Source organism: Lepidochelys kempii, chromosome 8 (assembly GCF_965140265.1).
Source record: "Lepidochelys kempii isolate rLepKem1 chromosome 8, rLepKem1.hap2, whole genome shotgun sequence".
NCBI lineage: Eukaryota > Metazoa > Chordata > Testudines > Cheloniidae > Lepidochelys > Lepidochelys kempii.
The window spans coordinates 15,795,195-16,083,552 of NC_133263.1; the positions used below are offsets into that span (position 1 = coordinate 15,795,195).

A 288,358-nucleotide genomic window follows, 5' to 3' on the forward strand; every position below is an offset into this window, starting at 1 on the left:
TCTGAGATTTGACTAGGATCCACTATCTAGAATTATAGTAAAAGATTTATTATTATGTCAGTACCTAGAAGTTAAGAATTGTTGGAGTGGTTTGAGGCTAGCATGTTGGTTGATGGATGCTATTTAAAGCATGGAAGTGTAAACTAACCCATAAAACAAAATGTTTAAATTTTAACTGACCTTAGAAGTGGCAGTGCTCTCCTCTTATCATAACCTGATCAGATGTGAGCAGGCAAAAGAAACAAGGTTACATTATTCTGGTACATAGAGGGTTAGCTGAATATAATTCTGATCAGTTTTATAATTAACCTTCCAATCTGAGTGAAAGTATGCCAGCCTGACATTTTGTAAGTTAATTAAGCTTTCTCTGAGCTAGTTCTCCTTTCTTGGAAACAGTGAGATAGGAAAGTTAAATGATGGGGTGACATTTTACCACACTACTGATAACATGGCTCTAATTAAAAACAACTGACAAGAAAGGAGATTCTCTCAGGTAGTATCCTAATAAAACAAAAAAAATCCCAGTTAGACATGTTCAGCAACGGGCAGCTCTATACATTCCAGAAGTAATCAACAGTGCTCTAGCAGAGGTCCTTAGGAGCACATTCCATAGATAGCCGGTAGTGATCGAAAAGCACCCTGCTTATTTGGATGCCTAGATTTCAGATTGGAGGTAGAAGGGCTTTACTTAGGGATTGAAAGGTAATCTGAGGGCACTATACCCGCAATTACTTTTCTATTCCATATCTCTAAGATTGGTATTAGTATCTGCAGAGAAGTCAAAGGCAAGAAGCATGTTAACAGCAAATGATAGCTATAAATCAGTGACTTTACACTTTAATTAATACTTCTATTGGCACGATCAGGTAGTTAAGGGGGAAAAAATTGGTTTTGTCAGAGCAAGGATTTTTTTTTATTTTGTTTTTATTGTAATTTAAATGAAAAAAACTCTGTTTGGAATTAAACATTTGCCTTCAGTGTTTCCAACATAGACATCACAGTGCTGAGCCAGGGCAGATTTATGATAAAGGGAAACTGGCTGGGAATAAAACTACAATAGGTGACTTACAAAACAGAAACAAATAGTATCCATGGGGGAAAAGAAGTAAGATTTTTAACATTCATTTATTTTTAATTATCTCAGGTATTACTAGTGAGTTTTCTGTTTTGTTTTAAATATATTGAGCCAAGATCAGGCATGGATTAAGTGGGTCATTGACTTCAGTGGAGTTGTACCCACACAACCCATGTCTGAATTTGGCTCATTCGTTATAAACTGACAGAAAAGTACAAGTCTTCTACAGTATATAGTGGAGAACATCTTAGTTGTTTACAGCCACACATTAAATATTTTAAACTGTTTATTTTATTCCTGTTGATTTATATAATAGTTGCCACAAACATGAGAACTACATTCTAAATGTATGCATTTATGATGCAGCCCTATTACAGAATTAAATGTAGCTGGAAATATTTTTCTGGAATCTGCTCAGCTCAGTGAAAATCTCATGTAATGAGACCTGAGCAGATTTTATGTGAACTTGCCTAAGGGTCCTGATCCAGTAGGTGTGCACAGATCTTTGGCTGAATGCCTATCTTTCCCAGTGTGTGAATCACTCTGGGGCTTAGTCAGGAGACAGTGTCTTGATACATATCATAAGGCAGTAGCGCACAAGCTCAGGTGCCTAGAGTGAGGCTGTACATACCAACAGGAAACAACCGTGACACCGAGTGAGTTTGGGTATCTACTGGGTTAGGCAGAAGCTGAGTGGGGTTTGTGGATCACAGTGGTGCCTAAAAACAGGAATATGGTATCTAAATACCCTTGTTCAAATGTTCATCCCACCCTAAATGCCAAAGATCACACAAGAAGTTAACAGGGCGAGTAGGGATAGGAATTCAGACATTTCTATCTCAGAGACCCATGCTTAGAACACAGTGTGTTCACTTTTAGTCCCTCTCATGACTAGTATACTATCACTACTTAGATCACCAGAGAGATCTACCTATAGAACACATTCATACCATGCCCAGAGTGTACCAGAGTAGCTAAACATCAGATTTCAAATTAAAGAATTATTCATGAACGACTCTTGTTTCCTCTTTCACCCAGTTACTCTGAACCTTTCCCTCTACTTCTCCTATTCCCCATTATCTCAGCTGTGGTACTGTAAGAAACCCAATTTCAGTCTTTCTACAGGAACCTTTTTCTTACCAGCTCATTAAAAGATTATCACTGAGGTTTATTTAACAGTTACCTTTGGGTGGGCATCATTACTGTGGTAAAAACACATTTGAATGTCACAGCTATGTTAGAATCACAAAGTTGCTTTGGGGCAGTAACTACAGCCAGCCAGAATAACCATTATTCAACCATCATTTCTTGTGGTCTCTTTTGGAAGCTAGAGAGGATAAACATGCTAATTAATTAGCACCTTTTATAATTAATAATGGTTTCCATGTGAAAGTGGGTAAACCGTGAGAGTGGGGTGCTTGTTTCCAAAATGCCTACATGTGCAAAGATTCTAGCCTGAACTCAAATGGCCACTTGGATTCACTCTCCAGCTGTAGGTCGCTCCCTTTGGTGTAATCAGAGAGATGCTTCCTTCCCACTCACACCTGAACTATATTTAAGAGGCCAGGGTTGGTTCTTTTTCTCTTCTGGTATATAACCTGTCATGGGGAGAGGGTTTTTCTGCTATGACCTCCAGCATCATGGTAATTCCCTGGAGAATCTTCATCTGTTTCTATTACTTTATCAGGTTGCTTTCTTCTGTTGCTCTGTGTTCCCCCAGCTCTAGGGATGAGGTAGTGTCTGAGAGGACCCCTGAGCTGTTGCTTGCTCCTGAGGAGGAGCCCCTTGAGCTACCGCCAGTGTTGCTACTGCCACCGGGAGTGAGAAATGGCTATGCCCTCCTGCCACCCCTTCTCGAGGTGCTGTCTGACCAGAGACCTCACAGTTGGGAAAGTGAGGCCTCAAGACTCCAACCAGATTCCAGAGCCCTTAGGTATATGAAGAGGTTATATAAGATGTCTGCCACAAAAGAAGGGATCCCAAAAGCCAACAAAAGTCACCTCTATAACACTGTCTGGCTCCTCACTCCATGTGCTGAGTGCAAGCACCACCACAGGGACCAAATAAAAGGTAGGTGTTTTGGGGGAGGGGTAATTAAGATGCTTTTCCCCCTTTCCTTCAATGGGGTAGAATAAAGAAACCCCTAGTCTCTACAGAGGTATTAACTGTTAAATCTACTGAATGACTCTTCCCTTGCATTGAATGGGCTTTTCTATAATCTGCGTCTCCTTAAATGGTGTTTAGGCCAGGCTTCTCCATAATTTAGGCCTTTGAACCTACATAATACCCACATCCAAAGCTATATTGATGCTTACTCCTAGCTCATTTTAGCACAATCCAGGATGGTCATTTTAAGGTTAACTCTGATCTTTTTTGCACCCTTTGAGTAAAGTAGGAAAAAAAAACACTAAAATCTGATGGATACCTTTTGTCCTTTTACTGACTTTAAAAAATGATTGCATTTTACACAATCTGCAAGTGACATTTCTCAGTAACAATATCTTATTAATGATGTGTTGGGATCCCATTACAAGAGGATTTTTCCAAATTAGTCCACTGTTTCCCCTGTACTTTCTACCGGAGAAAAACCATTCCCTTCCCCCACTTCATGAATATCCATATTTGCAAAGCATGACTACAGATGAGTTAATTTCAGGGCTGACAAACTGATGCAGCTGGGAAGCTTCAAGGAGAAAATGATGGTATAGGGTGGGATGAAAGATGTGGTCTGATCACAAGACTGGCAACCAGCAATTCTTGACTTCTAATCCGACATATATGGCTGTGGACGCGTTATTCAACTCTGACTCAGGGGTTCTCCATACATTAAAAAAAGTCTGGCTAAAGATGTAAATCTTCACAATATATTTTAAGGCAAAGTGCTCTGTAAGATGAGATTTAATAAAAGCAATTAGATTTATTGATTATGATCTCCCACATAAACTGCAGCCAAAGTACTGTTTTAGGTACATTGCTATAAAATCCCCTGTGTAGCATGGTAATATAATGCTTAAAAGCAAAAACTAATTATGGGTGTCTCCTTTTAAGATGTCTTCTATGTTACAGTGATTTAAGTGACTAAACTTGAACTAACTCATCTCAATGTGAAGCTATGCTAAAAAGAGCAAACAATTTTAGGTTTAGTGGAATGGAGAACAGCATGAAATACTGTGAGCAGCTACACTAAATAGTAAAGCCCTCACTTAGGGAGACCAGTACTGCATATATTCTACCTCAAAAATAAAGTTGCAGAATTAGAGGTGGTTCAGAGAAGGCGAACAATGATTAGTAGCATGGAAAAATGCTCCAAATGAAACAACTTGAATTCTTCCCCTTTTACTCGTCTGCTTTCTAAGGTAAACATGATAAAAGTATTCAAAATAACAAATGGTATCGAAAAAAGCGATCAGGAGCATCTGGTCGCCCTGTTTCATAATACAAGAAAAAGGAGACAGTTGAAATTGAAAGGTAGCAAATTGAAAGCTGAACACAGGAAATACTTTTACATGCAATGCCTAACCAGACTGTAACACTCATTATCACAGGATGTGATGGAGGCCAAGAATTTAGCAAAAGTCAGAGGGACTGGATATCTATATGAATAAGAATATCCAGCTTTGTTTGTAATTAATAGGGGAAAAATGTGGAAGGGTTATAATACTTCAAAGCCAAGGGGTTAACTACAACAGGTTAGGATGACTTTCATGGAGGTAGATCTTCTCACATCTTATTTTAGGCTTTCTTGCACAATCTTCTGAAGGGTCTAGTACTGGAAACTCTCTGAATGACGGTTAGACCTATAAACCAGGGGTTTAACCCAGTAGGCAATTCCTGTCTCCCTGTGACTGACACTAAGAGGACATTGTCAACAATCTTGTTTGTATAGCTTCCTCCTCACTCCTAGTTTCTAATACCTCTTAAGCCTGCAAAGATTTTTTTTCTCTGCCATTGCTACCATATTTACCTTTCAATTCTCCTTTCCTTACGCTAACAAACACATTTTTGCCTGCCCCCCTTTTTTTATGAAGTATCACTAATGTTGATGCAACTGTGGGAACAATGTGGGAAGCCAGCAGGTCAATCCACCACTTGTTAATTTGTATAGTGGTGTATGGGTTTTTTGTTTTTGGTTTTTTTGGCAAATTGATGCATTTTCTTTAGAGTAATAAGATTTTGGAATCCTTGTGGACATTCCCTGCCAAACTATCAAATTTAAGTTCAATTGAGTTTTGGGGTCTAAATTATTTCCCCCCTTTTAATGACTTATTTCTGTTTGATTATGTACATTGTCAATTTCTATTGAAAACTGTTTAATCTCTACAGAGACTTTGTTTCCTTTTTCAGAAGACCTGCGCTCAGTGGATCTGCTTTTCAATCTGGATCGCGTTACTGCGCTGGAGCATTTACTCAAGTCTGTCTTGCTCTACTCCTTTGACAGATCAGTTTTTAGTTCTTCTGCCATTACATGCACGTGCCACTTAGCTGTTGAGGAAAATGATCCTTCTGGTAAAGTGTGCCCCAACGTACCACAGTCAATTACTTTTAATCTGCACTTCAAACTCAGAAGACACAAATGGGTTGAGATTGATGTGACCTCTTTTCTTCAGCCTCTAATTGCCTCTAACAAGAGGAGTATCCATATGGCTGTAAATTTCACTTGTCTGAGAGATGATCAACACCACAACTCTAAACACGAAAATTCCTTTAATACGGCATTGGTGCCTCCTTCTCTTCTATTGTACCTAAATGACACCAGTGAGCAAGCTTATCGTAGGTGGAACTCCCTTAGACATAGAAGGAAGAATCCAATGTGGTTCAGATGGAGAAATAATCCACTTGCAGATTCCATGGAAGAAATCGGAACAGAAAATATGCAGAATAAAAGGGCATCTCGCCACCGAAGAGATGATGTGAAAGAGAACCCATCTGCACCAACTTATAATTTGAGTGAATACTTCAAACAATTCCTGTTTCCCCAAAATGAATGTGAGCTTCACAACTTTCGACTAAGTTTTAGCCAACTAAAGTGGGACAAATGGATAATAGCACCACACAGATACAACCCTCAATATTGCAAAGGTGACTGCCCAAGGGTGGTTGGGCATCGTTATGGCTCACCTGTCCATACAATGGTACAGAACATCATATATGAGAAATTGGACTCCTCTGTTCCAAGGCCCTCTTGCATTCCTGCTGAATATAGTCCCCTGAGTGTCTTGACAATAGAGCCTGATGGTTCTATAGTCTACAAAGAATATGAAGATATGATAGCTACTAAATGTACTTGTCGGTAACATTTAAACACCACTTTACTGCTACTTATTTCAGAATATTTTCCCAATACTCTAAGCCATCTGTAGACTTGACCAACTGAATGTCGTAAGTGTAAGTAACTTCTAAACAGATATGCTAACAATTCAGCATGGAGTCTGTGGTGGGTATTTGCATAATGGCATCACTTATTTTTGTAGCCCCTTGTAACTATTTGGAAATGTGAAATTAGAAATTTAAGGAAATTAAATAAAATTTCCTTTTATATGGAGAAATAATCCATAACTGAAGTCTTGTACACTTTTATCAAAGATATAATTCTATTGTAAGCTTTATTGCTATGGATAAAAATAAGGGGAATAAACACCTGTCATGTCATGGCATTTGTGTGGTTCTTGTTCAGTCCTGCTTGCATCCAAAAGACATTTTATCCTGATATTTTTGGCAAGTGTCTGGGCACAGAAGGAGGCTTTAGTATTTCTGACTTTCTCAATCACTCAATTTTTAAATGTACTTTTAATGATTCAAACCAGTTCCCTCTCCTTAACCTTGAATTTTGTCATAGTAATCTAAGGTAAATGGACAACCTGTTGTCAAACTGCTATGGCTTTTTTAGAGGTTTGTGGTAAGTGAATATACTACTTATCTGGAGAACATTCTGATTTTTGTACCAGAAATTCTAACTACATTTCTGGGCAGTAACTAGTTAAAAAAAAAAAAATCTCATTCAATCATTTAAGAGAATTGTTTCTATAGTTCCCAGGAAAAATTACACTCCTTACTGATGGGTTATTTAAAACTAGCATTTAGTAACTCTTTTAATATTGTTGCTTTTTCTATTCTGACCAGCTATGAACAAGAAATAACTGTTCAGACTGTGAACTGACCTTTAAAAGTGAAACCATTCTTGGTGGAACCAGAAGTATGCAATCAGGCAGTAGCAAGTACAAAAAGCAAGTAGCAAGAAACAAAGCAAGTACAGTACAGAGTTTAAACTACTAAAATAAGGGGAAGATTTAAAAAAAAAAAAATTGACAAGGTGAGGAAACTCTGTGCTCGTTTCATTTAAAATAAGATGGTTAAAAGCACCATTTTTCTTCTACACAGTAAAGTTTTAAAGTTGAATTAATTCAGTGTTTAGCAGTAAACTTTGAAAAAACCATAATGTTTTGTTCAATTACGAACATTTCAGAGTTACAAAAAACCTCTATTCCGGAGGTGTTCATAACTCTGAGGTTCTACTGTATGTATTGGTATTCCTAAACCTGAATACTCTGAAATTAAAGCAATTAAGCCTGGCCTCTTTTTTTTTAAGTACAGTACATCAAATAACTTAATGTTCCCTACTCCTGTGGCTCTCCAGGGCTAAATCTCTGGTCCTGTTACTATTCTAAACATCTATTCCCATGAACTTCTGCTGTAAACATACTCTGTAATGGAAATCTGCCCCAAGAACTCTAGACAGGAGCAATTTAAACAAAATCCATTCTAAAACTTAAAATGACTTCAAATTAATCTTATGGGAAGTAGCTGCCTGTATCCCCCTTTCACCTGGCGTGGTTTTACAATGCCTTTCTAGTTCAAAGCTTGCTCCTTAATAGTAGCTGTTTAAAATGACAATCTATCAAGTATAAAGAGACCCTCTTTTTACCATAAAAATACTTCAAAATCTATGTTCTAGAATCCTGCTAACTAGTTCTTGGTGACACAGTGAGTTAGAGTAATAAACTTTCTACTGGGAGTTATGCAGTTCCAACTCTAAAGCACAAGAGGTAAATGTGTAATTTTTGTGGACATGGGAGAGACAAAAAGGTAACTATCTAGACACTATTACCAAGGCAAGACATGTTCCCTATGTGTACTTACTATAGTCATGAGCTGCTTTCTGGAAAACCAACCAACTGTTGTACGTTATTGAGAACTTAATAACATGGACCGTTCAGCTGTTGCCAACCTGAGGTTTTACAGCACTTCACAACCCATCCTCTCAAAGAAGTATTACTTAAATTTTAAACTCTTTGGGGCAGAAATGTCTTTATGTGATTTGATAGGGCCTATGACAATGCTGTCCTGGTTTGTGAGTAAGGCTCCCAGGTGCTACAGTAATACTAATCCACATTCTGTAAATGGGGAAATAGGCACAAACAGATGAAGTGATTTAATCAAGTTCAGAGAAGAATCTGACTCTATATAGTGAGGCAAAGATCCTTACTTTACCTCTTCATTACAAATAACACCCAATATAAAAACCAGTCTTGCAAAATCCTAGTGATAAACTACAGTGTTTACATAAAGCTTGACATGTGATGAGGCCATGGCTATCCTGCTTGCCATGGTGGACAATCTGATGCTTATCAGAAGACTTAAACAAACCTTCATAATACAATTAGCAAAGACACTGATGCTATAGACTCTTACTTTTGTGAAGTTATTGGGCTGAGTTCGGCAAATAAAAGATGATAGCAAATCCTAATTGTGCAATGGTGTAGCTGCTAGGAGGAAGAAGTCCAGCCTCATCCTTGCAACTGTTAAGGTTACAGCTTGAGGCAGGAGGAGATTTTACTAACTGGAATGAAAACTTACTTTATATATAACAAAAACTAACTATAACATTATTCAGCCCTAACCTAAATTTTAACCACTAGAAAAATTGTATGCCAATATATCAATGGATTCTATTTACTAACACCTCAGGACTACGGTGGATCATCAAAGTACTTTGCACATGATTTCAAACTGGTATGAGTTTTGACTGTAAATTTCTAATCTCTGGCCAGTATGACCCTTCAGTAGCAGTACAATATGCTGTCATGTATGAGAGCCAGGTATAAGAATTAAGCTTGCTTATTTTCACTGCCCTGCTCCTCAGATTGGTTCTTGCATTCTCATTGCCTGGGCCAGCAACAATCTTTCTGGATGAATCATGTGGTGTTGACAGGCTTCTTAGTGAAGATGATGCAGGGCCTTTGAGGGAGGAGGGAAGCGCTTGGAAGATGCTGAAGATGAAAGAAACCACACACTCTAATTAAGGGAGAAATTCAGGAAACTCCCACAAAACAAGCAAAACTGGGCTGAAGAAACAAGACCTGTCTCAAATGCAAACTCAGGGTCTGGGGCTATCAGGATAATTAACCTATTGGCCGTAGCAGCAGCTGCTACTCCTGTACCCGCTATGCATGGATCAGTATGACCTATCTGGAGCAGGAGAGAGGCCTAGTACCTTGACCTCAGAGTGATGTTAAAGCCCCACACTTTATGCCACACACATCCCTGGCTGCTCTCTACAAATAGCAAAAATAATTAATCCACTGTGAGATTTGGGGGGTTAGACCTTGGTGTCAGAGTAACCTCAGGAGGGGTTATTCCTGGGGGAGGGGACTAGTACCATAGAGATGGTGTGTGGAGTAGTTCCCAAGGGGGGAGGGCAGTGATGGGGGGCCAGAGGGACCCTGGAGACGCCACAGGGATAGTGGAGGGAGATAGAAGGACCCTAGAGACCCTGTGACGTAGTGGGGGGATGAGACTAGGGTGAGCCCGTGAGGCTAATAGAGGGGCAGAGGGACCCTAGAGACTCCGCGAGGGTAGTGGGGGGGGGCAGAGGGACCCTAGAGACCCTGTGGGGTAGTGGGGGAGCAGAGACCATGGCGACCCCACAGGAGTAGTGGGGGGGGGGCAGAGGGACCCTAGAGACCCTGTGGGGTAGTGGGGGAGCAGAGACCATGGCGACCCCACGGGAGTAGTGGGGGGGCAGAGGGACCCTGGAGGCCCTGTGGGGTAGTGGGGGGGCAGAGACCATGGCGACCCCACGGGAGTAGTGGGGGGGCGGGCAGAGGGACCCTGGAGGCCCTGTGGGGTAGTGGGGGGGCAGAGACCATGGCGACCCCACGGGAGTAGTGGGGGGGGGCAGAGGGACCCTGGAGGCCCTGTGGGGTAGTGGGGGGGCAGAGACCATGGCGACCCCACGGGAGTAGTGGGGGGGGCAGAGGGACCCTGGAGGCCCTGTGGGGTAGTGGGGGGGCAGAGACCATGGCGACCCCACGGGAGTAGTGGGGGGGGCAGAGGGACCCTGGAGGCCCTGTGGGGTAGTGGGGGGGCAGAGACCATGGCGACCCCGCGGGAGTAGTGGGGGGGCAGAGGGACCCTGGAGGCCCTGTGGGGTAGTGGGGGGGCAGAGACCATGGCGACCCCACGGGAGTAGTGGGGGGGGGGCAGAGGGACCCTGGAGGCCCTGTGGGGTAGTGGGGGGGCAGAGACCATGGCGACCCCGCGGGAGTAGTGGGGGGGCAGAGGGACCCTGGAAACCCCTGGGGGGGAACGGAGGAACCGCAGGGGGCACTGGGGTAGGGCTCCCGGCCTCCCTCGCCCTCCCAGCCTGCAGGGGGCGCGGCCGCCTGCCCGTCCTCTCCGCCCCTCGCTCGGGAGGCGGGGCCAGGCCTGCCGGTGACCCCGGGTGGCGCCCCGGAAGCGGAAGGGAGGCGCTGGCAGGGCCGCGAGCCCGCAGAGACGTGACCTCCGGGCGTCCGAGCGAGCGGCGGCGAGCGGGCCTGGGTGAGAGGGGAGCGGCCGGGGCCGGGTCCATTTCTCCGCTGCTGGTGACCGCAGCGCGGCTCCCGGGGCCTGGAGGCCGTGTAGCACCGCGGCCCGGCCGGTGTCGCCCTGGGGCTGAGGGGGGCGGCGGCGGCGGCGGCGGCGAGTCTCCCGCTCGTGCTGTGGCTGCGCCCGCGCCCGCGCCCGGAGAGTGACTCCCGACGCACGGTTCGGGCCCGTCCCCACCCAGCCGGACCTTGTTGTAACCCCGGGGGGCTTCTGAGGCGGAAGGCGAAGTAACCCCGCGTATCTTCCGCTCTGCGCGTCCCTCCTCTAAGCGGGTCCCAACCCCAGCCAGGCGGCTTGACTGAAATCACCCCATGGAAAGCCTCGAGCTAAGCCCCTGGTTTTAACCAGCGTTTCCATGTGTGCCTCGGGACAGTTTGTAGAGAGGGGCGCATTCGCGTCCCTGGATGGGGGGAGGGAGAGCTCAGTGGCTGGCGCATTGACCGGCTAAACCCAGAGTTGTGAGTTCAAGCCTTGACGGGGCCGTTTAGGGATCTGGGGCAAAAATTGGGGATTGGTCCTGCTTTGAGCAGGGGGTTGGACTAGACGATCTCCTGAGGTCCCTCCCAACCCTGAGTTTCTAAGTAACCCATTCAAACCGTGTCAGCTGAGTTAGAGCCTTTACCTTACATTTGCTACCCAGTGATGAGATACCTGATGGTGTCTCCTGGGGTCACAAGCCGGGTCCAAAGGCTTGTGATGACTTTGCCAGTGTCTTGCACTCAGCAATACAGCCTCTAAATCCCCCACAGGATCAAGGCTTTAATACAGTACGTGACCCATTGTGCTGTATTTATAAAGTGTGATCCCAAAACGTAGAATTTCACTGATTCTTCATATAGAAAAGCATCCTGTAACTCAACGTTTTTGATGGAGGCTCCTGAGTGCAGCATATTTTCTATTTAAATGTTTTAAAGAGATTATAATAAGCTTGGGCCTTAACATATTTTGTATTAAATTCAGGTTTTGTTTTAAATGGGTTTATTTTTAAAAAGAAAAACTATTTAAATGTTAGAAATCCAATTTTTTAATCATACAAATCATCGATTTGGATCCACCCTGAGGAATATTGTGTTTAAAATCACTCTGTCTCCATAAAAGTGGCAAAGAATCTATCTCCATAGTAACTAGCACTTTGCTTTTGCAGTACAAGCAATTAAAAATGGGTGGCCATTTTGGAAACTTGGAAAGAGTGAGGCATGTGATCACTTACAGCTTGTCTCCATTCGAGCAGAGGGCATTCCCTAACTACTTCACCAAAGGAATTCCGAATGTATGGAGGCGATTTCGTGCAAGAGTCTTCAGGGTAGCTCCTCGTAAGTCCTAATTCCTTTATTTGAGTGAATTATTTAAACTAGTGCCTTCTGAACTGCCTCGTGTACCATATGCACTGCATTCACTAACACCAGAATTAAATTAAAGATGCTGATTGGTGTCATTTCTTCATCTATATTTCAGATCGTTGATATTTTTAAAAAGCTTATAAAATAACCTTCCTCTGCCCACAAGAATGGAATTTCATGTTAAAACTTTTATAAAAAGATCTTAGTTTTATTCCCTGAATTTGTTTATCATCAAAACTACAAATGCATGAGAGAATTTGTGGAGCAGGTATGCTGCAGAAAGGGAGATGAAAGAGAAGATGTTCTAGCTATGGAGCCAGCAGCTGTCATGGGTGGATTTAAGCCCATAGGAATGGGCTGAGAGATTTCGTGAGAAACTCTTCATGCACCATAGGGCCATTCATAGTACACACATGATTGTCTGCAAATCTAGGCATACATAATAGGATGATGGCAGAGTGCGAATACTCATCAGGATGATTTTTAGGTGCTTAACTCCTATCTATGTTGGCGAGAGCTTTAAACATCCAACAGAATCACCTTAAAACATGGTGATCTCTACACAGTAACACTTCCAGTCTCTATCCCAGGACTGTAATCAGTACAGCATAATGCAAGAAATTTTCACATTGTAACTACTGTCATGTAACTGGTAGATAGTCACTGCTTTGTTTTTGTTTTTAAGCTTTTGTGGTGGCCTATGTTGTTTACACCTGGGGGAACCAAGAATTTGAGCGACTGAAAAGGAAGAACTCTGCTGACTTTGAAAATGATGAGTAATACAGCTAATATAGAGATCTCACTGTATTAATGTCAGTGACCCTTGGTTGTTTCTAAACTTGTTCACATACACACACAAGGATATTTATTATAGCAGGCTGTGAAAGCTTGTTCAATAAATCTTAGTTCCTATCCTGCAGTGTTGTGTGGAATTCTTGTCTTTGACTGCTTTATATCAGCTTGTTGGCCTTGTCTCTCTCACTCGTTATAGCTGAGGTTCCCTGACAGATTTTAAATTCTGCAGAATCTCAAGTTTTTATTTTAAGAGTGTCTGGCCTTTATGGCCATTAAAGACATTCCAGACACACTCAGCGTAACTGATCCGGTGTTGTCTTCATGCAGACAACTTGAAACAATATCTTAAAAGTGAGCTCCATCACACCCTTTGTTTATCTATGTTTTGTATGCAACTTTAAGTGCATAATAAAGAGACAGTTTCACTGTTGATTTTAATGGGAGTGGAAGCCTTCTATGTGTCTCCTTTATTTTCTAAAGGAGGAGCATGAAAAGAACCAAAGTCAGGGCTTGGTTACACTTGCAGATGTACAGCACTGGGAGTTAAACCAGCCTTTGGAGACCGCAGCAGGGAAAACGCTGCTATGTGTTTACAATGTCACCGGCAAGTGCATTGGCGTGGCCACCAAGAGCAGTGTATTGTGGTAGCTATCCCAGTGTGCAAGTGGCTGCAGCATGCTTTTCAAATGGGGGAGTGGAGGTGGAGTGTGACAGGGAGTGTGTTGTGTGTATGTGGGGGGAGATACAGTGTGTTTTGGGGGGGAGGGCCCTCACACACACACATATATTCACAACAGCAGCATTCCACAGTAATGGTTTGCTTTGGCCCGGAGCAGAAAAGGATGCCAACTGTCAGAAACGAAGCTTTGAAAGGGGATATCCGCATGCCTACAGCCGAGTTCAAAACAATGACAAGAGTGGCCACTTGACTTCAGGGGACTATGGGATGTTTCCGGAGGCCAATCACTGCGCAGTAATGCAACACCTTGTCCACACTGATGCCCGGGCGTTTCAGCCGGGGTGCAGCAAGCTTTATGCTTCTCGTGGAGGTGGATTACCAAGAGCGCTCCAGCTGCAGGGTCCAGGCGCTCTGTGTGCCTTGCCAGTGTGGACACCTCAGGAGTTAGGGTGCCCAGGGCTGCTTTAAGGTGCTCTAACTTGCAAGTGTAGCCAAGCCCTTATAAGTAGTGGAAAATTCTCAGTTTTACAACTAAGTTACACTGAATCCAACCATACAACATACTCAACGTTTAAATATTACAAAGAAGCACCTTCTACCTTTGCTCTATTTGCAAACGTGCTGCTGACGGCCATAAGAGATCTGGTGTGGCTCAAGGACAGTATGTAGTCCTAAATCTGTAACTCAGTCAGTGAGCCATAATTAAAGGTGGAATTTGACCCTATTGCAGAGGTCCTCAAAGTGTGGGGCGCAACCCCCTAGGGAGGTGTGGAGGTCCATCCAGGGGGGTGTGGCAGGGCCCCAGCCAGCCCCATAGGGGTGGGGAGGGCACATCACCTAGCTCTGCTCTGGTCCCACCTCCAGCTGCATCCTTGGCCCCATCCCCAGCATAGCTCCCCTCCCAGTCCTGCGACACTCACAGCTGCCGGCTGTGGTTTCATTCCCAGCTGGGGGCAAGGCTGGGAATGGAGCAGCACCTGGCTGTGGGCCCAGCTGCAGCTCTGCCCCCAGCCTCAGTCTGGTCCTGGCCCCCTTACTCCTGTCAGCGTTTCCCCTCTCCCCCAAGCTGTGGCCCCAGGGGGGCATGGACAGCTGTAAGGGGATGTGACCCTCAAAAGTTTGAGAACTGTTGCCCTATTGTGAAAATGATTACACAATAATGGTTTTATTCAGCTGGCTCTTGTATGAGCTGTCTAATTCATTGGCCACTGGGACTAATGAGGTAGTGGTGTTACCAACACAGAACACAACTGCTTCTCAGTTCAGGGATGGTCCCAGCATAAATGTAAGATAAATCTTACATTTATACCTGAGATATGTTTACACTAGGGTATATTTAGATAGTTTCCTGTCTGTAATGGCTGTTGTAGAGCTATATTTATACCCAAGGTTTTTCCTTTTCCAGCTTGTCTCTAAAAAGTAATCAGAACATCTCTTTTCTTTTAGGGGCAGTGTCAATACAGGCTCTGCTAGCTATGCTAAAAGGGCTTCACCTTTCTCAGGCCAAACAGCTAAAGAACTTCAGCTAGTTCCAACTGTTTTTCCCCTGTGGCTTAATTACCTTTTGCTTAGAGCTAGGATGAAAAGCAACCTACTGCTATGTTGTTCCTCAGGCAGCTGCTGAGAATGTGCATGGAGTGTCTCCGGCAGGGAGACAGTGAAATTATTTTCTCTGAATACATATTGCGTTTGTGATAACTATCACTGGGCCCAGAGGGCTGGATCTTCAAGCAACAAGACGGTGGATATGGAAAGGGCTGGCTTTGCCTCTCTCATACCCCATTGATAGGCACTGAAAGGAATCTTAAGTGAAACTTGTAGATTGCTTACCATTTCATTAACAGAGATGTAGGAACATGGGCTGCATTTAATACCTTAATAGCTATATTTTGCATAGTCCAACCCTAACCGAAGTGAAGAAGCTCATACTGCTTTGTCTGGAATGGATCAGCCCCATCTTAGATGTTTGCCAAGCACGTAGAAAAACCTAAAAATGAGGGAAACAGTCCTTCAGTGCTAAATCACCTTGTTGGCTCATCCTGTGCTAATGAAAAATGAGTTACCTTGTTTTTAGTTTGACTTTGGGTTTGAGTTATATTTTACTCCTGGGGGAATTCTGCATACCCGCAGAAAATCCCCCCCCCCCCGATTACTTCAAGTCCCTGCAGCAAAGCTGTGCAGAGGGCAAGGTGGACGGGTTAGCATAGGTGCAGTTTTGGGTGGAGAATTCCCCCCCAAAGGCAAGGTATGGGGGGCACATGGGGTTACGTGCTGCTCCCCCTGCCCCATTTCTGCAAGCATAGAGTTGTCCAGCTGAAGGAGGCTACTTCTCAGCTCTGCTGACTGCAGCTGAATGCTGTCTTTTTCTAGTGCCAATTGCGCTCTCTTTCTGGGTGCTGGGAGTCTTCCTGTTTCTGTTCAACAGTGAATGCCTGTAGTGGGGCTGGGTAAGGGAAGGGGGGAGGCAAAGAAGCAGTGGGGAAGGAATGGGGGGGTGGAATAGGGCAGGGGAGGAGAATGTGGAAGTGAGGGGGGGGAAGTGGCAGCCTGGCATGCAGCAGCAGCTGGGGCACCCCTGTTAAGCAAGCCCATCGACCCCTCACCCCGACAAGCCCTACCCCACCCACACCCAGCTCCACCTGGACCCCCGCCCCAGCACCCAGACCACCCCTGCCGAGCCCCATCTTCCCCTACCCAGACCCCCCTCACTGAGCCCCAACCACCTTCACCTGGATCCTCTGCAGTCCCATTGCCCCTGCATCCCCCAATGAGCCCCTGTGCATCCCCATCTCCCACTGAGCCGCCCACACTCAGAAACCTCTCACCCCACACCTGGATCCCCCCACACTAAGCCTCTCCATGCTTGGATCCTGCTGGGCTTTACCTGCCCACCCACACCTAGTGCAGAGGGGCAGGGCCCCAGGATGTTTTCTGGGCAGGCCCGGCCCTTGCACTGTGTTAGGGTCAGGTGCAGCCTCACTGCCGAATCCCTGTACTGGGGGAAGTGCGGACTTCAGGGTGATCTCCCACCTCAGTGCAGCCAATGGCCTATGCTCCTCACTGCCGTGCTGGAGCCCCATTTATTTACTGACAAAATTTGCAGATTTTTAAAATATTGTGTGCAGAATTGTAATTGTTTCAGAGCAGAATTCCCTCAGGAGTAATATTTCAGTGGCATCAAAACCTAAAACTAGTGTACTGAAACAGCTACAATTTCCAAGCCACTATGGCAAACGTTGGTAGGTGATCGCTTTTGTATTAGTAAGAATGGTGGCAAAGCCCATCAAAGGCAGACTTAATAATACTAGATCGCAGTATAAAATCCTTTGCAAGCTTACAGCTTTTTTTCCTCCCTCCCTCACCCAACTCACGTTTCAAAGCTTAAATGACAGGTTTAGCCTGCTACAAGTAAAACTAATGAAAAGTGTAAAACACCCTTTTTTTTTTTTCAAACAATGCTCTACAGTGTGATTTTACTGAACTAGTAGAGTGTCTGTATCCATTGCTGTAATGGATATCTTCCCTAGGGAATGACTATTTCTTCAAGCTGGAGAACACCTGCATTCTTTCTGCTGCAGGCCAAAAGCACTTTGCTACAGCATTTGCTTTTTATTTTTTTACTTGCTTTGTGAAGCCTGAGATTATTTCAAGCTCTGAGAGCTGTTGAGCTAAAATGTGGGCAAATTGCTGCATTCTGCTGCAGTGCATCTCCACCCCGCTCTTTGATTCACACAAACATCCTTCATCTCAAACTTAGTATCCATGTCCTTTATGGTAATCCTTATCTGGTAAAGAATTCCAGCTGAATGACAGCCCACCCCTGATGTCCTTTCCTGTTAGGGCTGAGGAAACTGCCATTACCTGTGTTTTACCTATTCTGGAAAGAAAAAGACAACCGGTTGACTTCCACTGCTATAATATTCACCTTTCAGAAGAAATACAAGAGGGGACTTGCATAAGCAAGAAAAGAGGGAGAGCGCTGCTTTCTAAACTGGAAGCTACTGTTTCGCAAGAGGGGGTGAAAGCTATATTTATACAGCTCATCAGACTTTCAAAGTCCACTACAGACAAATTAAGTGTCACACCACCCAACCCATCACCACCACAAGTCCCATTTAACAAATAGGGAAATTGGCGCACAGAGGTGGTTATGTGACTAGTGCCAGCTGAGATTCTAAAAGCCTTTCCAGCTCCCTGCTTAAAGCGCTGGATGCAATTGCTTCTTGTACTCATCTCTGCTTGTTTGTAAGGGCTGCTAAGTAGGCAATATGGAGACTGGCTGCAGAATGGATTAGGGTTCCTCAGAATTATGATGAACAAGATGCAACGGCAAAAAGGGCTCAGATTCAGCACAAGCAATTGCTTCAGGCTCAGCTCTTCTGACCTGCTGTACTTTACCAACTGATCTCCATCTTAAACAGCAGGGCCAGAGACAGGGGTACAAAAGGTTTAATTCTTGCTTGCCGTGAGCGGGTACAGAGGTAGCCAGAAGCATAGGGGGGGGTGGGGGTGAGGGGCAGAAAATCTGTCTGATAAGATTTCTATTTTGATCACCGGTCCAATTGGGCTACAAAATAAATGCAAGGGCTGTTCTTTGCATATTTAGGGAACATCAGTCCTACAACGTGGCATTATAATTGAAATTCCTCCCTCCAGGCTGACATCAGCAAGTATCTGCACATGAAGAAGTTGTGGAAAATGACTGTACACCCTTCTATGTTAAGGCTGTTTGACAGAGATCATTGAAAGCTTTCTGCATTGGAGCTTTCTACATCAATTGTATTTTATCTGTATTGTGCCATTACACAGTAGCTTCAAAGGAACTCAGACTCTGCACAGCCACTATGCTCTCCAGTATCCTCAGTGTTCCTAAAATAAGTGTAAGGGAATGGGCTAAAGATATTCATTCCTACACAAGCTCTGTAATCTCTGAAACCCTTCACTAGATTGATTCCCACTGAGATAGAACCATATGTGGAGTAGATTTGGGAGCCAGGGGCGGAGTGCTTCACATGCATAGCACGATAGAGGGGTAGGGCTGGCAGTGACCTCAAAAGGTCAAGTCAAGCCCCCTGTGCTGAGACAGGACCTTCTTTGGCTAACCTATTCTTAAAACCTTCCAATGACAGGGATTCCACAATCTCCTTGGGCGCCTATTCGAGAGGCTAACTACTCTTATAGTTCAAAAGTTATTCCTAATATCTAACCTAAATCTCCCTTACTGCTGAGTAAGCCAATTACTGCTTGTCCTACTTTCAGTGGACAGAGAACTGTTGATCATAGTCCTCTTACATCCCTTAGCATATTTGGAAGACTATCCAATTAAACATGCTCAGGTTTTTTTAACCTTTCCTCAGAGGTCAAGTGTTCTAAACCTTTTATAATTTTTGTTGCCTTCTTCTAGACCAGGGGTCCCAAACTCAATTTACCTTAGGGCCAGTGCCAGTCCTCAAATCCTCCGAATGGGCCAATGTCACTCATGCCGCCCAGAACCCACCCCCAAAAACTCCACCCCCACCTGCCTAAGGCTCTGGGAGGGAGTTTGGTCTGGGGTAGGGGTGCAGGCTCTCAGGAGTTTGGGTGCAAAAGGGGTGAGAGGTTGGGCTCTGGGAGCGGGTGTGCCTGGGGGTGGCAGGTGGGGCCAAGGCAGAGACCGGGTCTCAAAATTGCTGGAGGCCCACAGGCCGCATTGGGGAGGCTCTCGGGCCACAGAGGGCCTGGGGGCCGGGACTTTGAGAACCCTGTTCTAGACTCTCTCCAATTTCACCACATCTTTCCTAAAGTGTAGGGCCCAGAACCGGTCACAGTACTCCTCCTGAGGCATTGCCAGTGCCAAGTCCAGCAGGACAGTTACTTCCCATCTCTTACATATGACATTCCTGTTAATATACCCCACAACGATATTAACCTTTTTCACAACTGCATCACATTGACAACTCATATTCCATTTGTGATCTACTATAACACCCAAATCCTTTTCAGCAGTACTACTGCCCAGCCAGTTATTCCCCTTTTGTAGTTGTGCATTTGACCTTTCCTTCCTAAGCATAGTACTTTGCATGTCTTTATTGACTTTCATCTTGTTGATTTCAGATCAATTTTCTAATTTGTCAAGGTCATTTTGAATTCTAATCCTGTCCTCCAAAGTGCTTGCAACCCCTCCCATCTTGGTTTTATCCACACATTTTATACATATGCGCCACTTCATTATTCAAGTCACTAATAGTACTGGACCCAGCCGTGACCCCTGCAGGAGCACATTAGATCGGGGTAGGCAAACCTTTTGGCCCGAGGGCCACATCGGGGTATGGAAATTATATGGGAGGCTTTGAATGCTCACAAAATTGGGGGTTGGGGTGCAGGAGGGGGTGAGGGCTCCGGCTGGGGCTGCGGACTCTGGGGTGGGGTCAGAAACGAGGAATTCAGGGTGTAGGAAGGGGCTCTGGGCTGGGGGCTCCCACTGGGGGTGCAGGCTCAGGGGTGCAGGAGGGTGGGACTGAGGGGTTCAGAGAGCAGGAGGGGATCAGAGCTGGGGCAGGGGGTCGGGCTGCTGGAGTGGGGGTCATGGGTACAGGCTCTGGTCATGGGTGCAGGCTCTCAAGCAGCTCCCGGAAGCAGCGGCATGTCCCTCCTCCGGCTCCTACGTGGAGGCATGGCCAGGCGGCTCTGTGCGCTGCCCTGTCCGCAGGTATTACCCCTGAAGCTCCCATTGGCTGTGGTTGCCGGCCAATGGGAGCTGCAGGGACGGCGCTTAGGGCAGGGGCAGCATGCGGAGCTCCCCGGCAGCCCCATGCATAGGAACCAGAGGGGGGATATGTTACTGCTTCCAGGAGCCGCCCAGAGCCACGGCACACATGGAGAGGAGCAAGCTCTGGACCTCACTCCCCAGTAGGAGCTTGAGGGCTGGATTAAAACATCTGAAGGGCCAGATGCAGCCCCCAGGCCATAGTTTGCCCACCCCTGCACTAGATACACCCTCCCAGTTTTACAGCAAACCCTTGATAACTACTCCTGACTGTGGTCAACTATTTGTGTACCCAAATTATAGTAATTTCATCTAGATCACATTTCCCTAGTTTGCTTAAGAAAATGTCATGCAGTGACTGAAGTAAATAGGATGACATTCCATAAGGAGAAATGCAAAGTACTCCACTTAGGAAGGAACAATCAATCAGTTGTATACATACAAAATGACTATCTAAGGAGTACTGCAGAAAGGGATCTGGGGTCATAGCGGATCACAACCTAAATGAGTCAACAGTGTAACACCGTTGCAGGAAAAAAACAAAACAAAAACCATCATTCTGGGATGTATTAGCAGGAGTGTTGTAAGCAAAACACGAGAAGTAATTCTTCTGCTCTACTCTGCACTGATTATGCTTCAGCCTGAGTATTGTGGCCAGTTCTGGGTATCACATTTTAAGAAAGATGTGGACAAACTTGAGAAAGTCCAGAGAGGAACAACAAAAATGATTAAAGATTTAGAAAACATGACTTACAAGGGAACATTGAAAAAATTGGGTTTGTTGAGTCTGGAGTAGAGAAGACAGAGGAAACATAACTACATAGTTTTCCAAACACATAAAAGGTTGTTACAAGGAGGAGGGAGAAAAACAGTTCTCCTTAGCCTCTGAGGATAGGACAAGCAGCAATGAGCTTAAAGTGCAGCCAGGGTTAGGTTAGACATTAGGAAAAAGTTCCTGTCAGGATGGTTAAGCACTGGAATAAACTGGTCTAGAAAATAGTCCTGCCATAAGTGCAGGGGACTAAACTAGATAACCTCTCAAGGTCCCTTTCAGTCCTACAATTCTATGACTGTGTCAGAAGTCTTACTAAACTCAAGATTTTCACATCTACTATTTCCCTCCTATGCAGTAGGCCATGAAGGAGAGAAAAATAACAGTAGGCCAAGAACACAAAAGCAAACTCCTAGAGCTGTTTGCGTCTGAAGTGAAAGATTTTTTTGGGCAGATGAGAGGAAACTTGCCTTTCATTTTCTTCTCTTTCCTGTTGCAGTCCCTTCTTTTATTATCTGCCCCAGATAGCCCCCAATCGTGGGGTGGATTAGCAGCTTGTAGGAAGCTATCTCCCAGATGTTCTACACAAGGGTGTGGATGGGAGAGCTGGCAGCAAAGAGAGAGAGTCACAGGAGGAAGACAGTATAGTCTTGCAAGTCAGGACTCATTCTAGAAAAGTCTTGAGACACCCTTTTGTCAACACAACACCTTTTAAATGGCCTTGTGCAACTCTTGGGGACATCCTTACTCTTTAAGGACTAATGTGTTAGGACAGCAGTTCTCAAACTTTAGCAACCCACAGACCCCCATTTTGATTTTTAAAATATTTGGAGGACCCCCGCCCCCCAGGCTCCTTGCTCAGCCCCTAACCCGTCCCCTTCCCCAAGGCCATGGCCCTGCTCACTCCATTCCCCCCTCTCTCCCCCACCTTCACTTACTTTCACCAGGCTGGGCAGGAGGTTTGGGTGAAGACTGCAGGCTCTGGGCTGGGAGTTTGGGTGCGGGAGAGGGTGTGGGCTCTGAGAGGGAGTTTGGGTGCAGGCCCTGGACTGGGGCAGGGGGTTAGGGTGTGGGAAGGGGTGAGGGGTGCAGTGCTTACCTTGGGCAGCTCCCGAAAGCAACTGGCACATCCATCTGGCAGCAGCCCCGGAGGTCTCCACGCGCAGCCCCTGCCTGCAGGTACCGCCCCCACAGCTCCCATTGGCCACAGTTCCCAGTCAATGGGAGCTACGGAGTCGGTGCTTGGGCTGGAGGCAGCATATGGAAACCCCCTTCTCCCCAACGCTGAGACTGCAGGGATGTGCTGGCTGCTTCCAGGAGTGGCACAGACTCAGGGTCCCCACTTCACCCTCCCTCCCAGTGCCTCCTTCACGCCAGGGAACGTGAAGGAGGCGCTGGGAAAGGGAGGGAGAAGAGTTGATTAGGGGGACCCATGAACCCCCTGGAATACCCCCGCAGACCCCAGTTTGAGAAATGCTGTGTTAGGAGAAACACTAATCCTAAAATCCATATAGGGAGGACAGGAGCTTAGTTTTAAATGGTCTCAGCTGAAAGATCCATACTCAGAGATGCCAGATCTCAAGCCATGTAGATCATCACAACAAAGGATCTGGATAAAGTCTGCTGGCTTTTGACCCTGTAATGTTGATACAGGCTCTTTCAAAGCTAATTCTCATACACCTACACCCCACTCTCCATCTTATAAATATGCTACTTTTGATCAGGAAAAGTCTAGATGAAAAAGAAATCACAGGAGTGGGAGGCAGAATATTTCCACTGCTGAGGGTTTCATCTCAGTCACTGCACAGGGCCCTGGTAAAGATTCATTAGGTACCCAACTGCATTAATTTCACCTCCAGCATTTTATTTAAAAGTATATTTTACACACAAAAAAAATCATGTGAGAGAAAGTGAGAGGCCTTGCCGTAGTCTGAATAGATCCCACTCTTACGCTTTCAGAAGCGAATATTGCTAGTAGAAGTTTACAGTTGAAGCCACCCTGCTGCCTCTTCCAGCCAATTAAACACCCACTTGTGCTAACCCTCCTAGGTAAGCAACAACTGTATCATTACTTTTATTCATATACATACAGCACCACGCACATTACCTTTGAATAGGTCCATATTAACGCCCCAGAGACTAACATTTATAATTATGCATTATGAATTTTGAATGAAAATCATGAAGTTCAAAGCCCTTCAGCATTCATAAAAGGTCTCAAAACACCTCTGATGGTGGTATTATGCAATAGCTGATGTGGAGAAACTGAGGCTCACAGGTTAAATAATTTGCATAAGCTGTTTTAATGCACTAAAAGTGAGGAGCAGACTCAAACTCCCATCTTCCGCTCTCAAGCTAAAACTATTAGCCTAGACAATGCTTCCTCCCCTATTTAAAAAAACCCACAACCTTTTAAGTACTTGCAGCCATGGAAGTGAAAAGGTTACACACCTGTAGCTCCCCAGCGAATACACTGGGGCCAATAAGGCCAACCACCCTTTTTGCAGGCAGGTACACAGCCTTAGGTTTAGAAAAAAGTAATAGTTTGTATGATGAGTTTCCCCACATACTAAGTAAACGTGTAAGAAAAGTAAATATAGTTTGTCAGATAGACCGACCTTGAACTAGGTGACTTTAGTAGACATTAACTTATTACATTTCTCCTGGTCTCCAAGACTAACTTTGTCCCTGTGACAACTGGCAGCTGATGCAAGGATAGGGAATTGAGCCTATAAAAGTCTAGCTGAAAGGTTTGGAAAATTCATTCAGGAGTCCACCACCTTCCACGAATGCTACTAGCAATTGGCAGCCTAGCCAAAGAAGATGCAGTGTTTGAAAGTTATAGCTGTCTTACTACTTTGTGCAGCCCTACTCAGCCAGGTAAGAGCAGAAGGAAACATTTTCATTTAAATGGTCAGGCAATTACTAAGATGAAAGTTTATGTGCTTACATGCATAAAATGCTGAACAGTATTTAGAGTTAATGGCAGTGTGTGTCTCAGTTACTTCAGCAAGTGAAGGCAGCACAAGCCAGTGGTCTGAGGGCAGCAGGAACCAGAAACTCTAGAGCTATTATCTCAGTTCTAACACGGACAGTGTCAGTTTAGGCCAGTAATTTAGTGCGTCTGCCTCAGTCTCTTCACCTATGAATGAGGATGGCTACTTCCGTCCCATGAGTACTGGAGCGCCTTAGTTACTTTTGATATAGAACTTTACAAACATACCAAGCAATAAGAATGTTTCAATAAGAATGTTATAATCTGACTGCCAAATGAGGCATCTGTAAATAAGTTATTTGCTGAGACAGGTATTTGAAGTCCATTAAACGCAAGCTCGGACTAACTGTGGCAGGAAGCCACCGTTCCTTCATGACAATTGTATTTCAATCTTGTTTCAGGTACACTGTGCTTCCTTGCATCATCCAAGCTCTCAGCTAACAAGGCAAAGGAGGATGACACCTTTCTGGAGAGGGATTTCCCTCAGACCCATAGGAGCCAAATGCAGGGATGACAGTGAATGCGTCTCTATGCTATGCAGGTAACTACTCATTCCCACATGTTTAAGGGAAGGATAAAGGCACAGGAATGTTTCACACCAGTGTACAGGGGGAATTTTCACTGAATTATCCAATACTTGAGATGAAATTTATACTGTACAGAAAGAATAGCTGCAACAAGGGTTGGAACAATAGATTCAGACATTTTTCAAAATTAATTTTCTTAGTGCAAACTGCATGCAGAACCGTTCCTAGGAGTTCTATGGAGATTGGCAATGTCTTTTTTTTTTTTTTTTTACTCTGCGCTACAAAGATTATATATTTTCTAATAAAGATATTGCAATTTAGAAGTGCTGGGCCCAGGATATTAGAGAGACAAGGGGGGGTGAGGTAATATCTTTTATTGGCCCAACTTCTGATGGTGAAAGACAAGCTTTTGAGCTACACGGGGCTCTTCTTCAGGACTGGGAAAGGTACTCAGTGGCACAGCTAAATACAAAGTGGAACAGATTGTTTAGCATAAGTAGTTAACACATTCTAAGGGACGATTCTTGCAGGACAGACTTAAGTGATGACTGCTTTTTAGCTTTAAAAATCAATCCCCCTTCAAGCAGGTGGTGTCATTAAAAAGCAGTATCTCACAATAAAGGATAGATTTTAATTTAGATGAGATGGATAAGGAGCTCAGAAGTCTGAATGTGAATTAGTCTACACTACTAGACACAAACAGAACAGGGCCTCTCTGCTGCCCTCCCTTTCCCATTTCCGCCAACTACGTCTAAACAAAGACACCAAAAACCAAACTACTACTAAATAACTGAAGACAGACTCCTATGGGAGAGCCCAGGGTGGTGGCAATATGCCCAGCACCCTACACCCCCAATCTAGGAAGAGATGGGTATAGTGCTTTGGCAGTGCACACTGCATTCACAGTGGGAAGTGAATAGAAAGGATATCTTTCAGTAGATAATAGAAGTCAAATTGTTATTTTAGATGCATTTGTGACAGGTTGTTTTAGACTACAGTTTAACAAAACTGGTATGTTACCCCTCAGCCTTTCAGAGACGCAAGAGCAGGTACAGAAAGATGCATATAGCAATAAAAAGGGATTTCCACTACGCAGTAAGGCATTCAGCATTATCAGGGGTGTAGTCAAAGGACAGGCAGGTGTTCTTGAGCCAGTGTGCAAAGCAATAAAGCAAAGCCACCAAGCAAGGCAAACCAAACCTTGTGCATTTCATCTGCCGAGGAACTGATTTCAGGTCATCACTTTTTACAATACATTTTTGAAAGAAGACTGCCCTAGAAATCAAACAATCCCTCCCTGCCAGTGTGTGTCACCGATAGCATCATTATTCCCTAAAACGTGCTTTCAGGATGTGCTGAAGTAAGATTTGAGAACTACTGAAAGAGTACACACCAGATTTACTTTAAATTCTAGTTACAGAGAGAGCTAAACCAAATGAACCATGCTATGTGCATGTGTACACTGGGCTGAGACCTACATAACTACGTCAGCCCAGGCCTTTAATGATTAATACTATGTCCTTTTTTGCAGGAAGACTCGCTGTTCCCTAAGAATTTCCCGTGAGTGAGCTGTCACTAAGGAGAAGAAAATATTGTTACCTCTTACAACGTTCAACCTTATATATAAAATATTTATTAACTATTCTTAAGTTAGGACACTTTGAATTATGCAATAGCATATATTTAGTATTTTTCAGAAAAACGTGATATATGAAATGATGTAGGGCATTTCATGAAAGTTGAAAGCATGCACTGGTCTAGACTGCACCTTCTGATGACAAGCTCAATAAAAGACCTTGCATCTTAGTAGCTTTTTTTTTTTTTAAAAAAATTGTTCACATTTTATGTTTTTCTATATGATAAACAAAGATTTGTATTTAGCAAACAGACTTGCTCTGTCTTGTGTCTAATGAACAAAAAGTCACAGTGGAGGGTGCAAGCTGGGGAGGCATTCCCGAAAGAGCGGGGGCAGGCAAACTTTTTGGCTTGAGAGCCACAATCGGGTTTCCGAAATTGTATGGAGGGCCGGTTAGGGGAGGCTGTGCCTCCTCAAACAGCCAGGCATGACCCAGCCCCTGCCCGCTATCCAACCCCACCACCCCTCCCTGTCCCCTAACCACCCCCGCTGGCCCATCCAACCCCTCCTCTCACTCCTGACTGCCCCCCGCAGGACTCCTGCCCCATCCAACCACCCCTTCTCCCTGACCTCCCCTGGAACCCCTGCCCCTGACTGCCCCCCGCCACCCCATTCAACCCCCCCCTTCCTGATTGCCCCCCAGGTCCCTGCCCGCCTTCAACCCCGCTGTTCCCTACCCTCTGACCACCCCGACCCCTATCCACACCTCCCTGCCCCCTGACCACCACTCCTAACTCCCCTGCCCTCTATCCAACCCCTCTGCTCTCTGCCCCATTACTGCATGGCCTGGAGCACCCGTGGCTGGCGGTGCGACAGCTGCGCCGCCCAGAGCACCGTGCTGCCCGGCTGGAGCCAGCCATGCCACTGCACGGCACAGAGTACCAGGTCAGCCTGCGGCTCTCCAGCTGCGCTGCCCGGCAAGAGCTCGCAGCCCCACCCCCGCCCAGAGCATTGCGCCAGCAGTGCAGTGAGCTGAGGCTGCGGGGGAGGGGCTGGGAGCTAGCCTCCCAGGCCAGGATCTCAGGGGCTGGGCAGGAGGGTCCTGCAGGCCAGATGTGTCCCCCGGGCCGTAGTTTGCCCACCTCTGCGAACGTGTTAATGTGCAGCTGGACTATGGACATTTTACCCTTTGGCCTGGTGAGCGAATAAACCAAATCATCTCTCCTCCCACTGATACCAGCCAACAGTTCACAGGCAAGCAGCCCTTCTGAGAAAGGGAACAGAGTGAGCAATCTTATTAAACAAGAACCTCAAAACAGCAGATTCCTTCAATACTCCAGTGTTCCCCACCGTATTTGGAAGAAAACAAACCTATTGCTGCCAAACTGCTCAAATCAAGTAAGAGCAAGTTTAACTGAGTAACTATTTCAGGTTTGATCAGATTAATTTTAAGTATTTCAGTGACTATCACGTTTGCATACTAATCAACAGGGCTGAAAGAAACAAGATCACTTCCACTGAATCAAGTGAAATATCAAAATAAGTCTCGTGCCACCTGCATAACAGATACTCTTCTCCCTTGTCATGCATGGCAACAGGTAGATATTGCGAGGGCGTGAGGACCCCAGAGAACTGAGTTGGAAGATGGAATACCCCTGAGGAGGAACCCTACACAAGATGCAAGCACAGTGTTTATAAAGTTTAATACAGAAAATCTATTTGATATTTATTAAACTTAGTTTCTCCAGTTACAGTTTTGCATTGTACAAAGCATTTTAATGACACAGTAGTTAAAAAGATCTTTACAAATTGAAATGTGATACCCTTTTCTCCAAATATTTTAATTGCCATAAATTTGTTTAAAAATACACATTAAACGCATGTTTCAGACACTAAACTTTCTATAATCTCAATACCACAAAATACATTGAATATACTATACAGATGTGGAAAAATCTAGTTAGTATATAATACTTTGCTCACCATTAACAGCTTTATTACGTGAAATGCACATACTGACTTAGAAATCCTAATTTTGAGCCTCAAAGTACCCTTTGAAATTTCATATGTATTGCAACAAATAAAATCACAGTTTTTTTGTTTTTTTGTAAGTTTTGGTTGAAGACCGATGCCTAGAAACAAAATGTAAGACATGGACTTGTCATGTACAAAGCATAGGATAGAGACATCCCGTCATTAACAGTACCTTTCTGCATGATTAACAAGGGCTTTGAAGTGGTAGGTTAAAAGTTACCCTCCCCTGCCCTACCCAACCCTCCTCAAAAGAAAACACAACCCTTCTTCACCAAATAATAATAATTTCAAATAAGATAAAGGATCTTTAATAAATATATAAGCACTTTATCCTCCATATACAAAATTTCTTCAAACCATTTAAAAGGGGGACAAGATACAGACGTCAGTCACTGTGCTTGAAAAAGTCATGTCTGGTCCTTGTAGTTGAACTTTCAGATATTTAATGCCAATGCAGCCAACAAATATGGGCTACAATACTTGTGTACCTAACTGCATGATTTCCTACGGTTATATCTAAAAAATTCAAGACCGGGAACATTTCATTCCAATTTGCCAGTATTGACTCCATTAATAAATATGGAGTTACATCAATTGGAATGGATGCGTTTCTGTTAAGTTTCCAGATGGAATTAAAGCAGGTAAAAAAAGTTTACATGTGGATAGCCTATATAAACTATCCTGAAGCAGCACTTCAAACTGCTCAACATAGTGTATTCAATTTAATCTCAGCTGAATATTGGAATAGAGAAAGAGCTAATGCTGTCATTCTCTAAGACTGTTCTATGAACTGGCCAGGCTCATTGCTCTAGCATCCTCAATAATTTTCACTATGAGACAAGAATCTAGTTTTATTTTTATAGCTACCCCCGCTCTTTCCTCCTAACACTGCTATGTTTAAATGGCATCACAGACAAAACTCCTTAAAAAATAATGTGATTTGACATGATTCTTTTTGTACTTCCATCTCCAGGAAATCAGTCCTCTTAGAATAGTCTGTGTTTGTCTAACAGAGTTGCTTAGCAAAAGCTTTGGCGCCTCTTTGTTTAAAGATATCTAAGATTAGCTTTGTGTTGGAAATATACAGCTTTCCATAATACTGATTCACTAGACCTAAAGTAATTCAATCCTCAACCTAAATATTTATGAAATATTTGTTAGGGCGCTAACCAATGATTTGGAAGTTACTTGCTCCCCAATGGGTAAATTAATTCAAACTTGACTTGCTCAGGCCCTTCTGTAACTGTTTTAATATAAACACTGCAATGACAGTAAATTTTTCTGCTAGGGTAAACAAAATATTAAATAAAGCAAAGGTAGTCTCTTTCTACTAGTTTGGCAAAACTACATAGTTGCATGCCTAAGGATTTATTTCACTTGCCCCAGGCAAGTATGAAATTATATTCATAAAGTACTGACTCTCTATATGTTGGGGTCATTCATAAATACATTTTAGGGTGTTTTTTTTTTTAAATCACAGCAATCAAGCCTCAGCAATCTAAAAGAATATACATTGCACTCCTGTATAATATCAAGATTCATCACCAGTAAGATGGTGATTCAGCACTCAGTTTAATAAATAATATATCAATATAATCAGTTGCACTATAATCTAAAAACAAGTATAACATACTTTGGACAGACTGAGTTCATATATATATATATATATACATATATATACACACACATATATATTAAAGACACATACAATACAAATTGCATACTGCCGTCAAAGACAAAAAAGAGCCATCCAATGTGCTCTAATATTTCAAATCAAAATAAATCATGGGTTATTTTGTTCTGGTGTCCTGTAGGCTCATTTACAATTATAAATGATGCAACTTGTCATTTCGGAATCTGAAAATTTGACCGCAAATTCAAAATAGTTTTCATGTCTGAGCAAGCCTAGTCTGATTATTAAGCCTTTTTTAAATTTTTTTTAAAAAAAGGTTCACCACTGGGAGGACTGGGGTGGGTGTGGAGGGATGAATAAAAACTACAACACTGATGTTTGTTAAAATATAACCATATAGGGAACCCTTAGTATCAGGAGTTAAGGATTCCTTCATGGTAAGACACTGTGCAACTTGCATTAGCACTCAAATGACATGCGTTTCCCACATTACTGCTTAAAGGTTAAAAAAGGACAGGTTTTGTTAGCCTGCATTTTGACAGAGAGATGGACGCTTATGAGCGATTTTCATTTTGTTTTAGCTACTCTATCAGGCAAAATAAAATTCTCTCTCTCTCTGAAGCAGTGGGTAAATCTCAAGTTAGATATGCTTTTGGAGTTGTCAAACTGAGTTTAATCCATTTGAAATGGCCTAAGTCGATGGAGGAGTTTGTTTTTTTAACAAGACCTGTGTATATGTCTTACACAGATAGAAAACCTGGGACAATACTCCAGAAGGATTTCACCAGAACGTATACTATTTAGGCAGGCCTCTACCTGCCAGTTCAGGTCCCCATTTTGACAGACTGTAAAGAGTCTTCTAGATTTTTTTAGACAAACATTTAGAATCCATTGGTCTGGAGCTAAGGAATACACTAAACTGGTCTCTTGAAAAATATACCACGCAAAGATACTGATGAGACTCTAGTTAAGAAAAAATAATATTCCCAGAGATGAGACCATTACTGCCTACATCAACGGTAACGGTGCACATAACGGAGCAAGCTAGAAACAGCCATGCCGGCTACTGCAGCCTCATACAAAAATAAAATTAAAAAAAAAAAATACAAACAATGCAGCTTCTAAGAAGGTATTTTTATATAGCGTCAAAAGTGTGCTAGGCACTTTAGAGTATTACAAAGGAAAAAGAGTTGACAGTGTCCCATTAACCAAGATGCACAGTTTGAGAGTAAAGAAAGTTCCATCTCTAATAGCGAACACAGAGAAACTAACTTACATTGTGATTCAAATAAAAAGAGTACTCAAACAGACCTGAATGTAGGCTGAAGTATAATGGGGAAAGTCATAGGTTGAATGTCTCCATTTGTATGTAGCAAACTTTTCTGGAAGTACAAATAATGTTGGAACACATAGGAAGCTCTACGAATATGCAGCTACAGTTTAGTCAAGTTACTAATTTGCAAAACTTTTTAACTCTTAAAGCCCATAGGACATACTGCAGTACTAAGTAGCGTAGAATTCTATTCCTTCTTTTGAGGTTGCCATCATTTTGGCACTTACACAACTACACACAAATTTAGTGCAATAATTTTTCTGAACATGCACGTTCACATCTGGTACAGAATAAGGGGGCAATGGGAAATAAAAACAAAGCAGCATTCCATAATACCACTCTAAATGGTTCAGAGTTTGACTCTTTAAAAGGAGACCACTGTAACAGGAAGTCAGTTTCTATGACACACACTAGGATGTTGAAAAAGAAATGGAATTTTACCAAAAGTACTGCAGAAGACCAACTCCATACAGTATACATGGTCCTGCTGTAAAACTTCATCTTGTAAACAGTTCATAAAATCTTCATCTAAAAGTAAGGCATAAGGCACACCAGACATGATGGGGCACTAAGCAATATTGAAAGAAATATAATTTTTAACCTTTTACTCAGACAACAACCACCTTATGTGGAAAGGTACTTTGGATTACAACTTCTTAAAAGCAGCCACTTGGAACTCAATGCAGGATTCTTGTTGTACCAACATACTTCTAAAGTGAATATTCTGCTCCCCTAAAACATCTAACATTAACGGGGGCCTCCATTAACATGGGGCTAAACAGAAGTTTTAAATAAATTCTACATCAGAACAGTTTCACAATGTCCCTGTGAAAGATGTGCTCTGCACCTCACAATGGCCATTATCACGTGATATCGTCCATCAATTAGCAGACCCCAAAAAGGAAAAGATGGATCTTTTTATCACTTTTTATGATTTTTGGTTTCCCAGTCAATGGAAATGATACAAACAGCTCTAATAGGAATTATTTATCTGTTCTTTCAACTGTTCAGTTGGCTGCTTCAGTAAGCGTCAAATAACGACAAACAAGGAGACAAAACTTGTTTTAAATGGAGATATAAAAAAAGCACAAGATTGTCCATTTATGAAACATTTCCAGTATGCACCTATCAGAGACTGAAGCTCATTCTCACACCACTTCCATATTGCATTAAATGCAAGTTTACTGTAATGTTTTGTGATTGCTATAGTGTTAACCAAGTGTTCTGAAATTGTATTGAAAAAACAATCCAAGTTAGACATAACTAAATATCTTTCCATATACATCTCTTATATTTTCATTTAAACTGAAATATCTTAATGTGTAGAAGAATATCTCTGGAACTTTTCTCAAAATTTAGTACAAATTCTGCAATAATAAAACTGTACTTATTGAAGATTTGAGTCATAGGCATTAGGCATGAAAACCATGGTGTCCCTACACTTTAGAACCTAACAACCCTTATTTTCTTTTACAAGCACCACCACCACAAGACATTACAGAGTAACAAGCTCACGCAGTACTTAAATAAAGTGTCTACATTTAATCTCCGCTAAGTACTTGATGGGTAAGTTTATAGGAAAAAATAGCTAAGTCTTAAAAGAGCCCATAACTGGGCTTTGTAAAAATTTTTAAAAACAAATGAAAATAAATAGGATTTAAAACTGATTAGTTATGTATTATTGACTGGAATTCCAATCTCAATGCAGAGCAGTGAAGCCATATCTTAATATGTAGCCAATTTTAAAATATTTAAATAACTTAAAAATGAGAATACTGAAGAAGTCCATTAACATGATGTGGTTTGGGGTTAAACACACAGAGGAGGATGGGAGAGGTGAAAGCATTCCTTGCTTTTAGTGTCAACTAAGCAATGTGTTATGGCAGTCTTCCTTATTGACATGACACAGTGTTGTGGAGAAAATCAGAGGCAGCAAGAAAAGTGTGTTCTACTTTTGATTCCTTCAGTTCAAGATATCACTTAGCATCCAGACGCAACCAATGTAATCCCTGTCGGGTGTAACGCACTAGGTCTGTCATGATGCTCGAATTAAAGATCAGAGGGCCCATAACTTTATCCAGTTCAGCAAAGAACTCTAGAATGACACAAGAAAACAAATCAAACTATGCACACACACTCACATTGACTTCCCTTTGGAGAATGTGGTACTGAGGAGGAATCCACCTATGACATACTAACAAATATTACACATCTCTCACAGACAACACCAGGGGAGAGAGAAGAGGTGGAAAGAGGTGAAAATGGTACAGGAATGAAAGGGAAAAAAGGTTTCTTTCCATTTATTGTTTTAGAGACAATTTCCAATAGAAAACTAAACATTTTTGCAATAAAATGATTGATAGGAACAGATGGAAAAGGGTTTGCACTGAAGTTAAACAGTCTCAGAAGTGGTGAGTTCCCTCTCAGACAAATTCGCATATTCATTAAATACATTTTTAGAAATGGAAATCTGAGTCCATCATTGTAAACTGTAAGTTACATCAAGTCCCAAAAATTATATCTGGCTATATATTGCCAGTGTGAGGCTTATTTATACCATTCAGAATCAAGAACATAGGAGAAGTCTGAGATATTACTGAAATTCTAAGGCACTAATAATCCATCTTTCCCTACAGCAAAACACCAACTGACAAAACATCCCTGGTGTACTATTAGCAGATTCTCTCAATGTGAAAGATCTATTAGCATTTATGGCACAATTCAGTACATTTCATTTTACAGTCAGATTCTGCCAAGTCTTACCTCTTTGCTCTTTAGAAAGCTGTTCAGCTTGGTCCCAAATTTCAGTGGCATAGAGAAAGTTGGATGTAACCTGGACATAGCTGGCTGCCATCTGGTGGATTCTCTGTGGAATAGTCACAGAAGAACTGCTCCCTGAAGGGTTGGTTGCCCCCGAAGAGTAATTCCCTGAATTCCCTGGAGATAGCTTCGGAGATACCGGAGATGGCATACCAACAGGTTTGCTAGTTTTAAAAAAAAAAAAAAAAAGGCAAGCAAGATTTTTAAAATACAAAATGTAAATATATATATATATATATATATTCTGACACATCAGGCTGCATAATGTATTAATCTAGAATTATAATAGTTTGTACTTCTATAGGACCTTCCATCCTTGGATCTCTCTTTACCTACATTTAAGTAAAGAAACCAAGAAGTTTAAGTGACTTGTCCAAGGTCACATGAAATCTGCATCAGAGCTGGGAACAGCATCCAAGGCTTTGAGTTCTGTGGTTTAATCTTATGACCAAACTTCCTCACCATTTAATTTCATCATTTTATAGAGGAATGTTTAATAAATGTAAGTTAAGGAATGCACTTAAAAGAAACCTCTGAAAAAAATCAGAACCCCAAGAAAGGGCTATATTGCCATACATGTTAGATTTTCAAATTTTTAATAGGTTGAGAAATTTCAAATTTTAGAAGGTTACTTCAGATTTATATGTTCTCTGACTACACAGAACACAGATCAATACATCTAAATACTACTCCGAGGGTTTAAACAATACAAGCAAATTGCTCCCTATGTTTTCCCATGGAGTTATTGTGTTTTGAATATATTATTGCAAGCTCAAATGGTTCCAGGCCAGGCATTTTAGGAAGTCTATTGTCCTCTTAATGCTGGGTGTGTGTGTACGTGTGTGTACGTGTGTGTGTGTGTACAGAACCCATTAAAATTAGAGTTGTGTATTAATTCCATACAGGAGGCTACTGCAGTAAGGAGTTATTTAAAATCACGCTTGGAGTGCTTTCAAGGACAGAAGTGTTTTAAAACATTTATCTGAACAATTAAATGAACACATTTAACAGTTCATCCGACACATAGCTGAAGCCTGGATCCTTGCAACAGTACAACTGGCTAATGGGACTTCAGATAAAATTATATAACATGAGTAAACAGTGACTTTATAAACCTTGCATAGGCACTTTATTGTACATAAATTGAGATATAGGAAATAGTTTTCACTTTAATTGTTGAGAGTTTGGTTCTCACAGGAAAGATATCTAGCTAGTTTATCAATCAACCACTGAATTCAGCTCCTGCAGATTATTTTCTTCCATTCCCTGTCCCCACAAGATTTAAAATGTCTAAATCAAGAAGGAAAGTAGTTAAATGTACAAGTTACAAAGCTGCTTACCTTCCCATGCCAGGTGACGGTGCTTGAGAGTTATTATAGGAATTCTGTTTGAGAAAAATAAGTTTGCGGGGTGATTTCCAAGGGCATGTTAATTGCTTATTAAAACAGGTTTTTACAAATGGATATATTTCTTTGTGCCAAGCAAAAGTCTGAACCAGTATGGGAGAATCAAAGCACTTTAAATTTGGACAAAATATTCCATTTTACTGCTGACAAACTAAGGCACCAAGAATTCAAGCGATCTGTCTATGGTACATAGCAAGCCAGAAAGAGAGCTGGGATTAGAACTCAGGTCTCCTACTTAATTCCTTCCACTAACCGCTAGACTATTGCCTCTGGTGGCAAGTTTCATATTTTTTCCAATCTTCACCTTTTAACAGCAATGTGAAAGCTGTTAACACTGGCATTGAGCAATTAGACTCTTTCCTCAAAAGACAGAAATTATATTAGCATGCTCTTCTCTTTTTAAAGCTAGGATTTCCAAAGAAGCCTACGAGCTTCCAAATAAGATGCCTAATTCCTATTGGCTCCTTGGAAAATCCCAGCCTAAATTCAGATTAAGCAATCTCATCCGAGTTTTAAATGCCCTGACCAAGTACCTCATCTGGAACAACCTAGATTCAAATAAGTGAGTAAAAGGAGGCTTTTTTCCAGCCTCTGGTAGGAGGCTTAAACCTGATCTAGATTTAAAACAGGTTTTTACTGAAAATTCTAGAAAGTCTCATGGAAGTATATGAAAAAGTTCAGGCAAGCTGGCTAAGAGCACTGTCTTCGGAACTTTGGTAAAGCTGTTAGATGAGCTAAAAATTATTTACTCAAAACACCAACTTCTGCAAATGTTGGAGAGCTGCAGTCATAAAATGTACCACTAGAAACAGAATTCCCTTAAGATCATACATGAAAGTGAAGGTTCAACTTTGTAATGTCTGCAGCCAGGAAGATGTACTTTTTATCCTCTCTAAAGAATAAACAATTCAGCAGATTTCAAAGCAGACAAAAGCTAGCTGAAATTATTATAAATGGAAAACTATTACACTAAGACGAGTAGGGTTATGACAACATTGTGGTCATGCTGCAGTAACAAAAAGTTCTAAAACACTGAACATGAGTTTACTTTAAGGGCCACATTTCCAGATAGGGGCATATCAAAGTACACGTGTAAGAGAAATCAGGAGAGTACCTTGGAATTTCCTTTTTTTTCCTTTTTTTTTTTTAGAACTCTCTCAGTAATATAGTAACTTTTTACCTTTAGATGTTCTGTCAGTGTTTTAGAGTATTTCAATGCACTCTCCTTCTTCAGCTTGAAAAGCCTTAAATATAACAGGGACTGGCATCGAAGACTGGGCAAAAAAAATGGCAACACGTTTAACAATGAGTGTGTGCTTACACAGTTCAATAATGCAAGTAAACAGCTAGCAGCTGTGTGTTTTTCTAACACTCTCTGAGGTATGGAGTTGTAGTTTTGCCATCAATAGTAACAATGTTTAATTAGCCAGGGAAACTAAAGATAGTCTAAGCTTGAGCACAAGACTTCAGATATACACTTTTCACTGTCTTTACTTACATAACCAGAGTCTTGCTCACTGAATTGAGAATATAACTCTAAATCATCTCCTAGACTAGCAAATAAATTAAGCCCATTACACCAGGTTGTGCTGATACAACATGCAGAGTCTGACATCATATTTCCACCCCTCACACAACATCAAACTGATTCCTGTCTTCTCTGCACTCAGGAGCCTGAAGAATTTGGAGTGTTAGTAAGGTGATTTGTTGACATATACCCCAAGCTAACTAATCAGTAGGTGGGCACAAGATCTTTGGGCTCCCCATGTCTTCTACTGCTGCTTCTTTCAACCCTACGGATCAGCGTGCAGTTCAGTGTCAAGGCCACCTTTACAAAGCAGAGGCTAAAATCAGTGCTATAGCACCTTTATCTCTTAAGCAATAAACGTTGATATTCCTGTTTCCAGAAGAATCACTACATTATTTAATACAACCACTATGCTTTATGGAATATTTAGCTTTCAGAAAAAGAGATACAATGGCAGAGAAATATACATTTAACTTGACAGCAACACTGTCAATTTCTCATAACAGGAAAACTCCACATCCACGTTAAGTGTGAGCATGGAAGCAGAGCTACAGACACACTGATGCTGCAGCTTTAGTAACGTAGTCTAACTCTACTCAAAAATTCACGAGCATGTAATAAGTAGTCCAAAAAACTGTTTTAACCACACATGCCTTTAATATTAAGCTTGTCATATCTATAGATCAGTCTTGCCACATCGCGTCCCTCTTATACCGGTCCACCCCCCCAAACCAGGAGCCACAGTCAGGAGCAGGGCTGTGGCTTCCGGAGACATGGGCAGTGGTACGGGACCGAGGCTGGGGCTGGAACCACAGCTGGGCTGGGTGCCAGGAGCCAGGCAGCACTCCCTCCCAGGCCCCCATTGAGGCTGGCCTGGACGGACCCCACTGCTCCTCCCTAAAATGTTCCTCCATGCCCCCCTAGGAGAGCGCACCCAACAGTTTGGGGACCACTGCCATAGATGGATCAGACATGACAAGGAAATCAGACTCCCATCAAAAGTATTAGCTGACTGCTCACCTTTCACTAAGATAAGTGAGAAAGAAGAACAGGTTCTTGGCACTACTGACATCACTTTAGTGATAAACCCTAAACTAAACATTTTTTTTTTTGTCCTAAATGTATCCTTTTTATTCCCTCAATATTCAAATACACAGGAATGTTAATACCAGACATGAAAGGGAGAAGCTATGCTGGCTCTCATTATCTCAGGTAGTGGTCCCCAAACTTTTTACCTTGTGCCTTCCCTTAACCCATCTGCACACCCTTGGCCCCGGAGCCGGGACCAGAAGTGAGGCTCCAGCTCTGGGAGCACTGGGGCCATAGGTGGGAGGGGAGGCGGGAGTGGAGCCTCGGCCAGGGGCCGTGACCAGGCAGCTGGGGCCAGCAGCCAGGGTCGGGAGCAGAGCTGGATGGCGCTCCCTCCCAACGCGGGCTGGCCCCGGCCCCAGCTGCGTCCCTCAGAACGTTCCTCCACACCCCCCGATTCTAAGGTTCGATGAAAACCTCAAATACCTTGGAGCACTGAACTTACAAATTCAGTTAAAAACGAAATAGTTAAAAATACCACTGTAAGTAACCTTTGACACAGTGCACTCACTAATTTGACTCAAGATGTTTTATTACACCAAAATGTACGAACCAAAGCACTGCTAGCCTTTTATCTGCAGCCGTAGCATCTGGTGCCAAATAATTTTTCAGTTTCATAGTGTATCTGCAAACAAAGACATCAAGTAAATGACAAATAAAATAAAGCGTGATGTTATTTATCATTGCCATTTCTCATTTAATATTCTTTTAAGAAAACTATTAAGGCTTAGTTCCAGCTGCCCTCATATTTTACCAGAGATCCATAGAGGATTTACTCAAAAGTCTGGATGAGGAAAGTTTTGGAACGTTTTTTGTTTTTATGTTACAATTTGCACTAATATTAAGACTCTTAGATGAAAGGATTTAAAAGTCCTTTTAAAAAAAACAACATTAAGCCTCAAAATATGGATAAGGTGGGTAAATTTTTTACAGATGAGAGATTGCAAGTATTGGTGGCAAAATCAAGAATAGAATCAGAGCACCTGCTCCCATTTCCCCAGCTCTGATCACTAGGCTTCACCTACTACTTGCTTTATAAAGCTTACTTGATTAATTCCACAGTTTCTGAATACATAGGGAACGGGGACTTGGATTCCTGAGCATTTTTCTCCAATGCATTCCCACATTCGATGAAAGACACTACAGCATCAAGATACAAAACAGCTTTCTCAAACCTGTCAGACTGAAGAGAATGAAACTTTAAAAACAAAAATATAGAGAAGTGGGAGAGAATTACAGCACTAGAGAAGAGTACAGGTTCAGAAGAGTTAAACCAACCTAACCTTATGTGCAACCACCTGATAGATGTTTTGGGTTCTACTTACCAATGCATCTGCATTGTGCTTTAACTTCTTTGCTTCTTGTAAATAATGATCAGCCGAGTACATCCTGCAAACAAACAGAAATTCTGAGTTTAATAAGATAAAAATTGAATCCCTTTCTGTGTGTCAAGCTTTATAACTATGGGATCTTTTGACATTGCTTATTCTTCCCTCCTTCAAGTTACAGCACATATAATTTTTATCATAAAGACCTTTCGACAGTTAAATTTAGTTACTTCGGTTACTTCCAACTATTGTTTTAAGACCGCTAAGAGTCACTGGATTTAGCCAACTTATTCCACATTCCCTAGCCAAGCAAATCAGACATGTTAGCAAAGGTGTGAGCTATCTGACATGTCCTAGTGCAGAGCTCCCAGTCTGCAGATCAAAGAATAGTATTAACCAGATACGAAACTTTCAAAAGAAATCAAGATATGTTCAGATGGAGATTCCATTGTTATTTCTGAAGTTAGGTCACAGAAGCTGATTGTGGTATATGGCTGCATGTCCTAAAGCAAGCTCCAAAGAATAATTACAAGAGATCTTGAATTTTCTATTTTACTGTATTAAATGCTGTATTTGCAAGGTCATTGTCTAAAATCTGAACGAGACTGTCCAAACATGCAAATAGTTGGAGTTAATCATTCCCCTATTTCACCACAACATGAAGTACTGGGCACACCTGATTTCATTTAAAGTCAGTGTTTTATAACAGTTTATTTAAAAGTGAATCATACTCTCCTTTCTTAGAGGCACTAGTTGACACTATACAAGGAAAAAACATTTTTAAAAATCAGTTTACTGTAATGTAAAACCACAAATACTAAAATGCCTAATTATAATTATATGGTTATTGCATGGGTGTCACTGCAGAGCATAGTCAAAGCCACCCAGGTGCCCTAATTATGCATTTCCGTACCTTAATATATTTGGATTTCTTTTAAGTTTATCCTGAACTCAATTTCCTGGCTTTAACATATTTGGCTTGTGGATAACTATAACTTGCCTCTAACTACACATACGTGCTCCGAACTTCAACTCCATCATAACTTGATTTTGTCTGGGAATACATAGCAGAAGAAAAGCAAACCACTCCCATAATCAGGTTGTTTGCATATGGTCCTTTATGTTGGCCCCTAAAAGTACTTAATCCAGAAAGCAATAATTTTAAATCAACCTTGAATTAGCTGATAAAACTAGAACTGAGCCCCTGTCGAGAACACCCAAGAATTGCATGAAATATTTCATGAATGGATAATCTTGATGTGAATTTGGGATCATTTTTTACTGATTCACATTCTCCAAAATTTTTCAACTTTGATAATACAAGAACAAATGATTCCATGTTCCCACTTTTGTGAATCAGCAATTCCAGAGGCAGAGGATCCTCTCAATGACTGAGAGCAGTCACTGACCCAGGAGGTCAGGAGGGGAAGCCAACTCAGCCCAAAGAAGACAGGCAGACTGGTCTGGTGGAACGTGAAGTGAGTCTGCAGAAAGGGAGATAGTATTTCTTAAAAATGGACACAGGACAATCACATACTGTCGGAGTCCACTGCTTGCTTGTTTCAGGCTGAATACGAATACACAAAGGAGGCTATGGCTCCTGGTAGTGGTTGAGACGTCTGCCAAAATTAGTGATACATGTGTCAGGCAGGCATACAATTACATGAACAGCTTGCAGGTCTCCAGAGAATAGTACTGTACATGCATGACAAAGAACATTCCCTATACATAGGAAGCTACTATACATTTTACAAGTTACACACTGAAATTAGTGCCCTGTTTAGGGAAGAGGAAATGTAATGTGCATGGCAACTCTCACTGCTCTCACCTGTCATCAAAAACAAGCTTTGCTCTTCGGGACTTTGAGCTGTCTGTAGCTGGGGTAGATGCAGGAGGGCAGTTTGATGAACTGTTTAGAACCTTTTCCTGAGAAGAAAAAAATTGCCACAATTAGTAATTATAAAAGCAGTTAGAAATCTGTTTTAAAAAGAGATGATTGTTCATTGCTTAAGTTCCTCCTGGTGGTCTCACACTTGTTAAATGCAAACTAGGTCAGCTTTGCAGCAGGTTAATTGCCATTCACATTTACCACTTATACATCATGACTTACAAATGCTTCTCTCCTCATTGGTGCTACAACATATGTTGGGGGTGGAGCCAGACCAAGGATCAAGGAACCCTACCAGCTCCCTTACAAGCCCCCCACACTCTGATGGGCTAAATGGATCTCCTCTAGAACAAATCTGACAAAAGGTTTCAGGCACAATTGAATGCCCCTCCTCAATTTAGTACTGGCTAACATTCATGTTTTTACTCTCCTTCTAGAAGAGGTGCTGCATGTATTTTCTGCTTTTCTATTCCTTTTAGAAGAATCAACTCTGTCACATGATTTTTGCTTTAATATTTTGGAAGTGGAGTGATCATTCTATTTTTCAAGCATTCAAAATGTGCAAGAAGCCTTCACAAAGAGACATGGCTCCTGCCCCCCAAAATCATACAACTTCAGCTCAACATAACATAGTAAGTGAGAGAGAAGGTGGGTGGAGTAATCTTGTATTTGACCAACTTCTGTTGGTAAGAGACAAACTTTCAAGTGCTTCAAAAAAACCAGCAATATATAATCTCCCTTCACCCACCACCAAAATGCAGCCACTTCAGAACAGAAATACAGCCAGCTGCAGCAAATGTTCAGTGGCACATAAGACTCTACTAATTTAAGACAGGAATTAAAACCAAATTAAACTATAAGGAGATAGTAATTACCAAATTAAAAAAAAAAAATGGTCAGACTTGGCTCAGTGTTAATGCAGAGGAAAAAAAAGATGCCAGTAAATCTACAATATAATCCCCTATAGGCTCCTTGGAAGCCTCCCATGCATGCACTGACTAGACCAACCCTGCCTGCCTTACAAAATCTGATGAAGTCAGCATCTGAGGTGGATGTCTCAGCTCCTAGTTTAGATATTTCACTCGTTTGCTATTCTTGACCACCAAGTTACATTTTTCTCAGTTCCTGTCTATTTGTTGTTTCAATCTGCACACTTGGCTGTTATGATTAGTTCCTCTGACTTTGCTTCAAACATTACTGAGGTTAGCAATTTAGAAGATTTGCCAAGTACTGCAACATACCAATTACATCCCTAATGCCTCATTAGCCTTTGAGCTTCTGTTTGCTGCAGAGGCCTCAAGACAAGATGGCACCAATACGCTACAATGCAATCCAGACCCTGTGAATTATAGTCACATTTTGCCTTTGACATATTACGTTCTTGCCAACTGATAGTACAGCAGTCAGTGAGAACTGCTTATCATACAGCTAGGTTTAATACCACCATGTTTTATCAGACATCCTCAGATGTTATGCACCATGCAATAGTATCCATTTATATAGGTGAGAGCAGGCAGAATCCCTAATTCCCTCTCCACACATACAAACACAGAGACACAGTGTAATGCCACAAGAACTCAGTTTTTGCACAAGAATCTGCAATTTAGCAAACCTGAACTTCCTCCCAACCTATTAGTTTCTAGAGATTTTTCTTTGCAAAATCTCCTGTCCCACTCCATCTTCTCCCCCAACTCAAACATAAACCTTTTTATTCTCCTGATGGCAGCTAATCAGATCACCTGGCTTCCACACCAGATGAAGTCAGCAGACTAGCTCTGTAGCCCTGTGAAGAGTCCTTCCCTGAAACACACCCTCGGGGGTCAGGGAGAGGAGGATTGAACTGTTTTTTCCTTTATAGTCAGGATATACAATCTGCTAAAACCAAAATTGGCTCAATTATTTAACTGCATAAAAAATTATATCATATTGTTCCCCTATTTTACTTTTATATAAACAACTCTGAAAAATGTCACTGGAATCAAATTAAATGATTAATAAGCAACCTCTATAGTTAGAAGAGCACTAATCACATTTGTAAATTTAAGATTAGTACCAACCTACCCCCAGGATACTACGAATCTAATGAATAGCTACTAAGTTATTTTCCATTTACAGGCTTCCTTATGACCCAATTACTTGTGCACTACCACAGGGAGTAAACACCTTTAAAAACTAAATTACATTTAAGTTTAAAGTCAAAGCCTGACAAATTATTGCTTGGATTACACATTGACATGCCAGATTGCACACAGAGAAACAGTGAATATTAGAGGAAAGCATTTACAGAATAAATTCCTTACCTTGACTTCCTTGGCACTGCTAGAAGCCTTCCCTTCTGTCTTTTTTTGTTTGGAAGATGAGTTACTTTTACTGCTGCTGCTACTCTCCTTATTACTGTTGCTGCTTGATTTTAAGGAAGAAGATTGACTGACTGTTCTCTTCCGGGACCCATGATCTTGCTTGGGATCTTTCTGAAGGACAGGGGCCGCAGGAGAAGGGAGCAGGTCCTTCTCTTTACCTGCACTTTGCTTTGAAGACCTGCACAAAGTGAATAAGTACAGCTTATTTTCAGATACAGTGACAAGAATTATTTTTACCTAACATGACTGTATATGGGAATATTTATTTTTCACCTAATTTTTAATAACTGGCTTTTGGGCGAACCAGATTGAGCTTGTTTTTACCATCTGATCTTGTTCTGACTTGAAAAGGCAGCAGATTCTAGCCAGAAAACCACTTTTGTTCAACAAAACAAAACCCAACCTGTAAAGTTAATGCCAATGTTTGTGCCAACCTGTCTATAGCACTGTTATGATGGAGACTTTGTTCTGAATGTCTAGACTAAGATGGTATAGGCATGTATTCTATTTGCCCAACCACAAGGTAAAGCTACCCTTAATTCAGTCATCCAGTAAATATGTATCACCTCCCCGCCTTGACTGTTTAAGGACTATTGTTGGCAATCAATGGCAAGCCTCATGCTTGCTAGCCCATCTTCCAGTTGGGAAGATCAGGCATTTGGACAGCTATTTGCACATTAATTGCTCAAAGAAAAATTAAACACTTTTCATACCATTAATACAAAGAACATTTGGTTCTTTGCTGACAGAAGACAAATATCAGAGTAAGAATAAATTTAACAGTCCCAGCAGAGGAATCTGCAAATCAGTTTTACAGAGGCTCTGAAAAATCTTAATATTCACAACAGAACACAATGAAATTGAGTGTTACCCTGTGGTATGCAGTATTATTGTACCGTGTTGGTTCCAGAATATCAGACACACAAGGTGGGTGAGGTAATATTTTCTAATGGTCCAATCAAAGGTATTACCTGACCTACCTTGTCTCTCTCTGTTACACTGTGGTAATTCAGAGTGGCCAAACAGGTTTCTTCAGATTATTCATTACAGTGGAATATGTGATCCAGTGCATAGTTATATATTTTTATTGTGTAATCTGAAGTAGCACATATTTTTAAGGAGTTGGAAAGAAAATCCACAAAAATGAACTTGCTACTGATTAAAAGTACACTAAGAACCTTGCTAATTTGCACTTTGACTCATTGAAAAATTAATTGTATGTGTGAATAAGATTGGAAGGCTTGTATTTTGCCAATTGTAGATTAGAATTGATCTATGGTAATCACAAATATAAATGTGGCCAATTTTTTTTTTTTTTTTTTTTTTTTTTTTTACACAAATGATCCAGTAGTTGAAGCATGGGAGAAGAAGAAGTCAAGAGACCTGAGTTCTAATCCTGACGAATCACTGGCTTTCTGCGTAATTTGGAAAAAAAAAATTAAATCTTGGTGCTGCAGTTTCCACATCTGCTGAATGGAGAATTAATCGCCCATTTTGCAAGGGGTGGATTAATTTGCGAGTGTGGTTAGGTGAAGTGCAGATTTGCTAAGTCTTACATATGTTAGTGTTATGCAGCTCACCTATTTTTAAACACTGCCCTGTGTTAAGGTAAAAATTAGGGAAAATTAGTCCCAGCAGGAAATAAACCCAGCCTGTTCCAACTCTTTATCAAAGGTAAATGCCCTTTGAACGAACTATTTTGTAATAATGAATTAAAGTTGTTAAATAATCCAACTGTTCTTTGTTAGGAGTGAACAGTGTCCCAGCGTGCCTGGTTCTGGGAAATACCAGCATACCGATTAGTTACTGTGAAAACCCCAAAGTCAAGGTAAAAGGGCAGAGTCTGAAGAGTGCTTGCACATGAAAGCTTACCCAGTGAGATGCAAACTGATTTTTTCCTTTGTAAATGGTGGCAAGCAGATACTTAGGGGGAGATTTTTAAGTACATATAGGGTGTTGCATGCCAATCTTCCCCTTAATGTATGCCAAGCCTTATAGACTTAAAACACAGCCAATTTTCCCCCTGCACTTACTCTCTATTGCTGGAGGTCTTGTGACCTGATGAAGACTTTTCTTCCAGTTTAGTTTTCTTGCCTTCACTGGCTCTGTTTTCGTCATCATTCTGAATAAAAGCAAGCACAAGAGAGCTATCAGGACAAAGTTTGATATTTACAGGTTAACCGTCCCTCATAATGTTTTATATTTGTTAAGACAATTTAGCAAACCTTTTACAACATATGGAACAGTAACACTACAGCAGATCTGAAAATCATTTCCTACGGGATGGAGCCCATGCCTTAAGATAGTTGACCACAATGGAATTACTTGTCCCAAACAGAAGGCAGTAGTGTGTAGTGAATGGCAAATGATCTACCAGTAGAACCAGGAGTGAAATGTGGCTGCTGAAATTACTGAACTACTTAAAATATAACAAAAAAAAATCTGGCTGAAATAAACTAGGTTAAGACAATCTACACCTCATTATTCTGATATATGAAGGTCTCCCAATAAGAGTAAGAAATTAATTTGGTTTTTAGTCAGACTATAGGGGATTAAAAAAAGCACTTTTTAAAAAAGCTTCATTAAACATTTGTCAGTATTACTTTTGATAACAGAGTTGATGCTTCATAAAATAGTGGACTGTAAAATCAAAAGGTTTTGAAAGTGAATTTCTAACCTACCTACACACTTTCATTAATCTTCAAATCTAACATAAGCAGCAGAAGCAGAAAAACAAGCATAAAATAATAATTCTAATGAACAACTAAGCTCAAGAATAGGGTCCAATTAATAAATCTTACTGTAATGCAATCCAGTAATAGTATGCTCTTTGGCAACGGAACAGCTATAACCCAGCACCCAAAGATCAACAAAACATGTAAGCAACTGACATTCATCAGCTGTTGGATATCTGAAGTGATTGTTGCAGAATTTCTCACACAGCCTGCCTCAGTATTTTGGGGTAGGCCTGAAAAATAGTTTGCCTCTCCCACTTGCCTCAGAAACATACTCATGTCCACCGTGACTGCACCACTAGGCATAGGGATGGTCTCAGGACTTGGAGGTAATTAGTGAGATTTGGGATACAGCCCAAGTTTAATTGGTCCCACCAAAGCCTTCTGTTCCTGATGTAGGAGCACAGCTCTTTATGCTGGTTTCTGTCCATAACAGCCACCTTTTTTGTTATATTGTTTTGCAAGGAACAACTGGCCAAATAAGAGGGGGGCCATTAGGTTTGAAGCTACTAGAGACTGAGTGCATTCAAGTGAGTGCTAGAACTTGTATAGTAGTGCTATAAAAACACCAAAGAACAACATCCTTGTAAAGTAGGTATTATCCCCATTTTTCAGATAAGAATCCTTTCCACCTTAGTTTCATTGCTTGATGCAGGGCAAAGAGGTAATTTGAGCTGGAATAAGAATGGAGGAATCCATTTGTTTTCAGTCTCATGTCAAGTTCACCAGACCATACTGCTTCTCACTCCAGGAGTGGCTGGAGATCATTTCTTGGTTGCTCAGCAGGGAAGCTGGCACAGTCGAAGGCAACTGTTTGGAAGGGAGCTTGCAGCAGCCTTTATGCCACCTTTGATATTGTGATGAATTGGGAGATATCTACATTATTCTTACATTATGTTTGACTTTGTTTCCTTATTCTACTTTCTACTGCTGCCCACTTGAAGTCAAAGAGCTGAGTCAGACCAGAGGTAAGACAGAAAACTGCATGTACATGCCTTCGGAGCAGTTGAGAGAATAATGGGGCTATTGTTGGTATATGCTAAATATCAAGAGACATTGAATTGTTAAAAGATGCCCCTGGCAGAAAGGGGGTGTAAATGGTCAGCATGTCCTGAAGCTGACACACACCTGGAAGAGAGGTAGGAGCAGGCACATTCCCTCAACAGGGCCTAGGCCAGGAGCAGTTAAGAATATGTCTACACTGTAAATGGGAGTGAACTTCCCAGCCTGGGCAGAAAGACTTGTGCTAGCTCAACTCGAACTAGCACGCTAAAAACAGAAGCGTGGATGTTATGGCTCCGGACAGGAGTAGTGGAAGTGCCCTGAAAGTGGGTGGGGTGGGGGTGGGGGGGAGAGAGGAGGCAAAGACGCCCTCTGGGATTCTGAGAGGAGGGAGGGTAACAGAGCCAAGGCTCCAACCTGAGCCTGAACGTCTACACCACAGTTAAACAGCCCCATAGCTTGATCCCTGTGAGCCTGAATCAGCTGACAAAGGCCAGCTTGCTGTGTTTAACTGCAGTGTAGACATTCCCTTATGGCTCCAAATCAGGGCTTCTCAGTCCCCAAGGCCATGGATGATTTCACAGAATTGCAGGAATCACACATGGATGAAAACCCAATAAATCATTCAGTCCACTCTCCTATCAAGGATCCCTGCATTTTCCTAATAATTGAAAACATTACCAGGCAAAGGTCAGCATAACAGAGTTTTTGACAATCGGATGATTGAAACATTAGTGCCAGTGCTGGTGGCAATAAGAAAAGGCTACTTACCCAACAATTCCACAAGAGTCTGAATTTCCCAGCATAAATTTCATTGTGAGCAATGAGAGTTACAATGCCAACCAGCTCTCACACAAACTCCAGTTCTCCCCCACCCACCCTGAAAGTCCCAGGAACCCAGAAGCCAGACAGATTCCCTTGCCACTGAGCTATCCATCTCGCCTCAGTAGTTAGCCATCAAGAGATGGAGACTAGATAAGTTTTCAATTGATCACTTACCTTATGCTTCCTTTTGCCCTTGGTGGAATTTTTGTCTGAGACTGGTTTTTGGGACTCTCTTGTATGCTTCTCTGGTACATTTTTCTTCTCCACTTTGGGTGGGTCTGTGTCCTTGTAAGGCTTCCCTGGTATTCTTGATAAGAGGCTCAGGTCGATCTTCACAATAAGTGGGTATCGTTCATCTGGATCACTGAGTGGTGAAAGAAGTTCCTTCTCTTCCATAGGAGAGAACATTCTTTGCCGAAAAAAGCTGTCATCCTCCTCCATGGAAGATTTAACAGGAGTCCTATTGCTCTCAGAGTATTTGGGAGTTTGTGATGAAGGAGGCAGGCTCTCGTTTTCATCAGAATCAGAGGATGAGGTATCTGTTTCTATGAATTCCCTGGATTTCTGGGAAGGTTTGCTTGAAGCCTTATATTTCTTTTTCTCTGCTGTAGGCCGAGGAGAAGATTTGGGCTCCTTCTTTATGTTGGGTTTTCTAGAGCCCTTTGTGGCTGCCTTATGCCTGTTTGAGGGCATATTTGTTACCATGTCTACTGGGGTTTCGCTTTCTATTTTAAGCCCTCCTCTGGGCTCTTCAATAGCTGCCTTCTCTGCCTTCTTGGGCTGCTTTTTACCAACAGTCCTCCTCTGTATTGTGCTATCACTCTGTGCAGGTGACTTCTGCCTGCCACGACTGCTCTCCGATCCTTTTTGGGTGGTTTTGGAATCTCGCACAGGAGTGGAGGAAATGGATTCCTTAGACACACTTTGATCCGTATACCCATTCCCGGAGCTCTGATCTCGGCCATCTTTTTTGTAGCCTTGTGAAGATGGGATATTACTTTCCACAGAAGAAGCTGGTGACACTTTATGCGGATTCACTTTGTTCAACCAGTTGTCTAGTTGCCATTTGTTTGTTGGGGGTGGCTCAGGCTAAAAAAAGAGGGAGGAGTATTAAACACTATATATTTTCTTGCCCCATTTCACTCCAAAGGCTTCAATATTGTGTTGTACACCAAGGTAACAGCTATGCAGAAAGCAGACTGTGCTAATGAACAAAGTATGATGTGTTGGAATACAGTGTGGAAGCCACACATCTTATGCCTTCACAGAGCCTTGACAAATAATTGCTGGCAGAGGATGAGAGGCGCTACAGCGGATGCTTTTGGCCCAAGCACAGCATCATGGTGTGACCCAAAACGTTGTGCCATATCACAGTTACATCAATGACTAAATGGAAGTTAGTGCATAACATGCTTTAAGCTACTTTTTTCATTGTTGTAGTATTACTGTATAAGCATGTCTGACTCCCAAGCTTTCAGAGCCAAGTGGCACGAAGTACATGTCAAAGCCAAGTGCTAAATGTGTTTGTTTTTTTAAACAGTTCATTTAAAGAATCTGATAAACTGCTGCTGAAAATCATTCAAAAAGGTTTGTCTATTTTATGCTTTATTTAGCATCTTCTCAAACTATCGCTCTGTTCTTAACAGTCAAGATTGATGCGAAGATTATTGTAGATGGATTATAACTCAAACCAGATATCAAAGCCTACCTCTGGAGATGCACTCTGGGATGGCTCATTAGCCTCACTGTCACTGGAACTACTTTCACTTTCAGAGTCAGATCCAGAACTGCTTTCAGATCCACTATGGCTGCTTGAGTCATCCCTGGAATTATCTGCTCCTTCACTATTATGCTGTGAAGGTTCAGAATTACTGGGGAAAGACAAAAAAGTAAAATAATCAAGACTATGTAATACACGCAAGTTTCACATAATTCTTTTTTGCAACAGAAAAATTAAGGTTTTGACGTCTTAATTATCCAGCAGAAAATTCTACATAATTGAGTACAGCAAATAGACTGGAAAATTACTTATCTAAACAATTGTGGCTTTATTTTTCAAGCTGTTAAGTATCTACATGTTGGAGGAGAAAAGCTGTTTAACCAATTATCAAGTTCTAATCACTTCTTGGGTTAGCACAAGCCAGATGTCTACAGTGTCAGACATGGATTTTTAGAGCAGTCAGATCAAATTAGGAAAACTCATCTGCTCAAGTGTCGTTATGTCATTTGCTGTGAACTGCTAAAAATCAACTATAAATGCTTACCTTCCAGGTGTACTCCTTGGCACTATCTTATCAGAATCCTGTAATTAAAAAAAAATAATAATAAAACCAGGGTGAGGAAGAAGCTTCCATAAATTACATTATGTATTGTGTACTGCATGGAGACGAAAACAAAAATAGAGCTCTAATGCTCCTTCCTCATCACCAACACCACACACACTTAGCACATATAGCACCTCTCATCTGAACACACTGGAGTAGTTTACAAAATTGCATATTATCCTCAGAGAGGGAAACAGACAGATTAAATTATTTGGCCAAGTTCACACAGCAAACAAGTAGCAAAGTCAATGAACTATTATCTCCCCAGAGTCCTATACAGCCTACTATGGTTTTAAGAGTTCCAATTCCTCCCTACTCATTGCCCTGTGTTATTCATCTTTGTGTGTGACGACTGGTCACAACTTGGGTCTATCAGGGTTATTCCTCAATAGCCCAAAGTGGTTGATGTTAAGCAACGAAAGGCCCTATTTCCGTGCTCCTAGCGATTGTGCAAAATCCCTCAACAGCATTATCCTGATTTAAAAAAAAAAAAAAACAAGACTGGGATTGGAAACTAAAACAGAAAATGACCCTGGGATACTAAATGGCAGTGCAGACAACCATGCCATCTAAGTTCCTGAAAGGGCTATTTTTAAAATTATATAAGATCAGTGCCAAAGATAGGACAATTTGTATTACAGAGAGTTAATATCCACTAAGGGAGAATCCAGTTTCCCAACTAGAGTGAAGATGCTACTGTAGAAGTAGTAACAGAAAAAGGAAATTTGGTGGGAGTGTTCACATACATTAGACAACCAATCCCAATCCTGAAGTTACTGGTGTGTGGAAAAATTTATGCCACGTATTATTTTGAAGATGTGCTATGTCCTTAAATGGCAGGCCACCACATGTGAGGGGAAAAAAATCAATCCTGAAAATGTCTCCTTGTCACTAAGAGTTTATACTTCTTGAGTACATTCTGTTCCATTTTATGTTGGTGAAAAGGCAATATGAAATTGCTACACAGTGAGATTTGGAAGTCTAAAGGCAAAACTGGAAGCAAGGACTCAAACAAACAGTGATTATATATTCCAAAAAGTAGTTCTACTGTATTGCTACACAGTTACTTTGAAAAATCTTGCTTTTTAATTAATGCTTACTGACAAGTGTTCAATTTACAACCAGCCAAGCACTGCAGGTTTTTAAAAAAGAAACTTAGTATTGAACACTTCAGTTGTGTCTGCTGAACTTTTCTAAAACTTTAATACTTATGGTACATACCTGTTCACCATCACTGTCTTCACTGCTGCTGAGTTTTAAGTCATCTTTCAACATACTGAATGAAAGAAAGAGGAATAAATTTTTCATATACTCTAGAAATTAATTCCAAAGTGGTGTTAGGCTATAAACTGATCTAAAATGTTACTAGGAATTTTCCTTTGTTTACAGAGTTCATTGCATGTGGGAGCACACAGAACTCAATACTAAAATGTTCAATGCTTAAGTATAAGAATCCTTTATACAAAAATATTGCGTGTCACGTTTTAGTGTGAAAGGAGAAGTGACCACTTATACGATTTCCTTCTTGCATGCAAATGATTAAGAGTATTGTTTAAATAGAATTAAGGAGGCTAGAGAGTGACACTTAGAATTCTGACATTTTATTTCACTGCTGTCACAAAAGCTGTTTCAATATACATATTTAAATCTATTTCACAATCCTAGCATAATGTCTGAATACTGGAAAGACATACATTAATTAGGTTTCAGAGTAGCAGCCGTGTTAAGTCTGTATTCGCAAAAAGAAAAGGAGTATTTGTGGCACCTTAGAGACTAACAAATTTGAGCATAAGATGCATCCTACTTCATCAGATGCATCCGATGAAGTGAGCTGTAGCTCACGAAAGCTCATGCTCAAATAAATTTGTTAGTCTCTAAGGTGCCACAAGTACTTCTTTTCTTTTTGAGAATACATTCATTAGGGTTTTTATCATCTTTTGTTTTATTTTTGCTATTAAAGGCTTTAGTGTATATAAAAACAGTATCTTACTCTGTTTGGTTTGATTCACATCTGGAGGAAGAAAATGAGAAAGTTAAAAAATAAGTTTCCCATGCAGGTACTTTCGCAGTATGGCTGTTTTAATGAAATTCCTAACATCTTGGGTCTACTCCCCAACATATCTTTTCCCCCAAAAAAGGTCATTTAATGTTTGTCTCCCTAAAGGAACAAGTTTACTGACTACACAAAGTGCAATCTTGCCCTATCATTTTATTTAAGGCAGTATAAATTCATTGCAATAAACTCTCAAGCTCTCACCCACACCTGAATCTAATGGGGGTTTCCAGCAATTGTCCACAGATCTCCTCAGAGTCCCCAGTTGCAGAAATTGCTCCAATTCCCCCACAGGTAATTTTTACATCCACCAAAAATACCAGCCCCAACCATAAGTATAGCATTGTTGAAATACTACTATGACAAAAGAGCAAAGGAAAAATTAAGGGTGTAATCCTTCTGTTATTATCTCTTACACTTAATGCGGGTAAGCATCTTTTTTAAAAGCAACTGTGTAAAGAGGCTGTGTTCGAAGTCATATCTAGTCACAGAGACAACAGCAGGTTTTTCAGAGGGGTAGAGAGTTACTGCTTTTCTACTCCTGTTAGCACTGTGAAGCCTGGACAGGCAAGGGAGAAAGAACTGGGTTCTATTTCTGCTTACACAGTAAAACAACTGCTGATTGAAGACTTTGAAACTGAACTGGTATAACTGAGGGCAAAACTTGTTTTGCAGAATGTTATTTATTGGAGAGAATGCATAAGCAACAAGTCCAGGTCAACTCTAAGAGCTCAGCTTTGCAGGACTGGTAGATAAAGGCATATTTGTAAACTGATCAAATTTGACATGGCTGTCACAGTAATAGAATCCTACAGAACCCCACAATTTTTTTTAAAAACCTAACGTTTCTGGACATAAACGCACTTTAATTACATATATTACTCCTGGAGGAATTCTCCACCACTGCGCAATACAGAATTTCGCAGAAAGTAACGTTGTGCATGCAGAATTTCCTTTGCCCCACAGAAATGGGCTGCAGTGCTGCTAGCTGCCACTAGGGGCTGCTGGACCCAGCAGAGCCCAGCCCACACACAGAAGACACTGCTGGGGAGTTGGAAGCTAGAGGGTTCCTGGCAGCTGCAGTTCCCAGCTAGCCCTGAGGGAAGGAGAGGGCAGTGCGCAGGAAACTGTGGAAACCTGGGACCGAGCATCAGGCTGTTTTTCCCCTCTGGATCCCTAGGCTGGGGGGAGGAGTGGGGGTGCGTAAAAGAGGGCGTGCAGCTATCTGGCTCTGGGGGAACAGGGGATTCATATGTATTGGCTGGGGGGCCCCTGTGGCTTGGTTCAGAGAGGAAGGGGTCAGAGAAACAGGAACTGGGTTGTCATAGGGATTTCTTTAACTCTACTCCGGGGGGGGGGGGGGGGGAAGAGAGAGAGAGAGAGAGAGAGAGAGAGAGAGAGTATTGTTACAGGCATACTTGCTGACAGGGTATTTTGAAATAAATTACCAAAATAAATGAAACTGGAGTGATTATTTAGTGTTATTTTGACAAATATAATTTTCAGAATTTTGCAAAATTTTAAAATATTGTGCACAGAATTTTTAATTCTTTGGCACAGAATGCCCCCAAGAGTAACATACAGACAGCCACTTAACTTACTTTGGTGTACATATTTGCATTTTCTAGAAACAATTAACCTTTGAGCACCAGGTGTCAAATTTTCACCCAACTTACTCATTATAAAGAATAAAGTCACCAAAAATTTAAGAAAAAAAAACCACTAATCAAAAAGCTTCTAGTTTACACTGATTTTTTTTTTATGGTTGTGTAGCAGACAGATGAAGTGTAATGTTCGGTATGTATGTACGGTGATGTAGTTTACCACATTTGTATCAACATCTGTATGATAAATGTTTGGTATTCAAGCAGAAGAAAGGGCCCCCAATTTAAGCTTCTTTAAGCATATTCCACACTGTATCCTCTGACTACAGAACATCAGAGCTCCCCAAACCATTTTTGTAACTGTCAGCAGCTGAAAGTAGATCATAACTTTACAACCCAGGTAACTGGATTTCTCTGTAACCATGAACATTTATTTTAAAAGGTCCCTCTACCCTACCTGCCCTCCTCATTCTTGTCGAAGTACTGAAACATCAAGCAACCCCAAGAATAGAAATATTATATAAGTATCCTGCTAGCATACAACAACAAAAAAGGAAAGCGGGAAAAAGCAACGTTCACACATGTGCCCTTGTGAAGCAGCAGTTAGTCTCAAATTTTATGTCTACCATCTTGGAAAGTGTCCTTTTCACATGGGCTTGGTAGCCATTTTCTGGTAATCAACAAGAATTAAGATTCTACATAAGAAAAGACAGTTACCTTTTCTATAACTGGTGCTCTTCGACATGTGTTGCTCATGTCCATTCCATATTAGGTGCGTGTGCTCACCACATGCACCGGTACTTGAAATTTTTCCCTTGCCGGTCCCCTACGGATACCAGCTCTGGCACCCTCTGGAGTGGTGCCCACATAGCACGGTATAAGGGGCACCACCGGTTCCCCCACCCTCAGTTCCTTCTTGCCAGAAACTCCAACAGTGGGGAAGGAGGGCAGGTTGTGAAATGGACATGAGCAACACATCTCAAAGAACACCAGTTACGGAAAAGGTAACGGGTCTTCTCTTCTTCGAGTGCTTGTTCATGTCCATTCCATATTAGGTGACTCTAAAGCAGTACCACCAGAGGCGGGTCGGAGTTCACGGACGTGTAGATTGCAACACAGCTCTGCCGAACCCAGTGTCGTCCCTGGCCTGTTCCATGATGGCATAATGAGCCGTGAACGTGTGAACAGAGGACCACATTGCAGATCTACAGAGGTCTTGGATAGGGACGTGCGTCAGGAAAGCCACCAAAAATGCCTGCGCTCTCGTCAAGCGGGCTCTAACAATCGGTGGTGGAACCCCCCCCCCCCAAGGTCATAACAGGTCCTTATGCACGAGGTGATCCAATTGGAAATCCTCTGCAAGGACACCGGAAGGTCTTTCATCCTGTCTGCCATAGTGATGAAGAGCTGAGTTGATTTATGGAAAGGCTTGACACGTTCTAAGTAAAAAGCCAAGGCCCTTTGGACATCCAGCATGTGAAGACACTTCTCTTCACTGGTCCTGTGTGGTTTGGGACAGAACACCAGGAGGATGTCGTCCTGGTTCATATGGAAGGTTTATACCACCTTCAGCAGGAAGGCCGGGTAGGGCCACAACTGAACCTTGTCTTTGTAGAAGACCTCAGAACCACCACACACGGTCAAGGCTTTAATTTCAGAGACCTGTCTCGCGGACATCACCACCACCAGGAACACGACCTTCCATGACAGGTGGGAAAAGGAGCAAGAACCCAGCAGATCAAAGGGTGGGCCAGTGAGCCTAGAGAGGACCAAGTTAAGATCCGACTGAGGGACAGGAGCCCATACCTGAGGGAAGAGTCTCTCGAGCCCTCTCGAGAATCTGACCATGTCATGGGAAAACACTGCTTTTCACCCCCCGATTCAAGGACAGACAGAGATGACTGCAAGATGCACTCTAATGGAAGAGTGCACCAGGCCCTGGTTCCTCAAATGGAGCAGGTAGTCCAGGTCAGCCTGTATGGAGGAACGCAAAGGAAGGATGCCCAGTGGGAAAACCTCATCCACTTAGCAAGTCAGTCAGTCTAGTTGAGAGCTTCCTACTTTCCAGGAGGACCTGTTGGACTCCTTCCAAACAGGTCCGCTCCTCCAGGTTCAGCCACACAGCATCCACGCTGAGAGATGGACAGACTCAAGGTTGGGGGTGTGGGAGCCAACCATGATCCTGTGACAGCAGATCCGGTTGGTTGGGCAGGGGCCAGGGAAGGCCTGCTGTCAGGCTCATAAACGTTCTGAACCAATGCTGGCAAGGCCACGCCACAGCAATCACAACAACTTGCGCGTTGTCTCTTGATCTTTGCCAGGACCTTGCTGATGAGTGGAATCGGAGAGTATGTGTACAACAGGCTCCCTGACCACAACAGGAGAAAGGCAGAGAGGGAGCCTTTGCTCAGACCTTGCCGAGAACAAAACTGGTGGAACTTCCTGTTCTGTCTGGTTGCGAACAGGTCCACCTGGAGAGTTTCCCACCTTTGGAAGATCATACAGGCTACACCTCTAGATGGAGTGACCACTCGTGGTGAGAGAAGTCCCTGCTGAGGTGGCCCGCCAGTGTATTCTTGATGCTGGGAAGGTGACAAGCTTCCAGGTGGATCTTGTGGCTGATGTAGAATTCCCATCGATGGAGTGCCTCTTGACAGAGAGCCAACGAGCATGCTCCCCCCTGCCTGTTGATGTAGAACATTGAGGCTGTATTGTCCATCAGGACTCGTATGCTTTGCCTGACAGGTGGGGCAGGAAGACTCCGTACGCCAGCCGGACTGCTTGGAACTCTGATCTTTCTGTGCAACTTCACCTCCTCTGGGGACCACATCCCGTGCCTGGAGGTCGCAGAGATACACACCCCAGCCAAGGTCTGAGGCATCCAACACCAACTCGATGGAGTAAGGGGGGGTGTCAAACGGAACCCCTTCCAGGACTGTCCTGTGGTCGGTCCACCATCGCAGCGAAGGAAGTATCGCCTGGGGAATCGTAACCATCTTTTCCAGGGGGTCTCGGGACTGGAAATAGACTGTCCCCAGCCATTGTTGCAGGGGCCAGGCATAGCGGACCACGTAAGTGCACACTGCCTTGTGGTCCAGCAGGTACAGACAGACCCTGGCTGTAGTCAGAGGGAACTCGTGATGAGGTTCGTCAGCATGTGGAACCCTGTCCCACAGCAGGAATGCCCTGGTGTAGGTCAAGTCGAGGACCGCTCCAATGAACTATCCTCTGCATTGGCACAAACATCAACTTTTTGTCATTTATCAGAAGGCCCAGAGAGCAGCACGTGGCTTGAAGCACCATGACATCCCTTTGGACTTGAGACCCAGAACTGCCCTTGAGGAGCGAGTCATCGAGGTCCAGATAGATCTGGCGCCTGAAGACAGACACTACCACGGACGTGCACTTGGTAAACACGCTCGGTGCTGTCGCCAGGCCAAATGGGAGGACCTCAAACTGGTAGTGGTGATAAACCGGAGGAAGCGTCTGTGTCCTTGAAAGACTGCATCCTTCAAGTTGAAGGTGGCACACCAGTCTCCCAGATCCAGGGAGGGGATAACAGAAGACCATGTGGAACTTTAGCTTCTTCACCTAATATGGAATGGACATTAGCAAGCACTTGAAGAAGAACTGTTATATCCGTGTTAAAGTGTGGAGAAATGGCTATTTTCATCTTAATGGGCCAAAATCCTTCAAAAACACTTCAGAAATAGTAGTTTGGAAAACACTGAAGAGGATGTTCTAATCCTTTCATAAGAGTAACTTACGATTTCGATTGATGACCATTGGACGTTTTTGATGAGGGATTGAATCTTTCTGGAAAAAAAATAGAGAAGTACACTCCTTAAAAATGAGCAGCAAAATAAGACACTTCAAAGTTAAAAGAAATAAAAATCCTAGATTAATCTGAAGGCAAGAAGGGTTGAGTGAATTTAGCGCTTGAGGAATGGAGGTACTAACACAACTGGTGTAAGCCAGATACGATGCAAGCAGATGTTATGCAAACTTCCCACAGAGTTCCATCAATGCACCTCAACCCTGACATGCAATATACCCTTTCTATGCCTGCTTTACAGTTCTCTTAAGCAGAGCCAATCACGCTGAACGGTTCTACTTGCTTGGTGTAGTTATACATGAATTAGACTGGGACTAATAGAATTATTTCATTAATATCCTCTTACCTAGATTTGAACTAGAAGATCCAGAGGTGAAAGGCTAGCACAGCAGAAAACTGCATGAACAAGAACAGTGAGGGTATGTCTACACAACAAAGAAAAACCCGCAGCTGGCCCGTTCAGTCAACTTGGGCCTGCAGGGCTGTTTCCCACCCTGCAAGAGCTTGGGCTCCAGCCTGAGCCTGGAAGTCTACACAGCAACAAAACAGCTCTGCAGCCCACACCCCACAAGCCCAAGTCAGCAGGCATGGCCCAGACATGGGTTTTTCTTTGCTGTGTACACATACCCTGAATATACAAAACTGGACCAGATTTTAAGTGATTTTTTTTTTTTAAGACAGCAGTAAGTTTCATTTATTTTGAATGCTGTGAAAGAACAATTTGTTTTCCTTCTCTCTCAGTTAAAGATACTATCTGGGAAAACTGTAGTGCTTTCTGTATGCAGAGACATGCAGTTACTCAGCCGATACATCATGTTAACATTAGCTTGTGCATCATCCCTACTCAGCTCTCCAGTTCCCACCATTCTGACCAATCAAGGTAGGTCACTTTAAATTCCTGACTTCTGGCAGGCTGTCCAGGGCACCACAACATGAGTCAGAACTGAAGTGGTCATAATTTGGTTTTCAGTGAAATTTTTAGGAGTTGAGAATCACTCCTAGCCTCTCATTAGGCTGGCTTCTCTCCATTTTACAGTGTATTTCTATATGAAGCATTTATAGATAGGCCAATATACCATAGCAATGGGTTTTCTAATTAAGTGTTTGAATTTATTTCCTTAATTCCTCTCTTTATTGTGTGTTCAGAGTAAGCAGCTTGTCAATATACAAGAATAAGCCACTCTCTGCTTTTACTACTTAATCTGATTAATTATTCGGGGTATGAAGGGTAAAGCTTGATGGAAGTGTAGGAGTATGGGCTGTGTTTCAGTCACACTAAACGCACTACCTGTAAATAATCCATTTGAGTAATTCTCATGGAAAAGGAAAGACATATTTCAACGAGAGCTTTGTTGCTTTTGTTCAAATTCTGAAAAGTGCTCTGGTAGTAGCGGAGAGTGAGCATATGCATAATCATACCCTAGAGCTCCTGACATTACTATATTTTCGGTTTTGAATTATGCCCAATAAGGTGAGCATGGAGTGCCATAACAAGGGGAAGCTACAGTGTGGCTATTGTCCCCAGCTATATAAAAAACCTTATGCTTTATTCTACTACACATATTAATTTGTCTGCTGGATATCAGACTTTCAGAAACTGGGGTTTGAGTTTTCACATACAATTATCACTATGATTTTCAATTACCTCTAAAGAGAAAGCATCTTTCAGAGGATTACAGTAATATGACTGGGTACAGCTAGGTATTTCCTTTAGATGCCAGCAACCACAATACAGTTTAATCATTACCTTTCAGATCATATAACAGGACTTGTAAAAGAAAGCCAATTATCTGTTTTATAGTGTAAGACTGGAAGAAAATATGGAAATGCTAACTTGGGGGTTTAACCTGAGACACCTCTCTGGAAAATTTAGATTTAAAAAAAGCCAAGAAGCCCAAAGGGCATTTGGGACATTAGTCGTAACATGAAAACATTTTATATAAATATTTTTTAAAATATATTAAACTACTTTAAATACTCACTCTGCTCTCCAGTGCCAAAAGTGGACTGTTGAGACTCCTAAGGGAATAAAAAGTTACATAGGATTACTTCAAAAGGGAGCGTTAACTAATGATGAAAGTAAAGGCTGAGTCATACTGCCCCCTATACATTTAAAAGACTGCAGTGTATTAGGACTTAAGTAGAAGAGTGAAGCAAAAGCAAGGAATACGGGTACCGGATTGTTCCTCTGGGCTCAAATTCCCTGCACCTACCCCAAAAGACATTCCAAACCCAAGCACATGGTCTTAGAACAGGGACTTACTTCACTAGGCCTGCCTCTATTCCCCTTCTACACCAGCCCATCTGTGTGTGCTGTCCCCCGCCCCCCCCGTTACCCATGCAACTCAACACCTAATTTATGTACAATTATCTTAGCAGTGCTCACAAGTTAGGCCTGGTCCAGACTGGGAGGGGAAATTCATCTAAGTTACACAACTTCAGCTACGTGAATAATACGGTGAGTCGACAGCTGATACGCCCCCATCGAATCCGCCTACGCCTCTCGCTCTGGAGGAGTACCGGAGTTGACGGGAGAGCACTCTATTTATTGCGTCTAGACTAGACATGATAAATTGACCCCTGCTGGATTGATCACTGCCCCTCGATCCCAACAAGCCCTTAGACTAATTTGCTTATGTAAATTATATACCCAAATTATGGAAATCTAGCCTTGAAAATCAAGTCATGTTCATTCTAGCTTGGACATCAGCAGTAGAGACCCTGGCACCAGAAGCTGATTAGATTCCACAAAATCCAGCTCTCCCCCACACAGTAGTGCAAAGTCAATCCTGCTAAATGTAATTTAAAAAAAACAAAAGCTTGTTTTATAGTCCTTAAATAAACAGATCTGATTGAGTAGGTACAGGGAGCAGACTGCCGAATAAGAATGCCATATTTATATAGTCACCTTTTCTGACCATAACCTTGTTTCAATGCAGTCCAGCTTTGGCCCTAAAAATATGAAATAGCTGAAAATACATGACAACTTGAAATGCACTGCTTAGGAAATTGAATCTAGTATACTTAATTAAAATACTCTTCCATTAGTTTGCCAAGAAGAATCAAGTAATCAACCAACAGTGGGTTGTAACTTCTATAATAAGCCTGTAAACCAATCTCCCTAGCAATTGGCTCACTGAAGTGTTGTATGTACAAAATGGTACTCTAAACATTTTGAGCAAACAAGACCTTTACACAACATGTTTAGATGTTCTTAAAAACCTTTAAAAACTTCTCAAATTTTTATTGTAGATGAGTAAGTTGTTGAAGCAGCAATACATAAAGGAGAGTTTTATTTCTTCGGAGTTCTTCACTGCAGGATATAAAGCTCACTGTGTTCTGCTAAAGACTTCCCTCTTCCTAAAGATAGCTTGTTTTATATGTTCTATTTTAAAAATTGCTTCTTTAATCAAAGAAAAGAGTAAAAATTTAAATTATCTCAAAATGAAGCCTTGTGACATCTTCCCAGCTTCAACAGATAACTACCAGATAAACTTTGGAAACATGCAAAAGGTTAAAGCAATGACGGATTTTTATATTTCACACTGACATACTGAATGTCAGAATGATTATCTGCTATTTGGTTTCTTTTTGCCTCCATGGCCAAAAGTAGCCAGCAGGCAAAAGTGGTAGGCTATCATTCAAAATGGAAGCCAGGATAGTAGGAAAATTATTACGCTGCCTAATTTCAATAACACTTGTAGATAACTACCATCCTGGGGTGGGCATACAAAAAGCAGTTTACATCTGTTTCTTCTAATGTACACATTGTGAATGCTATAAAAGAATGTCTGTGCAATTATCCATTTGTGTCACTTAAATATTTTTAAGTCACACCATAGCATACCCTGGGGGTGCACTTTGATTAAGATATATTTGGTTTTAAATCCATTTTCCAATAATCTATTTTGGTTTTGAACACATTTCACTTTAAGAAACTCAGACAAGCAAAAGCACAAGCTTACAGCTACAAAGTTATTTCCAGCAGTATCATCTCCCCTAGGGGACTACTTAGGAAGGGACAATTGAGAAACAATGGAGAGGAAGGAGACCATATTAATCTAATGGGAGTAACAGCAGACAGACTGGTCAGGACAGGCAATGAAGAGATTTAAGCAGGAAGCAAACTGCACTTAGACATAAAAAGCAGAGAGAGGGAAGACTGGATATAATATGGGCAGAATGGTAATGCAGGACTGAGGTAAGTTGCCAACTTGGCTCTAGTCCAGGTAGCAGTGACTAAAAGTGGTTGCCATTTGATGGCCGTTGGGTTCTATTTGAAATGAGACCACGGTCTCAATTCCACTTTCCATATTACTAACTTAACAGCAACACAATTAACCCTAATCAATGCCATTGCTGATACTCAGAGGTCAGTGACCGAATAAACTTGGAAACAAAACTCCCGTTCCCTTCCTTAGCCATCCCTCCTCTAGGTCACATCTGAGGTACTCCAGGGCAGAAGTTTACAATGCTGCCGTACTATTTGCTTTGTGGAGAGCAGACTTCAGTCTCAGACCTCATAATTGAGCAACTTTCACCTGTACAAAAAATCCTTGGCTTTTAAGATGTTTGCATGGTACGTGTCTATCTATGCACACACATACAGACAGACATTTTATATATAATACCAATATTCTGGCTTTGGAGTCTGACAGTCATCTGCAGGAAATCTACCTGAGGATGGAGCAGTAACCTCAGGCCTCAGACCATGGCTCAAACCAAATGACAGAGTGTACAATTTTCAAAAGTGACTTAAGTATTTAGAGTCCTAAGCTCCATCAAAAATTTTATCCAGATTTGTTACGAAAAAGATCTACACGGTAATCCTGTGAGGAAGCCAATTTCATGCAGCTTTGTTCTGGCTTAGGACCTGCTTTACCATTATTAAAATATGTTAAGGTAATACCAATAGGCCCAATCAGGAATCTGGGACCACCATTCTAGGCACAATTCACATAAAAAAAGACAGTCCTTCCCCTAACAATCTAAGTTGACATATTAGTCCACAGAAAAGTGCCTAAGTTTGTAGTTTGGCATGCGAGACACACCAAGTGTTAGCACACAAATAGAATGCTGTGAAACCTAGCAGCATATTAATGTGAAGGAAGTACAGTTTCTGAAGAGATCAAGTCCTCTTAGGACAGTACAGCTTGATTAAAGTAAACTGCTGTTCTGTTTTTTTTTTTCTGCATTCCATTATGGTTTCAGGCTAAACAAACCCATGGATCACTAACTTGCTGGAATTCTTAAAAGATATTCCTGCCAAGAATGACAGGGGGTACAACATGGCAGAGGAAATTATAGACTTTGGATCTGCAGAGAGTATTTAACAGAGTTCCACATCTAAGATGCATAGTCATAGAATGAAAAAAGTTGGCTAAAAGTCAGAAGACATGGAGAAGCCATAAATGGAATTTTTTGCAAGCTGGTTTAAGAAACACAATCCAGGTTGATAAAGGTCCAAAAATGTGACCTGACTTTTTGTTCTTATACGTCAGCAAGGCCAAGTAATCTAATATAGCTTCTTTCCCCCACCCCATACAAATGATTCAATATATATGCTTGGGAGGAAAGTCAAGTCAAAGGCCCACAAGCCAAACAATTAATAAACAACCCTACAATAACAAATAGGCACATGTTAGCAAGGTAGAGAAAAAACATTCTGTAAAGAAACAGATTTCTTCAAGTATGTTGGGGTTATTACATACTAGTTTTGAATATTATGAAACTTAACTTAGTGTATTACTACTGGGTTGCCAATTTTGTATTACTCAGCAAATTAAGCTTGGATGAAATGTGTGCAAGCTTTTTAGATCTGTCATTACACTGACAAGATCATATAAGTACCAAAAGGGAACAAATAATGAAATGATGAGACTCATTTCTGGATTTGCATCATGAAGTAAAACTAGGAATTGTTGTAGAATACTTTGTAAATTATCAGCTCACTGGATAGCAGCAAACAAGAACATACAGTACAAAGGAGAAAGACAGGTACAGGGCTGGCCCTAGGTTTGGGAGACCTGTGCAGGTCCCCCATTCTGTTCTCTACAGGGAGGATTGGACTCTGTTTGTGGGTATGTATTGACAGCAGGGGTGTGGAGGTGATGTCCATTGGTAGTCATGAGACCTGGCCAGAGCATTTTAGAGAAATATATTAGTAATTTTCACCACAGCTCAAGGCAGCTACATTAATCTTGGAGATTACATAAGAAGACAGTGCCCATTCCCCACAAAAAAAAGCAAGTGATACAAGATGTTAAGAATGAAATAGATGAACATAAAAAACAATTGACAAAAATAAATTTCAAGTGAAATATACTTATAACTCAACTATTCTCTATCAGGGATCGAATTGGGTCATTCAGTGGGGTCTTACTTTCTTCTGGAGTCTGCCCGCAATGCTCCAAAATCTCAGCTTTCATTACAAAAAAATAAGTCTAGCCCTCAAGACTTTGAAGATTATTCAGTTAACATTATAAAGGTTATTTATGAAGTAACATTTGCTGAGCCTGTAAATACTGAAACAGTGCCAAGGGAAGAGCAGATTGCCCCAATCCATTTTAAGGGTGTGTTAACTCTGGAGCAGAATGATATTGCAATGTTCTTTCACTGTTGATCACACACAAGAAATGAGGGATAGATGTAAGATACAGGGATGTAAGAGCTGCACTGTCTTCTTCTAGTGATGCCTTGTTCTGGAAAGTGACACCGGGCTAACAAACATACATTGACTCTAGAACTATAAATACTGATTTTTAAAGACATTAATGATACCATGAGGGGAGGGGATAGAACAACCTTAACTCTATTCAGTTGGCTTTTTTAAGTGCTTAACTGTGCATTTCCATACTTTATATGTCCAAATTTCTTATAAGCTTAACCATACCTTCACATTCCCTGCATTTGTGATGTTTGACTTTGGAGATAATTACAGGATCCCTAGATGCTTTTAAGTTACTGACATGTATTCAGCCTTACGACAAGTTAATGTAGTTTTTATCTGGAAATTATATTTTCTTTTGTTTTTAATTTAAAATGTTATACATAAATACTAAAAGAGAATGTTACTGTGTGATATTTCCAATGATATGAAGATACGTACTATCAATTTTAAAAAAGGTTTTTTTAAACTTTCAAGGCCAGATCTACCAGTACATACCCCACTACAGACCAGTACAAAGCAACCAGAGTGTACTGCGCAGTTTCCCTTCTCCCTCTTGGATCCTATCCACATTCTCATGAGCGTGCGCACACACCAGTTTTCCCTTCCTTCCTTCCCTACTGAGCCGATCTGCTGCAATGAGTACTTTTTGAAAAGAACCTTTTAAGATTAATGGTCATGACAACAAAGCTCTTCGTAACAAAGTTTCTTCTTCAGCCCCTGCTGATGGAAAATAGCATTATTTACAGAAAAATCAATGAAAAACTGCTCTGTTTCAAAATGGCTGTCATTTCCCATTGTTCTCAATGGGACTGAAGCCACAGCAGCCAGATACTACTTCCCAATTTTGTTCCTTTCAGGAAGGTACAGCAGTTGAGTGAATGCAGATGGGGAAAAACAGATTTGTGCTCTTTACAGGGCTATCATGGGCACTGTTGCAAAGCCAAGATGGATTTTCAGACAAATGGTTAGTACCTATTTCAAACAAACCGCAAATGACAATGCACAGTTGAACTTAAGAGCTTTAAAATCCTGCAGTGCAAGTCTTGATCTTTAAAACTAGAGAAACTCCTTTTAATGTCACTCAATATTTAACTACTAAATAAATATAAAGTTAGGTTTGTCATTCACTAACCTTAGTTGGAAAAGGAAATTTTGAAGGTTCGGTTTTGCATGGTGTATGAATAGCAGTCAGAGGGGGAGGCCAAGAGTGGGTCATCTCCTGTAACCAAACCAAACAGCAAAGCCATTATATGTTAAGGTTAACAAATGTCACCTTTAAAAAGCTATACACACTTCTGTGAGAAATATTTTTACCTAAACCATTAGATGTAAAACCTAAGATTTAATATTAGAGACTAATTTGTTTTTTTTGGTTTACTATATCCATTTGACAGCATTTTGAGTATGCAGTTCCATTCTCTGCCTATATAATGCACACTTTTGCAGAGAAATCTGAAAATTCTTTAAAAAGAATGTTTGTCCATGAAAATGGACACTAAAATACATTCAATAAAGAAAATACATAGAACTGATAAGCTGCTTTTTGTTCTTCCAAAACTTTACCAGCAAGTTTAAAACAGGGACATCAATTTGTATCAATACTTAGTAAGAAGATCTAGGAAACTGAAGGGCACAACAGCAGTTGCAGCAGAAACTGGAATCCAAGTACTTTTCTCACTGATGATTTTTAGGAAGTCAGGTAATGTAAGTGGCGTTCTTGGAACACTGCTGATTCTCTTTCGTGCGCAGGCAAGTACTCCATTTTCCGCCTTTAGCAGTGTTTGTTTATTTAATGAATAAAGTCAAGAACAGGAAGAATAGACAACTTACTTTTAGAATTTCATCCACACAGGTCACGTCACCAGATGCTGATGCCTATAAATCAAAGTTCAGGATTAACTATTACATTTATACCTCAAGACTTCTCCCTCCGCCCCACCCCTTAACACACAGAATTTAAAGTTATACTTGTTTGTGGCCCAAGTCCTGATGATATTCATCCAGAATCAGTGAGAGAAGTAGCACTGCTAGACTAAAGAACCAGCAATAGTTTTAGGATCAGATATCTCCAAAATTGCAGAAATCCTAGATTTCCTAAAGCACAAAGCAGTCACATTTAGCAATGATACACAGAGATATCATAAAAATCATGTTATTCTAATCCCTTTCCTGTATCCCTCCCTTAAATATTACCAGGATTTTAACAAGCCAGTGTCGTACAAACATCTGAAAGTTTGGCTTCATTTATTTTTTAAACTATAAGTTCATGAGGCAAGTAAGTCACTGGCCACTATGTGAACCCAAGTGATTGAAAAAACATAATGGTAACCAATAACATGACTTTAGATCTGTTCTCTCATTAGCTGCATTATTAATTAGAGCATAATATGGTCTACTTACAGTTTTTGTACTTTAATAATTCCCTGTACCTCTGTCCTAATACATGTAGAGGGGGAGAGAGCTGCAATACTGCTTGTCTTAGTGTAAAATATAAATTACTCACACATTTGTGAATACTTGGCATAGATATCTTTCCTTATGCATGATTTTTAACCATGGCCAATATTTTTCTATATTGTATTTAGCCATTTATTTGGGATATCTAAAAGACTCCCAGCTATTGCTATTCAAGTAGCTAAGAGCAGATGCAATAGCATCTTATTAAAATAATTTTAAACTGTATTGATCCCCAATATGGCTGTGCAGTTGCAAGCAACCTATACTCAACACTCCAAGAGTAGCTAAACCACTAAAACAAGTTAAATATGCCCTATACAAAAAAAATATTGCTTACATTCTGAAACCTATTAAATTGTTTTTAAAAAACTGTAGGTAAATTATGCACAACAATTACTACAGTTCAAAAGAGAATTTGGTTTATGCCACAATCTAACATAACCAAGAGTAAAATCCATTACATATGACTCATCAGAAAGAACAGGAGACCATAAAAGCTCCAATATGGTATGCAATTATGTAAAAACCATGACATGCACATTGGGGATATAGAAGGAAATAAACAAAATTCTCCTTAAAATACAAAAGAAAAATGTGTGACTTCCCACTGACAAACTACAAAGTTGCTTCACTTTCCAATGAGAAGTCCTGTATTTTTATAGTAAGTTAATGGTAGTCATATACGCTGGGATTTTAAATGGCGCGCATAGAACACAGAGGTGGACAAACTATGGCCCGCAGTACCGTCCTGCCGGGCCCTTGAGCTCCCAGTCGGAGAGGCTAGCCCCCGGCCCCTCCCCCGCTGTCCCCCATCTGCCGCAGCCATGCCACCGCACTGCCAGTACTCTGGCCTACTGCTCCTGCCAGGCAGCGCGGGCAGCAAGCTCCTGCCACTCTGAGCAGCAGGGTAAGGGAGCAAGGAGGTTTAATAAGGAGCAGTGGGTTCTGGGGGGCAGCCAGGGGACAGGGAGCAGAAGGGGGGGTCGATGGGGGAGTCCCGGGGCAGGGGGTCCTGGGAGGGGGCAGTCAGGGGACAAGGAGCGAGGGGTTGGATGGGTCAGAAGTTCTGAGAGGGGCAGTCAGGGGGCGGAAAGTGGGAGGGATTGGATAGGGGTCGGGGCCAGGCTGTTTGGGGAGGCACAGCCTTCCCAACCCATCCCTCCATACAGTTTTGCACACCGATGTGGCCCTCGGGCAAAAAAGTTTGCCTGCCCCTGCTATAGAAGTTAGGCACCCAACTCCCTTAGGCACCTCTGAAAATCCCAGCCATGAATGCTGAAAAAAAATAAAACCCCAAACTCAGTACCAACTTACATCTAGTGGTTGAGAAGGTATTTTAAGCTTGGTTAGATGTGCTTTGCTGCTAGACTTCAGCTCACTCATGCTGTTGCTATGAGTCTGACTACTGTAGTGTTCAGAGGACAACTTTGGTTCCATAGACTCCTGTCCATCCATGGGCCTTACATAGGCAGTGGGCTTCTGCAACATTGAATTGGACTTGGACATTAGTGAAGGAGGAAAAGACTGGTTAGAGTGCTGTCCACTTGAAAATGAAGGTACACGGGAAGGTGAGTCCCAGTTGGCATCAGGATCCCGTGGAGATTTTGAACGCTGATGTTCCTTGCTATGATGATCACTTCCATGAGACCTGGAATGGCTGGAGCTCAATGAAGAAACAGCAGGTGGTTTTCCAGGGCTGGAAGAACGGGATTTGGAGTGTTCTGATCCGTGCTGGCTTTTTTTGCGGCTGCTGCTACTACCACCATATGAGTCACGGTCATGCCTCTGGCCACTGCCGCTAGTGTTATTGCCACCACTCCGCTGACTGCTATGTCCCGTTTGTAAACCTGAGGACCGTTTCTGCGATTGGGAGGAAGTGCTAGGTGCTGGTCCTACAGGAGTCCATTTGCTGCTCTGATGAGAGCTGGTACTGTGTCTCTGTTCACCAAAGAAACTTTGGTTTGATTTTTCATCAGGCGTTGATGGTACTGTTGGTTTGGGAATACCAACAAGCTTTTGTAGAGATCTGTCTCCTATAAGATCCTTCATTTCATCATAATTTCCAAGCATGCTCTGAATACGGTTAGACAGTTGATCTTCTTTGCTGGTCTGTGCAAAGTATAACAGAAATAGAAGATTAAAAATATATTTAAGAAGTATTTTTAAAATGAGATTCCTAAATCTAAGATATATACAACTTGGCTTAAGTAAGCTGACTTGACACAAAACTAGAGTAAAAAGAAAAGGAGTACCTGTGGCACCTTAGAGACTAACCAATTTATTTGAGCATAAGCTTTAGTGAGCTACAGCTCACTTCATCGGATGCAAACCCAAACTTCAGAATTAAGAACTTAGTTAGCATCCAAGACTATTTTGTTTAGCGTCCCAGTTTCGCCCTCTGTTCAATATTTTAATCCCTTTAAATTTAAATAAATAATTTATTAAATTTAATACATAAGTAGTAATAAATGAACTCTGCATACCAGTTCAGAGCAGAAAGAGGCTGAGATTTTTCAGTGTTGTCAAACAGAGTTAGGCACTCAGCTCCTATTGGTGACTGAGAATCCCAATGAAAATTTCTGTAGAAGTACTAAGTTATTCTCCTAATATACAAAGAACTATGTAGTTATTATTCCCTTCTGATTTCTAAAGCTAGTAATCTTATTTTTAAGATTTCACTCATCCTCTTAAAATTATTTTATCTTTACTCTCCCCCAGGTGTCTTCAAACTATACATATTTTATTCTTAAAGGCTGAAAAACCCACATAGTAAAAGACCATTTGGCTGTGCACCACTAAGGAGCAGCCTTCAGTGGGCTAATATAACTAATAGCATATCCATAAAGCCTGATCAAGTTTAACATTAAATGCAGCTTCCTATTACCAAAAAATGGTAGCTAGTTTACAGATATTAGTTTATGAAATATCATGGACTGAGTGCAGGGGGAAAAAAATGTAAATATTGTAATGGCAGAATCTTCCACCCAAACCAAGATCTATCTATCAAAAGTAGACCAGACAACTGACTGGCCAGAGAGCCTAATGCGTTGGGAACAATTAGAGGTTGGCACAAACAAAACCAACCTTATCCATTAGGCCAGTTCAGCTGTTTTAAATAACGACTGTTCAACTGCCAGACAGACAAGATGGGCTACTATATGCCATTTTCTATATTCAATGCCCCCTTCCAAACAGTCCTTCAAATCCCTCACTTAGCCAAGAACTTTCCATATAGTCCCTGGCTTTAAATCTCACATCATAGCCACCATTCTTTCAGCAGAGGATTGACTAGAAATTAACAGACAGCCTTACTGGCACAGCAGGAAAAGGGGGGGGGGGGGGAAGAGAAATCAACTAGGCCATCCTGTAGAGGCCCATGCATGCTTATTTTGATAGTTTGTGGGGAAATGGTCCAAAGTAGTTTAAGGAAGTAAGAAGCCAACAGTTAGAAAGAAAAATGTAATGGAAAGGTTTAAAGAGCCTTAATGCCACAGTTCCTTTTAAATTCTGCTATAATTCTATGGTAATAAACAATTTTTCCTTTAGTCATATGAACTAGGTAGGTTCTTCTGTTCAAAAAGCATCTTTTGTTCAAAGCCCTGAGCTAGGATCACAAAACTCTTCTAGAAGAGAGTTGTGGGGAAGTATTACTGGCCACACAAAAATGGCACTGGCACTTTTAAGAAAAGAATCTAGTAATTATTTATGCAGTTCTTACTTATGCACTTCTCAGCTTGGACAAGGAAAATGAACCACTTACATCACTTTTGTTTGTAGTCTGTTTCTAGTCAATTCCATTCATGCTCTAGCACAATTTTGCAGTATTCATTTATGAACACAGCAGTGGACATTTTATTTAAGTATCTTTCCAATAGAATTCTCTCTAGAATCTGGGCCAAAGTTGGGCTGTGTTTATCAAAGACATGAGTTCTATACAGTATAGCTTTAGGTTGACGATGAACAATTGTACCAGTGATATTACTCCTGCGGGAATTCTGCGTCACTGCATGTGTGCAGAATTCATGTCCCCTGCAGATTTCTTTGCTTACCTGCAGAAAAATGACTTTCTGACAGGGAAGCAAAGGGAAGCTGCAAGAGCAGTCGTGCACCACTCCCTAACTGCACAGGTACCTCATTTCAGGCACCCGGAGCAGGCAGTGGAGAGGTAAATCACTGCAGCCAGTGGCTCCTACCCTCAGCTGATTGGCTGGGCTGGAGACAGAAGAGGACGGGACACTCTCTTCCGCTGCAAGGAGTGGCTGTGGCTGGGGCTGTGACCCCCAGCTGCAGGAAGCTCAGCATTCTCCCCTGCTTCCTGCCCCCATCACTCCTCAGCTGCAAGGGAAGGGGTCACTGTATGGGGAGCTGCTCCCCCATCCACCTAACCCCATGCATCCGGACCTCCCATATCCGGACACCCCCACCCAAGCCTCACCCCAGAACCCCCCTATCCTTTCATACCCAAACCCCACCACATTGAACCTCACCCCCTGCCTCCAACCCCCACCCCTGCACCCAGACCACCCCCACTGAACACCCTGCACTTAAACCCCCACCACCATCCTGAGTCCCCACATCCAGATCAACATGCCACTGACCCTCAATTAGCTGCACCCAAACCCCTACCCCACCAATCCCCACTCCCCCAGCATCCTGACCCCCCTGCTGAGACACCCACACCCAGATTGCTCCACTGAGCCCCAAACACTTTCACCTAGAAGTTCCTGCAGAGTTCCATTGCCCCTATACCTGGAAACCGCCCCTCTGCCCCCAAACAAGCCTCTGTGCATCCAGATCCCCCCACACCTAGGCCCTTCACTGAGTTGCCTGCACCCAGATTGTCCCACACAGAATCCTCTCACTCCACACCTGGATCTCCCCGACAGAGCCCCTCCACAATTGGATCCTGTCTGATTGAGCCAGCCTGCCCCACACCTGGTGCACCTTATGCAGAGGGGTAGGGCCCCAGGGATTTTCTGGGGCAGGCCCAGGCCTTCTGCTTGTCTGGGTCAGGTGCAGCCTCACTGCTGAGTCTGTGTTCCCGGGTGGGAAGGCTGCAGCGTGATCTCCCAGAGTGATGCTCCCCACTGCCATGCTGGAGCCTCTGCCTTTATTTATTGACAAATAAAATCTGCAAAATTTTAAAATATTGTGCGCAGAATTTAATTTTTTGGCACAGAATGCCCTCAGGAGTATGATATTAAGAACCTCAAATACCATCAGTAGACTAGATAGCAGGGGTTCAAAAAAAGCAATGCCATAACTAATCTTTCAGACTGAGGCTATTTCTGTAATAGCCCTTAAATGATGTTTACAGGGCGGTCTGCCCTAAAAAAGTTATACTGGTAGAACTATGTCAGTTAAGGGTGTGATTTTTGTTTTTACTGATACAGTTCTTCTTGTCCAACCCCTAACATGTGCAGTTATACCAATTCTGCTTACCAAAGTGGAATAAGCACTTATCTGCCAGCATAACTATGTCCGTACTAGGAGGCTTAACCACTTCAACTATAACAGTGAAATTAAAGCAGCAAAACTTTCTAATACAGACAAGCCCCAAGTCTCATTTCCTCACTCTACCAGAGGAGAGTAAATTGACTTTTTTTTTTTTTTTTTAAAAAAGGTTCTTGAATAATAAAGAATTAAAATCATGGATGTCATCATCTTACCCTCCCAATATTAGTTTCTGCCTCCAGCACATAAATAGTGTTAGTCTATAGGTATTGAGTGTGGCCTAAATAGATCCTTAGGAGAGAATCTAGTGGGGGTTTAAAGTCATGGGTAGGGACTTTAAAAAGTTCGTAAAGAAAAGAAACCTGGTTACACCAAACCCTGAATTAGGCTCACAATAGTCAATGAATTTTAAGGAACCTGGCTATATTAAACTGTAAGAACCCCAGGCTATTAAGCAGTTTTGCATTTAAAACCAACCTGCTAGTCAAACATCCTATTCCTGGGTTTACCTGTAGCTAGAGTACTGTAGATGAATGTTAGTATGCTTAAAAAAAAAGCTAGCCACCATAACAGATCTGACCAACACTTGAAATGTTTTGGGTGGCTGGAACAAATTCAGAAGAAAACTGAAAAGTTAGCTGAAGTTTCATTATTCCTTTCAGCACATCCTTTCAATTAAAGCAGTGTCTTTATTCTTGAGTGATATTTTGAGCATCTATTAGTCCTGCTACCTAGTAACCATCCATCGTCACTTTCAAGCTCTGCTTCTTATCACTGTCACAAGAACTGGGCACTAGAAAAATTCACGTAAAAAAGACTAGAAACCAAATAATTGAAAATATGGCTTTTGCCACAAAGAACTGCATTTTTATAATAGCATAAACTCACAACTTTATATGGTTCAGCAAAGAGAGGAGAGTTAGGTGGAAAGACTTCTTCGCCCTGTTGAATTTCTTGATTTCGCCTTTCCCTTTCTTTCATACGCAGCACATTCCGGTCTTCACGGTTCATGTTGCTATGAACAAAAACATAATTTCTGATCACAGAATGGAAATGAAGGATGAAAGTGAACAGAGCTAGTTCCATTGAATGCAGTTTGCCAACAGAATGGTTCAATTGAAGAATCCCCTTATGACAGTAGGAGATATCCAAAATTGAAAAGAAGTTTAATTAAAAACAGCTGGCATCTGTATTTGCTATAACCTGCAGTCAGCAATTAGCTTATATCTGTAAAACTGGTAGAGCTTAGGCAACGATCAAAAATGGAAAAATTCACACAGAATTCATAGGTGAACGAATCCCTACTCCTCCAAACCATTTCACCTGCATAATTAAAGTTAGAATAGTCTGGTTTAAAAAAAGAAGTATCCATTTGCCATTCACTGTTAAAAGCTTCCACCACTTTTTCCTCTTTATATCCCCTGACTGTTCCCCCATTCAGTATACAACCCCCACCCACACTCCATCCCTTCCCATGTCCAATGCTTGGCCTCTACTTTTGCTCTACCTTATTTTGCTTTGTTTTTGTCCCCAACACAGCTTCTTTGGTGTCCATCCTCTATCGTAGTTAGACCTCAGCTTTGCTCTTGTTTCTAGGTTCCCTAAAAAACGACATTTCTGCTCTAAATACATATTTCAGCAAACACCTCAATTACAGCAATATTGCAGCCTCTCATCCACTGTCCTGTCGTACAGTCAGGAACTACTGATCAGTATGGGTTAAGAAACTGGAAGATTTCTCTTTTTTAAAGAAAAGTTTACTGAAATCTGACTTAGGAGATGTCTGCTTCAACTGACACACTGCTTTAATTATAAGCAATAAGGCCACATTTTAAAAAAGGATGTCTAAAAAGTGTCTCTCTGAACTTGAGAAAGCATCAAGACAAAGTAATTAGGGAAACAAGATTATGAATAGGATGGTACTAGTAGTGGTGTTTGTGTGTACTATTCTTCTGCACCGTCATAAGTGTAAATCAACATTCAGTTGTTTATGCAGCACCACATGTGCAAGGTGTTTACACAAAGAAGAAATTAGTGTCCCTGAAAGATGCTACAGTCTAAATAAGATGAAACAAAATAAAAGGTTACATTAATTCAAGAGACCATTATTTGACTGTTTAGACAACTGCTCAATTATTTTCAAAATGTTTGCTGAAGTATTCTATTTGAAATCTACATGATAAAACAGTTACTCTATTCTAAATAAATGAATAGTCTTCTTCAATTTCTATTACTCAGCCTTTTAAATAGTTACTTCAGCTTACTTTCACTGTAATTTTTCTTGTCTGTATTTAGCTTCATTCTGATTGTCTCATACTCTAAGTTAGTATAATGAACTTTAAGAGATGCTGAAAAGTAGATTACGGCCAAAATATAGTTTTAAGCAATATTAGTGGAAATATTCAATTTAAAAAGAAAACTAACAGACAGGTTTTGGTTTTACTTAAGTATTTTCCAGCAGTGTCTACAACGTAAACAGAATAAGAGTGTTCCGTTCAGGCCATGTCTTGATGGGCAAAAATGATGTTTCTTAATTGTGTTAGCTTAACACCAGTCTACAAAATTGTCAGCTAGAAAACCTTTGAATGTACTATTCTGCATCTTCAGGAATGTTAACATGAATAAAAAGCCCTGATAAGCTAAAGTGATTGAAAGCCATTCATCTGTTCTTCAAGTCTGAGCCCTATAAAAACTGGCACCTGGAAAGTGAACCTGACTAGTTCACTTTGATTGTCCAAACAGACTGAATGGCAAAAAATAAACAAATTTTCTTAAAATGGTTACTAATTTAAGTTTTTGTGATAAAGGAAAGATAAGGATTCTTTAATTTAAAAAACCACAATACACATATGATACACGGAACCTGGAAAATTCATTTCAACTTGACCATGGATACAGAACTGAGAGATAAGATCCTTCTTTGGGCTAGTATCCTGTCTTCCTATAAAAAGTATTGAAACAAAAAGATATTATAGACACAATATGAATCTCAGACTTAATTATACAGACTGTTCAGTTAAAAGTCACCTAGAACAGCTGCATTTAACTTCTGTGACTGTTGACTATAAAATGTAAATTTTGATTAAGCCTTTCAGCTTTACTTTTTGTTCCTCCTCCTAGAATACTTTATCTATATGGGTAATCTAGGCATATCTAGAAGACATACAATTACTAGAGTTTAGAAGCATATAAAGTTTAATTAACATTTAAAGAGACTTAACATTTGCAGCTATTTAAAAATATGGTGTAATGTTCACAATGTAATAATGAGAAACAAATTTTGATCAGCAATAACTTTTACAAATGAAGACCTGGAGCACCTTCCAACCTTACATTAATAATCAGGACTATCCAAACTAATGGAAATACTCTTCTTACTGCACTGAGGGACTGCAATGTGTGCAACAACTTCACATAAAAGACAGTAAAGATGGAAACCTTGGTTTGGGAACTGAGTTCAGTCAGGGGAAACACTGGAGTTAAACTGGCTCTCTCAGCTCACACTACTAGACCTATGGAGAAGAGGTAATTAGAAATATTAGACAAGCTACCTGAATGTCTCCCTTCCACTAATCCCCATCTTAAACATTATAGTAAAAGAAAAAATTCTTCACAGGTGGTCATTTGGATTGTATTTGTTTCACTGAAGCCAAGAATTTAAAAGGGATCAGATTAAATCTTCAGAGCTTCCAGTGACTAACAGCCATTAAAATCATTATAAGTTTGCATACGGTAATTATGTTAACAGATTAATTTAAGGGGTTGTTGGTTTGGTGGATTTTCATAACTATGTAAGTTATCCCAGACAGCTCCCTGGCTGAAGAAATGGGCAGGTACTATACAGCTATAAGATGGTCACTTGAGAGAAACCAGATGCAGGTCTATGCTCAAACAAAAATAGTAAACAGCAAAGGTACTTTAAAAAGCAAATGACAAAGGTATGTCTATTAAAATCAGTACTGCTACTAATTAACTGGTTTTGCAAACTCCTTTAGGTTAAGGCTTTTACAGCTACATTATAATTCTCAGTGATTTTTTTTAAACCAGTTAAACTATGAATGTTTAATTTTGATGAAAGGCATCCTACACAGATGGTTCATTAAGTTTTTAACAACCAAAAGTGATTCTCCGGAGGCGGGGGGGGCGCGGGGGGGGGGGAGAGGGAGAAGAGAAATTACACTAACAAAGCACATTAATAGACATCACATGAAACCCAAAAAAACCACTGACTAAATACTGAATCCAGCTGTGTCCAGTTGTTGGGTTTGGGTTTTATGTTAAAAAGAAACTGTTTTAAGCTGAAACCTATTACCAGCTGTTTTTTTGTTTGGTTGTTTTTTTAAAGAAAAAGGAGTTGGACCGCACATTTCCAACACCCAGATCATCCTTATTGCCACCCCACCCTCTCACTGAACATCTTATCTCTCATTTTCCCAGTCCTCCTTAGCGTGAGATGGGTATGGCTTCACTGCAGTTACTCCAGGTGATTGTTAAGCCAGGGTCTGAGCACACAGGTTAGGCTAGTCTGGGTCTGAGCAGTTATACTGCAAAGCCCTACCCAAGTTATTATGTTTTTACTGGTACAGTACTCCCCCTGTGTCTCGTTAGGACTTCTGGGAGCATATCCCATGGTTCTGTGCAATCCAGTATGCTAAGCTGCCCAATGAATTGTGGGAGAATGTGGTCCCTTCTGGGGATACAAGGGGAACCGTGGACATTCACTGCAGGACTATCATCACACAAGTGCTTTAGCCCCAGTCCTTACTGCACAGTGAACAGGTTACCAGCCCAAGCGAAAGCCCCCAGGTTCTAACCCACAACCCCTCATAAGCTAGCTAGCACAGGTTGAAAGTATCACTAAAATCAGGTAAGAGGTTTATGTGTGGGGATGGGAAGGGGAATTAGGGCAATACCTGTTAAACAGTCCAGAGTAATGCTGTAGTGAAGACATACCCTACGAAAAGCCAAATCAACTGAGGCAATGCAACTGTCACAAGAAGATGGACTTATTTCACAAAGCTGTGGTTACAGTGATCATTAAGTTATGACAGTGGTATCTGAGGTTCCAGAGTTTTCCCCTATACTTAAAAGTAGAAATAACTGTGATAACTCCGTATGTTCTACTGACAAGAGATATAAGGTGGTAAGGTAATATCTTTTATTGGACCAACTTCTGCTGAGAGAGAGAGTGAGCGATGCTTTCGAGCCACACAGAGCTCTTCCTCAGGTCTATAAAAGGTACTCAGTGTCACAACTAGATACGTCAAACAGATAGAATATGTGCTAACTACTTATGCTAAACTCTCTATTTGATCTTGTACTTTTATAGACCTGAGGAAGAGCTCTGTGTAGCTCAAAGCTTCTCTCTCTCACCAACAGAAGTTGGTCCAATAAAAGATATTACTTCACCCCCTTGTTTCTTTAATATCCTGGAACCCACACAGCTGCAACACTGGAAACAACAACAGATATGTTGACTTTCTAGATTTGTGATTTCTGTATGCTCAAACTTTCCTCTAAATTAAACTTAAAATATAAAGACAGAATGGGGGGAGGGATAGTGGTTTGAGCATTGGCCTGCTAAACCCAGGGTTGTGAGTTCAATCCTTGAGGGGGCCATTTAGGGATCTGGGGCAAAAATTAGGGATTGGTCCTGCTTTGAGCAGGAGCTTGGACTAGATGATCTCCTGAGGTCCCTTCCAACCCTGATATTCTATTATTCTATGAATTATAAAATCATCATGAGAATAGTGAAGTGAGTGTTACTTAAATCCCTGCTGCCTGGTTATAAAGAGAACCATTTCCTCTTGTATCAGTACTTAATAATAAATGTATTGTATGAGAAATATACTAGAGACAATGGTGAGGAAGCAAGGTACACACTTATTCTGAAAAGGTTTGGCAGTTATTTCTTTCCACTGGCTCATGGTACTCCAGGCAGCCAACTAAAGACAGCTATGCAAAGCAAGTCAGAGTAACCCATCTGAATCTCAAGTGGTGCAAAGTCTTTGAGGCTTTCATCTTTCACTAAACAATGAACAGTTGTTTTTATTAACCACACATCTTAAATCTGACAGGAATAAAGTGAAGACAAGGAAGCAGGCACCCTTTTCTCCCAATTATTACTGGCAACATGGTGAAAGGGGATGGATCACTTGATGATTACCTGTTCTGTTCATTCCATTCCTTCTGGGGCACCTGGTATTGGCCACTGTCGGAAGAAGGATACTGGGCTAGATGGACCTTTGGTCTGACCCAGTATGGCTGTTCTTATGAAAGACATCAAGATAAAGAAATCTCTTTTTAGGTGTATGTCTAGGGATAGGCTTAACATCCTTTCTTCTCACCATGTCCCCCCCTACTCAACAATCAAAGAGATCGAAGAGTTCATGAATTCAGAATCCATCCCTTCATAAATTCATCATGCTCCCCCACTGACAGCAGCATTGCTCAGTCTTCTTAGACCCATTAAAGCAACAAAGACACAGCTGCCAAAACTGGGTGCCCAAATAATCCTACACACACAGCGTTACATACAGAAAAATACTCCCAACTCCAACTTTTCAACAAGGTATTAGTGGGTCTTCAAAGCAAGTCTACAACACCTTTGCCTCATATCCTCCAAAAAGTACTCATTTGCAGTCAAGGGTTTCTATTTTCTAAAACTAGTTTCATAAAGTAAGAGATTAAGCAATAGCCATTCATTTATTCAGTGCTGCTTGTTTGGCTGTGATGAAACATTTAGCCATGAACGATAAACAGTCTTTAGAGAATACACATGTCTAGCTCTTCATGTTGGACATACCCAATTTAATCAACTATATTAGACATTTTTCACTATATTTCAAACAGAAAAGTAGAAAATTCTGTCCTTTTTCTCAATACTCAAGATGTAGAAAGACACCCCAGAACCCTGTAGTTTACACTTTAGAGGCCCACTTTGTTTTCACAAATTATTTACATGGACACAGAAGAAAAAAACCCAGAAAAAACTGGAATCACTTTTTGTATTTCATTGACAGCCCAGTAGATTAATGATCACACAAGTGCTCCCATGGCTTAACACTGGAAGTGTAACAACTTACTACAAAACTTGCCACCAAGGTCTTTGCATAGGCTAAAATGCTACAATGTATGAGCTTACAAAACAATTGCTCCCACACTGAAGAACCGAAAAGATCTGCAAAACCCATAAAAGAGGATATATTCTAGAGTAGCCAGGATAAAGAGTACTACAAATGCTACAGAAAACGGATAGCCAATAGCTATATTAATTTGCTATCATAGAGTATGTCTACACTGCAATTAGACCATGGCTGGCCTATGCTACCTGACTTGGGCTAAGGGGCTGTTTAATTGTGATGTAGATGTTTGGGCTTGGGCTGAAGCCCAAGCTCTGAGACCCTCCCACCATGCAGGATCCTAGAGCCCAGGTCTACACTGCAATTAAATAGCCCCTTAGCCAGAGTCAGCTGGCATGGGCCAGTCGCATATTTTTAATTGCAGTGTAGACATACCCCGTGAAACCGTCTCTCCTTCCACAACCCACCAAGCAACAGTGTTTGATGGAAAGGTGATGGTGCCCTAGGTGAAGCAAATGTAGTGGATGGTGCTCAACTGTAGATCTCCTTCAGAGATCAAAGACTGAGCCCAACTCTTGACATTTTCAAAGAATGTGAAAAAGCTGGTTTGCATCAAGAGCCTTTCCTCAGTAATTATGCTGAAGAACAAGCCAACATTATTTCATAGACACAGGAGAGTGAAATAGAAATAACTCCATCTGACACAAAGAAGAAAAGTATGGTTTAACAGACCAGTCTAAAGCAATCTGGTTTTTTGTATCTGGCTCCTACCTACTACAGTGATGGATTCCATGAGTGAGTAAAAAAGATTTTAAAAGGTGACTAAAGTGACCTCTCTGCATATGACTTCATTGCACTGGAAATGCAAGGTATGCATAGGTAAAACAAAATCTTGGCAAATTACTGCAAGATGGATTCAATTAAATAGGTATTAAAGTTAAATTTAGTTTGAAACTACTGTATTTCTATTTTCTCAGCCAGGAAAAAAAACAGTAAGTAAAACACTCCCTTTCATTGTGAAAGGGAAGGTGTATTGTACGCAAAGCAGCTTTGCACAATGTAGTGTGTACACCTAGAAAACTTTATCTAAAGTACACAGACAAGTGCTGACAGGAAGTCACAGACAGAAAAGGAAGATTTGGGCTCCTCTGAACCCACCCATTTTTACAGATTGAGGGTTTGTTTTTTGTGCCTGTGTGTTTTTTTAAATACCCATTAAAATACTTATAGGAGCAAAGTTATCCTATGAAGATCCGACACTTGGTTAAAAATATTATGACCTTCACAAATAAGTAAAAGGTTATTAAAACTGGTAACTAAAACTGCAGCAAGACCAAGTAACTAAGAACCAGAGATAAATTACAGAGAACTCTGAAAATATTGTTACATATGGTTAAAGCTGCAGGAAAAGTCAATGTTGCTAACTTTGCAAAGAACAAAATACCCCTTTTATTTCCACATTCCTTTCCTCGTATTTCTTAACGAAAGGGCTGCAGTTTTCTTTAAGCTGATAAATATAGAAGCTGTATTCCAAGTAGGGGGGGGAAATCTTATTTGAATTGGGATACCTCCAACTATGAGCTTTATTTGCTCTACAAGGAAAGAATTTACTATACCAAATAAGTTCTTAAGTTATAACTCAAGGATCGCAGTAAATTCATGATTACACACATGCAGAGAGACCATACTCACACTTGGTCATAAGAGGACCTGAGCCCATAAATTCACTTTGATGAGGGAGAAGAAACACTCCTCTTTTTACTTAACCTCCACCTCTAATAAGGAGGGATCTCCCCTTCCATAAATATCTTTGGGGAAAAATATATTAGGGAAGCAAAACACAGGCTACTTCAGCAGCAAAACCCTGAATATAAAGGCATCTAATATTTGTTCTACATTATCCCTCATGTGAAAGGAACTAAAACTGTACATTCCACCGTGAGATTGGCATCTAATAAATAAAGAGTTGGAGGCAAACACATTGATCAAAATGTTGATAATTACAACATGCTGTGATCTTGTCAGCACTCAAGATAAGCAGGGTTGGGCCTGGTCAATATTTGAATGAGAAGCTTCCAAGGAACAAAGAAGTGGTGATTCACTGTGTGGTGCTTTTCCCTCCAAGTTAACTCTGAACCAATATTCCAGAATGGTAAAAGGATATACTGTAATGCTGGAGACGCTCACTCCTAGAGGAGACAGAGTGGTCCTGAGCACTTTTGGCCAAGTAAAGGTTGCAGGAGCAGGGTATTCATTCTTGTGCCCTAGCCAAATTAGTTTGGGTTATTACATCCTGCTCTGTAGTTTCAACTGGATGTGGTATGCTTCACTTCCTTCCCTTAACCATTGTATAGTATTACTGTGCACTATTAAACAGCTACCATTTTTACCCCAGAAACCACTGCATCTCAGTGGTGGATGAAGTGATCTTTGTACATAATTTATCATACAACCCATTTGTAAAGGGTTCTTGGATTATTTAGAAAAAAGGAGGCCACAAATATACTACTACTTTTATTAAGCCAGTAATTCAGACTTGAAATATATATTCTAACATGTTGAAGACTAATGATGTTCTAAGCAAGGATTACACTTTGACCAAACTGTAGGAAATTAAAAACCATTAAAAATCTGATGGGGGGGGGGAGAAGAGTCAAATTATGGGGCAACTCCAGCAGCACCAGAGTTAAGGCTGCAACATGGTTTCTGTTTAAAGGCAACTTGTCAATCTTCACCCAAAAATGAACATAAAAATGTTTAATACAGTGGTATGTCCATATAGAATTTACGGTGCAAATTTGATGTAGTTTGCTCCAGGGGTTCCCAATATACATGTCACCCACCAAAATTCTTAAAATCAGAAAATTATCACCTTGTGCAGGTGTTAGGGGAGAGAGGAGGCAGCAGTGGCTCCACAAATAAATCTCACTGAGGCATCAGCTTGATACCTGGTGCTCAGTACCAAGAACAAGCTCTAAAAATTAAACAGTTATATACAGCAGTTCATTCTTGGCTCTGCAGGCTGAGACTCCTCAACTGAGCTAGTAGCCCTGAGAGCAACTGGTAGCCATATTCCTGAGAGCAGCTGGCACTGGTTCTCATTCCTCTCACTGCCTCCTCCAAATGAAACAATCCCACAGCTATGAGCTTTGCTCTTCTGTCTGCTCCCTGTCCCTTGGTATGTTTGTGGGGCAGGCAGAGAAAACAGTTGCATGGCTCCCGAGAATAGGGTTCCTAGCTTTGCACTTCCTGCAAGAGGAGCAGCAGAGACATTCGCAGTCCCTCACCTGACAGTTCCTCCTTTACCCTTTGTCCATTCAAGCTTAAGAGATGCCATGAAGGAACTAAGAAAGAGTTAAGGGGCACAGCTACCAGTTCCTCTCTTTGGACTGCTGTCCAAGGTAGTCGGTTGGCAGGAGGAAGGCACTTGGAAGCTGTGCTCCTTTGAGCCATTAAGCTATCAGCTCTCGCCCTCTGTCATCCACATAAATCCACCAGAGGGGATGGAGGGAGAAGAATGGCTTTCAGGAACAACCACACGACCTTGACTCTCCCCCTGCAGGGATGTCAGAAAGAAATTAACATCACAGTACTTCACATCCTTTACTATAACTGCCATTTTTGCTATGCCTACTATAGCTCCAGATCAGGACTCCTATTCATAAAGTCAAATAGATCCTCATGTGCTGAGTATAGCTCCACTGACCCAGGTAGTACTTGCTGCTGATCCAAATGGAAAAAAGGGGGCAGAATTAAGGTTGTGTGGCAAATGAAGCAGCATACTAACTGTACATTTCCTAGTTTTTGCATATTTGTGACTTATGCAACATGACCACAGTACATTCTTTTCAGGGATATGTGGGGGAACTTTAATTTGGTATTTCTTTGTTCTCTAACAATTGAGTTTAGGGTTCTAATTCCTACAGTCCAAAAGAACCTGGGAAGAAAAAAAACACTAATGTGAAGCACAAACCTTAACTCTAATTAGATTTTTTTAAGTGAACAGATACTTGAAACAACCTGATCTTAGTTTCTTACATGGATTTTAATTCATCAGACCTAAAGCCAATTGGCTTTTATAACCAAAGGATCAAATTCCTCACATCTTTTCAATTCTAGGTCACTAGTGGTTGCTATAATTAAGTACAATGGGAAGACAAACTCTCAAGTCAAATTCTTAGATGTAGCTAGGTGTTGCCCACAGAGGCAAGATCAAGCCATGTTATAACATGGTTTCCCAACAAAGTTTTGCTGTTTAAGTCAAGCAATATTAAGTCTCCAAAATCCTGTTCATACATGTCCTTAACTTTTGCTTCAAATGCTGGAGCCAAGACAACATTTAAGTTTAATTATAAGAAGCTTGTTTATGCACCAAATATTAATATGACTAATATGGCTTTGACTTCTTTACACTATATAACTTCAGCTGGAAGCATCACACTTACTGCTATGAATCCTGTGGCACTGGAGTTAGGAAAGGAGTTGACTTTTCATAAACTCCACAGTAAGTTGTTTTGACTTTTGAACCTCCTTATATTTTTGTAACACAAGACCTGAAATAGTATACATCAGCTTTGAGTCTAGTCAAATCATTTCCAGGAATATAACCCCACATTCTTTCAGGTGAGGTGTAAAGGAAAAAACAAGGTTTACTTCAAACAGGTTCACTCTCTTGCCTCTGCTCTTACCAGTTCTCTGGACCTCACTTACAAGGACAGTGCTACATTAAACAGTAAACACAAAATAGCAAATCCCAGAACAGAGCAAGTCTGTCAAACACATCTGAATTTAACTTCCACTTCCCTCTGATTATGGAGATACTGCCTCTCCTCACAATTTCTCATGACATTCCATTATGTGTCTATCTTGAATTTCAATTTGTATTTCACTGTCAAGCATCCTATTGGATATTGTGCTAAAAAAACATGTTCAGTTTTGATAAAAAGTGAACTGAACACTATGTAGCTCACTTCGCTCTTCACAGCATTCATTGTCTCAAGTTTTTTAAAGGTGGTGAAGCTGTAAGGATAGTTAGTGAACATCTCTCTCTCTTCTCTCAAGAGATATGGTCTCATTCAAACCTGTGCTCCTCTGCAGGAGGAAATGAATCACGTGGACCCAAAAGTAGATACAGCACCCTCAGGACACACCCTCAAATTTGCTTCAATATTGTTTGGCCACTAATACTGCCAGGGCCAAAATATGTTCAGGACCTGAAACAGAATGAATGTCCCTCTAGCATGATATGCTTTCTGCAGTGGTGTTTCACAGGTCTTGGCTGGCTCTGTGTACATCAACTGGCAAACTGCACTTAATTATGATTGATGAGGGACAATATTTGACAGAGTGTCAAAAATGATGCTGGCTATTTCAAAAATAGCTTCATTTCTAGTTCAGACACAGCTTACACATGAAATTGACTATTCATGCTACCTAGTCAGTTTCAAGTTGCTGTTGTCATGACAAGATTAGTGTGTAGGAGCACAATTGCAATCAGAGTGGATTCTACAAAGTACACTCATTCCTCTCACTCTAGAGAGGAAAGCAATCTGAAAGAGTTAGGAAAAAGCAATCAAGTTATTTAGGATATCCTGTTGCTCATCTTTTATAAAACTATTAGAAACAAAGTGTTTAATCGATTAAGGATATGCATGCTATAAAAATAGAATACAGAATATGCTTTAAAGGATGAACAGCTGAGCATAGTCATTTTATACTAAACAGAATACAATTTTTAATCAACTTTGTTATAAAAATGTGAAGTAAACTTCACTATAAAGCTTTTCTGAGTACAAAATTCAATTTTAAGCATTTGCAATATTTCTCAAGGCACTGCATTTCCTATACCTACTATCCCCCATCACCTCTGCTTTCACAGAAGTTTACTACTTCAACAGAAATATTCCTATATGCTCAGCAAGGTACCTGAGTTGCTACAATACATAACACCACAACATGCTTATATGCTTCTGGCCTTTTAGTTTCACTTTTTCCCTCCATCCAGGAGATCGATCATTTAAAGAATTTACCAGACTTACCATAAGAAGGTCATGTTCTCAAGTTTTATGCCCCCAAAATGGACAAACCAAATATTTGCTAAATAAACTACTGAATGACAAACAAGTTTCTTTCCTGGATGTCAGCTGTATAAAAAAATGCTACTTTAAATGGTAAATGCTGTCTAAATGACTGCCAAAGTACATAGTTCTCTTGTTTAAGAAGTGGTATTAAGGACCATCACACCCAAAGGAAGAACAAAGATTTTCACAGACCAGCAAAAGAAGCAGAAGATGCCTGCACCAAAAAAGAAATGCAGGTTTTTCCATTACTAGCAATCTTTAAATAAAGACAAACTCTGCTAAATGCAATTCACTATCTAGAGTGATGAAGTGAAGTTTCAAAGAAATAATCTGTCCAATGTAATTTGCATAACAGTGGCCAAGTTAATGTCAGAATGTTTGACCAGCCCACATATATAACTTTATATCAAGTGGTAACTTTTTTTTTTTTTGATGCTTCACAAGCAATCCCTCGCTTAACCTATAAATAGCAATCCACTGAAAGACCATAAATATAGTTTAGTCTCTGGTGCCTTATGTAGGTCAGCATGAGGCATTATTTGAACTTCCATGCTAAATTAATATAGTCAGAATGACATAAGGGGCTCTCCACTGTAAACAAAGAAAAGGAAATTAGGTTTATTGGCAGACTCAATCAACCCAGTTTAAAAAAAAAGTCATATTGCCATTTGCTGGAAAAGGTTCTCAATTATAATGATACACTCGTTATTCTCTACCCAGACTTTTAGAACAGTGCTCATCACCAAATTACCTTAATTGCTTCACACCCTCAATAGTGGAATTGAGAATGCTCAGTCCCTGACTGATGCATGCCTGGGGGTTCTCATTGTGCTGAATTCCAGACTCAACTAGAATTTCTATTTTCCCAGAGCCAGCCATATAAAAAAGTATTTCTTCTCACCCTGAAGTGATCCAAAGGACAATTCTTTACAGTCTGTTGTGAGAAGACAATCAAATGTACACTTTCTTACGGAGATACCAGTCAATCCTTTGATCCAGCCAAAATGGCACTTACCACAAAACATGCCTAGAGGAGCTAGATGAGAACATAAAGGTGGCTGTATGCCACAGTTGCCATTACACTCCCAATTTACACTGGGAGCTGAACCAGATGCAGGAATTGGGGAGCAGCCTCATAGCTGCTCTAATCTATGCCTTGCTGCAAAAATACTCAAGCGTCTGTTCCTTTAGCTAGGGTTGCCAAAGTACAACACCACTGCAGCCCGTCCTCCTTCCTGATACACCCTCTATCTTGACACCAGAGGAGTGAGTGTGGTAGGGCCAATTATCTGAAGATTTCCCGCTCCCCTGTGCAAGTGCAATCTTCAGCTCAATGCTGAGGCTAACTATAATGCTGATCAGCGTTCACTGCAACAGAGCATTTAATTTAAAAACTGAAATGCTAACAAATATATTTAAGGCTGTTTTCAGTAATAAGTTGGTAGAAAACTTGAAAACTGGTTCTACTGAGGCACGTCAACTGTTATTTGGGCTGGCTTTTATTTTATTTTTTAGGTTTTACATGCAGAATTGACAGTCAGCAGGCTCTAATTGCTCCTCTTTATGCATGGGAAAACAAACTAACAAAGCATCAACAGTTTACATCTAGGTTTCTTTCTCTGCCATTTGCCCAGCCTCCTTTTGCCAAACTTTGGAACGTAACAAGTGGCTGTGTCAAGTTTGCAGTAGTCAAACCAAACCTGTTTGGTGTTCAACTGCAAGATTGTTGTTTGGTCAAGAAGTTCCCTCCTGGTCACCCCAGCAGCCAAGTGGTATGCAAAGATCTCAATTTGCACAATTTCCTCAACTCAGTTCACAGGCATCATCTGGACAAAACAGCAGTAGCAACTCAGGAGAGAAGAATATTGCTGCCTCTTAGAAGTGCCAGAACTTTTGGAGTGGGTGACACATAACTGACACAGCTATTATCATCATTCTCCAGTTATTTATTATGAATTACAGTGGGGGACTCGTATCTTTTACTCACATAAGGATTAGCCTTGATTCATCAGATTAGGGTTGTCAAAGGCAGCTGGATGTGATGCTGGCCATGTCATTCCCTTGTGTCTGTTGGCTATGAAATTGACATGCCTTAATCGCAACAATACAATGAGCCACTGGCTCGTGTGAACTTTGACTTTGACTTTTGGACTACGTAGACGTGGCTTTACCTATCCACTGAGAATGAAACCATTGCTTCTGTTTCCCTCAATGGCAAGTTGGTTTTCCTGTGTAGCTAAATTACAAAACTCAACCCCTTCCTGAGAATAAAGACCAAGTATGCTGTCTAGACCAGTGCTACTCAAAGTGGTGGTCCACAGACCGGTGCTGGTCCACGAGCCATCGGCTGCCGGTCTGCGTGCACATTGGAAAAAAAAATTGCTGGTCCCCCACATCAGATAGCTTGAGAAGCACTGGTCTAGACAAAACAACACCCTCTAGTTCTTTTTCTCCTCTCTGTGGTAGGGCCCCTAAGCAATACTGCTCTCCCTTTTTGAAGGCCTTCATCCTCAGACAACAAAACAGGTGTCAGGTCCAACCTTAAACTCTCCCTGCTTCTCCTTCTGCAAATCCACTCCCTTTGCTTTACCAGTCCCTTAGCCAAATCCCTGAGGTGGAAACTATGTCTAGCTGTCTTGCCAAATGACATCCTCTCCTCAGGGTACTTTACTCAGGCACCTTGTTGTCTACTTAGGCCACTTTCCAGGCTCTTTGAGTGGCTTTTTCCAAAGCCCATCCCAGAACTCCTTGGACTGGAGAGACCCAGGGCTCCTACCCCTTTCTAGTTTCACTCTCAGAACAGCAGGTCTAACTCCTTTCCCTGATCTCCCACATGCCAAGAAAAGGGAGCAGCATAGACAGCATCCCTTCCAAATATTTTTTGCCGTCCCGTAACACCCAGGCTGCCCTCTGGTTGACAAGTCAGTGTGCCTTCTGCAAAAACAGCATAGTGCTGCACAGAAGGTCTGTGGATGGAAAGGTATGAGCAATGGCAATGACAGTATCATATAAAGAATTTGAGCATTTTTACCACTATGATTTAACCCTACTCATAACTGATTAGATTATGGCGATAAAAATGTCCAATTTCTTTCACTGTTCCTGAAAACTGAGTTGCAAAGTATAGTGAATTACATCTCCTAACATTCTTAGTGCAGACAAGGTCTTGTTAAATGCATAAAATGTGTAACATCACAAAACCTGTAACAGTGCTCATGCATAGCAGAGTTTAAATATTCAGAGAGCAATCGCACAAGTTCTCCTTGGGCTCTTCACACAACAGAGCCAATAAATCTAATATGTTATGCTATTTCCAATAAGCTGAATTTCTTTAATATTTGAGACTTGACTGGGGTTAAGTAACCTTTTTAAGTCTAGAATTTGCCTGCCAGATTATACTTTAATATAGAAAAGTACAGCTGTAGTTTTACAGGAACATTAAGAGGTTAAGTGACTTACCCAGTGGAAGAACAGACAATATGATCCTTGGATTCTGATTCCTAGTACCCCTTGCTCTAACCACAACAAAATTCAACAAAGCCTCGACCTTTTATTTGTTGTCAGTTTTATAAGAAAGACTGGAGACTTGAGATTTTTTTTGATAAATGAAGTCAGTCAGTTACTCAAACTTTCCCTTTTAAATTTAAGAATGCGGGAGGGGAGGGAGTGGCAGCTGGGAAACGCCTGGTAAGGAGGAGAATGGGACCATGGCAAATTCTAGGTTGAAATGGGGAAGAGGAGAATTGTTGAAGCAGGAGACGTAGCTAGGCTAGTAGGTGGGTGGGGACGCAGAATTAGAAGCAGAGAGGATCTGGTAGATGGAAGAACCGTGAGTGGCTGCAAGCCAGCCAGTAGGCTACACACTGGATGCATATAGCTGAACAAGCAACAGGAGCTGCAGCTATCTGTCAGCCCGGAGTGGGAGGATGAGGTTGCAGAGCAGGCTGTAGCATAGCAGGAGAGCTGTAGTCCTCATACATGAAGGCGTTCCCAACGTGCCATTAGAAAGAATTAAAGGTTAAAACTTTCTAGCATAATCATTAATGCTAAACATCACTTGGTCACAAGTTTTGACAGCAGATTGCTACGAAAAAGCAAAAGAACTGCAGCAGCCATAGAGACACTAACACCATTCAGTATCAAATATTTAAAACAATGACAGGTACTTACCTCACAACATTTGTTAGAAATGTTAGTAAATATTCATTTAGCTATATAAATCCTTTTCAGTAAGCAGGTGTGACAGGTTCCATAACAGATAGAGAACTTGTGCTGCATTAGCCAGCACTCCCCTCCACCCCCTTCTTGGTTTCCTGCCCTTTTACCTCCATTTGAGAGGTCAGGCATTCCCTTATCTCCCACACACTCCCTCTTCCAAGCCTTTATATTAAAAAGTTTTCTGACTGAATTCTAATTTATCCCTTCTGATGTCGTATCTTCCCTCACCATTTACAATCCAATGCTGATAGCTCAGATTGTTGAATATAATCCATCTCTTAGTGTAAGCTGTTATCGTGATCTTTTACACAAAACTCCTGGATAAGACTGTAAAATGAAAACCATATTCTTCATAATTCAATCATTATGTCTAAGCAGCAATAAACATGGAGGTTGTATCTCATGCTGCTCTAAAAGCTATTATATATTCCTTGCGTCTGAGAGTCTGTCTTCCCACCTAGAATAGCAACGGAGCTATCCATAAAATATACAGCTTTTGCAATGTATATCAATCATCTCTCCAGATCACTAATATGATTCAGCTATGAAGATCAGCAACCCATTCTCTGGCTTCCAACTTCTCGGTCAGTAGTCCACTAACTTCACGCAAAAACTCTACATCAACAGTATCCCACCCTAACTCTTTCGTTGAGCACAAACAACTACCCTGATATGCACATTTTCCTTCCCTGACTTTTGCCCAAAAAATGCTTCATACTGCAGTCTGCTATTGACTCTAATTGGTTTGTGTCACAATTAGAAACTGCTGTCCTGGGACATTCTATCGCAATAACATAGTCTAATAATTTACAGATTATACTGGCTCCTCATTAAACAGATGATTTTAAAATGTCTGATTACCCGTTATATAGCACTCAAATTTTACCTTTAATGGTCCTGTTGTGAATTTTTACCAAACAATATAATCTAAAGTTTGCCTGACTTATTTTTGTGGACAGAGCCTTTTGTGTTATAGTATTTTGTAAAGATCTTCATTGAAGTCATGTAATTTCCCCTAAAGTCTGGCTGAAAGATGAACTTACATTTGACAAACTACTGAAGCCACTGAACACAGCTGCTTTTGACTATTTGCTCTTAACTTGTTTTAGCTCTGGCAAAATAAACTTGACAGTTTTAAGAACTTCAGGATCTATAAACTCACAAGAACACGAACGTAACCCATCTTGAAATGCTTAATTTGTTATTAATTTATTAATAGGGTAGAGTTGTGTAATGCTTGTTTCATTAAATTTTGTTAATCTTAAATGACTTTTTAATGTGTCCTACAGAAAACATACACTAAAAACAAAGACAAGAAGAACTTTTTCTGGAATCAATCAAGTTAAAAAACACAAGCTAAACTTGAAGTTGACATCTGAGTAAAGTTCAGTTGAATTTTTAATTATTTAAAGTAACATTGACACTGGGTAAATATACCAGATTGCGCTCACATATAAAGATTCACCAATCATCAGTTTACTGTAAGACAGAACCTGCCAAAGCTTCAAAAATAAGATTTTGATTAAAACTGCTTTAAAATATTATAGAAAATACATGCCAAGAAATCCTTCTCATCCTGTGAAATTTCAGGATACTGCAATAAGCAAAATGGGGGCGGCACTCTGCTATTTACTGGAAGCTCCTCAAGTACTCAGCCTAAGTTATATTGATATACGTGGACAGGAACCCAAAGAAAAACACTGTACTCAACCTCCAGTGGCACCTAATACTGTTTGAACTTTTAGAAAGGCAATGTTCTAAGCTTCAAGCTACCCTAGGAAAAAGACTCCAGGCTGACACTATGTGGGAAAGATCCACACTGTTGAAACACACCCACACCCCTTTGGCCCTGACCGGACACACACTAACTATTTTAGTGATGGGCCACTCCTAAGCAGAGTGCCAATCATACCATTCTGCTCCTGACTCACTGTATGCTTAGATACTGCAGCAGATAGAATTATTTACTCCTGGGGAAATTCTTCACCACTACACAAAGCAAAATTTGTGCAGAATTAATGTTCTGTGCATAAATTTCTTTTTTCCCCCTGCAGAATTCGTGCTGCAGAGCTACTGGCTGCCATAGGGGCTCCTGGACCCTACAGAGCCCAGCTCACAGGACACTGTTGGATGAGGAGGAGCTGCAGAGTTCTGGGCAGCTGTAGTTCCCAGCACTTCCTGAAGGAAGGAGGTGACTTGCACAAAATGCAGAGCTGAGGAAGGGAGGAGTTGATCAGAGGGGCTGGCGGACGCCCTGGAGTATCCTCGGTTCCCTGGCATGAAGGAGGTGCTGGGAGGGAAAGGGAGGAGTGGGGATGGGGCGCGCTCGAGGGAGGGAAGAGGCGGGGAAGAGGAGGGGCAGGGATGGGGCCTTGGAGGAAGGGATGGAGTGGGGACAGGGCCTAAAGCTGAGCAGGGGGCTTGGGAATCCATGAAAAATTTTAAATCAAAATGGGGGGCTTCGGGTTGCTAAAGTTTGAGAACTGCTGCTCTAGATCCCTGGGCTCGGGGGCAGGAATAGTTGCGAGTGTCTGGGCTGGGGGTGCACCCCATAGCTGGGCTCTGTTGGGGGGGGTTGCAGGTGTCTGGGCCAGGGAGGGGACCAGCTGGGCTCTGGAAGGGGAGGGTGCAGATGTCTGGGCCAGGAAGGGGCAGAGAAACAGGAACTGGGTTGCACTAGGGCTTACTTCAACTCTCTACTCCTGGGGGAATCTTTTTTTGTTGTCTGTATAGTTACAGACATAATTTGAAATAAATTACCAAATAATTGAAACTGGCATGATTATACAGTGTTATTTTTACAAATAAAATATGCAGTATTTTGAAATATTGTGCACAGAATTTTTCCTTTTTTTGGTGTGGAATTCCCCCAGGAGTAAGAATTACAATTCTGAAACTCATGTAGTATGCAGGTATGAGGAGATGAAATACAAGTGAATGGCAAGTTCTTGTTTTTGGTTAAATTAGATTTTTGGTAAGGTTTGTGGAGTTTTATTGAAATATTGGTTTTGTACTGCATAAATATTCAACAGCTGACCATTCCATAACTATAAAGTTTGTGTTTAATAGCATAGTGAAAATGGTGTTTGGAAAGTCAGGTAAGTGGTAGATTTTCTCAGTGGATAACATCCCACTAGAGAGCTGGCTAAAGTGAGGTGAAATAATGTTCATGTTACCTTTACCTTCTAGAGGTGAATATTTAGACTAGAATTTTCAGAGGAGCCTAATAGAGTTAGGCACCAAACTCCTATCAGCTTTTATTAAGTCCTAAGTCAATTATTATTTGTATTACCATAGCACCTAAGATCCCAATTCATGGGCCAGGAAGACTGCATTCTGCTAGGTATCATGTAAACAGACCAAAAAGATGGTCCAGGCCCCAAGGTGTTTACAACAGCCTAAATCAGGGGTCAGCAACTTTTGAGAAGTGGTGTGCCAAGTCTTCATTAATTTAATGTTTCGTGTGCCAGTAATAAATTTTACATTTACAGGGGCCCCCTGACGGAACCCCGGACCGGCAGCGGGCTGAGTGGCTCAGCATACCGCCTGCGCTGCTGGTCTGGGGTCCCAGCTGCTGGCCCCGCTCATCCTGCTGCCAGCCTGGATAGACGGAACCCAGGGCCAGCAGCGGGCTGAGTGGGGCCGGGACCCCGGCTGGCAGAACCTCAGACTGACAGCCTGGGCAGTAGACAGAACCCCATATGGGCAGTGCACTGAGCCTCTGCCAGCCCCGCTCAGCCCGCTGCCAGCCCGGCGTTCTATCCATCCAGGCCAGTAGCGGGATGAGCAGGGCCAGCGGCCGGGACCCTGGCTGGCAGCAAAGTGCCACTAAAAATCAGCTTGTGTGCCGCAGGTTGCCGACCCCTGGTCTAAGGAATAGTTCATGGCACCACCCAGCTTCCATACATTATCCTACAGTAATTTTATCTTGTGTATTGTGGCATCACTCGGAGGCTCCTGATCAGGACTGGAGTCCCATTAATAGCTACTGTACACACAAAGCTATGATAGCCTAGAACTATAGGTACTGTGTTCCAAAATCCATTCCAGGCACACATTCTCCTCCTATCCCACACACCCCTACACACAAAACAAACACTTATTCCACTGCACTCATCTCATCTGCAGGCACGTACGGCATTAAGAGCATGATTTGCCCCTAAACACACAAAATAAAGTTGTTTGGGCAAATAGGTAAGTGAGAAAAACCCTGTAAAAATGGCTATTGATAAATGCTGATTGAGTAAAAGACCTTGTGTCATTAAGCCAAAAGAGAACACAATTTTTTTTTTAAATTAAGAAAAATATTGCAAGAAAGGGAAAAAAGAAAAATCCTTTCTGAGCAGCTTGCTAATGAAAAGCTGATTTACACTTAGGACTAAGTGATTATTAAAACTCTCCACTGGTAAAATGTATTTCCAGTAGAGTACTGAGTAGGGGTGTGTATAAGTGAAGCGTTACTGGTATTTTTTCCTAATTAAATATACCTGGTATTGATATTATAGGCTAAGAATTCACTGATCTAGGAACTGCCTTTTTATCCTTTTTCTTTACTCACTATCTACACTTATTTTCTGCCCTGTTAAATCAATATTTTTAATAAGTGTTTACAAAGTTATTCCAGCAATGTGGCTGAGGCGCAACTTAACATTTGGAACCCTAGAAAGAAGAGTCATAAGGAAGTGAATCAAAGGGGTTCTACAAATGATATAATAAGCTATCAATTTTCTGTTTAGTTGTGCCAATCAGATTTGATAGGGCAAAGACAAGAGCAGACATTTCCTTTCTGTAGTTTCTAATTAAAGTGTATGTTACAAAACAGTCTTATGCTTTGAAACCTTTATATGTTTACTAGCTTTGTTGTTAAATGCTTTAATCTTGTTCTCACAGATATCTAAAATAAATAAGAGAAACTTGATCTAAATACAAATTCCACACTTGTCTGATACACCTATAAAGACCAAGTCAATTTTTTTGGCCCAAGAGGTTTGGGCAAAGTAGTATACACAGCCTTCATTTTAAGAGTATTAAAATAGCTAGGAACTGATAAGTGCAATTACTGAAGTACTTAGCCTGTGCAACCATGGTGAGCACTGAACTAAGACACCAAGTGGAAAGAGAGGGCCAACAGCGATGTAGCAGCTTGTACCTACGTTGGGAACCTTTATGTCTCGGTTTAATTTTTCGAATATACAAGTTGATACTAAGGCCTGGTCTACACAAGTAAGTTTTACATACATGGCCATATCTTGTTAGGATGATTTGCCCCCTCCTCCACTCCAAACCAGCAAAGCTCTGCAGCAAAAGCCCTAGTATAGACACAGTTATACCAGCAAAAATGTCCTTTTGCCACTATAGCTTATTCTATGCCACTTGAGGAATTGGTTTACACCCGTGGAGCTGCGCCTCCAGGGGGGGTTAATCAGGACAGCTCTACAGGTACATCCATACTATGGATACAATTTTGTCATGGTAAAATTAGTCAAAATGCATGGAGCAGTCATCGTAAAAATGAACACAAAACAGGGTTTGGTCAGGGCGCAACTGAAGCCCAAGCCCTGCTGCGGGGGGCTGAAGCCCGAGCCAAAGAAGTCACAGAATCTATGACCTCAGTGACCAGATCATTTCCTTAATTCATACCAACAAACCTATGTTACAAAGACTGAGGGCAGGATAAACATACTAGCTTTCCACTACATGCTAAATTGCAAGGCCCTTTAAACTGACAAGAAGAAAACAATTCACAGGCAACTGTTTTTTTAATTTGCCAACCAATCAGAGCCACTAGCATTACATTAAATGCTATTTGTTTCGTTAAGGCTGGAGCATGCTAGTATCTGCTGTAATTATGTAAAACAATTTCCATGAAATCCCTCTCCCCCACATTTTTACAAGCTCAGTTTCCTCAGAAAATACATGACAGCCTTTTGGGCTGAACTTTCCATGTTTGGACTCTTGTATTTCCTGACAATTTTTATTTTAATTATGCAACCCTTAACATGGTTGATAAAACACACTCGATGTAATGGTAAACAAATTTTACACAAGTACGTCCTGATATACAGCAGCCTATATTATTTCCAGGTTTTCTGTTGGAGGACGACCACTCAAGACATTATTTATACTGGCTTCTATTAGGGGAGTTGTTTTAGGGTTTTATTTATATATAGGCATTTCACTGTATCTACTACCATTGTATCTAAGTGCTGTACTTGGTGGTAAAAACAATGAGATCTGTCTAGAACAGCGGTTCTCAAACTGTGGGTTGGGACCTCAAAGTGGGTCAGGACCCTGTTTTAATGGGTTGCCAGGGCTGGCATTATACTTGCTACAGTCTGGGGCCAAAGCCCAAGGGTTACAGCCCAGGTTACAGGCCCCCCACCTGAGGCTGAAGCCCTTGAGCTTCGGCTTTGGATCCCCCGCCAGGGCAGTGGGGCTCAGGTGGGCGAGCTCAGGCTTCAGTCCCTGCTCCTGGGGTTGTGTAGTAATTTTTGTTATCAGAAGGGGGTTGGGGTGAAATGAAGTTTGAGAACCCCTGGACTAGAAGGGTAAGGCAATTCATCATCCTACCCAGATTTAACCGTTGGCTTGTACTTTTGAATCACATGGCCCTTAACGTCTACCAGTTCTTCCACATATTCCTTCCCTAGTCATATTTTAATTTATCATAATCCTGATCTCTGAAGTACTCTCTCCACCTAAGCAGGAAAACCAAGAGGATTTAAGGAAGAGAGGAAGACAAAGGGAGAAAGAAGAGACAAGAGTTTAACAACTTGTGCAGCAAGTTTCAGAATACTGATCTTTGGATGAACTACCAAAATTCTGTTTGTGTAAAAAATTTCCATCGCCGTACAATTTCACATTGGGTGTAGGTGTGTGAATGACTCCCCCCATTTTCCCCTAATGAAAGCTTTCCAGATCAATAAAAGACCTTGTTACTTGTATTGAAGTTATTCAATATGATACATTCCTCCTTTAAAAAATACATATACTTGCCTAATAATTCCAAACTAACAAGACTTGAGACAAGTACTATACTTCATATTCTAGTCCCTAAAACAGAGACTTTTACAGAAGGTATGACAAACATGAAAATTTAGATGTCACTTCTGTCAAACCTTGAAAACTCAAAATCAAGAAGAGTTAAGGAAAACACTTTTTTTTCCTCTAAAGAGTAGTAGCTTTTAAGTATATTCAATCCATTTCAAAAGTGTTACACAATTATTTGTCCTACCTTAAATAGATACCATACAGAATTAAGTGCACACATGACTAGTGATAAGATCTAGATGTTATAATGCCTAGAACTAAGGTATATTACTTAAAAATAGAGATTAAGGAAGATATCCCAAATTCACCACCACTTATTTTCACTGGCTTTAAAAAAGCAGCCAAATATTATGCCATAATACTGAGAGAGAAAAAATACCCATTTTTTACAAAAGGCCATTCTGAAAAACAAACATTGCTTATGAAGACAAAATAAAATAAAGAAACCTTTGCCAAAAAGGTTAGTGGTTACAATTACAATATATAGCAATTAAAGCATACCATGAAACAGTGCCCTAGCAGCGAGTGTGCCCCATGAAACATGCTCAAAGACAAGCTCTGAAGGAGGTGAGGAAGCATATAGTACAAGGGACATAGCAGTAATATTATGAAAATAAGGAATAATTCAGGCTGAATACTTCAGCACTTTGCGGGGGGAAGGGGAGAGAAGCTTCCTAACAGGGAGAATCATTAGTCTGTGGAATTGTGTAGCCTATTTAAGAGGAACTGGACAGGACTTTGGTAACTGCATAATAGGAACAATCCTGCGTAGGCAGAGAATGGACCAGACAATTTCTTTCCATCTCTAGCTCCATGATTTTGTGATCCAAAACTTCTTTTTAATATAGTTATCAATTAAATCAGTGTATTTTATACACTTCTATCAGTGAAGAATTTAATTTAGGGCATTGTAAGACAATAAAATTGTTAATTTGTCTTCACAAATATACTTACAATATCAAATGCTTCTGCTTTTCAACTCAGGAACATTTTATTCTTTATAGCCATGACGGCATCCAAATTGGTATCCTTCTGATATAAGCTACAAAAGTGGCATTTTCATCTAACGAAACAAAAGACTAGTATACTAAAGATATTTTTGTGTTGAGGATAGTTGCAAGCACATATTCCTGCACCAGATAGGACTATACTTCTGAAACAAATCCACATGAACAACAAATAACAGTCTGAAATTAGGTGGCTGAGAGCTGTTACTGTAGGACAATAACAAATCTGAAGACTTTTCCCATATCCTTCAACCAGTTTTTCTCCATCTGGCACATTCGACTAGTCCTGATGGGAGCTGGCAAAACAGCATGGCCAGGAAAGCGACATGACTTAAGATCCACCCTTCTCTCCCTGATGCAAACCACCTTCTGCTGTCACAGGTGGCTTCTTGAAAGGCACCCACATTCCCTCCATGTTTTGTCTCAATACAGGCAGCAGCAGGAACAGCTCATATATATCTGCTGGCCAGCTCAGGCAGCTACCTAATGGTCACCCTCAATTTCATGTCTGCTCACAACACTCAAGTTCAATCATGGGTGTCACCAGTTGATACTTCTGCACCCACCATGAGCAGCATGGAGCCTTCTGTTGAGCTGAAACAATGGGGAGGAGAAGAGTAGCAAACCAAAGTTAATGTAAGAAACAAAACAGAAAAAAAGATGACAAGCAAGAAAAGGGCAGAAAGGGATGTTGGGGGAAGATTGTGGCAACTGTTCTGGAGCCATGGCACAAGACAATGTGGTGACAGGGGAGCTGCCATCCAAACTAACACAGAAGTGTTGGGAATCATTGCTTCAGTCCCTAAGCTGCAGGCCACATGTCACTGATCACCTCTGATATAGTCAAGAAACAGCAACTACAGCTCTAGAAGAAAGCCAGAGCACCCTGGCAAGCAGCCACTAGTCAGAGAAAAAAAAAAAGGAACTAAGTAATACAACACGTGCTAATGTTTAACCATTCAAGAAGTTTAGAGACTTCCATTGCAACATTGTTATTTACAAACATCTGAATAAAACAAATATTATGACTTAAGTAGCTCCAAAATGTAGCAAGATTTTCCTCATCATTCAGCTATTTCATCAACTATGATTTATGACTGTTCTGGTTCCGTGGATTTTTTTTTTTAATAAAATTTCTGTTCCATATTTGTCAGACAGTTTACAAAATGCTGTTTAAGTCATTTACCACAGTCTGAGGATATACATTTAGAAGCAGAAATATCTGGATCTTGAAAGCAACTGTGCCAAGACACGCTGATTTACAGACAAATATAAAATACTAATAGTGTACCTTTAAAAAAAAAATTGTCTGAAGTTCTATTAACTATTGATCCAAGATCACTGTAACCGGAAAAGAATTCACGGAAAATACAGTACTCAAAAAATTGCACTTTATTTTGTACATCTAACAGCACTCTGTAGTCAGTTACACTGTTTCCCCTTTACAATCAGATTCCCTGTTGCAACCTTTTAAGATATAGAACAAAGTGACTAAACTAAACTGGCAAAAGGATTGAGGGACACTAACAGCATCTGAAATGCTACTTTTAATTCTAGATTGGACATTGTCTATCCTTTTAAGACTGGTCGTAACTATTCAAAATAAGCAGTAACAATGAATTTGCACTTCTATGTTAAATGTTACAGGCATGTTGCACAGTGACCAGAAAAGAAATCCTAATATTAAAAAGCGTTGATATATTTAAAGCCTAATAGGGTAATAAAATGCAGCAATAGCAAGAATGAAAGTCAAATGAAGCAGTATTATTATACAAGTCATTCCACAGATCCCAGTTAAAATAATATGCTGAAAGTTGGCCACCCACAAAAATAATAGTATACTGTTAGACACCAGCAGGGTGCAATATATGGCACCCATGCCAGCATCATGACTTTAAAAAAAAAAATGTTTCTCATTGGAGAAAAGTCTATAAGGTGACAAATCAGGCAGTTAACTCCATCAATTCACTTGACTACGCCCTATTTCACAATAACTCCTTTGGGCTGGCACTCCATTACTGTTCAGAAACATTAGAGGGAGAAAACTGGAGAACTCATCCATAGTGGGGAGGAGTTCAACTACTAGAGGAGAAAATATAAATTAAAAAACAGAACTGGAAATTTGGACAATCCTATTTCACTTCAAATACTAACATGCTATATAAGGGCCTGATCGGCTCCTACTGAGGTAAACAGGAGGTTTAACTGACATGATGGAAGCAAGACAATGCACATCATCATGTGAATGTTTCCGTCAGATATTTTCATAATAAACCAAGAGACTGAAAGATACAGTAGTTAACAAAGGAGGTGAGGCTAGGAAATTTAAAGGTCCCACACTTCTTGCGTCTAGCACCTAACTAACCAATAGATCTTATGAACACACAGTGTATTCAGTTATTTTGGACTGGCTACAAAGCACTGCTACTTTATTACCCTTAAATTTAGTATATTGGCTCAAAACTGTATGTTAAATTAGTCATCTTTTCGTTCCTATAAATGAATGAATATAAGAACTGAAAATGTAACCATTTGTGTTATAGTTATTAAAACATTTTGTTAACAGAAAAGGAAGAATATTGCCCTGACTTAAAGGCTTGTTTAAGTTGTTGTACCCTGTTTAGCCAAAGGGCAATTCAATTATCACCAAGTGGCTTTGAACAACAAACATCACCTACTGGTTCAGAAGGAAGATTTGATTGTGGCTCAGCTAATAAGCCAGAAACTCTGACTTCCTCCTACCCCACCCATTACCACACACACAAAAACTGCTTAACATGAACGAAACCACAGACTAGGCCTCCCCACCACTCCTCTGCCTGATCCATCCCTAGAACTGCTCAGTGCCTAAAACACACAGCAAAGTGCAAGGAACAAAGCACTGACGTCAATTACTGGAGGATTAAATCTAACAGCTAGGAGAGGAAGAGGAGGCGGCCTCATTAGCAAAACCACCACCAAGAAAAACCTAACAACCTATAACCACATTTACCAAGAACCATGTAAGTTTTATTTTCTCGAAAAGAGGGAATGCCAGCACATCTCAGTAGAGATTATGTGTATGGATACACATCCATCCACCCACCCACCCGTGAGTGTTGGGGGGGGGGGAGAGGGGGGGTTGCTCATCTCCATGTATTAATCTAGGGATAGAGGCTGATGCCTCTTTTAGCAGGTCACATCTGACATGAAAGAAGCCATCCAGAGCTGCAGGGGACGGAGAGTGGGGAAGGCAAGGAGTGGGTGGAAGTTTACAAAGAGACCAAGAGGAGGCGCCGAGGCACGGTCCAGGAGGGAGAGGTTACTAATACTGAAGGGGCAGCAGAAAGAGTTTCAAGCCCGGGGGGGGGGGGGGGGAAGGTAGTTGGAAAAGGCGGGGGCGGGGAAAAGGATAAAGAATAAGCGAGAACAGATACAGGGAACTGGATCTTTCCCGCCCCCGAGACGCCATGGCCCCTCAGGGAATTCCGGGGCACTCTTACCCAGCCCATGCTCGGGGCCGGAGGGGAGGCAAATGTCCCCCCTCCCTCCGCCAAAGCCCGGGTACCTCCCGAGGAAGAGGACACAGCCCACCGCCAGAGAACGGGCCTTGTCCAGACAAACACCCGGGAGCCCCCACCTCCAGCCCCAGGGAGCGAGACCGAGCCGGAGCGGCCCCGCACCGCCCCCCTCCCCTTACCTCCGTTCGCTGCTCCGCTAGGCCCGGACCATTTCCCGGCTGCCGCCACCGGCCCGTCGGGCGGGAGACGAGGAGGCCCAAAGGGGACTGAGGAGCCGCCACTGAGTCAGCGACAGCCAGGGGAGTCAGGCCCCGGGGGACGGGAGCGGGGAGGGCAGGGCCCGGAGCCGGGCACAAAGACCAGGCCCAAGGAGCGGGCTCGGGCCCCGGGGGGAGGGAAGGCAGGACCCAGAGGGGCGGGGGAGCTCCGGGAGCGGGTCACAGGCGGGGGGGGGGCGCGGGCGGCGGCGGCTCCCCGGGGGTCCCGCCGCTCCATTGCGGGCTGGGCTGGGCGTGCGGCTGGGTCCCGGTGCGGCCCGGCAGGGTCGGGTCCCGCTGGCTGGCTCCTCAGAACAGTGACTCCGGCCCAGCTCCTCCCGCAGCCGGGCATTCGGATTACCCAGCAGACATCGCGCTCGCACAGCCCCCGCCGCCGGCCACGTGACCCCCAGGCACGGCCTGGGGAACCCGGCACGTGACCCGGGCGAAGGCAACAGAGACAAGCCCCGCCTCCTCAGGGGAAGGCGCCGGATCCCGCCACCTGATAGGGGCAGAGCGAAGGGGCGGAGCTTAGGCTCCCCCTGCCGGAGAAGAGGGGCCTACTTGATGTGCTGCAGCCGTCAGGTGCAGTTACCAAGATTCAGCATCTAAACATTTGAGGCTGTCCAGGTAGGGTGACCAGATGTCCCGATTTTATTGGGACAGTCCCACTTTTTGGAGCTTTTTCTTACATAAGCGCCTGTTGGCTCCCACCCCCGTCCCGATTTTTCACACTTGCTATCTGGTCACCTTATGTCCAGGCTTGGCTGCTGCCCATCCAGAACACTTAGTGCCCCTCTCCATCAGATGCCAGGCGATGCAAAATGGCAGAATGCACTGCCCCGCACCCTGAACTCTACTCCTGGCACTGGTAGGAGCCACCACTGATTGCTTCTATGTTTCAGCCAGGGCCGCCCTACTGTAAGCACTAAATAAACCAGTCATTTTATGGGGTGTATCCCCCACAATTGCATCCTCTCCATCAACTATATGTTCTGTACTGACTAATGCAGGGATTAGAAAGCAGGTGATGTTCCAGAGGGGAATTGTTAGGGTTGGTAACGGCTGGCTGTGGTTTGTGCAGAGTGGATGAAGTGATCAAGGACAGGACAGATACTGTACATAGCTGCCATTCATACATACCACCCTAAATGCAACTCCTGCTTTCCTGAGGACAGTCTGATAGTTTTTCCTACTCTACCTATGTGCTGCAACCTCACAGAACTATATAGCCTCTGTAAGCATAGGGTGTTACATCAGTCAGGGAAGGTTGGGGCATCACTCAATGGGACACAGTTAAGGTTAAGGGCAGGGCTGATGCATACATCTCTCTATATTTAGTGGAGTTTAGTGGTTTAAGTATCAGTGAACTTGATATTGTAGAAGAGGAGGAAGCAGTGCTAGTCAACCTTGACTCTACTTTAGTGAAGTTTTTGGGCAGTGAATAGATGGCAATGTTAAACTGAAAAGTTAACAGGACATTAGGAATTTGTCAACATCTGTGAGATGTATTTCCTGGTCTGATGCCTGAGATTAGACTTGAGATACACATGTGGCTGAAAGATAACTTGTGACAAGTATATCAGCTTTTGTTGGCTTTGTTCCTTTCTTTGGTTTCTTCCTTTGATCTTTATGCAATAATTAATTACCAAAACTGTAGTTAATAGTTTGAAGGAAGGACTCCCCCCATTATTTGTCAAAAGTTTACATATAGTTTTAGACTCCTTTTCCATACTTACATATGAACAAATTTAACTTCAAAATAAGATTAACAGATCTCAAAATGCTTTAACTAAAAGTCACTAGAGGACCAGCTCATTATCACTTATGTTATCCGAGACAAGAGAAGTAGGAACCTTGACAGTGTTTTCTAGGAAGATGCATTTGAGATTAACCCCCCAAAATACTGTCTTTTCACATTTCCAACATTTGTACAGATTATCATGCTACTACTAAAGGATTACTGAATTCTGTCTGAGGTAATAAAAGGATGACAGCATGTCAGTGAAATATGGTGTCAGGTAGCAGATGGTTGTGTATTTGTGTTCATCCTTCAGACTATATATTCACCTTGTCCTAACTAGTATTGTTTCACCAGGTGGTGAAAAGTGCTGATTTACAACCCTCAAGCATGAAGTCCTCTAGCTACAAAACATGCACAACACAGGCAATGACAGCACAACCTTTCTCACACACACTCTACCCACCTGGAGGAAACCCGTAGTACCACTGAAAGTATCATATATAGAGGTGAGAAGGTAGGTCATTGTCCCTGTTACATTCAAGTTTTGGCTTCTCCAGTGAGACTTTCTAGTCTTGATGTGGACAGTTGTCAACTAGGTTCTGTGGATCAAGAACTGGGTGAAGCAGTCATTTAACACATCAGTGAAAACATGGATCCAAAACCCCCTCCCCTTCACCATCCTCACCATTCATACTCAATTTCCATACCCACATGTGCAGGAGTACTTCAAGTCCGCCAACCCAGGATGAATTTCATCTAGGAGGCATATGGCACAAGAGAAAAGTCATTAAGATAGCCTCTGCTCTGGACTTCTTTCCATTTAAAATCTCAAATATAATATTAAACTTATTTTTGGCATATGTTCACAGGGTGTTGCTTATAGCATTATTCCTATACTTGCCAGTTCAGACATTGAGTGAATTCATGGCAGCAGCATAATCTAGGTACACAAATCACTTTAGCATCTGAGCATCTGTCCCTTTGAAAGACTGTAGGCATCAGATTTAAAGAGAGGCTTTTTTTCTTCATCTAGTAATTCTGTCCTTGTAATCCTGACCCATCTACAACTGCTTTCTGATTTTATACAGCTGTGTACTACTCAGATGAGGTCCTACTGTTTAAATATTTATACTTAGAATGTTACATTGTTGAATGCACAGAAAAGGATGGACCCTCTTCTTATTGGGACCGTTAATCACACTATGTTTGTAAACCATGTTAAGATCGTCTCATGAAAGGCACTAGAAAAAGCCAATCAATCATCATCATCAATGCATGAATTACCAGTGCTAATTTGAGTATTTGCTGTAAAAATGCTGCTTTTGGACTACCCATATTCCTTTGTGTAATCTATTTTAAAGGTGTTTTTCTGTATTTCTTTTTTTTCCCCCAATTCAGCTAATGAAGTATTTTGTTCCTGTGACATTTTATTTCATGCATATTAAAACAAATCCATCTAGAATTTCACACAATTGTTGCTACTCTGGACATCAGGGCGACTCAGAATTTTATGGCACCAGGAGAGATAGAATTCATTTCTCCTGCTGCAAAAGCACAGGCCCCCTACTCCTTGAGCTAAAGGACAAACACGGTTGGGAGGTAGGCACACAGCTGTGCACGTCTGATTCCACCCAACAGGGAACAAAAGCGCAGATACATACTAGCCAGCTAATTACAGTACTTTAAAACAGCAGTCTTTATTTAGACACTAGGTGGTTAGGTCTACACCCCCTGCACAGAAGGTAACTGTGGCCTGCAGGAGCTTCTGCACTAGTCTGGCATAAACAAAACAGCTAACTTATAATTAAAAGGAGGTGTACATTAGCCACAGTGATTCCTGCAATGTGAAGGCTCTGAAGCATCTTTACTACTGCTCAATATCCCAGGGGAGGATTCAATCTCTGTTCCAGTTCATAAAAATCCCCCCTTCACAACCCAACAATTATGGTTGTCTGTATGGATCCTGAATTTTCTTTTCTTCCTTCACATTCATGGTAAGGTTGGTTATATGGCTACAGGGATTTTTTTAAACAGACATACATAGCATTTGTACTTAGGCTCAACATTTACACTTTGTGTGGATTTACCAGTAGTGTGTCCTCCTAATACAGATTGCAAGTAGAGGCTCTTTCAGAGTCCTCTTCCTTACTGCATAAGGTCTTACATTTTAAACAGTCACTAGTCCTGCTTTTTGTTTATTTTTAAAATATATTGAAGCAGAGTTCCGGGCCTTTGACTTCATGTCAGTGAGATTAAGACCTCCGCCAATGAGTATGATCCGATATTTATTTCTTCATTTAAAAATAAAGCAACAGGTGCCCCTCCAGTGTTCCAGTGGCAGCAGTCCAGCGCAATAGTATTTTTCAGTAAATGTTATCTTAAGCTCCAGAATCTAACTTTTCATTTAAAATTATGTCTCTATCCTGTACTGTTGCAAAGACCCCTCAAATTGTGAGCAGAGTGTAAAAAGATAAGAACATCTGCTCAAGTCTACTGCCAGCCTGACACAATAACTGTGAGACATGTGAACTGCATTTCAACAGGGTATTGAATCTGAGACTGTATTATAATTTAAATATCAACTTTATTCAAAAATACTATCAAGGAGGAAACAATATCCTAATTGCCTGAAAATTTTGTAACAGCTATAGTTAAATGTAATCTTGCAGGTTCCTATAACTTAAAAGTGCTTGCAAAAAAAAGAAATCTGTTTTTGCAGTTTATTTACTTTGTGCATTTAACAGCACTTTGTGTATACACAGTTTCTTCTTTGATGAAAATACCGTTATAAACATCAACAGAGGAGCAGAAAAAAAAAAATGGAAGCATTTTTAAATTTGCAGTCCTTGATTTTTTATTTTTTTTTTAAAGTTTCCACTTTGACAGAATACCCCTTTTAAATCCTTCATTTTTCAAAAAATCAAGTTTATTATTTTACTGTTGATCAAACCATACAAAAAAGTTGAGGGTAAATTAACTTATGAAGATCTGCACAAGCAGCTTTCAGTGGCATCTCAAGTGAGAGGAGAACAGGGTTTGGGAGAATATCTTTTTTGTATAAACTCAGTTTGACCCATTGAGGGTAGGATGTTCAGTATCATTTCTTTTTAAAGTGAAGAATTAAATTAGAAAAAAGAAAAGAAGACTAAGGTGCCACAAGTGCTCCTTTTCTTTTTGCGGATACAGACTAACATGGCTGCTACTCTAAAACCTTCTTAAAGTAGAGAAATTCCTATATATTAGTGAAAATCCTATCTACAAATCCATCTCACATACAGCCCTCTTACGTGCCCTCAGTTAGGGCATCAAAAACCTACGTCCAGCTCTCACAAATGTTTGATTTAATAAAACTCCAAACTAGAAAATCAAGTTGCCTGTGCCTTTTGTTTTTCCATCCCATCAGCAATGTTTCCCCTTGAAATATGACACTTCTCCTGAGGCCATTCTTCCACTAGACTGCATCAATTGCTTCAGTTCAATTAGCAATGGCAGTTTTACTTGTAATGGGGAGGCATTAAATTGAGCCTGTTTAAAGCAGCACAGGTCTCAATAACTACTGAGTAAATGTAACAATTTCTAGTCAGTAATCTTTGTAAATTAATTATAATTTGTGCCTAATTTAGAGCTTTGGAAGATGGTGATTAAAGAAATACCTTTCCTTGCAGAATCAAAGTGAAATAAAATATCCTTTTAAGAGCAAATCAGGACTTGAGCTAGTAAGAATTGGATGGCTGAAAGCTCTGGTCAGGCTGGTGGGTTTTGCCCTGTAAGATAAAAACGGCTGAGGATAAATAAAACAGAATGGAGCATGGATTTAAAATTAAGCAGAAATATCACATCTGAGAGCAAGTGATCTAAAATAAATAAATTTAATTAACTACATAAAAAGCTACTATGTTTTTGGCTATAAAATATTGGAAGGAGTTCCTTTCATGGCCTACCACTTAATCACTACTGAATGATATAAAGTATCCCGTGAAATAGCATACTGTCTCCTTAGACCTCCCAGCTCAGGGACCAATAGACCAGAAGTTAAACATAGGTTTCCTTAATCTCTTTAGCAGTTGTATTGTTTTGTCTTATCTCCTGCAGACAGCTTCTTGGATCGGCAAGTGTGCCCATTTTCTAAAGTTATTTTCCCCAATCTCCACCATATTAGTAAATTTACAGTATATTCCAATGAATATAAACTTAGCAAACAGTGTTTAATAATTTATTAACTTTTCCCATTAAATGGTACATTCTCTAAGATGACAAACAATTTCCTGGTAGTTTTATTTACAGTCTTCAGCGTGTTCTGTAAAACTCAGTAATGATTACACACTAAAACACACAACATACATATTTTCAAACATTTAAATAGATGCACATTTTATTCCAAAGTAATTCTACACACTACTTTTTCCATAAAAATATAAAAAATAGTTTAATTACTATATTTTACCTAAACCAGGATATCTAAGAATTTTCTTTCACATATGATGCCCTGTCCCAGAAAAAGGGAACTCCATCAATAAGAAATTGAAAAGGAGACTGCATCACAAAATTAAATGACTAATGCCATCTGCTTAAATTCACCACAACAGCAAATTAGTTCTATTTAGCAACTTGCAAAAGACATCTTGCAATATGCAGGGTTGTGATGCTAGTTTGCTGGGTTTTTTAAGCTAATATGCCTCTTTCATTTCTTTCACGAATGTGCACAAACTTCTTATGTAAAAATAATGGACTGAGCCAAATAATCATTTTATACTGCAGACTATAATGCCAGCTACCATGTGCCCAACAAACGTAAACTGACAATCTTACACTACATAATAATTTTGCAAAAATAGCAAAAGGGAAATATCTTCCTTTTGAGAACTATATTTAAAGGTGACTCATTTTTTCTAACCAAACTTCCAATGAAAATAGCTTTTTGTCCTTGCTTTGAAAATAATGCCTCAATTATATTTATGTTACTACCATTTCTCCAAGTTCTCTGACTCATATTCTGTGTGGAAAGCTAAATGAGTTGAGGAGGTGGGGCAGAGACACCACTATGGCCCCTCTCTTTTTAGGATACATTTAATTTTATAAAAAAGGCACAAAGATGAAACTCCTAAGCAGCATCAGTTATTATGATTCGCACCCCCTGCCCATAACCTTCATCTTATTCCAATGCTACTGCTGCAAGAGACATTCTTTGTCTCAGAGAATGTTACAGTTCCATGAGCTCAGGAAACAGGCAAAGTTGAAAAGACTAGCTAAAGCCTTTGTACAGTACAAACAGCATATGGATCTCTAACAAATTAGCGCTAATAAAAGTTTTATGTTGCAATTAATCTTTGACCTGGAAATCTCAGGAAAAACCATTTGAGAAAAGCTCAGCAGCAAAGTATAATATATTTCTCAGCAAAGGGACTGAAGTCACCCTCTGAGCAATACTGTGCATTCAGTTTAGCCAGATAATGGTAATGCTATTAGAGTACTACACAGCCAATGGTGTTAGAAGCTTTTATTCCTCTTCCTCCCTAACTAGTTTACAGGATTTTCTAAAACATAAATGAAGCTGCTGTAAACGGAGAGTCAGTATATGATGTATACAGCACAATCTGAAACAAGAAGGTTTTGCTCTCTGGCATGTAAACATTAGGGTTACTGGACTTTAGGTCGTATAAACAAATCTGATGACAGATTTTTAAACTAAAAAAGTAAAATTTCCTATTAAAGAATTAACCACAAAAATACTCTTTCAATAAGTCTCACTTGCCATGTATACCTTTTTATGTCTTATGACGAATATGTAAAACACTTAGAAAGTTTTAAACTGTAGAAATTTTAACCAGTTAAGCTGTTTGGCAATAATGTATTCAAAACCTCCTTACAGAATGACATTATCGTTCACTAATACCAGTCCTACATTGTCACCGAACATGGCACCATGCTATTTCTTCTTCTTTTTCTTCGGTGGCTCATCCTCAGAGCTGCTGTCTGTGCTGGTGCTGCTGCTACTGGAGGAACTAGAATCTGACTCGAAGTCTGAGGAAGAGGAAGAACTACTTGAAGATGGGGAGGATGAGGAAGTGGAGGAGCTTTCGTCACTGTCGCTTTCATCAGAAGAAGAAGAGGTAGAGGAATCTTCACTCTCGGATGAAGAATCACTAGCTGAACTGATGCTGCTGTTGCTGCTGGAACTGGTCACGCTCTTAGACCTACAAGAAACATGAAAAGGACAGGTGAGAGAGTTTCTTCCCAGTACAGTGGTCACTGAACAGACCTGCTGAAGGCACAACTACAAAAAACAATGTTCATTACAAGCTTGCTTTTATAAGCTCAAAACATTCACCATTTGGGCTCAAACTTTCCAGACATGACTTTGTCTGAAGCTGGTATTTCCTCCACTTTCTTGCTTCTGTTTTGAACAAATACCCTTCAGCCATTTGAGTAATGGGACAGTACAATACATACTTCCCCATTGTAAAACAAAACATAACTACAGGAGAAAAAGCAAAGGTTTGAAACTTGGTACAGGTATCATCCTTACTGAGGACTGGGGTCTTTGCTTGGTTAGAGTGGGAGAGAGGGAATAAAAGTTTTAAGTGATAGGAAAAAATGACTTTGGACAACAAAGGTTTTAGAAAAGCTTAATGAAGATCTGTTCCTTTGACACATTATTGTACATTCTCCCTGGATGAAATTCTAGCCCCACTGAAGTCAATGAGAGTTTTACTATTGACTCCAGTGGGTCAGAATTTCACCCAAGGGATGCTGCTCCCAAGCTACTGAGGGAGAAGGAATCCAACGTGCCCACCACTACGGTAACATTTTGTGGGATGGAGATTTTAATAACCTTAGGGAAACTTTCAGAAAAACAAATCCTTTAAAAATAGCTTTATCAAGGGCAAAGAAAAAACATGAATATGGGGGTAAATATCATGAAGGCCTGCATGCTCTGCCATTTTTCTGAATTCATATTCTGCAAACTCCAAGCTTTCATTTTGATTTTTAAAAATCAGTCATTTTCCCATTAAGATAAAGCTATTGCAGGTGTGCTACTGCTCCTAAGCAGTTTGAGATTTTGGTATGGACAATGCTACTAAGTGCCAAAAATGAACAACACAGGTTTTCCAAACATACCTCAGCCAAAAACCAAAGGTGCTAGCTCACCTTGCTCTCATTCCATTCAGTCAACTGAATGTCATTCCTAACTGATACTATGTAAAGTGCTAGAAATATTAAGCATAGGTTCGCTTTTCTCCAGAAAAAAGGAAATTAAATGCTCTTATAAGATTAAGAGTGCTTAGTTGAAAATCACTAAGTCAGGAAATTCATAAGCTAAGGTTATAACAACTACATTAACTCTGCCTCATTGTGCACCCACAGTTGTGTCAAACTGACATACGTGGAGCCGTGTGTTATAATGTTCTGAGCCATTAACATCTTAATATACATCTGTTATCTGTATTTTTCCCCCCAAACAGCTGTTTTTTCTATTGAGGGCAGTTTATATACAGCTGCTCAGGAAGGAATCTCCAGAAAATAAGCTAATAAAAGCCACATCTTAAAGTGGTGTTCGGAATCATTAGGATGGATCACTACATAGGTAGTAGAGTGGGTACTTTCAGATAATGTCTAATAGCTATTCCCTTGACAGAAATATTTTTGGGGAGAGGGCAAGGGCCAGGGATAGGAAGCAGAAAATCATCTACAGCAGAACTTCAGAGTTACAAACACCAGAGTTATGAACTGACCAGTCAATCACACACCTCATTTAGAACCAGAATTATGCAATCGGGCAGAGGCAGAGACGAGACCAAAAAAAAAAAAAAAAAAGTACAGTACAGTACTGTGTTAAATGTAAACTACTAAAAAATAAAGGGAAAACAGAATTTTTCTTCCGCATAGTAAAGTTTCAAAGCTGTATTAAGTCAATGTTCAGTTGTAAACTTTTGAAAGAGCAACCATAAAGTTTTGTTCAGAGTTATGTACCAACTCCATTCCCGCAGTGTTTGTAACTCTGAGGTTCTACTATACTTGCTTTCAGAAGGTTACATAATATATAGTCTGTTGGTTTGGTTACACAAGGGGGATGAATCGTTGGGGCAGATGAAGAAATGTACTTCCTTGAAAGAGGCAGTGATACACACATGGCTTAGACAGTGTAAGAAAAGTAACCTTTAGATCATGCTCTAGACATTTTTTTATATTTTGTATCTGAATAGATGCATTGATTTTGAAATTCCATTTCAATAAATGTATCAATAAAATGATTTTTATATAAGGCAACCCGAATCAGATCTCTGATACTGCACACTAGATACAACTACAGATAAGTGCCTCAGAATAAGCAGTAGACCCATGGATCAAAGGAGGCAGAATCAGCCAGAGTACAAGACCAAGCGTCTTGGGGTTTGCAATCTACCTTCCAAAAGAGTTCCATGAGGGAGGTGGTAAGGGCTAGTGTGGGCACAAGAAAGCCCAAAGCAACCTAAAAGTTATGGGGCACAGTTGCAGAAGTTTTGTCATTTCGTATTTTTCTGGTTAAGCCTGTAGCAATGCTACTGGAACCTTAACTTTTGCATCTCTTAACTTCAGGATTTTAAGTATACAACAACATGCTGTGTTGAGTATTTTTGTATTTAACTCTTCCTAATGCATAGTAAGTGTACTTGATGCCTTATATGCAAATAAATGAATACTGTGGCTGGATCTGAAGAGGCCTATAACACGTGAGAAAACAATTCAAACCAAGAATGTGTAATGTTTTAAAGGTGATCTGCAAAGAAAAAAATGGGTCTGTCAATATAAAAATAAAGTCTAAAATATTTTTTCCAAAATAAAAGGACGTCTTTAATAAAAAACATTGCCTCTTCAGCTGAGCTGAGAGCTCACCCAGAAATCCACCAGTAAAACCAGTCTTGACATTTTTGATATCTCATGGTAAATACAGGCTTTTTAAAAAAGCCTTTCTGGCCTCTTACATATATAATCTCATAGAGATACAAAGAAAAGGACACCAGACCAACATTTTAAACTTGTTTGCAAGTCTCCCTTAAAGGAGGGATTTTGACACCAAGGTTGTTTTCTGAAGTGGAGCATGGGTGGCTGTTTCAATCAGCAGAGCAGCAATAAAGGAGGCATTAAGCTAGAAGTGGGAGAAGACGGTTATACCATATTTCCATTTGGGATTGTCTCACAAAAATGTTGCTCGCAGATACTGAACACATGACAGCACCTATGGCAACCACATAAAGTTCTACTTGTTTTTTATACTAACACAATAATTAAACTGGTGTAGCTGTGGGCTCCCAGCAGCGCTAACACTGCTTCATAAGACCCAATTTTAGTGTCAATGATAGTTTTGTTTGGTTGGGTTTGGATTTGTTTTGTTTACAGTCGCTAGAAAAACTTTTAGAGGGAGATGACAGTTTGGAATGGGGAAGAGAGAAGGAACAGCAAGCTGAGGAGAAGGAACTATTATTAACTGGAAAACCGTAGTCAATTATTGCACTTATTTGAAATACAAAATAATGCCCTTCTAGCCAAAGGAAGGAATATTTTTTCTACTAAAGGGAAGAGTATGTAGAGAAGGGAAGATCAAAAAGGAAAAAGTGAAGTCAGAGAATTAGAAGGTGAAGGGGTTGGAGAAACTTCAAATGCTCATAGCATGACTACTTAAAGGAGGCCAAAGGCAACAAACAACCTTCACTGCAATTTCTACTTTCCGTATCCCACACACCCTCTTTCAAATTACCCTCTCCGTAATGAGTGCAACATAATGCAATGGAATAGCTGCAGTTTTAATCTTTTCCCACATACCTTTTTTTCTTGGTCTTCCTTTCTGCAGTACTTTCTCCAGTTCTAATTAAGGGGAGGGGAAAAACAATGGCTTTGATTAATGCAGTGGGAAAAATTAAGTAAACAGGTGCATAGTGGAGTTGAGATTTATAATATCATCATCCCACTGGCAGAAAAGTAAACAGTGGGTTGTAATGACTAAAGTTCACTTGGCACATTCACTTTCAGCCATTTTTCAACCCAAGAAGACATTCCCTATTACTTAAAAAAAACTGTTGTATTTTACCCTTTTAAACATTTTTTGTATTTGAGTATGCCACACTCTCAGTTACCTTCTGCTAAGGGTTATTTACATTAAAATGATACTGTCGGTGTGAAAAGAAGATGTGTACAAGTTTTCTTTACCTAATATCTCAAATTATTAAAACTAAGTTTTCAAAATCTAAATTAGCTTTCATCATTTACGTTCTTCATGAATTTCTCTCCTGTGCAATAGAGAGAAAAAAGTCCATTTTTATTAATAATATCTAGCTATTTCACTTTCAGGTCCTCATGCATTCACACACTGATAGAAAGTTTGGGTTTCAAACACTGCAGTGAAATGCTTGTTTAACAAAATACTTTCTCCATGGGATTTCCTTTTTAATTCCGAAGGAGATTTCTGTTGGTCTTAACTTTTGAGAAAACATTTCCACAAAGTAGCAGAATTAGGCCAAATTTGCCATGACTGTTCCCCTTTCAATTCATATGGTCATATCACCCTTTCAGCCAACAGCAGAAGTAAACCACATGAGGTCTCTATTTTGCATAGCATTTAAGTATGTAATTAATTCCATCCCTATTCGGGGAGTGGAGTAGCGTGTCTGTGTGGTTAAGGTCCTCAGCTACAGTCCTGAAGATCCTGGGTTTGAGTACCAAGTATCAGAGGGGTGGCCGTGTTAGTCTGTATCCACAAAAACAACGAGCAGTCCTGTGGCACCTTTAAGACTAACTGATTTATTTGGGCATAAGCTATTGTGGATAAAAACCCCACTTCTTCAGATGCATATCACTTGACTTCACACTGAAAGGTTTCCTCTACTCACCATCTTTGATGTGATGCTGGCCACATCACTCCCTGGTACACTGTTGGCTATGAAACTGATATGCCTTAACCACAGCAGCCCATTGAGCCATTGGCTCCAGACAGCTTTTAAGCATATGTTTAACTTTAGCTTGTATTTACGTCCCATTTGACATCCAGTGGATTTAAGACCTTTCCCAAAAAGGGATTCTTTCCTTAATCAAGGCCTAATATTAGAAGCAAACTTAGATAAATAGACGCAAAAACTATTTCTGGTTTTTACAATTCAGTTACTCACATTTCACTTAAAAGATGAGCAGCAATGGATTTTAGAAAACAGAGCTCATCCATACAGATTCCGAAATAATGTTGTTGTTTTTTTAACATAATATTTTAATAAAATGGTGGTAGGTAACATCAAGGAGAATGCAGACTTGCCTACCATCACACAGACCTGCAAAATGCATGAGCATATTGCAAGATGTCAAGCATTCCTGAACAACTGGTAAAATGTCATGGGTCTGTGTGCAAGAGGAGTGCTTTCCTCACATAATCCCCAGTAGCCATACAGAGGGTTCACTAAACTACAAACCAGGAGCTCACAAATTCTAATCCCAACTCTTTTACTAATTGTTCTCCATATTTCTGTGACCTCCACAACCTTTACTAATCAGGGCCTCATGCTCCACCTTAGAGGAGGCATTTATCATTCATTCATTTTACAGCAGGCAAAGCAGGGAATACAACTCCGGTCTCTAATTTGCCAAATTGCCTCTCAGAAGAAAGGGCCTAGATTATGTGTTAGCCTAACCCATGATAACAGAGCATAGATTCTTTGTCCCAATTTAGTGGCCAACCCAGACATAAGTTTATGAGTCTGCTACTACCTCCATGCTAATGTGTATTGTCCTGGAGCTCAAGTGGGAGAAGCTTATACTTTTAAATCCAGAACTCCCAGGTTCAAACTCTGCAGATGATCCAAACAGAGACATTATTATACATGGCTATGCAATCTCTACTCTACCATACTCAGCTCCCAGAGCCAGCAATACAAATCAGGAATCCTCATACTCTGCATTCACAAGCAGTTGTCTAACCCAGTAATAAAGTGTGCTATCTCCCCCTCTACAATCTGCTCCATAGGGGGACAACAGTAAGCTTCCCCTATCAGTTATTCCTATAGTTGCCATGGTAGAGGACGATGGCATAAATCTGAAGATTGTGGGATCAAACCTGTGTTGTTTTATTATTGCCCCACTGCTGCCCTATAGATAAACCAAGATCTTAATTTTCTACAGATGCATGAGCATTAAATCCACACTCCTCCCCTACACAGAATCACATAGCTGAAGTCCGTGCTAGTATGCAAATTAGTTACAAATATTAAAAATTGGGTAATTTACATGTATCACACAGAGTTGCACAAAACTTGGCAGCTACTGGAATGAAACCTTTCAAGCCTCCATTTGGTACTGTACTTATGTCATCATTCACTATAGAAAAGCCAGGGTGTCTGCCCTCAGGATGTTGAGGAGGTATTACACGTCTCAGCTTTGTACTACATAAAATGTATTACATTTTTAAACAAGCGGTAATTCAGTTTTCCTCTTTTAGAATCTTACAGCAACCTTTATAGAATTTTAGAAGCCTTTAAAATTCTCTTTTCATTGTCTTCATTAAGAACATTATTTGCAGTATTTAAAGTATCTTTACATTTCATTCTTACTTCACTTCCCTTCCTCACCCCAGCTATTGTACAGTACTTGATACCTAACAAGTAGGGACAAGGAAATATGTTCCAAATGTTGCATCAAAATTGGAATAAATTTAAGTGTCTAAAAGCACACAGTCATTATGTCTTAGAGGGCTTCATAATCAGAATTATTACTTTGTACTGAAGTTCCTTGATTTTAGGTCACACAACCTCCATCTAGGTTAATAACTAACTAGAAGGATCATAATGCAAAATTATTTTCACATTACCTAGTCTTGGACAACGAGACTTGTTTGCCAGTGCAAGGCTATATTAGATATGCAGTTATTCCATTTAAAAAACTACAGTTGTCAAAAAATGAAGATGTTAAGACTGACACAATGGCTTTAATTCTGGCCCTTGTAAATGCGTATTACTTTTACAACCATATTGTTCTATGTAGGTTTTTATATGGAATGTCCTAGCTTTTTGTTGGGGTTTTTTAAGAAAAGTCCAAAAAAATCATTATGTACACAGGTCATAACATAAGTGAAATAGATTTTGAATCTCATTATGCTGTAATTATGCACACCAATCAAGTTTTTTTAAAAAACCCTCACTCCCCCCACATCCCACTTTTCTCTAGAAAATAATTATTTTAAAAGTGCTTGTGCTAAAAAAAATTTTAATGCACCACCTATGATTTTCAAAGACTCATAACTGCCAAATCAAAACCAGTTTTTACTGCACCACTGAAAAGTGCATCTCATAAAATATTAGCCTCATACCAAATTTTACCTTTCTAATGCCAAACTATTTCCACATTAAACCTTTTAAAAAGAAATAGTTTAAAACATTTTTTTTATAATAAAGTATTTTCCTCTACACCGCTCATGTTTTTAAAAATGGCTGAACCATTTTTTGCTCAGACTTTAAAAGAAAATTAACCCTTCGGTGGAGACCTTGTGTAATCCCCACACCTTCTGGATGTGATGTTCTGTCCCCTTTAGTGGCACCAAGACCACTTAGAGATTAATGAATCTGCTACTGCCTCAGTTAAGGCTTTTAGCTCATTCCTTAGAGACTCATATATTAAGCTTCAGAGGTCCCAGGTTTGATCCCCCCACCACCAACCGGGGTCTGTCTGTGTTATACTTGCATAGAAAATTTCAGCCCCGAAAGAATAAAGATTTAGAAAGTTATAAGCAACTGACAAAGGGAAAAATAAAGTTAGAATTAAAATGCTTAGGACACCTTAAATCCTTGGGCTTCACTTGGCCAATGGCATTAAGCACTGTGTTGTCTAACCCTGCTTAAAACAAGTCTACACAACACATGGTTCAACACATCAGCAGCCATTAGTTCTTGCCTATGATAGTGTTCCTACCATTGCTACCAATAGTGAGTACCATTGCTATTCAGTATATGATAACAGCTAGGAGGATGGTTGACATAAAAATTATATGAAATATCCCTTTATGTTCAACATTTTGGAAAGCTTCTCAGTTCATTAAATTATTTTCTCTCTGAAGGCACTTTTGATTAAAAGGGTGAAATGTTTGAATACTGAATTCTTCTTCGCTGGGAGAAACAACAAAATTCTATCTAGGGGCCAAAAGAGTAAGTGAAGTCACATTTCAGATTAAGGCAAAGTCCAATTTGGCTATTTCTTCTTGGTTGCAGGTATCACCTGCCCAGGTGTCTCAGATGTCAAAACTGCAAAGCATGTAGTTCTTTTAATCCAATAAAATGTATCCCCGATATTTCTAGGAATAAAGAATTGGCAATACATATGAATTCATATCTTGCTCCCCTATTTGCTTTTTATTCTTCAAAACTAAATACAAGGAAAAACTATGCTTCTGACACACTGTTAACGTAGCACTTATGTTTTTGTTGGTGGACATTTATGGTGAGACTACAAAAATGGACACATCACATACTTTTCTAATTGTAATTGTTGTCCCCACACTTGAAAAGATGTACACAAACTGTTTTCTAAGCCCCATGTAAACACGTAATAAGGTAAGTGATCAAGGTGCCCAGAAAACAATGCCCCATTACATAAAGGCCCCATTACTTATTTTGACTTTATTCCAGTGACCCATTTTTGTTTAAAAAAACTGTTTGACCTAAGTTATAACAGGGAGAGGCTGACCAAATAACTTGTGGATACTGTGGGATACAAATACATATATACATCCTCTGATGTACATACAGTTACTATTAATGTTAATGGGAGTTACACATACAGACTCAAGAGAATGAACACAAAAACCACACAAAGAAAACTGACCACGCTACTACAATCTCCCAAATACAGTCTATACATACTTCTGCTAATGGCTTTTAAGCTTTAGCCCAGCTGATCTTACCTTTGTTGCAACAATAGTCTGTTTTCTTTTTCTTTCAGAGCTTTCGCTAATTCAACTGTCCTTGATGGTCTGTGTAGATATTTTCTTTTCCCTGTACATTCATAGGTCCAATGTCCAAACTCTAAACACTTCTGACATCTCACATGCTGCTTGTTGGCCTCCCTACAAAAATACAGAATTTGCTTAAGAGCAAGGTTTGTATTTAAAGCTGGGATATTTAAGCACAATCAACACTGTCTATTGAAAATTACATGGTACATTTTAGCATACCAGTCCTAAGACAAAGTATTTGTCTTGTTTAATTTGAGCTTCAACTGTCTGCCTGTATTTATTGATGCTTTAGCTTTTCTCAAGTCAGAACAATCCTGCATTTCACTGGAGCTCCAGACAAGCACATGCATATGTCTGCATATAGTCAATGGCAGGATTGGGTCCTTTGTGATTACTGGAATGTTCCTGTATCAGTTATTTATCAGAATGAACACAAAGACACTTTTCTATTCCAGAACTGGAGCTCTCAATTCTCTCTTTCTGCTGAAGTGGTAAAGACTAAACTACACTTGGCTCTTGGCAAGTGGTGTGTGGCCAGTATTTTAGTTTAGTAACTCCTATTGGTTGGTTTCTCTTTCAATCTTTCCTCACTGTACTGGGAGTTCATAATTTCCCATTCTCTTCAGAATTTAAAATTCATAAGCAACTATTAAAGAGTTTGAAGAAAAATGGAAGTGGAGCAATTCTTAAGTTTCAGCCAGTGAACAAAGGTAATTCAATTATGGAAAACACAATTCTTGTCCCAAACTAACTGGCAAATATTTTGGCAGCATCTTTTATATTCCGGCACCAACTGTGTGAAATATGGTTACATAAACATAGATAAATGTTAGTAAATTGTACTCGATGTTACAATCTCCAAAGAATTTGTACCTGCCTCCATAGTTGTTTCAAACAAGCACCTAAAAATCTGTTCCTATCCATTGAGTCAGTTTGTTGCAATATTTTGGACAGCCTAATTTTCAAATCATGGGAGTCTAGTGATTAGAGGCAGGACAGAATGTCAGACTAAATAGGACACTGTGTTCCTTGTGGGAAATTGAAGAGCAATCCTACAATTTCAGCAGCCAATTAATGACTGCTATCACAAAAGATGCAACTGAGGCATGTGAAGTTCAAAGGTAACATTTTACTCTGTCCATCCCAAGTATAACCTGATTCTGGCTTTCTTGCGTGCATAATTCACTAGAGTTAGCCATGCAAAATTTTACTCACCTGCTTCCTGAGAAGGTGTAAACTTTTAATTTTTCACCATCATCATAGTAAACATGGGTGAATAATTTTGAGCCCACACTGGTAAATATTCACAGAATTTTGCAATACTTTGCTAGAATTCACAGAGGAAAAAATGCTTCCTTTCAGTTTAATATGGGTTAAATGAGACTCTGATGATATACTCATCCTGAAGAAGGGAGTTCCCACTAATAACTTTTCACTGACACAGGAAAGGAGGTAAAGTTGTTTCCTCTGTTTTATTTTTCCCTCCCACGCCTCATTAATTTCTTTAGCTTTAAAATAAAATATTTAGCATTTTAATGCGATTCATATTTACACTCCCATGAGGTAGGTATTAGTCTAATGTTACAAATGAGGAAATTAAAGCAGAGATATTGAGTGACTCACCCAAGGTCACACCACAAATTGGTGCCAGAGCCAAGATTAAAGCTAGGATTTTCTGACTCCCAGTCTTCTGCTTAGTTTATTGCACCAAGCTGCCTTTCAGCTCTGCCTTTTACCCCTCTTCCCTCAACTGAAAGACTCACTTCGGAAAGTTCAGTCCATTCAGAGCCACATATATACAACAGCCATATACTACTAGAAAGAGGAAAATTCCTAACTCCATATTTAGCATTTAGACACAGTAAAGAGGAGGAGGATAGGAGGAAGGAGGAGAGAGAGGCTATTAGCATTGATGGATGTTTTGGTTTGGTGTGGAACTATGAGTCACCTACTGAGGTACAGAAGAATGGCATGGTTCATTGGCCTTTGTCATCACTTACTCAGGCTCCCAGGTCTATCAAGTTTCTAATAGTCATCCTGTCTATAACATCCAACACCTTTTCGAGACTAAACTTCTCTGGCTTCTTGCAGTAGCCCTAAGGAGAAATGGTGCTAATTTAGATTCAATAGGGAAAAAGTAAGACTCACAATTAATTGCACACAATTAACTTTGAGAATTTAATTTCAGTAGGGAACAGTACTTTTAGTAAGTAGGCTGAACAAGATTCTAGGGCTACTGAAAGGTTTTTAAAAGTTTCATTTTCTCAAGCTCCATTTCTAGACTCCACTGAGAGAATGTCTGTGAATACTGACCTGCCTTGAGACGCACATTGCACTCAATGGTCAGCCCCCCATTAGCCTAGTAAAATAACTCTACTTGAAATTTTACAAAGGTTAAAAAAAGAACTTAAGGTTAACTAGGTGTATTTAGACTACTGAATACATGGAGTTGTAAACAAAATGAGGCCCCAAACAGCTAGTAAACCATCATTGATATATTTTATGTGGTGGATGTCACTTAATAGACAAATATTAAAAAAGATCTTTGCTCCTAAAATGTTACCGTATAGGTTTGGATGTGCTGGAGGGGTATCCAAACTAATGGAAAGATACTGCTACCAGCCCCGACTAAGAAGAGGGGCTGAAACACCTATATACTGTAGCAATATATGTTTTAGACATGCTAAGAGATAGATGAAGATTCTTATGTCGCCTGCCTATTCCTCCATGGAGATTAGTAGAGAGGGAAGATTTTTCTGCTGCATCAACTTCCTGCCAACTCCTACAGAAATCAGTCTTGTCTCAACTGAAGCTCAGAGGAGGAGGAAGTTTGGTACATTGACTACATTGACAGAAAAAAACCTGGATTCAATCTGCAAGAGGAAGTAACTAGGTTGACGGAAGAATTCTTTTGTCAATCTAGCCGCATCTACACTGCGGGTTAGGTTAACCTAACTAAGGATGCAAAACTTTTCACAGACCTGAGCGACATAGCTAGGTTGATCTAATTTTTGAACAAAACCAGGCCTTAGACTGCTGGCTCTGCCACAGATGCCATATGTGAGCAGAACTAGCACAGTTCCTCCACTTAATGAACGTGCAAACACAAACAAACATTCAGCTTTTGGTGCCAACTCAAACCAGCACATATGTTCTCTATTGGAAGACACTAGAAAACTAGACTGTAAAACCAAACAAAAACATACCATCACTTCCAGGTCCCAACACCACTCATCTCCTGACCAAAAAAGCAGACAATTCCACCCAAACCAAAATAAAATCAAAATCTAAAAGCAATCTAATCACCAGGAAAAAAACAGATCAAACAAACTAGACTGCTACAGATTTCTAACCACAGCCCTAATAGCAAATCTCACACAAGTGAAATGGACAAGACTAAGGCCTTGTCTACACTACTAAGTTTTGTTGACAAAAGGCAGCCCAAGTCGGAGCAAAGACGACATGTTCCAGGAGGTACCGCTCTTCTCCAATGCAGAGAAAAGGAAATGCAAGGAGTGGAGGGAAGCTGAAAGGCAAGACAGAAAAAAAAAATCAGAAGTTTGTTAAGGATGCTACTGAGCGGATGATTAAAGTCACCGAGGAGCAACCACAGATGCTGAAGTCCTTAATAATGCTGCAGACTGAGCAGATGCGTGCCCACCCTCCTCTGCAGCACATTCAGATCTTTTTTCCATGCACCCCTCCCCAAACTCCACCGGCACAGTCCTTTCTGCTTTCCTGGATTTCTTAGTTTCCCCTTCACTCCACTCCCCAGGACAACTTTAAAAACGATAACTGGACCCACAGCTCAGATCATTTGCCCTTCCCTGGTACCTCCTTTTCCACCAAGCACCTTTGTGTGCTGTTTCTTGTACAATAAAAGCAAAGTTTTTGAACGGTAATTCATCTTTATTTGTTTCCTACAAATTGAGATAGCAGGCACTACCAATACATACACAGGCATTCTAATCATTTGCTTACTGGAATGTAATACCCCAAATGTCACCATTGCTTCCTAGGAAAACTACATGTAATGTAACATTGCAGCACCAATCACAGAGAAATACATGATTGGTTCTCATTTTCCAAATGTTGCCTCAAAGCCTCCCCAATTCAAATTGCCCCCCTCTGACAGCTCAAAATCAGCAGCAAAGCAGTCTGCCTCAATACTCCACCTCTGAGAAAATCTTTCACCCTTAGCTTCACAAAGATTATGCAATGTACAAATTGTAGCTATGACCATGGGAATATTATCCTCACTGAGGTCTAACCAGCCATAAAGGCATCGCCAGCGCTCCTTTAATCTACCAAAGGCACATCCCAGAGTCATCCAGCACCTACTCAGCCTGTTGTTGAACCACTCCTTACTGCTGTCCAGGTTTCCTGTGTTAGGTTTCATGAGCCATGGCTGTAAGGGGTACGCCGGGTCTCCCAGGATCACTATGGGCATTTCAACATCCTCTACTGTAATCTTCTGGTCTGGAAATAAAGTCCCCGCTTGTAGCTTTCTATACAGGCCAGAGTTCCTGATGATGCGTGCGTCATGCACCTTCCTGGACCACCCCACATTCATGTCAGTGAAACGCTCATGGTGATCACCAAGTGCCTCCAACACCATGGGGAAGTACCCTTTCCTATTGATGTACTCTGTTGCAAGGCGGTCTGGTGCCAAAATTGGAATGTGCGTGCCATCTAGTACCCCTCCAGTTACGGAAACCCATTTCTGCAAAACCGTCCACTATTTTATGCATATTTCCCAGAGTCATGGTCCTTCGTAGCAGGATGCGATTAACTGCCCTGCACACTTGCATTAATGAAGCCCCAACAGTCGACTTTCCGAATCCAAATTGATTCACGACCAACCAGTAGCAGTCTGGAGTCGCCAGCTTTCATACGATTACCACACACTTCTCTACTGATAGGGCAGCTCTCATTCTGGTGTCCTTGTGCCACAGTGCTGGGGCGAGCTCCGCACACAGTTCCAGGAAGGTGGCTTTCCGCATCCAAAAGTTCTGTAGCCACTGCTCGTCATCCCACACCTGCATGACAATACGATCCCACCAGTCAGTGCTTCCCGAGCCCAAAAGCAACAGTCTACCCTCTGCAGCTGTTCTGTGAATGCCAAAAGCAATCTAAAGTTGCTCCTATGCATACCACACAGCATGTCAGGCAACTAGGAGTCTTCTTCAGTTAGGCGACTAGGAGTCTTCTTCACAATTAACTGCACTGCCATCTGCGATATCTTCATGACAGTTATCAGAGCATAAGAGAGCAGTGCGGGATCCATCCCTTCTCACAAAGATGCCGGGGTGCACAGCAAAGAAGGGCCATTGAAAAATTCTGCAAAAGAAAGCCGGAAGCCCATGGAATGCTGGGACAGAAAGCAATGCTTCACAGGACATAAAGCCCAGTCCCAAGATGCGCCACGATCTGCTCCACCTTCCCACAAGACCTAGCGGCAGACTGGACTGTGGGATACATACTCACAGTGCACTGCTCACACTGTTCATGCTAGTGCCCCAAGTGTGGACGTGCTCTGCTGACAGAGGAAATGAGTGTGAACATGCAATACCGATTTTTATGATCGCGTTTTTTGAGTCTTGACATAACTTTTGTCGACAAAACTGTAGTGTACACAAGGCCTAAGGCAAGCTCATGCTGAACATGGGATCAGTGACTATAAACTGTAAATGGAAGCTAGGAGATACATAGCACAATGCAAAACACGTACAACCAACATGTAAAAGGATAAGTTGAAATGGAGAGACTGTTCCAAAATTAAAGGGAAATAATTATTCCATAAATCATCAGAAATTATGAAACTTTCCACTGAAAAGCAAGGAAAAACTACATAATCCTGGAAAAGGAAGAAATGCAATAACACTATCCACCCCTTATTATCGCAACTGAAACAGACAAATATGACAAATCATTACAGGGAATAAACTCCCAAATACTACAGTGAAACCCTAAACAGACATTTGATGTACTTTCTCCCAGGCTTGTTTTTTGCTCACTTGGCTTGAAAGGCTAACAACAAAAAAATTCATTTGAAATTACTTTGGCCAAGATACTTTAAGGTGACCTACAGAATTTAAAAACAAAAATGTAGGCTTATGCTTTTTTGTGTGCACTTCTGTGGACGTGTTAATAAACCCGACATGACTTTTTTCTGCCTTTCTTTTGTTAAACTTTAAAATAGTGTGTTTTGTCCCTGGTTTACTTGTGGACCTCATGAATCTCCCAGACTGGTGTATTGTGAGTTCTCACACCTTAACTGAAAGGTGGGGGTGTTGAACCTTTAACATTTTGTGGAAAGAATGCCATGATTGATTAATAAGACATTGTTGTTAACAACTACTCAAAACCAGAGTTTTAAATAATCGGACTGAGACATCTTCCCCTCTCAGTCATTCAGCTTTCATTCTTTACTCTTGTAATACCATCATTTCACTAGTTCTTTAATCACCATAGTCTGCCAAAACACACAAGATCTGAATTTCTGGTGTAAAAAACAAGCAGAATATTTTCTGAACTTTTGAAAAGGGGAAGAAAAAAGCCCATTTAACCTCTTTGTTTATCAGGGGGCTGATCTGTAGTGGTACTTAGCTATCTCACACTGATAGTGAAACACTTAGTTTGTTAACATTTGTAAAGAGCTTTGAAATCCTCAGATGCAAGGAGCTAGAGAAGGGAAGAGTATTTATTATTCCTGTAAGGCTCTGTACCATGGTTAACTTAATCTTCCAATCTACATTATAGAATTTGTTTTTAGGAATCAGTGAACAGCAGGCCCGTCCCAGTTCACAGTCAGCACAGACAGGGTAGAGTCAGCTCTTTCTCGGAGGAAGTACTTCATTATCCATCCCAACTAAAGATTTACAACTTTAAAAGAATAAAAATCTGCTCTCACGCTGCGGCCCTTTAACCGTGGGACTGTCCCCCTATGGGGGTGGGGGGATTGCACTCCAGTGCTGCAAGGTGCACGTCAGACACCGGAGGGGCTGAGGGGTCCTGTACACTTGCAATGCATTATCTACTGCCCATCACCGCCTATACCACGGCCCCTGGCGTACGCGACTGGCCTGGCCAGCCACCGCTACCCGCCCCGCTCCCGAAGGGCTTGCTCCACACCCCACTTGCAGGCTCTCCGGGTTGGGTGAAGGCAGCGATTCTGCTCCCCACACACCTCCCGAGGGGTCCCACGCACACGAGCATCACCGCCTCCGCCGGGATTCCCCTCCGAGGCGCCCCCTCCCAGGAGAGCCCGCGTCCCTGAGGCTTCCCCTCCGAGACAACCCTCCGCTCTCCTGCCCACGGGACGCCGCTTTTCTCGGGCTGCCGCACGAAGACAAGCCCCTCGGGGATCCGCTGTCTCCGAGGACCCGCCCTTAGCCCCCGGCCCGGCGCACTCACGCCTGCCGCCGAGCGATGAGTCGGTGCATGGGAGTCGCCATCTTAGCCCCTGGCCGGAAAGTGAGGGATGCCGACGATAGGCCACCGCGCTGCATGCTGGGCAATTCCGCCCTCCTCCTCCTTCCCCATTGGGAGAGAAGCCGGCAGCTGCCTGCCACCAAGAGCCAGGCGCCTGGCGGCTAGAGAGGACGTGCGTTGCGGCCCGTCATCTACCTCAGCTCCACTCCTCCGGGCCTGCCGAGCCGCTCGCGGCTCCCTGCCGTTCCAGCGGTGCGCTCAGCTCTGTCCAGTCTCCTTCTCCCCCGGGGCCTCTCCCCGGGCGGTCCGTCCCCCTCTTACCCCCCTGTACCCACAGTGCATAGGCACCAGTTCCCGTCTCTTGTTTTCGGCTTGGGCTGGTCTCTTCACGCTTCTGAGTGTCACACTGGTGGATTTGGCTTCTTTCTCTAAGTTTCTCTAGGTCACCCTCTTTTTCTCTTCCCAGGGGGTTTCCACGTTATCACTGGCCATAGAAGTGCATCCTTAAAGCCTCTCCTAATATGCCCTCCATCGTCATCTTCTTACCACGTTTGATGCTTTAGCTTAGATTTTGATCTTACCATGTTTGATGCTTTAGCTGTAGATTTCCATGACTCAGCTCCGTAAAGGAGGACAGACGTGTTGCCAATGTTAGAAAACTGTATTTTTGTGTCTGTGCCTATCATAGAAGTGTAGGACTGGAAAGGACCTCAATGGGTCATCTAGTCCAGTCCCCTGCATTCAAGACAGGACTAAGCAATAACTAGACCATTCCTGACCAGGTGTTTGTTTAACTTGCTTGTTCTTAATCAATTCTTATGAATGAGACTCCACAACCTCTGTAGGGAATTTGTTCCAGTGCTTAACTTCCCTGGGAGTTAGGAAGTTTTTCCTAATACCCAACCAAAACTTCCCTAGCTGCGGTTTAAGTCCATGCTACTTTTCCATCTCTTTTCAAGTTTATAAAAGCTGTGTGGTGCTTCTGATATTTGTTGCTTGATATCTAACATGGTGTCACTATCATTGTACATCTCACTCTCTAGATAAGTAAAATAACATACTATTTCTAGTGTCTCTTCATCCGCTCTGATGATTATTTTTGATACATGGATAGCTATATATTGTCTTCTTTTGTGGTTGAACAAACCAGCTTGCTTTGCTGTATCTGCCAAAAGCTGTATCTTTTTTTTCTTTAAGAACTAAGCATGACAATGTCATCAGCAAAAACAAGGTCATCCAATTGTGTGTTATCGTTTGTCCATAAAATTCCTTGGTTGCCTTTTGCAGTTACTTTCTTCATGACATAGTCCATGACAAGTGCAAGTAATAGTGAGGACATAATACACCCTTACCTTACTCCAGTTTTCACTGCAAATTGTTGGCTGATGTTGTCACCACCTCAGATTGCGCTTTTAGCATTATCATACCGATCCTTGATTAGTCTAATTATTTTTGCTGGTGTTCCATAATATGCCCTAATTCTTCAAAGACTGTCTCTGTGTATGCTGTCAAAAGCCATCTGGAAATCTGTAAGATTTACCACAAGAGGTGCTTGCTACTCCACACTTTGTTTTATAACATGTCTGAGAACAATACAATCTGTGCATGATTCCATGGTTTAAATCCTAAATGGTCAAAATCCATTTCACTCTGGGCCTTCTTAAACCGACACTGGGCCCTGACACCCCCATAGGTGTCAGCCAAGTATGTTCTCCGTTGAGGCCTGATCCCTATACACAACTCCTTCCTCTTGTTAATTACTTTTTCCTCATGGTGAACACTGCCCGCAGTGGGGTTGCCCGCATCTTGGCCCCTCCCACAAGCCCACATTTCCTTCTGTCTTCCCCTCCCTTTCTGGGGAAGATTCTTTTGGCCTCGCAGGGTTCAGTTATACCCATTATTGCCTCCCAGACACCCTCATTTCAGGGAACTACTGAACTGAGTGAATTTGGAATGGTAGAGCTGATTCTTTCCTGGATTAGTTTGAATGGAACATTGAAACACACAGAGAGAGGAAAAAATCCTTCATCACAAGAATGATAAAATTAAATGGCTTTCAAACTTCAATAATCCCAAAGGAGCTGAGGTTCCCTGGAGTCACAGTCTGATTTAGGATTTTCAGTTCTTAGATACCACAGTGATAGGTGCTATAGATAAACCAAAAATAGATACACTGTCCCAATTTTATTCAGGTCATGTTGCTTGCCTCTCCACACTTTATTTGATTCCTGCTGTGTTCAGGGAATGCTGTGTTCAGGGAAACAGGACTTTGATGCAATCCTATTTATTTACAAACATACACCTGACTCCATCACCAGTTTCTTCTTCTAACTGGACAAGACCCCAAATTCTTGGATAACTGCTCAGGTCATAAGGTGTAATAACTGGTCTTGTTTCCCAGAGCTTGTTCTGACCGTGTCCTTGGCTTGACCACAGAGTTCCTATGTGATGCTAGGCAGTTACATAAACCAGTGTTACCACTTTGTGTTTTTGTTGCTATATTAGGCTCTAGAGATACTGACTGTATAAATGGATACAACAGGTTTCACACATACTCACATGATATATTTTGGACAAAGAAGTACCCTTCCTGTGGGTTGCTGGGTTTTCTTAAGTTGGTTATATTTTTAAATATATACAACTAATATAGTAATGCATCTCAACTCTGAGCCAATCCAGTGTTCTGTTTTGTGCAGATTAAATCTACCAATAAGAACTCTTGACACACATACAAGCCCTTCACACCAGTTCATTTCAACCAATAGAATTGCAGCATACAAATGAGGTGGAGAAGAAGAGTAATTATTGGTGGAAGTTCCTCTGACGTTAAATGCCACCACTTTGAATTGCTTGAGTTATTGACAAATGCTTGACTGTAACCATACAGTTTGGTACAATTCATAATTATAACCTAGTTTCCTCACATAACAATTCATAATAATAATTAAAAACTAGCCTGTACACAAATGTACAAGGAAATTTAAATATGTGAAAAGTTTGCAGCTGTAGAAACACTCTGGCTTTGAGCTAGAGAGATCCAAGCATATATCAGACAGTCCTCAAATTTCAAAAAGGAGTCATTTAACTCATTAGAAATCCTAACACTTCAAAGTATTTACTTGTAGCTTTCCCAAAAATACCATCTCACCCCTACATGCATATATGTTAATTTTATCAGGCCCAGTTTTATATCTCTCTACTAATACCCTACTAATACCCTATTTCAACCAAAAAGCTAAAGTCTGCCTCAAATATGGAGCCATGATTATGGGTTCATAATATATTAAATAATAGTGATCTCTCCAAATAATGGGGATATTCCATTTCAATAAACCACATTTACCTATATAAATCCATGAATTCTATAATTAAGTGTAAATAAATACAATTCTGGTGAATCACGAGGCAGGTTTTTTGCCCCACTCCATATGGCCCAAAAGGAATGGAGTTCCTAGCTATGCCAGCAGCAGTCATACAATGTGTGCTCTATTAATAATAATAGCATCCTCTTGATACAGTGGCAACCAATTAAATGTTGCCTATGGCTGATAAGATAGTAAAAGGTTTTGTTATATATAAACATTTCCAGCTCATCAGAGTTAATTATTGTATGACTCATTCCTGAATCTAATGGCAGTTCCCAGCTCCAAACATTTCAACTGTAATGTCTAATGGCTGATTGCTGTTGCCCTATACTTCAGGTGTCATACTATATTTGGGGCTTTATCTGGCGTCTAATCCCTGTCTCCTTTTGGGTGATACCTTGTACTAATCCTGTGACTATTCACATCCGACTCCTGCATCTTTCTTAATTTCTGATGTCCAATATCTGAGACTTCACTCATAATTATCTTCTGTAGTATCTGACTCTTGTTTACTGAATCTACTGCCAGTACCTGGTGTTCAGCCTGAATTCCTGTGGTGGTATCTCACTTCTGATGATGAAAGTAAGAAAGGAGAACTTCCTCTCCCAGGACTGAGCTAAGAAACTTCCTTAAGACAAGATAGCTAAAAGCATATCCTTGTAACAGCCCATAATTTATTATAATTTGTTTGTCTGCTGCCAGCTTTTATAGCACTTTTATACCACTTTCATCTAATCCTGTTCAGAGAGGTCTTGACAACACAGTGGTAAAAGCACCTGTCCTCTAGCTCTACTAAGTATCAGAAGGGTAGCCGTGTTAGTCTGGATCTGTAAAAGCAGCAAAGAGTCCTGTAGCACCTTATAGACTAACAGACGTATTGGAGCATGAGCTTTCATGGGTGAATACCCACGTCGTTGGAACTAACACTCCCATTGTGTCTAGCACCAGTGGAGTTGTACCAATGCTAATGCAACGGCAGGAGATTTCTCTAAAATTAGCAGCGTAGAAAGGGCCTCTGATTACAGGGTGCAGACTTTGCACAGGAAACTCACATGCCAAGCTGTTCCGCAGTATGTTGTTTGTTGCCAAAGTGTGGTGGGGTTTTACTTGTGTTGATGCTTCAATTATGCAGCTTCTAGGAGGGCATTCCAGTTTACATTCTTCTTCCACTGAGGGCCTTGCCTCTGCAGCTGCCTATGACCTGACTTGCCTCTTGAACAGCAAAACCAGAGGAAATGCACTGAAATGCTGATTAACACAAGAATCTGATTACAAACATCATCCAAAACCTAGACTAAATGTTCAGCGTCCTTACACAGCACTCAGGCCATTTGAAGGGAAGAGGATGGCTTAAGGATGGTTCAATGAACTGGCTGTGCACATCAATCCTGTCTTAGCATGCTAGGTTGCTATTTAAAGCTGCAGTATCATTAAGGTACTTCTAAGTGGGCCTTGCAGGAAAATTGCTTTCCAAAATGCTGCACCCTTTGTGTGGAAAGGTGAGACTGGGCACAAAGTTGGGGGAAAGCCTAGAGAAAGTAACTTTAGCTGCCAATCACATGAACATTGAGCTGCTCTATGGCAGTTCGTCAGAAGGAACAGGTAGATATTCCTGCTGTGGCTCCCAGTCAAAGCTTTAGCATTCTTCCACCCACCCACCCCGCACCAAACTGCCTTGCCCATATTTTTTCTGCAAATTTATTTCTCATGAAAGCAAGATAGCAGATTAATGGCCCTGAAACTAGAGTCTTCTGTTTAGCACAGAACTAGAACAGCCTGGGCAGCAGCTGTACACGTTTCCCATCACAGCCTGCAATGGACCAAATCTAAGGGTGAAAGGGCAGTTAAGTCTCCATAGACATAGATCATCTCTCCTTTGTCAAGACCGCCCTATACTAGTTCCAAGTGTGGTGGTGAATTTAGTGACAGGGATGCCTGCCCCTACGATTTGAACTGAGACCTATCAAATTCATTTTCCAAAAGTCACCAAACAAACAATAATAAGATAGGGAGAAAAGGAGAGAAAGAGAGAGGCATCTCACACAACAAAGAAGTTATAAACCTGAGGGACTAAACAGGACAGTGGAGCTTTTGGTAGTTGTAGATTGTGGGGGTAGGGGCAGGGCAGACGCATCATCAAGGATCTACAACCTATCCTGAAGGACGACCCATCACTCTCACAGATCTTGGGAGACAGGCCAGTCCTTGCTTACAGACAGTCCCCCACCCTGAAGCAAATACTCACCAGCAACACACAACAGAACCACTAACCCAGGAACCTATCCTTGTAACAAAGCCTGTTGCCAACTGTGTCCACATATCTATTCAGGGGACACCATCATAGGGCCTAATCACATCAGCCACACTATCAGAGGCTCGTTCACCTGCACATCTACCAATGTGAAAAATGCCATCATGTGCCAGCAATGCCTCTCTGCCATGTACATTGGCCAAACTGGACAGTCTCTACATAAAAGAATAAATGGACACAAATCAGATGTCAAGAATTATAACATTCAAAAACCAGTTGGAGAACACTTCAATCTCTCTGGTCACTCGATTACAGACCTAAAAGTGGGAATTCTTCAACAAAAAAACTTCAAAAACAGACTCCAATGAGAGACTGCTGAATTGGAATTAATTTGCAAACTGGATACAATTAACTTAATTTGAATAAAGACTGGGAGTGGATGTGTCATTACACAAAGTAAACTATTTTCCCATGTTTATTCTCTCCCCCTCCCCCACTGTTCCTCACATGTTCTTGTCAACTGCTGGAAATGGTCCACCTTGATTATCACTACAAAAGGTTTTCTCTCCCCCCTTCCTGCTGGTAATAGCTCATCTTAAGTGATCACTCTCCTCACAGTGTGTATGGTAACACCCCTTGTTTCATGTTCACTGTGTATCTATATCTCCCCACTGTATTTTCCACTGCATGCATCCGATGAAGTAAGCTGTAGCTCACGAAAGCTTATGCTCAAATAAATTTGTTAGTTTCTAAGGTGCCACAAGTACTCCTTTTCTTTTCACTCCTTGGAGTCAGGCCTCTCTTGGACAGTTCAGATGTTAAAATCTGTTGCTCCTGTAAGGAGTCAATATTCACCAATTTGCTAGTTTAACTGGAGTTACCAAACAGTTCAATTTACACACAGCACTGTCTTAGTTTAGATTAAAAAATAAAACAAGTTTATTAATGAAAGAAGATAGTATTTTAAGTGAATTTAGGTATAAGAGATAAAGTTAGAAATGGTTACAAGCAAGTAAACGTAAAAACACACATCTAAAGTCTAAAACTTGATCTAGTAAGTTTTTGTTCAAGGCTTTCTTTAAGATAGCCTTTCTCACCCCAGGTCTTCCAGCAAGATGGTGAATGACCCTTTCCTTGGTCAGGATCTCTCCCAGAAGCCCAAAGGTGCTGGTGCCTTTGTCTTCTTAGATGAACGAGAGAGAAGTTGGGGTTCTCTTACCCTTTCTTTTATAGTCCAGTGAACCTCTGATGTGGATTCTTCCGAGGGTTACCCTTCAAAGTAAAGTTTATGCAATCAGTAAAGAAGGTGACATGGAGTCTGCTAGTAAAGAAAGCTCCATGCTTTTTCTTCACCACCTTGTGTTTGCTGAAATTCAAATTGTTCTGTTTCCTGCTATCTCCTCCCCTTGCTTTTCTGAGAATGCTGTTTACTACTGATATATATAAACTGAGGTAAACACACATTCCTTTTTGAGGATAGGCCTGTTTAGCAACTTTTGCCGAGGCAGAGCAGAGTTTTGAATATGTGCCAACACAGGGGTGGGAAAACTTTTTGGCCCGAGGGCCACATCGGCGTTGTGAAACTGTATGGAGGGCCGGGTAGGGAAGGCTGTGCCTCCCCAAACAGCCTGGCCGCTGGTCCCTATCTGCCCCCTCCCACTTCCTACCCCCCTCAGAACCCCCGACCCATCCAACCCCCCCTGCTCCTTGTCCCCTGACCACCCCCTCCTAGGACCCCCGCCCCTAACTGTCCCCCACTAGTCCGCCCCCATCAAACCCCTCCCGCTCCCTGTCCCCTGACTGCCCCAACCCCTGTCCACACCCCTGCCCCCAAACAGGCCCCCCAGGACTCCCATATCTATCTAACCCCCCCTGTTCCCTGTCTTTATTAATAGTAAATAAATAGTAAATTAATAGTAAATAGTAAATAATTATAAAGTTAATATAAAACTTAATTAAGTTTTATATTAAATTAATTAAATTTAATTAAATTAATTAAAGTTTAATTAAAAATTTAAATTTAATTTACTTAAACTTAATTAAATTAATATAAAATTAATAGTAAATAGTAAATAATAGTAAATAGTAAATAAATAGTAAATTAATAGTATTTATTTAGGTGGCTTTTATTTAGGTGGCTAAGTATGGATTTATTGTCATAACTTCAGATACCCACAGCTGAAAATGCTGAGAGAGGGCAGGATTCTTTAAAAAGGAAAAGCCAAATATTTTCATTTGAAAAATAACAGCATTTTATACCCTTGCACTTGTCATTTTGAAGATCACCCTCTATCTTTCTGAAGGTTTCAAATCTCTTTCACACAGTGCACTGTGTATCATTTTCTAGTGGGGGCATCATTGGTGTAATGTTCCCATGCCAACGTATTGTTGCCATTCTAACTGTTTCCTCTCTGAGTTCCTGTGTGGTGAGTATTCCAAACATCGGCCTATAAAAATGTGTGATATTTTTAGACCCTGAGTTCACATTTCAGTGAATGCTAAGTATCTTTGTGTGTCAACAGTTCATAAATGTCTCCCACTGGAGTGTGAAGCATGTCAGCGTAGCAAAGACGTAACGTGGGCAGTTTGTGGAAGCTTACATCATTAAATACATCACTGGAATTTATTAAATTGGTTTAAAATGAATCCACAAGCATTTCCATTCTGGAATAAAACCAGCATAATGTAATACATGAAAAGCATCTTAGTGGGGGTACTACAGGTTTCAGGCTAGGGATTGGTAACTGGATGCAGAACCTTTCATTTATTGTTCATTAGTTCAAATCCAGCCCTCGTTGGTAGTGAATGAAAGCTGTTACCAGTGGCTTCTTGGTGGCCCAGATGAAATTAATTTGGTGGGTTTCCACTCATGCCCTACTGGGACAGGTCCTTGCACCACAGAAATCATTGTAACATTTGGAATGTGTATTGGCAATCTCAGCGGGAAGTAAAGACTGAATGGGTATAGGGACTGACCTCTCCTCTTGTCCCAAGAGATGGTCCCTTCACTTCAGCATGAAGGCTCATTGGACCACATCCTTGAACCCATGCACATCCCAAGTACATGAGCTATGTGAAGTGAATTTCCATGGGGATTCACAGGAGGAAGGAATCTTCCCCCACTCTAAACCACTAAGTTGCATCTGTCAAGAATGCAGCCTGCCTACTCAGGCCGGGCCAGAGAGAGAGAAATTGATTCTCCAGGGCTGTCTTCACAAGCCTTAAACTGAGTATGTTAAAAAAAGATATAGAACATTGTCACTTGACTAGAAGGGTTCTCACAACAATTTTTTTGGTGGCCTCAGAAAGCCAACTCTTGTTGGTGGCTGCTTAGACAATTTTTCCTAAAACAATTAACTTTAGAAAAAATAAATAAATAAATTAGTATGATTTGGACATGTACCTGTGCATATTTATGTAGGGATTTTTAGCAGACTCAGTAATAAAAATAATTTTCAGTTGTCTCTCTTCTTTATTGGACTTAAACAGAATAGAAACACAAATAGGGTGCTTTGCATGTTCTTGTCTTTTTTGATTGTTTCTTTTGCTTTTTTGGTTGCATTTTTTTTAGACTTGCTAGCTAGTAAGTCTGTTTCTGTGAAAAGTGATATTTGAATGTTTGCAAAAAGAAAAGGAGAACTTGTGGCACCTTAGAGACTAACAAATTTATTTGAGCATAAGCTTTTGTGAGCTACAGCTCACTTCATCGGATGCATTCAGTGGAAAATACAGAGGGAGATTTATATACATAGAGAACATGAAACAATGGGTGTTACCATACACACTGTAACAAGAGTGATCACTTAAGATGAGCTATTACCAGCAGGAGAGCGGGGGGTGGGCGCTCTGGGGGGGATAAGGGGAGGGGACCTTTTGTATTGATAATCAAGGTGGGCCATTTCCAGCAGTTGACAAGAACGTCTGAGGAACAAAAAGAAAAGGAGTACTTGTGGCACCTTAGAGACTAACCAATTTATTTGAGCATAAGCTTTCGTGGGTAGAAAACCCACTTCTTCAGATGCATGGAGTGAAAATTACAGATGTAGGCATTATTTCAGAGTAACAGCTGTGTTAGTCTGTATTCGCAAAAAGAAAAGGAGTACTTGTGGCACCTTAGAGACTAACCAATTTATTTGAGCATAAGCTTTCGTGAGGAACAGTGGGACTTGTTAGCTAGCTGAGAGGCAGAGACAAGTGATATTAACAAACATACAAATATCACTTTTCACAGCAGACTAACTCAGCCCTGACAAGCTGGGCCTTGGATGGGGAGGTGGGTAGGGATGCAGCAGGGGTGATGAGGTGGATGGTGAGCCTGGGGATGGTGTCCACCGCTGCAAGTCTGTGCACCCAGAGGTCAGAGCCCGTGGCAGGAGCCCACTGCCATGTGGTCAGAGCCTGCCACCCACCACCCCAGGGCTGAAGCCAGAAGCCTAAGCCCCACCACTCCCAGGAAGATGAGGAACTTGCACTGGCTGTCTGCTCCTCCAGTGTTTGTGGCTCTGGGGGGGCAGGGCCCAACCACTGCTGGCAGCCCCAGAAGAGGGGCTGCTGCTTTCTCCCCCCATCACCATCCAGAAGGCTGTGGCCTCAAGAAATACCCCTGGGGGCCACATTTGAGAAATGCTGGACTAGATGGACAATAATCTATAGACAGCATCATCTAAAGGTAGATAAGTTGTGTAGGTTTCCCTTGCATTTTGCTTAAATACATATCTCGTTAAAATGGAGATATAAGCAAATGCTTAACTACTGAACAGTAATAGTGCAATCTCCACCCCTGAATTAACACTGTCCATTCTTTCTGTCTTCCAATCTCTTTACTGATCAGTGAGTCACAGAAAAGCCATGTGTCATGAGGCGGAATGGGCCATTTAGGGAGATGGGTTTAGAACCACCTGTGCCTGATTAGCTGCCAGGTTATGGATTTGAGGCCAGGGGGCAGGTGATAGCCATCAGGTCACCTGGTCCTCAGAGCAAACCGGAAACCAGCTCATTTAGGGGAGTAACCTGGAAGAGGCCCAGGTTTAGGAATAAGGATTTGGAAGGGAATTCTCAATGCCAGCCAGTTGGAAGACACCTGCTGTGTAGACAGAGGCAGTGAAACAGAGATTTTAGGGGGGATAGGGAGCATGTTGGACTGTTTCTGTTTTGAAAAATAAATGCATCTATGAAGAAAGGAATTGAAATTCTGCTACTGTTGAGAGTTATGTCGGTGCTCTGGCCAGTGAATTGGCCTTACACGATGCAATTATATAGCAAGCAAATATCAAGAAGTAGAACAGGCATTTTAGAAGTATTCCAGTAGCTATTGGACCTGGGAGTTATTGTTTCAATACTCACTACTTTACATAGTTCTTTCTTTCTTGGGAAGAGGGGTCATCCAGTCTTGACATTTTATGAAATGTGAAAACATAATTCATAAGCACTCAGTAAACCATCTTTCAAGTGTGAAGGAGATTTACAGAAACCAGGGTAAGAGAAAACATATCTTTACAACTGTTCTTTACCTACAAATATTTGAGATACTTGCACTGGGTGAAAAAGACTTTCATGTAACCTTTTATATCACAAACAGTGGGGATGTTCTGAGAACTGTGTCCTATGCACCATATGATTCATATTAGAGTGTGAGGAAGCATGCTACTCCAGATACCCTGAATTCAGGAGATTGCAAACTCCACTTGTGTTTGAATGTCCCAGAATAGCACTATGAACTATACATTAGATGACATGCTTAGACTATTTATAGCAGTACAAAGATTGTCTGTGACTGATATTAGCTATGACTTATTTTAAGAACATATTGAGTTTTTGGCCTGCTTTAGTGAATTGCAGGGCATGTCACTGTAAACAAGGTCTGGGGCACAGAGGCAGATTTGCAATGTATAAATATTTCTGCTTAAAGTATCTGTTGAACATGCAGGCTATGGAAAATGAAGGTGGGCACGCAATCCGCTAGGTAATATTTGTAGGCTATTATTTATTTGTGAAATTCCCAGAAGGTCTTGTAACATCAATAGTGAGGAAGAGTGTACCAAAGAACTGATCATGCAAATTAGAGAATAGGAGCATAAAGAAGGTGGGATGGGAAATTAATGAATATTTATAGTCTTTCACTGATAACTTTCTACTGAAGAGCTCTGCTGGAGAGGTCCAGGCTGATTCTCCCAGATGTGGTATTAACAAACCTCAACCAGCCAAGGGATGTGCTCTGGAGAGGTGCTGAGTTTTGAAGTCACTGGGAATTTTGCCCGAGTAAGGACTGAGTAAAACCTAAGTGTCTGATCCATCTCTTGTTAAAGTCAATGGGAAGACTTCCATTGGTTTTAACAGGACTTAAAAATTTGTCCCAATATTTAGGACAAATATCCACTTCAGTCTGTAAATACTGGTAAAGATTTCTTCACAGTGGACATGAGATGTTGAGAAGAGCCTAAAGAGGATAGAATATTAATGTAAATATTCCCCTCACCTTCAGCAGGTGAGTTTATTGTGCCCTACCACAAATATTCTCTAGTAGTTTGGGCACCTGTTCTTCCACATGTCTCTCACACAATCTTCATGAGCAAAACTTCTGTCACTTAACTGGCAACATTATGTAACACAAAATAATTATGAATTTAAGATTAAATATTCTGTTCAGCTTTGCATTATGATCTATTTGTAGGAAACATTGTATGTATTATCTCTTGTAGCTGTGGGACCACTGATATAGGACAGCGACATGGCATTATATGTTTCTGTAAAAGACCCCCTATTTATGTCTTTCTAAGAGTTTATGTAGCATGTTGTCTGTTTCTAAGTATTGTACAGGGCACTCTGATTCTATGCATACCCTGAGGACCACCTCCTGAATAGTCACACAGCAGAGTATGCAGTTCTCAGTATTATTTACTCCTTGTATTACAGTACAAACTAGTGGCCCCAAAAGAGATCAAGGCTCCATTGTGCTGGTTCTAAGAGAGAGTCTCTTCCCCAAATAATTTACAGTATAAATAGACGAGACAGACAAAAGTGGAAGAAAGGAAGTGCTATCATGCCCATTTTAAAAATGGGAAACTGATGCATGGAGAGAGTGAACCCATATCTCCTGAGTCCCAGCCCAGAGCTTTAGTCACAAAACCATCCTTTATTCTCTGGAGATTGGCAGGCTGGACAATGGTTTGACTGGAGATACTTATTCATATCTAGGATATAGACTATGTCAGATGAGTAGGTTCTCTGCTCTTTCTTCTCTTACAGTTTGTCAGCAATGGATCTTCATAATGCCTGGGACTATTACATAGATGAACTACTTGCAACTCAAAGCAATGAGATGGCATTCAGCATGTAAACAGTTTAGAGGCATTTGGGGCCAAATTGTCTCTTTAGCAGGAAATACCCATGAGTTTCAGTCCATACATTCTCCATCTTACATTTGCTTGAATGTAAAAGCCACTGATCAATAACTGAACTGACAAAATCTTGAGAATATTGTAGATATAGTTACCATATTTTGAGGCCTTTGTTTTTTGTTTACCACCATCCCTTTTAAATTTCTGTCTCCGTCTATAGAAACATCAGCCATTTTCTCCTCAAAGCAGCTTCATTCTGTTACAGAGGAGACATAACACACTGTCCTTTTGTATGGTTTCAGAGTAGCAGCCGTGTTAGTCTGTATCCGCAAAAAAACCAGAAGTACTTCTGGCACCTTAGAGACAAACAAATTTATTAGAGCATAACCTTTCATGGGCTACAGCCCACTTCACCGGATGCATTGAATGGAACATATAGTAAGAAGATATATATATACATACAGAGAAGGTGGAATTTGCCTTACAAAGTGTAAGAGGCTAATTAATTAAGATGAGCTATTATCAGCAGGAGAAAAAAAAAACTTTTGTAGTGATAATCAAGATGGCCCATTTCAGACAGTTGACAAGAAGGTGTGAGGATACTTAACACGTGGAAATAGATTCAATATGTGTAATGACCCAGCCACTCCCAGTCTCTATTCAAACCCAAGTTAATCGTATCTAGTTTGCATATTAATTCAAGCTCAACAGTTTCTCGTTGGAATCTGTTTTTGAAGCTTTTCTGTTGCAGAATTACCACCCTTAAGTCTTTTACTGAATGGCCAGAGAGGTTGAAGTGTTCTCCTACTGGTTTTTGAATGTTATGATTCCTGATGTCAGATTTGTGTCCATTTATTCTTTTACATAGAGACTGTCCGGTTTGGCCAATGTACATGGCAGACGGGCATTGCTGGCACATGATGGCATATATCACATTGGTAGATGTGCAGGTGAACAAGCCCCTGATGGCGTGGCTAATGTGATTAGGTACTATGATGGTGTCACTTGAATAAATATGTGGACAGAGTTGGCATCGGGCTTTTTTGCAAGGATAGGTTCCTGGGTTAATGTTTTTGTTGTGTGGTGTGTGGTTGCTGGAGAGTATTTGCTTCAGTTTGCGGGGCTGTCTGTAAGTGAGGACTGGTCTGTCTCCCAAGACCTGTGAGAGTGAGAGATAATTTTTCAGGATAGGTTGTAGATCTTTGATGATGCACTTGAGAGGTTTTAGTTGGGGGCTGAAGGTGACAGCTAGTGGCGTTCTGTTATTTTCTTTGTTGGGCCTGTCCTATAGTAGGTGACTTCTGGGTACTCTTCTGGCTCTGTCAATCTGTTTTTTCACTTCAGCAGGTGGGTATTGTAGTTTAAAGAATGCTTGAGATCTTGTAGGTGTTTGTCTCTTCAGCAAATGCAGTTGTATCTTAGAGCTTGGCTGTAGACAATGGATCGTGTGGTGTGTCCTGGATGGAAGCTGGAGGCATGTAGGTAAGTATAGCGGTCAGTAGGTTTCCGGTATAGGGTGGTGTTTATGTGACCATCGCTTATAAGCACAGTAGTGTCCAGGAAATGGACCACTTGTGTGGATTGGTCTAGGCTGAGGTTGATAGTGGGATGGAAATTGTTGAAATCATGGTAGAATTCCTCAAGGGCTTCTTTTCCATGGTCCAGATGATGAAGATGTCATCAGTGTAGCGCAGGTAGAGTAGGGGCATTAGGGGACGAGAGGTAAGGAAGCGTTGTTCTAAGTCAGCCATAAAAATGTTGGCATACTCCGGGGCCATGCAGGTACCCATAGCAGTGCCGCTGACTTGAAGGTATATATTGTCCCCAAATGTGACATAGTTATGGTTGAGGACAAAGTCACAAACGTCAGCCACCAGGTTTGCCGTGACATTATCAGGGATACTGTTCCTGATAGCTTGTAGTCCATTTGTGTGTGAAATATTGGTGTCCTTTTGTATGGAGACTTTCTTTTTCTTTTTTTCTTTTTCCCCTTTATCTGATGTAGTTTCTCTTTGTATATGTAAAAACAGAAATGAGACTATCCCACCTATTTCCTTATCCAGAGTTATTACCATGTAAGAACAGTGTGCAGGCCTCAGTTCTGAAATAGCGTCATTATGCAATTTGCTGATCTCCAAATTAATTAGAGTATGCAGGGTATTGGGGTAGATCAGGACTGCATATGTACAAGCAGTTTATACATTTAAATGATATTTACTTGAGTGAAATCATTGTACTTTCACGGGAAAAGAGAGCAAAATTCAGCCTTTGTGTAAGGAGGTGAAGTTCCCTTTGAAGTTAATTGAAATTGTGTTTGTTTACCCAAGGGTTGAATTTGGTCCAGATAATTTCTTAATATACCAGGTCATTTCTCTTTGCCCTGCATCCCACTGTCAATAATAATTTAGCACCAGTGCAATAAACCTTATGCACAAATGTGGTAGGCGTCTTTCTTATTATAGCAGTGACAAATAGGCATACCCTCCATGACTTCTAGCATGGCAGAGTGTACTCAATGTTGATTTATCATGCTCCAGCTTCTCTGGAACAATTATATCCCGTGACAGAATTATATTTCCCACTTAATCACAAAATGAGAACATTGCAGTTGTGTAGAGCAATCAACCAGGAAACATGGGCTGCCTATCATTCGCTTTGCTACTACTTTACTTTCATGGTGCTCTAAAACATTTTCCCACTTTAATAACATAAAATAATTGACTCAGTCATAAAGTGCACTTCTCAGAAGTTCATATTTGTACATCAATTACAAAAATAATGCAACTTAATCTTCCCCTGAAAACTATTTAAAGAATATAAATTGCCAAGGTGGATTGTTCAGTAGTCACAGAGATAAGGGGGTGGGAGTTTTGGCTAAATTACAAAGCACAAGGAGCGAGAAAGAAAAGTAGAACAGACTTAATCAAGCAAAGAATATAAGTTCATGAATGGAAAATGAAGCCCCATTTTTAAAAACACTGAATACATCAGTTAAACTAACCCATGGGTATGTCTAACTTTCACCAACAGTACCGTATGCATGGCCACAGACAGCTTCACAATGAAATCTTTTCAGAAAAATTTCTCCAGTGTCTATCCCCCTGAACACCTAGCACACTTACCTTCTTCTTACTCAAAATATTTAGTGCACAGTGGTTAATGTAAAGACATTCTCATTTTCCATTTGTATTTTAACTTTCCAATAGCAGAGCTGTGATAAACTCGAAGGTCTTGTTCCAAATCCATGTCTGCTATTCAGCTAATGCCTCATGGAGGTGAGCACAGGAGCAGTAGGTGATGGTAGTGAATCTGCACCAGCAATAAACCCATTTAGGGGAATGGAATTAATTTCCTTCTACTCAGCATATGAGAGGCCCTTGCCTCAGCTGCCAAGATTTTGCTGTGACATTAGAGTATTGGATTTGAATTGAAAGTGGCACAGATAAACATCAGCAACAGTACATCTGTCTGTTACAATTAATTTTGTATGATGCCTTTTCTTAAGACAACTAGGCTTGTAGTTCTTGCACACTCGAAACTCTCACTGGATTTCCTGGGAATTTAGATGTTCATGGAATGCAGGATTAGGTCCAAATTTGAAAATGAGAAGTAATAAAATTTGGCTACATTGACACAAACCCATTGGCACAAGCAGACTATGATGAAGCAGACCCTGTTTGTGTTCACTGGGTGCTGATGAACAGGGGTAAAGCCCATAATAATACATGTGCTGTACTTTTGTATGCTGAAGTAAAGAAGATTATCACAGTAGCAGGGATAGCTGCACCTCTGAACCCCTCTCTGAGTGCACCCCTACAGATGTCAAGCCTTGTGACTTAATCTCTCCTGGGGTAGAATCACACAGTTCCCCCACACTTAGACAAGGCTTTGGACTACAGTACGCTGTGTATTCACCACGCTTACCCAGCAGGTTATACTGGGTTTGGCATTTGCCGTTCTCTTCCCTTTGGGAGCCTGTGGCCAGTGGTGAATACACCACATAGCTTTCTTAAACCAAAGTATTGTTTAATCTTAAGAGTAGGAATAAAGCAATTAGAGAAAAGGATTTTAAAACAACAGTCAACATGTATGTTTATCTTACCTAAAGCCATACCATCCTTTTATGATGGGCCAGGCAGGCTTAACTTCCACAGACATGGCGGTTTGAGCAGCTACCCAGCAACAACTACCTTGAGAGCAACTTTCTATGCATCCAGAATTTCTTTGTCATCTTGATTCCTGGGCTTTTCACCTTGCTTGTCAAAAATCAGTTTGGAAGGCTACACAGAGGGTCTAGTCTAAGACCCATTGAAGCCAATGGCTCTCTCATTGTCCCATGACCACCCTGAAGTGTTTGTTGGGAAGTGTCTTACCTTAAGCCATTGAGTCCTTACTGCCTGCTTTTCCTTACAATCCAGTATTAAACTGCTCCAATATATTCACACAGTAAATATCCCAATAAGCAGGTCAACATATAGTGTTCATAAATAATTATAGAGATGCTCCACATCTGTCACAAATTCAGGTTTCAGAGTAACAGCCGTGTTAGTCTGTATTCGCAAAAAGAAAAGGAGTACTTGTGGCACCTTAGAGACTAACCAATTTATTTGAGCATGAGCTTTCGTGAGCTACAGCTCACTTCATCAGATGCATGCCGTGGAAACTGCAGCAGACTTTATTTATACACAGAGAATATGAAAAAATACCTCCTCCCACCCCACTGTCCTGCTGGTAATGGCCCACCTTAATTATGCACATTGTAGGGAGAATGGTCACTTTGGATGAGCTATTACCAGCAGGATAGTGAGTTTGTGTGTGTGGTCTTTGGGAGGGGCGTGAGGGGGTGAGAGAACCTGGATTTGTGCAGGAAATGGCCCAACTTGATTATCATGCACATTGTGTAAAGAGTTGTCACTTTGGACGGGCTATCACCAGCAGGAGAGTGAATTTTTGTGGGGGGGTGGAAGGTGAGAAAACCTGGATTTGTGCTGGAAATGGCCCACCTGATGATCACTTTAGATAAGCTATTACCAGCAGGACAGTGGGGTGGGAGGAGGTATTTTTTCATATTCTCTGTGTATAAATAAAGTCTGCTGCAGTTTCCACGGCATGCATCCGATGAAGTGAGCTGTAGCTCATGCTCAAATAAATTGGTTAGTCTCTAAGGTGCCACAAGTACTCCTTTTCTATCTGTCACAAAGATTCTCTCTATGTATATTTGAAATCCATGGTCACATTGATTTAACTTCATTCAGATGTATCTAAACTGTTGCGTATTTATGCGTGAAGTCTATAAAGAAATAGCACTTCTCCTGCTGCACCGGTAAATGCCATGAAAATGAAGTTGTGTTTCTGAAATGGAAATATGGATCGGAAGGGTCAATAATATTAAATAAGCAATTAGAAATGGGAAAAAACAGTTTTTAGTCTTTCAAACTGCCTGCACAATGACAAAATTAGATGTCAATGAAACAACTTAAATAGTAAAATGCAGGATTTCAGACTTTGGCCCAATGTGAGTTCCAACATAAGACACATATAGCATAGTGCCAGACATCTGTATCCACATCATACTTCACGTATTCATGAGCAAAATACTATAGGATAAGCCCGTATTATTTACTGTATAGTGGTAGATGTATGTTTGTACATAATCAGATGCACTGTAAAAAATCATGGTGTAGTGAGTAGGGTACTGCGCTAGGCATTAGGAGACCTGTGTTCTACTCCTGACTCTACTACTGACCTATTGTGTGGCCTTGGGAGAGCTGCTTCCCTGTTCTGTGCTTAGGGGTACATCTCCAGCAGCTAATGTGTTAAAATGCAGCTTGCCCTGACTACACTAGAATTATAAAATATTTTAGCTAACGTTTCAAAAACAGACCTTTTATCTTAGCCTACACAATCCTTTGTGTTTGTACAATGCCTAGCACCAAGGGGCCTCAAACTTGGTTGGGGACTTTAGATGCTACTGTAATACAAATAATGTATCCCGAGTTTTGGGATTAAAGTGGTTTTAGACACATTTATGCACTTGGCCCTTGCCATCTGGAGTACAGCTTTCATTAATCTCCCTTACTCATTGACTCTCCATCTATCTTCAAGTCTCATCTGACAACATGTCTTTTTCTCTTGCCTGTATGGCTCTCTCATTTATTAAAGTTGGTGGCTCTGTAACTATTGGCCTGCTCATGATCCCATTGAAGGTAATGGAAAATTTGCCCATGATTTCAGTGGGAGCAGATCAGGCTCTATATTTAGTTCAGTAAAATGTTCAAAGATTCAGTTTGTGTGAAAGATGCTACTTTAACAAAGTTGTATTGCACAGATTGCACCAAGCAAAATTTTAAAGTTATGTTATGTTCGCATCTCACTGCTTAGGAATTCACTGTAGTGCCATGTATATTAAAACGAGAATAAATCACCAAATGCTTTCTGTTTTATTCCAGGTGGAGAAAGCAGAGAAGCCCTGCTTCATTTTGTGTCTATGTTTACTGGTGTTGCAGGTTAAGGGCCAGATTCAGTATAAACTCAGCCTTTTGCACCATGGCAGCCTACATAACCCCCACTACATTTCATTTTTTTCACGATTACGGAGTCTGCTATCGGTTTCCATGATAGATAAAATGGATGGAATTTATATTGAACCCAGCCGTAAAATGCCAACAGATTTTGAACATACAGTGGAAACAGGTCTTGGAAATCTTCAACGAGACCCCAACCTCCCATAGGAAGGGACTTGCTCAGCCATGTTGCAGCAAAATTCACCATGGGAAGCCTTTGTAGACAAAATTTCTCCTGGAGCCACATGAATTTCTTTTTTTTTCTGCTTTCTGAAGCTAGATATTTGTAATTATAAATCATTCAAAACAGGATAAATTAATGCCTGACTTAAACATGCACAGTCCCAATGGAGTTATCCTTGCCTACACTTGCGCTGAATTTGTCTCATACTCTATCATTTGACAAGGAGTATAAACTTATAGAAACACATTAATAGAGATGATGTCCAAGGGAACTTGGTGTTACTGCTCCTATAAGAGGTCACACATTCTTAACTTTAAGCATGTGCGTGCATCCTATTTGTGAACATATGCCTGAATTTAAACACGTGTTTAAGTGCTCTGCTGGACAGAGATGGACTGCTGAGTCAAGACAAGGGTGATCAGAATTCCAGAGCCAAAAAATAAGAATGGTTAAGTCACTCAATCTTTACATCCTGTCTTCTTCTACTATGCCTGAAACAGCCTTTCATTTAACATATGCAAAGCACTCTCACTCTCCTCCTTCGAAAACTCAGGTCATCTGCTGTTGAGGCAGGCCATCTAAAAATGGCCATGTACCACTCTGCTTTTGTACTGTACAGTCCTATCTTGTCCAGGACTATTTCAGCTTGTACCCATAACAGTAAGCACTTTGTGGCAGAGAATACTGCCTGTTCTGTACAGCTCTCCAGAATTCAGAGATAGGTACATCTATGGTGAAATAGAATCTATAATGAATAAATACTACAAATAATAGGCCAAATCCACTCGTGTCAATGGGAGCTTCAGGGACTCCGGACAATCTAGGAGTTGGCCCAATAATAAATTACTAACAAAAGCTAATAATTAAGAGTTTCATCTATGGGGGATTTCCAAATGCACATGACTTCAGTGCAAAGCCAACCACTATGAAAAAAGTAAAGAACATTTGTAGTTTGAAGCATCTGTCGCCCATAAGTGGTTCTTAGACAGACCAAAAGAGCATGACACAGTGGTGTGAAGTTTGAGATTTAATGGAAGAAAAAATCTGCACATTCTCAGCATGCATCCTGGACATCTGCAGAGATTTGTGATGGTGATGATTTCCTGCCTTTGAAATGGGTCTAAGCCCCACCTTATTTTCTCTAGCTAGGAAAAGTAGGGCAGTAATGTCAATAAGTAGGGCATTGACTACCTCAGGACAAGCACAAAGTAGATTGTCTTGCTGGAAAAGTAGGTCAAGCCAACCTCCTATTGGACATCTAAACACCCTAGGTCAGAGGTGTTAAACTCATTCTGCAGAGAGGACCAAATTACATTTTAATTGCAATCTGTGGGTCAAGGTAAATATGTAGAACTCAGTACATCCCTTAATCCAGGAGTGGGCAAAATTTTTGGCCTGAGGGCCACATCTGGGCATGGAAATTGTATGGCAGGCCACGAATGCTCACGGAATTGGGGGTTGGGGTGAGGGCCCTGGGGCCCAGAAATGAGGAGTTCAGGGTGCAGAAGGGGGCTCCGGGCTGGAGCAGGGGGTTGGGGTGCAGGTGTGGGGGTGAGGGCTCCAGCTGGCGGTGTGGGCTCTGGGTCCGAGAGGTTCAGAGGGTGGGAGGGGGATCAGGACTGGAGCAGAGGGTTGGGGTGCAAGAGGGGTCAAGGGTGCAGGCTCCGGGTGGTGCTTACCTCAAGCAGCATGTCCCCCCTCTGGCTCCTACACAGAGGTGCGGGCAGGCAGCTCTGCGTGCTGCCCCGTCCACAGGTGCCACCCCTGCAGCTCCCATTGGCCATGGTTACCGGCCAACGGGAGCTGCAGGGGCAGCGCTTGGGGCGGGGCAGCGGCAGCGTGCACAGCCCCCTGGCTGCCCCTACGCATAGGAGACGGACAGGGGACATGCTGCTGCTTCCAGAAGCCACCCAGAGCCACGGCACGTGCAGAGCGGGGCAAGCCCCGGACCCCACTCCCCGGCAGGAGCTCAAGGGCCGGATTAAAACGTCGGAAGGGCCAGATGTGGCCCCCGGGCCATAGTTTGCCCCCCGCTGCCTTAATCCACAGCAGATCTCTCACTGAGGTTAATGAAGATTTGCACAGAGATCAAGGACAGAGCAGTGCCTTTGTATAATAAGTAAACTTTTAGTTGTTATTATTATTTATCATTTAATCAATACCTTATCATTACTGCATTATCACTCAGTGGGCAAATCTACTCTCCTTTAGGTCACTCCTTATCCCTACCCTATGTTTCTTCCCCATCCTCCTTTTTCTCTCCCTCGTCTCTGTTTTTGGGTCTGTCTGCACTTTGAGCTGGGCATGAGATTCCCAGCTTGAGGAGACATACCCATGCTAGCTCTGATCAAACTAGTGCACTAAAAATAATATGCAGCTGTGGCAGCACAAATGATGGGAGGGGCTAACTGCCACAAATATGTATCTAGCGCCTCTGACAGGCACACACTCAGGGCAGCTAGCCCCTCTCACCACTGTGGCTACACTTTGGTTTTAGTTACACTTGATCAGAGCTAGTGCAGGTATGTCTTTTTGAGCTGGGAATCACACCCCCAGCTCGAAGTGTAGACATACCTTCAGTGTCTCTTCTTCTTCTTTCTGTATTTGTTCCCAGAAGCAACTTCCAGTTTGCTTCCTCACCCCCCCAACCAAGGACTTCACTCCTAACCCCTTTCCCTTTTCACTGTTAAGATAAGCAATGAAGAAGTTAATGCTTACATTTAGAATCGGGAAAGGGGTTTTAGATCTCCCCATGAATAACGGTAGGCAGGGAAGTTCACACTTCTCAAAGAAATTCTTTCCAGCTGTTTACAGACTTAGGCAGGTATCACAGTATTGGTTTATTCTCAGTTAACATTTTAAATGTTATTTTTGCAACCATGAGGGCTAGAAACTTCAGGCCAGATTCTGATCTCAGTGGGCTTGTCTTCATTAGTAATTTGACTATAGAGTTATGGCTCAATTGTTCCTGTGAACTCACCTCCTCTGCAGACACAACACTCCCCTCAATTACATATTGCTGGTGGAATCACTCAAGGCAGATGGCCCTGTCAGGGCGTATAGGGCACACCTCAAGTGAGCTTCCCTTGAATGCTGCTCACTCAAGCTCTCTCTGCTGTAGATGCAGATTAGCTCCAGGACACAACAATCAATAGGCCTTAATCCTCCAGTTCCTTCCCACAATTCCCACAGTAACATAGCCTTTATAGCAGCTCTATTGAAGTAAATGGTTTTACAACAGAATAATACTGGGATAATGGAGATTGGAACCCAGTCCTTATCTCTTTTTTTTAAATAAAATATTAGGTACAGCAGATTCTGAATATGCCACATAAGTAAATCATGCAGGCCAGATCTAACCCATGAGTCAAATGTTTAAAGCCTTTGCCCTCAGTGCTATTTGTCAGTGATTCACAACTGTTTGTGGTCTGCACCCCACAAAATGGGCAAACAAACAAAAATTCTACAACCCATCATATCCGATAATCCTTAAAAAGTACTGAGAGATTTGCATCCTGAGATGAATTTTCAGCTTCTTTGTGGCGTGGAGGACCAATGGCAGTGAGCTCGCAACATAAAAGTGGTGGAGGTGATTCTCTGACTGCCCTCTCCTATCGCCGCAGCAAGCGTTCAGTTCCATGGCAGCGTTGTTCCAAAAGCCTATATGGCCAGCTCCACAACCCCGGCCCTTGACATGCCTTTGGAGTGCTTAGTTGTATACTACATATAGTTTCTTCCAGGCTGGTGTTTGAAAAACAGCTTCAAACACCAATGTGAGATATATACATGTATAGTCAGAAGGTGAGTTAACAAAACAGGTTCTAAATTTACATTATTTCAGAACAATATAGTTGTGCTGATGGTGTTTGTAATAAAACAAAAAGAATCAGGACTCCATAAGGATCAGTACAAACTGATCATATGTTAGAGGTTGCTCTAAATCAGGAGTTCTCAAACTGGGGGTCAGGACCCCTGAGGGGGGTCACGAGGTTATTACATGGAGGGGTCACGAGCTGTCAGCCTCCACCCCAAGCCCCACTTCACCTCCAGCATTTATAATAGTGTTAAATATAAAAAAGTTTTAATTTATAGGGGGGGAGGGGAGTTGCACTCAAAGGCTTGTTGTGTGAAAGGCGTCACCAATACAAAAGTTTGAGAACCACTGCTCTAAATTATGCCCACAGTTGGGCAAGCCTCCAGCATGCTCCAGAATATGCCAAAGCTATCTTTTCCCATGCTCCCACTTCTTTACCACACTCTGCTCAGCTGGAATGGGAACTGGGAGAAGAGTGAATTAATACAACCAAAGGTATTAGAGAAAATAGGATGAATTTTAGCAAGTATATCTGGGGGGAAAATGCTAGAGAGAAAGTAGGTCCATTAATAAAAGAAATGGGGAAGTAAAATCATTGATGGCTCTTAAATGGTTGAGATATTAAACTGCTCTTTTAAAATATGTCAGTAGAAAGGACAGTTAATAACAGAGTTTGTCAGTTAGGAAGTAATGAAGACATTGTAAAGACAGCTATTGATAAGGAACAGCTAAGGGAATATTTAGAAAATATGTACACATGCAAATTAGTGAATCCAGAAGATGTATTGTGGACAACAAAGTAGTAAGCAAAGACGATTAAGATCTATTTCCACTGTAGAAAGGTTTAATCACTTTATTTTATTGAAAGAGAATAACAAAACAAAAAGTGTAAAAAAAAAAAATAAAGGAAGGAAGGAAAGAAGAAGATCAAAACAGTTGAAAAATGAGGGCGGGTATCTTACAACTCCCAGATCTGAGAACAAATGTTATTTCAAGATGCCTCTTTTGTGGCTTGTAATATTTGGTGATTTTCTTAAAGTCTGAAATCCTGGAATTATGGGATTACCTGAGAATCTCATCTTTAATTTATTAAAAAAATAAATTTCTAGCGCTCCTTTTTTTTTTTTTAATGACTATCGTTTGTATTCAAGTATGACTATGATTGGAAATCAGTTTCCACATGTAGGGTTCAGGAGACATGCCAGGGCAAGTTGGTGTCTACATTTCCTCCTACTGTAGGCCAAGGTGGCACAACAATATCCTGTTGCTCATTCTGCTTCCTCTGTAGCAGAGTGCCAAGCTTGCCTGTCATGGGCCATATCCTCCTAGGCCATTAAGTCCAGCCCAGCAGACAGTATGTGCCACTTGATGCAATCCTGGTAGTGGAGTTTGGGGCAGCCAAACTTCCTACAGCCTTTTTCAAATTCAGTGTGTAGAACTCTCTTAGGCAGTTGATTGTTATCCATACATATAACATGGCAAACCCAGGTCATTTGCCTCCATGCTAGCATGGCTGCCAGGCATAATACTTCATTGTTAGTGATTTTGTCAGATCATTTGATTCCCATTATGCTGTGTAGGTGTTGTTGTTGCAGACAGTTAAGTTTTTTGATACGCTGACGATAAAGGGGGCAGGTCTCTAATGAGTATAGAAGACAAGGAAGCACAACAGCTCTGTAAACTTGGCATTTTGTGGATACTTTGACTCCCTGTCTTGTCCATAGTCTTTTTTTTTTGTAGACGACTGAAAGTTGAGACAGCTGACTTTAAGCGCGCTGGAAGTTCTTTGTCAATGCTGATGTCATCAGTAACTATGCTACCTAGGTAGCAGAAGGATTTGACATTGTTTAATTGGCAGCCGTTCAATTTTATTTCTGGTGGTGATGGAAGTGATGGGTTTCTGCCAGGAGATAGTTGGTACAGGATTTCTGTTTTCTTTACATGAATACCGAGGCCAAAAAGGGATACAGAAAATATTGCAGATCATTCTCAGAAAGGGCAAAAAATGCTGAGCTGTCACCATACAGTAGGTCCATTATTTCACTTTGCTGGGATTTGCTTTTGGCCTTGAATCGGTGAAGGTTTAGAAGTCCTAGTTACAGAGGAAATATTGAAAAAGTGACCCAGGCTCAAACCCCGAAGTCAAATAAAAAAGAATCCAAAATGTATTGTTTGAAAATCTAGTGAGTTTTTAAGCCAATCTCATACATTTTGGAATCTGATTCATGATTTTTGAACACTAGAAGTTGACAATACTACTTTCTTTTTCTTACCTCTGTACTGTGTAAGTACCTGTCTTAATTTCTTCTAGCAATAAATGCTAACTCTATTCATTAGAACAAATTCTGTTTTCTGCTCTGGCTCCTTAACAACACTCTTTACAGTATTTATTTCAGGGGTGAAATCCTGGCTCCATCGAAGTCAATAGGAGTTTTGCCATTAACTTCAGTTGGATCAGGATTTTATCCCAGAGCAACCTAGAGTCAGCCAGGCCAGACTGTTATAGGTTAGTTGGTTTTAGATTGTTTTTTTTCATTGGTTTTATATATTGTTCAGAACATTCTGTTTTGGGTTTGTGAGTTATTTCCCCCCATATGCATCTGTTTCTCTACTCAGTTCCTGGCTTAATCCCACCATACTGTCATAGCAGAGGGTGAAGAAGTCACATGCTACAGACAGGTGTTGGAAGGTTGTCATAGCCTCAAGTACACTGGTATTAACACCCCCGTGATGTCAGTCTGGTGATGTATCTCAACCCATCTCCTCGCAGGGGATCTCATTATCAAAATGAAAGTGCAAAAAATAGGAAAGGTAGTATTTTAACTTTAAGTTGTGACTGTTGATGTGTGGTACTATACACTACACACAGAGTCACAGGAGCAGCTTTGTTCTTTGATGTTGCACTTTACGCCTAAGGACATGTAAGCTTAAACATTTCATTGGTATTTTTTTTCATTACCACTATCTGCAATTCGCAGCCCACTTACAGCTGCCAAAGTGGTGTAACTGAATTTGTTACAAGGAATTACAAACATCCAGAGCTAAGACTACTCAACGGTCTTTGGGGTAAGAGCCCTTCCTGCTTTAAATATTGTGAATTTCTCTGCCATGTGTTAGACCTATCATTGTAACATTGAGCAGGAAAGTGGTGATGTGAACACAGAGGTAGGGAAAAGGAAACATTGTGGTCATAATACATTGTATTTGTATGTTTTATCTCAGAATTAAAAAGCACTTCCCAAACATTAATTAAGCTTTATGACACTCTTGTGAGTTAGGTAAGTATTATCATGTCTATGTTAAAGATGGGTAAACTGAGAGCCTGCATAATTTTTCAAAAAGAAAAGGAGTACTTGCGGCACCTTAGAGACTAACCAATTTATTTGAGCATAAGCTTTCGTGAGCTACAGCTCACTTCCTTCTCTCTCCCTAGTCTGTGTCTTTCTTTCTCTTACTTTTGTATTTCAGTGGGGAGTAGCCTTTCCTCTCACTTGTCCCACTAGAGCAGCCAGTCCCCTCTCTACTCTCACCAGGGAGCATCCCATTAGCAATCCTATCTGACCAGGGGAGCAGCCTGCCCTACTGGAGAGCAGCTTGTTTGCTCCCTGTCCTGTCCCACCAGAGAACAGTGCCGAGCCCCCAGCCTGCAATCCTATCTCACTGGGAGAAAGCAGCCAGTCTGCCCTCCTGTGGTACCAGGGAGCAGCTTGTCCACTCTGTTGTTCTACCAAGACCTCAATTATATATTTATCTAATGAAATCCATCTGACACTGAAGCTTCTGGTTATAACACAGTCATTCTCCAAACACAGTTAAGACATAGTTTGTCTTTGCAGCATAAATGGGGCTAAGTTGTGTTTTAACCACATTCTCAAAATGTGACACAGCCTTGAATTTTTGTATGACTAGTCAGAAACATAATCAAAACGTGATACGGACTAGTCTGCACAGCAAGATCCAACTATGTTTTAACTGTTGGGGCCTGTTATGTCTTACCTGGGCAACCCCAGCATGGCAGAATGTTGACTTAATAATACTTATCTAAATAGCGTTTTTCATCCGTTGATCTCAAAACTGCTTTACATTGCAGAGGGGATATAGGAAAAGGTAAAACATTTATAATTAACTCCTTAGTTGCTGTATAAACTTGCCAGCTATGTCAGGCCAAATGCACCTCCATTGCTATCCCGCTTATACTACCAATATTCTACTGAGATTTCAACAGAACATCGGTAGACAATAGACTCTTCAGGGAGTTCCATCAAGTCCAATGGGACTTACGGTGTTATAGTGGGAAAAATGAGGGAGGACTCAGCAGAGATTTTGATGTGTTAGGGAAGAACTGCTGATGAGGTGTGCTGTTAAAATCTTTCTTTCTTCTCAAGTATACAATAGTGGTGAGCCAAAAAATGATGGTATCTCAGCAGACAAGGGGTCTTTATGTTGAAAGTGCAATGGTCCTGCCTTGAATAGTCTTTGAATATTGCCAACACCTGCAATTTTATCATGTCTCATGGTATCTGGTGGTTTTCTTAAAGTCCACGATCCTGGAGGCAAGTGATTTCATTTAACAAAACTGTAGATTTCATTTAACAAAAACAAGTACTTTTCTAGCCTTTATGGTTGCAGTGAAAGAATTAAAAATGTTGTTTAAACAACAGAATGCAAATACTCCCTCCCAACATTTATTATTTATAAAATCATGGTTTTATGCCGATTTTATGATATTTGTATGCTTGAGGAGGGCAGTATTGCTTTATACTTGTGATAACATTCTGACTATGGTCTTTCATAAAACCCAAAAGAATGCAGGTGATGGGTCTATAATACATGGACTTTCAGTGTTGCTAACTATCACAATTTCATCACAAGTCTCACAATATTTGGTGTTATTCTTGAAGCCCTAGCTTCTGGAAACATGGGATTACATGAAAAAAACAATTTTCTTATAATGAAAATATAAATACATTTCTAACCCTCATGGTTGCAGAGAAAAACTAGAAAATGTGCATTCTATGGGTTCAAAAACCAGAAGGCAAATAAACAGAACCCAAAATTCACTGTTGTTTTTTAAACACATAATTTGGGGTGGACATGGCCCATGATTTTTGAGCACTTGGGATTGGCAATTCTGCTTTTACAGAATATAGTTTATTCTAAGCAGATGCTTGATGCATATTTTGGCAATGCTTGTTGAATTTGTCATTCCAATAGAGTATATTTGAACTGAACTGTCGATGCACTTCCCAAGATACACAAACAAGGGAACCCAGGCAGACCCATTATATTTGGCCATGGCATTCTTACTTAAGGAATATCAGGACTCATAGAAACTATCCTTAAATCACTCACCACACAAACAGCCACCTTCCACCAGGACACATCTGACTTTTTCCAGAAATTCTGCAACATTAACAACCTCCCTCAGAATACCATCCTTGCCACAATTGATGTCACCTCCCTATACACCAAATTCCCTTGCAATGACAGCATCACTGTCTGCCTCAAATATCTACAAGACAATGGACAACACTCACATATCCATCCCAAACATCACCAAACTCATTCATTTCATCTTCACCTGTAACATTTCACATTCAACAACAAACACTTTGGCCAAACCATGGAAACAATCAGGATAGCAGGATGGCTCCCCAATATGCCAACCTCTTCATGGGATACCTCGACAAAGAATTTCTGGACACATGCACCACGAAACTAATGATATACCTGAGATACACTGATGATATTTTCATCTGGACAGATGATCTAAACTCCCTCAGAGATTTCACCCTTCCACCCACCCATCAAACTCTCTCTAAAACACTCCCATGGAAGCATCTACTTCCGGGACACCATGATCAGCTTCAACAAAGGAACCCTATAGACAGCTATATACAAAGAAACCCATGGATCACCACACTTACCTTCAGAGATCCAATATCCATCCCAAACACACCAAGAAATCTGTTATTTATAACCAGGGCTTCAGATACCACAGAATATGTTGAGGTGAAAGTCTTGGATATATGGCCTAACACATTTAAAACCAACCAGTACACATTTAAAACCACCAGAAAAGAAGATCTCATAATGGAACAGCCACCTAAATCCGCCAAGAAAACCTGCTTCAATATGGAAAAAAAAACCTTCCAACTGCACACCCCTAGTTGTCACCTGTCACCTCACATGGGGACACAGACAAGGTATCATCAAACAATTACAACCCACACTTGATGGGAACAACATCCCGAAAGAAATCTTTCCCAAGCCCCCTCTTCTGGCTTTTAAACAACCTGCCAACCTCACCAAGTTTGTCATCAGAAGCAGACCAGAACCCACCAACTCAAAGTGGCACCCTACATTGCCATAACAACACAGGCAAAACCAGCAGACACATCTCCAATGCTATGATAATCAACACATCTTTCAAGATCCAGGGGTCCTATACATGTCTATTATGACTTGTGGCATACCTCTTCCAGGGCACTAATTGACCTAATAACAATTATGAGGGTGAAGTCAGACAATCACTTTGCTCTCAAAAAAACTCACATAGAAAAATGATAAAAGACAAAAACACCATATTATCCGTGGGCAAATACTTTTAATAAAACAATCACTTCATATCTGACACCCCAATCCTCGTCCTCAAAGGAAACCTACACAATACTTTCAAAAGATGAGCCTGGGAGCTTAAATTCATAACTTTGCTAAACAGGGCAGGTCTACACTACACTACAATCTTGCATCGGCACAGCTGCACCGAGGCAGTTGCGCCGCTGTAGCATTGCAGGTGAAGACGCTCTAAGCTGATAGGAGAGAGCTCTCCCATTGGTTTAATAACTCCTTCGCCACGAGAAGCTGTCTACCTGGCGGGTTAAAGTCTGTATAACTATGTTGCTTACACCCCTGAGCAATGTAATAACTGTATAATGAAGTGAGTGTTTAATGTAGACCTGGGCTAAAAAATGATGGTTTTAATAAAGACACTGGATTTATGGTTTATTACAGCAATCTATAACCCACTAACCCTCCTATAACTGCACAGGTGTTAACAAGCCAATACAGTATGTGTTAGTTCAGCATAAGCAGTTATCTGTTCCACCTTGTATTTAGCTGTGGCATTTCTGAGTACCTTTCCCAAACTCAAAGAAGAGCTCTGTGTAGTTCAAAAGCTTCTCTTCCACCATCGGAAGCTGGGCCAAGAAAAGATATTACCTCACCCATCTTGTCTGTCTGTAATGTTGCCTATGATCCTACTCGTACTCTGGATTCTGGCTAATCCAGATTAACTACATTCAAACCTGTATAGGTGAGGGGAGTGACCGTGGCTTTGCACCAGTGTAAGAACAGACTCTGAGGTGGTGTGCCTCACTGTCTCCCTGAGGTACTGTATTTCAAGGCACTGGTGTGGGGGGCAATGTTGTGCCCTGGCTGGAGCATTCGCGGATGAACCCCGCCCAGGATGGGACAACTGCCGACCTCTCACCCCCAGAGTGAGGCCAGGGCTCTGTGAAGGAACCAGGCCCCCGGGGGCAGGGCAAGGCAGGAAGGTGACGGTGCAGGCGGCGAGGCTGTCAGCCCGCTGAGGGCAGGGCACAGTGACTGACTCACAGGGTGTGCCGGGAGGAGCGAAAGGGGAGGTGAGGATGAGAAAAGGGGGAGGAGCCGTGTCGAAGGAGGCGACGCAGCTGCCCCACCCCTATGCAGCTGGGGGAGGGGGGGCGGATATTCTCTGAGCATGCGTACCAGCCGTTTGGCGTAGAGCCGCTCGGGACGTCCCAACGGTCGCTCTCGCCCCCGTATCCTGGCGGTCGGGGCGGGGAAAGAGAGCGAGCGCCCCGAGGGAATCTCGCGAGAGGTTTTCCCTCCACTTCCACGCTCCCCTCCTTCTCCGACAGGACGGGATCTTTCGAGATCTCTCCCCCTCCCCTGAGAGGAGACTGCCGGAGCCGCTGCTCATTTAAACGGGCTGAGTCGGCTACGTCGGCACTAGTGAGGCTCAGGCGCCGGTCGGGGCTGAACCAGACGCTTCAGCCGCCCTTCCCGAGCTCCTCAGCCGTTCAGTCTTCGCCCGGCACCCTCCGCTCGTCTCCCGGATCCCTCCTCAGCCCACCCCCGCCCTCAGCATGTCGGTGGTGGGCATCGATCTGGGCTTCCAGAGCTGCTATGTAGCCGTGGCCCGGGCCGGAGGCATCGAGACCGTCGCCAACGAGTACAGCGACCGCAGCACCCCGTGAGTAAAGGGGCGGGGGAGGCGCGCCGGGGACCTGCCGGATCCCGGCTAGCCCCTGTTAGGCCTGTGCCTGGGGCCTGGTGAAAGGGCGGCGCTGCCCCTTCTCTCTCCCGCTCCCTTGTTGGGGAACGCTGGTGACTGGGGGCGGGGGGGTCTCCGGAGCGTGGAAAAGCCTCATAACACCCTGGTTCTGCGCATGTAGTAAACTAGTAACGCGCGGGTGGGGGCTGAGCAGTGCCCTCTGCTTGCGCACCCCGGCGGGATCTGTGTACCGCTGAGAGACCTCGCTGCAGGCCGGGGCGCTAGCCTCTGGGCTCCCCACACGGGCTAAACGCTGGTCCCCTCTTGTGGCGTGCCTGGGAGCTGTGCGGGCGAACCACGGCGCAGCTCGGCGAGCAGGGCTTGGGACATGTGTTTCTGGGAGAGGGAGCAGGGGCAGCAAGGCCTAACTCCACTGAAGTGAGAAGGTGGGGAAGAGGGAAATGTAACTTAAAAAAAAAAATCAAACTTTTTCAAACAGGAAGCGTGTGTGAGTTTATTTGGTTCACATTTATGACCTACAAATAAAAAAAGGAACTAAGATTGTGCAAAAAGTGCTCTTTTGTTGCTTTTCAGAGTAGCAGCCGTGTATTTGCAAAAAGAAAGGGAGTACTTGTGGCACCTTAGAGTACTCCTTTTCTTTTTTCACTGTGCTTGTATGCTTCAGTCTGTCCTCTGTGCTCCACCTTCGAATGTTATGAATATTTTGTCTGTCAGCTCTTAGGGATGCTTCCCTGGGGGAATTCTGTGCAATGCAGAATTAATTTTCTGTGCAGAATTCCACTTTTCCTTGCAGAATAGGCACTGCAGAGTGGCTGGCTGCTGCTAGAGGCCACTGGACCTAGCAGTCTGGCTCCCCACTTCAGTGTGCTTGCCCAAGAGGCGCAGATGGACTGTGGTTCCTAGCATGCCCTGAACAAAGGAGGTGGCATGTGGGCTGTGGCCCCTGCAGTGAGTGGAGTGCCCAGCCTGGTGGGGATGGAGGTCCTGCGTCTCTGTGTGGTCTGGCTGCTGGGCCTGATCCTCATCTACCTGGGACTTGAAGTGGGCCCCTGAGATGTAGCTGTGTTGGCTCTCTCAAAGGGTGTGGAGAGGTGGGGTCATATCGCATCCAATTGTGGCACAGTAATTAAGCTCAGCGGATCCTGTGGCTCGGCTCTGGAGACAGAGAGGTGCAGGTGTCTGGGTCGGGAGGTGTCCTGCAGTTGGGCTCTGGGGGGAGTGGTTTGTGAGTGACTGGACCCCCAAATAGCCCCATCCCAGTACACAACCCCCTCAACTGTACCCCCCTCCAGCTCCCTCTCCCTTGGCAGTGTCCTCTGTTTGGGAGCTTGAATTATGGTAACCTTACAGGGAAGAGTGAAAAAATGAGAATTGACTAAAAGACTGGAGGGACAGTTTTCCCCCAAGAAATACCTAGCTAGCACCTGTGACACACCCAAACTGAGGCATCCAACAAAAGCATAACAGGAAAACAGAAACTGGGTTGTTGTAGGGGTTTGTTTAACACTCTACTTGTGAGGAAATTTCTCTTAGCAAGTATGTCTAACTATACAGACAAACAGGTATTTTTAAATTACCAGAAAAATTGAAACTGGTGATTATATTGTGTTGTTTTGACAAATACAATATGCAGAATTTTAAAATTTTGTGCAGAATTTTAATTTTTTGATGCAGAATTTCCCCAGGAGTATTTGGGCAGGGACCTTTTCATACAGCTAGAGTCTTCTCTCTACTTTGAGACTGAACTATTTTAAGCTCATTGTGAGCCACCCCTGTAACTGTTCTCAACAATGCTAATGGTGAGCTTCGTGCTGTACCAAGGTAGAGGAAGATGGCTTCCTTTCTGGTCATAAATAACTCACTAAATAAAATAGCAAAAGAGGGTAAAGTGACCTATTGTCAGCAGTATAGCTGAAATTAGAACTTGGGGTGTCCCTGACTCTCAGGCCTTCTTAATAAGGTTGTTTTTTTAAAGGGCTGACTTGTATAAAACTATGTTCCGATGTGTCAGAATAAAATGTCCATTCACTTGAACACAGTGTGGTAGGAACTGATAGTGTTTTACAACAAAGTACATAGTCAAGGTAAAATTATTCATTAGTAACTCCATTTGTCAGTTTTCTCTCATTTTGTGTTGGTAACAGTGATGGATGGCCAGCAGTATGGCTTCACCTTGCTTCCTTGTAAGTAATGCCATAGCTCTGGCTGTCTTTAAGGAAGGAATGTAGAAAAGCTGTATGATTAACATGTTTGTTCATTATACCTTTACTGGTTCTATACAAAGTAATACTGTCAAGACTTGTTTCTTAAACATGTATTTAAACAGTCTTGAAAACCAGTGTCTAGTAAAATTAGAGAATAACAGAGATACAAGATGTTGGTTAATTTCAGAAATCTTTCCCAGGTTTCAGGAAATTACTGCTTTTTTAGTTTTGAAACTCTAAAGTGAGTGTGAGTCTTTCCATTTCAGTACATACAATGTAGTGCAGTTTTGCCACAACAGCTAGTAGATGTTCAAAAATAAACCAATACTGGATTTGTACTAAGGGTGCTAGAGGATTAAAAACTTGAAAAGGTTCTCCAGCATCTCTGAGTAAAATGCTAATTATCATGGAATGTCTACATTCAACATTCCCATGTCATTTTAATAACACTAAATAGATTTTAAATCCTGGAAACAAAATATAAATACACTTTAACCAAAGTCTGAAACGCAAATGTACAAAGATACAATTACTTAGTGTCCTGCTTGAGAGACAGAGAAAGAAGAGGGCCTGGCTCTCAAAGAATTGGATGCTTATCATGTTCAGTTAATTAGGCTCTTTAAAGGTGTCACAAGTTGTGTACTCAGAAAAGTGAGGCATCCAAAATCATTAGTCACTTGTGAAACTTTTGGGCCCAATGTGTAATGTAAAATTAGCTCAAAGTGAGGCTTGAACTTCCTCTACAATGTACTTGATACTACCTGGTTCCACAGATCCAACACTTTCTGGGTGGGGGGAATGGGACAATATGGAGGCAGAGTAAAATAATGTGGTTGGTTTTGCTTTACATAATGAGATTTAAACCTAAGACGGGTCAGGATGTGTGACTTGCTGTAACCAATATATATTGAAGTATTGTCATCTTAGCAAAATCACTTTGCACAACTGATCACAGTTGAGTTTGTACAGTAGTTTAAAGAAAATGAGTTTTGTGTTTGAATTCTACCCTTGGATCCATGCTTGCTAGGTTCTTATTAAGTTTGGTGGGATCTGCTGATGTTCATCCCAAGGCAGAACTTGACCCTAAAAATATTTGCTCCGTGTTTGTTCAACTTTGAATATATGGAGTCCTCCATATGCCTTCCCCTGCCCCTCTGGTGTTTGCTTATGTGTTGACTAGACCTGTTGTGCATGAACCGTCTGAACAATCACTGGCTCTAATGTCTTTGGGTTGAGGTTGCTCACTTCAGTTGTAACTGAGATGGAGAAATCTAAAAGGGATATTTCTTGAAGTGCTCATATTATGACACAAAAATGAACTTGAACGCAACAAATTACCTGGAGAAAATGAATTCTCAATTGTGAAAATTAAAGTTGCCATCAAACAGAAGCTTGGGGCTGATCTACATGCAGAAATTGCACCAATTTATCAAAGGCCATGTCTACACTCTGGGAACTATACCAGCATCGCTTCGGTGCCATCGCTATGCTGGCATAATCCTGTATCATAGACACAATCTATGCTGACAGAAGAGGTTTTGTCAGTGGTGGAGGAACACCGCCTCCCTGAATGATGGTAGCTAGGTCAATAGAATCATTCCTCTGTTGACCTAACTGTTGTGGATTAGGTTGGCATAGCTATGTTGCTTAGAGGTGTTGATTTTTCACCCCCTGAGTGACAGCTAAGTTGGCCTACATTTTAACTGTAGACCAGTCCTAAATCTTTCTAAACTGATTTAATTAAATCAGTGCAGCTTGTATGGGCACTCATAAATGGTTTGAGTAGCAGCTATCAATTTATATTGATTAAGTACCGAATTAAGATTAAGGCACTTTTAAACCACACAAGGAAGATGCACTGATTTAACTAGACAGATTAAGAAGTTGATTTAGCAAAATCAGTGCCATTTCTGTGTGTTGACTGGACTGCTGTCTTGTATGACAGATGGGATGCATGCATCTTCCAAGGTAGTGCATGGAGACAAAGGATAAGTGTAATCTAAAGTGATATCTGAGCAGCACCCACATGTTACTTTGTCCTAGCCTATTAATATGATAGTTGAGTTTTAACTTCGCTGAAATCCTATCTTGACAAGATTTCACTAGGCTTCCCATGTCCGTCTTGTGATTGCGTCTGCTTCTATTTAAAATGTGTGGGTGTTTGTTAAACTAAATTTTCACCATTTGTGTGTTTATCCTATAATGTTCTTTGAAATTATAACTTAAGTGTCTCTGTTGCTTAAGAAAACAGAAAGGTATATAGCTTGAGCTTTGATATATCGTATGTACCTGTTACTGAGGTCTACATTCAGTCAGTTGGAGGGAAAGGGAAATAGCTCCTAGTGTCTTAATACACAGGAAATACTTTATTAGTATTTCCCTTTACAAAATACTGACCAGTAAAGCCAGTACAAAACTAAAGCATTGGAAAGTTTCCCAACATTCCTTTTCCACCATCCAGAGACAGAAACTTCTCTGATAAACTTCTTCCTTAGCACTTCTGAGGATTTTTTTTGAAATCTGCAAAACATATATGAGGCAGCTGTTTAGAAAATAAATGTTCACTAAAGCCAAATATAAATAAGGGCTTTTTAAGATAATCTTACATAGCACTTTTTTTTTAATTGAGCCCTATTGGGATCTCAATAGAACAAATGTGAGGCAGTGTAGGAAAGCCTGTTCTGCTGCTGCCCATGTGGCACCCTTTTCTGTGGATAGAGAGAGGATTCTAGTCTCAGAACTATTAATCTGGAACTCTGGAGAAGCACTACATTAATAACTAAACCAAACATAGTGATGTTCCTGTGAATTCAGAATGACTCTTGAATTTTGCAGTTAACTAGCTAAATATGTTCTATGCGCACAGGAGAGAAGTAGAACCTTCAGTTAATGCTTCTATATTAATTTCTTCCTAAGGGCCAAATTGAATTAATCTGGTTTCTTGTGGAATGTTTAGCCTGAAGCCTCAAGATATATAGTTATGTCTACGCTAAAAACATTAGTGGCGTAGTTGCAGCACTGAAGCTGCACCACTGTAGACACTTGCTACAGTGACTTAAAGGGATTCTTCCAGTGCTGTAATAAATCCATCTCTCAGCCTGTTGGGATCCTGGAAGTGGGAGGGCGGAAGAATTCTTCTATTGACCTAGCAGTGTCTACACTGGGGCTTAAGTTGGCTTATTCAAATCATGCAGCACATTAAATTTTTCACAGTTATGTGTTATGCCATTAAGCTGACCTAACTTTGTAGTGTAGACAAGTCCACAGTATTAGTTTTATTATTGCCTTAATGTTTCCATAAAACGGTAGCTTTTTATTGGCCAAGCCTTTGAATCACGTTATTAAGCACAAGACATGTTTCTAAGTATGTGCTTCTTAAGTTCATTACAGTGTACTTCCATAAGTACATGACTGGCTTTCATTTGTTAACTAGACAGTGCACCAACAATGGCTATAAAACAATAACACAATCATGCCATGACAAATTTCCATGCTGGTGGTATCTGTTTATTCACTGTGTTAAGGTAGTTCAACATAGCAGGATATTCTAGAAGCCGTTTCTTTCGTTTCCCATGGGGCAACCAGTTCTGTAGAGCAACTCCCTTGTGTGCTGCATTGGGATCAATGTAATAATTATACCTATTAAAATGTGCTTGTTAGTAGTAAAAACTGGTTGAAATAATCCCTTTACAATGTTGCTTGCAGATAGATAACTTGGCCTAGAGGAACCATGTGGGAAATCTGTTTGATTTTATTTTTGAGTGTATTCAGATTTTGTAAGGGTGCTGACTGTTTAACGTAACAGTTTTAAAATTCCTCAAGTAAGGAGGCTTGACCAGTAGTAACTCTCATTCTCTAAAAAGATGAGGACTTCTTTTATCTCTTAAAGAACTGGTAGGCATCAAAAAGCAACACACACACATTCTTTTGAATAAAGTGTGTCTATTTGACTTTCCATGATCCAAACCCTGATGTTTGGTTTGATTTGGTGTTTGTGGGCTTTTTGCCTTGTGCTTATTCTATTCAGTCTTCCTTGTTGTTGGAACTGAAGAGTTAATTTTAAATTTGAAAAAATGGGAACTAAAAATTAGTCAACTATACAGATATTTATAACTATAGAAATGAGTTTTTCCTTGGTATTTTTATTTTCACAAATATGATGGTGAAATTGGGTATCCATGATCACCTGCATTAATGGATGACAAAATTAGCCCTCTTGACTAATATTTATTCACCTTGCCGTGAACAACCATCATCCTGTCAGATTTCTACCCCACTGTATAAATTGCTTTGCAGACAAACCTTCAAAAGTGGCCAGAAACAGAAGTTGCCTTAAATTATGAATTCTCTTCTAAAATGAAGAATGTAAATGTGTTTAAATTTAAAATTAAGGCTGGACAAATGTTACTTTTTTATTATGAAACTTAGTAGGGAATGCATTTGACTATTAACAGGTTTCACTGCTCATAAGTTTGCTATTTGTTAGAGAACTACTCCATAATGAGTGTTATGCTCTTCAAATATTATTCTAGAGCCATAATGGCAGAGTGGTCCTACATTGTTAATATATTGACTCTTAGTGGTTAACAGTGGGAAGAGCTTGGGGAAAACAGCCATTTTAAAATGTTGTTACAGTAGTCTTGTTCTATACAACTGACAGTTTTATCTAGTGATAGTCTTAATCTTTAAATACATTTAAAAAAATCACTCAGTGGCTGCTTGTTAGAAATCTTTATTTCTAAATTTGAATTAGATCAGAAATGTTTCTTCTCATTCTAGGTCATGTATAGCCTTTGGACCCAAGAATCGTTCAATTGGAGCTGCAGCTAAAAGCCAAGTAAGGATTTTGTATGTTCAAGAACTGCTTATAAGCCAAAGCAAAATTCCTAACACAGTAGTAAAAGTGTTTTTTCCAGTATTTTCTTGTTTATGGAGAGACTACAAATATCCATGTCAAAGTGGATATTTGCTTCTAAATTAAATCTTTAATAAAACTCTTAAGAAGCATTTGAGCTTTATTAAGCTGTTCAGTTTGTAACTCTGTAATCTGTCATTGTTCTGGATTGGGACTTAAGGGTTACGTAAGAATGTACTACTTGTTGTACATAATAGAATTTTCCCTTTTTAAAAGAAATCTGAGAAATTACATACCAAAAATCTTGTTAATGTTTGGATTGCATAATCAAACACTCAAAGTAAATACCATTTTCTCATGAAATGTTAGTTCATCCCCCTTGTGCATATGCATTAGGATAGTCTTTAATTACAACATTGCATACCGTTCTTTCCATGGGATCCTTGCCTCATTCATTGCACAGGCTGGAGGCCAAAGGGGCAGATAGATTTATGGTTGCCCATGCAACCATAAATGTCATTCCAGACTTCTGAGTGCTTGACTTTACAACCTAAATAACTGTCTGCTAATAGTTTTTTGTATAGCCAAGTAGAGTAGTTATGTAAATATTAATCTGAGAGTAAGGCAAGATTTAGCTGATTTATGACCCTTCCTATCTACCGGTCAGATTGTTGCCAATTTTTATTTTTGTAAAAGATGTTTCCTGCTGGATATATTGTTTGTCACCTGCAGAAAGTAACTTTTCAAACACTGTCAACATTTCGCAAGAACAAATATCTCTAGATATTAGGAAATGATTTCCAGAATCCCTGAGATGCTTAAACTACACAGCAAGCATACTGTAATTGTGATCCCCCACATGTTCAGTGCGTTTTCTTCTTTTGCTAGAATTAAATGGAAACATCTTGTCAAATGTAGAATTACTCCCTATGTGTGTTTGGTCTGATGTTGCACTAAGGTGTTTGCGGCCTGGAGATGCACATTGGTGCAGGGATATAGTTGATATGCAGTTTGAACTGTAATAACTGGATTTCTGGAAATTCTAAGAGCAAGTTGCTTTTTAAAGGGACAGTCAATTTAAAATCTAGTTACATATATTAAAAAAAAAAAAGTAAAGTTAATGTCTGATACTAAGCATGCCCTTGAGCGCCCATACCAGTTCTTGACTAAGGCCTGGTCTACAGCAGAAAATTATATCAGTTTAACTACGCTGGTCAGGGGTGTGAAAAGTCCACACACCTGAGCAGCGTAGTTAAGTCAACCGAAGTCCCTGTGTCGGCAGTGCTAGGTCGAATTCTTCTGTTGACCTAGCTACTGCCTCTTGGAGAGGTGGATTATCTATGCTGATGGGAGAATCCCTCCTGTCAGCATAGGTAGTGAGTGACTCTACACTCAAGTGCAACAGTGGTGCAGCTGCTGCAGCGCAGCTGTGCTGCTTGTAGCATTTTAAGTGTAGACAAGGCCTTAGCTTTCCCTTATGTGTTTTCCTCTCCCTTCTTGCTAGTGAAAGAATCATGTAAATATAATGGAAAACCTAGTAGTCAGAAAAATGGCTATGCGTAAAGTGCTGTCACACACGTTACAAAGAAATTAAAAGCAGATACTTTTTTTCTCATCCTTGGTTACATTAATCATAGGTGTTACTTATAACAAGAGTATCTAGACAACTTTCACTACTTCAAGTTGACTGTCCTTTTAAGTCCCCGCTTGGATTTTAAATGGGTTCACGACAACACTGGAAGTTTTTTAGGTAGGAACGTTCCAAAGTAGGTAGTAGTATCATGCAGGAATGTCACATGGAGTTGGCTGGCCAGAGCAGGACAAGATGATGGGCTGGAAAGTGACGTTAAATGTGCTCAATGTCCTTCCTAGCTTAGTTGGTGGCAAGTTGGGGAAGGTGGTCAAAGTGGGGAGAAAAGTAGGGGAAAAGAGGAATACAGTGAAGAGAGGTATATTCCTAAAGATGGAATTTTACAGCTATTTGCAGAACACCTTTTAAAAGTGAACTGTATTTACATGGATTTTCATAAACATTTGCTCAAGGTTTTAAAATAGAATTTTTAAAAATCTAAACAAACTCCTGCAAGAATCATTTGGGAGATGAAAGGGGAAGAGGTAGGTTTTTGGGTTCGGGTATTTTAGTAGACACCTTATATTGTTGGAAAATACAAATTAATTACAAATTTTGATTTGGCAAGAAAAGCATAAACAAACTTGCTATTGGCTTATTTTCTCTGAAATTCAGAAGCTCCCCTGCCATCTCAGACTAATGTATTTTTCTCCCTTTAGGTTATTTCAAATGCAAAGAACGCTGTACAAGGTTTTAAAAGATTTCATGGCCGTGCATTCTCAGATCCCTTTGTTCAAGCTGAAAAAGATAACCTGGCGTATGAACTTGTCCAGCTGCCGACAGGCTCAGCGGGCATTAAGGTGAGTCAGACATACTTGGAAGAGAACCACAGGGGAAACTCAATGACAATTCATATGTCTATTTAGCTTTGAACCCTTTTGCACTGGGGCCTCTACCTTTGCAAATGCACTTTCCGTTAGAAAAATCTTTATTGCTGGATTAATAAATGTAGGGAGATCTGTAGTGTAGGCTAAAATTCAAGCTAGTAAAATCTACTTATTTTATGAAGGAGGCTTAGAACTGCCTTGTGAAATAGACTATCTTGGCTATTTCTTTAAATAAACTGATTTCAGAATGATAGAGAACTTAATTGAATAGAATTGTATGTAGTGTGGGAAGGATCTGTGTAAACTTTTTCATATGACTCAAGCCTGAATAGTAGTACCCTTTTGAGACCTGAGCATCTTGATTAGATATTCCCAATTGTAACACACAGTGGTCATTGATGTGCTCAAGTAAGAATTAAGACTTAGATTCCTTTTCACTTGTGATTTAGCTAATCCAGGATTTGAATTCATTTATTAGAATGCTATTGTTTATCAAGGTCTGCTTTAAATTTAAAAAACCTCTTTGCTGTGTGAACAGTCTTTTGCGCTCCATAGTGAGTTTGGGAAATGAAGAAAGTACCAGAATAATATTCGGCACCAATGCTTCAGATATACTGCAAGGCTAGAGGAGAAAAGCAGAATATTTCAGACCAAATTTCAATAACTATATTTATATTTTAGTTGCAAAACCTGTTCAACCATGGAGGAATTTCCTTAATTTAAAAATAGCCTAGTGGTATCTAATGGAACAGGCTGTTGTTTAAAGGCCCGGTAAAGAGTCAGCTGCATACATTCTTACATTTGGAACCCACGAAACTTGAGCTTGTATACATGTCCTTTTCAACTTGCCTCTCTTAAAATGTCTTGAATTCTCGAATGAAAATATGAATAAAATGAGAAACTGTCATCTTATCCTGTGGTGCCTTCCCTACATGGCTTGGGCAGTGAAGTGGGGGCAGTTATACAAGTATGCTGCAGGACTTAGGCTTGGTGTTAAGGACCACTTACCTTTTTTTTTTTGCAGGCTTAGGTCACTACTTAATATCACTTGAGCATGTTTCTTGTCATTTACTGTACTTATACAAGCTTTTCATTAAAGGTTATGTATCTGGAAGAAGAACGAAACTTCACCATTGAGCAGGTGACAGGAATGCTCCTCACGAAACTAAAAGAAACTGCTGAGAATGCCCTTAAGAAGCCTGTAGTTGACTGTGTTGTTTCTGTAAGTAGGTGATGGTAAACTTGGTTACGTTAAGTTGGCTACATAGTGTATCTGTATAAATTGAAGAATCATGGTGGTAATGGAGTTGTATTGCAATTTATAAACCAAATAGATAAACAAGGTTCACATAAACTAGTGCCCCTGCTTATTTTCAGTAAACCTTGTGACTTTTTTACTCAGATCTCTCCCTAAAAACTGATGTTTAGCTTATCATGCTAACATTCTAAATATATTTTAGAGATTTAATCAATAAAATAATACTATTTGTAGCTGGGTTTGCTCAGTTTTCACTAAAATGAATGGTTGTAAAGATGAGATCAAGTGGAAAGGCATGAGAAAATTATATAAGCAATTAAATCAAACCATTCTCTTCCCCATGTAGCTACTCACTTTTCCTTGCTTGCAACACTCAAAAATCTTGAACTTGCAGGAAATACTTAAAAATAAATAAATAAAAGGGGGGAGGGCTTGGCTTGTGTACCAGCCCTCTGAACAATATTTTTCTGTTGATTTGGTAGAGGATTGCCCTTCAAAATATGTATCTCACTGCTATGCATTTCTTGCAGGTTCCGTGTTTCTATACAGATGCAGAGAGGAGATCTGTGATGGATGCTACACAGATTGCTGGCCTCAACTGCTTGCGACTAATAAATGAAACTACTTCAGGTAATCTTATTCTCTTTAAAACGTATACAGGATTGGAATTATAAATCTTCTTTCCCCATGTCTGTCACAAACCCCTTCCATCGAGAATTACCAGTTCTATACACTAATCTGACTTTGGTTGCTCTCCAAGGTTCCTAGAATCCAAGTTATTTCTATGGTAATACAGCTCCAGACTTTCTTCTTTAAAGATACTTAGAAATAAACATCCAAGAAATAAATGCAAGACATAAGAGGAACTAATAACTGTTTTTTTTAGTTAGTCTTCCATGCCATAGCTTTTGTATCTGGTCCATTATTTAACCAGATGCAAACTTTATAACTTGGAAAAATAGCATTAAAACTTGACAGTATAGTTATTCTTTAACAAGTACTGTTCAGGAAAGCAGCCAAAAAAAGGAGATGAATGACTGCCATTTTGTTTACTATATTGACTTCTTTTTTTTTTGTAGTTGCTCTTGCATATGGAATCTATAAACAAGACCTGCCTGCCCTAGAAGAGAAGCCAAGGAATGTCGTTTTTGTTGATATGGGACATTCTGCATATCAAGTTTCAGTATGCGCATTCAACAAAGGAAAACTGAAAGTAAACAATCTTATGCATCCATTGTAATTATGAGTAAAAACGTTCACGTTACGTTTATGGACTACAATAGGCTTGGTTGACTGCCTTAATATGACAGTTTATCCAGGCAGTGCAACTTATACTTTCCAAAGGTTCAACTTTGTCCTATGTTAGAGAACTGGGAAGAAGATCTGCTTAAGCTTTCGTTGCTAAGCTTGTTGAAACAAACATGTTTTCCTCAGTCACTTTTTGGTGTAGCGTTAGAGTTCAGTTTATTTTTTATTAACTTCTCTATAGTAATAGTACAACTTACAAGACGGGATGTCTTTTTAAAAATGGTGCTCTAGTTCAACCACAAATTCATGTCTTAAAGCAGGAATTACTGGATTAATTTATTGTTATGAAAGTCTGACTAAATGACCATAATGCTTCCGGTTGACCTTGAAACCCATTATATGAGTGCTATAGGAAATATAACAGGTGTGAAAGTGTCAACAGTTAATTAAATCTCTTAGAACTTCCTTAACTTGAGCAGGTGATTAGATTGGATCTTTCTTTGAAGCACAATTGCCTTAACGCTTGTTTCTATTAGGTATTAAAAATTTTTTTCTTTGAGAAAAAATCTTCAGTAATGTTAGCAGCATAGCCAAAAACGTATTATGAAATCCAATAATCATATATTGCTGCTCCAGTGGAAGGAACAAGTATTTGTGTTGTGATAGGCGCTCAGATAGTTAGGAGAGTAGTGCCTTAAGGGAACTGAAAAGTAAGATAAAGTCTTAGAGCATCCTAGTTTAAATGGAATATATCTGAGATTATGTTGTTCTGAACCAGAAGGCTACAAAGTGCTTTGATGGGTCCAAGAACAAATTAATTGTGTGGAAACTTTATTAAAGTTAACACACTGAAACAATAGGAATGGTACATATTGAAGGAGAGAGGTGAAGTGTTAATAAGTACTGGTGTGCAGAACTGGATAACGTCATTTCTAGGTGGTGTGGAATTGTGAATTCAGCATATTTGAAAAAGGGATTGAGAAATCAGTGAGATGGAGGTAAAATGATGCAACAGGAAAAGATCAATCATAGATTGTCATTCTATGAGCAGAATGAGTTTAGATATGGGAGTTCAGGAACTAATCTCAGAAGCCATAGTCTAGTAGCGATAGAAAGGAGGCCTTTTGAGATTGGGTGATGTGTGCATGTGCAAGTGGTACATGCATTTCAAAACTGTCTGGAATTCAGGCAAATTAGAAAGGCAGTAGAGAAGGGTGTTGTCTTAAAGATGTGAATTAACAGGTGAATAAATGAGCAGTTATCTGCAGGAGTTAAACATGAAGAAAACAAATGAGTTTATTTTTAGCCCGGTGTGGACATGCAGGCAGTACCCTTTTAGGCATCACAGATTAAACTGGGATATGACTCAAACTCTGGCAGTAGTGTAATGAAGGTTGAAGAGTACAAGATCATGCTACTCTGCACCTGTGTTCCTTGTGTTTGATAAGCTGAAAAGTTTTCCTGTAGCAGTGGGAGTCCTGGCCACCCTAGTGCTAGCACTAGACCCAGGTGTCTAGAAATAGATTGGTGCCAGGGGTTATGCAGAACAAAGGTTATGACAATTTAAGGCAGGGGAACCACATAATTGCTACTGTAATCTCCAATATCACCATATTAATGCATATATGACATGTAGTTGCCTTTTAATATTTGGGGATATTGATTTTTTTTTTGGGTGCGCGCCAGAGCTGAGGACTCTATCGATATACAGGATTGAAACTCCTGCAGGCATTAGCAATTTGAAGTGAACTATCTTACTGTTCTTCAAGTAGTGTCCCTATGGGTGCTCTACTCTAAGTGTATTCCCATCCCTGCGCCTTGGAGTGGAGATTTTAGGTCGCAGTGTCTGTTCAGCCTGTGCATGCACTCTCTGTCTCGGGCTCTGATAGAACTGATGTCTTTCTCAGATAGAATTGCGGCCCCCATCAACGAGGCCCTGCTTAATCCAGTGAAATCTATGTGGCAGGCACTAGCCACAGTACCCCCTCCGTGCAAATGGGCAGACAAAAAAGTGTGTCCTCTAAAGACATGGACATTTTGTTTTCTCACCCCTCCCCAAATTCCCTGCTTGTCAATGCTGTTAACAAATGTGGCAGACAGCACCATGCTAAAATGACACCATGTGACAAGGACTGAAAAAGACTGGATTTATTTGGATTGAAATCATATTAATCAGCAACAGATCTGAGATCCCCAATCTCTAAGCAAAGACTTTTTAGTGGGATATCAGACTGTATTATCTACTGCTATTGCACACATGACCTTTATTCTCCTTCTGGAGCGCAAACTCGCTCTACAAGATCTGCCTCCACTTCCACAGCCTTTCTCAATAACATTCCAATCACAGAAATATGAAGAGCAGTGACTTGGGCATCTGCTTGTACATTCGCTGGACGCTTTGCAGTCATCTGTGACTCAGCATTTGCTGCTGTATTTGGCTTGGCTGTACTGTCTTCAGTATTGGACTCTGCGCGCCCCCCCCCACTCCTTTAGGGGTACTGCTGTAGTCCCCTAGAGTGGCGCACCCATAGGGACACTACTTTAAAAAAGACACTACTGCACCTTGTGCAGTCTGGGACGGTCAAAACATTACGCGGTTTTCTTACTCTGTTCCGTTTTGGTGTATTGTGTAATCCATGTCACCTTTAACTGGTATAGACAGGTATGGTGAATGACATACTATCCTCGACAAGATATGAACTTGGTAACTAGAAACATCATCTAATCTTAAAACTGTCTCTACAGTGCTAGCCCAGGGAAAAGACCATCTCTGTCAGGATTGCACCCTTGCTGCTCTTACACATGGCACTTTTATAGTGGCACAAGTGGGAGCATCAGAGTGAAATAACTTTACTTCTGCCAGCAGTGCTGGTAAAGTGAAATGTGCCAGAGTGGCATGGGACTATGCTTCATTGCTTGCAGGGGATGAACCAAGTGAAGGCACTGAGGAGGGAAATAAAAGGTTAATAATTGGTTCCTTTTTTTCTACTAGTAGCAGAAAGTGGTTACCAGGCTGCTCCAACACAAAGCATTTATCTTTGTAAATGATGGCAGTAGGGGGGGAAAAGGTTGAGCAATATATCTGATTCTTTCTGGTTTTACTCCTGCCACTGCCATAGCAGAAGATCTGTGGAGCAGCCAGGCGTTATTCTCCTAAGCAGGATTATGATGTCAAATATATATTACTGGAACAAGCTATTCTGAGTATTTAGACAAAGAAATTACTTAACCTGTATTGGTTACTAACAGGTTTTAGTGAGTAATCAGTAAATAGAACCATTTTCTTACTGAAATATTTTACTCCTTGTCTCGTTTTTAGGTTCTTGCTACAGCATTTGACACCACACTTGGTGGCAGGAAGTTTGATGAAATGTTGGTTAACTATTTTTGTGAAGAATTTGGGAAAAAATATAAATTAGACATCAAATCAAAGATTCGTCCATTGCTGAGACTATTTCAGGAGTGTGAGAAACTGAAGAAGCTGATGAGTGCTAATGCCTCTGATCTCCCAATGAACATAGAATGCTTCATGAACGATATTGATGTTTCTGGAACTATGAACAGGTATCTTCAGATTGCTTAGCATAAAGTCTGAGTTGATTTAAAAACTGCAAAAATAGGGAAATACAAATGTTTTGATCACCTTTGGTACATTTAGGTCACTGGTTCTAACTCGAGTTATTAGCAACAAAGTAGTGAACAATGACTCTTTAGTAGCCTGCATGAATTAAGCAGGCAGTCTGAGTTACTAGTGTCCTAATTAAAAACCAGTTGTCAGTCTGGCCATAGGTCACAATGGGAACGAGGATTGAACCATCTTCTTGCCCTTACGTGTGTCCTGTTCTCCTGTGTTCTAGTACTAGGACTAGTACAGGTGATGCCTCCAGAGCATAATTCACAAACATTGCTGGGGCAATGTGGGAGAAATATATGCTGACCCTTTGTATGCTGTACATGTGATCACTAGAGGATTTGAATGACTAAACTGTTAATATGGCACTTTCTAGATCGCTGAAATTAGTTAAAAGAAAGGTTTCATGTTGGCATTTAACAGATAATAGGAAACTGAGGCTCTCATTTAAGGAACAACAAACTGGTGCATAGCTTATAAATAACAATAGTTTAGACTGAGCAGAAGAGGGGAAATGATTAGTATACACTTTCATAGAGATTGTCACTGCTTTTGGATTAGTAAGTTTCACCATCTCTTGCTCTACATTCTATAACAGAAGTTAAGAACAGCTTGGAAGCAGTTAGGATAGAACCTAAGTTTGAACCATGTTCATCAGCAGTAATGGGCACTTATCTTTAGACTTCATGCTCCTTGGTGGCCTGTCAAAACCCAAATCTATGGACCTTCAAGTGCAAGGGAAGAGGGACATATTCACTTTAGCATTTGATTATTTTTGTGGTGGGTGTTGTAATTAATGCATGTAATCACTATAAAAATTGATGTAATGTAAATTCTTCAGGACAGGGACTGTGTAAAGTACTGTACCTAGCAGAGTGGGATTGCAATCCTGGTTAGCAGCCTCTGGGCACTAGCCTAATATAAAAGGTGGCTGGAGTTGGAGGGATCATGGCAGAATAAGTATCATTTGTACATGACGCTCTCCAAAAGTATATACCAAAATATCTTACTCTTGATGGGTTTTCTTTTTGGCGTGGGTGTAGGGTTGTTGTAAATCACACAAACTTGTATTGTGGAATATTCAGCTCTGTTTTATTATACAAAAAATCACTTTAGTGAAACACAAAACTTTATAAAATACTCTAGGATTCTGGATGGAGAAATAGAAAATTTACACTACGTAAACTTAAAATTGCTTTTTTCCATTTCAGCTGCATACAGTTGCATTTTGCAATTTAAATTTTTGTTCATGGGAGTCTAACTTGACGTATGGCTTTTTCAACAGGGGCAAATTTTTAGAGATGTGTGATGGTCTCTTAGCTAGAGTAGAACCACCTCTTCGCAGTGTTCTGGAACAAGCCAGTAAGTGTACATGCATTCTCTTGACTACAATGCTTAATGGTATACATACAGGAGGAAAATATATCCATGGTTTTAGCTTTCTTTAGATGTTTGCCAAATCTTAAATTCAAATTTTTTTGCACACTTGATTTTATGTAGCAGTTCAGTTACAAGTAGCATAAAAATTTCCTTAAAGAATCCCTGCGTAAAATAGGATATTTTGATATCCGAGAGTACAAAACTTTTAATGGTGGCTAGAGATTTTATTGTAATCAAGTGCAATACCTTCTTCCTTGTTTAAGAGGCACTAAATGCTGCTAATTTAGTGTAGGAATTTTCATAACACAAAGTTGCTAATGTATGTCTACTTTTTTTAGAGTTAAAGAAGGAGGATATTTATGCAGTAGAAATAGTTGGTGGTACTACAAGAATCCCTGCTGTAAAGGAGAGGATCAGTAAATTTTTCGGTAAAGAAGTCAGTACAACTTTGAATGCAGATGAGGCTGTTACACGAGGCTGTGCATTGCAGGTAAACAATTGCCTGTATGCTAGGGGTCTCCTTATTCTTTGTTGCAGTCAGTGAGGGCATGTTGTGCTATAGTATCAGGCATTGTGAAACTTATTTCACCTTTTGAAGTGCGTATGTGCTGTAGAAGTGATTTGATTGAACATTAAGAAGTGGGCAGTGGACGGGTGAGATTGGCTCACTGCATAGACTGTTTATGTTGGCTGATCAACTGAGATGTCTGGCTGAGGCAGACAGCACAATTAACAACTTGGCATGATCCTCTAGAGTTGGGTATATGTTCCAGTTATGACTGGAAACAATAGATGCTATATAAATACATAAAATATTAAATTATTTTTTCCACTGCAAGACTTTTACTGGTATCTTGGCAGATAGCTGAATTCTTCTGTAGAACTAACACTAAGAACAGGTTGACATTAAGAGTAATCATGAAATTAGGCAAAGCAAGATTACATTGCATTGTTGCTTAGTTAAATGTATTGCATATCTTTTTATAGAAGTGAAACCTAGTTCAAGTAAAGAATAAGATGACATGGCTTGACTTAAATTCTTGCAAATGAAAACTACATTGGTGTGACACTTGCTATATCCAACCCTGGAGCAGTGCTAGAGTCTTTGCTAGAGAGACAAGTTTAAAGGTCTAATAACTTGCGTATTACATGAGCTTGAAGCAAATACTATGTATTGTTTCAAGTGCTCACTAATTGTCATTTTTGACAACTCTCTTTTCAGCCATTAGTAAAGGGTAAAACATCTGTTCTAGCTGTTCTCGAGAAAGGGCCTTTACTTTAATTGTTGTATGGCACTTGAATACCATGGTGATATGCCCCTTACAAATCCCTGTTAATTTAGGGTTTTTTGACTCCTACATCATTTGTTAGCACTAAACATTTTATTGGAGCCATTAAAATATTCAGAACCAGAAAACTTGCCACCAGATGATCTTGAGTGACCAACTGGAGGAGAAATTTGATTCACTTAAAATGAATACAAACAAAACATGACTGTCCCTGAAGTTGTTTATAGCAAAAGCGCATGACTCCATTAAAACAAATAGGATATTTTAAAAATTTAGATGTCTAACTTGGAGTTAACATATTTGTAATAGTCATTAAACAATCTAAAGGTCTGGTATTACTGCTATTTGTATTTTCATTCTGTACAATTGGACTTACTCTTCTGCTATTTCTTATAGTGTGCTATTTTGTCCCCGGCTTTCAAAGTGAGAGAATTTTCTATCACAGATTTGGTACCATACCCTATTTCTTTAAGATGGAATTCACCAGCAGAGGAAGGGTTAAGGTAAGAATTTAACACTACCAAATCTTTAGCATGCCCGTAAAAGGCTCAAAACGGAAGCTACCGAAAAGTAGACCAGATTGACTCACTTATTGTAAAAATTTTGAAAGCCTAAATGCCAAAACTTCAATTACTGCTCTTGTGGTGGTAACAGTAAAAAGCAATCATTTTAGCTTTTGTCTAGTTAAATACTTTAGCTTTTTAAATATACACATTCTTTAATTTGTATCATTGCTAATGAGAGTCTATGGTAAAATGGTGGTCAAGGTAAAGCCATATGTTGTGCAGTAAACTTAAGTTGTCGCCTCTGTATCCACCTCTTTGAGGCATTTTAGTGCTTCTGCTAGGTCTTGTTGCATATTTCCTTCTAGATATTATAACAGCTGCCTACTTTCATATATCTCTTCCTTCCACAGCAACTGTGAAGTTTTCCCTAAGAATCATGCAGCTCCATTCTCCAAGGTCCTCTCATTTTTCAGAAGGGAGCCTTTCACTCTTGAGGCCTACTATACTACTCCCAAGGAGTTGCCTTACCCAGATCCTGCTATAGGTATTTAACAAAGGGAAAGAAGAAATAAGAACTAACTCCATATAGTTAGAAAAGAAAGTTGGGGTGTGTGCGTGGAGTGTTATCAACTTTTTGATCTTGTAGGTTGGACTTTCCCATCCCACTCTAACAATTATGATACTGAGGGTGTGTTAGCACATTAGTATCTTTTGGTTACATGTTTTTGTATGACTCAGATTGGGTTTTAAAGCCATGTGAGTGGAGAACAAAATTCTAAACTCCCAAACCACATTAATTAGAGGAGAAACATATGCCAACGGAAAAAGATAGTTTAGTATTTGGGCAGAGCTAAAGGTTTCCTAAAACTACCCACAGCCATTTTTCCAAATGCCACATTTCTAAACTTTAAGTGCATCCAGAAAATGAGGGACAAATTGCAAAGCACAGTAAATGTTACTATGACTAATTGAATAAAATAAATCATTTAGTTCAGTTATTTTTGGCAAATGACTTCCACAATTGGATTTAATTGCAGTCTGTTATCAGCAATAGTCAAGATCTGCTAAATGTTCACACTTGATTATTTATCTTGAGTAAATATATCCTTTTTTCTCTCTCCTGGAATGTTTAGCTCAATTTTTGGTTCAAAAAGTCACGCCGCAAACAGATGGATCCAGTTCAAAAGTGAAAGTCAAAGTTAGAGTAAACATCCATGGTATTTTCAGTGTTTCCAGTGCATCTTTAGTAGAGGTTCACAAATCTGATGAGAATGAAGAGCCCATGGAAACAGACCAGCATGCAAAAGAGGAAGAGGTAATCCATTTTATTGCTATGGAGGTCACCTAGGAAAGAACTTGGAACTGAGAACAAACTGATTGCTCATAATTTGGTCTCAGTTTCAGAAAAACGCCAGGACTAGTGCATTAACCCTCTAAACCAGATCAAGTAACAGTTATACCTTTCCACCCACATTGCTGCTTAGGCATCAGATGGATTTGAACACAGTGTGTAGATTGTTACTTGCATCATAGTCTAGATGAAGCATGCAAATGTAATGCATTAGCCTTGACTTTTCCTGAAACTACGGCCAAATTATAGGCAACTCATAAGTGGATAGTTTGTTATTTCCCAATTTCTGTACATCACAAAAATCACCACACGTTTGTCAGTCTCTGCCTAGGGAAAGCCCATGACGAAGGACTGGGTTGGTGATGCAGCTGTAGATTTAAGAACGTTGCTAAATAGATAGGGAAGAGAATACAGGGCTGTATCTTTATATCCTACTTAATAGTTCTGTATTTTGGGAATACCAGTCTTGCACAACAATACTGTTACAGGTTAGTTAGTGAACAAACAGACAAAACTAATATCTTTAGTTTAAGGAACAGTATTTGGTAGCTTGCAGGCAAAACTTGTTTTGTAAATGTTTTTGTTATATATATTATTCTCTGTGAAACTTCCAAGGTTTTTGTTTTTGGTTTTTTTTTTTTTCCCCGAGCTTTTTTTTGTTTTGATTTAAATGTTTTCCTGCAGTTTGTGTCTCTCAGACACAAAGTGTCTGAGAATAATTGAAAATGAAAGAAGGGCAAAATGTAAACATGTATTTGGTAAATGCCAACAGTGTGCTTAGAGACAAGGTGGTGGGTGAGGTAATCTTTTGTTGGACATTTTTCTGTTATGAAAATATAATTGATGTATCGTGTATATCACTGGATTCTTGATGCACTTGTCCAGAAATTCTTCTTCAAGGTGGCCCATGAAGAGGTTGGCATATAGGGGAGGTTGGTCCAATAAAAGATGTTACCTCACCCACCTTTTCTCTCTTAATATCCTTGGACTGACATGACCATGACAACACTGCATACAACAGTGTGCTTGGCACTTGTACATAAGAGTGAGTGTTTTGCTGTCTGTCCATGTAGACTGTAAGCACCTCTAGACAAGTTCAGTATATTGGGAGTACCGTAGGATGGTTCTGACTTCCAAGGCAACACACACACTACCCTCCAAATCAGCAGACCACACTACCATTGGTACTGATCCCTTGGCACTGACCCGAGCACCTGGTGCCTTGGTACTCAAAGCCTGGGCACTGAGGGTCACTCACAGTAGCCCCAGTACTTTCCACCTCAGTGCTGATTACGTCCCATCTCTGCACTGAAACTTCATATAATGTCAAGTTACTTATTGGTGGACCCGGGACCATAGTCAGTTCTCCTCAAGAAACTGAGGTGCCTGCCAAACGACCAGGTGTTGGAGGCACTGATACACCAGGCTAGTGGCAGGACAGAAGAAGCCTTCAGCTCCCTAAATGATTCAGGGATGACTGGGCTTTTTAGGACTCTTATTTCCTGACCTCAAAGAGGAAGCAGACATGATAAATCATCTTTTTAGATGGTGCTCTTCTGTCCAGTTTTTGTCAGCTACAGAGATCCTTATAGCTGGTGAGGAAGAAACAAATTCCCCTAGTTACTGTCCTCTGCCACTTCCTCCTGCCACCCTACAGTCTGGGGCTTCCATGAGGTAGTAGGTTTGATGCAAATGTCAAGACCCTAACAGGACCAAGAGAAATGTTTTGTTCTCACCCCCTGCATAAAACTTGTAAAAGTTTTAAGGTCTCATGCAATTATGTCACACAGCATGCCAGACTTCACCTATGCTCCATGAAAGGGTGATTGAAATCTGTACATCCTACCAAGAGATACCAGAAGAACAGGGTCGTGGTACCACCAGAAGTCCTCTCCAAATTAAACGGTGGAAAGACACTTTTCAAGTATGCAACAGAAAATCCTCTACACTTCCCTACCCAAGGCTCTGATGGATGCATCCACTTATTTAGATGACCTTCAAATTCAAGGCCCTCGGGAAGCTCTTCTCCACATAAATGTCCGAGAGCTCAGGGCCATCAGTTCGTCATGAAAAGGGTTCCTGCCTCTTTTTCATGGTACAACTGGGGATAGACAGAATCACAGCAATGCACATCAACAGGCATGAGGGAGCAAGATCGTCCATACTCTGTCAGGAAACCATACATCTGTGGAATCTGTGCATTCTGAACCAAATTACAGCAGTGGCTCTGCACCTTCCTGGCCTTCAGAACACCTTGGCAAATCAGCTTAATAGGCTTTTCTATGATTTGAGGTATCTATTCGACTCAGGTATATAGAGCCTCTTTTGCAAATGGGGATTTCCAAAAGTAGACCCATTTACAACAGATCAGAACAAGTGTCAGAGATTCTATTCCGGTGGGTGTGCAAGCTCAGGATTCCTAACAGATGCCTTTCTCATCCCTTGAATACTGGGTTTGATGTATAACTTTCGACCAATCCCCATGAGAAAACCAAGGATGCAGGGCACAGGACTGAAAGACCCAGCATAGGTCAGGCAGTTCTAGTATTAAGATCTGACGAATCTTTCAGTGTAGCTCCCCAAAAACCTTAGCTGCTTTTACTGATACTCTTCCAGAACAACTGCCAGGTCCTGCACTTGAACCAGCATCATTGTCCCTGATAGCCTTGGTACATCCACTGAAAGAGGCTGTTAACAATGTTGTGCTCCAAAGCAAGAAATCCATAACCAGGCTGACTTACAAAGCTAAATGAGAGGTTTTCTATTTGGTAATAAGGGAGAAAGTTGGTGCTGAAGTCCAAATCTCAGTGATACTGGACTGTTTCAGGGCTAGTAAACAATCTGGATTTTCTGTCCCTTCCATAAGGGTCCTTTTAGCAACAATATCTGGACAATGCCCCCGGATCCAGGGCCACACTGGATTTTCCCCATCCTACAGCAGCAAGAGACCTGAAGGGCCTCCTGCTTGTTTTCCCCCTAGTTTGGGAGTCATTCCTTCTTTGGACTTTAATATAGTTTTAGTTTATAGTGCCTTCTTTGAACCTTTAGCAACCTGTTCCCTGTACCATCTCTCAATGGAGGCTGTCTTTTTGTAGCCATTGTATGAGCTAGGAGAGCAGGGGAGACTTGAATCTTCAATAGACAGTATTTCATAAGGACAGGATTACTCTTAGACCTCAACCCTAGTTTTTACTAAAGATTGTCTTAGAGTTCCATATAAACAATTTCTAGTTTTTTGTTCCTAAACCTCACTTAACCCCCAGAAGAATGTAGGCGTCAGTCACATGCTTAATGTAGTAAGAGCACTGAAAAATCATCCAGGAACATGCTGACTATTTGTAGTTTATGCTATATTCTCTGTCCTCATGGAGGTTATCCTAATGCAGGGGATAGGGATAATGCAGGGATTCTCAAACTTCATTGCACCACGGCCCCCTTTGGACAATACAAATTACTATGCAACCCCAGGAGAGGAGACTGAAGCCTGAGCCCTAGCAGGAGGCCTGTAACCTGAGGCCTGATGCCCAGGGCTGAAGCCCTAGGGCTTTGGTCCCAGGTCCCAGCAAATCTAAGCCAGCTCTGGTGACCCCATTAAAATGGGGCTGTGACCCACTTTGGGGGCCCTGGCCCACAGTTTGAGAACCGTTGTCCTAGTGCGTCTCCAAGTATAAGGAGATATCAGTTAGCCAAGAACTACTTAGCCATATTAGAGCTCATTCCACTAGAACTCAAGCAGCATATGGCTGAGGAACATTCCTGTAGCAAATTTGTAGAGCAGCTATATCATAAAAATAAAGAAAGGGTAACCACCTCTTTGTATACAGTGCTATAAAATCCCTCCTGGCCAGAGGCAAAACCCTTTCACCGGTAAAGGGTTAAGAAGCTAAGATAACCTAGTTGGCACCTGACCAAAATGACCAATGAGGAGACAAGATACTTTCAAATTGGGAGAGGGGGGAAACAAAGGGTTCGTCTCTGTGATGCTTTTGCCGGGAACAGATCAGGAATGCAGCCTTACAACTGTTACTTAGTAAGTAATCTAGCTAGAAATGCGTTAGATTTCCTCTTGTTTAATGGCTGGTAAAAGATGATGTGCTGAATGGAATGTATATTCCTGTTTTTGTCTTTTTGTAACTTAAGGTTTTGCCTAGAGGGATTCTCTGTTTTGAATCTGATTACCCTGTAAGTTATTTACTATCCTGATTTTACAGAGGTGATTCTTTTACCTTTTCTTCCATTAAAATTCTTATTTTAAGAACCTGATTGATTTTCCTTGTTCTTAAGATCCAAGGGTTTGGGTCTGTGCTCACCTGTACAAAATGGTGAGGATTTTTATCCAGCCTTCCCCAGGAAAGGGGGTGTAGGGCTGGGGGGGAGGAAAGAGGGGCGTGGATATTTTGGGGGAAGACGTCTCCAAGTGGGCTCTTTCCCTGTTCTTTGTTTAACACGCTTGGTGGTGGCAGCATAGGGTTCAAGGACAAGGCAAAGTTTGTACCTTGGGGAAGTTTTTAACCTAAGATGGTAAAAATAAGCTTAGCGGGTCTCTCATGCAGGTCCCCACATCTGTACCCTAGAGTTCAGAGTGTGGAAGGAACCTTGACATGGTGGCAGAGCGGTGGGATCATTTTGAGATTTTTTTTTTGAGATCATTTTGAACCAGAAGCACAGCAGGATTTTAAACGGTTTTGTAAAAGAGAATTGCAGCTGTAGATTCTTTGCCTGGAGACATAAGTGTTTTGGTTTTTTTTACAAAGGGATTTTTCTTTTTTGAGCTGGAGTTTTCTCTACCTAAAGGCAGGGTAGTTAACCTCCTGCAGGGAAATTCACAAGTTTTTTACAGACCTGAGGACGTTTTTTTTCTTTTAAGCTGAGAGCAGCTAGAGGGTTTTCTGTCTATTTGCCTGGAGAAAGGGGTATTAGTTTTTCTTGTTTTTTTTTTTAAATAAAGGATTTTTCTGTAGGCTGAGAATAGCTATCGGAGAACGTAGGTATCACGTTACAGCACAATTTTACAAGCCGGGGTGTTTTGTTTTGTTTTGTGGTTTTCTTTCTAACTCTTGGGTGTAAAGTTAGTTAAAAACAGAGATGCTAGGATGACGGAAACCAAGGCATAGCACAAACTGGAGTTAACCAGCGTGGATGCAGCATAAGAGGCAGAAAAAGCCCAGGAGGCTGCCTCCAGGTGAGCTGTGGAGGCAAGGGGAAAAAGAACTGGAGGAGAAGGAAAAAGAGGAAGCATGCACAGGAGATGGAGAAGGCAAAGGCTCAGCAGAATATACCAGATAACCCTAACAATCCTTCCCCAACAATCCCCAAATGGGAGCGACTATGTCCACAGTATGATGAATCTAGTGATATTGCTGAATATTTTCTCGCCTTTGAGAGACTGTGCACACTCCATAAAATTCCTGAAGCTCACAAGATGGCCACATTGGTTGCAAAATTGACTGGAAGAGCTCTGAACATATTCAATAAGATGCCTATTGATGAGGCTTCTGACTATAATAAATTCAAGGATTTGGTTTTAAAGCAATTTCAAGTTACACCTGAAACTTGCAGAGTAAAATTTAGAGCCCTTAAGAGAGGACCTGGACTAAGTAATGTGGCTTATATAAACCAGATGAAGGATCTGTTAGATAAATGGGTCAAAGGAAGTGGGGTAACTAGCTTTGAAGGAATGTGTGATTTGATGACTCAGGAACAATTCCTGAATATGTCCAAGGGAGGATATAAAACAGTGTTTATGGGATAAGAAAATGGACTCAGCAGAAAGTCTTGCTGCTTATGCTGATCAATACAAGCAGTCCCAGACCGCCAGAGAGGCGGGGCAAACCGGAACAAAATGGGTGGAGGGAGGAGAGAGAAACAACCCTGGTCACAGTTGGAGCGGATACCAGAAGGGACAACCTCAGACCACACCCTACTACTGGGGGCAGCCCAAGGCCCCAGCTACACCCCAAGGAGCACTCCAGACACCTTATCGTCCCGCCACACCGTTCTCCAGCAACCTGCCTCACCCCAATGACCCGTCAGCTGGACAGTGTTTTAAATGTAACGAGCCGGGGCATGTAAAGGCCAACTGCCCCAAGAATCCCAACAGATGTGTGATTCCAGTGTAATGAACTGTAGAGGTCCTCTGGCCCAGATACCTCCCAGATACCCTGAGAGCGGAGGGAAACTGTGTGAGTGTGAGCGGGAAGAAGGTTACTGCATGGAGGGACGCCGGAGCACAAGTTTTGGCTATCCATGCTTCCTTAGTGGACCCCAATTTAATCAACCCAGAGGTCCAAGTGACAATTCAACCTTTCAAGTCAAACTCTTTTGACTTGCCTACAGCCAAGTTGCCAGCCCAGTACAAGGGCTGGTCCGGCATGTGGACTCTTGCAGCCTATGATGATTATCCCATCCCCATGCTATTGGGGGAAGACTTGGCCAATCATGTGAAGCTAGCCAAGTGGGTGGGAATGGTCACCCGCAGCCAGGCTAAGCAAGCTGTCACACCTAGCTCGGTTCCGAAAACTTCTACCGGGACCCAGTCAGAGGTGATGGGACCAGACCCCATGCCAACATCTGGAACGGCAGTCGTGGATCCAGTCAGAGACCTGAGACTGGCTCTGTCTGGAACCGGAACAAGCAGAACAACCAGAACCATTGCCAGCACTAAATCCAGTACTTGCAACCCCAACATCAGAGGGCCACACCAAACCTGGACTGGCAGCAGCAGATAACCCTCCATAAGAGGCTCAGCTGGAGCCTGAACCCCAGTATAGTTCACCATCAACGGAAACAGCCCCATCACCTGCATCGCTTCCAGAGGGGCCAAGCCTAGGTCCACAATCCAATGAGGAACTGATATCTCCAGCATCAAGGGAACAGTTCCAGACTGAACAGGAAGCAGGTGAAAGCCTCCAGAAAGCTTGGACGGCAGCACGGAGCAACCCACCACTTCTCACCTCTTCTAATTGATCCAGAGAATTAAAGGTTTGTCAGTTTACAGCCCAGGGAGGAGATGACAGTGGCCTGAAGGTGTCTACTACGAAGGGAAAAGTGGTGGTGGCGTGGAACAGGTGAACCTCTCCATGACCCTTGGGCGTATGCAGCGACAGCAGATCAAGGAGCTGTGCACTAGCTACGCGCCGACGTTCACAGCCACCCCAGGACTGACTGAACAGGCATACCACTCCATTGACACAGGTAATGCTCACCCAATTAAAGTCCAACCTTACCAGGGGTCTCCTCAAGCTACAACTGCTATAGAACGGGAGATCCAGGATATGCTACAGATGGGTGTAATCCGCCCCTCTGGCAGTGCATGGGCATCTCCAGTGGTTCTAGTTCCCAAACCAGATGGGGAGATACGGCAGTCCATGGAAAAACGTAAGCTAAATGCTGTAACTCGCCCAGACAACTATCCACTGCCACACACATATGAACTATTGGAGAACCTGGGATGGGCCCAGTTCATCTCTACCTTGGACTTAACCAAGGGGTACTGGCAGGTACCGCTAGATGAATCCGCCAAGGAAAGGTCAGCCTTCATCACACATGTCAGGCTGTATGAATTTAATGTGCTCCCTTTTGGGCTGCGGAACGCACCCGCCACCTTCCAAAGACTTGTAGATGGTCTCCTAGCGGGATTGGGAGAATATGCAGTCGCCTACCTTGACGATGTGGCCATATTTTCGGATTCCTGGGCAGAACACCTGGAACATCTACAAAAAGTCTTTTGAACGCATAAGGGAGGCAGGACTAACTGTTAAGGCTAAGAAGTGTTAAATAGGCCTAAACAGAGTGACTTACCTTGGACACAAGGTGGGTCAAGGAACTGTCAACCCCCTACAGGCCAAGTGGATGCTATCCGAAAGTGGCCTGTCCCAAAGTCAAAGAAACAGGTCCACTCCTTCTTAGGCTTGGCTGGATATTACAGGCGATTTGTACCGCAATACAGCCAAATTGCCACCCTACTGGCAGACCTAACCAAAAAGAAACAGCCAAATGCAGTTCAGTTGACTGAAGAGTGTTGGAAGGCCTTTAACTAGCTTAAAGCGACACTCATGACTGACCCTGTGCTAAAGGCCCCAGACTTTGACAAACCATTCCTAGTAACCACAGATGCGTCTGAGCATGGTGTGGGAGCAGTCTTAATGCAGGAAGGACCAATCAAGAGTTCCATCCTCTTGTGTTTTCAGCAAGAAGCTGTCTGAAAGGGAAAGCCACTGGTCAATCAGTGAAAAGGAATGTTACGCCATCGTCTACGCTCTGGAAAAGCTACGCCCGTACGTTTGGGGACGGCGTTTCCACCTGCAAACCGACCATGCTGCACTACAGTGGCTTCATACCACCAAGGGAAATGACAAAAAACTTCTTCGGTGGAGTTTAGCTCTCTAAGATTTTGATTTTGACATACAACACATTTCAGGAGCTTCTAACAGCATGGCTGATGCACTCTCCTGTGAAAGTTTCCTAGAATCAACTGGTTAAAATCGTCCTTGAGATCTGGAAAATATTGTTAGTCTTCATACAGTTGGTAGTATATTTAGAGGTGTATGTGTCTTATTAACTCTGTTTTCTCCTAGAGCTCCAGGAAGAAATCAGTCAGTGTTTTCACCCTATCTGTGATTTGGGGGGCATGTCATAAAAATAAAGGGTAGGGTAACCACCTTTCTATATACAGTGCTATAAAATCCCTCCTGGCCAGAGGCAAAACCTTTTCACTGGTAAAGGGTTAAGAAGCTAAGATAACCTTGCTGGCACCGGACCAAAATGACCAATGAGGAGACAAGATACTTTCAAATCGGGAGGGGGGAGAAACAAAGGGTTCGTCTGTCTGTGTGATGCTTTTGCCGGGAACAGATCAGGAATGCAGCCTTACAACTGTTAGCTAAGTAATCTAGCTAGACAATGCGTTAGATTTTCTTTTGTTAAATGGCTGGTAAAATAAGCTGTGATTATTATCAAGCCTTCCCCAGGAAAGGGGGTGTAGGGCTTGGGGGATGGGGGGGTTATTTTGGGGGAAGACGTCTCCAAGTGGGCTCTTTCCCTGTTCTTTGTTTAACACGCTTGGTGGTGGCAGCATAGGGTTCAAGGACAAGGCAAAGTTTGTACCTTGGGGAAGTTTTTAACCTAAGATGATGATGATAAATAAGCTTAGCAGGTCTTTCATGCAGGTCCCCACATTTGTACCCTAGAGTTCGGAGTGGGGAAGGAACCTTGATAAGCTATATGCAGCTTAAGCCACCTCCTAGCAATTAGACAACTGTAATAGTCACCAAGAGTGGAATCTGTGTGGACAGTGGCTTGAAGAAAGAACAGTTATTTACTAACAGTAATTGTAGTTCTTAAGAGATGTGTTATCAGAGATTCCACAATCTTCCCTCCTTCCCCTTGACGACAGAATCCTATTCCTAGGGGAGTCAGTATTGGTGAAGGAACTAAGACAGTTGGGCCTCCTGCCCTTTAAACCCTTGAGTGGGGGGGTTCGAGGGAAGACCAGGCCTCAATGGTCACTCTTGGCCAAAATAATCCAATCTCATCTGCATGTGTATGGAGAGTGGCATTTGTGTGGACAGCACGTCTTGAAGAATCGCTGTTACTGTAGGGTAAGTAACTATTGTTTTTAAAAACAAGTACAAAACAATTGTGCTAATATGTATTAGAAATCTCAGTATGACAAATGTTTATCAATAAAGGTTAAGTGCAAAGGCTTAATTAACCCTGTTACAGTTTCTAGTTTCACTTGAACTAAATCTAGATTTTTATGGAGTTAAATCTTCACTGCAGGACCTGAAGAGTACTAACTCTACAAGTACAGTAACCAGTCCAGAAATTTAAATTGGTTATACACTGAGTCATATTAAACAAGTATTTGAGATTTAGCTCTACTTTTAAGTGTTTTCTTCTAATTTCAGAAGATGCAAGTCGACCAGGAAGAGCAACAAAAGAATGAAGAGCAGCAGCCAGTACAAGCTGACAGTAAAGCAGAGTCTGAAGAAATGGAGGTACTAAGTGTATTTGATGTCTTACTGTCTGCTTAGCTCATCTGGTTGGAGCATTTTGCCTTCTTGAATGTTTGCTCTGTAATGTATAATGAGGACCCATTCTCCACCCCTTACCAGAGAACTAAGCTCTGGAAACTAAGCTTTCACTTAAGTATTTCTAGTTCTCCTGGTTGCGACTAGTGCCTTAAAAATATGAACAGAGTATAAATTGATGCAATGGTGTCTCCCTGAGACTGCAGGTATCTCAGAGCTACTGTTTCAAGCTGTGTGAACTGCCCCATTCATTTGAAAGGATTGTTCACTCCAAACACTAAACTGACAAATGTCGATGTTAACTCTAACTGGTCACCATTTAAGCAAAAATGTGCTTAGCCCAGTCTCCAGCTACACTCCTAGTACCAAATGTTCCCACTATCTGCTACTCAGCTGCCAAAACCACAAATTTCTCCGAACAATTTGTACCATGTAGTTTTACTTTTGATACAGAAATATGTGATGTGTTTAAAACAGAAAATTTGCAGCCGCATAAAACAAAATTTAATTTTAAAATAAATAGCACAAGGCTATTGTATTGATTGCATTCAGTTCAGTATTTAAACAAGTCTTTATTTTTAATATAAGTGAAGTTGTAGCAGAGTTTTGTTGCTACCAAACTAGAGAGCTGCAAAATCTATAGACTGTCACAGAATTTCAAAGCAGCTGAGAATTCCATTCAGAAGAAATGAAGCAGCACTGACTGATAGTTTGCTCTAGTAACTTAAAATGTTAATCAACATTGTAATAAAAAAAATTAAGACAAATGTGACTTGAATTGGGTGTCCCTTTAGTGACTATTGCACTCTGCATGGTGTGTGTGGTTTGTTTTTTTTAATGCAGACATCTCAGGCTGGATCAAAAGACAAGAAAATGGATCAACCTCCTCAAGCCAAGAAGGCTAAAGTAAAGACTAGTACAGTGGACCTTCCCATTGAGAATCGGTTGCTGTGGCAGATAGGGAAGGATATGCTGAACTTATTCATTGAGAATGAGGTAAATTAACTGAATGGTACTTTTACCTTTATCTAGACCATAGTCTTACAAACTGTGGTCTGAACAGACTCTGCTGGTCACAAGGTGCTGACTCTCCTCATTTCTAGCTGGAGAAAGTCAGAGGAGAGGGTGAGGTATTATGAACAGCAAAAGGAGATAGTATGGCTAACTTTCTCCAAGGGCAAAACTAACTGCACTAAAGACAGCTAAAAATAAACGCACCTTTCCCCAATGAGCATCTGCTGTAACTTCCTACAGGGATGTTCTACAATTGCAAATAGGGAATATGGCTACATTTTAGAAAACTTGCTTTATGAACCAACGCTGGAAAGTTTCAGAACCCATAACCTAGGTATTTATTATTGCACTCATCATGTTAGTTTGAGTACCTATCTAATGTCTTGCAAGTTAGTGCTTTCGGTGAAAATGGTTAAAGTTGTAAAAAAATGCATGTAAGGTTGGTAGGAGGGGGACAATTTAATTATATAATACAAACTCCTAAAGAAAAGCTTGCTGTGCATTTTTTGCCACCAGAAACAGTAAAGTAAGTTAATCAAAGGCTAATATCTCAATTCTTGGGTCATGTGGCATTTGGGGAGTGGTTAATAAATCAGTTAATGAAGGCTGCCTACGTCAAAGCACAAGACTTTGAAGGACATCTGAGACCACCTTAAATGGTAAAAACACCACTGTATGAGGTAACCAGTATCTCCTTTTTTTAACAATAGTGTCAAGAATTCAGTGTGCTAAAAAAAAAATCGTGTGCACACTGTTTACAGCAGCTAAACTTTTTCTGATTTGTATTATGTTCTTTATATCAGTAGTACTGGATTGCTTTATAGACCTATTGGTTATTCTGAAGCTCTTGTCATCTGCTCCAATCAGTCAATCCATCTGGTGCCCTGAATGTCTGCAACTAAATCATTGGTATCTCTTCAGATGGCTACAGCTAAAGCACTTGTCCTCCAGCTACCTGGGCAATTCAAATTATATTGGCCTTGGAATTCTTTGCTATGTTTGGGTCAGTCTTAAAACTGGAAAACTAGGATACCAAGTTTTGAGTTGGATCAGTATGCTACTTAAATTGAATTCTGTGTTTAAAAGTAATTGGTTATTTAGTAAGAGACTAGCTCTGAGACTGTAAATTTTTTTTAAGCCAGGGATTGTCACTTCAGCAACCAACACAATGAGTTCTCAATGACTGGGGACTCCGTGTTCCACTCTAATACAAATAATATAGCCTAGCCTGTTGGTCATTGTCTTTCTCAAGCGAGATCTCCAATACAGAGTTTGTTCACCACCACCTTCCATCTTTCACAGTTTTAGCAGATTTCTTCTCCTTGAAATACAAGTCCATATGGCAATGGTTCTGATATAGCTGGCTCTTTATTCTCTTCCTGATTTGCCTGTGATCTTGCTTGATAGCTTTGAGTGCTTGAAGTGAGTCGTTATGAGCGACAAGCAGTGTGTTGGCAGAAGGATGTTCTGTGTGCCAGAGTTTTCTCTCCTGATTTAAGAACTCCAGCTTGCTGCGGAAATCTAAGGCATTGGACACAGGGTTGGCAGATACACATGTGCTGCTGTGCTAGTTTTTTCACTGGTTCAGGAAGTGTTGATCCTTGCAAAGGGTTGGAGAATGGAGGAGAATTTCTGGAGTCTACTGGCTGCTGGGAGGGGTTAGTCCCAGCCACCTGAAACATTTCCTTCCTCCCTTTGAGGATATAAGCCCTACTTACACTTGGGACTCATCCTCCCTCAGCAGAGGAAACAGCAGGATAATAGCACTCTGATCACCAAAAAGTACTTCCTTTCCAAACCATAGGAGAATTATCTGCATCTCTCCCTTGGAGATATTAACACAGAATGGAAGTGCCCAAGTAAGACGAAGTCTAATTAGCAGCTTCAGAATTGGATTTGGTTCCTAAAGTCTGGGTTACCTTTACAAAGGCATCTCTAACTAAAAATACAGCAATCCTTATGGAAAGCAAGTTTCTTCTCAAGGAACCAACAAGCAGAAGAATAAAATCATTCATCAGATAAAATGTAAACTTTGATGTCAGCCTTTAGGGTATCTGTGCCATCTATCTGCTTCTCAATGGCTGTTGTAGTGTGGGCAGATGAGCTTAAAAATGCATTTCCCCACAAAAATACTCAATTGAAATTGGCTCTATCCTGATGGCTTCATTCATCTCAGATGTATCCATGCATTTGCTTCTACCTGCTCCTCAGAATGTTCTCTAATGCTATTTCCTTATAAAAATGTTAATTGAGCTCTAATTCTTGAGTAAGATAATGAACTAATTTCTTTTCTGCAGGGTAAAATGATCATGCAGGATAAACTGGAGAAAGAGCGGAATGATGCCAAGAATGCAGTGGAGGAATATGTGTATGATATGAGAGACAAGCTCTGTGGCTTGTATGAGAAATTTGTTAGCGAAGATGTAAGTATCGCCAATTTGACTGTTACCTTTTTTTTTTTTGTTCTTTGTGACCTAAACTTTCAGGTCTCTTCCATTAAGTCTTTAAACCAAGGGTGTCAAACACCCTGGATGTGTTTGTGGCCTGCATGGTACATTCAGAAATGAAGCTTCATTTTTTAAGAAAAGTAACTTTCTAGTCCTCATAGTTATGAGGATAAACATTCCAAACATGAGACTTGTAAACTGATAATGCCTTTCTTAATTTGCAAACTACCTGAGAAAAGTGTCAACTCCCCTGCCCTACATTCATCTCACAGAAATGTTAATTCTAGAACCCAAATGATAACATGTTAATGCAAATATTAACTTTTAAATTACTGATCATTCCCAGGTGAAATGGAGAAGGGAGTTGAAGCAAAGCTCAAAGGAGTGAGAATTGAGAGTACTTTATTGTCATGGTCAGCCTCACTTGGTGGATAAAATATTCTCATTTTTAGGACCCTTATTTTTTTACCCTTGATCTCAATGCAAATCTCCCAATGGATTCTGTTGTGAATTCAAAGATTCCAAGTCCAGAAAGGACAATCGTAATAATTTAGAACTTCCCCAAAAAATTCCTAGAATATATGTCTTAGAAAAAATTCAGTGATGAAGAATCCACCACAGCCCTTGGTAAACTGTTCTAATGGTTAATTACTCTCAACATTAAAAATTTACACCTTATTTCCAGTCTGAATTGTCTGGCTTCAACTTCCAGGATTATATTATATCTTTTTCTGATAAATTGAAAAGCCCATTATTTGTTCTCCATGCAGATATTTATAGACTGTAATTAAGCCCCTTCGTTTTCAGTTTAAATTGATTTTTACTGAAAAAAACTCAGGTTTTACAAAATGTATGTTTTTTTTTCCTAGTTCACTCTATTTTTGTATCATTCAACTGTATAAAAATAACTTGTTTTATTAGAAAAATACAATACATTGCATGAGATATATGTATGATACATTAGTGTGTGTATATGCACAGCTGCCTGTTAAAAGTAAGATTATGTAGTGGTCTAGAAGATATATACAATAAACAGGCATGCATGCAAGCTCTGAAGTGCATGCACATCTGACTACTGATAAATCTCACGCCTACCATGTACACATTTCAAGCTGTTAGCAGATAACCGTTTAAAGATTTGACACACTAAAAGGGGAAGAAAATGAAAATCTGTATCAGAATGTGTTTTAGAACACAAAGTATTCATAAGTTTAAAAAACGAGAAAAGGATGAAGTTGAGAGTATGCGCTGCAAATGGTGTGGTCCAATTATTTGTCAGTATTATTGGCTAATAGTTCTAAGTCTGCAACAGTACCTTATTTATTCACATGAAAAGTCTTGTTTGTGGATTAGAGAGATATTGTTTTCTTAAACTCAGAGGTGGCATTGTGTTCCAAGTTTTTTGTTTTAGTTCTGCAGGAAACCGCATTGAATTCTGTTAATCAGAGCATTAATCTCCTGAATACTTTTTCCCCCGTCCTTCCATCCACCAAAATTTACCCATAAAACTTTTTTGTATGATTTTCATCTGTTTTGTTGTTGGAGTAATAAACACCTATAAATTCCTGGGGAACATTAAATAAAATAAAAACTGAAAATGAAGGGCCCTAACTTGGTCACCCCTTCACCTTTTCTTCGTTAAACAGAATAGATTGAGCTCTTTGAATCTGATTTTTTTTTTATTGTTTTATAATTCTTGTGGCTTTTCTCTGAACTCTCTCCAATTATTAATGTCCTTGAATTGTGGGCATCAGAACTGGAAACAATATTCCACCAGCAGTCGGACTAGTGCTGAATACAGACGTTAAATAACCTCTCTCCTTCTACTCAAAATTCCTGTTTATGCTCTCCAGGATTGTTACCTTCAATTGACTGTGGTCAAAAGAGCTATCGGTTCTTAAATTATGTTCCAGCCCACAAATGGGAATAGAATTTAGCCGTTGTCATAGATTGGCACCCCTTGCTCTATATGATCTCTACCTTATAATAAGGCTAGGTGTACACTAGAAACTTTTGCTGGTAAAATAACATTAGGGGTGTGATTTTACATTTCTATACCAGCAAAAGCTCTAGTGTAGATGCAGTTATACTGGAAAATGGGCTTGTGCCAGTAAAGGTGGGCTGGCAAAGCCTTTCTAGGGTAGACAAGGCCTCAGTGTGTGGTTTGTTTTTTTTTAAAAGTTAAAGAAATTTAAAAATTCTACACCAACACTTCAAGCTCTTTTTTTTAAAGAAAATATTTAAGTTCTAGCAGACTCAGTGTCCATCTTTCAGGAAAGAGTATCTAAATGACACCAGATGTTTATCACTTTTATTTTATGGTAGATAATCTCTAAGTTCAGTATTCAATTCATATTGGTTGTTTCTGGTTTCAGGATAGAAGTAGTTTCACTTTGAAACTGGAAGACACTGAAAATTGGCTATATGAAGATGGTGAAGACCAACCCAAACAAGTTTACATTGATAAATTAACTGAACTCAAGGTAACTGGCACTTCTGCACTGTAATTGTCATCTTCAATCAATTGAATTTATTTCACTTAAGATATAAATCAGGCCCTAATGAACAATAAATTATTTAAATGAGTTGGGAGGTGATGTTGCTTGCAAACATAAAGAGAATAATTTGAGCATAGGCAGAAGAAGCTTTTAATTGAGCCTAAAGTGAAAGTAAATGCTAGTGATGGAGTGCTGCATTGTGTAGGCTTTTATCTTTCTCCTGAATCTCCTTGGAGAGGGAAGGAAAGGTATATGTGAGAATTGCTACTTGCTCTTAAAAGGTAACACAGATGACCTATAACAGGAAAATGTTTTTTATTCAAATGAGCTTTAAAGTTATGGAAGACTTATTTTGGAGGCTAAAAGAAAGCTACGTTGCCATATGATTTAATGTTGATGTTAGTCAAGCTTACTTTCCTGTACAGTTTATCTAAAGTAAATTGGAAGTAAAAGGATGGGTATATTCTGTATTGGCAGCAGGGGAGAAGATGATGTAATGTCTTTAGCTGGAATACTAGTGAATTTGAAAGCATTCTGTAATTTATTATGAAAAGGTATAATGAACTATTTTAATGTTTTTGAATAAGATAAACTTGTAATTAGTCTTGGCAAAGCTTCCCCAGTGTGGCTTTTGTTTGATTTTATAAAATATTTTAAAATGTGAATAAGTGGAGCCCCATACTTTCATTTGACAGTAGTGATGAAATACACAGAATACCGGTATTTGACAAAATGTGGGACATGCCCCCTGAGGTGGGCATTAAAGTGAACGAGAGAACTTTTAGTGCACACCAGCAGAGTGTACACAGACCAAATGTGCAACACGTTAGTATCTTTTAGAAATCACACCCCTTTAGCGCGCATTACTGCTTCATGTACACAAGCTCTGAGTTGACAGAGCATGAAACAATCGTTCAGAGACATGAATTGCCTCTACACTTCAGTTTGTGCTAACTAGAATGCCAGTGATAATCTAAATGTCAATAGTTAACTTTCACTTCCCATCAAAGCATGTAAGAAAGGGGAGGAAGCATCATATTATCAAGAGCTACAATATGGATATGCCTTCAACAACACATGGCAGGGTTGGAGGAGGGTGAGACTAATTTAATTTTCCTAAAATGGGAGGAAAGGGCTCAGCTTTCAAAAGTTGGGAAACACTGCCGTGTATTGAAAAAAATCACTGTAGGTCCATTATAATGCTGTGTTTAAAATTTCAGTAACCTGTTCTGTCCTTTATTTCAGTCTCTGGGTCTGCCTATTCAGGCACGGTTTCAAGAATCAGAGGAAAGACCAAAAGCTTTTGAGGATCTGGGGAAGCAAATACAACAGTATATGAAAGTTATTCATGCATTCAAAGCAAAGGTATCTTCAGTTTTTCAAATGTTTTGCTGATTATAAGGAAGCGTTGAAAAACTATCTTGGATTTCTTCTTTCTACCTTTTTTCAGCATCAGATGTGTTGGGAATGGCCAACAAATAATGCAGTCTCCTGGTTCGGGGATCAGTGGCAGGAATTAACTTCGCAATACTTAATGACTTTCTTACGAATAAAAGTAGGACTCTTGTATGTTCATATAATTGGAATGGTGACTGCTGGTGATGTTTGTAAACCAGCTTTCTCCCAGATGCGTTCCCTCCACTGGGGGAGATCACAGAGCATTACGAAGTTCTGCTGCTGCCAGCTCTCTTCCATTTGACCACACTCAGAACGGTACAATGGGCTGCTCCGCAATTGTTTGCCCTGCTAAGCATAAAATAAAGTTTCCCTTTGGGCAAATTCGAGCTGACAGTCCATTCTGAAATTGGAGGATAAGATTTGATGGAGAAGCAAAACAGATATGCTGCCCAAATGTTTAAAATAGTAGTGTCACTTACTGTGCAAATGAAATGTAATGTATAAATGTGCTGTGTAATTTTTTTCATACTTCAGGATGAACAGTATGACCATTTAGATGCAGCAGATATGGTAAAAGTGGAGAAGAGTGTAGGTGAAGCTATGGAATGGATGAACAATAAGCTTAATCTTCAGAACAAGAGAAGTCTTACTTTGGACCCAGTTATAAAGACTAAGGACATCCAAGCTAAAACTAAAGTAAGATCTTGTTTGACTTTGAAGAAAAATATGAAACTGGTTTCATGTTGTATAAGTGGTATCCTACTTACACCATGTTTCTTTATGCTCAGAGCGGCTCTGAGGAGGAGGTAAGGTGGGAAATAGAGTACTATTATTTTCAACAAAACCTCCCAAAGCTATGTAGGGGCACTTCTGCCTTCAGCTGGGAACGTTCAGCTAGTGTTGTAAGTTCCTTTAGGCAATGACTGTAGGTATAAGCCTTAATGTGTGCTGTAACTTAAATTCTCTCAACTCTTACTTTAGGAATTGACAGGTATCTGCAATCCTATAGTCACAAAACCAAAACCCAAGGCAGAACTCCCTAAAGAGGAGCAAAATCCAGCTGAACAGAATGGACCAGTAGAAGGCCAGGGAGATGCCAACACAAGGTCCCAGCCTGCTGAACAGAGCATTAACACAACTACTCCAACAGCTACAGAAAAGAAACTCCCAGAAATGGACATTGACTGAATGTCAGCACTTGTTTATATTACAAACTACAATAAAGCTTTAAATTGTCAACTTCGTATGTTCTGAATATAAATTGGAGCAAGTGAATACTACAACTTTATCACAGCAATGTTTGGAGAGGATTGGTTAATGTATTGAGAGTCAAAATATGTAGGTAGTTAACTACTCCAGCCAAGTATATTGTATCTCTTGCCATAATGAGTGTATTTAGAAGTCCCTAGTAATCCTTAATAGATTTACTGAAACAGCCATCAACTAATCCTGTTTTTTTTAATTATGTTTATGCAGAGTCTTGTTTTAAAGAAGTAAGATGGCAGAACTTGAAACTTCTAACTTACCACTAAGTTTCTTTTGTGGTTTTCAGCAACTATAAGCGTCCATTAATATTTCAAAGACTACATGGAGATGGCAGTGAGGTTTTTAGGTCTTTTCCAGAGCACAGAGGAACATAAGCTAAATGAAATACCATTTAAATCTAATTCTTATTTCTCAGTAACAGACAAAATACAGACATGTTCCAGTCTGTGTGAATTCCACTAACTTCATGTTTGCACTTTTTTTGCATTTGATTAGCTCTGAAATAGGTATGGAGCCATGGATGAGGTGACCAGTATACCGGTGGTGGTATGTTCTTAAGAACTGAGCTCTAAGATTGTTCCTCAGCTGGTGTCCATGCTCCATTATGGGTAGAGTTTTAATATGAAGTATAAAATTAAATTCATATATCTGATATGCAGAGTAACAATTATATAAATCTCTATTTCAGACTATCTGAACCTGCTATTAGATATGCAAGTGTGTATGTTGATGATAAACTCTCCCTAGCCATCTAAATATTGTATAAAACTTTTGTCCCTAGTTAAATTAGCTGCTTGTAGAGATTGAGGATTTATACTCCTGGCTGCTTGCACTGATGGATGATTCTGATTAGTTGCTAACCACTGAAAGATATACTTGCTTCCATGAGACCTGCATTTGAAATGTTTGGTTTAATTATCTTACAGCAAGAGAAAAATTCGGCTTTTTTCATGAGCTCCTCTACCCATGACTTTGTTTCTAGTATTGATAATTGTCATATAAACCTGAAAACATTAATTTGTATGTGTTTTAAATCAAAAGTTGAAACAGCCACACATTACAAGAAATAAATGCACTGGATTGTACTGGATTACTTTTTTAAATTGTCAGTTATGGTCATGGCAACAGCTGCAACTTGGGTTGGGGATAAATTGATATGTGACAGCAGCCTCAATTTTATTTGCCAGTGATCTTTTTGAAGGAACAAGAAGTTGCAGTGTGTACAAACTGTTCCATTTTCTCTTTCCAGACAAATGCAAGAATTGAATGGTGTTCCTTTTAATTAAAAAAAAATTCCATTCGAACATTGTGCTTCTACAATAGCTCACTTAAATCCATTTTATGGGGTTTCAGAAATAGTATACATCTTAAGGTAAAGGGTTCTGGCTAATAAACTTGTTGTTAAATACCACCATTTGTGCAATATTTCCTGTAAAGTGCCTGTTAAGAGTTACCTTGAGGCTAATCCTACAGTTGACAGTATTTACAACACCCATTTCAAGTGCTGGAAACACTTTTAAAAAAAAAAAAAAAAAAAGCGCTGTACACTCAAACTTAGAATGTTTGAGACACATTACAAGTACTGCTCCAAATGCACTGTCTTTGAGTAAACCTTAGAACTGCCTCAGCTCTCATCAGTTCTGCTTGAATCACTTGAGTGCTCCAGCTACACTAATTCCATTAATACTCTCACTTCACTCCTGTAATATTTCCACTCTTCCTTCAGTGACAGTACTGGAAACCAGCAGTATTACACATCTCTTGTGCCATCTTCCAGTTCCACCAATTTTAATTTTTTATTCCTATTTTTAAAAAGCTTGGTTATGGCTAGAGTGTCATATTGATGTAGGAGGATTAAGCAAATGCTAAGTGACCATATGTATGCAAGATCAGACTAATGAGAGAACTGTAAACACCAGTTATCTGTAAGACACAAGATCACAGGCTGTCATATCCTTGCTCTGCATTCATATTTTTAATATTACATATTGCCTCTTGCTTCAAAGTGGTTAACAGCAACATGACATATGCTGCTATCTGGCATGGTCATGGAATGTTGCTTCCCAGGTGCTGGGAGTCAACCTCATATGAATTAAGGTTTGACTTTAGGGTATCTTTTTATATTGTTAAAAGAAAAGGAGGACTTGTGGCACCTTAGAGACTAACCAATTTATTTGAGCATGAGCTTTCGTGAGCTCATGCTCATGCTCAAATAAATTGGTTAGTCTCTAAGGTGCCACAAGTCCTCCTTTTCTTTTTGCGAATACAGACTAACACGGCTGTTCCTCTGAAACCTTTTTATATTGTTGGCACTGGCAACCAGGTGCCTTGATTTCTGACCATAAAATATGGCCTTTATTATTCTTGAGTAACCTGTACAAATGAGATGCCCAGACCAATGCAACTGAGCATGTTTTGAATGCCAGACATCTAACAACTAAATTTCATTATTGGGAATCTTATTGCACGGTTTGATCCTGCAAACAGACCAAAGACTGAACTTTTTTACATGAAATATGAATCATATTTTGGCAGCCTTCTATATACAAAGCTGTTTTAAAACAATATTAAAAAAATAAGATAAAATGAGTTTTGTGCTGTACCTAAAATTGTGAGGGAGGTGACTCAAGCTGTGTATACATGATGAACCAGTTCATGCTAACCAGAATGGCAAACCACTTCAGAAGTAAAGTCATAAGGTTTTAGCTGTATTATAACAATGAAATTGTGCAGTCCTTTAGCACAGAACTGGCCTATACTATTCTAGTTAAACTGGATCGGAACCAAGACATGCTCAACCATGGCATATCTTGTGCAAAGGCTGGCTATTTCTGTAATCTTTTTCAGGCTATAGTTGGCTTGCCTCCTCCAGCTAGTTCTGATTTCCTTTAGCTTCTGAAGATGTAGGCTAAATCTTGGACTTCTGAAAAGTATTTGTATTCTCTGAAAAGAAAAACCAACCTACAGAATCCTGTTCATTTGATTCTCTCTCTTCCTCCCCTCCCACTCCCCATCAGTGGATCTAGCAAAGGCAACAGGCAATGTCACCATAAGATTAGTATTTTAACCAATGCAAAAAGTATTTTCAAGTGTAGGCAGAGGCTGCAATTAGAGTCTTTATTATATTAGATTAAGTGTAACCATGAATAAATCAGGTCCTTGCCCTGAAGAGTTTACTTCTAACAGGCAAGATTACATAAGGAACTGCATTGGGAGAACCAAGATTACAAGGAAAACAGCATTGCTTAAGTTATGAGTAAACCTAGATGTACAGAAGTTTCTGTAATAGTAGATTCAAAGTTAGTAAATAAATAGCCTTTACTTGCAATCACCATCCCTTTCTGCTATATCAAATGTACACAAAACTGATATGCTTCAGCTAACCTGTATTCCATCAGTGTTGTTTTGAAGTCAATAGGACTAACTTGTCTAAATCAACGTCACCTTGTTCGAAAATTCTGCACTAAAAGGCATAAATAAGGTCTCTGAGGGCCTGTGTGAACATATTAAAGTTATTGATTTTTTTTAACTTTAAGTAAGGAAACATTAAAACGATTGCTTACAGTGTGAGAGAATTTAAGCAGAGTTTTTTGTTTCAGGATATTAGAGAGACAAGGTGGGTGAGGTCCAATAAAAGATATTAACTCCTGTGAGTGAGCGAGACGAAATTTTGAGCTTACACAAAGTCCTGCAGAGCTCTAATTTGCAATATCTGGTGGGATTGCTTTGTTTACCTTTGGTCATTTTGCAAAATGAAGAGATCCTACCATTAGTGGCATTTATAATTCACTTCATTATGTTTTAATTTAATGTTGCAATAACCCTACGTTTCAACTTAGGTATCCAACGACCCAGAATGGCTGTTCTGAGGGCAGCTGGACTATGAGCTGCTGCTCTTAAGAAGGGGATGCGCTGTATCCCTCGCCCATGGGCACGACTGGAGGAGAGGTGGGTCCCAAAACAGCGGCCTGAGGGCGAGGAGGCTGAGCCGCTCCGCGTGGAGCCTGTTTAAACGACATGTCCCACCGCGGCAGGGCTCGATCAGAGAATCACAGCCTGAGCTCTCTATGCAACAGCGTTTAAACCGAAGTCACATCTACTGCTGCAGACGGGCTGTGGTGCGCGGAGTGGCTTCTGTTCGTAAATAGGCGGGCCAGGGCCCAGGCGCCGCCAGGCTGGGGTGACCGGCAGGCAAGGCCCACGCTGCACGCTTCCTAATCGATCCCGCAGCAGCCTCCAGCGCCGGAGTGCACGAGGGCTCGTTCCTGCCCCGGCTCTCCAGGCTCGCAGTTACGGAAAAGCCAAGCTCGGGTGCCGCACGCCTCCGCCGCCTCAAGCCCACGCGGGTCGCCCACAGACGAGGGCCGCTCCGGCCTTCCCCTCAACGCGTGCGCGCCGGCCGCTGACTTCTCCCCACCCCTCGGGTCCTGTAGGCGGCCCCGTCCCGCCCCGCCCCGCCGGGCCCGCCTCCCGCCTGTAGGCGGCCCCGTCCCGTCCCGCCCCGCCCCGCCGGGCCCGCCTCGCCCGCCTCCCGCCCCGCCGGGCCCGCCTCCCGCCTGTAGGCGGCGCTGCTTAGAGCTCACCCGCGGCGGCCGCGCCCGGGCCCGGCTGCGAGGTGAGGGGTGGAGGCCGCCCGCCCGCCCGCGGGCCCAGGTGAGAGCCGGGGACGGGGAGTCCCGCGAGCAGGCCCGACCGCTTTCCGCGCCTCGACTGGGGCCGGCGCTGGGAGCGGAGCGAGCGGGCCGAGGGGCGCAGAGGTGGGAGGCTGGGATATGGGGGCGCTGTCACGGCAGCGGGGGGGGGCGACGTGGGGCGGCCTGGAACAAGGGAGGGGGGAGCAGCAGTGAGGGAAGAGGGTGGGTTGGGCCAAGGGTGGGAAGTGGTGTGGGGCTGGCTAAGGCAAGGGAGGAGGGACTGGTCGGGGGACGGTGGGGAGCGGTGCGGGGAGAGGGGCTGGCCGGGGGGGGGAGCAGTGCGGGGAGAGGGGCTGGCCGGGGGGGGGAGCGGTGCGGGGAGAGGGGCTGGCCGGGGGGGGGAGCGGTGCGGGGAGAGGGGCTGGCCGGGGGGGGGAGCGGTGCGGGGAGAGGGGCTGGCCGGGGGGGGGAGCGGTGCGGGGAGAGGGGCTGGCCGGGGGGGGGGGAGCGGAGCGGGGAGAGGGGCTGGCCGGGGGGGGGGGGAGCGGAGCGGGGAGAGGGGCTGGCCGGGGGGGGGGGGAGCGGAGCGGGGAGAGGGGCTGGCCGGGGGGGGGGGAGCGGTGCGGGGAGAGGGGCTGGCCGGGGGGGGGGGAGCGGTGCGGGGAGAGGGGCTGGCCGGGGGGGGGGGGAGCGGTGCGGGGAGAGGGGCTGGCCGGGGGGGGGGGGGAGCGGTGCGGGGAGAGGGGCTGGCCGGGGGGGGGGGAGCGGAGCGGGGAGAGGGGCTGGCCGGGGGGGGGGGAGCGGAGCGGGGAGAGGGGCTGGCCGGGGGGGGGGGGAGCGGAGCGGGGAGAGGGGCTGGCCGGGGGGGGGGGAGCGGTGCGGGGAGAGGGGCTGGCCGGGGGGGGGGGGAGCGGTGCGGGGAGAGGGGCTGGCCGGGGGGGGGGGAGCGGTGCGGGGAGAGGGGCTGGCCGGGGGGGGGGGGAGCGGTGCGGGGAGAGGGGCTGGCCGGGGGGGGGGGGAGCGGTGCGGGGAGAGGGGCTGGCCGGGGGGGGGGGGGAGCGGTGCGGGGAGAGGGGCTGGCCGGGGGGGGGGGGGAGCGGTGCGGGGAGAGGGGCTGGCCGGGGGGGGGGGGGAGCGGTGCGGGGAGAGGGGCTGGCCGGGGGGGGGGGGGAGCGGTGCGGGGAGAGGGGCTGGCCGGGGGGGGGGGGGAGCGGTGCGGGGAGAGGGGCTGGCCGGGGGGGGGGGGGGAGCGGTGCGGGGAGAGGGGCTGGCCGGGGGGGGGGGGGAGCGGTGCGGGGAGAGGGGCTGGCCGGGGGGGGGGGGAGCGGTGCGGGGAGAGGGGCTGGCCGGGGGGGGGGGGGGAGCGGTGCGGGGAGAGGGGCTGGCCGGGGGGGGGGGGGGAGCGGTGCGGGGAGAGGGGCTGGCCGGGGGGCGGGGGAGCGGTGCGGGGAGAGGGGCTGGCCGGGGGGCGGGGGAGCGGTGCGGGGAGAGGGGCTGGCCGGGGGGGAGGGTTGGAAACTGTCTAAGAATCAAGGGCCTGACTCTTCTGTCCTGAAGTCCCCTTGGAGTTAGCTGTTAGGGGTGTACTTCCCAGGCCGAAAATCTCCTTTCAAACTCTCTGTTCCCTCTTGTTATCTCACAATCCTTTAATCTGTGCATATGAGAGTCGTCTTTATCCTGGGTGATGCGTGTTCTGTGTCTGACACTGCTCTGGAGTTTGTGGGGCTCTGTGGCGTTCACGCAACTTGTCTACGCTAGAGTTAACTGCTCCAGCAAGAGTGGCCACGCTGGTACTTGGAAATACTACTTGAGCTGGGCAGTGCAATTTTGTGAGCAGCTGAGAGGTTGTTCAAGTTGAGCTGTATCCCCTGACCAGCCAGCCAACTTGAGTGAAGTGTCACTGCACTTGAGTTAAGGTCTTTGTGCATAGACAGGTGTTGTGTTGGGGGCAACCCTTGAGTTATAACAACTACAGCAAAAACAAGCTCTAAGTGTTGCAGGAGCTTGAGGCCATATTTGGTCTACAACTAGGTGCTGCCGCTATGCCACTCTAGTGTAGACACTTCCTACAACGAAAGGGATTTTTTTGGTGGTGTAACTAATTCATCACTCAGAGGTTATAGATGGGTAAATAGAAGAATTCTTCTGTTAACATAGCCACAGTCTTCAGAACATGTAACTTTTTGCAGCACAGCACTGTAGCTAGGTTGTTCTAATTTTTATGTGTAAACCAGGCCTGAGATTATATCTACACTGCAACCAAGGTGTAATTTTCATCTTGTGTAGATGTACCTGCGCCATCTTTCATCTAGCTAAGTTGTTTAAAATAGCTGCAGAGACATGTCAGCGTGGGCTAGTCGTGCAAGTACATAGCCAGGGACCACAGTGGGTTTGGACAGCCCAGACCACTACATCCTTGCTGCCTTCTTAAGTAAATTAATTAGATTAAAGCTAGCCTGGGTACGTCTACACAGACTGTAAATCATGCCTCTGGTTGCAATGTAGGCATAGCATGAGACCAGAAAGACATACTCAGTCTTTTACATCTGACTTGCACTGATGATTGGAACGCCCATTGCAAATTAATAAGTAAACAGGTCGTGAAATCAAGAGCATTGTATCACAAAGTGTACTTTAATCATCGCTTTTGAGAGTTGTAGTTTTAAACTATGTATTATTTATTTTGTTTGGAGACCATGCAGGTCCTTCTGAGAATTGTTGTTCTGTTGCATTAACCAAGTGAGAGTTAGCAGAGTTCTTTATATGCTAGGCACAGTGGTATGTTAAAGGAAAGGAGTGATTTCAGATTTACATAATTAAACTCTGAGTTTCCTAGTGTGTAAGGGTTTGAATTGGACTTGTATCTCGTTTGTTTTGTTTTTAAATGCACCTTTCTTGGTTATATTTACAAAAATAGAAGTATACAAGTATGGACTTCTTTCAAAAGTATTATTTAATCATTTGAATCTCATGGATAAGTTCAAATGGTTTGAAACAGATCTCTTCCGACCCATCACTATTTGCCAGTGAGCAGTTTTTCTGAGCTGTAATCAGATAAGCCTCCAATCCTGCAATTGGATCTACTAGCATGGAACCCCATTGACTTCAGTGGAACTGTACTCAGCCCATGGGTCTGCACTAATAGATATAGACAGCAGGATTAGGACTTACATGCATAATTGGGATGTGTACTATCGAAAGCTTTTAAAAAAAACAAACAAAAAAAACCTCTTAGTCATTGAGTGTGCATGCCAAGGCTCACTTGAGTGAAACTGTTGATAACAGCAGCTCATAATGGAAATGCTGAGAGGATTTTAATCCCTCTAATTTTTTGTTATAGGCAGCAGACAAATACTGAGCTTCATCACCATGCCTGTCCTGGCAGCAGAACCTACAGTCTTCTTGCTTCCCCACAGGAAAAGCTTGTGACTTCCAGTTCCCTCAGAAGAATGAGCAGTGTCTATGCCCTGGCCTTCCTTACGTGGCTGTGCTGGGTCACTAACAGTACCTGCAACTCTAGTTGCTACTGTTTTGCAATTGTAACGGAAAAGGTAATGAAATTGCAAAGATTTTTTTAAAAGAGCTCCTTTAAATTGTTTACTGAAACGGTATAGAAATGCACCAACTTGATGTCTGTTTGGGGGTCCGTGTGTTCTTGCTTGTCATTTGAAATAATTTTAATCAAAAATATATTTTTAGATGTACCCGGTAGGTGATAGCCAGCCTACTGGAAGAGCGCTACACTGTTACTACTTCCTCCCCCCCCCTTCTGTCTTTGTCCCTTCTTTGGTCTGTGGTTTCTATCTCAAGCATTAACAAAGTGCCATCTTGATACTATTAACACTCCATTGCATATTTCATTCTATAGTGTTCTTCAGCCTCTGACTTTCTCAGGCGGGGTGGGCAAATCTTTTGGCCTGAGGGCCGCATCTGGGTATGGAAATTGTATGGCGGGCCAGGAATGCCCGGTGAAGGAGGGGGACTTTATGGGGTGTAGCATGGGAGGGCTCTATAAGGGATGTTACCGAGGGGGGGAAGGGAGGACTCATGGGGTGTAGCGTGGGGGTGGGGGATAGCTCTACAGGGGTGGTACTGGGGACTCCTAGGAGCCCTGCTGGCAGTGACACCAAGGCAGCTGTACCAGGCACCACCACACGTGGAGGCACCGTAGCTGGGATGGGTGCAGCCCCTGGGTGGTTTCAAGGCTCTCGAGGATGGGGCCATAGGAGACCATGGGGGATTGGGCATGCTGCCACGTGGGAGGGACGGGGGAAACGGTGCTGCTGCGTAGGAGCGGGGTTCCGATCCTGGAAACAGTGCGGTGAGGTCGCACCTGCACAGTGTGGCTCTGTGTGCTGGAAGATGGTGCTCATCAAGAGAATTATGAGTTGGGGCTGGGGAGCGCTGGGTGGGCAGAGCGGGGCAAGCCCCTGACTCCACTCCCTGGCAGGAGCACCGGGTGTGCAGAACAGCACAAGCCCCCGACCCCGGTGGGAGCTTGAGGGCTGGATAAAAACGTCTGATGGGCCAGAAGTGGCCCACCAGCCGTAGTTTGCGCACTCCAGTTCTAAGGGTTGGTCTCTCATTATCAAAGTTTGGAAGAGAGCTATTTTTTTATAACTTTAAAACTGCCAACAAATGATAGAACATGTGCAGGATCTTTAACCTGAAGAAAGAGTAATTATGTTTGGTAGTATTTTCATGTTTTATTGTTTCTTGTAAATTTGATTCCAATAACATTAAATATATACATTAACAGACTGTTTGACTTGTCTGTTTAGTCCTAACTCATTTTTTTGTGTGGTTTTCTTAATTTTGCAGAAAAGTTAAATGTCTTCAGAAGATAAGGAAGCTCAGGAGGATGAGCTGCTGGCTCTAGCTAGTATTTATGATGAAGATGAATTTAAGAGGGTAGACTCTCTCCAAGGAGGAGAAACAAGAATTTGTCTGGAGTTGCCCCAAAACTTCAAAATATTTGTGAGTGGTGAGTCCGGATGTTTTGCATTATCTTTAAATTAATTTTTATTAAAATATGTTCTAAAGGTGGTTACCCAAACATTTTTCATTTTCTCTTCTTAGAACTTTGAGGCCATGAACAATTTATCACACATTACAGCTGGGATGGGTATCGCTCATAGTTGTAACTTCAGAATGTAATTCTTGCTTTAAGTATTTGCACATCATTCTTAAAGATCAAAACTAAAGAGGGTGGACTTTTAAATTTCAAATATAGTAGCTTCCTAGAATGGAATTTTTAATGGTTTGTTCAAATTACTTGCTAAGGAGACTTCATCTGTAGTATTTCAAAATACTTTTTTTTTTCTAAAATATTTTAATTTAAAGTTGGAATATTTTTGTGTGAATTGAGCATTATTAGACCAAGGGGGACCCGTGGAGTAAACTAATCTAGATCTTTAAGTATTAATTTATCTATCTGGTGTGCTTTTGGATTGCACTGCATTGCATTTCTGTACTGCCTTTCATTTGAGACTGAGTTTTGAAATATTGGTTAAACGACACTGTCAATTTTAAAATGATACTTCTCTTTGGAAAAAAAAATTGCCTACTGTTACAGGTAACACCGAGCATTACTATAACTGTTAGTTTCAAGAAAATAATTTTTTGTATTTGACACCATTGTGCATGTGTAGCTGCTTCCTTGGTTCCCATATGCAATCATTCAGTTTCCCTTGTTTGTATGGGCCAAACTCAGCAACACAAGTAACAAATAACAAACCCACACTTTTAAACATTTGGCAGAGGGACTTGAAATTACTTTTAACTCTGTTTTTAATTTGACTATTTTTCAAATTAATTGTGTCCTTTTAAGATTCCCAATCTGTCAAGTGCGTATTAACTCCATCAGAGGTGCCTCTGCTTCAGTTTACCTATTAACTGTTATTTGTCCAAGACTGTACAGTGAAACACTGACAGATCCACAATGCTGTGCTCTGTCCACTAGACACTCCTTTCTCTGGAAAGACCTCTGAAATATGAATTCGCTTTTTCTCTGAGGAAAACTGTCAGTGATAAATGATAAAATTAGAGAGGCTTGTTCCTTTTCTTGTTGTTAGAACAACAAAGTATATTTACTCTTATTCTTGAGGATTTGCCTTTCCAGACTATCTGGTTTGTAATTTATCTGACAGATCATGGTATTAGCAAAGTCAATATTCACTAATTCAGCGTCCAGCCACAACTGTTTATGAAATGTTGTAGCACTAAAAAGGCACATTGTTTACTTAAGTCTCAGTAAAGCAGTTAAACTAAACATTTATGAATGAAAAGAGGTTTCTTGGGAACTTTATCATACAGTTAAACTTTATGAGACTGCAACACCTAGAATTATAGTTCTGTTGATCTCTCTCAATTTGCGTCAATCAACTGTCTTTCATTCAGGAAGTCCCACAGAGTGTCTCCAGAACAGTGGATTTGAATACACAGTTTGCTTTCTGCCTCCACTTGTGTTGAATTTTGAACTCCCACCAGATTACCCATCAGTCTCTCCACCTATGTTCACACTCAGCAGCAAGTGGCTCTCCCGGGCTCAGGTTTGTTTTAAAATCTTTTTGACATTTCTTGTCCCTTTCAGGAACATAAAAAAATTCTTTATAATTAATACTCTAATAGTTGTAAATGCAGCAGGTGAAGGAATAGTTGGATAGAACTTTGCTTTTAACATCCAGGTTCAGTTGGAGGAAACCATTAGCATCATGGAGTATAATACATACTTCTAATGAATTGTATAAGGAGTAGTTTTTATTGGTGCCCTTTGGCAACAGTCTTTTTCTCTTCATGCTGCAAGATTCTTAAGGATAAAGGATGGGATTTTCAAAAGCATCTTAATTACTTAGGTGCACAAGTCCCATAGAAAATCAATAGAATTTAGGCTGCTAAATCATTTAAGTGACTTAAGAGCCCAAGTCTCATTGACAGTCAATGAAACTTAGGCTCTTAAGTGCTGAAGTCAATTTTGAAAATGTGACTGTGTTCCTAAGTCACTTATGGCCAGAATTTTAAAGGTACTAAAGATTCAGAGGGATGCATAGTGGTATTTTTAGAAGTGCCTAGGTGATTAACACCCATTGAAATGAATGGGAATTAGGCACCTAACTTGCTTTAGGTGCTTTTATAATTCTTATTGATGCTTATCTGTGTCTATAGGCACCTATTTGGAAGTCTGGCCTTTAGCTGCTTTTGAAAATCCCAATCATAGCAATTCGATGTCCTGTTTCATCTCTGCTTATATCCTGTGCGTTATAGAGTAGGTACATGTGAATATATATACACCGTACTATGCAAATACAGCCTATATCTGAAATTTTTTTGTATTGTGTCATGAGACTCAGGTGCCTTCCACCATTTAAGAAGGGCAGGTATTCATTCATGTATAAGCATTCTTCTTGAAATACTTTTTTTTTCTATTTAAGAGGGTTTTTTTTTACTATTTAACTATTTACTATTTACTGTAAAATATTTTCTTGAAGAACAAAAATATTTAGTGAAAGAACACACAAGTGTATGTATTTTTAAAATCTCTGCAGGGAGTCATAGCTCTGTCAATAGCAGCTAAAGATCTTGAGATCCAAAGGCTGATAAAGGCAATGCTAGATTAAAGAGATGCTGTTAGGATTGATAGCCCCAGAATTTAACCTGCCTTTTCTGATGTTTGTAAACATGTGATGCTATTAACCCAGCATTTGTGAGCAATCCAAAAATAACAATCCAGGATGCAGGTGTGGATAGAGAGCAGTCTTCACTGAGGACACTTCAATTTCAAACTTGTAAGAAAGAGAGCAACTGGATTATAAACATAATGAAACTTAAAAGCATTTTGAATGTGCTTATTCAAAACCACATTATCAGAACTAACTGTGTATGAAATGTATACATTTTTTTAAAATTACCCAAACCAAAAACCTGCATTAAGTAGTGAAATTATACAGGACAACAACCCATATCTTTTCATAGGTAGAAGAATGCATCCATTATGTTTGGGTACAGTGGGTATAACCTATCTGGATACTTCCAATTGAACTCTTTATTATTGCATTTATGTTACCGGGTATTTGCAACATAGCTGATATCCTTTGATTGTCTAACATGCAGCTATATCTATTAAATTCCTTACTGTGCAGTAGTGAGTTTATATGAAACAAGCATGTCATCTAGATTTTTTCACACAAATTAACTAAAATTTCAGTTGCGTAGGCCTTTATTTGTTGTATGCTATTATTGTATTACAGTAGCATCTACAGGCCAGCTCCATTGTGGTAGGCAGTGTACAAATAATTACACTGAATAGTGTGATCAAACCATGGTGCCTGATAATACAACTAATAGATTGTGCACGTAGAGCTCATTGCTGAGCAGTGGCCAGTTTAGTAAGAGCAACACAAACCTTGGTATGTGGATGGGTGTCCCTTGTTTGTAAATCATACTTTGTTAATAAAGATAACATTTATTTTCCTTCTACAGTCTGCTGTATAAAATATCAGGGAGGAAGATAGAGAAGCAATTTCTTCCCATAGATTAGGCTTTTTCAGAGCAAACAACATCCAATTAACATGTCCAGCTTTTATTCTTTGGGAAATGTGAACTCACATGAGGTGATCACATTTGAGTTAACGTGACTTTTGCTGAAACAGCAGTAAACATTGTCTGAATTAACATGCAGTAATTGTAGCATGAGCTGTTGCAATGTATGAGTTAGTTGGTTAGTATAATTCGGAAAAGAAGGTTATGAATGGGAACTTGCTAATCAGCTAAGAATTCAGACTGTTTTCAAACTGCACTGCTGCCAGTGAACTGACACTCGTAACAAATAAAGCTAGTTCCAAGATAAGCAGAATACTCATATTCTAACTACATTTAAATTACTAAGATAATTATATAAAACTGGGTACTAAAATTTCACTGTAAGTCAGGCAGAAGTAGAAGAGGGGGAAGTCTCTGGTACAAAGCAGATGTCGGTTCCAGTACACAACATTAGAATGCGTTCAGTGTTTGATAATGAAAGCCCAAAAGGCAAATGCTGTATGAATTAGTGCAGGCATGTAATATTCATTGTATATACAGATTTTAATGTTTAAAGTAACACAATTGAAGTACATCAGATGATAAAACATTTAAAGCATTATACTTAAAACCAGAGGTGAGTAGTTCGCTGAATCTTGAATTGACTTCCAAATGTGCTACATTTAGTCCAGTCAGAATAATGAGGCTGATTTCTTTCATTAAACTCAGAACTTCAAAGCTGAGATTGTCAAATATGCATCATAGTTACTTTTTGATATTCACTAAAAATAACTTCCTCCTGTAACCCAAAATATCTAGATCAGTATATCGGTCTGGCAGTAATTAGAGTGTTCTTACCTATTCACTTGAAAGGAAATGAGTTCTGATTATGCTACAGGTGGCTTTTAATTTATAAGTTTAAAAGTGACTGCAAAGCTGATGGGAAATTAGGTGTCCATTTTTGCTGCCTTATGATTTTATGAAGAAGGCAAGATGATATTCAAAATTCTGAGGGGAAAATCCAGCCGGAGAGAAACCTGAAAACAAACTATTCAGGCTTTCTTTAAACATAAAAAGGCAAGGCCCCATACACGTATTAAAAGTATTTTAGCTAGGTCACCTTGAAGCAAATGTTGTTTAATCTATGCAGTAAAGCATATAGAACTGTTATCTAAGTTACTTATCATATCATATGATTTTTATTTCTAAATCTACATTTCTTTACAATTACTTGCAATACTTCCTAATATTTTGTAATGCAGCTGACTTAGTTCATTTTCTGTATAGGGTAAGGTGTAGACTGAAGATTTTTGCTTTGGAGGTTAGCAAGTGATCAGGTGAGGATGTAAAATTATGCGCTCTCGTTATTTCCCAATGAGTACAAACAACAAAGACCTGGTTAAACTAAATTAGTTCATGGCCTAAACTTGAAATCTGAAGCTGCCTTTAAAGGTACCACATGTTCTAAGATGAGTCAGGAGTTGTTGGAAGATGGAGCTATTCTTTTTGGGTTCTAAGCTCAATCTTTTCTTTTCTAGCTTACTGCACTTTGCAAGCACTTAGACAACTTGTGGGAAGAGAACCGAGGCTGTGTGGTCTTGTTTGCCTGGATGCAATTTCTTAAGGAAGAAACTCTAGCTTACCTGAGCATCACCTCCCCATATGAACTAAAAATGTGCCGTCAAGAAAATGGGCAGAGCAGGACATCTCTGTTTCCCGTGAACTCTGAGCTGGATGGTTGTGGCGCAGCAGGTGCTGCAACAGCACAAGAAGAAACCCTTGATGAAAGAGCTGTACAGGATGTGGAGTCTCTGTCAAGTCTGATAAGGGAAATCTTGGACTTTGATCAGGCTCAGCAGAAAAAATGCTTTAACAGCAAGATGTTCTTTTGCAGCATCTGCTTTTCTGAGAAGCTGGGTAGTGAATGTATGTACTTCATGGAGTGCAGGCATATATACTGCAAATCCTGTTTAAAGGACTACTTTGAAATTCAGATCAGGGATGGCCAGGTCCACTGCCTCAGCTGTCCAGAACCAAAGTGTTCTTCTGTTGCTACTCCTGGCCAGGTAATAGCAGAAGTATGTAATCAGTGCATGCACACCTCTAGCTTACTAATAAAGCTGAATTGTATATAACGGATTTTTGCTCAAACCATAGTAATTAAAGCACAGAGTTTTTTCATGCTACCCAGAGACTACTTACATGCTTCTGAGTTAAAATTAGATCACCTGGCACCAGTTTTGCCCACTATTAATTTCAGATGTCTTGGACACCAGTTTGAATTGACATGATCCCACTGATTGTGCTCATTGTTTTCACTATGTGACTCTAAACTGTCAGTGCCTGGGATTTGAATTGCTAGTGAATCTGTTCTTCAGAATATTTAAGATGATTATGTGCCAGCGGCATATTAACGCCTAGGCTGACAAGGCCAAGGCCTAGGCCTAGGCCGGCAAATTTATAATAGCACCGAGAGGCTGCCTCCCACAGTGTTGGTTTGCACCCCCTGCCCCAACTCCACCCCTTCCCCGCCCCCTCCCTGCCCCTATTGGTCCCCTTCCTCAAATCCCCGCCGTCTCTCCTGAGCGCGCCGTGTTTTCCCCCCCTCCTTCCCCCTCCTTTGCGAAGCTGTTTCGCACACAAGCATTGGCAGGGAGCGGGGAGAAGCAGGACCTGGCGGTGCGCTCAGGGGAGGAGTCGGAGCGGAGGTGAGCTGCAGTGTGGGGGCCGGGAGCCTCGGGGGGGGGGGGGGAGAGGGGATGCGGCAATTATTTCAGGGCCTGGGGCGGCAAAGTCATTAATCCACCACTGTTATGTGCAGTGGCTGCAGATTTAGAGTATCATCAATAACTTGTATACTTTCTCTCTGATTATTGCAGTAATCTCCTGATCAGAATGAGAGTAATGTTTAAAATGTGCTAAAGCAAATTTAAGCTAGTTGTTGGTGCTCATGTCCTAAAGTTTTTTCTACCAGAGCTAATAGATTGAACGTCTGAATCCAGCAAATATAATGTTGTTTGATCTTTGTTTAGGTTAAGGAACTGGTTGGAGAGGAGTTGTTTGCACGTTATGATCGCCTACTTCTGCAGTCCAGCTTGGACTTGATGACAGACGTGGTATATTGTCCTCGTCCATGCTGTCAGACTCCTGTGATGCAAGAGCCAGGTTGCACCATGGGCATATGTTCCCGTTGCAACTATGCCTTCTGTACCCTCTGTAAAATGACTTATCATGGAGTCTCTCTATGTAAAATCACTGCAGGTGAGTTGCACTGTTTTGGCAGTGGAACACAAAGTGAATTGCAGTTTTCATTGTAGAATACAGTGACATTAAGTAGACACTCGGAAACATTTCTACTTCTGTATCTGTTATAGTAAGGGTAAGTGAGTTGACACATCCGTTTGTGTGGTAGGACTCTCTGTGTAGTGGGGATGAGAGATTAAATGTAGTTGAAGAGCTGGCCTCTGCCCTGAAGAGTTTACAGTTGAATGGCTAGACATGCTGCAACAAGTTAGATGAACAAATGACACAGTTTAGAAGGACAGTGGTTATGGCATTGTAGTTGCTTACTATACCCATTTGTATATCTTGAGGATTTTTTAAAAAGAAAATTAGTATTGATTACTTAGAGGGAAATACGATACACAGGGTACATTCCTGTTTCCCACAGTAGCTGGTGGCAAATGCTTGAGGGTAGGGCAAGAAACCCTAAAATTTATGGAATAACATGTCCCCAGGAAATTTCTTCCAGCTTTTAAGGAGTTTACCCATATGCCATGAAGCATGAGGGTTTATATTCCAGACATTTTAATACTAGTGTAACTCAAAATATTATCCATATTGTGATACAGGAGGGCCAGGGAGCAGTGATAGAGGGGAAATATATAAGCCCTAGGCTAATTAAGGAGTAGTTCTCTGTAGACTAGGGAGGGTTGCTACAGGTTAATTGGAGCACCTGTAGTCAGTTAGGACCTGTCAGGAACCTAATAAACCCCCCTGCTTCAGGCAGTTAAGGGAAGAGAGGAAGGAGAGAAGACTGGAGCTTGGAGGTGTGTTGTAAGATTTGAAAGACCAGAGAACCGAAGTAAGGGAGACCCTGCCCCAGAAGAGGAGGGAGACTTCCTCCCCCAACGTTTAAGGACCAAAGGTTCCCCACCCAAGGGGGAAGAGGGTAAGAACCCACAGGAGTTGAGAGGGGCTGGGGCTCAGAGTGAGGAGCAAACCCAGACCCCTTCCCCGCTTCCCTCCTCTACCACCTTCCTGGGCCACTAGCGAGGACCTCGGCTGCCCAAGACCAGGGGCAAGAGGTGGCGTCTTAGCCCCCCTGCCAAGAAAAGCGCAGGACCCCCCATACTAACATCAGCCATCTTGCCACAATATAAATGTCCATACCTTTTTTTGAATTTTGTTGAGCATTTGGCCTTGATGTCTTGCGATAGTTCCAGTAAATGTATGGTGTTAGCAAAAAATATTTCCTTGTATCAATTTTTAATATGCTACCTATTTCAGTTTTATTGACAGTCCTAATTACAAGAGAGGGTAAATACAAGTGTCTAATCTACCTTCTTTCTACTGGTTGTTCTGTATACCTTTATCATGTACACTCTTATTCATCTCCCCTCTGAACTAAACAATCCTAATCTTTTCAGTCTCATGTCATATGAATTTTTTTTCCATGCCTGTAATTGTTTTGGTCACAAAGCTTTTATTTCCACTTTAAGTTTTTTGAGGTAGGGTGGCTAGAACACAGCATTCCCAGCGAGGGTGATTCATATGATGGAATTGCAATATTTTCAATATAAACTTTTATTCTGTTCCTCATGCATCCTACCATTTTGTTTGCTTTTTTAACTTCAGCTGCATATTGAGCAGATATTTATGAAATAGTACAAGGAACATCTTGTTTGAGGATCTCAAACATAACATGCTTAAAAAAAGTATAAAGTGTTTGTCCCTGATGTGTTTTGTTTTGTTGGTCCTGGAGTTTCCACAGCTGAGAGGTAGTAGATTATACTAGTGTCAGCAGCTGGGTGGAACTTCTGGGTGGCTGTTGCTGCCTCATTCTCCTAGCAGGGTTTTTGGAATCCTCTTGTCCCTTGCAATCTTTGGAATCTCCTGGATCATGTTTACAATGAGTTTGGCTCATCGTTTTAGCTAAGTGTGTGACTTCCATATGCAGTGCGGTATGTAAGGCTAATGTGTTCTTCTGTCTTTATTTCACTCCTTAGAAAAGCTAATGGATTTGCGTAATGAGTACCAAGAAGCAGATGAGGCCACTAAAATATTTTTGGAGCAGCGCTATGGCAAAAGAGTGATTCAGAAAGCCCTTGAGGAGATGGAAAGTAGAGAATGGCTAGAAAAGAACTCAAAGGCCTGCCCTTGTTGTGGCACTCCTATAGAGGTGAGTTTATTGGGCTAAACTTGGAGAATCACATTTATTCTTAATTGTTACTGTCCGATGTTACTAATGTGATTCACTATGGGGACCAATGCCAGGGAATTAGGACTTTCATTTGTAGGGTCCATATGATTCCATTTGTGCCTCATCCCTACTACTGGCTACTCTAGTCTTTCTTTTGAGCATTACATTTAATAAAAAAATAGGTATTTTCAATTTTTAAAGGTATTCATCAGTAGTTCCCCAGGTGCTGGGGAAATAGGTTGCCAGCAAACAGTTCAGGAAAAAGTGAGGTTTCCAGTGTGTTTACTAATGCAGCCAGATAAAGCTTCTGTAACACAGGCTACTAGTTCATAAACGGGGAATGACATTCACCAATATTGTAGACTTACACTTGCAGTAAAGCTTGTCCTCACTTCTGCAGCTAGCAAAAGCAGTTGGCATTACAGTAGGAGGAAACTTCTCCTCTGGATACACATCTCCTGAAACCAGGTTGAAGTGAGGACACACCTCAGACCTCACAAGGATACTAGATTTTATGGTCCATTCTGCATTTTGGTTAAATCCGGCTGCCTGTACCAGGCAGTGTTTCTCAGGGAGATTCTCCTGCCACCAAATATTCTGTAAACTAGGCAAAAGTGTACTGAGCTGGGAGCCAAAAGACCATAATTTCAAACCTCACCTCTACTGATTGCTGTTAGTATTTCAGTCCATTTCGGACTTTATTACTGACCATGGCCTCATATCCCAGCCCTAGAAGGCAGTCAAGTATCAATCTCCCATTGTGCAGATAAATTAACAGATTATCCAAAGTCACTTCAAGGAGAATTGGGAAGAAAACAGAGGTCTGTAATATAGCAGAATCAAGTTTTAGCCACTTTGCAACACTGCCTTTGAGGCTGAATGTGCCAAAACTATGTATTTTGATTATCCTATCTAACCAGTACATGCCAGTCCCTTTCCAGAGCCAGAGATAGAACCCAGGAATCCTGATCTAATATTCTACTGCTGTCTTAACAAATAGCTGGTTAACAGTCTGGCAAAATTGTCTTAGGTAATTTAGGTTCCCCCCTTTAGTGGCTAGTCCACATGGAGGATAATTACTCCTATAGTTCAAGTAGGTAGAGGTTTGTGCTGGGGATCGGAAGATCCAGAGCTCAGACCCTGCTGGTGACTTATTTTGGGGTGACCTTATTGTTGAATGAGAGAACTGGTGATGAAAAGTTATTTCTTTTGAATAAAATTGTTTGTTTGTTCATACAGTGGGTAAACAATCTAGAAAAAAACTTTTATAGTTAAAATTTTAGCAGTCTGTCAAAGATGGTGTGACATAGTAAAATACTGTACAGATGTTCCATTTTTGAAAATACACATTTCTATCGTTTGTCGCATAGCGATTGCTGATATTGCACAAAGGCAGGTTTGAAGGCTTAGAAGTGACATGAGGTATGGTTGATTCTTACTGCTATTCCCTGTTTCTTCCCCCACCAGAAACTAGATGGTTGTAACAAGATGACATGCACTGGCTGCAGCCAGCACTTCTGCTGGCTTTGTATGGGTTCTCTGTCTAGGGTGAACCCATATAAGCACTTCAATGATACATCCTCCCCATGCTTTAACCGGTACGTAGTCACGATATATGCCCTCAAACACAATACAAGCTCCATATGTACAGCATTTTTCTTGCAAGCCCTCCCAGAATTATTTTTTCACTTAATTATATAGGTAGTTACAAAGTTAAAATAAAAATGAGAGAAATTTTGAGGTATAGGCAAAGGAATAAAATGTTTTCAGATATGATTTGAAATATCGTATGCCTCTCAGGGATTTTTTTGCCCCCTGTTGGAACTGTTCATTTTCATGTATAGGTGGTGAGAGATCACAGTGATGAGTCTGGTAAAAATACTTAGGAAGGCAGCTCTAAATCTTAGGAACTGCAGAACTGGAGGTTAACACCATCAGCATTGGGATTGTGTAGAAGAATAGAGGAGATCATTGCTACTTGGGTAGATGGTAGGGGAAGTGGATGAGAGAGGTGTAATAGTGTGAAAGCTTGGTTCACTGACTTGTATTCTGTGTCTTGGAATGTTTTGCTAATCAAGCAGGATCGAAGAATTCTTTCCAAATATATTCCATTCCCAAATATTTCTGTGCATGTATAATGTGCCCCTCACTGTGGTATGTAGGTGTCATATCAAATTAATACTAAGACAACATTTTTCACCCCTCCATTCTTCTGCTTTTTAAGAGGATATGTTCAGTTATATTTATCTCAAGATGAAATGTTGCTGGTCATGTGCAGCCATTTTTGAAGTAAATGCTGTGCAAAGAGGAGTGTCATGCATTATGCTGTAAAGGCAACAAGATTTGGACTCTTCCTTACCTCTGGTGGTAGGAACTTCCCAACAACAGGGCGTTGGCTGTAGAAGGCACAATGAACTTTGGGTCCTGAATATTTATCTCTGGGCTTCATCAGCCTTAACAAAACCTTTGAGCACAGAAGGTTTTAGCAAAGGAAACCAGTGTCTTATCGTAGCCAGGCGTCCAACCATTGAGGGCCTTAAAGATTAGCACTGGGACGTTGAGTCTTTTATATTAGACATTGTATTGATGCTTCAGTGGGAGGGAATAGGAATCAGGACTTGAGTTCTATTCCTTGTCCTCAAATAAATGAGTCAGTAGCAAAATTCAGCTACTTTCTGTGCCTCAGTTTGCCTGCTTGTAAAAGGGGGAAAGGATCTATGTTCAGAGGATGGGTCATGATTGGACTTTCTGGCCTATGCTGATGGGCTGTTTGCTCCAACCCTCCCTCTTCGCCGATCCTCCCCCCGGTCTTTTCTCCTTTCCTCAGTTTCATTCCACAACTGCCCTTCTCCCCTTCCGTGCCCCACCCCTCTTACCCGCCTTCCCTTAAATGTTCCATCTGCGTTCTCTTTTCTTTCCATTTAGCTTATTCCCTCCTAACTTAAACCCACACCCCCAAAAATAAATTAATCATTTAACTAATTTGATGTTTTTGCTGCATCACATTTTTCACTCTGCTTGTGTGTTACACCCCATTTGCTTATCCTTGTCTACTTAGATTGTAAACTCTTCAGGACAAGGTACACTCTACTACTGTGTGTGGACAGTGCCTAGCATGCTGGGGCTCTCTATTCCAGTTTGGTCTTAGGCACGACCATAATAAAAATGATTAATAATAATACTCTCAGGAGTCTTTAGAGGCTTAATTATCATTATCATTTATTTGTATTACCATAGTGCCTAGGAGCCCTTGTCATGGACCAGGACACCATTGTACTAGGCACTGTTGTTAGTATAGAAATGCAAAATATTTTAGTTGACTCAACTTTGGCTGTTGCAATACATGCATTTCAATGAAATGACAAAAATAAAGAAGCTGGAAAGTTCAAAGCATAGTTTCAAATTCAAGTTGATCTTCTCTGATTCCTAATACAGATTCTTGCCTGTATGACAGGTTGTTTCAAGCTGTGAATGTTGATGGTGACTTCTGGGCTGCTGAAGATGAAGACTAGTTATGTTCTGCATCACCTAAAGCTGAAGAAACCAGAAATGAATCTTTTCCGCTTATGTCAAGTTTGTTGCTTTCATATAAGAGTGGTAACACTTCACACTGCAGGCTGCTTACACAACCATTTGGATGCTATCGCCACAAACAGAAGAGCCTATTTTCCTCCTCTTCTGGTTGTTTAAGTCCCTTACGTACATGTCCAGTGCTAAATAGGGTGAACAAACTGTCATCCAAAGGCTTAAAAAATAGTCGAGAAAACTCTAAATACCATAATGTGCCCCTTTTTCTGAAACGTATCCTAGAAATCTCTGTTTGGGAATTTCTCCAGGAAATTGGGCCTGGCAAGGATCTCTGGATTCCATCCTGCATACTTTGCAGTAATCTTTCCTATTGCTGAGGTGGGCTAGATGTGCTCTCCCCGGAGCTCTTTGGTGAAGCTGCTTGTGTCTATTGCAGGAAGGCTCATTAAATGTAGCATAATAACTTCTCCCCTCCCTCAGAGACTGAGCCAGTTGCTTTCATAGCATTTCCTGATCTGGATCCAAACTGATTTTTCTGTGGTGGCTCCCTGCTCGAGCACTGACACACTTCCCTGGGGTGGTAGAGGTTTATAAACTGCAGAATTTTTGCACCCCATTCCGTCTCTTCCTCCCTCTTCTCCCCCCAGTGGATCTAATGCCTGGGTCCCGTGTAGAAAGTTACTGACAAACATTTCCTATCATATATTTTTATTCAGTTTCAGTAATTTAATTTCCATGTTGCTATCATATCTTAACAGGGAAGGAATTTATATGGTCTGGTGATTATTTTCATAATGATGGATATTAAAACAGTCTGTATGCCCAATCTGTGAAATTCTGTGCAGTGTTTCTTGACTCAAATATTAATGAGGTGCTTAAATAAAAGAAAAGCGACCTCAGACACTGAACTGACTTAAATCCCTTAACTGCATGTTTTTCCTTCCCAGTTTCTAGTTGTTAAAAATTTTTGTGAAATGATGTCCTTTGGCCAAAGACCTCTAGTCTAGATAAATGGCTGGGACTAATGTATGGCCCTCCAACTGAACTAGCTCACTCATTCATGCTGTCATTATACTTCTAAATAATAAGTTATTGGAAAAACAAATCTCCCTACCCTGTAGTTTTACAAGCAGTCTCAAATATGAGAACAGTGCTTGGATTACATTTTTAGAAATCCTTTTCATCTGTAAAATGGGCTAGAAAACAGTTGCTTTGATTTTCTTTTAATGAGAAGTATACTTTGTTCAAAATAAGACAGCAGGGCCTGAATGGCTCAGCAACTAGGTAATGATACAGAGAGTCAAGGTCAAGTCTTCATATGCAGCTTTGGTTGTTAGTAAATAAATCTTTACTCAGATGTCTGTTTAGCTGAATTGCTAACAGGAAATGCTATGAAAGCAACTGGCTCAGTCTCTGAGGGAGGGGAGAAGTTGTTATGCTACATTTAATGAGCCTTCCTGCAATAGACACTAAATGGTTTTAGTCCATTTCTGGAAGGGACAAAGATTCATTACACAACTCACTATCATGCTTGGTAGCTTGAGAGATCAAAGATAGGATACACATGGAGAGAGATTCCCCTTGCCTAGAACTGGTCCACCTTAATCTTGGTTGAGGTGGGTAGGGGAAGCTTGCCCACTCCTGTGTGTGGATTGTTTAATTTGAATTCCAGCACCTTTCACATGCTCTAACTTCACTTTTTAAAAGTAAACTCAATTGTCTTCACAGTTGTGTCCATTATGGGATGCATATCAGGACATAGAAAGTCACTCTATGGGATATAATAATAATCTGCTTCTAGGTAACAACTGTGATGATCGCTTCAGCTGGTAAACTAGTTTAGCTGTTTGTAGTAATCATGTACATTAATTGGTAGTGCCTAGCCCTGGTGCATATCATGCAAAGTGTTAGGATAGGATTTCCTAGATTTTCACCTGTTCACAAAAAACTAAACCCACACTACAGGGTTTTCCTTCTAAAATATTGTGTTTGGGTAGACTGTTTGCTAGCTCTGTATTCTTTTGTTCTGATAACTGTTTAAATACAATGACCAAGAATTCAAACTGTAAAGTTAATTCAGGTAGAAGTTTCCTATTTAAGCACTATTTCTGGAATGTCCTTGTTTATAATTCAAAACAGTTTTTAAAAACTCATCCTAATGCATACCAAGTATTTGCAGGGAAGGATTATGCATACCGACTGGATAAAGTGTCTACCTCCTAATCTCTCTCAATCTGTGTTAGCTTTGCAAAGCATTATTTGCGGAAATAGCCATGAGATGTTATGCAGTAAAAAGGCTGGTAAGTTTTTATCCTTTAAAATAGTGTTTTAATGGTTCAAAAGAGCCCGGTTCCTTCAGCTTTGTAAAAAGGATGTAAATCTATATTACCACGAATGAATGTAAGATGGAGATAAATAAATGTTGTTTAAAAATTTAGATTTGCTCTTAACTGTAGAACTTTCATCTAGGCTGAGTGCTTTTGCTGCTGATTTCACATCCTTGACATTAACTTTCCATTTCCTTCTGTGGACAATTTGTGATCTCTGTACCTTAGTATATGGTACAGTCTTTGACAATCAGACTGGTAAGAGACAAGTTTTGGCCTTGGGTATGCCTGTAAAGATTGACAAGTTATGGAAGCTGGAGTAGTTCTAGCTCTTCAACAGTATCTTACCCATAGCTGTTAGAGGGCCCAAGTTATGGTTCAAGCAAAATACTTAATTTTTCTGCAGCAGCTCTATAAACTTTTATAGCAGGAGCATATATATTTACTGTATATGGCCTGCTTTAAAAATGGGCCTCCAGTTTTTCTGGTGCAATTTCACACCAATTTAGGATGAAGGCAAAATTCTTGCAACAATGGAAACCAGCTTGGTGGTGGCTCTGGAATTGAGTAAACATGCTTTTCTACTTATTTTTACAAGTTGCTTTTTAAATCCAGAGGTGGTAATAGACCAAATTTATAGAAAGCCAAGATTTGCATCATCTTTTAGGTTCTACCACATGGTGAGCAATGTATTCTGGTTGTTTTGTCTCAGTTCATTTAAAAAAGTTAAGTATTTAGAGTAAAACTTTTCAAGAGCACTGAAGTCCTATGGACATCCACTAAGTCCTAAGTCACTTAGCTACTCTTGAAGTTTTTACTTCTAGGTCTGCTTCCATCTCCCTCTTTCCACAGAAGCCCTTTTCAGCGGGTGGTGACAATCCTTACCATCAAGTCTTACCCAGCTAACGATATTTCTGGCATGCCAGCATCTCTTTCCACTACAATTATTCCTGTCTGGCCTTGCACAATGTTCTAATTCCTACTAGAACTTTGAGAGTTAATAGGTAAAGACAGGCAACATGACTCAGTTTATTTGGATAAAAAATACTGCATTTAATGTAGAAAGTTACATTATGAAGAGTTTGTAGGATTTCCATGTAAACAAATACATATCCCCCACCTAAAAAACAGCACCAGTGACTTACACTTCAGTAGTTTGATGTAAGCCCGTTTGGTATTAATAAGGGTAAAACCAACATAGTTTTGAAAGTAGCATGGTCTATAGCAGTAGAGGGTTTCATTCATCATAAAGTGGATTTAGGTGGTTAAATATATGGGCTATGTTCATGAACAGCTGAATTATGAGAGGTCTCTGCATGTACTACTGTGACCTATGAGGAAAGGCAAGAGGTGAACTGTCTAGAAGATTTGAGTGAAGGCAATCAGCCCTACACTGCTACAACCAACAGAACACTTAATGGCATTGGTGGGGAAGGGGGGGAATGGCAAATCCACACAAATATGTAGACTTGGCTGCTATAGTCCAATGACAGCACCTTAGTCTTGATGTACAGTGGCATTCACCATGTTTGGATTTATAGAAATCTGACCATGAAGTGAAATAGTAGCCAGAGTTACACAGATGGAGAAGGCACAATTGCTGTTTAACCATTTGGTGGTAGCAATTTTATTAAGCTGAGAACACTAAAGAGCCAGGGTTTGTGATTTTGCTGAAGTGGAGGGTGTGTAGCACATCACAGGATCAGGGCTTTAGTAGAAGGGTATATACATCAATAAACACTGAAGTTAATAGCATCTCCTCAAGAAAGCCCCAAACTAATAGTACAAATTAATGTAGGGGAGCTTTGAGGAAGTTTATTTAATGGCTAACTCTAGTTAGTGCTAGTACTTCAATGTCATGATGCTAGTGCAGTTGAGATTAAGTGCAGTGGGGCAGGGGGGACCTATGTGTGTCCTTCAACTGTAATACATTTTACAATTTACCCATTCGATTTTACTCCTTTCATATCCTCACCTTTGAGTTCAGGGATATTCGTTTCTTGTTCTCATTTACTTGCTTTATAGATTACACACCTCATTTCAATTGGCTTCACTGCTAGAATGAGTAGTGTTTGAGGTTGCTAGAACACAGTATATCCTCATCTAATTTATTAAGCTCAATGTACTCATTCATCTCTTTTAAAAGATGGAAATAATGAGCACATCTCTGCTAATTTATGAACAGATACAAGAAGAATGTGTAGGGATTCCTCCTCTCCAGGGCTGGTTTCCAAGAGAAGAGCCTGCTTAGCACCATACCAGCCCCGAAGAAACTAGTCACTGTACGGCTTCTTAGCCTGTCTTCTTTCTGCTTCTGTTTCCTTCATACTGTATAAGGGTTCCACAAGCTTGTTATGAACAAGCATTAAACCTGGTGTAAGGGGGAAAAGGAAAGACTAAGTATGGGTAGTAAGTGCAATGAAGAGAGGACTTCTGCTTTTAATTAAGTTACAGCCACTCATAATAAACTAATATCCATACATGTCCCCCTTCCCACACAACCTTAAAGTCAGTATTTTTCACCCCATTGCTTTAAGCTTGATATTAGAGGGACTGTCAGCATAATTTTAAATAATCCTTAGTCATTTACCACTACAGACTAACAATTTTTTAAATCTAGTTTACATTCTATTATGCACAGAAAGAGGGACTTACTTCACTCAGCTTGGAGAATTAAGCTAGCCTCATGCATTTCATTTATGGCCTCTAAGCAGTAGTAGTTCCTAGTTTTGAGTTACTAACTCAACACAGGGTTCATAACACTATAGTGGAACATTTAAACAAACAACATTTACATTTACCCTGAATAGATTTCTAGTCAGTGGAGATGTTGTATTCTTTGTTTTTTTTAAAGAAAACTTTAGGGTTGAGAGTTAATTGGCAGCACTTCCTCCAAAACACAATTTTTCTGACAGGAAAGATTTACTAAATTAAATGGTGTCACTTAAAATATAGAAAAGCGAATTGAAAAAGTGGCCTGATGTGGCCAAATACTTACCTTTAAAGTATTTCACTGTTTTAACTTTGAGTTCTAGGGTGGCATCCTCATCACACACAAAGACAGTGCTGGGATGCTGCTGAAAGGCAGACACTGTCCACATGTGGTTCACCCCTTCCTCAATGGCTTTGTACAAAGCAAATGCTTTATGGGCTCCTGTGATTAGAATCATAACCTGAATTTAATTAAAAAAAGACAGGAACACCACTTAGGTTTTGTGATGTACATTTAAAGGGAACACACCCAAGTGTGATTTGAAGCAGGAGATTAAGTCATCTAAAGAGGAAAACTATTTTAGTCCTTCCCAGCAATGTTTCACTTCATTGACTGGGTATTGTTCACTTTGGCTGTATCATTTTAGGTAGTACAATTAGAGCTTGCCTGGCCATTTTAAAGCTTACCCACCTGTTACTTTGAGCTCTCCCTTTAGTGTGTATGCAAGAGTAGACTAGAGCACTTTAGACAGCTGGAGGAGGTGATTAACAGTTATGAACTACAGGTGTAAAAGTAAGTTCAATCACACACCATCTTGTGACTCTCGCAATTTACTGGTATACCTCTGAGTAAGTCAGTGATTCTCACATTTACCTTGTGAGATTATCCCCTAGACACCTCCCTTACCTAGCCTCCCACGCTAAATACAACTGTACTGCATAGTTACATGAAAAATGTTAAAGTAGCATAATGGAAGCCACCTGAATAAGCTCATTTTGCTGTAATGCATATGACTGTTTAGTAAGCCAACCCTTCTTTTCCTCTCCCTGAATGTATAGTTTTACTTTTATTAGGATCAAATCTCAGTCATCATTCCACATTTATAAGCCACATTTCAATTTGGGCGTCTAATTTGATCACGGCTAGTTTGATCTTTGCAATCAAAGAAGCCCCACAAAAAAAGCTAAGAATGTAGTTGGGTGGTTTGTTTAGTTGAGCAAACTATGTTTCTGGAAGCCCTGTAATGCCTGGGGCTGGGCTGCAGAAAGTACCACTTCTTGAAGACTAGACAACTTTTTGATGCTCCATGGAGCACTATATTAAGTCACTGAATTTTAATTCTAACCTCTCTAGCATCCATGACTGTGCCTACTCCAACTGTCAGAGCCATTGTGGGGACTTTGGAGAGGTCGCCATCAAAGAATCTAGCATTAGCCAATATGGTGTCCATAGCCAACGTCTTCACTCTAGTTCTGGACACCAGACTTGAGCCGGGCTCATTGAAGGCAATATGACCATCTGGGCCAATACCTGTGTTGAAGACAGTTTAAGAACTATGTCACTACCTTAATACATCATAGGAAACAAAGCCAACATCACTCTTACTGTAAGGATGCTATAGGCGCCCAAGAATAGCTACAGAACAGGTGAAGCACATTACTTTTATACAAGAACTTGCAGCTTTGCTCAAGCTCCTGCTTCCCTTGAAGTCAAGAAAAGCCGAGACACTGTTCCTTTGCATTTTGGGAGGTAATAACTAAAGTAACTTGGATGTTAGCACCCAAAAGCATCAGATTAGAAGTTACCACTGTTCCAGAGGCTTTATAGCGGATTACAGCAGTTACCTGGTAGAACTTGCTATTGTAAAGGTTGCAATAAGAACCCCTTTCCCCCTAATTGTTACTAGATACTTTTCTGAAGAATTCACCGATTGGACTGAAATTTTCAAATCTAGATCTTAGATGAAATGGCAATTGAAAACAAATCAGTAATTTGAACAACATCTTTAGCTATTTGACTTCTGTGGAAAAAAAGTTACTCTTTTCCTCTTCTGGCCAAATATACCTCAAAAATGGCTGAACTTTAAAAATTAAGTTTGTAAAGAGCACTCATTAAGGATGTCATCCACAGCCAAGTGGATCAGAACCACTCTGCCATCATCCCCCACCCCTGTACCCTGAGACTTTGGAGCCAGTCTATACTTCACATTTTGAGACCCATCTCCTTAAGCAGGAAGCACATTCCACGGACCTAGTATGGTCGAAAGGCTTGACCAGGGATAGAACTGCTACTAGAACAAGCTGAACATCTCATTGAGACAGAAAAAAAGCCCAAACACCACGAGTCACCTATGCATAGCATTTGTCCCCATCAGTGCCATAGAAGGGAATGGATAGCGGTGACACTTAGGTGTGCATACACTAATTGGAGACGGGATGTACACGTGGCTTTACTGACTGACTGCCAATCTAATAGGTGGCTTAAACAAAAAAAAACAAAAATAAAAAAAGGAATTCCCCCAAGTTAGATAGAATTATGGCAAAAACAAGGCTGTGGTCTCTCCAAGTCTGTTACTCCTTCTGATTTTCACCTCCAACAAAGAGTTCGATTCCACCAGCTGCTTTGATTTTCCCCTCAAAAGCATCACACTCTGCCTGTAGATCAGCTGCATTTCCATCCAGAATGTGAGTGTTTTCTGGAGAGATGTCAATGTGCTTGAAAAAGTTATTCCACATGAAGGAGTGATAACTTTCCAGGTGATCCCTTGGGAGACCTGTTAACCAGGAACATTTATTATTTCATGTTTATATTACACAGTTACACCTGCAGACCCTTCAGGACCCAGACCCATTGTGCTGGACATTGTACAAAGACAATCCCTGCTTCAAATAGCTTACAATTCAAGGCCCCATTGACTTTCACACCCTGTTTGCTACAGCTTTCAGGACTGGGGCCTAAAATGACAAGTGGGGGCAAGAGAGAGGGCTACAATAACCTATATAAAAACTTGTACATACATTTGCATAGACATCAGGGGTTTTGATTACAAATCAATCCCATTATCCCCATCTTCGCTTCAAGCTGGGCTTCCTTAACTTCCATGAGTTTAAAAAATAGTCACATTAGGGAGAGGCAGATCATCCTAGTTATATGGATACGGTGCATTAATATTATGCAGCAGGTTCTCCAAAAGAGCAGATACACAGCAGGTCTAATTTTTCTTGTCTTCACAACATTCTGCAGAATTATTGTTCGTCCAAGCTTGTTAACATGATCTCAAAACCAGAGAAGCAATTTTAGTCTGATTACAAATCAGGGAATTCTTCCAAGAACTCTCTAATTGTTACAGAGTCATCCTTTATAGACTGTCTAACCCTAACCTAAGCTCTCTGACTATTCACAGAAAAAAAAAAAAAAAAAAATCTGTCCACTCAAATCAGGAAGAGGCTGCAATAGCATTAGGGCCAAAGAGTAAACTAACATACATATTTAGCACGTATGTTTGGTACCTTGATAACCAGAGGATTTGTTCACTTTTCTCTCTGAACCAGCTCAGAGAAGAGATTACATCACAACTTCACAAACAAGGCAATCCTATCCTAATCTAACATAATAGGACCACATATCAATAAATCTGAAGTGCAGTCTTGCTGGAGCACTGCCTGTCTTCATTATTAATTACAGATAGGGCTGCAGCAATCCCTCCAAACCAGCCAAGTAGCAGAAGTAGCAGCAGTTTCCCTGGTCAGAAGAAAGCTGGGCTAAAATGGGAAATTCAAAGTTGTTGCATACAATCTACTAACAGCATCTTCCATGGGACTTCTTTAATGATATACTCGGGTAGTATATCACTCAGCTTTTAAGAGTTATAGCTAACGTGATCTCTCTAATTGGAGTTCGTTAATTTGTATTACACAGCATTCTGAACTCCTCTCTCTCCTCCCCATCTGGTTTTGGGATCATTTTACATTGGGTTCTACCCAAAGTGATTTATTTTGAATTAACATAAATGACTGATTTCATTTGATTTTATTCACCAGAATAAATAAAATTTGGGGCCAAAAAAAAAAAAAAAAAAGCTTGGTTGGGTCCTTACCACATTTCATGAAATAAGATGACTCACCTACATATTCATCCATATTAAAGGTTTTCACATATTTGAAGGACAAGTCTCCATTCTTGTAATACTCAATCAGCTTTTTGTAACATCCTAAAGGAGTGCTTCCTAAGAGAGATACAGGGGGGAAAGAATCAAAATAGTTTGTGGAATTAGTGTATGCACAACACTGTGAAACACTGAGCTGTGTAAGTGCTATGGATCATTAATTCAATTATTCAAAGTGTTTATGTTACTGAAAGACTGAACTATTTAATTACAAAATATTGGCTCACACACACAGAAAGCCATCTCAGCAAATTCAGTACTGGTGCCCTCTGCTCAAAATCCTACTCAGAGCAGAACCTCACTAATGACTGGGAGACAGAAAATTATTAAGTATAGAAAATAACACAACCACTATCACATTGTCTCTTTGGACCTCAGCTTCCCTACATGTAAAATAGAGATAGCATTCATCTACCTTACAAAGCAGGGGTTTGAGACAGGCAGTGTCTAAACACAGTTGCTTTGAAGATGTTTAGCACTAAATGTTATAAAACAAAAATAAAAGCAGCCAGATGTACCAAACAATGGTTTTACCAAGACATCACAGAAGTAGCCTGCGTGAGACCAAACTAGTTCCTACATGGTGTGGTGGGAGGGGCAGCCCAGTGGGTTGTAGTTCTGATGCTGCCTCTCCAAAAACAAGAATGTGGTTGGATCACAACCCTAACATAAAAAAAGTTATATGGAAAACAAATCTATGTCAACTTTCAGTTTCAAGAGTATAGAGTCCAGCTTCTGTTGCTCCAAGATTACAGACCCTTACTACCTGAACTAAAGGAGAATCTCTATGATTAGCCATACAGGGGCTATGACACACAGTTGAGCAGCTCCAATTCTGCCCAGTTGTAATAATCCGGCTGAGTGTGTGCAATCCTACCCTCAATTGGACAGAATCAGAACTGCTCAACTGTGTGTGAGCCCAGTATAGCTAATATTGGAGATTTCTCTTTTAATTCAAGTAGTAAGGGTCTAATCTTGGAAGTAGATGAATGCTGTCTCTATTTTACACACTGGGGAAGCGCATAGTTCTCCAAAGCACCACTGACTATTCCACTTATGTGAAGAGGTATTTCATCATGCAATGCATCAGCGTCTATATTATTGTTATTTGGGAGGCACCACTCTATACAATTTATTTACTTTAAAAACAAAGAAAGGTTTCATAAGCTAAGTAAATTATATAGACTGTTGCTCCCCAAATAACAACAGAACCATCCATCTATATGTTGCATAAGGAGACAGTCCCTTCACATAGGGGAACATTCTGTCACTTAAATGCTCCAACTGGTGAAATAGGATGCTTTGCAGTTGCATAAACAGAAGGTACCATCAGCATTTTAATTAATCCTCTTTCAAATCTTACCTGTGGGAAGTCCAAGAGTGAAGTATTTGTCCAGGCCAGGGTTAAACTGGATAATTCGATTCCTAATATATTTTGCAGCCCACTCACTGGCTTGCGCATAGTTCTCAAGAATGATGAGTTTCATTGTCTCCTGCACATTTAAAATAAAGAAACTTAAACAAAGGAGTTCACTTTCTACATTGAAATAAATATTGGGAACTTTATCGTTACTAATTTTTCTGTACAGTTATAGTCTCCCTCCACCTCTCACAGCAAGAGGTGCATACAATATTGGAGTGCATTCATGAAACAATAACCAAGTTACTCTGGCCCTGTGAAAGGAACACCGTTAGTCAATAGGAGATACTACCGAGAAGAATTAACCACTACTATGGGTTAGATTGCTCCCTAGGCAAATTATTCCCATACAGGGGTAGGAAAAGAACTTGGGTTTACTGAGCATCCAGACGATTCTTGAAATGGTGTGGCATTTTGGATCTGGAAGAAACTGGATGTAGGTTCCTAAGGATACCCCTCCTTAAATTATGCCTTCACGCTGACTCTTCTTCCCAGCTGTCTCTGATTCTTGGTGGTATAGCTTGACAGAAGCCATCCTACAAGGGATTCTCTGCAAGCCAGTGCCCCAGAACTTGCCCAAATAGGGTTACCACTTACAAAGGGAAAGAAAGGGGCAAGTTAACATTGACCAGATCAGCAATTAGTTTACCCTAGTAGATTGCGTTTTGAGGGGTACACAGCTTCCTCCACTGGACCCTGTCTCTTCTCCACCCCAAATCCTATAAAAATAGATCAGCCAGTGGGGATGGAGAGGAAGGCAAACAATGCTATGGAAGCAGCACTCCCTGGCTTCTTTTCAGGCCTGGTTCCACTAGATCCCAATTCCCGCTCCACATGCCGGCAGGAGAGGATACGATCCCAAGTTAAAAGGAAGCTGGCATCTTGGCACTCTGGTGTAGTAAGACACAGGGAACGTGGTTTCCCTTTGAACCCACCCCCAGTCTGAAGACTTGGGAAGCTGTTTGTAAGGTAATCCCTCTTCCCAGGAAAGTGAGGGCTAAGCAGAAGGCAACCCGCTGCCTGCAGGTGACCCGGCCTAACTTACCTGACAATAAAACTAAACACAGGGTGGGTGGGTGGCTGTTCCCCCCTGGGTTTAGCTCAGGATCATGGGCACTAGTTAACCCCAGATAAAGAACAAAGCCCACGAAAGAGAGGTCACCCCAGAGAGTATTCTGGGAAGAGGTCAGCTTGGTCCCCTACCTTCCCTCTGGGAGCATAGGCCCAGATCACGCAGCCAGCCTAGCATGTGGGGGACCTTACAGTGTCACCCCTACACAGGGAACAACAGGAAGTGGCCCCGCTCCTGGACAGAGGCATTAGCCTTCACCGGGGGGGGGGGGGCAGGTGGGAGCAGGGATTTAAATAGGTTGACCAGATGCCCTGATTTTACAGGGACAGTCCTGATATTTGAGGCCTTTTCTTATATAGAAGCCTATTACTCCCCACCCCCTCTTCTGATTTTTCACACTTGCTGTGTGGCCCCCGTAGATTTAAAGCCCTTCCAACAAACCGAAGCTATCCGCGTTCCCGCAGGCGCCATTTTAATCCCGAGGGAGCGGCTGGGGCTGGGGCTCGAACTCCTGCCCCTGCCCCTGCCCCTGCCCTTGCCCTTGCCCTCCCCGCGGGGCCCCGGCGCAGCCCCCCAGCCGCAGCCGCGCCGCGCGCTCTAGCGCCTCCTATAGCTCCACCGCAGCCCCTCAGCGGGAAGCGCACAGCCGGAGCGCTGCCGCCGCGGCTGACTTACCTGCCCAGGCGCGCGCCACACCCTGCTGCGCGCGCCCCCCACTCAGCTTCTCCCCAAGCCGCGGCCCCTCGTCATATGACTGGGGGCGGGTCATGTTGGAGGAGCTGACTCAGCAGCGTGGGCTCCAGGCGTCCTCCCCCAGCCGAGCACTTCCCCTGCTCCGGCCGGCCAGATGCGTGCGGGCGTTGGAGGGCTCCTGCAATAGCCCGAGGGCTGCTCTCGCTTCGCTTCCAAAGCCGGTTTCCCCTGGAGGCTCCCTTGTGAGCTTTGTGTTTGGGCCACACAGTCCTGGTTTGCTTCACTGCAGCTCCTGAAATGCCGTATTTATTAACCAGCAGCTGCCTTTTTAACGCTTCATTTTAAAGTAGCCAAAACAACAATCTCTGGACAGAATTTATTGGAATTCTTTGAGGGGGGGTGGACCAGGGTGATCCAGGGACTATAGTGTACTTGAGCTTCCAGAAATCTTTTGACAAGGTCCGTCACCAAAGGCTCTTGTGCAAAGCAAGCTGTTAGGGGATTAGACAAGAGCGGAAGGTTCTCTCATGAATCAGTAATGGATTAAAAAATAGGGAACCCCAGGTAGGAAAGAATAGGTTTCAGAAAGGAGAGAGGTAACTAGGAGTGTCCCCCAGCGAGCTGTAGTGGGACCAATGCTGTTCAACATACTCATAAATAAGCGGGGAAAAGGGATAAACAGTGAGGTGGCAACGTTTGCAGAGGATATAAAATTACTTAAAATATTTAAGTACAAAGCAGACTGTGAAATTACAAAGGGATTCACAAAACTGGGTGACTGGGCCAAAGGCTCCGGAATGGGGGATCAGGGGACCATGGCCACTCCCACTTTTAAAAGTGGGAGAGGTATGCCCTCCCACTTTTTACTGGCTTTAAGGGTGAGCGGGGAGGGGGCGGAGAGGAACAAGCGGGGGTGGGGTCTTGGGGATTGAGGCAGCGCAGCAGTGGGATCTCAGGGGAAGAGTGGTGTGAGGATGGGTCTTGAGGGGGAAGAGACAGTGCAGGAGTGGAGTCTTGGGCAAGGGGTGGTGCAAGGGTGGGGGCTTCGGACGGAAGGGGCAGTGTGAGGGCAGGGCCTTGGAGGAATGGGCACTGCTGGGGTTTGGGGAGAAGGGGCGGGGGAACGATTCCAGCACCTGTGTTCCCCCCACTTTTAGAGTGCTTCCACTGCTCCTATACTGGATAACAAAATGGCAGATGAAATTCAAAGCTGAGAAATGCAAAGTAATGCATTTTGGAAAACAATCTCAACGATACATACAAAATAATGGGGTCTAAATTAGCTGTTACCACTCAAGAAAGAAATCTTGGGGTCATTGTGGATAGTTGTCTGAAAACATCTGCTCAATGTGCAGCAGCAATCAAAAAAGCTAACAAGGTTAGGAACCATTAGGACAATGACAGATAATAAGAAAGTGTGACATTTCCCAGGGTACAATCTGAACTGATGGATCGCTATGTCCCCTCAATTTTCCACCCTGGGGTGCCTTTTTCACTGCTTTGCTGTGAGAGCAACCATGCCTGGTCTGCCCACCCACAGCCTCCAGCACATAAATCACTCCCAGCTATACTGTGCCAGCTATACGAGTGCTTAGCTAGCCACCTATGAATTACACCAGCAGGGCAACAACTCACAGTCCCAGATTTCCCCCCAGTGCATCTTCTACTGCCAAGCACCTTCCTGGACAATTCAAGTTCATATAAAATGCATTAATAGAAAATGATATGCACAAATCTTGTTATCCCAAATGAAGTTCCCAAACACTTCAATCCAAACACCACTGGTTTAGATAAAACAATAAAACAAGTTTATTAACTACAGAAAAATAGATTTTAAGGAATAAGGCATAAAAGTCAGAATTGGTTACAAAGAAATAAAAGGTGAAATGCAAACTAATACCTATTTTAACAAGCTAAGTGAACTTAAAGCAAAAGGATCTTTCTCACCACATGTTCTAGCAGCCTTATTGACTGGATCTTTCAGCCAGGATCCCTCCCCAGTTCAATGGTGCTTCCTTTGTCTTTCTAGTATTGTCAGTGCTGTGTGTGACTAGATATGAAGGGAGAGATAATTTGTGTCCTCTGTTGTCACTTATAATTATTTTCCTCTTTGAAAATCATCAGCTGAGATTCAGGAGATGGAAAGTCTGTGTAGACAGGAACTTCCAGCTGTTCCATTGCCAATATGTAAATTTCTCACTCACACACTTCTTCTTTCCAAAGAATGGCTGCTTAACCAGGTGATAGTCCATTTGATTATGTTGACACTGGGCTGAGGTGTTGGCTAGTCTTTTATCTCTGGGGAACTGGTTTGAAGCTGTTTCCCTAGACTTAGAACATTTCTTATACAGTAGAATTTTATAACTTAACATACAACGTTGCCACACATATTTTATCAGGACAAGAATGATCAGTAAATTGTGAGTTTTCAAATGATACCTTACAAGGCACACTTTATACAAAATGTATCGTAGTCTTGTAAAAAGGGTGAGCATAGGGATACAGACTGTCACAGACTGTACATGTTGGGACTTAAGGAGGACCTTTATACTTGTCTCTTCTTTCAGATTATTTAATTATTTCATATTTAGAGAGCTTTTTATTTTTAATAATAATTTCACAGGCAGTTTCTCTTGTGATCCTGCCTGTGTGGTTTTCTTATTTTAATAATTTAAATATTTAAATGCGTGTAGTGTTGGCTAACGGAACCAAAGCCTGAAGAGCTGTGAGCATCCACAGAGTGGGTACATCATGGGCAGCTGCAGTGATAGCCTGGGCTTCCCCCACATGCTTCCCCCCACAAAATGAGATGGAAATATAATGGCCAATAAATCCACCAGTAGCAATGGCCCTGTGTGATGATGCTTGTTATCTTTTGCCTTGTGAGGGTTAAATCATTTTAATATACCCGTTAATCTCAAGAGAATTAATTGGCTATGGATTACTACTTCTGTTAATCCCTGGGGAATGAAACACTGATCTCAGAGCTGTAACTTGAAATGTTCAGTTCTAGACCAGTGCCAGCAAACATTGCTAATCAGAGGGACCAGTGATAGTTTTAAGTTCTGACCAGTTCTGGTCCATAGGGTCAAAAAAAAAAAGAGCCTTGATCCCTAGTTCCTCTTTTCTCAATCTGGTAGATCTCCCTATCAATACCAGTGTCATTTGTTGGAATCTGTAATAAATAAACATTTCAATTATTGAAACACATGTGCAACTTCTGGTGTGCAAAGACAGAATGCTGAATAGTGCCCCTGTGACAATACACAAGAACCTCTAGACTGCAGATAACCCTCATCAGAGCTCACATCTCATGCTGTTACTATGGTAACGTGGTCAGGTCTCTGAGTTTTCTAAAAAGCAAATACTGAAGACACAGACTGCATAAGAATTGATTATGAGAATGACAGCACTAGCCTCTCCCAGCAATGGCACTTTAGGGGTTTGGGTGGAAGCAGCTAGGTCACCCACTCTGCTGTGATTAGAACACTATCAGGTTCATAGGCTTCTACATGGCACTTGCCCAGACCTGTCACTGTTTGCAGCATATTCTTCTGTTCCAATGGCCCTTTGGCTTCTCGGATGCACTAAGTGGAACACCGCTGCATCTGAGGAGTGATCCCACAATATTCAAACAATCATCAAGAATCGGCTGAATGGACCTAGTTCATAGTACATGAACTAGAATTTGCCCAGGACACTTGGATTAACTCCCCACATCTCATAAAAATGCCATGAAATTTTAATGGTCACAAATGGTCAGGCTCTTGTTTTACATTCTGTTCAAAAGATACTTTGATAGCCACACTGCATGAAGGCACAGTGGCCATGGGCAGCTCCTGACAAAAGCAAAGCAGAAATAAAACCCCAAAGCAAGAGGGGAAAAAATCCAAGAGATATCCTGGTGCATGCCTCAGTTATGAGAGCAGCCATGCTCTGCGTACTATGTGTGACTGCAGATTATGCAGGTCTGTGTAATGAGCAGCTGTGTGAATATAACTAGCAGTCCATGTGCAGTTATGATTATTTACACATTTCAATGTTTTCCTATTTATAGTCGGCTGTTGTCAGTGATTTAAGTATTAAACAGCTCCATGGTACCTGTACAGGCTCCTTTCCACACAACTAGCAGATTGTAAGGAGCAAACAACTCTGCTTCTCAGAGCAGGTACATTTTAAATAGGTGACTTTTAATAAGCAGAATATTTTTCTTACTCTCTGTGTTGCCTTCAGCAGAACCCAGCAGAGTTTAGAGACCAGGATTTTCCTCTTTCGGAGCGGCTTGAGAAGCTTTTAATTTTTTCTGGGAATGAAAATTCCTGTTTTAATTTCTGTAAAACATCACCACTACCAGGGACCCTCTTTTAGATCCCTCAGTTGACATGGCTTCTTTCAGTTTTACCATCTGACATCCCTCATTGCTTGGGCATGTTCCACTTCTCCTCTCACCCCTGGTGTGAAGAAAAAGGGGGGAAAAAAAGAACAAAACAGATGAATAAGAAGGAAAAACATGAAACTGTCTGGCTCCTGCCAGCCAAACCTGGATACAAGTCTTGGATGTTGAGTCTGTCAGAAGTAGGGGCTTAGTGACACAAGTCATCATCAAACCCCAGCTGCATTAGGAGTCCCAGAGCTTGCCAGTACTATCACTGTATGCTTATACAGCCCCCATCACCATAGTATCTCAGTGGCTCACAATGAATTTATCCTCAACAATAAGGAGCTGGGGCACAGAGAGATTAGGTGACTTGCCTGAGGTCACCCAGGGAGCCTGTGGCAAACCCAGGCATACAACCCAGATCTCCATTGTCTCAGTACAGAGCCTTATCACACAATTAACCTTCCTTGTGATTTAAACTCACTTTATCTAGTCTGATCCAATGCAGCTAAGCATTTATACCAAACTCTTTGCTGAACTTTCTGAGGGCTTGTCTACACACAAAAGTTGTGATGCTTTAACTGTACTGATAAAGTTGCTTTATACCAGTATAGTTAGTCTCATATGGGAAGGGGAATAAGCTATTCTGGTATAAGGCACCTTTATACTAGCATAAATGCATCCAGACTAGGATTGTAGTGCTGTAACTGTGGCCTTGTCTACACTACAAATGCTTTGCCAGTATAGCTATACGGCAGAACCTCCTAGTGTAGACACAGCAAATGCCAATAGAAGGAGTTTTTCTGTTGGCATGCTATCACCACCTCCCTGGACAATGTTAGCTATGCCAACAGAAGCACTCTGTCAGCATAGCTGTGTCTACTGGGGGTTTTGCCAGGAAAGCTTTGTCAGTTACGGTATGTGGTGTTTTCATGCCTCACCAAACTTGATAGTGTAGACCTGGCCTATATTAGTAAAAAAATCACAACTCTAACTGAAAAAGTTATAGTGGTAACAAACTGAGTGCCTTGTGCTCATCGAGCCAAATAGTAGCTGAACCTGCATAGATGCTCTTACTCATCCATTCAAGAGGCAGCTGACAGGAAAAGGAGGAAGTTGGCTGATGTTACCATCAGTGCGGGCCACTCCTTGAAGGGGGATTGTCTTGGTGGAGCAGGGGGTGGTAATGACTGTGCTCATCAAATGCCAATAAACTGCACTGGAGGGAGCATAACCTACCCCTTTACTAAGAGATACCAAAAGCTGCTGCTTAGCATACTCCCCCAGCACCCTGGGGAATCATTACAGCCATTAGGCCTTGTAAAAGCACAGGGCCCAGTTCCGCTCCTTTTGAAATCATTGAGTTAGTTCTACAACTGACTTCAATGGGAGTAGGAGTGTGCTCATAATACCTCCTTCCATGCCATCTTGGCACCACTGGTATACTTATCTCCCCTCCCCCACAATATTCCATGACTTGCAGAGCCTTAACTACGTGCCTGGGTTAACAATGCACAGCTGTGAGTAATCCAGTCTGGGTAGGAGGAGGGTATGAGATGTGTGCTTGCTAAGACCTCAGCTGTGGGAGGATGCCTCTTTACAGCAAACTGGGCACTCCAGAAATTACAAAGCACTTTTTATCATTACAACTTACAACCAATGAAAATTGCAACTACATGCAGAACAGAACAGCCTCTGTGCTGCTGAGGAGGATGATAGTCTCAGGGAAGGAGAATATCAAAGTGGAATAGAAGGAAACGATCCCATAGTTGGCATCCTCCCTCCAGATGATGTCATGGTATCCACTAGCACTAGGATACCTCTCCGGGGGAGGGAACTCCAGTTATTCGGAAGAGACAGGTAATAGTAGTGGGGGATTTGATCATTAGAAATATAGATAGCTGGGGGAAATGCATGGTGAATTGCCGGCCGGGTGCAATGATTGCAGATCTCTCAAGACATCTAGACATGCTTATATGCAGTGCTGGGGAGGAGCCAGTGATTGTGATACATGTAGGTATCAGTGACATAGGGAAATATAGGAGACAGATCCTGGAGGCTAAATTTAGGCTGGTAGGTAAGAGGTTGAAGTCCAGGACTTCCACGGTAGCATTCTCTGAAATGCTTCCAATTCCACATGCAAGACCAGTTAGACAGGCAGAACTGCAGTGTCTCAATGGGTGGATGAGACAATTGTGTAGGGATGAGGGGTTTAGATTTATTAGGAACTGGGGAACCTTTGGGAAAGGAAGAGCCTATACAGGAAGGATGGGTTCCACCTGAACCAAAATGGAATCAGATTGCTGTCATGTAAAATTAAAAAGGTCAAAGAGGAGTTTTTAAACTAAGGACTCGGGGAAAGCCAATAGGTGTGGAAGAGCATGTGGTTTGGACAGAGACATCCCTCAGTGGAGGATCTATTAATGGGGATTCTTTGTATCCTAGGTAGGATCTGATGAGAAACAGTCAAATTAAAAGGAGTCTCGTTCAATTACATCACATGAAGGCAGACAGCTAAAAAGTGACAAAATTTATAGGTTCTTAATACAAATGCTAGAATTCTAAATACTAAGATGGGTGAACTTGAGTGCCTGGTATTAAATGAGGATATTGATATAACAGGCATTATAGAAACTTGGTGGAATGATGATAATCAATGGAAAATGGTAATACTAGGGTACAAGATATATAGGAATGACAGAATAGAATGGGGGAGTGGCACTATATGTGAAAGAAAGCATAGAGTCAAATGTAGTAAAAATCTTAAATGAACCACACTGTACCATGAAATCCCTATGGATAGAAATTCCATGCTTGAATAATAAGAATATAGCAGTAGGGATATACTTCCAACCACCTTACCCGGATGGTGTTGATGACTGTGAAATGCTCAGGGAGATCAGAGAGGCTATAAAAATAAAAAGCTCAATAATAATGGGGGATTTAAACTAACCCCATATTAAAATGGTAAATGTCACCTCAGTACGGGCTGCAGAGATAATGTTTCTTGACAGCATAAATGACTGTTTCTTGGAGCAGCTTGTCCTGGAACCCACAAGAGGAGAGGCAATTCTTGATTTAGTCCTAAGTGGAGCACAGGATCTGGTACAAGATATATCTGGTGAATATAGCTGAACTGCGTGGTAATTGCAACCATATTATAATTAAATTTAACATCCCTGGGGAGTGGGGGGGGAGGTGGATAACACCAAAGAAGCCCACCACAGTAGCATTTAATTTCAGAAAGGGGAACTACACAAAAATTAGGAAGCTAGTTAAACAAATTAAAAGATACAGTCCCAAAAGTGAAATGCCTGCAAGCTGCACAGAAAGCTTTTAAAAAGACCATAGTAGAGGTTCTAATTAAATGTATATCCCAAATTAAAAAAAACATAGTAAAAGGACCAAAAAAGTGCCACCACGGCTAAACACCAAAGTAAAAGAAGTGGTTAGAGGCAAAAAGGCATCTTTTAAAAATTGGAAGTTAAATCCTATTGAGGAAAATAGACAGGAGCATGAACTCTGGCAAGTCAGGTGTAAAAGTATAATTAGACAGGCCAAAAAAGAATTTGAAGAGCAACTCAAAAACTAATAGCAAAAAAAAAAGAAGTACATCAGAAGCAGGAAGCCTGCTAAACAATCAGTGGGGCCGCTGGATGATTGAAGTGCTGAAGGAGCACTCAAGGAAGATAAGGCCATTGCAGAGAAACAAAATGAATTCTTTGTATCAGTCTTCACTGCAGAGGATGTGAGGGAGATTCCCACACCTGAGTCATTCTTTTTAGGTGACAAATCTGAGGAACTGTCCCAGATTGAAGTGTCATTAGAGTTAGAGGAGGTTTTGGAACAACTTGATAAATTAAAGTTTAATAAGTCACCAGGACCAGATGGTATTCACCCAAGAGTTCTGAAGGAACTTAAATATGAAATTGCAGAACTATTAACTGTGGTATGTAACCTATCATTTACATCAGCTTCTATACCCATTTACATCAGCTTCTATACCAGATGACTGGAGTTATAGCTAATGTGACACAAATTTTTTAAAAAGGCTCCAGAGGCGATCCCAGCAATTAGAGGCCGGTAAGCCTAACTTCAGTACCAAGCAAATTGGTTGAAATTATAGTAAAGAACAGAACTATCAGACACATAGATGAACATGATTTGTTGGGAAGAGTCAACATGATTTTTGTAAAGGGAAATCATGCCTCAGGAAATCACGCCTCACCAACCTATTAGAATTCTTTTAGGGGGTCAACAAACATGTGAACAAGGGTCATCCAGTGGATATAGTGTACTTAGACTTTCAGAAAGCCTTTGACAAGATCCCTCACCAAAGGCTCTAAGCAGTCACAGAATAAGAGGGAAGGTCCTCTCATAGATCAATAATGGGTTAAAAGATAGGAAACAAAGGGTAGGAATAAATGGAAAGGTTTCAGAATGGAGAGAGATAATTAATGGTGTCCCCCAGGGTCTATACTGGAACCAATCCTGTCCAACATACTGATAAATGATCTGGAAAAAGGGGTAAAGAGTGAGGTGGCAAAATTTGCAGATGATACAAAATTACTCAAGATAGTTAAGACCAAAGCAGACTAAGAAGAGTTACAAAGGGATCTCACAAAACTGGGAGACTGGGCAACAAAATGGTAGATGAAATCAGTGTTGACAAGTGCAAAGTAACGCACATTGGAAAACCTAATCCCATCCATACATACAAAGTGATGGGGTCTAAATTAGCTTTACCACTCAAGAAAGGGATCTTGGAGTCATTGTGGATAGTTGTCTGAAAACATCTGCTCAGTGTGCAGCAGCAGTCAAAAAAGTTAATAGACTGTTAGGAAGCATTAGGAAAGGGATAGATAATGGGACAGAAAATATCATAATGCCTCTATGTAAATCCATGGTACACCCACATCTTGAATACTGTGTGCAGATCTGGTCGCCCCATCCCGCAAAAATATTGGAATTGGAAAAGATACAGAGAAGGGCAACAAAAATTACTAGGAGTACAGAATAACTTCCGTATGAGGAAAGATGAAAAAGACTGGGACTTTTCAGCTTAGAAAAGAGATGACTGAGGGGGGATATGATAGAGATCTAGAAAATCTTGACTGGTGTGAAGAAAGTGAATAAGAAAATGTTATTTACTCCTTCACATAACACAAAAACGAGGAATCACGCAATGAAATTAATAGGCAGCAGGTTTAAAACACACAGAAGGAAGTACTTCTTCACACAACACAGAGTCAACCTGTTGATCTCTATGCCAGGAGATGTTGTGAAGGCCAAAAAAGAATTAGATAAGTTCTTGGAGGATAGGTCCATCAATGGCTATTAGCCAGGATTGGCAGGGATGCAACATTCTCTGAGTGTCCCTAGCCACTGTTTGCCAGAAGTTGAAAGTGGACGACAGGGGATGATGGATCTCTTGACGATTGCTTGTTCTTTTCATTCCCTCTGAAGCACATGGCATTGACCACTATCAGAAGACAGGATATTGGGCTAGATGGACCATTGGTCTGACCCTGTATGGCTGCTCTTAGGTTCTTAACAGAAGTTTAATCATGGGGGATACTAGGGAGGGGTAGTACCTCTGTTGGAGGAACATGTTGTGCTCCTTAGGGAGTAGTTCTTCTGCTTTGGCCCATCTAAACCCAGCTCTCACCTGTGGCTCCAAGAAGCTGTTTGCATGCGACACTGACCACACCCTGATAAACCACTTCAACAAGCAGGCTAAACCATGTGAGGTGAGTGAGGATAGCAGATGGGTCTTTTACCCTCGGCAAGATAGGAAAACTGCCTTTCTCTAACATGCAAAGGCTGTTCTGGCAGACTGGGTGGAGGAAATGAGTTTGTGATTCAACGGCCATGAAGGTAATTCAGCAATCGGCAGCATCCTAGATGACTAAATAGCCCTTTTTAGGATAGCACTGCTCATCCTTTTTAAGGGAAGGGGTTAGAAAAGGTGTCCTAAACATTGCCTGCCGCATAACATCTGGCCAGATTACCGTAGCTGGGAGATCATCCTACAGCAGTACAAAAACAGAAGAAAAGACTCATTCTAGGAGCATGGAATATCTGCACCCTTATGGACAGAGGTGATGCACAAAGACCTGAGAGAAGAACACCACTTGTTTCCAGAGAACTTGCCCACTATAACATTGATATTGCAGCACTGAGTGACTAGACTGGCCGGAGAAGGTTCCATCAGTAAGCTAGGAGGCAACTACACTTTGTTTTGGAAAGGAGAAGCAGAGGATGAAGACAGGATCCATAGAGCTGGGTTTACCATAAGAATGTCTCTCCTGAAACAACTCCCTGGCCTTCCTGTTGGCCTGAATGAACGGCTCATGAAAATTCGATTTCCCTGAATCCTTTACAGCATGTCACTATCATCAGTGCCTATGCACCTACACTGACCAGCACAGAGGAAAGGAGCAGGTCTACTTTGACCTGGGCTCCATCATCAGATTAACCCCCCTGCATATGACAAGCTCATTCTGCTGGGAGACTTCAACGTTAGAGTTGGTAAAGACAACAGAGACTGGAGAGGTGTGATAGGACAATATGGAATGGGAAAGATGAACTGCAACGGACTCCTCCTCTTGGGTAAATGTGCAGAACACAGTCTGCTCATCACTAACACCATCTTTTGGCAAAATGATAAATATAAAATGACATGCATGCACCCATGGTGCAAACAATGGCACCTGATCTACTATGTTATCACCCGCTAATGAGACATCCATAATGTCAGAATTACCAGAGCCATGCGTGGTGCAGAATGCTGGACAGACCACAGATTGGTAAGAGCAGTGCTCAACCTGCATGTAGTCCCTTCACAGCTCAAGCACCCCAAACTTAATACAATAGCCTTCAACATAGCAAAACTCAAGCATACCAACTATTAGGTGCAGTTTCAGCAGTCACTTAATGACAAGATTTTTCCTGCCCGCCAATCACTGGTAACCCAACAGAAAAATGGAACCAGTTTAAACATGATTATTGACACAGCTAAATCAGTGCTGGGGCCAAAGAAAAGGGTATACAGGATTAGTTCTATGAGAACAATGAGGACATTTCCAAACTCCTAAGTGACAAGAAGAAAGCATTTGTTGAATGGCAGAATGAACTCACTTCCATCTCAAAGAAAAATCGGTGTAAGTACCTACAGAGCAAGGCCCAGTCTGAACCGCGGAGAATGCAGGATGAGTGGTGGGAGAGAACAGCTGCAGAAGTTCAACATTATGCAGATACAGACAACACAAAGATCTTCTTTGACTCTCTCAAAGCAGCCTACGGACCACCTGAATCTGGCACAGCCTCTTTGAAGTCGGCAGATGGAACAACCCTCATTAAAGACAAGGAGGGAATCGTACAGAGATGGGCTGAACACTTCAATAGTCTACTCAATAGACCAGTTGATTGACATGTCTTTGATCATTTACCCGAGAAACCCATCAAAGAGGATCTTGACCTACCTCCATCAGTTGAGGAAGTTATGAAAGCCATCAAACAACTGAACTCTGGCAAAGCCTCCGCAAAGCCTACTGTACAGAGGAGAGCAATGTGGGGATGGGAGCACTACCTCCTGGACCATGGCCCCACCCCCACTGAGCCTCTTCCCCTCAAGACCATGCATCATCAACCTCTTCCCACCAACTCCCCTATGGCCTGCCACCCACACCTCTCTGCCCCCTCCCCGAGGTCCCCCCACCCGCTCCTCTCCACCATCTCTCACAAGATCCCCCCACCCGCTGCTCACTCCTCTCTCTCTCGTCTTCCTCTTCTCCCGCCCACATAGCTATCACCTCTCGCGGAGGTGGATTTATTACAATGCTGATGGGAGAACTCTCTCCCATAGGCATAAAGCGTCTTCACCAGACACATTACAGTGGCGCAGCTGCATCAGTACAGCTGCCCCAATGTAGCACTTAAGTGTAGACTAGCCCCCAGAAACTGAAGCCTCAGATGGATTTAGTGGAGGCAGGAGGGACTTTGCCACCCGTAAATGACTTGCTCCATACCCCTCACAAAAGTGATGAGCTCAGACTGGGAAGCGGGGGTATGTTGTGGAATTTGTTGGTTTCCATGGATTGGTAACTCCCCTGTACTTTTTAAGAACAAGTGCGTGGCCTGGTCTACACTGAAAAGTTATATTGGCATAGCTGTGTCATGTGTGGAAAAAAGCCACAACCCTGACCTATGTAGCTATGCCAACATAATACCCAGAGTAGACATAGTTATGTCAGAAGCTGTCTTCAGTTATCAACATAGCTAACTTTGTTGGGGGGTGGTGGTGGTGGTAATTCTTCACTGACAGAAAAATCCCTTCTGTCAGTGTAGATTGTATCTACACCACCGAGCTATGTCAGTATAGTCTCTGTAGTGTAGATGTGTGTTCCTTTGCTAAGCCTGTGTTCCTTGCTTTACTGCCACGCTGTTCCTGAAAGGTGAAACTAGGAAAACCAGAACTCACGTGGCCAGGCTGCAGAGAACCTGTTGAAGCAAGTTGTGGTATTGGGAGGGCTGAGGCAGTGGTTCCAGGTCTAGGGGGCTGGACTCTAAGGTCCCATTGACCAAAAAGTGTGGCAGACATGGGGTCTGCATCTGGGGAGTGTGTCAAGGAAACCAAGAGCTAGGAACGGTGATCAGTCGCTACCCATACCCAGGGAATCATAGAATCATAGAATATCAGGGTTGGAAGGGACCCCAGAAGGTCATCTAGTCCAACCCCCTGCTCGAAGCAGGACCAATTCCCAGTTAAATCATCCCAGCCAGGGCTTTGTCAAGCCTGACCTTAAAAACCTCTAAGGAAGGAGATTCTACCACCTCCCTAGGTAACGCATTCCAGTGTTTCACCACCCTGTTAGTGAAAAAGTTTTTCCTAATATCCAATCTAAACCTCCCCCACTGCAACTTGAGACCATTACTCCTCGTTCTGTCATCTGCTACCATTGAGAACAGTCTAGAGCCATCCTCTTTGGAACCCCCTTTCAGGTAGTTGAAAGCAGCTATCAAATCCCCCCTCATTCTTCTCTTCTGCAGGCTAACCAATCCCAGCTCCCTCAGCCTCTCCTCATAAGTCATGTGTTCCAGACCCCTAATCATTTTTGTTGCCCTTCGCTGGACTCTCTCCAATTTATCCACATCCTTCTTGTAGTGTGGGGCCCAAAACTGGACACAGTACTCCAGATGAGGCCTCACCAATGTCGAATAGAGGGGGACGATCACGTCCCTCGATCTGCTCGCTATGTCCCTACTTATACATCCCAAAATGCCATTGGCCTTCTTAGCAACAAGGGCACACTGCTGACTCATATCCAGCTTCTCGTCCACTGTCACCCCTAGGTCCTTTTCCGCAGAACTGCTGCCTAGCCATTCGATCCCTAGTCTGTAGCTGTGCATTGGGTTCTTCCGTCCTAAGTGCAGGACCCTGCACTTATCCTTATTGAACCTCATCAGATTTCTTTTGGCCCAATCCTCCAATTTGTCTAGGTCCTTCTGTATCCTATCCCTCCCCTCCAGCGTATCTACCACTCCTCCCAGTTTAGTATCATCCGCAAATTTGCTGAGAGTGCAATCCACACCATCCTCCAGATCATTTATGAAGATATTGAACAAAACCGGCCCCAGGACCGACCCTTGGGGCACTCCACTTGATACCGGCTGCCAACTAGACATGGAGCCATTGATCACTACCCGTTGAGCCCGACAATCTAGCCAGCTTTCTACCCACCTTATAGTGCATTCATCCAGCCCATACTTCCTTAACTTGCTGACAAGAATACTGTGGGAGACCGTGTCAAAAGCTTTGCTAAAGTCAAGAAACAATACATCCACTGCTTTCCCTTCATCCACAGAACCAGTAATCTCATTATAAAAGGCGATTAGATTAGTCAGGCATGACCTTCCCTTGGTGAATCCATGCTGGCTGTTCCTGATCACTTTCCTCTCATGCAAGTGCTTCAGGATTGGTTCTTTGAGGACCTGCTCCATGATTTTTCCAGGGACTGAGGTGAGGCTGACTGGCCTGTAGTTCCCAGGATCCTCCTTCTTCCCTTTTTTAAAGATTGGCACTACATTAGCCTTTTTCCAGTCATCCGGGACTTCCCCGGTTCGCCACGAGTTTTCAAAGATAATGGCCAATGGCTCTGCAATCACAGCCGCCAATTCCTTCAGCACTCTCGGATGCAACTCGTCCGGCCCCATGGACTTGTGCACGTCCAGCTTTTCTAAATAGTCCCTAACCACCTCTATCTCCACAGAGGGCTGGCCATCTCTTCCCCATTTTGTGATGCCCAGCGCAGCAGTCTGGGAGCTGACCTTGTTAGTGAAAACAGAGGCAAAAAAAGCATTGAGTACATTAGCTTTTTCCACATCCTCTGTCACTAGGTTGCCTCCCTCATTCAGTAAGGGGCCCACACTTTCCTTGGCTTTCTTCTTGTTGCCAACATACCTGAAGAAACCCTTCTTGTTACTCTTAACATCTCTGGCTAGCTGCAGCTCCAGGTGTGATTTGGCCCTCCTGATATCATTCCTACATGCCCGAGCAATATTTTTATACTCTTCCTTGGTCATATGTCCAACCTTCCACTTCTTGTAAGCTTCTTTTTTATGTTTAAGATCCGCTAGGATTTCACCATTAAGCCAAGCTGGTTGCCTGCCATATTTACTATTCTTTCGACTCATCGGGATGGTTTGTCCCTGTAACCTCAACAGGGATTCCTTGAAATACAGCCAGCTCTCCTGGACTCCTTTCCCCTTTAAGTTAGTCCCCCAGGGGATCCTGACCATCTGTTCCCTGAGGGAGTCGAAGTCTGCTTTCCTGAAGTCCAGGGTCCGTATCCTGCTGCTTACCTTTCTTCCCTGCGTCAGGATCCTGAACTCAACCAACTCATGGTCACTGCCTCCCAGATTCCCATCCACTTTTGCTTCCCCCACTAATTCTACCCGGTTTGTGAGCAGCAGGTCAAGAAAAGCGCCCCCCCCCTAGTTGGCTCCTCTAGCACTTGCGCCAGGAAATTGTCCCCTACGCTTTCCAAAAACTTCCTGGATTGTCTATGCACCGCTGTATTGCTCTCCCAGCAGATATCAGGAAAATTAAAGTCACCCATGAGAATCAGGGCGTGCGATCTAGTAGCTTCCGTGAGCTGCCGGAAGAAAGCCTCATCCACCTCATCCCCCTGGTCCGGTGGTCTATAGCAGACTCCCACCACTACATCACTCTTGTTGCACACACTTCTAAACTTAATCCAGAGACACTCAGGTTTTTCTGCAGTTTCGTACCGGAGCTCTGAGCAGTCATACTGCTCCCTTACATACAGTGCTACTCCCCCACCTTTTCTGCCCTGCCTGTCCTTTCTGAACAGTTTATAACCATCCATGCTTAGCAGCATGTCGGATTCAGCAGTTGTATTACTTAACAACAAATGATGCCTGTTTGGAGGGTAGGGCTGGACCAGACTGTGACAAGGACAGCTCCTAAACAAATATTTTGCCAATACTAATGATTAAACTATTGATATTATTATTGTTGTTCCATGTAGCTGCCCCTATTGGAATTGAGTTTTTATTGTGGTAATTTCTGTACAACAATATGAAAAGATATGGTCCTTTTCTCCAGGCAGCTGTAGTGTATGGTAATGAGTAGGGTGACCAAACAGCAAGTGTGAAAAATGGGGACAGGAGTGGGGGGTAATAGGTGCCTATATAAGACAAAGCCCCAAATATTCGGACTGTCCCTTTAAAATCGGGACATCTGGTCGCCGTATTAATGAGTTCTGGTTAATCAGGACAGCATCAGCCTAAAGATGATTTAATAGGGATTAATTTAGCTACTCCCAATTCGTTAACTGGTGGTCAGTCAGCTGTTAAAAAAATGGGAAATGCTAAGGCTTGGAATGGGTTTGTAGGATCCGGCCCTAGGATGGATCTAGTATGACATGACATGACACCAGGGTGTCAGACAGCACAAGGCACCAATTTCAGAAGGCTCCACACTGCCGGCCCTTAGGAAAGTGCTTGGCTCCTGCAGAAGGTGGGAAACTGGGAATGCCCCTTCGTTCCCCTTTGTACCGATTAACCGCAATCAGTATCGAGCTGACTCGTGGCTGAGGGCAGGTGTGAGGGATGGCCCCCGGGCTCAGGAGTGAGCCAGGAGAGGCGCCAGGGCCGGGCCAGCGAGGGAGGAGGGAGGGAGTGTGACAGCAGCGGGGGGAAGGGAAGCGGTGGGAGCTGAGCAGGCTGCAGCCGGGGACCCGGCAGCGCTGCGCTTGCGATCCTCCGCTTCCAGCCGCAGCAGGGGCAGGCAGCGCCCACTCAGTGTGGGAGGCCGGCGGGGAGGGGGGGGGGAGGTCTGAGCGGAGCCGCGCCGCCTCCGGAGCCGCCCCGACTCGTCTTTGGGCCCTCCGACCCCAGCCAGCCCCGCGGGGCCTCCGCCCGGTCTCTTCTCTCCGCCTGACACTCCCTCTCCAGCGCCATGGCGGCGGCGGCCGCCGAGCCCAGCAGTGGCCGCTACCAGCAGGTGAGGCCCGGCAGGGCGGGTACGCGAGCGCCGCGGCTTTCTAGGCCGCACGGCTGGGCTGATGGGGCTCCGGGGAGAGCCGATTCCCCCGCCCCGGCCGAGGTAGGGAGCGGCCGCGGTGGGGACGTGGGACCCGGTGTGGGGCGGGGAGCAGAGCCCCTCCTCCGCGGGGGGTGAGGGGGTGACCCCCACAGCCAGCCAGGCCCGCCCCGCCTCCCCAGGGCTCTGCCGGGCACCCCAAGCCCTGGGCCAGCGCGAATCTGCCGCCCCTGCCGTGGGCGTGGGGCCGCGAGCACCCAGGGCGACACACGGCTCCCCGGGCCGCTCCTCCTGCCCCTGGCAGCTCCCTGCCACTTGCAGCCTGGGCCGCCGGTGGGTGGAGGGGCCCGGGAGACCCGCCCTAGAGCCTGGGCTCGGGAGACCATCCAAGGAAAACTACGGTGTGGATTGTAAACCCCCCTTCAAAAAGCCAATGCCTGTCCCTTGGCTAAGAGCCCATGGCACGCCTACAATTACAGGTTGGGGGAACAACTGGACATCAGCCTCCGGGAACAGAAGTCCTGGCCATAATGCAGCCCAGCCAAGCGGGCATGAAAATCTGCACAAAATCAGCTAGGCCACGCTCAGCAGTGTGATCACAAGATACACTGTGGGGGCTTCACTGCGCCTGGGGGCATTGCATGCACACACAGTACTGCCTGGGGGAGTGTACAAGGGGAATGGGGGTGGGTGGGTGTCTGATGTGTCTTAGTATAGCAGAATCCTGTCTTAGCATCAGTATCATTTAATGGGAGGAATTTGCCCGGTGCTGATAATAGCGTTCAATCAGGAGTAAACTAAACCGAAGATGTAACATTTATTTGGGTGTTTTGGACTTTTCACTGTAGCTGACGGGTTAAAGCACCTTCTCCATAATAGGTCTTTTGGATAGAAGAGTTCTAAACTAAAACCCCTAATTTTGGGAATTCAGATGTATGTTGTTGAGATAATATAATGTATGTGACATATAAACTTATCCAAGCACAGAGGGTCAGAATAAGGTTTTGCATGCCATTTGAGCTCTGCCTGGGAAGATGGGCATGAGTCGAGCAGCCACACAGTGCTTGGTGCCTGTTCTGTGATGGATCGAATGGAAGTTCTCTGTAGACTGGTATGAAATTGGCCATTGGCTGCAGACGGGGGGAGACGTGGGCGCAACAATGGATGGATCTGCACTTAAAGTGATCTTGCTAGTCTTGATGTTCAGCTAATTTTCTTTCTTTCTTAGTTGTCTGTGTGTAGTTCCATGTTGCAGCTACTGCATTTAATGATCTCCCAATCCCAGTTCTCAGGGCCTTAATTGTCTATGTGTAATTCCACGTTGCAAGCTACTGCATTTAATGATCTCCCACTCGTCAGGGCTGCTATCTTATTCCGATATTTCCTAAAAACTACTTTCTTCTTCAATGTCCGTAAGCAGAGTTAATCTTTTTTAAATTTCTGTTTTTCCCTCTTCTAGATTTCCTTTTACATCTGGGCAGAAACTTTCCTTATCTGAGCATATTGTTTGTGATACACAAATAATTATTATTAACAATAAAGAAGCTGAAGTGGAGCCCCACAGTCTGCCCACATATTGGGAAGCTGAATTCCATCCCCTCACTCCACATGATTCAGGCTTTCTGTGGCAAGGCAATGTATATGGCTTGGACCATGTGTCTAGCAAAATATTTGAAGACACATAACTCTAAACGAGACAGACAAAGGCCTCAGTCCTGCAACTGACAGTACGAGTGGACCCTCACATCCACACATTCTAACATGTAGAGTTGGGGCCTTAATTACTTTAAACAAAGGAGAATAATTGTGATCAGTATAAAAGCATTACAAAAAATCTTTTGATTCTGTATATCAGTGGTCCCCAACCTTTCTGTTGCTATAACATATTCATGTTTCCAGAAGAGTGTGGCATTTCCGCGGCTGGTTGTCTGGCAGCCGGGCTCCCTTGTCAGTCCGCGGGCGCACATACATACCACTGATGTACATAGTTTCTGTTAGTTTCAGTTTTGGTTTCACACAGTATTTATCTTCTCTTCCTGTCTATGCAGTGCAGACCCAGGGTCTGCCTGAGCTTGCTAGAAGGTTTCCTTTTGATAATTTTTTAAATTTTGTTTTGTTGTTTTAAGGGCCTATCTGAAATAGTCTCCAAAATAAAGGTTTCTCATGTGTGCGGGTATTGAAAATTACCAAACCCGAAATTAAATTAATGGTTTTACTGTCAGTAAAACATTTCTAATTAAAATAATGCTTTATTTTGAATTTAAACATTCTCCTGCATTTGTAATTCAAATATTGCATCATTGTGCTAGTGCATCAGAACTAGGAAAGTAAACTGTCTGGTCTTAATTGTTCTAGCTAAGTGAAGTGCAGAAAGTAAACCAACAGTACGGGCAGTGAAAAGCCTATTAGATTTTTTGAGGAAAGAATGAATTTATATGAAATATTTACTATCTACTACTTATTATAGTGTCACTACCATGACAATGTAATAAGCTGTAGATACTAAACCAAAGCATCACTTTCTCTTTTCAGAGTGCTTTAAACTTTCAAAATGATTTCCCATTAGGATTACATTTTTCATGATTATTCTCAACTCCGTAGTTAGAGTTTTTTATGTATGTCTAAAAGCTAGATAAAGCTCTATTTAGTCTTTTAATATATATAATATATATTTTTAGATTTTAAGTGTTTTCACCATTAAGAAAGTTTTCAGTCTTTTTTTTGGTCTCAGATATTTAAAAAGGCTTAACTCCCTCCACCCCAAACTTCTTACGCTAATATTTTCACTTCTGTAGCACTTTCTATCTCAGGATCCCAAAGTATTTAAACATTAGTCTGTATGTCGCCTCTGAGAGTCAGAAGCCGGGTCTACACTTAAAATTCAGATCAGCGTAGGTGCGAGGCTCAGGGATGTGAAGAAGCACCATAGTGCAGACAGTTCTAGGCTGATGGAAGAATCAGGGAGGTGGATTACACACAGCAATTGAAAAACCCCCTTCTGTCACTGTAGGAAGTGTCTACATAGCTGTGCCGTTGTAGCACCCGTAGTGTAGACATAGCCAGAGTCTGGCCCATTCTACACAAAGAAGTCAGGTCGACCTAGCTACTTCGCTCAGAGGTGTGAAAAATCCACACCCTTGAGAGACATAGTTAAGCCAACCTAGCCCCTGATTTAGATAGCTAGGTCCACAGAAGAATTCTTCCATCAACTTAGCTACCGTCTCCCAGGGAAGTGGCTTCACTCCAGAAATTGGAGAACCTGACATCGCTGTAATTCAGAGGTGGGCAAACTACGGCCTGCAGGCCACATCCAGCCCGCAGGACCGTCCAGCCCAGCCCTTGAGCTCCTGGCCGGGGACGCTAGCCCCCAGCTCCTCCCCTGCTGTCCCACTCCCCCGCAGCCACGCCGCCGTGCATGCAGCACGGCTTGCACCCACCCACCTCCCAGGCTTTCCAATAAGCCAGTCCTGCCACTCTGAGTGGCATGGTAAGGGGACAGGGAGTGGGGGCATTAGACAAGGGGCAGGAGGTCCCAGGGGCAATGAGGGGACAGGGAGCAGTTGGATGGGGCGGAGGTTCTGGGGATGGGGAGCGGGGCGGGTTGGATAGGCATGGGAGTCCCAGGGGGCCTGTCAGGGGTCGGGGGTGTGTATAGGGGTTGGGGCAGTCAGGGGACGGGGGGGGGTTGGATGGGTCAGGGGTTCTGGGGGGCAGGTGGTCAGGGGATGGGGAACGGGGGGGTTAGATAGGCATGGGAGTCCTGGGGGGCCTCTCGGGGGCTGGGGGGGGGATAGGGGTTAGGGCAGTTAGGGGACAGGGAGTGGGGGAGGGGGGTTGGATGGGGGGGTCCCGGGAGGGGGCAGTCAGGGAATAAGGAGCAGGGTGGGTTGGATGGGTCGGGGGTTCTGAGGGGGGCGGGAAGTGGGAGGGGGCAGATAGGGGCGGGGGCCAGGCTGTTTGGGGAAGCACAGCCTTCCCTACTCGGCCCTCCATACAGTTTTGCAACCCTGATGTGGCCCTTGGGCCAAAAAGTTTGCCCACCCCTGGTGTCGTGGGTGTCTACACGGAAGTGCTGTAGTGGCTCAGTATGTAGTGCTGCCTCTGTGCTGGTGCAGTGTTTCTAGTGAAGCCATAGTCTGTGTTACAGAAGGATTCAAATTCTGGTCTTGGGTCCTGAGCCCATACGGGTATATGGGGAGGAAGCATGCTGCTCCCTAGAAGGAGAATATTGTATTACTCTTTAGTTACCGCTCTGACTGATAAGAATGACATTATACTGTTCTCTGTAAAGAAATCAAAGCTGTCATTTTGCCAGGTCCTGCTAACCTCTTAACCATGCACATAACAGGGTTGTTGTTACTATGGTGCTGTAGTATTCCTGGTATTTTACAGATTAGAAAGATAGTCACTGCTCCAAAAAGAGCATCAGAAAATGGAAGGTACCATGAAAAGGCTGTCGCAATACAGAATCTTTGAGAGTAAATGTAATTGGAGTTCAGGACCCTAAGGGACATGCAAGAAAGAGGGGGAAAAAGCTTAGTTCCTCCGTTCTTCTTTTCTTCTCTTAAAAAAATATGTTGTTATTGGATTGATTGGTATGCTGTAGTCTGTCTTGCTCCAAAAGCGTATGCTATGAAAATAAAGATGCATAGCTGACATTTAGCTGTAGAAAGGATGAGGAGAATCATTTTCTAACACTAAAGATGTCAAACTTAAATCAATTTTATTCCATATTGCTATGTATTGTAATGACAACAGTGAATCAGAATCAGTCACTTGTGACTATGACATGAAATATAGCCCTGAGTTAATAACCACAGTGGATATATTTAATTTCAGGAACTGGTCAACTGACAAACTGTGCTCCCAGAAAGCAACCCATAGAACAGGCTCATACCTCAAAATCACACACTTAATTTTTTAAACTACAGGATTATGAAAGGGTAGAGGAGGGTGGAAATCCTGCTTTTAACATTTTTCTTAATTTTAATTTGTCAGTGGGTTTCAGATTGTATAATAGCAATGGTGAATTACTGGCTGGTCCATGGCAAGTCCATAAGGGGTTTAGATGTATTATCCTGGACAGTATGGTAATTTAAGCCCCACTCCTGCAAACACTTAGGCATGTGCTGAATTTTATGCACCTAAACAACCCCATTGAGTCATGGGACGACTCACATGTGTAAAATGTTTTTAAGAGAGTGTTTCTTCCAAAAACAGGAAGTTATTTTCAGTTATTGTTTCAGAAAAAATGGGTTTGTCTAGATATCCTAAAGACAACAGGAACGAATGGTAAAATTCAGTGTAAGAAAAAAAAATAAAAATCTATCCTCTTTCCCAGTACTGATCCTCTACTGAGAACTGTGTGCAGGCCCCTGTATCCGCCAGGAGCCCTGTCTCGGTGCACGATTGGAGGCCAAGTCACTTCACCAATAAGAGAAACCTAAAAATCGTGTTTGATTTTGATTTAAAAAAAAAGCTAATCTTTAGGCATTTTTAAGCATTGTGATTGGCTCAAATATGAGATGATACTGATAAAAAATAGTATATGCTTGTGCTGTCAAAGTGATGCAACAATTCATCTAATCATGTATATTCTGCTTTATATGGTTATTGTTTTTTCACTAGGCTCAGAATCTGCTGTATTTCTTCAATAGATTTAAGTCATATATGGTGAGATCCTCAACCCCACTCCATCTCCTTTATGTTAGAGAAAAGGGGCTGGAGCAGCTTACAGGAGCTGGCCAGGGTAACTGCGGAAGACAGCTTCAGGCGGTCTTTCAGGGACCCCCCTCATAAGATGTGGCATAGGGGACATGCCAGAGGAGGGCTGAAGTGGGAGGGATGTGTTGGGAATGAGCCCATAGCACACAGTGCTGTGGAAATTTTCGGTAGCACTGTGTCCCATAGGGGAGCCCCATGAAGCTGCCATAATTTAGACAGGCTTCTAGGGCTGTCTTAAGTTATGCTGAGGGCCTCTCCAGCCTCTGGAGTGGCTCAGGGTGAGGTTATGTCTACACTGCAAAAACCCTGTGGCACTGAATCTCAGAGCCCTGGTCAATTGACTCAGGTTTCAGCTGCAGGGCTAAAAATTGCAGTGTAGATGCTCAAGCTGGAGTCTGGGCTCTGAGGCCCACCTCCCCTATGGTTTCAGAGCCTGCACTCCAGCCCAAGCCTGAATGACTGTGCTGCAATTTTTAGCCCAGGGGTGCGCCCCAGGTCTTTTATTGCAGTGTAGCTGTACCTAATCTGGGAAGATCCAGCAGTCTTTAGAAATTGTAACTAAATATAAAGGTTATCAGTAGCAACTCCGTAGTTAAGGTTATATTCAGTTTTCTAGTTGAAGTGAGGTTTTAATTGCTAAGGCATGAAAACAAATGCAAAGGACATGTTTATTTTATGCTTTATTGTGTGGGCACGGTTAGATTTATTATGTCCACAACTATTCATTTCCTTGTTATTTAACTCTTGCAGTTAGTGGATGTGATCGGTAAATCTACTTTTGTCATTTAGGTGAAGTTTTGATGGCATGAAATTTCCAAGGGGCCTGGGTGCTTTTTATTTCTTCCTCACTCTTGTTAGCTCAGTTGAGTTAGATAGAGGGGAGTGAAGAGGCCTGTCATGTGCCTTACCATGCAGGGTGGCGCCTTGAATGATCCAGCTAGCATGAGTAACAATATTGGCTTCAGTACGGGGAGTAGAAGTCCAGCACGGACCCTAGGTATGTACTTGGCTCGCCTGCGCTGCACTGTCTTCATAGTTATTGTTACCTGTGCTTGCTGGATTCAAGCTTGCTTAGGTGGTTGACTCGTGCACGGCTTTTTCTGTATGTATGTACCCGAAGGTCGGAGGGCTTGTCTACATTTGAAAGTTGTTTCGGATTAAGGTAGGGTGCGAATTTCAAGTGCAGTAGCTATTCCTGAGCAGCTCCATGGGTGGACACGCTTTATTCCAGAATAAGAGTACCTTGTTCCTGTTTTGCTTAACCTATGAACAAGGCACTCATTCTGGAACAAAGCAAAACAGGACCAAGGCACTCTTATTCTGGAATAAGTGTGTCCACTTACGGAGTTAAGAACGCTCCATGTGTAGACAAACACCTAGCCTGTGTCTTAATGAGTGTTAAGATGGCTTTTCAGTTGCATTAAATTAACTCAGTTGAGCAAACAGTGTTGAAGAAAACACCCATTTTGTCCTTTGAGACAAGGCCACAGATGATTCTATGTTATCCGTGTGGGTGGAGCCTTACAGAGGTTCACTTACATGTATCAAATTGCAGGATCAGGGCTGTGGTGCTTGATCCTGTTCTCATTTAAGTGAATGGCAAAAAACTTCCTGTTACATTAATGTGAGTAGCTTTGGGCCACAACTCTCATTAAAATCAATGGACATAAAATTGGGCACAAAATTATCTACAATAAAAAACAGTTAATCACTTTGCTTAATTACAACTTTTTCTCTTTGCATGAATTTTCAGGGAGATTTAGAAAGTTTGGAGATTTTGAGCTGGGAGGACCCAAAGCAACGTCACACACAAGTCAACATTTCAAATGTTAAATAACTAACTCAAATTCAGAAATGTTTCTTTTTTCTCCTTCATAGATTGCAAAAATAGTTTCCTTTGCCTTTAAAGTAAATATGGCAGTTTTAGGTCATATCCCATTTCAAGTCAAAGATTTATAGGGGAACAAAAATAGGGCTTTATAATGGAAATTACTTGTAACATTTATATAGGGAGGCTATTGGCTCTCTGTACTAGTCTCTAATTTGTCAGCAATACATACGTTGAAAGTGTTTTCTTGTGTTTTGTTTATACTTGGCTTTCACAGCTTCTGTGATTTTCACTGTGGTGAAAGGCTGTAACTTTTGGTATTGATTCTTATGCAGTCTGTGACTTCAGTGTTTTCCTTTTAGAAATCTCAAAGAACTCTTTACACTACCATAGAAACAGCATGAGATGTGAGATTAGATGAAAGTTATCTGCAGTTAGAGCTTCTTGTATGTTGTCACTTTGGGACTGTTCAGCAATTCTGCTTGAGCACACCAGAAGTTGTCAGCAATGTATTTCAGTAACTGAAATACATATTCAGTGTAGATTCTGCCCAGTAACACGGGTGTTGCTAGGTACTTATCAGAGTTTCCTTTGAATGTGTATATACAGTTGTGAACTAGTGGCAATGGTAATTTTTCTAGTCTGTGAATCCTTTTTATTAAAAGGTTTCTTAGTGATTTAACCCTCCAAAAAATGATTGATTAAATTTTAATGGAACAAACAGAATCATAGAAAGAAAAGGAGTACTTGTGGCACCTTAGAGACTAACCAATTTATTTGAGCATAAGCTTTCGTGAGCTACAGCTCACTTCATTGGATGCATAAAACGAAAGCTTATGCTCAGATAAATTGGTTAGTCTCTAAGGTGCCACAAGTACTTCTTTTCTTTTTGTGACTACAGACTAACACATTCTTCTGAAAAGAATCATAGAAGACCACTGATAACAACTAAATTATTGGATAAATGCTAAAGCAGTCATCTTTGTTGCATGTTTTAAATGATATTTAAATGATATTGGATTTTTTAAAGGTTGGAAACTTTATATTAAGGAACTTTAAAAACAAGAATGTTTGAGTTCGAAAAAATAATTAAACTTCTTTGTCATCTTTTTGCTAAAGCTTCAATCCTCCAAACACTTATGCTCACACCTAACTTCACTACCATGAGTAGTCAGTCCCTGTCACAGTAGTAAAGTTAAGCATGTGCATAAGTGTTTGTGGGATTGTGGCCCAAGACTGCAGAGCTCATCTGTTCTTTCCAGGCACAGAGGTCTAATTAATGTTTAGCAGTACTGAAACAGGTATTGGCTTAATATCTACAAGATGTCAAATTAAAATCAAATGTAATTTAAAATTCACTCATTAAAAATGGTGGATGAATTAATTTGATCGTGAACTTGTTAAAATGGACACAATCAAGGCATATTTTATAACTTCTCTTTTGTTTCGAAATACCTCTTGGAAGCTAGAAACTGTTTCCTTATTTTTTGCCTCCCACCCCCAAATCTTGTCGTAGGGATGATCTTGAGTGCTTGATTTGGCCTGACCAATCTTGAGACCATTAGTTTGATTTTTTTTTTTTTTTTTTTTTTTTTTCAGGAACACTTGGGCATGGAGTTTTATTTAGAGCTTGTTTTGCTGCACACTGCCGTATTGTCAGGGCAGTAATATCAGAGACTGATCTGCATTAGTTCATTTCTGCTGGTAATAAATCACAGTTTTGTAGAATGATTTATACAAGAAAAAAATCAAAAGCTTTCTTGGAGGCTATTCTGTTTGATTACAGTTTGCTTTGTGACTGTGGACATTCTACTCAGACATTTCCGCACCTGTTCCATTCTGTAGGATTGCACTTGGAAAAGTTAAGAAAAGCATGGAGAATGGATTTCATTTTGTCTTTTTCCATTCCATTTGCAATAATCTTCTAATTTAATTTAGTTTTTCTTAGATTCAGTTTTGGATGCCCGAGTTATCACATGCTGATGTTCTTCTAAAGCATCTTGTTTTCTGACTGTGGCTTTTTAAGAGTTAGAACTTGGTAGGAAATCTGATTACTTTTGAAAAAATTACAAAAGCTATCTTGTAGTGCTGTTGAGTAGTATGTCAACTGCAGATTTTACTCCTGATTCTCTATACAACACATTATCTAAATATGCTATTCAGTACCCAGGGTATGGATTTTTAAACACTTGTTTGGAATTGGTGTGTGAGATCTGTGGGTAACTTAGACATGGAGTTTAATCAAAAGACATTTTAGAAATGATACTATATCTGAAGCCCATGTAACAGTATGTTTTGAAAGATTGCTAAAATAAAAATATTTTAGTTATTAAATGAAAACTCTGCACTTCAGTAGAAAAATATTCAGCCAAAGTTCTCAAAGCATTTTACAAAGGTTAAAGTTCATACCAGTACTGTGAAATATGTAAATATTGTTATACACCTCTTACACAAGGAGAAACTGAGGCACAGAGGGTGAGTGCCTTGCCCATGGCCTACAGTGAGCTCATGGCTTCATTGGGAATGGAATATTCCAGGACCTCATCACATACTGTAGCCACAGCACATGTTACTGCTCCAATATCTAAGTAATTGAGGGGAAAATACTTAGCTGAATGTTTTTTTTAAAACTAATGCTCTGTCTACTAACATTTTAATTCAACTTTTTTTTTCTTTAAAACCCAACAAAAAAGAATGTTCTTAAAGTAAAAGACTTCAGTGAATCAAAGGGAAAGTAACTCTTGGCCTAGATCAGTGAATGAAAAAGCCCCCTTCTGACTTAACTCAAATTGTGCTTACATCAGAATTCTCCTGTTGTGAGCAGTTTTTTAGTAGCCTGAAGGGGGAAAATATCTCTTGAAAGAGCGGATAATAAAGCATTTTTAATTGTGTGTACTAGGTCCCTGCATCATCTTACATGGAAAATGCAAGACTAGTGCTGTCATGGCAATGTTGGGCCACTTGAGGCCTGATGATTCATTCTTCCTGCCACATGAACTCTTATTGTTTTGTTAATGAGCACTTAGTTGAATTTAAGATGCCTGGAAACATTAAAAAGGCTGCAAGGCATCTCTGTGTACCATGTTCATTAGAAGGAAAATCTGTTTCATATAATTATTTAGAATGTTGCAGGCCTTGGAATCTTCTAAACTCTTCTTAATTGTAAGAATATTTTTCTACCCCCTTACGTCACTTGTGCATTTTCTTCTTTATCATATCTTGTAATATTATGTCTGTCATAAATATAAAGGGAAGGGTAACCACCTTTCTGTATACAGTGCTATAAAATCCCTCCTGGCCAGAGGCAAAACCCTTTCACCTGTAAAGGGTTAAGAAGCTACGGTAACTTCACTGGCACCTGACCCAAAATGACCAATGAGGGGACAAGATGCTTTCAAATCTGCAGAGGGGTGGGGGGAACAAAAGGTTCCGTCTGTCTGTGTGATGCTTTTGCCGGGAACAGATCAGAAATGCAAGCTTTCCAACTCCTGTCTAGCTAGAAAATGCGTTAGATTTTCTTTTGTTAAATGGCTGGTAAAATAAGCTGTGTTGGAGGGAATGTATATTCCTGTTTTTGTCTTTTTGTAACTTAAGGTTTTGCCTAGAGGGATTCTCTGTTTTGAATCTGATTACCCTGTAAGGTATTTACCATCCTGATTTTACAGAGGTGATTCTTTTATCTTTTCTTTCATTAAAATTCTTCTTTTAAGAACCTGATTGATTTTTCATTGTTCTTAAGATCCAAGAGTTTGGGTCTGTGTTCACCTGTACCAATTGGTGAGGATTATTATCAAGCCTTCCCCAAGAAAGGGGGTGTAGGGCTTCGGGGGATATTTTGGGGGAAGATGTATCTAAGTGGTCTCTTTCCCTTTTCTTTGTTTAACACGCTTGGTGGTGGCAGCATACTGTTCAAGGACAAGGCAAAGTTTGTACCTTGGGGAAGTTTTTAACTGAAGCTTGTAAGAATAAGCTTGGGGGTCTTTCATGCAGGTCCCCACTTCTGTACCCTAGAGTTCAGAGTGGGGAAGGAACCTTGACAATGTCATTTAGCCAGCACTTTCACTTTCCTTCCCCTTGGGATTACATCTCTCAAGTCTCTAATTTCCCCCCACCCTCCTTCTTTTTACTTATAAACATTAGAGAGGCTTAGCTGGACACTTCCTTCCACTGTTAAGATAGCGGGTGATGCTACTCAGAGAGTAATAACAGAACATCTAGTGTGCCAGACCCTTACCTCATTCGCTGTTAATGTCATGAATTTTTATGCAAGCTTATTTCTCAGCAGACTACACAGCTGCAGTTTTCTTAGGTAGCATTTTAGGTTTTCATTTTCAAGTGTAACTTTCAGGGATTAAAATTGGGCCAATGCTTCATAGAAGGGGAAGACAGAAGAGTCATTGGGCCTGAACCTTTGCATGTTACAGGATTGTTCCCTAGATTACTTGATGTGTTTTCTCCAACCTGTTCTTCAATATCGCAGTGATAACTCAGATGCCTTCTTTCAGAATACAATTGTTCTTCAAATTGAGAATATTTTTCCCTAATGACCAAACTACCTGCATCATTCCTTGTCCCCAGATTACTTCACCTTGTCCTACCTACTTGGCATTTGGACTAATAATATAGTGTTTAATGAGCTGGGCATGGCCATAAAGTTAGTACCTTTTATCAAAAAGCTTTTTTTAGGTTATATGTTTAAGCTTAGATTGGGGGAGGGGAGGAGTATGGTGTAATAGTTAGAGCAGGAGACTGTTCTGGGTTCTGTTTTATTAATTTATTTATTTTTACTCTGACAGTGCCTTACTTGGTGACTTTGGGCAAGTTCCTTTTCTCTGCTTGTTTGTTTTCCCATCTGTTAAATGTAAAACCTATTATTGGTCGTAGTTCGTAGCAGCAGTAGTATTGTGGAAGTGCTTAGGGGCTGTAGTTGGGGATCACAGCCCCCTTCTGCTACGTACTAGACAAATTCATAACAAAAAGATGGTCCCTGCCCTGAAGATCTTGCAATCTAACACACATTCTACGCTAGAAAAGATGTGCTAGTTTAGTTATAGCTATACTGGCAACCCCCCCTACTGTATAAAGTGCTCTTTTGCTGCTACACCTGTGTCTACACTAAGACTTTTGCTGGTATACAAAATGTTATTAACATTCACACTTCTGACATTTCTATACAGGCAAAAGTTTTAAGCATAGATCTGGCCTTACTAAACTGGGTTTGTACCTTGTACCTATGTTACAAGAGGGTAGAGAGGCTTTATTAATTAGTGTCAGGCTGTCACAGTTACACACACACCCTTGCAAATACCCAGTGTGTACTTGCAGACCGGATATTTGTGAGTGCACATGCCAAGTTAGGTGACATATCACTGATTATAAAATGGATTGGAAATAAGGTTGTATTGTAACAGTAGCACTTGCTGCTATCATGTTAATCTGCTTATGCTGTGGGAGGCTAACAGAATTGCAGCAATCAGGAAAGGTACCTGTGCTCTTACCCACCTGCCTTTATTGCCTTAGTATATCCTGTGGAGGAATAGGGTTACTTACCAGCAGTGTACTTACTGCCTGCCTGCAGTGGAAGAATAGTGAGAAGTTGAGACGTTTTGTGGGTTCAGATTCTTCTGGGAGGAGTGTTTTAAATTTTATATTTTCTAATTCTTCCCTCTTGTGGCCAGGAACAGTTGGGGGTGGGAGAGATGTTCTTTACTCTTAATAAAGGTCAGATTTTGGACCTTGACTAATTCCCCACTTTAGGGAAGTGATTCAACCTCATGTCAGACCAGGAGTTCTCCACCTGAAAGGGCTGGTCTACACTACCGCGATAAATCGACCTAAGTTACACTACTTCAGTTAGTTTAGATCGATTTACCACAGTGTCTACATCACTCTGTGTTGACGGGGGACGGTTTCCTGCTGACTTACCTTACTCTTCTCAGGGAGCTGGAGTACCGGAGTTGATGGGAGAGTGTTCTCCCATCGACTTAATGCGTCTTCACTAGACCTGCTAGATCGACACCACTGCATTGATTGCAGCAGTTGCTGATCTAGTAAATGTAGACATGGTCAAAGTTGCTACCAGTGTGCCCATATTGGTATATGAGTGGTATCCTAGCTAGAAGGGGAGGGTGACCTCAGTAGATGTGGAGGGGATCCTCGTATGGAAAAGGGAGACTTGTTATGGAAAGGTTGAAAGCCACTGTGTCAGAATAATGGCAATTTTTGGAGGCTTGTCGAGTTAGTAATTCATCTCCAGAATGAAGATTTGAGGAATTTAGGGAGACTTTATATTGTACCTAATTAACTATTTGCATGCACAATTACCTGTTGTGTATGCAATCATGATCATTTTACAGCTGAATTAGGCATGCGATTGTCCATTTAACTTTTTTTTTAAATCTGATCCCCAAATATTTTCTAGCAAACTTCTAGGGCCTGATTTTCAAGTAACTTAGACACAAATGTTTGCAATGCACACATACATTACTTGAATATGTGGTCCTTAAAGTTTTTGAGGTTGACTTTCAGAAGCAGTATGGATGCACTTTGACCCTTAGCTGTTGACTGTATGTACAGCAAAAAATACATACTGAACACAAGACACAGACCAAGCTCATGTAAAACAAGACCTTCAAGGACTTCATATATGTGCAAATAAAACAGAAACCTGACCATAAAAATAATAGAGCTGTTACTTCTGCAGGCTGAAGAGGAAGAGAGAGAGAATTTTGTTTTTAAATACTTGGGAGGCAGTCAGATACTATAATGAAAAGAGGTCATGAGTGTCTCAGTAGAGAACAGGAAGAAAAATGTCTCGACTTCAAGGATATTAGCATTATTATGCATGAAAGGAAGATATTAATAAAGGAATTGCCATTTGCAGTGTTACTGTCATTTAATTATGATTTTAAAAAAAAATCTCTTCAGATGTAGGAAAGTGGTTCAGTCCCAAGAAATCTTTCTAAATCCGAGAGTCTGTTTGTTATGCAAGTGTGTGTGTGTGTTGTTGATTCAGTGATGTGCAATAGAAAGAATGAAGTAGCTAGATGATAGCTGATACACTCTTCTTTGGACATGCCTAATCCAGTATTGCCAGCTTTTATGATCAAAGAATGTTTTCAAACCGTACATAATACAAGCCACATACTGTATATACGAAAAGCTGTATGCCTGTTTATGTGTGTGTATATATTAATCCAAAACAGAGTGTACAGTTACAAATCTCACCCCTGGATCCCTCTTATCCACAGCATGACTGACTGATAAACAGTTTATTTTGCATAACTCAGCTGAGCACCAATTTTCTTAGCAAAGCCACAGATGGTAATGGAGATTTTGACTGAATGTCTCCTACCATTTCCTCTTCTTATGAAAACAAATGCAACTTGGTCTTCTCACAATTAGTATGACCCGATAGCTTTTAAATTAGTGCTGAGGAAGTAGAAAGGTACAACAATAAATACACATGGATGCTCTGTAGCAATCTGGAACCTGAAATGTAGAAATATAACTTAGCACACAGACTTATCACAACTGGCACATTGATTAAAATCTACCAATGGGATTACTTTGGCTACCTCTGGGGTGAAATGTGACAAGTGTTTAACAGTGCACTGCATTTCTGTACAACCGTTTAAGATAAGAAGAGACTGCCAAATGCACCTGAAAGTGCAGGGGTAATTTAGGTAGCCAGAATGTAGCTAACCCATTTGGATTTTGACCAGGACACCATGATTGTGTAATTATCTGTGTTATGAGGGAGTCCGATTTATTTGTCTGTTTTCTTCAGCCCTATTAAAACGTAAATGATTCTGTTCAGTTGCAGAATGAGGAGGAGCCTGGAGAGACTGAACACACTGTGAACGATGCCCCTCCACCTTACAGCAGCATTTCTGGGGAGAATGCAGGTAAACTGAGCAGCAAGGAAATAAACGTTTTTTCTCTTGGTTTTCTTTCCCATACCTTCAGTTGTTTCTTTTTCTATAATAAAAAGAAAAAAATTTTCTTTTTCTGCTGTCTGACACTGCAGCAGCTATTAAGACTGGGAAGGATGGGACCTGATCCAAAGAGACTGTGGATATTTGTGGTTTGAAAGAAAACATGCCTTGGTGGCAATCAGCTGATGTCATCTCCATAAAATGGTGCTTAGGTTACTTTCTACAGAGCTCTTAGCATACAGAAGAAGGTGAAAATGGTAGTGCAGTGAGGATTTATGGTCTCTAATGATCTGGTATTTGAGTAATATCTTGCTTCTTCCAGTGATCTTTAATAGTATCTTTACTGGTGTCTGTTACTTTACTGTCCTTTTTCAGGGCTTCTTTCTTGGTCATGATGCTGAATTTTTGTCTTGTAAAGTATATACAAATGCTTTTATGATACTGTAGATTAATAATGCTTGAATGCATTACAGTGTTTTAAATACCCGTCATCTGCAACTATAGAAAAGAAAGTAGCTGAAAAAGTAGCTGAAAGTAGCTGAAAGCTTGGAAAAGAAAGTAGCTGAAAGCTTGGAAGAGAGCTCAGCTCAGATATAACATGGCAATCTTCTTACTCTCTGCTAATTAGAGCAGAACTCCAGTAGAAATAGACCTGTTAAGAGGCTACGTTTATATTTTTTTTCAGTAACTTATCCTGTATGTGTTCTGTGGCATCAGAAAAGTTAGAAAAAATGCCTTTGTTCAGACCCGTTTGATAAAAAAGTTGCCCCCAAAACATGAACCTTGCACTTTTGTTCTAACAAATTCAAGCTTTTGGTGCCTGCTTCAGGGAGTAGTTTCCACAGCCAGCGATTTGCCTCTGAGAATGCCCTTCCCCCAGTCTTTGAGTTCACATCTTGGGACTTGGTCTGCTGTCACACCTGGGTATAGGTGTAAAGGCAGTCTCTAAGGTAGCCAAGTCCCAAACCAGGAAGACCGAGAGTGGACATACCTTTTCAAGTACATAAAAGGTTGTTATAAGGAGGAGGGAGAAAAATTGTTCTCCTTAACTGCTGAGGATAGGACAAGAAGCAATGGGCTTAAATTGCAGCAGGGGTGGTTTAGGTTGGACATTAGGAAAAACTTCTGAACTGTCAGGGGGGGTTAAGCACTGGAATAAATTGCCTAGGGAGGTTGTGAAATCTCCATCATTGGAGTTTTTAAAGAGCAGGTTAAACAAACACCAGTCAGGGATGGTCTAGATAATACTTAGTCCTGCCATGAGTGCAGGGGACTGGATTAGGTGACCTCTTGAGGTCTCTTTCAGTCCTGTGATTCTATGATTTACAACTTTCTACACTGTAATCAGCACCTTCAGTTGGCACCTGGAAATAGGTGTGTATGCAACACAGATGTAATGTGCATGCACCAAAACTACATATTCTGCACTGCGTGAAGGTTTGGAGTGGCATTCATTATATCATTTTCATTTTAGAGATAATTATGATCATGGACATGATCATTTCTTGGTAAAAAGTGGAATGGAGACTGGTTAACCCTTCCAAGGAGAGTGCCCCTGAGGAAGCTATCTTTTCTGCATGATCATACCTGTGTTAAAAGCCAATAATACTTTTCAGAGGAACTGTCACATTCATGCCAGTCATAATCTAGATCCTGATTTCCCCCACCCACATTTTCTTAATAAAATGTCAAAATCACATTTGAGAATCAGACACATCAGATGCAATAAAGGCAGCATATGGAAACCAAGTGGGGAGGGAGAAAAGGAGAAGATTAAAGATAGTACTGGAAAGAAATGATAGCCCCATCATTGTGGTAACCTCCCCTCCCTGTCCCAATTTATACTGCTCAGAGGAGTAAATAGACATTCAAAAAATAGCTAAGGGTAATTAACCAGTAAAGTTGTCATTTGCAAATAAAAAAACTCTGAAAACTTAGACATAAACCCAAATGGAATTTAGTGTACAGCCTTATCACAATCCATTCCAAATGTGGCACTTTTTGGATAAAATCTGAGTTTTAGACCTGCCATGATTTTTTAATACAAAAATTCAGCTATCTTCATTAGAGGTCTGCCGTTCATACAGCCTGTAGGACAATCTGGGATAATGGGTGCCTTTCAGTCTGCCTTCTTGGGCAGAAACTCTTTACTTTGAAGAGAGAAACATCCAGGGTCACTGACCTTGCAAACTGGCTACCAGCCAGTCTTCTGGCCCAGATCCTCAAAAGGTATTTGGGCTCCTAATTTCCATTAAAATCACTGTCCACTAGGAGCCTAAATACCTCTGAAGATCTTTGCCTCCCTGGGTAGAGGGTTTTGAATTCTATTCTTTCTTGCTACTGGATGGGGTCTGCGTGAGCCTTGGCCTTGTTGGATCACACAATATGGTCTGGGGTGCCCATGTTACCATGTGCAAAAGGCACAGCATAGTTTTATCATATGGTTCTCTGCATAATGGAGAAAATAGGTGTGTAAAGTATACACACACAACCCTAGAAACATACAATTTTTTTTTATATCTCCACAGGGAATCTGTAAAACATGCTGCTATCAGGGCTCTACATGTAAATGATAGCAGGCTCTTCCCCTGCAAATTCTAATTCGTCAACAGGTCTGAGAGCCTGATGTTCAAAACCAGTACGTTTGACTTTGTCCCACTCCCCTTCTCTTTCCCCTGAAAGGAAACTGGGATATTTTTCAGACAAACTGGCCACCTTTGGGCGAAGACCTTATGGCAGGGGTGGCCAACCTGTGGCTCCTGAGCCGCATGTGGCTCTTCAGAGGTTAATATCCAGCTCCTTACCTAGGCACTGATTCTGGGGCTGGAGCTATAGATGCTAACTTTCCAATGTGCTGGGGGGTGCTCAGTGCTCAACCCCCTGCTCTGCCCCAAGCCCTGTTCCCACTCCGCCCCTTGCCCTGAGCATGCCATGCCCTCTCTCCTCTGCCCTCTCTCCCATAACCACCTGCGCACATGAAACAGTTGATTGCGGGGAGGGGGGAAGTAGGCGCTGATTGGTGGGGGCTGCCAGCAGACGGGAGGTGCTGGGGGCTGGTGAGTGGATGGGGGTCTGCTGACGTATTACTGTGGCTCTTTGGCAATATAGATTGGTAAATTCTGGCTCCTTCTCAGGCTCAGGTTGGCCACCCCTGCCTTATGGGGATTCTTCTTTGACTCATCAGAATCATTTGAAATTTGAAAATATATCTTTCTGTCTCTTACTGAAATCAAGGGAGGCACAGCATGGTTCCTGTCTCTGTTGCTTTAGATGGGGAGGGTGCCTTTGTGCACCCTCTATAAAGTGGTCTTGTTCATACTCTGTATCTGCTGTGGAGCTCCTATGTTTCAGTCCTTAAAAAGCTCAGGAACCTCTGTATATCGTATCATAGCGTGCATATGTTTCTAACAAGGTTTCAACTTTCCTTGCTTTTCCTTGTCTAGGTCAAGATGACTGTCATACTAATTTATTTAGGGTGAATTCCCTTCCCCTTCTGAAGTCTGTTAGTATCCTGCTGTAGGTCTCAAATTTGCTTTAATGTTTTCTCTATTACGGCATAATAGTTCAATACATGTGAGTTTAAATTACAGTCTTTCACCAAAGAATACATGGTAATTTTAAAATCATGATCTTCTTCATACTTTGTTTTCTTTGCTGGTTGTAGAGCTGCTTATTCCAGGTGTCAGAGGCATATTATATCCTATAATTCATGTAAACTCTCTCTTTGCAGAATATTTTGACTACAAAGATGAGTCTGGGTTTCCCAGGCCCCCTTCTTATAATGTGGCCACAACACTGCCTAGTTATGATGAAGCGGAGCGAAGTAAGGCTGAAGCTACCATTCCCTTGGTTCCTGGAAGAGTAAGTTCACTTTGTGTGCTGAATGTCCCTAAAGGTCCATTCGTAGAATTTATACAGCTGAATTAACCTAAATACTTTGTTAATCAAAATCTTGATTTATTTTTTCTCATTGGGGGGTTTTCTCAGTGTACTACAATATTTTTTTGAAAAACATTTTGTCTGGTCCACTGGCATCATGTAAGGCATGTCAATAGCACTAGTGCATGCAGTACTGATTAATTTGGCAGGCTGATACAGGCTACATGTGTAGCCTTACTGTTTTATCTTACAACTTACTAATTTGTACTTCCGAAGTACCTCCCATCAGAAGATCTCTCAGCACCCAATTTTCGAGTGAGTTCCTGTCATTCAGGCTCAGGTGTCTTCATTGTTATGAAATGGGAGTTGGTAAAGCTTCAGAGGTCAGGGCTCATTTCATACCTTTGTCAGATAGACCATATCCTACCCAGTGATCAAATAAGAACAAAACTTGAAAAGTAGGTGGTCATATTTTGATTTCTTTCCTACCTTGTTAGGTAACTTGGCTTTCCTTATCACACCTACCACTTTTTGAACTGGCTCTTCTGGTCTGTGAATAATAAAATCCGTTGTCTCTGACAGGCGAGATTTTCCTTCTCTTCCTCCGTTGCGGTCTGCCCTCCTCCCTCGTGCTCCTTGATCACAGCAAACATTTGGTAGTAGTGCTACCAGCATCTGCTGTCTAATGCTAGTAGCTCTTCTCCCATAAGAGCCTGAGTCCCACTGAGACTGCATATGATGTTGTCCCAATGAGGGAAAATGTTAGAGAAAGACAAGGAGGTAAATTGTATGGTCGGTATTGGGAGTATCCTTATTTTCTTTTTTCTAAGGGGGGGGGGGGGGGGCTACCTAAAACAGGGAATCTCACCTGACAAGTCAGTATTTCATGTCTTATATAATCTTTAGCAATTGTTCAGGTACAAAGGGAGATGCAGAAATGTTGTTGTCCTTAAGGAGGGAATGAAAAGATATTCTGTACCCTTGCAATGTGAGCTTTGTGATCTCTGCAAGTTGATAGCCCTTTCCTGTAAGATCTTGTGTAAGCTCATAACCTCAGGCTTGCTGTATGACTTTGATTGCATTAAACCTGACCTCCCTCCATTCCCTTCTCTCTCCACTTTTAGGAGGATGACTTTGTGGCACGGGATGATTTTGATGATACTGACCAGCTGAGGATAGGAAACGATGGCATCTTCATGCTAACATTCTTCAGTAAGTACCCAATAGAACCTTGAGCTTTTCCTCAGTCCAGACAAGAATAAGTTAACCTCTTAATGTACGTTGTGTATAGCTGGAAAAACTAGATATGCCAGTGTGACATTCTGGGAAAGGAAGAATTTCTCTTCCTCCTCTAGAAATGATTGACTAGTCAGGCAGGTGTCAAACTCTCCAAGTTAGTCATGGGTTTCATTACAAACCCCATCCCCTTCTTTTTCTTTTCTTTTTTTTTTTCCACTAAAGTGTATCCCCCAATATCTGTTTCTGTTTCTCCCTATAAACCTCATTAATAACATGTTGTGAAGAGCTGTTCACCTCCACAAGGCAGTGACTAGACTGTGGAGATGCACCTCTTCGTTCACTAAACCAATTCTTGCCTTATATATATCCCATCATGCAAACCAAAATTTCTAGCTGTAGGGTAATAGCAGTAGAAACTCCTACAAAACATCAGTGCCACTCTGTGATGTACCACTAGAGGGTGCTAAAGTATGGTGAATGTTCTCTCGTCCTCCCTCCTCTTTCCCTCCTGCCCCAAAAAGGAGGGTGCATAAAGGGAACTGATGATCAGGAGTTCCAAGGCTGTTCATTCACGTAGTATGCTGCTGACCATGCCATTGAGAGATCCTAAAACATCTCTGCTCTTTATGAAAACTAGTTATTTATTTGGTTCAGTCAAACTTCTGGGACTATGTTCTCTTGGTTGGGGGCGGCAAACCCATACTCTGAACTCTTAAAAATTGAGTTAGTTGGTAATGGATGAACATTAAAAGTGAAGTAGCTCTCAGTATTTTAGGAAAGGGCTAGTGTCTCAGCATTTATTTCCAGTGCTTTCATGCTCTTCACATACATAGTGTAACTAAATTGTCATGAGTCATTCTCGTAGTCTGAGTTAAAAGGGGATGCAGGCTTTCGTGGCTCAGAACGCACAGAGGATCAGATATTAAATCTAAGTTTGTCTGCTGTTCATAAAGATTTGGGGGGAAACCCTGATTGAAGCCAACAGGAAAAGATAAACACTCATTTCACTTGCAACAACTTGTGTGAAGTTTTAAATTACCTCCAAACAAGAGTGGACAGGCAAAAGTCAGTATGTGGAAGTGGGGCTATTCCAATGACCAACATACATGTGACTGCGATGAAACACAAACAATAGAATATCTGTTATTCTGCTGGCTCCTGGAGGAACATGTACTATGAAAGATCTTGGCAGGGCTACACATGTGCCCAACACTGGAAAAACCTGTGATCTGTGGTGGAAGGACACGAGAAGAAGACAGCCTAAAAATATGAGGAGGCATTTAATAGATGCATAGATACCAAGGCCAGAGAGGACCACTGTGAGCAGCTAGTCTGAGCTCCTCTATAGCACATGCCATACAACTTCCCCAAAATAATTCCTAGAACAGATCTTTTAGAAAAACATCCAGTATTGATTTAAAAATTGTCAGTGGTTGAGAATCCAATTGTAAATTGTTCCAATAGTTTGTTTAATCGCACTGTTAAATTTTTACACCTTATCTCCAGTCTGAATTTGTCTAGCTTCAGGTTCCAGCCATTTTGACCTATTGCTTTCCCTTTGCTTTCTCAGTGGCTTTCCTCTTCAACTGGATTGGATTTTTCTTGTCCTTCTGTCTGACCACTTCAGCTGCAGGACGATATGGGGCCATTTCGGGGTTTGGTCTGTCTCTCATTAAGTGGATCCTGATTGTCAGGGTAAGTTAGTGCAAAAAAAAAAAAAAGGGGGGGGGGGGGAGAGCCCAGACAATCATAAAGCCTCTGTGTATTTGCTACATTACTTAATAAGTGGCTCCTCTCAGTTCATAATTAAATAGCTTTTTTGCCTGGCAAAACTTACACCCGCAAAAACCTGAGTTACTGGGCTTTGTACTGTGCACTAAGCAGGGGTTTTTGGAAGGGGAAGAATCCTGTCCTTTCCCACCCCACGAGTAGGGGTACAGTGCATCTGTGGCTAGGGGCAGGGCCCCAACCCACATGCGTAGCTGCTGCCACTCCACACGCACTGTTGGCACCACTCAGTCTGACATTTCAGCTTCCACAAAGACCTCTGCTCTCTGACTTGTTCAGTGCGGTGTGGAGCTGACCTCCTCAGCATACAGGGGATATAAGGCCTCTCTGCATGGCTGCTCCCCTCAGGCAACCCACAGTAGGGCTAAATGGAAGGCATAGAGGGCTTTGTGCGGACTCTTCTTGCCAAGAGTGAAATTTGCCCTAAATCCTTCAGCAGTTCTTTTTTGAAGATTGGCCTGTTTGTTTCCCTGACCATCACAAAAGTTCCTTGGGGACTGTTTTGATTCAGGTGTAATTTTTAAATGACCCTTTCTGCTTGCTTTATTCTCATCTGACACAGCTGAGGCACATCTAGGAGTGTGCTTTGGGACTGGGGTCTGTGACAGATTGAACAGAGCTGGTAACATGACACTGCTCTGGTATGGTGTAATGGTCCTTGTTGTTGTAACAAATAAGAATAATGTGCCAGAGGAGCGCTGTATTTTTTATAAGTGTCTCTTTCTTATTAGGTAAAGCAGCTTGTGTAATATATAGGTGTCCGTTAAGCAATATTTGTTTAAAAGAGATACCACCTACCCCAGATGTTTTATTCTTGAAGTAAAAAAAAAATCCTCTTTGTGAAAATAAAGCCGGTGAAGAAAGCAAAGGCTTTTAACGGGGAAAGGAATGAAAAATTATAAATCTATATCTTTGTGAAAATGTCAAACCAATTTCTGTCCAAGCAAACATGTTGTGTGTGCAGCCTGTGACTAGAAGAATTGCAGGCAGATGTGCAAGGGAAACCAATAAAAAAAATTGGCTCTGAAGACCAAAAGCAAAGGGATTCAGAGTTAAGGTCATCACTTAATCCTTTTGTGCCAGGACTCAGATCCTGCAAATATGACATCTAGTGAGATAACTGTCTCCATTGTACAGTGCTTAGGTACTACAGGCGTCTCATACAGAAGACCTAAGTGCCATTTCCTGAGATAAGAAATGAAGTGAGAGAGACTGGCAGCCTTAACTGTGAATTTGATTTCAACCTTAGTATCTAGTTTTTCTAACTTATCCGTCTTCTGATTTAAACTTAAAAAAAAAACGAAAAATCAAGTTAATAATCTACCACTGACAACATAATGAAATTTGATTCTATAATTATATCAGCACCAAGGTCACTTTTCATTTAATAGGAAGCAGTTTTCCCAGTAACAGATTTTCAAGTCCGAGAATTTCTCATACCCACAAGAGCTTAACTTCAGCTTCACTGCTGTTTTGTTACATCATCCAACCTTGAACTGTAGTTAGCAGGGGTTACTACTGCAAGCCTGGCCTTTCGCTTCCAAAATTGGCAGAGGCTGTTAGGCAGCAGGGGGGTGAGGGAGAATGGGAAGAGCTGTCATTCAGCAGTGTCTCCCTACTAGCTGATCTCAGGAGAAGTATTGGTGAGTGTTGAACAGTCTCTTGTATATGTCTCCTTGGTCACAGTGGAGCAGTTTGGGGTTTGTGAGGAACAGCTATACATGACCCCGTTCCCTCAGATCAGTGTACACCTCTTACTTTTTAGCAATTAGGATTTGTAACTTGTGCTTATCTCACAGTAAGGCTATGTCTGTGCTTATGGCAGTATGTCGAGTACACATACCACATGCTTCCCGAGCACAGGTATAAATTTAGCAGTGTAGACGGTGAGGCACTGCTTAGGCAAGAAGAGTAAAGACACACCAGAACCTTAAGGTACATACCCTGTATGACCTTCTATGCTCCCAAGAAATGCCTCCCTTGCCTATACTGCTATTTTAAGCAGTGTAGTATCCCACTGCCAGAGCCTTTCACTGTCCCGTATGGCTTCACACTACAGTGTGGATGCAGCCTGCTTTTCACTGTGGCTTGTGGATACACACATTTTACTGCTGCCTCCAGTGTAGACAAGGCCATAGAGGGCACCGTCTGGCTACCATTGACATCAGTGGGAGCAGGATTGGGCCCAGAAAGTACCAAGTGTTATAATTTCTGTTTTCTTTTTTAGTTCTCAACCTATTTCCCTGGTTACTTTGATGGTCAGTACTGGCTCTGGTGGGTTTTCCTTGTATTAGGTAAGTCCTTACAATATTTGAAGTTATGCCAAAAGTGACTTTTAGAGACAAGTGTTGTTGTTTTCATTACCAGATGTTTAAAGGTATAAGGCCAAAATGTTATCTTTTTAAAATGATTTTATTCTGGTAGTGAATGTCTTTGAAATTTGTGTGTGTATTTAAATTCCTCTACTGTCATCAAAAAATTAAGGAGTAAAAGCATACACATCCTCTCACCAAAAAAGAGTAAGAAAATCAGAGAGCAGCACTTCCTCACACTGACAGTAGCTGCTAGGAGTTGAGTCACTAGACTATGGCACTCAAGTTTTTAAAATGCAAGTAGACTGTGATTTGTTCTAAATCCTATACTGAGTCTCAGTCGCTCTTGGGACCATCATGAGGACTGGTGGGCCCTTTGAGAAATTAAGTATCAAAAAATATGTAGATCAACTTTGCTGCACCAAAACACCAGTTATATGGGTGCCAAGTGATACTTAACTTTGTAGTATCAATCTGAAATGCATGTCACTGTTCCAAATATGCCTCCTGGAGTTGTAACCAGCTGATACTCAGCAATTCTGTTCTTTGACTCTGTGGCTAATATTTAGCTGTAAATCTATCTGTGTGGAAGAATAAAAGTGATAGTACAGTGAAACTGGTACAAAAGACCACCTTTCTAAGGCAACCTGTTGCTGAAAAGACCACCCCAAAGTCTCCCCAGACATATTTAGTACAATTCTGCTGCATCTTTTTGCAGCTGAGTTTTGTTTTGTTTTGTTTTGGCTTTTGTTTTGACCCAGAGTCTTGCCTACGACACATTTTTACCTAATTCAAGAATCTTGCATGCTCTGAGTTTCTTGTACTGTACTAGGTAAAGGATTTCTGCCATCTAGCAGTGACTTAATTTGTTGCACACAAAGGAGGTAAAAGAATATTATTTAGTACTTAAGTAGCATTTTCCATCTGATGCTCTCAAAAACTGGAAGTATTGATGAACTAAGCCTCCTGCAGTGAAAGGAGAAAAAATAATTGTAATAACATCAGAAACGTGTAGTGTGGAATCAGAAACCTTATTATTGTTTGTCATATTGGGAAAATGAGTAATATTTTTTTTATATATTTTTCCCTTCAATCTTCTACTGAAATCTACCTCAAAGGTAATTCAATTCATAAACTTGCTGGGTCTGTTCTTTCAATGGTGCATATGGTAAATAAGATAAATCTCTTGTATCACGGTTTTCAGCTTTCGTTTCAAAGACTTTGTTCTGGAGCTTGATCCTGCAAACTCCTACTCAAGCGAGAGAACCCATCAAAAGTGGTGTATTTGGGGACTGGGCTTTTAATTCGTAATATTTTAATAAAATGCTTTTATTTTCTATAAGGTTAAATATAGAAAAAAGTATCACAACCAAATATATATTAGTAGTAATAATCTCTTTTCTATAACACTCTTAATCCAGAGATCTCAAATCATATGTATAAGATAGATCGATATAAAATACATATAAACACACAAAATAAGCAGCAACATGACAGACGATAAGGTTTCTGGTTCCGCAATGTACACTTCTAATGTTACTACAATTATTTTTTCTCCTTTCACTGCAGGAGGCTTAGTTCATCAATACTTCCACAGTTTTTGAGAGCATCAGATGGAAAATGCTACCTAAATACTAAATAATACTCTTTTACCTCCTTTGTGTGCAACAAATTAAGTCACCGCTAGGTGGCAGAATTTCTTTACCTAGTATAGGGGTTCTCAAACTTCATTGCACCGTGACCACCTTCTGACAACAAAAATTACTTCACGACCCCAGGAGAGGGAAATGAAGACTGAGCCTGCCCAAGCCCCACTGCCCGGGGATGAGGGACACACACTAGACATAGCCTGAGCCCCACTGCTCAAGGGCTTCAGCTCCTAGTCAGGGGGCCTGCAACCTGAGCCCTGCTGTCCATGGCTGAAGCCTGCGGGCTTTGGCATCGGCCCTGGACAGTGGGGCACGAGCTTCAGCTCTGGGCCCCAGCAAGTCTAAGCCAGCCCTGGTGACCCCATTCAAAGGAGGTTGTGACCCACTTTGGGGTCTCAAACCACAGTTTGAGAATTGCTAACCTAGTATACGCAACTCGGAACATGCCAAGATTCTTAAATTAGGTAAAATGTGTCATAGGAAACACTCCAGGAACCAACAAAAATCAACTGCAGAAAGATGCAGCAGAATTGTACTGAATATGTCAGAGAAAATGGTACTGGATCTTTAGTGACATAATCATAAATTTCCAAGAAACATGACTACATTTCATAAAACTATTCCTCATTTATTTGAGTTACTACCTTTTCTAAATTGGTTGATCACTAAAGCATTCATCCTAATTAGCAATTTAGATTTCCTTAGGTGACTTGCAGATTTGTAGAACTAACTTCTTGGTAATTAGGTTTACCCTTAAGATAAACTTTCTTGTTGTTCATTAATATGGAAATCCAAAACTTTAATATCATAGTTCAGAAACAAGTCTATAGTCAGTTAAATGCCACAAGTGCTAAGAATCAGAGGCCTTCTCTGTAAGACATTGTGAGATGGACTGTCCTTTCCTAAGTAGAGAAGAAAACATTGGAAATTATATAGATTCAGTTTCTTAACTGAACAAATGTGTTTTTTTTCCCCTTAGGCTTTCTGCTGTTTCTCAGAGGATTTATCAATTATGCAAAGGTTCGGAAGATGCCGGATACATTTTCCACTCTCCCCAGGACCAGAGTTCTCTTTATTTACTAAAGGTAAATTTTACACACTTTTGAGCTTTTTTTTTTTTTTTTTTGCTGTTTTTTGTTTTTGTTTTACTTTACTGGGCAATTTCTTTAGACTGGGTCTGCTCTGCTATGATTTCGCAGGCCAAAAGCCAGTGGCTGATATTTTTTTTCCTGGGCTGCCAGCTACTCTACATACTTCTTAGTCCAGCTTCCCTATGACAGCACAGCAGGAATTTAATTTGAAGTATCAAGTATCTGCTCCAGAGTTTGATGAAGGGAATTTTAGATGCTTTAGATTCCAAGATTTGAAATACCAGAACAGATCCCTATTGCTTGCTACACTTGTGCACCCTGGAGGATGTGATTTTAAGAACTAGTAATGCGCTTGAAACATGTGACATACCTTCAACTTGAGTTAAGGTCACAGACCACGCCTGAGCAGAGGCATATAGCAATGTCTTTGGCTTATGTCCCAGAACCAGCACTTCATCTGGGTTTTCTGTATTACTCATTCTCTGCCAAGTTCTGGGAGAAACTCTGAAAGCCACTCCCACATGCCTTTAACTAATTGTAGTACCTGAATAATTTTAAGGATATTTTTTTTTTTTTTTTTACGTCTAAAATTCACCCACTTTTGGGCTGCACATGAACATGTTGTCTTGTTCTTGTCTTTCGCTGAAATCTTGGTGGGACCTTGATGGAGGCTTAAGTAGTTCAACTTGTTTAGTGCATTTCCTTCTTACAATAGATTATGGCTAGGATTAACTTTCTTTCTCTTGAGGCAGAAAAAAATCCCTGTAAGTAAGAGGTTGCTTCCTAGATGATGAGTGCAACATGATGCTCTATGAAGCTAGATTTCCCCAGGACAGAGCTGAAGCAGTTGTAACCAGGGTAATAGTTCGAAAAACAAAACTTTGAATCAGGTGTCATTAAATTGTTTGGCCTTCAAAACCAAGGCTTTGTTTTCCTGTTCCATTGTCACTAGGCCAGGAACCACACACATTGCAAGTGGTTCTGCTTTATTAAACTGAACCTGAAAATGCTATAAAAAGAAATTGCTGTGTGGTGGGTTGGTTTGCTTGGGTTTTCCCCTTCTTAGGGTTTGTGGTAACCTCTGAACCCCTCTTAAATTCACATTGTTACTAGCTGTACAGCCACTTATTTAATACTTGAATACTAAAGCTATTTCTGGTCCCAGCAACTCATGTTCTGCTCTTCTTCAAGTGACTTGATTTGCTTCTTTCCTGAAAGCAGCTCTTCATTTCTTATAGGAGTTGCTTGGTTCCTGGTCACATAGACCTTGAAGCCTACGTTTTGAAATGCAAGTAGTGATTTTGTGCCTACATTTTTGGGTGCCCAACCTGAGATACATTAAAGGGGCTTGTCTTTCAAAGTGTGGGTCCTCTGCACTTTCTGAATCAGGCCTCTTTAAGATGTCTCAATTGGGGCATCCAGAAACATTAGGTACTATGAAAATTTAGGCTTTGATGTTTCAACATGCCCTAAACTGCACTCTGTTGGACTCTTCAGATAAACCTATAATGTGAAATATTGAAGAGAAGCACCACACAACACTTCTGGTATCACTATAGCATCCTTGCTCAAATCAGATTTCTCTTTTATATTTTCTGGTGCCAGTGAAGGGAAGCAGCTGTTTCACTACCTACTTTCTCACAAGTTAAAAAACTTGATTATATATCTAAAAATGATTTATTATGAAAGTTGGAGGATGTTAGAGGTTAGCATTAAATTACAATTTGTCTTGTTCAAATTGAATGTAATTATATGTGAAGTGTACATTTGACTACAGAGAAGACAAAAAGTTTTATTACTGGATTTTGTGGCCCTAAATGTTGGATTTTCAGGCCTGTGTTAAAGCACATCTGTTTTATTTATTTAGACTTAAAACAAACTATACGAAGAGCTGTAGGTGCCCTGAAAGTCTTATAACAGCATAATAATGATCATCCAGCAACAACAACAGAAATCCTATCTGAATATACACAAACCGCCAGCCAGTAAATCAAAACAACAAAAAAGTTCTTTCTACCCTCTTCACTCTCCTCATAGCTCCAGGAATATACCCCCATCCATCTCTAAAAATTCTGTCTTAAGGATGAAATAGGGGCTGATTTGTCCATAGCAATAATACCAAAGACTGACTTGTGTAAGTCAACTATTTGGACTGCATTGCATCCTTCTAAAAACATTACAGCACATATTTGATCAGTTCCCATGCAGCTGCTGTAGCTGCACATATCTCACTGGGGTTTCTACATCTGCTGTGCCTCTGTGGTCTGTGTAGGTGCTTTGTAGGAACAAAAGACCAGCTCTTCCACTTGTCCGTGTGTCGCTTTCTTCTCCTTCTGAGAGAGCTGAAGTAGACATCATCAAAATAAGGCTGTTCAATTGTTTTGCTTTTAAAATGCCCTTAAAGTCTCCGAGAATAAATAGCTGTGAAAAATGCTGACCACTGAAGAAAGGAAAATATTACTTCTAATTAGCGTTCACTTGTTAGTGCACTCCACCCACATCAGAACACCATTGATGAGAGCCAGACATGCTGAGCATAATAGAGGGGATATTATAAATACACTATTTGTAGTAATATTGAAGGTAGGTGGTGGAAAAAATCTCTACCTATGTATTGGGAACCTTGTGAGGAAGTTAGTGTTGTATTCTCTGCTTCCTTTTCATTAAAGAACTGTTCCTTTTAGAATTAGGTAATTTAAATTTGGTGATGGAATCCAGCATATCATAACCTTCTCCAAATATGCCTGTACTGATAGACCTTGCGAGGACATGGAATGAGGAGAGGATAAAAGATTCCAAAGCATGGCTCAGGCTTCCAGAAGAGGCCCAAGGCTCATTGCTTGCGAGTGGCTTGTGAACTTGGAGTGGGGATTTTCTGAGAATACTCCTTTTAGTTAACTTGAACTACAGGCCAGTGTGTATCACTTTAAAAAACAAAACAACAAACAGAGTTGTTCTTCAATAAAATCCCATCCACTGTGAGTGAGTGATAGAAGTGCACAGAACACTCTGGAACCTGTCACTGTTAGGACGGTGATTGTTGGTTTTAGTTTTCTGAGGGACTGGGGAGAGGGTGCTTTGTGCAAGTCAAAAGTAGTTAAAAGTAAAATGAACCAGGCTGAAAGCTTGGCATATGCTGTTTAAATACTGTGTTCTAATGGATCACGTTATCTATCACTGCTGGAAATCTTCCTGGTATATGACTGCATGTAGTTGGCAGACCAAATCAGTAGCCAAGCAGAGGATACAAACTACACTGTAGGTGTACTAGTTTCAGACTTTATCCTTGGTGCAAAAACATCCCAGCTAGAGTAATCGGGAAAGAGAGTTTAGGAGGTTTGGCTTCTCCAATATCCCATATGTTTACTAGAATGTAGCCATATTAAGGGCGCAGACAAACCAAACCAAACATGGGGTCAAAATCTGCTCTGCCATTATTCAAATGCATGTTAACTCCAGTGCCTTGACTGATGTTACTGTGGATTTACACCAGGAGAACCAAGATCAGAATCTGGCACGTTCTTTCTTTTTCTGTTGCTTTACGTTCTAAAGGGGTTTGAACTCTTTGAAATTGTCGAATAGGCAGAAAACTACTGTGTAATTGTGCCATCGCTGTAATCTTGTAACTATGCCTCAGATGCATGTCGTATGTCTTCCGACATCCTGCACTCTTTGTAACCTACTTCCTTTTCTTAACCAAAATAACAATCTAACTATAGTTTCAATATTCAATATCCTTCTCTGACAGATGTTTTCTGGCAAATGTCTTCCTGCGTTAGTGAATTCTCCCTCAAGAAGTAACAGGACACCTGCAGGAAGTGAATCAAGACTCTGAACACAAGAAAAAATAATCACCTGCTTTAAAATAAATAAATAAAAGTACTGTTTCTAGGTGTAAAATTTTAATAGTTAATGCAGAATTCTGTAATCATTGACTCATTAGTGGGCTAATGTTTGGAAAAGCTATTGCAGTCAAGTCTGTGATGTACTAATAATGCCTTATATAGTATTTGTAGTATAGCATGAGCTATGCCCCTCTAGCCACTAGGGGGTAGTCTTGCTTTATGTCATTCTCCATCTTAAAAAATTATTCTGGAATCCAGTATTTTAGTGTAAAATAATGTATAATGCTGGCTGTTTTGAAGGGGTTTTCTCAAAAGTTTAGAAGACTGTTTTGTTATGACTACATTTCTGCATATACTTATCTGCTGTTAAATCTAAAACTGTCCTGTCTCTATACCTGAAAGTAAAATCTGTGTGCACAATAGATTGATTATGGCATAATTGGGGGAAAAAGTATTATTCTGAAGGTGGCACCAGTATTGTTTTTTTATAGTCTCTTCTAAACCTTGCAGGATATTTTACTTTCATACTGCATACTTTTTGGACTATATAGGGATTTTCGCAATATACGCTGGTAGTGTAAAGCTCAAAGATCACAATGCAACTTTGGATGATAAAATTTGACCTTGCAAAAAAGAGGTCGGTTTTTTTTTTTTTTGGCTTTGGGACTTTTGAGATGATCCCTAACATACCTGTAATTCTTGCTTTTATAATTTGTGTTAGCAGAAACTATGATGCATTATAAATGTAGATTTAATGTGCACTTTCGTGCTTTCTGCCAAGTGGTAATTCACTTTGGAGTTTTACTATGTTAAAACTGTAAATATAGCAGAATGTTAATAAATGTCACTTATGTAGCAATTTTTGCTGTAGATAAGTGTTTAATTTAGAAAATGAAGTTTATTGGAATCTGGATATCAGCTGCCAATACAGTCTGTTTAATGTCTTGCAAACCAGTGTGGTACAAATGGAACTTTGTTTTCTGTTAGAAGAAAGTTTTCTACACATCTATTTCCTGAAATTCAAGGTCTTTCTTCCTTTATATAAACAGTTTGTCAAGTCCTTCAGGCAACGACCAAATACTAGCTATCCTTCTGGCATTTTCAAAACGAGCGGTTATATGAACAATTTTAAATTGTTTTTGTTAGTCCAGAATGTATAACTTTATCTGTTTGTCAAATGATTTATTCATAGTCTTCATGATTATACAGTTGTGATAAATGGGCAGTTGAATTTACAAAGATCTATGCAGCTTACACAGAGGCTTCCTTTTTAAATAGGAATAAGTGTACACATTTGCAGCAGGGGGAATTAAGTTTATCCTGCAAAGTAATATCTGCAGCATTAGAGAACTCTAATTCACATTTGCCCAAACTTGGTAGATTAGCCTTGTGTTTATTCTCTTGGCATTTGGGCCTTATTTGGTCTTGTATATTCAGAGAACTGGAATATTTTGCATTCCTGTTTCCGTTCATTTGGTGGCCAGAGACTTGTCAGACACCCCTAGTGTTCAATTACATTTAAGATATCAATTCTAGTTTAAGGAATCATTAGTTTTGGTGTATTTATAGGGATGTGGGGGGAATATTCTGTAAAAATGGGTGAATGGTTGGGCTTGAAGCATCTGTTGTTGTTAAATGGAGTTCAGCAGTGGCTTCTCTAAATTCCAAGCTGAAATAATTATTTTGGGGATTCAGAAGCAAATCTTTTGGCAGTTAAACCATTTTATACCACACATGTGGTGGTGACAGTTGTGTGATAAAGTAAATTTATTACACACCTTTGGCCTCTTCCCTTGCCCATTAGTTCAACACCCTAGGACTCCCAATATTCTAAATTCTTGAGCAAGTTTAAATAGCAGACATTTTTTTTTATATCAACCTGGCATAAAAATATATTTTCCCTTGAATGTAGACTCTCTCTCCCCCCCGCAAAAAAAAAAAAAAAGAAAAAAAAAAGAAAAAAGCGTAAGTTGGGTATTCACTTCTGCCCCAGTAACAGTTGTAAGGTCCAGTATTTCATGCCATGGCCTATGCAGAATACATGGTGGTGAGGCTTTATTGGCATATATTTGGGTTGTCATGTATAGTTCACTCTGTAATGCAGCCATCCCAAACTCATGCCTAGAAGAGATTTATGCCACACCACTGTTTTTTCCTGTGTCTTTTTATTTAGATAAAATTGTATTCTGATCAAGTCTCAGGTTCAGTCATGTTAATCTTGCTAACCCTGTACACACAAGTCCCATTAAATGGGAGTAACATGCACAGAAATGCAAGAGGAACAGGTTCTAAGTGTTTGGTGGGGGGAGGGGGTGGCATGTGAAGTAGAGAAAATGCTGCAGAGGTCTATACTTCTTCCTTAGAATGACCCAGTAAGGGTTCACTTTGATCGTATAAAAGATGGGGTAACAGACACCAAAGGAGAATTTACTTCTGGGAATCTAGAGGGTTTAAGCACAGATGAGGAAAGAGATTGACCCTGTAGTGAATTACTTTGGGTTTAAAAATCTCTCAATTTCCATATAAGAAATGTCAAGTTGCTTTGGACCCTTTAGCTAGCTGTGTATGGAATAAGCGATCTAGAAGACTCTGGGCTTGTCTGCATACACCAAATTGTAGCACTTTAACTATCCTGGTATAAAGAGGTACAACCCCCTAATGTGGATGCAGTTATTGTGATACCAAGGTGCTTTATACCGGTATAACTATTCCTGTATGGGAAGAGGAATAAGCTATGCTTCTTCTATGAGCCACCTTTATATCCGTGTAACTGTCCACACTAGAGGTTGTTACAGCATAGCTATTTCAGTTAAATAAATCACATCTCTAACCAAAATTATTAAAAGATCAGTTATAAGCACCTAGAGGATAATAGGGTGATACATTGCCAACTTGGATTTGTCAAGAACAAATAATGGATTACTGGCCTTGTGGATACGGGCATGTAGTAGACCTGATCGATCTTGATTAATGGCTTCTGACACAGTCTTACTTGACATACTCATAAGCAAACTAGGAATATGTGGTCTAGATGAAATTACTATAAAGTGGGTGCACAACTGGTTGAAAAACCATACTCCGAGTATTTGACAATGAACCATTGATAAACGGGGAGGACGTATCAAGTGGGGCCCTGTGGGGATCCGTCCTGAGTCCAATATCATTCAATATTTTCATTAATGACTTAGCTAATGAAATGGAGAATATGCTTATAAAAAATGTAGCTGACACCAAGCTGGGAGGGGCTGTAAGCACTTTGGAGGACAGGATTAGCATTCAAAATGACCTTATCAAATTGGAGAATGGGTCTGAAATCAACCAGATGAAAGTTAGTAAAGACAAGTGCAAAATACTACACTTAGAAATGAAAAATGAAGTGCCCAAGTACAAAATCGGCGGTAGTACTGCAGAAAAGTATCTGGGGGTTATTTTGGATTCAGACTCAATTTGTGATCCACTATGTGATACACTTGCAAAAAAAGGCTAATAACAATCTGGGATGTATTAACAGGAGTGTGGTAGGTAAGACATGGGAGGTAGTTATTCTGCTCTACCTTGCACTGGTGAGGTCTCAGCTGGAGTATTGCCCAGTTCCGGGCACCACACTTTAAGAAAGATGTGGACAAATTGGAGACAATCCAGAGGAGATCAAAAAATAAATAAAAAAATCATAGGTCAGGTTTCCAAAACCTCTTAGGAAAGGTTAAAAAAAACCCCAAAACTGAGTGTGTTTAATCTTGGGAAAAGAAAATTGATGGAAGACCTGAGAGATCAGGGGTGGGCAAACTTTTTGGCCCAAGGGCCACATCCGGGTGGGGAAATTGCATGAAGGACCATGAATGTAGGGCTGGGGCAGGGGATTGGGGTGTGGGAGGGGGTGCGGTGTGCAGGAAGGGGCTCAGGGTAAGGGGATGGGGCAGAGGAGGGGTGCAGGGTGTACGAGGGGGCTCAGGGCAGGGGGTTGGGATGCAGGTGGGGTGTGGCAGGGGGCTCAGGGCAGGGGGTTGGGGTGCTGGTGGGGTGCGGCAGGGGGTTCAGCGCAGGGGGTTGGGGTGCTGGCGGGGTGCGGCAGGGGCTTCAGGGCAGGGGGTTGGGGTGAGGGCTTTGGCCCAGCACTGCTTACCTGCAGTGGCTCCGGGGTGGCAGCAGCACTCACTGGGGCCAGGGCAGGCTCCCTGCCTGCCCTGGCCCCGTGCTGCTCCCAGAAGCAGCCGGCACCATGTCCCTGTGGCCCCTGGTGTGTGGGGGTGTGGGGGGCAGAGGGTTCTGCGCGCTGCCCTCGCTTGCGGGTACCTCCCCTGAAGCGCCCATTTGTCGTGGTTCCCCGTTCCTGGCCAATGGGAGCTGCAGGGACTGGTGCCTGCAGGCGAGGGCAGCGTGCGGAGCCATCTGCCCCCCTCTTTTTCCCCCATCCCACTCCCCAGGGGACGTGGTGCCGGCCACTTCTGGGAGCGGCGCAGGGTCCGCGGCACCACCGGGGTGGCAATCCCACGGGTCGGATCCAAAGTCCTGGCAGGCTGGATCTGGACTGAGGGCTGTAGTTTGCCCACCCCTCTGATAGATCTTCAAAGATCTTAAGGACTGTATAAAGAGGACAGTGATCAATTGTTCTTTATGTCCTCTGAAGGTAGGACAAGAAGTAATTGGCTTAATCTGCACCAGGGGACTTTAAGGTTAATATTAGGAAATCTCTCTAACTGGAGTAGGCTAAACACTGGAATAGGCTTCCAAGGGAGATTGTGGAATCCCATCAGGATTGTCTCTAGACTAGATCAGGGGTAGGCAACCTATGGCACATGTGCTAAAGGCGGCACGCAAGTTGATTTTCAGTGGCACTGACGCTGCCCGGGTCCTGGCCACTGGTCCAGGGGGTTCTGCATTTTAATTTAATATTAAATGAAACTTCTTAAATGTTTTAAAAGCCTTATTTACATACAACAATAGTTTAGTTATGTATTAAAGACTTATAGAAAGAGACCTTCTAAAAACGTTAAAATGTATGACTGGCACGCAAAACCTTAAATTAGAGTGAATAAATGAAGACTTGGCACACCACTTCTGAAAGGTTGCTGACCCGTACTCTAGATATACTTGATCCTGCCTCAACATGGGGAGAGGGAATTGGGGGAGATGGGTAGACTAGATGACCTCTTGAGGTCTCTTCAAGCCCTGTATATCTGATTCCATGAAAATAGTTATACCAGAACAAAAATTGTGTTGACCAGGCCCTCCTCAGAAACAAAGAGTTTATTTTGCCTCTTATTACAAAGAGGTATTGAAATTGATAATTGGAAATCATTTTAAGAACATCTTACTAGAAGGGAAATGAAAGCAGATGTAAAAAAAAAATACATACGCACGCAAACACAAAAAGGAAACTGGTAGTGAATATAAATCAAAAGTTAGGAATTGTAGAAAATTGATAAGGAAAGCCAAGAGATACAAGGAGAAATCCATGACCAGCATGGTTAAGGACAATAAGTGTTTTAAACATTAGGAGCAAAAAGAATCCTCACAATGGTATTGGTCAATTACTAGATGGAGATGTTAGAATCATCAGTAATAAGGCAGAAAAGGCAGAATTGTTCACAAAATATTTCTGTTCTGTATTTGAGGAAATAACATGATATCTCATCATATGGTGATAACACTCTTTCCATTCCACTAGTATCTCTGAAGGATGTTAAACAGAAGCTACTAATGTTAGCCATTTTTAAATCAGCAGGTCCAGATAAACATGTATCCAAGATTTTTAAAAAGAGCTGGCTTATGAGCTCGCTGGACTGTTAATGTTGATTTTCAATAAGTCTTGGAGCACTAGGGAAGTTCCAGAAGACTGGAAGAAAACTAATGTGTCAGTTTATTAAAAGGGTAGACAGGATGACCCAGGTAATTATAGGCCTGTCAGCCTGACATCAATCCCAGGCAAGATAATGGCTAATATGGGACTTGATAAAGAACTAAAGGAGGGTAATGTAATTAATGCAAATCAGCGTAGGTTTAAGGGAAATAGATCCTGTCAAACTAATGTGATATATATATATATATATTTAATGGGATTACAAATTTGGTTGATAAGGTAATAGTGTTGACATAACAGACTTCTATAAGGTGTTTTGACTTAGTATTATACAACATTTTGATTAAAAACTTAGAGTGATATAAAATTATCTTGCAACACATTCAATGGATTAAAAACTAATAGATCTCAAAATGTAACTGTAAACAAATAGTCATCAAATGGGTTCGGTTTCCAGTGGGGTCCCAGTGGGGCTGTTTCTTGGCCCTATGTTATCTAACATTTTTATCGGTGATCAGGAAGGAAACACAAAATCATCGCTGTTAAAGTTTGCAGATGACACAAAAATTGATGAAGTGCTAAATAATGAAGAGGACAGATCACTGATACAGAGCAAGCTAGATTGCTTGGTGAACTGGGCATAAGCAAACAATATATGCTTCAGTATGGCTAAATATAAATGTGTACGTCTAGGAACATGTAGGCTATAATTACACAATGGGGGACTCTATCCTGGGAAGTAGCGACTCTGAAAAAGATTTGGGAGTCACAGTGGATAATCAGCTGAACATGAGCTCCCAGATGATGCTGTGGCCAAAAGAGCTAATGCAATCCTGGGATGCATAAACAAAGGACTATTGAGAGGAAGCAGAGAGGGTTACTTCACCTCTGTATTTGGCACTGGTGTGACAGCTGCTGGAATAACGTGTCCAGTCCTGGTGCCCACAATTCAAGAAGGATGTTGATAAATTGGAGGGGTTTCAGAGGAGAGCCACAAGAATGATTAAAGGATGAGAAAACATGCCTTATAGTGATACGCTCAAGGAGCTCAATCTACTTAGCTTAACAGAGAGACAGTTAAGGGGGAACTTGATTACAGTCTATACGTACCTACATGGGGACAAATACTTAATAATGGGCTCTTCAACCTAGCCAAGGAATAACACAATCTAATGGCTGGAAGTTGAAGCTAGATAAATTCAGACTGGAAATAAGGTGTAAATTTTTTATGTTGAGAATAATTAACCATGGGAACAATTTACCAGGGATTATGATGGATTCTCCATTGCTAATAGTTTGTAAACCAAGATTGGATGTTTTTCTAAAAGAGGTGGTCTAGGAATTATTCTGGGGAGGTTTTATGGCCAGTGCTATACAGGAGGTCAGAGTAGAGGATCACAGTGGTCCCTCCTGGCCTTATCTATGAATCTATAAAAACGAGGATGTTGCGTGGAGCAGTGGTGACAATTGTTCCCTCACACAGGTTTTTCCAGAGAGGTGTAACATACCATCTGACTCAGTTCCTGGGGTTTGTTCAGTACCAGGTTTACAATGGCATCATGGGGCTGGGCCCACACTGGGAAGGGGTCATTTATGGACCCCTCTAACCCATCCACATGGCTGGGTCTGGCTCCTCACTTGGTGCAGTCCCGCGTCCAGGCCTTCCTGTGTGAGTGGCTCCAGCCAGTAGGTCCTGCTCACCTGTAGGGAACTAGCCAGGCTCCGCCATGCAGGCTTAGCAGGGGTGCTGGCCATGGGGCAGGTGGGTGCGGCTAGGCTGGGTGGGCTCTTGGGGATTGCGTCCCAGGGGTCTGCCCCGCTCCACAGCACAGCTCCAGCACCTGTGGGGTCCCACCTACCTCCCTGGGGCTGAGCCTCCTGGGACCAGTGCAGAGGCTGGTCTGGTCTCAGCTAGTGGGGGAAGGGGTAGCGTGTGGGGCTCGGCTGGGCCCCAGCAGGCAAGTGGGTCCTGAGGGAGCCTGGCCTGGGCAGGTCCCACTCCTGCTCCAGGACTGGCCCAGGCCACACTGCCGATTCAGCCTGGCAGACACCTGTCATCTCCTAGCAGGGCGGTGAATGTGTCTGGGGGTTAGGGTGTGGGGAGTGGGTCTCTGTGTGTGGGGGGGTGCTGGTCAGTGGGGAAGGTTTGTGAGTTTTGGGGTGTTGGGCACTGGGCAGTCTGTGGGGTTGTGCTGGGCAATGGGAGGTGGGGGAGGTCTATGTGTTGGGGTGCTGGGCAGTGAGGGATCTGTGGGTGGAGAAGTGCTGGGTGGGGCGTGTGTGCAGGGCACTGGGTAGTGGGAGGGTGTCTGTGGGGCAGGGGTGTGTGTACAGGGCACTGTGCCATTGTGGTGGGGGTCTCTGGATGGTGAGGCGCTGGGCATAGCAGGTCTGGGGGGGCATTAAGTGCAGGGGTCTGTGGGGTGGATCTCTGGGTGGGGGTGCAGGGCATAGCGGGTCTGTGGAGATCTTAGCGGGGGGGGATGCTCAGCATAGGGACCTGGGGGGGCGGGTCTGGGCTGGGAGGGGTGCTGGGCATAGGGAGTCAGGGGGCTCTCGACAGAGGTGCAGGATGGCATGGTGTGGGCCTGCCCCTGAGGGGAAGGGGTATACTGGTAGCACAGGGCTGGGTACCAGGCCAGTGTGTGTCTGGTGGCTGCCGGTTTGTTAACAGTGCCCTTGCACTGGGCTGGGTAGAGTAGGGCTGCTCCCGTCATGCCATTGCCCCCAGCTGGCCCCTTGCTCTGGGGACCCTGTCCCTCCTGCCATGCCATTGCCCCCAGGGGGTCCCACAAATATGTTTGGTGCTGGGCCTACAAAATGTTAATCCAGCCCTGGGTTTGTTGTAAGGGGCCATCGCAGTCAGGTTCTGACAATGAGTTGTATTTGATCCTTCTGTTGAAGTTCAGTTCTTTTCATTTGTAGAGCTGCTACCATTCTTAAAATGTCAGCTTTGATGGCACATGTGCAATTTAAAAGACTATATCATGAATAGCAGTGTTGTGTATTTTTTAATATCTGATGCATCTTCCATTGAGATGACAGGATTCTGATTTTTCCAAAAGACTGACCAGATGATCTAGTTTGTCTTTTCCATCGGTAACGTCTTTAATCCTAT

General features: G+C 41.6%; 9 protein-coding genes across 22 annotated transcripts; 6 read left to right on the forward strand and 3 right to left on the reverse strand.

Moving 5' to 3' along the window:
• Positions 1–2,700: 2,700 nt before the first annotated feature.
• Positions 2,701–6,536, forward strand: GDF9 (growth differentiation factor 9). The gene is made up of 2 exons (XM_073358153.1): positions 2,701–3,145; positions 5,420–6,536. The coding sequence occupies exons 1-2, from the start codon at positions 2,701–2,703 to the stop codon at positions 6,367–6,369; spliced, it is 1,395 nt and encodes a 464-aa protein (XP_073214254.1). The 3' UTR covers positions 6,370–6,536.
• A 4,249-nt stretch (positions 6,537–10,785) lies between these two features.
• UQCRQ (ubiquinol-cytochrome c reductase complex III subunit VII) lies at positions 10,786–13,194 on the forward strand. The gene is made up of 3 exons (XM_073355676.1): positions 10,786–10,894; positions 12,087–12,255; positions 12,968–13,194. Exons 2-3 carry the CDS (start codon positions 12,102–12,104, stop codon positions 13,060–13,062), a joined length of 249 nt encoding a protein of 82 aa, XP_073211777.1. The 5' UTR covers positions 10,786–10,894; positions 12,087–12,101; the 3' UTR covers positions 13,063–13,194.
• Positions 13,195–23,953: 10,759 nt separating this feature from the next.
• Positions 23,954–28,408, forward strand: LEAP2 (liver enriched antimicrobial peptide 2). The gene is made up of 4 exons (XM_073355684.1): positions 23,954–24,153; positions 24,670–24,809; positions 26,327–26,355; positions 27,970–28,408. Exons 1-4 carry the CDS (start codon positions 24,097–24,099, stop codon positions 28,005–28,007), a joined length of 264 nt encoding a protein of 87 aa, XP_073211785.1. The 5' UTR covers positions 23,954–24,096; the 3' UTR covers positions 28,008–28,408.
• On the reverse strand, positions 28,058–102,341 carry AFF4 (ALF transcription elongation factor 4). Of its 7 annotated transcripts, XM_073355681.1 has the most exons (26): positions 101,866–102,340; positions 78,916–79,013; positions 76,188–76,261; positions 75,651–75,690; positions 74,257–74,350; positions 73,638–73,764; positions 68,610–69,404; positions 66,669–66,713; positions 65,971–66,057; positions 60,151–60,187; positions 58,101–58,149; positions 52,667–52,687; positions 51,898–51,952; positions 50,617–50,654; positions 50,061–50,223; positions 48,527–49,441; positions 45,824–45,912; positions 43,731–43,968; positions 41,371–41,468; positions 39,540–39,603; positions 39,261–39,412; positions 38,768–38,839; positions 36,778–36,871; positions 35,532–35,575; positions 34,135–34,355; positions 28,058–33,466 (listed from the first exon to the last, which is right to left on the reverse strand). In XM_073355681.1, the coding sequence occupies exons 6-26, from the start codon at positions 73,758–73,760 to the stop codon at positions 33,348–33,350; spliced, it is 3,519 nt and encodes a 1,172-aa protein (XP_073211782.1). In that variant the 5' UTR covers positions 73,761–73,764; positions 74,257–74,350; positions 75,651–75,690; positions 76,188–76,261; positions 78,916–79,013; positions 101,866–102,340; the 3' UTR covers positions 28,058–33,347. The 7 variants fall into 7 exon arrangements, with proteins under 7 accessions (XP_073211782.1, XP_073211779.1, XP_073211778.1 ...); XM_073355678.1 differs by lacking the exon at positions 76,188–76,261 and having other exon boundaries at positions 75,613–75,690; XM_073355677.1 differs by lacking the exon at positions 76,188–76,261 and having other exon boundaries at positions 75,595–75,690; positions 78,916–79,018.
• A 5,545-nt stretch (positions 102,342–107,886) lies between these two features.
• Positions 107,887–126,160, reverse strand: ZCCHC10 (zinc finger CCHC-type containing 10). 3 transcript variants are annotated; one of them, XM_073355685.1, is made up of 4 exons: positions 126,066–126,160; positions 118,599–118,760; positions 113,489–113,530; positions 107,887–109,881 (listed from the first exon to the last, which is right to left on the reverse strand). In XM_073355685.1, exons 1-4 carry the CDS (start codon positions 126,158–126,160, stop codon positions 109,614–109,616), a joined length of 567 nt encoding a protein of 188 aa, XP_073211786.1. In that variant the 3' UTR covers positions 107,887–109,613. The 3 variants fall into 3 exon arrangements, with proteins under 3 accessions (XP_073211786.1, XP_073211788.1, XP_073211787.1); XM_073355687.1 differs by lacking the exon at positions 126,066–126,160 and adding an exon at positions 125,860–126,058; XM_073355686.1 differs by lacking the exon at positions 126,066–126,160 and adding an exon at positions 125,839–126,058.
• A 31,209-nt stretch (positions 126,161–157,369) lies between these two features.
• Positions 157,370–196,684, forward strand: HSPA4 (heat shock protein family A (Hsp70) member 4). Its single transcript, XM_073355688.1, has 19 exons — positions 157,370–157,836; positions 164,862–164,919; positions 167,227–167,367; positions 168,494–168,616; positions 169,183–169,282; positions 169,732–169,865; positions 173,220–173,464; positions 174,817–174,893; positions 175,250–175,401; positions 176,597–176,703; positions 177,117–177,250; positions 177,840–178,021; positions 187,966–188,055; positions 188,932–189,084; positions 191,400–191,525; positions 193,925–194,032; positions 195,293–195,412; positions 195,980–196,141; positions 196,427–196,684. The coding sequence occupies exons 1-19, from the start codon at positions 157,730–157,732 to the stop codon at positions 196,631–196,633; spliced, it is 2,526 nt and encodes an 841-aa protein (XP_073211789.1). The 5' UTR covers positions 157,370–157,729; the 3' UTR covers positions 196,634–196,684.
• A 4,579-nt stretch (positions 196,685–201,263) lies between these two features.
• RNF14 (ring finger protein 14) lies at positions 201,264–221,249 on the forward strand. 3 transcript variants are annotated; one of them, XM_073355689.1, is made up of 9 exons: positions 201,264–201,364; positions 204,686–204,896; positions 206,167–206,329; positions 207,745–207,896; positions 211,401–211,928; positions 212,895–213,123; positions 215,091–215,263; positions 216,752–216,882; positions 218,739–221,249. In XM_073355689.1, exons 3-9 carry the CDS (start codon positions 206,176–206,178, stop codon positions 218,794–218,796), a joined length of 1,425 nt encoding a protein of 474 aa, XP_073211790.1. In that variant the 5' UTR covers positions 201,264–201,364; positions 204,686–204,896; positions 206,167–206,175; the 3' UTR covers positions 218,797–221,249. The 3 variants fall into 3 exon arrangements, with proteins under 3 accessions (XP_073211790.1, XP_073211792.1, XP_073211791.1); XM_073355691.1 differs by having other exon boundaries at positions 218,720–218,807; XM_073355690.1 differs by lacking the exon at positions 201,264–201,364 and adding an exon at positions 201,375–201,468.
• Positions 219,648–231,326, reverse strand: GNPDA1 (glucosamine-6-phosphate deaminase 1). 4 transcript variants are annotated; one of them, XM_073355693.1, is made up of 7 exons: positions 231,185–231,326; positions 229,381–229,510; positions 227,976–228,077; positions 226,443–226,625; positions 225,198–225,382; positions 224,138–224,312; positions 219,648–223,510 (listed from the first exon to the last, which is right to left on the reverse strand). In XM_073355693.1, exons 2-7 carry the CDS (start codon positions 229,502–229,504, stop codon positions 223,413–223,415), a joined length of 867 nt encoding a protein of 288 aa, XP_073211794.1. In that variant the 5' UTR covers positions 229,505–229,510; positions 231,185–231,326; the 3' UTR covers positions 219,648–223,412. The 4 variants fall into 4 exon arrangements, with proteins under 4 accessions (XP_073211794.1, XP_073211795.1, XP_073211793.1 ...); XM_073355694.1 differs by lacking the exon at positions 231,185–231,326 and adding an exon at positions 229,816–231,164; XM_073355692.1 differs by lacking the exon at positions 231,185–231,326 and having other exon boundaries at positions 229,381–231,165.
• Positions 231,327–247,789: 16,463 nt separating this feature from the next.
• On the forward strand, positions 247,790–281,630 carry NDFIP1 (Nedd4 family interacting protein 1). Its single transcript, XM_073355697.1, has 8 exons — positions 247,790–248,109; positions 263,520–263,607; positions 267,368–267,498; positions 268,641–268,728; positions 270,326–270,450; positions 272,771–272,837; positions 275,484–275,589; positions 279,344–281,630. Exons 1-7 carry the CDS (start codon positions 248,065–248,067, stop codon positions 275,585–275,587), a joined length of 648 nt encoding a protein of 215 aa, XP_073211798.1. The 5' UTR covers positions 247,790–248,064; the 3' UTR covers positions 275,588–275,589; positions 279,344–281,630.
• Positions 281,631–288,358: the final 6,728 nt, after the last annotated feature.

Excerpts from the sequence above, each read along its gene's own strand:
- AFF4 (XM_073355677.1), bottom strand. Across the intron at positions 38,840-39,260 it reads GAAACTGTGGAATTAATCAA|ATACACTATGAAACTGAAAA; the intron begins GTAAGCTTTATA and ends CTTTGTTTGCAG. Across the intron at positions 34,356-35,531 it reads CCGTCACCTGGCATGGGAAG|CAAACCTGTTGGTATGCCAT; the intron begins GTAAGCAGCTTT and ends TTTTAAAACTAG.
- HSPA4 (XM_073355688.1), top strand. The coding sequence starts at position 157,730 with ATGTCGGTGGTGGGCATCGATCTGGGCTTCCAGAGCTGCTATGTAGCC. Across the intron at positions 176,704-177,116 it reads CCAGCAGAGGAAGGGTTAAG|CAACTGTGAAGTTTTCCCTA; the intron begins GTAAGAATTTAA and ends TTCCTTCCACAG. Across the intron at positions 191,526-193,924 it reads AGAAATTTGTTAGCGAAGAT|GATAGAAGTAGTTTCACTTT; the intron begins GTAAGTATCGCC and ends TTCTGGTTTCAG.
- NDFIP1 (XM_073355697.1), top strand. The coding sequence starts at position 248,065 with ATGGCGGCGGCGGCCGCCGAGCCCAGCAGTGGCCGCTACCAGCAG. Across the intron at positions 248,110-263,519 it reads GCAGTGGCCGCTACCAGCAG|TTGCAGAATGAGGAGGAGCC; the intron begins GTGAGGCCCGGC and ends GATTCTGTTCAG. Across the intron at positions 268,729-270,325 it reads CTTCATGCTAACATTCTTCA|TGGCTTTCCTCTTCAACTGG; the intron begins GTAAGTACCCAA and ends TTGCTTTCTCAG.
- GNPDA1 (XM_073355693.1), bottom strand. The coding sequence starts at position 229,504 with ATGAAACTCATCATTCTTGAGAACTATGCGCAAGCCAGTGAGTGGGCT. Across the intron at positions 228,078-229,380 it reads CACTCTTGGACTTCCCACAG|GAAGCACTCCTTTAGGATGT; the intron begins GTAAGATTTGAA and ends TATCTCTCTTAG. Across the intron at positions 225,383-226,442 it reads AATCGAACTCTTTGTTGGAG|GTATTGGCCCAGATGGTCAT; the intron begins GTGAAAATCAGA and ends TCTTCAACACAG.
- GDF9 (XM_073358153.1), top strand. The coding sequence starts at position 2,701 with ATGACCTCCAGCATCATGGTAATTCCCTGGAGAATCTTCATCTGTTTC. Across the intron at positions 3,146-5,419 it reads CCACAGGGACCAAATAAAAG|AAGACCTGCGCTCAGTGGAT; the intron begins GTAGGTGTTTTG and ends TTCCTTTTTCAG.
- ZCCHC10 (XM_073355685.1), bottom strand. The coding sequence starts at position 126,160 with ATGCAGCGCGGTGGCCTATCGTCGGCATCCCTCACTTTCCGGCCAGGG. Across the intron at positions 118,761-126,065 it reads CTCATCGCTCGGCGGCAGGC|GGAGGCCAACAAGCAGCATG; the intron begins GTGAGTGCGCCG and ends GTATTTTTGTAG. Across the intron at positions 113,531-118,598 it reads AGACTATTGTTGCAACAAAG|AACTGGAGAAAGTACTGCAG; the intron begins GTAAGATCAGCT and ends CCCCTTAATTAG.
- UQCRQ (XM_073355676.1), top strand. The coding sequence starts at position 12,102 with ATGGGTGGCCATTTTGGAAACTTGGAAAGAGTGAGGCATGTGATCACT. Across the intron at positions 12,256-12,967 it reads AGTCTTCAGGGTAGCTCCTC|CTTTTGTGGTGGCCTATGTT; the intron begins GTAAGTCCTAAT and ends TTTGTTTTTAAG.
- LEAP2 (XM_073355684.1), top strand. The coding sequence starts at position 24,097 with ATGCAGTGTTTGAAAGTTATAGCTGTCTTACTACTTTGTGCAGCCCTA. Across the intron at positions 24,154-24,669 it reads GTGCAGCCCTACTCAGCCAG|GTACACTGTGCTTCCTTGCA; the intron begins GTAAGAGCAGAA and ends ATCTTGTTTCAG. Across the intron at positions 26,356-27,969 it reads CTGTTCCCTAAGAATTTCCC|GTAGATATTGCGAGGGCGTG; the intron begins GTGAGTGAGCTG and ends GCATGGCAACAG.
- RNF14 (XM_073355689.1), top strand. The coding sequence starts at position 206,176 with ATGTCTTCAGAAGATAAGGAAGCTCAGGAGGATGAGCTGCTGGCTCTA. Across the intron at positions 215,264-216,751 it reads GTTGTGGCACTCCTATAGAG|AAACTAGATGGTTGTAACAA; the intron begins GTGAGTTTATTG and ends TTCCCCCACCAG. Across the intron at positions 216,883-218,738 it reads TCCTCCCCATGCTTTAACCG|GTTGTTTCAAGCTGTGAATG; the intron begins GTACGTAGTCAC and ends CCTGTATGACAG.